The 288,358-nt window shown below is 38.9% G+C and overlaps 3 protein-coding genes across 8 annotated transcripts; 2 read left to right on the plus strand and 1 right to left on the minus strand.

Annotated features, from left to right (window-relative positions):
- Window positions 1-1,081: 1,081 nt before the first annotated feature.
- On the minus strand, window positions 1,082-32,462 carry LOC147918093 (uncharacterized). Of its 3 annotated transcripts, none has more exons than XR_015556376.1 (4): window positions 22,301-32,415; window positions 9,859-10,061; window positions 7,089-7,179; window positions 1,082-5,824 (listed from the first exon to the last, which is right to left on the minus strand). XR_015556376.1 is itself a non-coding variant. In XM_087449037.1 (4 exons), the coding sequence occupies exons 1-4, from the start codon at window positions 32,460-32,462 to the stop codon at window positions 5,764-5,766; spliced, it is 618 nt and encodes a 205-aa protein (XP_087305163.1). In that variant the 3' UTR covers window positions 1,082-5,763. The 3 variants fall into 3 exon arrangements, 2 of the variants coding, with proteins under 2 accessions (XP_087305163.1, XP_087305173.1); XM_087449037.1 differs by having other exon boundaries at window positions 32,200-32,462; XM_087449047.1 differs by lacking the exon at window positions 7,089-7,179 and having other exon boundaries at window positions 32,200-32,462.
- Window positions 32,463-32,546: 84 nt separating this feature from the next.
- Window positions 32,547-51,811, plus strand: ZRANB2 (zinc finger RANBP2-type containing 2). 3 transcript variants are annotated; one of them, XR_001391260.2, is made up of 11 exons: window positions 32,547-32,695; window positions 35,133-35,185; window positions 35,277-35,385; window positions 36,457-36,539; window positions 42,624-42,700; window positions 42,981-43,115; window positions 44,332-44,501; window positions 46,044-46,130; window positions 48,066-48,224; window positions 49,303-49,372; window positions 49,922-51,811. XR_001391260.2 is itself a non-coding variant. In XM_004431501.3 (11 exons), the coding sequence occupies exons 1-10, from the start codon at window positions 32,640-32,642 to the stop codon at window positions 49,330-49,332; spliced, it is 963 nt and encodes a 320-aa protein (XP_004431558.1). In that variant the 5' UTR covers window positions 32,547-32,639; the 3' UTR covers window positions 49,333-49,372; window positions 49,922-51,811. The 3 variants fall into 3 exon arrangements, 2 of the variants coding, with proteins under 2 accessions (XP_004431558.1, XP_004431557.1); XM_004431501.3 differs by having other exon boundaries at window positions 49,299-49,372; XM_004431500.3 differs by lacking the exon at window positions 49,303-49,372.
- A 123-nt stretch (window positions 51,812-51,934) lies between these two features.
- Window positions 51,935-148,940, plus strand: PTGER3 (prostaglandin E receptor 3). 2 transcript variants are annotated; one of them, XM_004431496.3, is made up of 3 exons: window positions 51,935-76,536; window positions 104,918-105,097; window positions 148,845-148,940. In XM_004431496.3, the coding sequence occupies exons 1-3, from the start codon at window positions 75,643-75,645 to the stop codon at window positions 148,938-148,940; spliced, it is 1,170 nt and encodes a 389-aa protein (XP_004431553.2). In that variant the 5' UTR covers window positions 51,935-75,642. The 2 variants fall into 2 exon arrangements, with proteins under 2 accessions (XP_004431553.2, XP_087305137.1); XM_087449011.1 differs by lacking the exon at window positions 148,845-148,940 and having other exon boundaries at window positions 104,918-110,844.
- The last annotated feature ends 139,418 nt before the right edge of the window (window positions 148,941-288,358 follow it).

A 288,358-nucleotide genomic window follows, 5' to 3' on the forward strand; every position in this document is an offset into this window, starting at 1 on the left:
AAATGATTTCCAGATCCTAAGCTTCACATGTACTCTTTCCAAAACTAGACCGCCTAAGAATATGCATGTCAGTTGTTCATTTTAAAAAGGATAGGTATGTGGGGCTGGCCCCGTGGCTTGGCGGTTAGGTGCCCACGCTCTGCTGCTGGCGGCCTGGGGTTCGGATCCCGGGCACGCACCAACGCACTGCTTCTCCAGCCATGCTGAGGCCACGTCCCACATACAGCAACTAGAAGGATGTGCAACTGTGACATACAACTATCTACTGGGGCTTTGGGGGAAAAAAATAAAATAATCCTTTAAAAAAAATAAAAAATAAATAAAAAGGATAGGTATGCCTGTCATCCATTTTACCATCTTACTATGGTGCATTGATCCTGAGTATAAAAATCTCCAGAGTTCCAAACAATAGGACAATTCAAAACAGTGGTGTTGGTATTGAGAAAGTAAATGACTAATAACTAAGTCATAAAATCTGGAATTGTTTTTATTCTTCGCCTTTAACAAAACTGAAAGAAGACCTAAGATGACAGCTGGTAGATCATTAAAAATAATTTTTGATGCTAGATAACTATGTGATTTGGGCATGTAACTTGGAAGGAGTTCAAATATTTGAGTGACATTGCTAAAACAAAACTCTTTCCATTCTCATCTGCTTTTTTATGGGAATATGTTTTCTCAGATCTTATATCCATAAAAACAAAAATAAAAGAGATCGATGCTGATCTTCAGCTCATTCTAACAATAACTAATATGCTTCCATAGATACACACATTTACTGAACAAAAAATAGCCCAACCATGTGACTAATGGACACATTTCTAATAAATTTTAACTTTATGTTTATTATCTAAATGTACAATTGTTTATGTTGTTTAGGTTAATTTTGTATTAATAAGTGTAATGAAAATTTAATTCAGAAGAAATTTCAACACTAGAAGTCTCATGGTCATAAATTTTTAATTACTTTTCAATGTACATACATATTTTTACGGCAGGAAACAGTGATCACTAAAAGACTTTCAGGAAGAAAGAATATATTAAACTAGAATAAAATTCTATTGGAAAAGTGGTATGGAAATAGGAGTTGAGAGAAAAAAATTAATGAATAATTTCTGACTGTTAAAATGAGTTTGTTCATGTATTTTTATATGGATTATGAAGGGAACTACAATGGATACATTTCAAAGACTGATGAAATTTTTCGGTCATTGCTCACAATTTTTTGTAAACTATATGTTTTACAACTATTTAAGCTTATGGTCAGAAATTTTAGAGGTCAACAAAAATTTGTAAGAAGAGACAAAATTTTCAAAATTTACTTAGGACTATTGATGTAGAATCTTAAAATACCCTTGAAAATAATATGAAATCTGAGCCTAATTTAATAGCAAATATTTTATGTGAGTTATTTTTGTTGTTACATGAAAGAAGGAGCCTCTGAACATTTTCATATCCTGTTCAACTATACAGTTATTATTATTATATATTATGCATGTAACATACATGCATAATATGTAATAAGAGGCACACTGGCACAATAAAAGGCAATTCATTGGCACAATTAAAGAAGAAAATCTTGTTTTATTAAAACTGGCAGAAAATTGATATGGTTGAATTCTGTTATTATTTCTAAGAGTAATTAATTAGAGCTGAGACTTCTGATTTTACCTAGAATTATTTTACATACATGAAGGAACACACCTAGATTTAAAAATCTACATTGCTACATTTTTGAGGAGTATGAGGCATAAAGAACACAGAAATAAATGCTTGTCCATTTATTTTGAAGATTATTGGTGATGGGTACTGAATATAAGACCTGGAAATCCAGACGTGCACTCCTTACTCTCTCGTCAGTGCCTCACTGCCCACCAATAGCAAGTCTCAAATAATCTTAATGATATTACATATCCCCAGGTGTGTGATGGTGTCTGGCACAGCATGGATGCTCCATATCTGTTTGTTGAATTTCTGAATGAATGAAAGAACTGGGATTCATTCATTTAGTGAGTTGGCCAGTCAGCCTTTTCCACTTTCAGAAATTTTCTATTAAAGGACAAATTTACATTTGAGTTATGTCATCTGAACAGTGGTTCCCAAAAGTCAGCACACAGTCTGACTGTATCAGTGTCACTGAGAGTGTGTTATAGATTTTACTTCCTGTACCCACACCCCATATTACTAAATTACACACTTGAGGGGGAGAGATCTGGGAATCTTCATTTTTAATAGGCTTCCCAGTTGATTGTCACACACAGAAGAATCAGTTTTGGAAACAAGAAAAACCAGAGAAGATTCATTCAGAGAATGACAAAGCAGGAAATACAGGCAGTCTCAGGGAAAAAAATAGTCTGGTCAGAGCTGCAAAGGAAACAATGCCAAACCTTTGTCACTGTGCTCAAGACTCAAATTCAAGGGAGAGGGTGACTGTGGTCTCCCTTGGGTCACATTGGTATCCCGTTTAGGGTAAGGTCAGGGCCATGATTAGTAGTTCCGCTAGACTGCATCTGATAGAGAAGAGGGTTTTTCATAAACATAAATCAAAATGCTGCTAGAAATCAGGGAAGTCGCCAAGGAGTCAAAAAAATTTTACAAATATAAGGCTGTACACAACGGAATGGGGTGCCTCATAGAGTAGCATGTACCCTGTCAACAGACAACCAAACACTAGACTATTACTCAAACTGAACACCATAGAAAGGTCTCCTGAATCAAGAGCCTGGGTAACCTTGAAACTGTTCTTCCTTTCTGAGTCTGTGGTTCTTTATTACTAATTGAATTCTGAAATCATCTAATTCAGTTTTTAAAAATGAGTCAAACATTGTTTAGAATCCTATAGAAAAACTAAACAATTGACTACATTTGTAACTTTTTTGTGGTAATATATTTTAAATTGTGTCTATCGACAGAATACTAGATAAAGTCTATTGTAGGGAAGAATAATCAATAATCATCCGCTCAGCTCTCTGCCCTTTGAGCCAGCCTGACTCCCTCCACTCATCATGTGTCCACTGTTCCATAGTGAAAAACCTCAGTCATCTTATCCCCTGGCATTGTCAAATAAGGAAATTGTCAAGGAACTGCCTATTCATTCCCAAATGGCTTTTGTGTTTTTCCTATTTTGGTTTTTGGCCTAATTTTTGGCTCTGCAAATCTAATGTCCTTTCTTTCCTTTGACCTCCACAGATTTGAAGTTCATATTTGCCAATCCCTGTGACTCACAGCATCCTCAGACTTTTGAGTAAGAATCGCTTACTCGTCCTCATCCAGGAACCTAATTAATAAATCCCTTTCTCCAACTGGGTTCATGTTGGCTGGATCATTCTCCAATCCCACAGAAGCGGGGAAGTTTAACTGTGTTTGTAAATCTCTGACATGGTTGAATATGGAGATGTTCACTGGTTAGCCACGAAGTAAACATTGACAAAACATCCAAACAATTAAATAACTGTACACCCACATCATTTTTCAGGAATTTAAATGTATATATGTTCAGCTTTTCTGACTCATGTCATTATTCTTTCATTGATGGAATAGACATGGTACACTGCCCTGTGAAGAATACCTCATTACCTTTCACTGTTCTCTAAATTTCATAGTGCTGCCTAAAAATATCTTTTCACTGGAAAAGCCTAGAAGAACAGTACTCAAGACAGTTGTGTTTTCCATTACATTGATCTTAGTCAGTAGACTCCAATGCGTGATTGAGTTGCATGCTGCTAATAAATCAACAAACATTACATCTGTTCTCATCTGCATTTTGATCTTTCACCTGTGTGCTGAGTGATATTTAATGTTAAGCTAATACAAGGGTTGCCTTTTCTCTCTGGTTTGTTTTGGATTATTTTCTTTCATACATTTACCAATGACCAATCTCTTCAAAAATTCACACATACTGATGATTTATGTAACATATCCAAGAAAATAATTTTATTTCTCTCAGGAAAAATGTTATATATGCATTGACTCAATTCTTAGACTATAAAAACCAACTTTTTGACAATATAATCAGGCTGTAGTTGACAACTCCCTATAGGTGCCCCAAGAAGTCAAATGTAAAATAAGCCTATAATAAAAGTTCACTGGCTATTCACTGGAAGCCTATTCACACAAGCGGGTGACATTGGTTAAACCAAATGAAAAAAAAGGTTAAAGGTAAGTCTTATGCCATAAGATTAACCCCTGAATACAGGTTGGTTCCAGGTACTAAATTAATCTGATAATTTTGAGAATCGCTGATGTTGTCTAATGCTAAAGTATATGTGCTCAATATACAGATAATGCTCACCTTGTAAGAATATAGCTCTTAATTAACAGTTGAGGAATAACAGGAAAATCCATAGCTAGATGCAAAAGGTAATCAGGCAGAGGCACTGCTAAAGGGCACTGTATTAGTCTGGGTTCTCCCAAAAAACTGAACCAACAGGAGAACGAGAGGCATTATAAGGAATAGGCTCACACGATTATGGAGGCTGAGAAGTCCCACCATCTGCAGTCTGCAAACTGGAGACCCAGGAAAGCCGGTGGTATAAATCAAGTCTGAGTCTAAAGGCCTGAGAACCAGGAGCACTGGTGGTGTGCTCAGTCCAAGGGCAGGAAAAGACTGACGTCTCAGCTCCAATAGTCAGGCAGAGAGAGACAATTTGACCTTCCTCCATCGTTTTGTTCTACTCAGGCCCTCAGTGGGTTGGATGATGCTCACCCACATTGGGTGAGGACGAGCTGCTTTACTCAATCCACCAATTCAATGCTAATCTCCGCCAGAAACACCCTCATAGACACACCCAGAAATAATGTTTAACCAGATATCTGGGTATCCCATGGCCCGGTTGAGTTGACAGGTAAAATTAGCCATCACAGGCACCGAACCTAGCATTAGAAGACCTGATTTGAAGTCCTGGCTGTGACACTACATATATCCTTGAGCCTATGTTTCTTCATCCGAAAAATGAAAGTAACAACAACTCACTCACAGGGTGATGGAGAGAGTAAAGGGATATCAAATAGATGTAAATGCAACCTGTAAATTTTAAAGTGGTTTAGAAATATAAGGTACTATTACTTCTGTTTCCTGTTAGTGCCACACTGTTAGTTAGCTATCGAGATATAGTAACAGGCCTGGAAAGTACAAATTTAAGACAAAACCTTTGTCAAAGTGATTTCATTGGAGGAAACAATATAAACAAGCTTAATGAGTAGTCTTAGGCTTTTGGATACAATGGTAGATAAATATTACCAAAGATATTCTTGAAAGCCTCTACTCTAAAGGCTGTGCTAAAACAGACATGGAGCCCATGAGATCCATTCAATAGGCCTTCATGTAGATAGGTGAACCCAGCAATGCCTGAACTGTTATCCAAGCAAACTATGTCAAAAATTAAAAATAATCCATAGGAGTTACTATCTGAACACCAGTACAGGTGAATGTAGTGAAGTGCTGGCCCTGGAGTATCTACATCTTGGCCATATCCCTGTGAATACCAGTTAAAAAAATATTTATTGCAAAAACAGAAGAAGCCATTGCTTATGTCTGTGGTAGGAAAAAATGTCTAGAGAAAAAGAAAGAATTAGTGATGGAAGTGAGCACACAGAATAGCTCCTACTTTAAAAGCCATGTGGCCTCAGGTTTCCCGGAAGTCCCAAGCCTGTCATTCTTGCAGCTACTATCACTCCTTACACCAAAGCTGTCAGGTGCAAACAATAGAAAAGCTGCCGCTGCTTTCTCCAGGTACTGAGTTCACCGAGAGGGAGGCCACTGAACTATTCCACCGTAGTCTTGGGTCTTTCTTCCCTGACAGATCCAACTTCCACTGAGAATGACCTTCCACAGCAATAGTGAGAAATGAGAAATGGAGAAGAAGATTGTCACAAATTTGAACTAAGGGTCTGGTAAAGTAGTTAAATAAAGTAAATGATATAATTTAAATAAAAACAATTTCCCCAAAACCAGAATTTCTCCCAAGCCTTCTTAATTGATTAAGACCCTACCATTCTGTCAGTCCCTTAAACTCAAACATGTGCTCATCTCCGGTCACCCTTGCTGCCTTTACCCCACGGTTTATTAATTGCCAAATCTTATTATTTACAGGCACGCTATGGGAGTAATACCCTGTGTCTCTTCATGTTTAGCCCCTCTGTTAATACTCTAGTTTGTTTCCACATTATTTTATGAAATTATTACAAAAGCATCCCAACTGGTCTCCCTGCTTAAATTTTTCTCTCACTCTATAATCGATGCAGCACTACCAGACGTGTCTGTCTAATTCACACCCCTTTCCAACTCAAAATCCTTCAGTGGCTGCCCATTGCATACAAAATTAAGTCCAAATCTCATAGACTAAAAATTAAAAGTCTGAAAACACCAAGTGTTGGAGAGGTCATGGAGCAACAAGAACTCTCCTGTACTGCTGGTGGAAGGGTATGGATAGGAGCATTTTGGAAAGTCGATTCTCAGAATCTACTAAAGCTGAACATGCACATATCCTATGACCCCCAAATTCCACACAAACAATGGTGACTTTGATAAATAAATTGTGGTCTATTCATACACTGAAATGCTTATAAAACAATGAAAATAAATGAACTATAAATACGACATGTACAAATGTTCAACAGCATGTATAAATCGCAACAATACTGAATGAAAGAAGTTAGACACAAAATAATATACACTAACTAGTGACATTTACATAGAATTCAAAATTAGACAACATTAATCTATGGTGTTAGAAGTCAGTATAGTTTCCTTCAGGGAAAAAGAAAGGTGTAGGGTTTGAAGGGGCATGAGTGTGGCTTCTGATATGTTGGTAACGTTCTATTTTGCGAGCTGGGTAGTGCTTTCATGAGTGTGTTAACTTTGTAATAATCCATTGATCTATACACTTGTGTTTTGTGCACATTTCTGTACAATTTTTTAAAAAATATAGGTTCTTAGCTTGGCTCTTAAGGCTGACCACTATCTTTCCCTACCTTACTCTCGCTCAACAGGCCTCACTGAATGTTATGTTCCAACTATGTCTTCGTTCAAGTTGCTACACAAGTAACCACAGAATGTGTGGCTTAAACAACAAACATTGATTCCTTACATTTGTGAAGCCCAAGATGAAAGTGCCATCAGATCCGGTGTCTGGCGGGGACCTGCCTCCTGGTGTGCAGATGGCCATCTTCTGGCTGCATCTTCATATGGCAGAGAGCAGAGGGAAAAGAGGCAAGTTCTTTCATGTATCTTCCTAAAAGGGCACTAATCCCATCATGAGGGCTCCATTAACATGACCTAATCACCTCCCAAAGGCCCCTCCTCCTAATACCATCCCGTTGGGGGTTAGGGCTTCAACATATGAATTTTGGGGGGGAAACAAACATTTAGTCCGCAACAAACTATGTTGGTTTCTTCACTCATCCCAGAACAGGTTCTATCACTTTTTAAGCCTGTTCTTTTGTTCATGCAGTTTCTCACTGGGAATCATCTCTTCATATCAAAATCCTATCTATTTTTCAAAGTTCAATACACCATTTTATGAAGCCCTTCCTGATGTCAACAGACATTATCTCTCCCTCTCTGAGTGGCAACAATAATTTGAACCTCTCTTAAGAACTTGATCCCATAAATCCCTGTATTTCAGATATTTTTTAATTTGTCTTATCCTCTAACAAGTGTATAAATCATTGGAGAACCAGGAACTTTGTCTTACATATCTTAGAATTCCTTGCATTACGTCACATACTGCCAGCATATGTTGCTAAGTGGATAATTGGATGTGTGACTAAATGACAAGCAAATAAACCATTGAGTCAGTTTCTTACAAAATATCTATAATCATTATATGCCTCCAAAGGGACTCTATGAGTCAAATTTTATCCCAGCCTAGGAGTACAGGTCTCCCAGTGTCCTCTTTGTTCTTGCCAACAAACCAGTAGATGAGTGATGGAAAGTTACAGTGTTTTGTATCTTACAGAACCCCAAAGGTGAGAGATGAGCAGACTGAAAGCCTGGAATTGGTGAATACACTACCAGCCCAAGACAAAATTGTGAAACAGGAAGATGTTTCTTTCCCAATTTTCCTCCAATTGTCATTTCTTCATCCACTGCCCCCACCACCACCACCATCCTGTCTCCTTCTTCTCTTCCCTTCCTTTTCAGAGGTCAGTACTGACACAGAACCAACAGGATGTGTGTGTGTGTGTGTGTGTGTGTGTGTGTAGAGAGAGACAGAGAGAGAGAGACAGAGAGAGAGATTTATTATAAGAAATGGGCTCATGTGATTATGGAGGTTAACAAGTCCAAGATGTACAGTCAGCAAGCTGGAGACCCAGGACAGCTGATGGTGCAGTTCCAGGCAAAAGCTGTTCAGGCTCAAGACCCCATAAGAGCCAATGTTTCAGTTCAATTCCAAAAGCTGGAAAGACTAATGTCCCAGCTTACCAGGCAGGCAGGAGGAGGTGTCTTTTACTCATGACAGGGTCATCCCTTTATTTCTATTCAACTGATTGGATGAGCCTCACCCACATCAGGTAGAGCAATCTGCTTTGCGCAGTCTACCAATTCAAATGTTAATCTCATCCAAAAACACCCTCATAGACACATCCCGAATAACATTTGACCAAATATCTGAGCACCCTGTAGCCCAGACAAGTTGACACATAAAATGAACCATCACAATTGTCTTCCTGGCTTTTCCCTCTTATTTCTGGCAAAAAGTACTCTATTGTTCCTTTAGAGCATTTACACATCTTCATTCTCAAATGTGTAGTTTGTATGGGATTGAATACCTTCCCTTTCAACTCTAAAAGAGGACCCCAAATTGATCCAGATATTCTGTCGGCTTGACCATAGTGTTTAATACACAGATGGACAAGAATTAATGGATAGAGTTAATGAGATAATGGTAACAATGGCTCACATAACAAATATTACCACAATTAACCATCACAACAACCCATTGGGACATATGCTCCCAAAGAGAAGACAAAGCTTTGAGAGAAAAGAGAAGCTTTGACTCTTCAACTGGATTTAGTAACATGAAGATGTGACGACTGGAACTGCCCTATCCATTATGCTGTCTGAGCATAGAACAGTCAGCCTGAGAGTAGAAGCAACTCATAAGGGGATCTTAATGATGTAATTTAAGCTCTGAATGAAGGTGCATGTGAAGCCAGGTTCACTGTAGACTTTTCAATTGCATGATTCAGTAAATTCCCTATTTTGATTTAAGCCATTTGAGTTGGGTTTACATCACTTGCAATAGCAAAATTCGTAATTGATGTAGAAATTGATACCAGAAGTAGGGTGTTGTAAATGACAAACCCTAGAATATAGAAGTGACTAACCAGGTAAGTAGATAGTGGGAAACTGAGAATCCCTAGCTGACACAGTAATAGCATCAGGGATGTGCATGTGACCCAAAATAAGCTATTGATGTGTGAGGAGATGTAGCTGGGGCTTCTGGAAAAAAGAAATTTTGATCCTTCAAATAGATTTAATGGCATAAAAATATAATATGTGAAGCCACAAAAAGGGAGACTGGCTGAGATAGAGACAACCCAAAGGAAACACAGCCAAGAGTCTGATCCTGGTAATAATTTTTGTACCTCGAGTCAAAGTGCATCAGTCTGGGTCCAATCAGGAGATAGAAACTACACAGGGAGATAAACATGGGAAGTTTAATGTAAAGAATTATTAAATTATGTTAAGAGAGTAACTATAAGATATTAGGAAATTTTATGTGGTACCCAGGGCTGAGGAAGAATATTCACAGAAAGACAAAATTGGAAGGGGGCCTTCTCCCCAAGGCTGGGGTTCAGACCTCCTTGGAGAAGGTGTAGTTCCACCCTACCACTGCATAGCCCAGAAATTACCTAGGTTTCCCAGACCAGAGCTGTTCTGCAGTTGCTGGGCAATGAGGAAGCAGCCCTGTGGAGTGCAGGTGGGGAGCAGGCAGTCAGCAACTGCTGGACGGTAGAAACCTTCTGGTCCACAGGCAAAGCATGTAGGGCTTACAGAGGGAGTAGAAGCTGACTTGGTGGGGACCCTCCGGGGCACTGACAGGTTGCACAGGGACCTGTAAAGAGAAATGGGGCACTGATGCAGACAAGAAGCTTTTGGAGTGCTAATTTCCAGGTCAAGTGTGCAGCAGGAAGGTTATTACCAGGCTGCAGAGTTGCCCAAGGACTGCATTCTGGGCACATGGCTGGGGCAGAGCTTCACCAGATGTCCTTAGACCCACATTGCTGGCTCACTGAGCAGCTGCCAGACACGGCAGGGGAGCCCCTTCCTCCTGCGAGGTCTCTCCAGTGCCCTCTACTGAAAAGGCTTCACATAGGTCTCTCTTTATTATTATTATTATTATTTTGAGGTCATATTGGTTTATAACATGTAATTTCAGGTGTACGTTATTATCTATCAGTTTCTGTATAGACTGCATTGTACTCACTACCAATAGTCTAGTTTTCATCTGTCACCACACATATGTTCCCCTTTATCCCTTTCCTCCACCCCCACCACCCCCTTCCCATCTGGTACCCACTAATCTGTTCTCTTTGTGCATGTGTTTGTTTATCTTCCACACGAGTGAAATCATACAGTGTTTGTCTTTCTCTGTCTGTCTTATTTTGCTTAACATCATACCCTCAAGGTCCATCCATGTTGTTGCAAATGGGATGATTTTGTCTTTTTTATGGCTGAATAGTATTCCACTGTATATATACACCACATCTTCTTTATCCATTCATCAGTTGATGGGCACTTGGGTTGCTTCCACATCTTGGCTATTAGGAATAATGCTACAATGAACATAGGAGTGCATAGATCTTTGTATTGTTGATTTCATGTTCTTTGGATAAATACTCGGTAGTGGGATAGCTGGATTGTAAGGTATTTCCATTTTTAATTTTTTGAGAAATCTCCATACTTTTTTCCATAGTGGCTGCACCAGTTTGCATTCCCACCAGCAGTGTATGTAGTTTGCCCTTTCTCCACATCCTCTCCAACACTTACTATTTCTTGTCTTATTAATTATAGCCATTCTGATGGGTGTGAGGTGATATCTCATTGCAGTTATGATTTGCATTTCCCTAATAATTAGTGATGTTGAACATCTTTTCATGTGTCTGTTGGGCATCTGTATATCTGCTTTGGAAAAATGTCTGTTCATATCCTCTGCCTATTTTCTGATTAGATGGTTTGGTTTTTTGTTGTTGAGTTATATGAGTTCTTTATATATTTTGGAAATTAACCCCTTGTCAGATATATGATTTGCAAATATTTTCTCCCAGTTGGTGGGTTGTCTTTTCATTTTGTTGATGGTTTCCTTTGTCTTGTAGAAGCTTTTTAGTCTGATGCAGTCCCATTTGTTTATTTTTTCTTTTGTTTCCCTTGCCTGAGTAGACATGGTATTTGAAAAGATGCTGCTAATGATGTCAAAGAGTGTCTCCCTTTAAAAGAGAAACACCAAAAGGGATTGTCTGTTATCGTAGAACATATATTGAAGGGTGAATTTGGAGCTAAGAGGCAATAAATTGAAAAGTGGCGCATAGGCTGTGAGTATTGGTGACAAGAGCCAGTAAATTCCCTTCTGGTTTTAGACATTTTCTGCTGGATTTTCTGAATATTGCAATTGAAAGATTGCTGATATAGGACCCAGTCCTCATACCATCTATAGCTAAGCAGGCTTTTTCATTGAGCATTGCATGCTTTCCTGATGGGCTTTCTGCCTCCATTTCCCAACCAAAATCTTTCTGCCCAGGTCTCATTTTTTTTTCAGTTAGAATCCTACTTATTGTCATTGATATATATGTTAACAGCCTATCAATAACATATTTTTATTCTAATAAGAGTATTCAAGAAAATGAGGGCTTAAAAGAGGATGATGGAGTTTTTAGGTACCTCGACAAGTTGATAGAAAGATATTTTAGGGACACTGGAATTTGGGGTTCCCCTCAAATAATTATGCTATTATCTATAATCATATAATACAGTCAGAATTTCCCAGGGTCTCAATTCTGTCTGGTCATTCTAGAATTCTACAGTGGCAACAAAACATGGCCCAACCAGGCATGGTTTATTTTCAGCATGAAAAAAAGAAATCTAAGTAAGCAATGATAATAGTAATGGACTATTTTAGGTAAAAATATAATTGCTTTTTGTGCTTTTTTTAATGCAACCGAACTACCAGGGAGTGGAATTAAGGAACTAAAAATTTTACTCAATACTCTTGGTGATTAAAATAATTACTTTACAGAGTAGACCCCAAGGAACTTATAAAAGTCCTTAATTAGACAATACTACCCCTTTGAAAAGTTTGATTTTAAGATTAGTCTGATATATCTTTTTTTTTTTTTAAGCATCAGAGATTTCTCCTAAACTCCTCAGTAGTCTTATCTATATAATGGTAACTGGTCATTTTTATTTGTTTGTAAGTGTTTCTTAGTCCTAGGGCTTTATAACCACAAAGTTCATTATTAAAAAGTTTTAGATCACCTCAAATACTTTCTGTGCTACTTGGAAAAAGTATCTAGGGGAAAATTCACGTAAGAAGAGTAACCCAATTTAACAGAAAACACGAAAAATTGTTGATGAAGTGCTTTATGTGTTCGTGTGTTTGGCCCAAAGGAAGCATCGGACTAGCTCCGGGAGTGAGAGGCAGAGTGAAAAGATGCAGTATCTCCTCCTCTGCCTGCTTGTGTTGGATAAATGGATCATTTTATTGTCAGGTTGGTTGAGACTGAATGTCGACATTATACAGGAAGGTCCCAAAGGTATGCAGTACAGAGGATGCTATTCCAGCTTCCTTTGCTTGACGCTATTAAATGAGCTCACAGTCTGTAAGATAAAAGTTAGATAAATTGAAGGCCAATAAGTACCTACTTTTATAGCAGTAGTTTCAGTTTAAACTCCTCGTGAGTTTATTTGTGTTTCTATGGAAAGACCGCATCTAAAACAGCACTCAGATGAAATTCTTCAGAGAAAATAAACAAAATTTACCTGTGAATTGCTGTACTGATTGGTGGAGTTTTTCTCCTTTCAATAACAATAGCACAACAGCCACTTAAGAGTGTGAAAACTCTGAGCCCCCTGACAGTAGATGGTATATTTAATTTGAAACATCAGAAATACATTCTACATTCATTTAGAAAATTTTGGCCGGTTACATATAAGGAACATTCATCCATTCATTTCACAAAAATTTATTGATTATTTATTATACGTTAGGAAACCATGGTTCCTGCCTTTGTAAATCTGTCTAGCATATGAGAATCTTTTGTTGCTCTAAATATCTGTGATTATCACATGTCAAATGGGCACCACACTTCAAAAGAGACATAACAAAAATAACAATCATTTTTATAAAGTGATACAATTTTCAAAGAATTTTCATATATATAATCAGTAGTAATATTCAATATATTTACTGACTGGTACAGCACAGACTCCAACAAACCAAAGTGCAAATAGAATAAGACTGATTTTGAAAGAAATCTGTGGAGTACAGAATCTCAGCCATTACATCCACTTATATGTGTGGTTTGCAAGTTTCCACTGAGCCAGGGGCAGGACCTTAAATGGAACTTATCCCTTGCCCTCCACCATAAGTAGGATGATGGCTAACAAGAGATCATAATACTGGCAATTAGAAATTGATCATTAATACATATTTATTACATGTATACCATGTGTCAGCAACTGCACTTCACATTTGATTAAGACAAGTCAAGTTGCAGGCTGCTAAGAAGTAAATATGAAATAAGGAAGAATAAGCTGGGGGTACAGTGAGAGAATATTGATAGTGGTGGAAGCAAGGCTGAGGAAAAGGTTCATAGGATAGAAAATATTTTTGCACATTTTAGGCTGAGGAGAAAGTTGTGGAAAGAGATAGATTGAAAGAGCAGGTAAGAAAGGACATAATTATTAGAGCAAGAACTTGCAAGAGGTAGAAGGCTAGGGGTCATGAGCATAGGTGAAGGAAAGGAGGCAGAATGCCTCTGTGGAAGGAGGGGAGGAGATAAGGATGGATGAAAACTGTAAATCAATTCGGTGGTGTAAAAGAAGTAAAATAAGTCCTAGAATGTTGACAGGAATTTCGAAGGAAAGGCAAGGGATGATCCAGAATGAGAAAGAATAAATGAATTCCAAGGAAACAGTGTGAAGGAAGTTTTTCACAGCTATAACAGCTATTTCCTCCATGAAGTAGTCAAAGTAATCTGCTAAGGGAAAATTGTGCAGCATTAAGCGCAAAGCTTGAAAAGAGTAGCAAAAAATGACCAGCATAGGAAATGGGCAAGGCTATGTAAAGATTGCTGTACAATAGTGAGAGTCCAACAGCAGCTGGAAATTGTAAAGGTATTAGTCAAGCAATCAACATGGTTATGTGATTTGCTGCAGTATTATCCAATGCCTGGTTCCAGGATCAGAACAAACAGATGGCTAGGTTATTCTAGAATTGAGAATTAGGACAATAGAATGAGAAGGTCATAAGAGTGTTGAGAATTAAGAGTGCCGGTGAGAGAGGTTTAACTGAATGACAATGGGTTGTCAGTTGGATTGAATAAGGAAAGGAAGCCAAAGGCTTCTTCTTTTTTTGTGAGCAAGATTAGCCCTGAACTAACATCTGTCACCAATCCTCTTTTTTTTTTTCTTTTTTTTGCTGAGGAAGACTGGCTCTGGGCTAACATCCGTGCCCATCTTCCTCCACTTTATATGGGATGGCGCCACAGCATGGCTTGACAAGCGGTGCTTTGGTGTGCGCCTGGGATCCGAGCCCCGGGCCAACACAGCGGAGGGCATGCACTTAACCACTATGCCACCGGGCCAGCCCCAGGGCTTTTTGATCAAGAACATATAAAGCTGACAAAGTAGAAGAATCAATGAGAGTGAAGAGCAGCCACTCCCTTGCACAAAACCTCTTTAAGGGCATTCTACAGCCTGGAAGATAAAGTTTAGTTTACCTCTTATAACCAGGCTTTCCATAATCTTGCCTGCTAGCAAGTTCATGTCCTATTCCTTCCCCCAAATGCCCTCAGGTATGCCACCTGTCCTGGCACACAGATGACTATGCTGCTTCCTGTTTTCTTGCCACTGCTGTTCTTCCCAAAGAACTCCTCCTCTTCTCCTAAATCCCATCCACCTGACGAACTCAGCTATCAAGACTCATCTCAAGCATCTCTCCCTTTTTAAAGTCTTCTGTGGGGAATTTGTCTGCAAAAAAATGGCTGCCAAATTTTCATCTCATCCCTGTACACTCAAGTCATTACTCCCACAAAAAGCCCTTGATTCTGGGCAAACCAATAGAATGCTGCAGAATTTGCACTGTGCCAATTCCAGCCTAACCCAGCTACCATGCTGTGAAAAAGTTCAGGCTATCCCGCCTGGAGTATAAGCTATCATGGGGGAGAAAGGCCAGAAGAGGAGAGTTGGCATAGAGCGCCTATACCCAGACATGTGAGAAGACCTTCTTGGCCCTTCCTGCCCGTCCCAGCCACCAGCTGAATGTAGATGGAGCCCAGTCAACCCACAGAATTGTGGGAAATAATAAATCATTGCTATTTTAAGCCACTAAGTTTGAAGGTTTAGTTATACAATTATAAATAAATGATGTATCTCCTCTTTTCAACTCAAGTGCAACTGCTCAAACTTTTCACTGTATCACACTACTGTATCTATAATATACCTCTATCATTTTACTCATCACACTAGCATTGCAAAAAATTTTTTACTTATCTGCTCCCTTCCTATTCTGTGAAATTCTTGACATTAGGAACAATGTCTCAGTGCTAGGATATATAGGGAGAGATATAGATATAAATATAGATATAGATGATATAAATATAGATATCTAAGCCCTAGCACACAATATATGATAGATACTTAATAAATGATATGAACAAAGTTGAATCTGAACTAGTTAGTGAGAGGGAGGAAGAGAGACAGACACTATGCTCAGTCATTGGAATTTCATGGTTAAATATTTCACAAGTGGAGCAGTTCCTGGGACAATATGGAAATATCTTGGAGGTGAAGTCGGCTGGAGTATATACAGTCTAGGAATTGAAGTGAGAGTGGGTGCATCATTGAGGATGTGGACTTATGGCCTACTATGATGATGGGAATTTGTGTGGAGTGGAAGATGGTGATCCTGAATGGGAAGAGATTGTGAACTTCAGAAAAGGAGAGGCTGTGAGTGACAGTCTTTCACAATTATAACAATGCTCTTAAAGCAATAGTGGACAATTAAGAAGATGATGGTCCAACCTTCTGCCCAATGTATACTCAAGGGAGAAAATGTCCCCATTTCACAGACCAATGTGGAAGTTGTATTGTGCTGGTTTCCCTTTAAGCCATTTGAATGCTCCTTCTCAGTCTCCTCTCCTGACTCCTTTCATTCTACTGCCACTGAAAGCTTTCTGCTCAATTCTCTTCCCTATGCCTATTCTCTGGGCCATCTGAGTCACTCTTATGGCTTCAACCATCACTTATTCACTGATGTCTCCTAAATCTAAACTTTCTGACTCCCCATCTTTCATTAACTTCAGAACTGTTCTTTCCAATTCTCTTCGGAATATCTTCACTTTCTGGCCTTTCAGATACATCAAACTCAAGATGTTAAAGGACAAACTGATTATCTTCCATTCAAAACATGATTTTCCTCCTGTATTTCCCAGCCTAGTAAGTGGCATCACTGCCCATTCAGTCCGTATAGAAAGAAAATCAGCTCACTGGTTAAGAGCTGGGGTTCTGGAATTAGTCAAACAGAATGTGCTCGAATCTGGCCTTCATAAATTGCTACCTATATGGATGCCTTGGCAAATTACTTAAATTTTCCGAACTTCAGTTTTTCTTATCGGTTATAATCCTCAAAAGCTTGTGAAGAGGATTAAATAAATACCTATCCAAACCCTCAAAACTAATCATGCAAACTTGACCTCTTGAAGCCTTCCTTAACTTCTCCCTTTCCCTTAGCACCTGCCTCTCCCAAGCAACTGACCACCGAGTTCATCAATTCAGTTTCTAAAATGTACCTTAATATATGCCTTTGTCTGTTGTCACTGCCACTGCCCTAGTATCTCATGAAAACATACTTCAACATGCCTATTATTAATCTACTCTAAACCGTCCTTCACACCATTGCCAGAGACAGCTTTTCAAAAATATACATCAGGTCATATCCCTGTCTTCCCTTTCAAATTTTTTCAATTGCCCCCTATTCCCTACAAAAGTAATGTCAAACATTTCAGAATCTCATATTTGCTGTCTTTCCCTGAATTACCTCTCCAGTCCAACTCTCCATCATTCCCACCATTCCCTACATTGTACACTCTCATTCTCCAGACACGCTTTTCTGCCTTCCTGTCTATTTCCTTTCCTACATCCTCAGCCCACACTTCTCCTCTGAGAATTCCTGCTCCAGCTCAAATTCAATTTCCTCTCTGTTGTCTTCGCAGAACCCCCAAGCGACACAGATTGCTCCCTCGTCTGTTTTCCTGGAGGATTGTATACAAACCTGTTATAGCCTTTATCACACTACAGTATAGTTATTAATTTATTTGTCATCTTCCCAGCTATACTCTGAGCTCCTCCTCAGATACAGGGATAGTGAAATATTTATTCTTGCATTACTAGTCCCTAACATAGTTCCTTGGATATACCAGGACATGTGAGATGCTCGATTCAAATCTTTCAGGTACATAAAAAAAGAAAATTCTTAAAAGTAGGCATTAATTTGAAATAGATGATCCATAAGTCTCTTTCCCAACTCCAAAATTCTATGATCTTATTGTGAACTAAGCCAAAGCTTCTCTGCAGGCATGTAGGATTAGACTCTCATCTGGGACAGACAACTTTGTAGGATAGGATCTAGTGGGTTGTTTAGGGTGTATATCCAATTAATTTTATCATATTAAATTTAATAAATTATATTTTGTGAAATTTATACTTTTCAATTAAGCAAAATTGAATTATGTGCAATAGTTGATCTTTCAAAATGGTAACATGGTGAAGAAAGTGTTTTTTTGTAAAACTTTGTCAGCTTGAGTGACATGTGAGTACCCAGCACTAAGCATCTGTTAGGGAAATCTTATTACTCTGTGTCTGTCACTAGAAAATTGGAACAAATGTTGCAAGACCTACCCACTTAAAATGTTATGATGTGTTTTTAAAACTGCTTTCCACAGAAGGCCTTTTATTTTATTAGAAAATTATAAGCAAACAAGTCTTGTTTAATGGCTTTCAAAGTATAAGCACATTTCATGTCAAAATTGTATCACTCTTGTGTGTGAGAAATCTGTCAAGCCCTGGTGCCCAAGAAAATAGGGTCTCACGGCAGAGGATTTCTTGCTGAAGGATATACTGTATGCTCAATTAAACCAATACAGCGTGTGTAATGGTCTGATTCCATCTTACGAAGAACTGTCAGCTTCCTGTTCTGGGATCAGAATTTTCCTAATGCCTGGACTTTTTGGTGAATTCCAGGTAACAAGAGACACAATCTTGAGTTTGTATCTTAGGGAAGGTTGCATTCTTATTTTTTCTCCTTTTAACATTCAAAAATTCTTGGAAATTTTATCTTTTCTTCTTCATATCCCCTCTGTCTCTGCTCCCTTTCCATACCTCTCTTAGCTTGTTAAATATTTTAACTAACAGTTAAAGAAAACATACATGAAATGCTAAAATTACAGTCAGTTTTTCAGAGGAATCAACTGTTGGTTGTGGTGTTATTTTACTTGAGAGTCATTTCCAAGTGCTTTGTCTCTTCAAATATCAAAAAATACCTATACGTGCTTCAAAATGAGTGTGATGTAAATAAAATATGGTGAAAAAATCCTGGAGCACTTCAATGTCCCTTTTATAGTCTGTGCTATCTGACGAGTTTATAATAATTCTGTTTCTCTAAGCCAGCAGAGATCATGCACAGAATTTTTCCCTAAAAAAAGATGAAAACAAATATATAACATTCAAGATACATATTTTCCTATATTCCATATATTCCTTTAAAAAGATGACTTCTGAACACAACAAAATGGTATTGCATGTCACTAAACTGCCATCTACTGTGCTTGCTCGCCCAGTACACAATGTCATCTTTTATAGGCTTGCCTTTTTCAACGAATACATGAATTTTTTTCCCCAGCTGTTTCTTGACATTTTTTCTTTCCCTTGTTCTAGCCATGTGTGCTCCTAAAGACCAGGAAAAAAATTGTTTCAGCTAATTATAGTCCCACCCAAGCCTTTCACATCATTTAAGACTTAGATTGATTATTCACCGTGCCATGAAGACGTGTCAGTCTGAGACAAGAAGAGGTTTAGAGAGGTTTGCACTTTGCAGAGTGCCACCTGTCTCCAAAGGGCACAGTCATTAAAAAGCTCCAGGTGCAAGTTGTGGGAGCAAAACAGCATAATGAAGTCCTCTGCCTCCCTGTGCACCGTTTGATTAATAACATCCTTCTTTGGTTCTAGCAGATTGTGCACCAATGTTCACTGCAAGAAACCTGGAATACCAGCCTACTTTTCTATTCTTCTCTGAATAGAGTAAATTGCTGTTTATCTGTGACACGAACCAAAAGAATATACAAAAATGGGACACTTCTGGGAAAATCTACTTTTATAAGAATAGCTAATATGCCAACTGAATGATATTTATTCAATAAACAACATTTAATATGTGTCACTGATCAAATTCTACCTAATTCTCTCTGTCCTATAGCCCTGCACGTAGAAATTCAATTGATATTTATACTGATAACCTGAAGGCATTGTAAAATTCCAAGCCGTCTCCTGAATCATAAAAATGAGAAAGAAAACTGGCGTTTATCAAATACCTACCATTTACTAGACGTTTTCACTGGCACCATCACACTTGATCCACATAACAGCCTGGTCAGGTGGACAGTGTTATCCTCATTTCATCATTGAATGTGACTGAGGCTCACAGCCATAATAAGAGCTAACATTTATTGACTGCTTACTATTTTCCTGGCATTGTACTTATTACCTTAGAGGGATTGCCTCAATTAATCCTCAGAACCACATTATGGAGCAGATACTATCGTTATTCTCATTTTATTGGGAGTGATTCAGAGAAGTTAAATAACTTGCCTGAGATCACACAAATAACATGTGATAGCGCCGAGAGCTGAACCCAGGCAAAGTGGTTCCAATGCCTGTACCCTGAACCCCAACATTATACTACTTATGAGTGCGTGTGTGTGCGTGCCCGCGTGTGTTTTAACATTAAATGAGTTATATTATTTTGTTTTTGAAAATTGGTTATACATATTTGGTACACATGTATTAACTTTTAATTAATCTAACTAACCCAATAACAGCTATTAATACTTGCTCTTTATTGTGCATTTAGTGTCAAGTATTTTACATGCATTATCTTATTTGAAATTCAAACACATGTAATATTATCCCCACAGTATATTTTACTGTGATAAAAATGAGGTTTGGAGAACAATAATAAGAATAACCACAGCAAACACTTACGTGGCACTTACTATGTGCTAAATACTCTTCTTTCAAAGAGTTTTAAATATAGTACTTAGCTAATACTGTCAACATATATAATATGTACAGTAATATACAGTATAATAATGCATATTATTATTATACTATGCATTATTATTCCTATTATACAGAAGAGGAAACTGAGAGGTAGCTCTTTGACCAATGTCAAACGGCTAGCAGGCAGCAGAGCAGGAATTCTAGTTCCAAAAGCCCATGATTTTTACCACTGCTCTAAACTGTGGAACAATTTGAGGTAGTCATTCCTTGTTTATTGCAAATGTTAGCGATGTGCCTTAACTATAATAGCATTCATCACAATCAAACATTTTGTTGCACACCAAGTAATATAATGATGCACATTTTGTAGGGAGTGGGAGGGAATCAAGACGTAGAATTTCACATTGGTCAGGACTGTGTATAGTTTCAACAAGGGCAAAAATAAAATTCCTCTCTCCATTTGTTCTACAAATATTGAGCACTATGTTCCAGGTGCTGAGGTTAAGGAAATAAAATTCATCCCCTACCTATGAGGAAGCAAGGATATATAAAACAAACAGGTAATTACAACATAAAGGGATAATTTCTAAAAATGGAGTTTTGCTAAGACAAAGCCAAATCTACAAAACACTATGCGTTACCTGGTCACAAAGCCCAAAAGGAGGTCACACACAGGGTAAAGCTGGCAAAAGAAAACGAAGGCAGAAGAGCACGCCTCCATACTGCATAGCGTAAAATGGTTAAAAATATTGTTATAATAGTTGCAATCTTATGTAACATTTCAACAATATTTATGTGTGAACCAGAGGTGGAAGTTCCAAATAGCTTTATGATATGTATTTTCTTTGTTTCTCATCTGATCTTTATTCTCTGAGAACTACTCTTTCCTAGAAGGCTTGTCTGTTCCTGAGCTCCCCGGTCCTTCTCTCAGCTTTGCCCATAGCAAATGCTAGCTGTAATAGTCAGAATTCTTGGTTGCAAGTGACAAAAACCCAGTGGCATCTAGCTTAAGCAAAAAGAGAATGCGTTGACTTGGGTTATGTAACTGGGAATTCCAGGGGATAGACATGGTTTCAGACAGAATAAAATTCAGGGATTCAAATGCTATACTCAGAATTCACTTTCTCTCCCTATCCCTTACCTGTCTTCTCTCTCTTTAATTCTCTCCATCTATCAGCTCTCATTGTCTCTGCTTGACTTCTTCCTGTGAGTGGGCTCTCTCTATATAGTGGGTTTCACATTCACATTTACCAGTTTAGGAATTCCAATGGATAGAGAACTTCTCTCTCCCAACATTCCTAAATGAATCCTGGGAACATTCTGATTGGTTTTTCCTGGTTTATATATTCATTCTTCAACCAGTCACCATGACCAGGCGAGCTAACACACAGGATTGAATTATCAAATTAGACTCACACAAATTGAAATTTTACCTAGCATCAAGCTTTGCTAAAAATTTCAAGAGTATAGGCAATCAAGAGGCAAAGACAAAGCAGAGAAAGGTCTGGGACTTTCTTGCCAGATCCTTCCTATCCACTGGTGAAGAATAACAGACGGAGTATCTGTGTGAGGTTTTGTAGACTATTACCTCACAGAGTGGGGAGCAGGTAATTTACACAATATCTCCATTTTATACCTCAGAGAGTTGTGTAGCTCACATGCCATTCTCTTGGGAGGCATGTCCCATAAATCAATAGATCCCAGGTTTATTTACCGTAAGCAATCCTTACCAAGGAAGATACTACTAAAGGCATTCTGTAGACAAGACCTCCTCCTCCTGTCTAAAATCATTATTCTATTTACCTGGAAGCCCAGTTGACAGGAACTTAGACCAGATCACTTCTCTTCTTTTCTTTCTCCTCGTGGTGTCCCTTTGGTAAAGGAAGTGAATGGATCTCAGGCTGGCTGCTTTACTCCTTCTTCCCCTTCAGGAGACTGGGCATTCTGATGGGACAGCCTGGGACAAGAATCCCACACAGCGCTTGGGGTTAAGGGCAGCATCATGATTGACCTTCCCCCCGGAAGCACCTGGAGTGTGAAACTGCCATAGGAAAGCACATTAAGCAGATCTAAACTATGACTGCTTGGGTCCACTACATTATTTCTGTCCAGATAAGAGACTTTTAAGATTTCAAGTGATACTATAACTTTCCTGTTCCTAAGCTTTATCTATTTCTCTCTAGTTTTTAGCTGTGAAAACCTCTCCAGTTATGTCCTGTGGCTCATAGAATACAGGCAAAGCAACAAGTAATGATAGCAAAGAATGGGAACAACTGACCAAATCTTGGGGTCTGTGAGAAAGAAAGTCAAAAAAATGCTTCATAAGGCCTCACAAGGAACCTTTAAGTGGAGAAAAATAGCCCAAGTAAGTGTTTTCCATCAAATTCTCTTTATGTCTTCACATCCATTTGCCTACGGAAATTCTAATATAGCAACTGAATTTCTTTCACCTTAGACAGAGGCACAAACGACTATCATACTGACCTAATAATACAGCAGGCACTTCTTGTTTGGCCAAAACACTGTTTATTTCCAGGCTGAATTTGAGAGTCCTTGACTAGCTCATCACAATCTCCCTCACTGCCCAGTGTCTTACACAGGCCTGCTTCATTCATTTACACCACCGTCTGGTCCTGTAAACATTTGAGTTTTTGAGCGATGGTTTAAGGACTTGATTTCTGCTAAAACTGAAAATTCCTTTAAAAGAATGTGTACTTTAAATTGTTTCTAGTCATTTACATCAGCATGAATGAGTTTCTCAATTGTTTTTCATTGGGGAAAAAACTAGAATAAAAAAGAAGTTTTTGACTAAGGGTAAGACTGAAGGAATAGAGAGGGCCAGGACTAGGGTGAGCCAGATGCCTGCTGCCCAGAATTTAAGGAGGCACTCACTGTCAGGTGACTCCTGCAGGCTTAGCCCCTGAGAGAGAGAGTGCCTCCTTAAATTTCACACCCCATGTGACTTGCTTGCCTCACTCTTGTCCCAGCCCTGAAGGATAAAGTTTAACCAGATTTGGTTTCTCTTACTTGTAATAAAATAACCCTGAAGAATTTTCCTTTCCCACCCACCCATGAACTGGGAGAGTTGTTCCACCTGGGAATGCCCATAATATCCTCTAATTATGCCTAAACTACACACGACACTGCTTTCTCTCTCTTTACACATCTGTATTCACCAGCACTCTGTGAGCTCCTGAAAGAGCGAGCTTGTAGCCATAACACCCAGCCCTCTCCTTGAGGGAGTGAGTGAACGAATGAATGAATGTGCTGTTAGCATCAAGCATCCCATTCTTCCTGTGGCATGGAAAACCTGTGAAGTCGTGTCAGCTAAAATATTTTATCTTTGCTATAGATTGACGGCAAATTTCAATAAATTTTTATTCTAATTATGATATGATTTTTCCCATAAATTTGCATGTAATCAGTATTTTTCACTTTTTTTCTTTTAAATATGTGCTCAAGAAAGCACCACATTAGATTTGCAGCTGACACCTTATACATGCCTTGCCTTTCAGGTTCCAGCAGGGCCAGCCTCCTTGACCTAATTAGACTGTTCCACTCCCACACGGCTAGCAAATACTATAATTAATTTATAAAGGACTCTGAAACACCAGCTGGCAAAAATTTCCTATTAATAGTTTGCACAGAACAAAAAGACCATTTAAGTTGTAGATTTGTGAAGTGTGTATGTACGTATACTCACATCTTCTAACCCACTGAATTTCGAAGAATGTCAAATTGTAAAGTGTACTAAGTAAACAATGTTTAATAATTTCTTGTCATTTCTTTCAGCACATGTATTTTGAATTGTAGAAAGAAATCTGTGTGACAAAGTATTCTCAGAGATTATATTTGGTGTACAAGAGACTTGAATGTCTGAATATTCACACACATCCCAATCACTATAATAAACTACGTTGTTCTTAAAAGAATGTGAAAAAGGCGAACAGTCAGTTTAAAGGCTTCTCAATGCCTTGAGATAGTGACAGCTGTAGTGGCCATCTTTCAGAGTATTTGCCTATTCAAGAGCTGTGTTTTAGGCAGGATTTTAAGATGGCTCCCAAGATTCCTGCCCCTGGTTTACATGCCCTGTATTATACCCTCCCTTTGAGTGTGGGCAGGACCTGTGACTATGATGGGTTACATTATATAGCATTATATAGCAAAGGTGATGGAATCATTTTTCCCATGATTATGTTGCATTATAGAAGACTACAGTCACGGCGGTAGTAAGTAATAGTAATAGTATTAGCATTACTACCAGCAGCAGCAGCAGCAGGAACAGATTGTAGAGAAATTCTGCAGGCGAGAATTAAACTCCATGTTGCAAGAGCACCATGTGACTAGGACCTGAGGGCTGTCTCTAGGAGCTGAGAGAAAGCCCTGGCTGACATTTGGCAAGAAAATGGGAGACCTCAGTTCTCTAATTGCAAGGAACCAAATTCTATCAACAACTTGAATGAGCTCAGAAGATGACCCTGAGACTCACATGAAATTGCCCCTGCGCTCCCCCACCCCCTGTTGATACCTTGATTGCTGTCTGGTGAGACCCTAAGCAGAGACTAAGCCATGCTCAGACTTCTGACCCACAGACACTGAGAGATAATAAAATGTGTTGCTTTAAGCTGCTACATTTGTGATAATTTGTTACACAGCACTAGAAAACAAATTACAAGAACCAACTGCTTTTTCTTTTCTCTGGGTGCTACCCTTTTCCCACAGGGGTGCCTCCTAGCATTCAGGGTCATACATTACACCAGGCTCCTGACCACTTGACGTGGGTGATTGGATCTGACTAAGGCTAGCACAACCAGAGCCTTTGTCTGGAAATCTGAAGTTGGGGCTAAGAGATTCCAGTTGGGAATCTCTTGAATGCAAGAGAGATATAAACGTGGATGCTTTAGTAACACTACCTTCTGTTCAGGGCTGTCTCTAAGGTATACAAGGCCCTGGGGAAATATTTGGAGGTGGGCAGGGCAGAAGCTATCTATAGCAACAATTTGATTATAAAAGTAATTACAAAATTCATGGGCTCATGTGAGGTGTAGTGATTTATCGATAATGACTTAGGGCAAGAAAAAGGTACTAACATAGATGTTTATTGTCCAATCGATACACACGAAAAATTTTCCTAGTTGCCAGGATTCACTTCTTTGTGTTATTTATTTTCAAAGATACTATTTCTGGCTAATTTCATATATCCCACTGCAAGGAAAAGGTAGCAACACTATTGTTATTCACAGTGCCATGGGTCTTTGGAAACTTTTTTAATTGAAACAGTATAGATCTTCTTGCCTCCACAGTTCCCTAATGCCATTTATTTAACACTGATTACATCATTACTCATCTCATTGCAACATCCATTGTGCTGCCCATTAGTACTGGCTTCCAATGGCTCTCAAATGTCGTTAATGTGCGTGGTGGATAATGACCACAAACGCAAGTCTTACCCAGAGAATGCAGGAAAATGTAAACAATTATCCTGTTTGAAGGTCATGTTAAATTTATCATTAGAATTTTATAGCATTTATTTACAGACCTTAAAGCACTTTCCTAGAACAACAGATCTTCCAACCATGTCTTCTCTCAAACTATCTAAGTCTTAATCACTGCATTGCTAGAACGGGACCCTTTTAATGTTGACCGCAGCCCTGCCTTCCACACACCAGTTACCAGTAGTAAGGCTAGGCGAGGGGCCCTAGGGGGAGCAAGAGGAGCAGTCCCCATCCAGGCAAGCCATATCCATCGCTTGTCCCACAGGGCTTAAGTCAAGCAGGATGTCACCACATTGATTAAAGGCAAGATGGGACATTGATCGGAAAGGCCCATTGGCTTTGTGGTGCTACAGTCTGGAAAGCCCTGGGAGGGAACAAGCACAGCCATGATCAGGACTGATGTGGAGCAAATAGCTTGCAAAAGGGTGGTGTGACTGCCCTGGGCATCAGCAGCAGAGTGCGGGGGGACACCAAGATAAAGGGTGCCCGCTGCTACTGTGCCTGCCTCAGTTGCTCTCCACCAGGGGGTTCCTGGGTCTGAACACCGACAGGGAGGAGCCCACACACTGGCTCACACTGGTGGCTTGGGCCCAAGGAGGACAATGGGTAGCCATAGCCCTGAACTTGTCCAGTGTCCAGTGTTAGTGAAAATCACCCCCAGATCAGTGAACCAGTGCCATTCTGGTGACCCAAACTTGGTGTGATCCCCTGAGAGAAATAGTGCCCTGGCCAGCGGGAGCTTCAGCTGCCCAGGAACCGGCATGGACACGTAGCCCGAGGCCACCCCAGAGGTACAAGTCCCAGAGCGCCTTAGGCAGCTGGTGGACCCCACACACAGTGAGGGGGGTAATATAGAGAGGGTCCTGAAAGGGGGAAACAGGGACTGAGGCTGATAAGGCCCCTAACCAGGCTTATGGTGTCCCACCCAGAAGGTCCTGCTGACTCGGCTGGACCCCACCACAGGGGCTACAGAACATTTCAGGGCTTCCATTACCAGGACCCACACAGAACTAGGTTCTGCCTCCTGGGCTCTGCCAGATGGTCCAGGCACTGGAAAGGACTTAGAACATTTCAAAGAAGGTTCTCCAAAGTGCAGGGCTCCCCTGAGGTTGGGTTAAGAGCCTCTCTTGCTCAGGTCTAAGGGCAGTAAGTGGTTCTGTCAGTCCTGTGAACTAAGTAGCAGAGAAACCGGTCTGCAGAAAGAAAAGGATGTGCAAGCAGAGTCAGCAGCAAGAGACTGAGAAAGTGGGCTGCTCGGACGCAGGATGGCTTCTTTCAGTCAGTCTCCTTCTGAATCTGTGCTGCACTCTTGCCTTCCTGTTCCATCAAACACCTTCTCTTTCTAATATTAACTCGCCCATCTTCTGTTGTTTAAGCCATTGTATTTTTCTTTTATTCTTTTTCTTTTTTTGTGTGAGGAAGATTAGCACTAAGCTAACATCTGATGCCAATCCTCTTTTTTGCTGAGGAAGATTGTCCCTGGGCTAACATCCATGCCCATCCTCCTCTACTTCATGTGGGATGCCTGCCACAGCATGGCTTGATGAGCAGTGCGTAGGTCCACACCCGGGATCTGAACCCGTGAACCCCAGGCCACCAGAAGCAGAGCATGCGTACTTAATCACCTATGCCACGGGGCCGGCCCAATTGTATTTTTATTTTTGTTACTTGCAAGGATATGGAGCTCTAATACAATATCCAAAGCTAGATTCTTAGCTTTGTAGGTTCAGAAACTCAACTTTATCATTTCCACCAGAGCTAATTAACCTCTTGGGGATCAGTATGTTAAAAGGACCCATACGAAACTAATATGCACCTCAGAATGCCAATTTATCAATCTAGGAAGGAGCTAAATCTAGAAAGAATAACTTGTACAGAGAATTCATTCTGGGTATTTCACCATGGTAGGTTAAATGGACCCAGGAGAGAAAATTATCAGAGCGTTGTTTGGTGAGCATCTAATTAGAAGAAAGAGAATGGGTAGTCGAGGGATTTTTCTTTCAAGTTAGGAAAGTTGAATTTCTTCTCTAATCTAGGAAGATTGCCTTTGAAAAGTTAGTTGTAGTCCTTGAACTCAAATAGCCTTCTCTTCTGGCCATTGCAAGACTGTATTCTTATATTGTGTGCACTGTTATCCTAGACTGACTGTAAATCATCTTTCTGTTGGCATATAATTCTCCCAGAAAAGTTGTACTAACTACAGCTGGTTAACTTCTGGTACATTAACTGCACGTTACTCACCAGCTCTGGCATCTATTGCCTGTGAGCCTTTGACTGAATAATAACAACCAGTATTTATCGAGTTCTGTTTGTCAAACACCTTAAGTGAGTAATCTCACTTAATCCTTTTAGCAATTCTAAAAGACAGATACTGTTATCATCATCTCTGTTTCCTAGATGCAGAAACAAAATACAAATAGTTAAGTAATCTGTCTACGGTCACATGTTTAACAAGTAGTAGAGCTGGGATTTGAACCCAAGAAATTTGACTCGGGAGTCACGATATGTGTTACTTTATAGCCTTTCACAAGATACTTAAACTTTCTAAACCTTGATTTCCTCATCTGTAAACAAAGCTAATAATATCTTTCCTAAAGATTGTTGAAAATCTAAATGTGATAATGGATGTAAAGCTCTTAGCACACTACCAGATATACACTGATTAATAAATAGTAGCTATTATTAAAAGAATTCCCTCGGGAATATAGTTTGGATTTAGGAGATTCATGTTTACCTTAATATCACAAATACAAACTACACGTTAGAGTGAGTCAATTCTATTTTCAGATGGCTAATCTAATCAATTGCATGCTAATCCTCCCAACCTCAATTCCGAATGATGATATTTTACTACATTTCCAAATTCTGAGTGCCTTTTTGGAGGCTATAGCCACCCTCCCCTCCATCCTGCAGTGACGGCACATTTTGCATTAAAACTCAGCCACAACTTCACATACGCCACAATTTTGTCTAGGGTCACTGCTGTCCTAGTGACCTAAGAAGTGAATTTCACTTCCCACAAATTCTCAGATTAAAATTAGGGAGTTACTTAGGTACAAGTATTAATTTCACTAACTACTTTATTTATTTATTCATTCAAATTCCTTGTTCTTCTGTTTGAGTAAGATCTACTTATTTCAAGAGCAAACATTTTGCGGTTGCTTGTAAAGTTATAATTAACACAATGATTTATATACCATAAAATTAAGAAAAAATTCTGGTCAACCCAAAAAGTTATTTTAATATATCTCAATTATGACTCATGCAGTGAATTTGATTTAGAACTTCATAAAAAGTTATTTTTCTTTGTTTTTGAATAACAGAATTTTTCCCCGCATGTGTCTGAACATGCAAAAACAAAATCTGCTTGATTTATCTGTACTTTAAAAAAATTTTCCTTGAGTCTGGAAATGTAAACCTCAGAGATTGGGTCATTGCCACCTTAAACTCTCAGTTAACTGCAGAACTAAGAATGGGTCTTTTCTTAATAGCCTTGTAATAAGACTTCATATGAGTTATGGCAGAGTCAACATCCCAACTGTAAGAAACCTCAATCACCCTTAGGGCCAGAAGGTACCTATGTACCAATCATTCTCAGGTCACAAGAGGGTCTGTGATCACTCCCTTTGTCCCGGAAGTATAAATATTTAGCAAGCATCTACTGAATGACCAGATAGGTGGGATACGGTGAGATGGGTAAGTTTAAGTACTTTTTAAACATCTTATTGAAATTTAAAAAATGCCCAAATCGTAAGTGTGCAGCTTAATGGATTTTTACAAAGTGAAGATATCTGTGTAACTAGAACCCAGATCATGATAAAAAATATTACCAGGACCCCAAAAGGCCCCTTATGTCCCCTTCCAGTCACTATCTCCTCCTGGCTCCCTAGGGTAACCATTAGCCTGGATTAGTTTTGCCTGCTTTTGAATTTCACATAAATGGAATCATACAGCACATGCTAGTTTGTGTCTGGCTTTTTCAACTCAATGTTGTATTTGTGAGTCACGTCCATACTGTTCAATGCAGTTGCAATTTGTTTATTGTCATTGCTGTATATACTATCCCATTGTGTGAACATATGACAATTTGTTTATCCAGGCTACCATTCATAAGCAATTAGGAACTTCCAGTTTGGAGCTATTATAAATAGTGCATTGATGAACATTATTATGCAAGTCTTTGGTGAACATACATGAGTTTCTGTTGGGAATATACTTAGGAGTGGAATTTCAGCGTCATAGGGTAAGCATATGTTCAGAAATAATAGCTTCTTTTTCCAAAGTAAATGTATCAATTGACACTTAGTACTAGCAGTGTATAAGAATTCTCATTGCTCCACACCCTCTCCAACACTTGGTATTGTCTGAATTTTTCATTTTAATCATTCTGATGGATGCATAGTGACAAAGTGCACTTCCTTGACTTGCAGTGCCAGCCAAGATGAACAAAGACCACTACAGCCTATCTTTCCTACTGATTACAACTAGAAGCTCAGGACAAAATACAAAAAGCAACTACTTGAGGACTCTGAAAAGTAAACAAAAACAGATTGGGGAGGAGAATCAAAGCTTGGAGAAATGACCTGTGTGTTTGTTTTTCCTGTTTTGGCCTGAGGTCAAAGCTCACCTTTGACACCTAGTGGCACCTAGTGAAGCTGTGGTGGCAGCACAGGTAGCAAAAACAGAGAAACTCCACATTTCTAGCCAGAGGAATGGGTAAAAGGGGCTTCTGTGAGCCAGCATTTGTGGGGAATACCTTGCTTTTTTTCTCCTTTTTTCCCTCTAGGCTTTGACCCAAGAGTTAGGGCCTGGGTTCGGACAGCTACAACCCCAAGAGAAACCCTGTCTTCTAGACAAGGAACTGGGAAAGGGGGCCTCTGTGGTCTGAAGAGTATGGAGGGAATCCACGGATTTTTTCTCTTACCTCTTTGCCCCAGTGTGGACTCTAGTCAGCTGCTCTAAGTATGGCAGGCAGCTAAAACTCCAAGAGAAACCTTAAGGGGACCCCACAAAACAGAGAGCATGAGAGGAGTATCAAAAAGACGAGAGCTGGAGAAGGGGACCCCCTAATTCTATGTATGAACCCCCATAAGTTCTGTGCTCATACCTGAACTGAGCATCTGCAAGAGAGACATAAAGCTGCATAGCAAAAGATATGTGAACTACTCCCCAAGTTCCAAAATAATCCCTGAGTGTGCTATGTATAGAACAGACTCAAAGCAGCATAACACAGCCTTTGAAAATGGAACTGACATGAACCAGCATCCACAGAAGGTGAGACTGAACTTGTGATCTGAACCAAACTGGACTGACTGCTTCCTAAAACAAAACAAAACAAAACAAAACAGAACAAAACAAAACAAAACACAAAACAAAAATCAACATTCTCCAAAGGCTTTCAACAAGACAATGCAACATAATATCCAAAATGTCCAGGATAAAAACCACAATTACTATGCAAAGAACTGGAAAAATATGACCAGCTCTCAAGGAAAAATAAAATCAACAGGCGCCAAAGCCTAGATGACCAAGATGTGACAATTATCAGACAAAGACTTTAAAGCAGTTATTATAACTAGGAAGTAGTTGAAAATGTTCTCTCTAGGTATATGCTGTACTCTAGAAAAGTTCTTGCATTTTTGTATCCAAATCCATGCATAAGAATGTTCATACCATCGTTGTCTGTAATGACAAAACCTGGGAAATAGAAGGGATACACTGTCACACAAAGTAGGATTACCAGTATATAGCAGTAAAATTAAGGACCTACAGCTATATGCAAATATATGCAACAATCTAGGATGAATTTAGAAGCATACCGAGTGGAAAAAAAGTTGCAGACGGTTACATAAAAACAAACTATCCTCGTAGAGTTCAAGTTTACCAAATTAAACACACACGTACATAAACTAAATTTTTAAAAGCAAAGGAATAAACCCAAAATACAACAGAATGTTACCTCTGGAGGAAAGCAAGGGGATAGGATCAGAAAATATACAGGTAATTTTAACAATATTGGCAACATCCTAGTTCTAAAATTACTGGTCGGTTCTCGTGAGTACATTGTTACAATAGACGTGTTACATCTATTTATGTATCACATAACAGTAAGTTTCTAAACGATATCCCGTGCGCATAATGAAAGAACAAAGGTTTCAGTCCTTTATTAAAAGAACTTCTCCAAAAACTTGTAACAGCCCACGGTACCTCATCCCCCAAGCGTAGGTTGAAATAGCCGCCATTCCAAGCCGCAAACTGATGACGGTCACTTCCTCCTCTGCCTCCCTAGCTCCGCCCACCCGAGCGGAAGTCCTTTCCTTTCGGGTCCTCCGGCCTGTAGGGGGCTCTCCGAGGCTTCTAGTGCCACGAAGTCCTCCCGCCCGGGCTGTCCCTGCGGCGCCTGTTAGTTTAGCTCTAGAAGACACATTTGCATTATCACTTTTTCGGCCAGAAAAAAATCGCACAGCCATCTACCGTGGACAATAACGTTCACACTCAAAGCAGGCCGAGTGGCCTCATCATCAAAGCCTGACGCAGTGGTGAGTAGGAGTCAGGCGGCGTGGGGACAGCCCCGATTGCCGAAAGTCCCCGGCCCGCTTCCTCCTGTGAAGACGTAGCTGCGGGTGGCTGTGGTGGCTGCGTCCAAGATGTCGACCAAGAATTTCCGAGTCAGTGACGGTGACTGGATTTGCCCTGACAAAAAGTGAGTTCAGGAGGGGTCCCGAGTGGGGGCGGGTTCACCGAGGGAGGCCTTCTCAGGCCGATTGGGCATTTTCCGTTTCCGCGACCTCCGGTGCCTTCCGTCGGGTGGAGGCGGCGAACCGCCGGCTCCTGGCGGGAAGGAGGCTCCTCGTCTCCTCACGGTGGTTTTTCGGGAGCGTTTGTTTTGAATGTGTGTTCAGCGTCTCCTCGACATTCTTTGTCCCGGACAGCCCCTCTTTTGGAGAGCCAGAGGGCCTGCCCTCTGCCCCACACCCCGCCTGGGGCGGGTTTCGGCGATAAGGGAATCGGCGGCGCCGAGGCCGCTCGCTGTCGGGTCTCCCCCCGTGACTTTCCCCCGCAGAACTTCACTCTTGTTCGCGGAATGCGTTGCTTTCTCGAACCTTTTGCTTCTCCTAGTCCACGTTGGTTTTTTTTTTCCTTTATTTTTGTTTTTCTATCTCACACTTTTCTCTATACCGTTTATGCTTTTTTTTCCAAACGCTACCCTTCTTTGGTTTGGGAAATTGCGACATTTTTTCTTGACTGATCTTGAATTTCCCCGCGAGAATCGAACCTTTCGCCTCGTGAGAGCGCAAAGGCAAGAGGCCTATGTCTTCGCCTGCCCAGCCCCGGGGATGCCTGCAGCGGAGGAGCACGTGTCTTAATGGCTCTGCCTTTTGACATTATTGCTGGAGCCAGTGAGCTCTATTAAATTGTTTGTGAGGTTTTATTGAAGGGTGCTCACGTAGGTGTACCTGTTTGGAAATATATGGAAATTGCTGTGGAAGGTAATTGTCAAGAAAATGGAATGCACTACTCATGTTCCAGTGAAGACGATTGATTTCTTGTCCCTGAGCTAGCCGTGGATATCCTATAGGCTCCACGGTGGTAAACAGGAAGAACTTTGAGGCAGACAAACCTGGGTGGGATTCCAGTCCTATTGCTTATAGACTGTGTAACTATGTAACTGTAGATGATTTAACTTTGCTAGAAGACTGGGTTAGGGTAGCTCTCTTACGATGAATACATGAAATAGCATAGATAATGTTATTTCCTTAGCATGTGTCTTCTATTTACATTTTAAGCAGTTTAAATGAAACATTGTCCTGTTTTTTCACATAGTGAAAATTGACAGCCATCAATTGCATAAAGCTTAAGATGACCTGAAGGGTCCAGAGTAGACAGTATTGAATAGAACAAAAGTCTCTGCTCTGAATAGCATTGCTCTGAGTGATCAAAGACTATTGAAAACATTGGAAAGGTTAGAACAACTTCTGACTTTTGTGTTGTTGGTCACTTGTAGAATAATGTGTTTTTGACTGTGTCATTAATGACGACACACGACACACCCAAATATTTGAGGTAGGTCTCTAAGAGAGTGCATTGCAACTCAGTTACAAATACAGGAATAGAATATTATTTGTACAATGTGTATAAATCCAGAAAACATCTTTGGAATGTATTTTTAATGTTTATTGGGGTCATAAAGGATATTCTTTAGGGGGAAAAACAACCTAAAAATTATTTGGAGTACTTCAGTTTAGTGTCCATTCCATACTTCACATCTTTATTTCATGCTAGTATAACACCTAAAAAAAAAAGTAATCAGCTTTTTAGAATTTAAGCTTTACATGTTATTCAAAGCATTTAACTGTTAAGACCATGTTAGTGTACCCAATAATTTTTTGTTTTTAATTGTTTGCTGAATATAAGCATGAAGTGTTACTGTGTTACTCTGTGTATTGAGATTATTGCTTTCGCTTATAATTTTTTTCACCTAGCCTTCAGAGGTTTGATTAATACCCCCTAAAACTCAGTTTCCTTGTCATTATTGACACTATTTATATTTTTAGTCAGTACAACCTATCTTCCTTCTTTCCTTACCATTCATTCCACGTCCTAGTTGTGAAAAGAGCGTTTTACCAAGATCCATGAAGCCCTCTCAGATTTATCCATTTTCTTCCTGTTGGTCCACCCTTAGGATTTTGTATTTCTTATAATACTTAACACATTTTTGTATATATCTTCTTATTTTCCGTACTGGGAGTTTGAAGTTTCCTTGAACTCTCCAGTGCCTCATCAGTAATTTTTGAAGTGGAGTCAAATCTCACTTCAGCTTTACAGGGGGGTTCATTATAATTAATGATATGTAGTAATATGAGGATGATGAGGCACAAAGATCCTCAGTGACTTACCAGGATCACATAACTAGTAAGTGAAGGATTGGAGTTTCTTATCCTGGACTTGTTGCTTCAAATCGTAAATTTTTTCCATCTAAATTGTGAGGATTTAACTTTGGCATTAACGTGACTGAAATGGTAGTATAAGTTTTGGATCCAAGTATATAGTGAGGACACATTAAAAAGTGGTATATATAGAATTTTTAAAATTATATGATTTAAAAGATATCTATAAATTTTTTTTTACTTTATTTTCAGATGTGGAAATGTAAACTTTGCTAGAAGAACCAGCTGTAATAGATGTGGACGGGGTAAGCCTTTAAGGAAACTTCTGTTAAGACTGTATAAACAGATCATTCCTTTATTTCCCCAGATTCATATTGCATTATTTTCTATTTTCAGAGAAAACAACTGAGGCTAAGATGATGAAAGCTGGGGGCACTGAAATAGGAAAGACACTTGCAGAAAAGAGCCGAGGCCTATTTAGTGCTAATGACTGGCAGTGTAAAACGTATGTGTTTCAAATTATCGTGCACTCTTTCTTCCCTAATAATATATCTAGCCACTACTTGTTAATGTTACCAACTCTTATTGGTCACAGTGACAAGCCAAGGTAACCTTTTAAATCAAAGGTCTTTTGATTGTTACTCAGTCTGTATTTGATATATAAGTATTAAGAACTTTAATGGTAATAGTAGTTGTGGCTATGATGGGTTATGTATACCAGTAAACAAGTGCTTAAGGTGAGCTAACATCCCAAAAAAATGAGGGAAGAGTATTTAAAAGCACTAAAGCCTACTTTTACTTTTAAGTGTAGAAAAATCTCAGAAACTTTTAGCCTCTATCATTAGTGCGAAATACACGACAAAATTTAGTTGGCCTATTTACAAAGTCATTTTAGATTCATAAGTTGCGTGCCATAAATAATTATTCCTAATTGGATAGGTTTCTTAATATTTTTGATTTTCAAGTTCTCTGTTGATTCTTTTCAACTTCCATGTTTTCTGTTATGCAGATGAATCAAGTATATATGAAAGAAGATTGACTCACAAGAGGTTCTTACATAAATTTCTGATTCTATAGATATTAAATTTGTATTGGAGAATTTTCCAGCAACAGATTAAGTCACTGGATTTGTGGTATGCTATGGAATTCAGTGTCTGAACTGATTCCTCAAAAAAACAGAAAAAATTAACATTATTTGGAGGATATAACCACTCTTCTTTGTGGTGGATGTGGAGACTGAGAAATCAGTAGAACCTTTGATTTAAAATGTTATTTTTCTCCCCTAAGGCATCAGAATCTCTGTAGATATAATTTGTCACATATGTCTCACAAAGTGACAAAGACGATCTTCATACTATATAGCTTTTGCTTCTCTGCTTAAGTAGTTCAGTCTATCATTGGAACATACATTCTCTCTTTAGAAAACATACACTGGTATGTTTTCTTTGTTTGCAGTATCCTTAGTAAACATTTCTTTGTGGTAGTTTTTATCTTATAATTCTAGAATGTCTAAAAATATACTATTTTTCTTGAGTTATCTTATAGTCTATTAATTTGATATTTTTCACTTCTAAAGTTGCAGTAACGTGAACTGGGCCAGAAGATCAGAGTGTAACATGTGTAATACTCCAAAGTATGCTAAGTTAGAAGAAAGGACAGGTAAGATACAGTCAAATGCTAACTAAATGATTTTAAAAGAACTAAAAATTGAATCAATAATTATATCACCTTCTCGTAAGAGCACGGTAATTGAGGATTCTGTCTATTTTACTCTTATGTTTTTTGCCTTGATTTTTTTCCCTCATACCCTAAAAAGTCATCTTTTGTTTCGTAATTTCACAATTTACAAAGTGCAGCATTAGAGAGCCCTATTCTAACAAATAGTGACGTTAGGATACTTTCAGAAATGCTTTATTCCCCTGCCTTTTCTTCCACTAGTCTAGATGTTGGTTATTAGTAATAATAGAGTAATACCATTTTTTTGTTCGTTTGATATCATAGTATGACAAAAAAAAGGCAGAGAGAGGCACCAAAGTATTCATCTAAATCTTAGGCAGTAATTCTCAAACTTGGCTATGCATTAGAATCATTTCAGAGACTTTAAAAATACAGATTCCAAAAACAGCACTCTATTGAAGCTCTTAGAGGGTGGGTTCCAGAAATCTGCAGGTGGTTCATTGGTGTTTGGTAACCGTTGGCCTAAATAATAGCTTGCCGTTGCCTCTGTGTTATCAGTGGTGAGATGAAAATATTTACCTAATAGAATATAGTTTTCCTATTGTCAGCAGTTAGCCAAACCACATTATTAGTACACTTCAAATTTGATTTTACCATTCAGTGACTCATAGATCATATAATCAAAGCCTTCTTTCTGTATATAGTCACTTTGTCAGACCTAGGCTTGGTAAACTATGTCCCGTTTCTTTTCCTCCGTGACTTTAGACCATTTCTACTGTCTGTCTAGATTCTGGGGATAAGAGACCCACTCAAGAGTCTTTTAGACCTAGCCCTTCCAGACTGCAACAGAAATTCTAGTTTTATCCTACTTCCCCCCTCTTTTTTTAAAATTTATATTCCCACATGTGAGAACATTATAGCCTAATGTCCTCGATATTTTTTCTTTTTCAATCCTCAAATCCTGCTCCTCTCTTCTCATTCTCAGGAAGTGATCCTGCCTTTGTACTGCTCTAGTAGATTAAGGCCTTCTAATAAGAGTCTCCTTTTTTCCTTCACTCATCTTGTAATACATTTTTTTCCCCTGTTTTTTGATCTTTTTGTCCCCCCTGCTCCTCTGTTTGTTCATTCTGTCTCCTTTTTAGTTTCATCCTTTTCTACCTGGCCACAGAATGTTAGGGTTCTTCAAGGTCCAATCCCTAAGCTCTCTTTCTTTCCTTTATATTTTCTAGGCGTTTTCTTCCAAGGCCTAAGTTGTTTTGTTTTGTTTTTGGTGAGGAAGATTAGCCCTGAGCTAACATCTGTTGCCAATACTCCTCTTTTTGCTGAGGAAGATTGGCCCTCGGCTAACATCTGTGCCCATGTTCCTCTACTTTAAATGTAGGACGCCTGCCATAGCATGGCTTGATAAGCAGTGTGAAGGTCCGCACCCAGGATCCAAACCCGCGAACCCCGAGCCACCAAAGCGGAGCACGCGAACTCAACCACTCCATCACTGGGCCAGTCCTCCCAAGCCTAAGTTTTAAGTAACCATTGGCATGCCATGTTACCCAAATTTATGTCTTTAGCTCAGACTCCCTGACCCATATATCCAGCTGCCTATTCAACATCACCATATAAATGTCAAACTCATTATATTCAAACTAAACTCATGATTTTCCCCCAGGACCTGGCCCTCTTCTAGTAATCTCTTTCTCATGATTAGTACCGCCTGCCATATGCTTGTTACGTAAGCCAGAAACCTGGATGTCCTTAGTAACCCCTTCATCTCTCCTTTACCCCTCAAAAGTCTTTTCCATCAGGCTTAGGCGGAGACGCTGCTATATCTTGTCTTGGAAAAAACGCCACTTAGTTGGTGTCTGCACATATTCCCCTCCTGCCCAGTTGCAGCCAGAGAATTTTTGTTTTGTTTTTTCAAAATTAAAAACTCCATTTGTTTGAAACCATTTGGATTGCTTTTAGGATAAAGTCCAAAATCTTTAACAATTTTAAAAATTGTAATCCCAAAAGCCTTTTATTTATGTACGTTCTGTTAGGCCTATTTTGTGACTCTTCCTTTAACGAAAGTCACTGTCACACGAGCTATAGTCTAACAACTGAAGTCCTCAAAGTTTGTTTGACACCTTCTCACTTTCCTTTACTCATTGTCTTTTTTCCTATCATTCTGGTATCTTGACCCTTTCCCACTTCCCTGGCTATAAGTAGTTCCTTTGTTGGTCACAGTTGAAGGTGTGAACTAATGTACACTTGTTACTCTCCAGTTTCTCTTTACTGTTTGTAATAAGGAAGTTCCAAGGTTCAGGGGAGAATTTGCTAAGCGTGGGACAGGCTGTAAATAAAAGAAAACCTGGTGGACTACTTCTGAAAGATTGCTGACTTCTGCATAATCCCATCAAATGATTGTGCAATAATTTACTTAGCCCTTCTCCCATTTTTGGATTTTGGAGTTATTTCTATTTTTGTTTTTGTTTTTTTAACCATTAAGGATAGCTGCAGTAGAAACAGGCTTAATACATTGTGATTTTTATTCTTTTGAATTATTTCTTTAGACTAGATTCTCAAAAGTTGTATTAATTAATTGTTTAAAATATAGAATCATAGAATTTTCAAGTTAGTGTCTTAGTTCTTCCTTTGAAGTACGTGTTATATTCATCCCCTTTTCTCTCTTCATTTCCATTGTCACAATGCTACTTCAGGCCTGTTATAAACCGGTGTTTGATGCTTTACTGGCTTCTGCTCACCTTTTCATATTTTCCTGTAAGACAAATTTGAAAATATTTTTATTGTAACACTTGCTAAAAGCCTATAGAAGTTCTCAGTCACTTGTTTGATCTAAACTGTATTTTAAAGCCTTCTTAAAAAAACTCAGATTCTTTAAATGGTACCAGAATTGTGGTTTCTGTACTCATTCACTGAAGCAGTATTTATTGGCCATTGTGCAAGATGTTGGGGATGCTTGGGGGAGCAAAACAGACATGTAGAGTCAAAGATTAATGACCTCGTCTTTGAGAAAGCAGTGTTTAAGCTAAAAAGTGAAAAATGAGTTGCCTGGGTAACAAGTTGAAAGTTCATTCCAAGCAGGGGCAAACGGCTTGTGTGAAGGCCCTGAGGCTTGGAAGAATTGAGCTTATTGGATGAACTGGTTAGCTCCAGAAAACACCTCAGAAGTAGGCAAGGGCCATGTCATTCTTAGTAAGGAGTTGATATTTTATTCTGCATATAATGGGAAGTATCTGAAAGATTTACAACAAGGGAGTGACCCACCTAATTTTCTTTAAACGTTGCTGGTTGGTAGTAAAAGAATTAGGGGGAAGAGTGGCAAGAATGGAAGCAGGGAGACCTTCAAACCAACAGAATGAAGGAAACACCCATAGACCATGCCAGTGATTCCTCTAACTCACCTTTATTCAGTGGAAATGATATGCTCGAGGTTTTTAGTGAGAGAGCGCTACTGTATTTTCCCATGTATAGGGAGAGAGTTCATGAGGTGGATTTGTGTCATGGGTTTATATAACATACCTTAATAATCTCTTTGTTGTCAACAGATTATTTAGGTTCTTTCTCTGTGGCCTGTATGAGAGAACATGAAAACAGCTTTGTATTTGCTATGATGCTCATTTTAGAGTAATTTTACTTATGTAACTATGCAGAATTGCCTGTATGAGTTATAATTCACTTTCTAAATCTTGCTATAATTTATTTTTTAGCTCTCTGTATTTGCCATATCATTTTTTAGCTGTAGATTACTAAATGTGAGTAAAGAACTCTGCTGAATTATTTTCCATCTAGATCCCATGGATTTTTAACCTACTAAGTATTTTGAAGTTTAGATCTTTACTGAGTCATCTCTTAAAATTTGTTGTTGTTTATCAAACTACTCATAGCTTTATCTCAGGACTTACTGATATAATGTTAAATATATCGAGATAAGAAACTATTGTTGAATTATAACTGTCCACAGTGTTTGTAATAGAAATTAACTTTGAATATGAGCTATTTTCTTGAGGTGAACATATTTCTAGTTGTACTTGTTTCTATCTTTTTTTTTTTTGTGAGGAAGATCGGCCCTGAGCTAACATCTGCCAATCCTCCTCTTTTTATTTATTTATTTTTTTCTTGCTGAGGAAGACTGGCCCTGGGCTAACATCTATGCCCATCTTCCTCTACTTTATATGGGATGCTGCCACAGCATGACTTGACAACCGGTGCGTTGTTGCGCGCCTGGGATCCGAATCTGCGATCCCCAGGCCGCCGCAGCGGAGCACACGCACTTAACCGCTTGCACCACTGGGCCGGCCCCTTGTTTCTGTCTTTTATATTTGATATTCTCTGCAAAAATAGAGCCAAGATTTTACTAAGGAAAAGTTGTTTTTGTTAGTGTCATCAAGTTGATTCCGACTCCTAGTGACCCTGTGTACAGCAGAGCAGAACCCTGCCTGGTCTTTTTGCACTATTTTCTTACCTTCCAGACAGTGCTCTGCTGCTATTCATAGTTTTTTCCCATGGCCAATTTTTTCGGAAGTGGGTGGCCAGGTCCTTCCTAGGCTGTCTTAGTCTGGAAGCTCCAATGAAACCTGTCCACCATGAGTGACCATGACCCTTCTGATGTTTGAAATACCAGTGGCATAGCTTTCAGCATCACAGTAACAGGCTGCCGCCACAGTATGACAGCTGACAGACGGTGATATGGTTCCCTGACCAGGAAATGAGTCCAGACCACAGCAGTGAGAGCACCGAATCTTAACCACTAGACCACCAGGGCTGGCTAAGGAAAAGTTGTTATTGGTATTTAATATACTCTTCACTGTATATGAAATGCACATAAACAAAAGGAAATTCTTGTATATTACAATTGGAGTCCATATTGTCTCTGAAACAAGATAGGAGGAGGAGGAAAAGGATGATATGCAAGTAGTCCAAGGATAAACACTGGTACATTGCAGTTTTCACTGTACAAAGTGTAATAAAGAAAAGAAAGGCTATTATATTAATGTGATTTTTTTTTCTTAAGAAAGCTAAATTTGTTATTTTATTGGGACAGTTATATGCTTTTTACCGTTTGTGACTCTTAGGAAATTATAGGGTAAGGGATCATTTTTATAATACCTGTGACTGACAGATTTAAAGTCACAAATCCTAAATTTTCTGAAAATACTTACTAGTTTATAAAGTTATTTAACGTTTTGCTGGTTCATGAAATCCTTAAATCTGGGAATCACTGCCCTTATGTATTAGTACTGCTCGAGAATGTGTGAGGTAGTTAGATTGTGTTACTTTTGGCCACATACCTCTCTCTCATTTTTTCAATGGGAGATTTATTCAAAATCTCTCATTTTACTTTCTCTAAAACACACTTTTTTATTCCAATCTTCGTTAAGCCTATATCAAAGACCTGTCAGTCTAATTGTAGGTATTAGTTGTGATATCAAAGAATGATGGTTTGCTGATCTTGATTACTTTTTAATAGAATATTTTCAATTTAAAAGTTTACTGGCTACTTCAGAGAACCTGAGTGACTTTTAACTATTTATTGAAAACAGTTGCATTAAAACTAGTTTAGATGTCCTTTATGATGTCATTATATTTGCCTATATAAGGAGTTTTTCAAGCTCTAGCTACAAGTTAGCCTAGCAAAATTTCAGTATATCAAAAGATTTCAGACTGTCTGCAACTGGTAAACAGTAAAATTTGATTCTTACTGAGCCCACTCCTCCCAGAAGAATTATGATAAACTATAGAGGAAAGTCCTTTGAACACTTGATTATAGCAGAGGTTTGAGGAGATGTTTTCCACCCATATATTCCATGTATTGCCTAAGTCATGCAGGACATTTTGAAATTGAGAACAGTTAGAAGTGTAGCCGCAGGTCTTTTCCAGCTAAGGTATCTAACTTTGACACTGTTTCTGTAGTGATTTTTATTTTTAATATTCTTTTTTAAAGACTAGTAATTTATTAGATGGATAGGAAAGTGTTGTTGATAAGATTTTCTTTTTCTCTGTTGCTTGGAGGTGTTAGCTTTGTTACCTTAATGAATTGTCATACAATAATTTATGCCCCTCTTTTTTTAGGATATGGTGGTGGTTTTAATGAAAGAGAAAATGTTGAATATATAGAAAGAGAAGAATCTGATGGTGAATATGATGAGGTAAACTATACATTAGTGTGCAGGTTGAATACAAATTAGAAAAACATGTTAGACAATATGTTAAATGAAAAGGAAGAATACTAAATGTATCTTATTTTTGTAAGTACACCTTGAGTCTTGTACAGCAGCTTATCATTTTGTAGGAAATCATAATTGACTCAAATATATAATTGACTTAAAAATATATATTAACTTAAATATATAAAAGTAATTTCTTAGAAAAATTATTAATTTTAATACATTTTCAGCTGACAGAAATATTATGAAACTTTTTCTTTAGTTTGGACGTAAAAAGAAAAAATACAGAGGGAAGGCAGTTGGTCCTGCATCTATTTTAAAGGAAGTTGAAGATAAAGAATCTGAGGGAGAAGATGAGGATGAGGATGAAGATCTTTCTAAATATAAATTAGATGAGGTAAACGATTTTTGTCCTATTTCTCCTTTGTCTTATTTGAGCTATGACATACATATGAATGTTTTTGATGACTTTTGGCCTGTGCTGAAGATAAGGTCTCCCGTGTACTATTCGTTCTCACAAAAGTGTTGAGCTTCCACTCTGCCAAGCACTGTTCTGGCTCTGGAGATACAGTAATGACTGAGACAGAACCGCCCTTCTCTTAATGGAACTTAAGTTTTAGAGGGGGAAAAGACATAAATGAACAAAATAATTTAGATAGCCATAATGTTATGAAGGCACATGATGTGACAATGTAATGTTGTGACAACACGTGATGTGACAACAGATATTGAAAGTACTTTGGTTTCAATGGGTGGGAGATTTCTGAGGAGGTGAAATTTGAGCTGAGATTTGAATAATAGAATGATATGAAGGAACTGGCTATAGGAGCTGGGGCCAGAGCACTTTCAGGCAGAGAGAACAGCTAATAAATGTTCCCTAAGTAGGAAAGAAGCCAGCAACGTTCAAAAAATCATACATAGGCTAGTGTGGTTAGAGCAGAGGGGAGACCATGATGACGGGGACAGCAACCACATTAGGTCTGTTGACATTCATTCTGTGGGGCCCGAGTGTAAAGTTTTATGGTCGGATGTACAGATCCAGATTCAGGGTATTTTGGAGTCTGATAAAAATAGGCCCTTGAATCCAACTATAAACAAGTCAATGTGGAACAATTTTTAAAGTTTTTAAGAAACAAATGAGGTATGTTTATCTGATCTGTGTTTCAGAGTGATTGTCAATATATTGAGACATTGGCGAGACAGAACAGATTTCCAGAGTTAGCGAGACCCCCTAAAAGGTTACAGTGATAAAGTAGAGAAAAGAATGAAGTTCTGAACTAAGACTAAGGGAGATGTATTCAAGGACTTTTAAGGGAGTAAAACTGAAAATTCTTACCAGCTTATTTGGTAATGCATTGTGACAGAAAAAGAGGAAATGAGTATGACTTCTAGATTTTCTTTGAAATGTCTGAGATAGTCATCAAGTCTGTTGAGTTGAGATGAGGAATGTAGTAGGCAGATTTCAGGATTGAGAATGAATTTGCTGATATATTAGTGACACCATATATTCATATGGAGATGTCCAGTACACAGAGCTATTCATCATTCCTAGTAGATAGCATTAATATCTAAATGTGTAAATATAAAGTATAATTGACTCTGAATTTTATTAGGATGAGGATGAAGATGATGCAGATCTCTCAAAATATAATCTTGATGCCAGCGAGGAAGAAGATAGTAATAAAAAGAAATCTAATAGACGAAGTCGCTCAAAGTCTCGATCTTCACATTCACGATCTTCATCACGCTCATCCTCCCCCTCAAGTTCAAGGTCTAGGTCCAGGTAAACGGGTACAGGTCAAGGGTAACACCAGTCAAAATGTCAGTATCTAACTTCTTTATTTATAAATTTTGTTTTTCTTGACTGAATAAGCTTTCCTTTTTGTTTTTGAGATTTCATTCAAGTCACCTTTTAAAGGATAATTTTTTCTCTCTCAGTGCTGTGAAGTTATTGTCCAGTATTTTCAGAAATGCAGAATTTTAATATGAAACTTCTATAGTCCATTTTAGCACCTTGCCTTTTATTAAAATAGACTCTAAAAATTCAATTAAATCATTACATATAGTTATATTTAATTATCTAAATACATACTTTACATTTAGGAATTTTTAAGTAAATTGAAGATTTTATATTTTCACTGATGATATTAAAGGCTAGCATAGAAATTTTCTAGGCATTAATTAAATCATTGATTTTTACACAATATTTTGATAATTTACTTTGGTATGGGTATTCTGAATAAAGGAGCAAATTCAGCCATGTTAGTTCTATTAGCTTAACACTCATAATTTTGAGATGTCCAGGAATAAATTAGAGGATTCAATTGGTTTTGTACTTGAATATTATTTTGTTAGTAATGTAAAATTTTAATATTTCTTAATTGTGTAGTCAACAATAAAAATAAAATTTTAGGTGGGAAAAAGCAGTACCTTATATAAATAATGTTCCCTTGGAGAATTCCTATTCACAGTTAAGTGAAACTGTGGGAAATGAATTTTAATAGTATTTAGGAATAAAATATTAGCTAATTGAGTACTTAGATAATTGTTAATTGAGTATTATAAAGCTTGAAAGCTTAAAAGAGTGATTATAAAGATAGTAATTTTAAGATGAAAATGTAATCTTCTTTTTCTGCAGGTTATTATTTTAAGGGACAAATTAAAGATGTAAATTAGGCTATAAATGAATTTTATTTCATTTGTGATTTTTAAAATTCAAATGGACCATATCTCCCCTTGTGTCCTTTTTCAATAATATAATTGCCTACAACAATGAGAGGATTTTTAATGTATTTTCTCTTTAATTCTCTTAACTTTTGAGTAGACAGAAAAACAGAGATTAAACAAACATACACATGTCAACATTTAAAGCTTCAGAGTAGCTAGTGACCAAGGAAATAGAAGGAATTTTACAAAGGAAATTGATAGAGATATTTCAGAGAAGTTAAATATAAATTGCAACGTTCAGTATTTCTGGATGTGTACGTCTTGGGTTTTAAATATTATTTGTGAACATAAAGTATTCATGGTTAACAAAGTGTTAATGCTGAGTTTTTATTTGTACAATCTTGAGTGATTTTTAGAGTAATTTGTCAAACTTTGAAAGTGATGACTGATTATTTTCAAAAATTATTAAGTTTTGGCATAAATATTAAAATGATAAAAAGTTTAGTTACCTGAAAATATTGTGTTTTGAAAATATATATCTCAAACAGTTTCTTTTTATGTGAAAATGAATTCTAATGCATTTTCTTTCTTTCAGTGTTCATATCACAAAGCTCAATTAAGTGGTTCTGGAAAAAAAAATCCTTCCATGTTGTTCCAGGTCCCGTTCCAGAAGTTCTTCCAGTTCGCAGTCAAGATCTCGTTCCAGTTCCAGAGAACATTCGAGATCTCGTGGGTCGAAATCAAGGTGAATGAGGTAGCATCTCTCTGTAAAGCAGAGAGAAAAAATATTTAAAGGCTGCAGAAGGCGTTGCTGCTTTTTTCCCTCTTTTTTTGCTTCTACTTGTTGATTTTATTTTCGCATTAGAAAACTAATGCTCTTGCCTCAGCTTAATTTTCTCACCATGAGATGTTTCCATTGCCAGCAGTGTGCCAAAGACATTCCCATGATTGAATTAAGGTGGTTATTTTGCATTATGCAAGGTTTGTTGTTTTTGTGCTAAAATGTGATGAAGTAGGAAGATGGAGCCAAGTCTTATCACCAAATCTCTAGTACATTTTGTTTGCAATAGTAGTACAAATAAAATTAGAAATATGCAAATAAAAAGTTTACTCTGGTTTTAAAAGGAAGAAAAATAATCCTGCTTCAAAATAGATTTTGTTTTGCAAGGCAGTTATTTCCATATTTACAGAAACAATTTTGTCATTTATGTCAGATAAAGTGGAAGTTTTATACATTTTTCCATCTCTGTAATATTACGCAGAATATTATAAACAGTACGTGTAGAACAGATACTCCTCTTAAATTCCACAAACTAAATCAAGAAGTATGGTTGGTGAGTCTATGTAGGATGTGGTCTTAAGCATTATTGTTAACTTCAAGTTGCATTTAGTCAGACCTACAGAAGGAAAAATAGTTTATAAAGAAGCAAATGAGATAGTTTTTATTCTCTTGAAGTTTTTTCTAAATTTTGTCAAAATATACTGCCTTTCTTTTTAATTTATTGATATATTAAAGGCATCTAACATGAATAGGAAAATGATTATAATTCCACTTGTGTGGAACTTGTCACTGAAGATTAGTGGTAGCTCTTTGGGTAAAAATTGATTAATATTAAAGCCAAATCTGTAGCATTAGACGGCAGCTGCAATTTAATGACATTAAGGAGAAAAGAATCGTATGCATACTTGTGTATTAAGCCAGTACAAAATAGAGAGGAATGAGTTTATTGCTGTTATGTATTACCAATGTTTTAGTCTTTTTATTTGGGTGCTTCTTAGTGAAGATCTTTAAGTCCTAGTTCCCTTTGGGAAGCACTATAATTAAGGTTTACAGAACAGCCTTCATATTCTTTCCAAACATTTTTTTCATTGCTTATAACTTTCCAAAGAATTCTCCTTTTGGGCTTTCTGATGTTATTTTAAGCCCAAAGGTGAATTTTTTGGGAAGTTTGAGCTAAATTACTTCAAAATATGTAAATGAAGAAAAAATTTTGCATTTAAACGTTTGCACATTTACCTCTACCTGAAACATGTGAATGTCAACACTTCATACTTCATGAATAGTGGTCCTTCATGAAAATAAATATTGTTAATATAAATCAAGTTTTAAAGTTACTCATTTTATTTTTCTTTGAACATTTAGCAGTTTAAAAGTTATTGTTCTTTCCCATTCCTGTCCCTTATCCCTGCTTTTTTTATAGCAACTTAAATAGTAAGTTGCATAATTTCCACAAGGAATTATGTATATTTTCCTCAGGAAGTTGAATGCAAGATAAATATTTTTTCCCCAAATGCAAGAATGTATTTTCTAGACAGAAAGTCATGCAAATGCACAGTTACCTGTTCATTTTGCTATTTATGTGTACTTTAAAATGAAAGCCTTAAAATTTAAAAAAAAGAACTTAAAATTTTACTTAAACATTTTAAGCTGGTTTTTAATTATAAGTGATGAACACTTTAATTTTAGAAAATTAAAAAGAGATGAAATTAAAGTAAATGTATTAAGTAGAATTTTTTTATGGTTGAACCAGAAGTCTTCTGTTGAGTAAGCAGTAAGTATTCCTTCTCATAAAATTTTCATAGTTATAAATCCTGTTTGTTTATTTGGAGCTGTTAACTAAACAGTCTACCTCATTTCTTCTTTTAATGAAATGTTTGATTTGTTTCTCAATCAATGAAGATCCAGCTCCAGGTCCCACAGGGGCTCTTCTTCCCCACGAAAAAGATCTTATTCAAGTTCATCATCTTCTCCTGAGAGGAACAGAAAGAGAAGTCGTTCTAGATCTTCTTCATCTGGTGATCGCAAAAAAAGACGAACAAGATCACGGTCACCCGAAAGGTTTGGGTTTCTGTAGAAATAAGAATGGGTGTTCTTAAGTGTGTTTTAATAGATTAACTAAACTTCCTAGTCAAGGATTAGATTTTCATTATCTTCTTTGTTCCAACTTTAAATTATACTTTTCAACTTTGAACTTCAAAAACCAGATTAATTACTTTGTTTATCCTGTGTACTTTGATCGGGTTGTTTAGAAAAGTTGTGTATCAAACCACTTTCTTCCACTATCTGATCATTTTATTGTTTAAATTTTTATTTTCATATATAATTATTATAGCCAACTCTCGGTTATTTCTGTCTTTAAAGATTTTAATTCAGAAGCTGTATGTTGAAGTAATTTAGTGGTTGATTTTTATGTGTATTTATGCTATTGATTTTACATTAAGTATTAGAAATTATAGAATTCTAGGGCATCTAATAAAAAAATTATTCTAGATCATTGGAAATCTATCCTCATTTAAATGTGTAAATGAATTTCCACAGCAAATTATTGTTTCATGCCCTTTTATCTATAAGGAAATTGTTCTTGTAGCTAATACAATTTTCATCTTGCAGTCAGAATCCATTTTTTTTAGAGAAAGACCTTTACTAGATAACTGTCTGTATTGCCATTTTTAAAATTTAGAGAGTGTAAGTGTCATCTGTCAGCCTTTTCTGCAACAGGCTAATTATTCAGTTTCATTAATTTTCTCTTGGTTCTCAATGTATAATTATATAGTCATTTTAATGGCTTCCTTTGTAATCTTTGCAAATTTTCCATGTCCTTTCAGCCTGTGAAAGTAAGGATTAGGTAAAGTCTGATTATTGCTGGGTTCGGTGGTAGGATTACCTCATGAATCCTACTTGTACAGAATGATTAGTTTTGCTTCTTCACGTTTTGAAGTTTAGATATTAAGGTTACACACACCTAGTCTTGTTGTTGTGCATTTTATTCCTTTGTAAGAAAATTACTGTGTACTTGAGTGAAACTCATTCTGTTCCTTTCTTACCACTTCTGCAGATTTTTATCTTAGCCACATATAATCCCCCTAGTTTGTTGTCATCTAAACTTAATGAACATGTTCTCTATTCCATAAGCCAGGTGATTGGTGAAAACACTAAACAACTTTGAGCCCAGGGCCAACCCCTCGGAACACCACTACTTTACCCAGGTTGATATATTGACTTATTCATATTAGCTGCATGAATATAACCCTATAACTAGTTGTGCAATCATCTTGTGTGACCTAGATTTCCAAAACGTAATTATTTATGAATATATATTCTCATACACAGAAGCCTTGCTGTATCTGTTTTACATAAAGACATATCACACTATCTACAGTGTATCACAGATATTGGTTTAGTCACACTTCCATTACAAAGTTTATGTGCCTTTATTGTATATTATCTGTAATTTTATACATTTTTGCAAGGCTTCCCTTCATTATCTTAAATAATTGAGAGGTGGCTATATCTTAAAATGAGATTTATTTTTAAGTTATAGAGAATTTTAAACTATGTTTGTACTGTTACTGGGCTCACATCCAAGGTCTAAACACTAGTTAATTTTATGTGTATACGTTTGTATCTTAGATTTTAATTATTCCTTTTGTCAGCATAATGAGGTTTAATTTCTGTATTCTTGAAGTCTTATGAAGGAATGCTGATATCTAGCTCCAGCTTACTAGATTACCTGCTTTCTTCATTATGTCTTACAGGCACCACAGGTCATCTTCTGGATCATCCCATTCTGGTTCCCGTTCAAGTTCAAAAAAGAAATAATGTATTAAAATTTACATCTTAAAAAACAATCTAGTACAGTGCATGAAGCATATTTTTTAAGAACTTGGTGTCTTACTTGGTCAGAAGTGCTAAATCTGCTAGTAGAGGTGCATGCCTTTCATTGCTTTTCAGAACAATACAGCTGTGTTTATTTGTGAAATTAAAAGTAAATAGTATTTTAAGCCATAATGTCCCAAAATAGATGCTCTATGTATCATTCATTATTTACAACCATCTACTTCATTTAAAACCATTTCAGCTATAACAAAGTACTTTGTTTCCTAATTTGAACTTTTGTTTTCTCATTTCCAAATATGAACTGTCTGTTGACTTAAGACAGGATTACCTGGGCTTGCCTGAATTTTGGGCATGGAGGCAAGGCTGTGGTAAAGTAGTTGGAAACAATCTGTATGTTAATATTGGAAAAGAAGTCAACCTATTTAAGGTAATCTATGTCAAAGTGATTCTTATTAGATAAAGTTAAACTAGTTGTAAGACAGCCACATGGAGACTTCTTAAATTATTTTGAAATTCCCTATGCTAAGGGTGCCTTAGAATCATTGTCTCACTTTTATCCAGTTTTACTTTTTGCACCACCACATTTAATGCAGAAAAATCTTGTGAATTGCAGAAGGAGAAATGTGTTAGTCATTTCTCCCTTTCTGACATGTGATTTTGAGCAAGAATATATAACAGTTCATCTCTTCTCTACTGATATGGTTGTCTAATGAGAAAAACATCTTATTTCAAAACGTTTACCTTAATATTTTAAGAAGTGCTCTGTGTGATATCTTTTAGAAATCCAGTTATCTCTAGGGTAGACAAAGCTAAATCATAGTTAATGAAGAACAAATTGAAGAAAGCTTCTGAAGTATGATTCTCTTTGGGTGAAAGACCAACAGAGACAATTGTGAATTTAAGTGAACATTTGCCTTGAGATGTTTAACTTTAAACACACTGCATAAAATTTTCTTCTGAGTAACAGATGGATGCCTGGTTCTCTGCATGACATAAGCAGAAATAATTGTTCCTATTCACTTAAAATTACTTATGGCTTAAAATACTTTCAGAGTTTGTTTTATTTTTCAAAATTAAAATCTGGTCACTTGAGTTGCATTTTGTCTTCTGGTTTAAAAACAAAAAGGTTTCTCTTAACAGTATCTTCAGTGACAATGCAAGGTAAGTATATTAAGGGAAATCGACACTTGTGCTTGGGGACTTTTTGTCATGGGGATAAATACCGACTTTTTCTTGTTTGTTTTTTTCCCTTAACATTAATGTCTACTACAATTAAAATGTTTTAATGTATCTAGTAGACAGACCAAACAGAGTTATATTTGTTTTTGATTTTAAAATGAGTGATTTCTCTCTTCACCTGATCTAAAGATGAAAGCAAATATCTTATGTAGAAGTATTTTGATAATATTTTTACAGTGAACTTCCCCTTGGTTTTTTATGTCTTAATTTTCTTTGCTGCGTTTACTGTAGGTTGCACAAGAACTTTTATTCTGTTGTAATTGTGCCTCAGACTTCTTGAAAGTCCACCTTCTAAATTGCCCAAATGATCTAGATTCTACATGTTATTGTTGGTTTATTCTTGTGCTTTCTGTATTTAAAACTTTGACTGTACTAAGCAAATGCAAGGTTATAAATTTAGCTAATAGTAGTTTACAGACAATTCAGATGATTATGATTTCATTTGGTTTAACTAAGCTGTACTAGTTCATTTCATAAGGAAATGATGCTGTAGACAAATGTAAATAAAGCTTGTGAGTCAAGCATAAAGTGGTGTTTGTTAGAAATAAATTAGAATTTTTAAGCTCTGACTTCATGTTCATTTTTAAGCTGTTTATAGTCTTGTTTGTTACTTTTGATTGTGCATTTTAAACTCTATATTCACTTACCCTTTATATAACATTACTTTATTTTTATATATGAGGGCTTGGTTCAAAACAGTCCAAAGTCATTATCATTATAACCTTGGGTACTCAAAATTTTTGTGACTTTTTTAAAATGGAAAATACCCACATTAGTTGAATACTTCTACCAGAACATTATATACCGTATTTCATGTAGTAAAATAGCCCACCATAGTATGCTTCCTGAATTACTCTTGAAACTGTCACTTTATACCACTCAGCAACTGTCCCTTTTAACCCCTAAGTTTTCTTAAGTTTCCATTTGGAATTCTTTCATCTAAACAGTATTGAATGGTGTCTGTTAATGAATGTCCAAGTTCAGAGCAGGCTCTAAACGCAAGACCATTTCTAGGTACAGTTATGAAGGTAAAACTAGTTTTTGTTTCCTGTCTCATCTCCTCTTCTTGCTATTGAGCATCCACAGCCACTGTTGTAGATGTTGGTAAGCAGGTAGGGAATTTCTCCACTCTGCCCCCAGTTTTTGACGTAATTGTTAGATGTTTTTAAAATAAGAATTACCTTGTATCTTTCCTGAACTGGAAATTGTATTATTTCTGGAAAATAAAGTGTGGACAGTTTTAATTAAAAGTTTAAGGTATATAATAAGTGATTTACAGGCATTATCTTAACTAATTCTCCCTGTCACCTTTACATACTATTGTATATCCCCTGTTTTACAAAAAGAAGGTTACAGCATAAGGAAATTAAAAACTTGCCCAAGGGAGCCACAGTAGTGGCTAAATGGGGATTCACCCCCCCAAGTCTGATGGCAAATTTCAGTGTTAGCTCTAATAATGGCTTGTTATTAGCTCTAATAATAATAATATTATTATATAATTATTATTATAATAACCTGTTTGGAAGATAAATGTTAAGCCAGAATGGTCAGATGTTTTTTTGTCTAGTGATTTGGTAAGAAGGTGTTAATTTCAGTCATTTATAGGTAGGTACATAGGCAGACATACTAGTTTGGAATGACTTTAGATTTACAGAAAAGATTTCGATTTCAAAAATTATACAGAGAGTTCCCATATACCCCCACCCAGTTTTTGCCATTGTTAACATGTTACCATATACTTGTATTAAGACTAAGAAACCAATATTGGTATATTATTATTAATTACAATCCAGGTTTTATTTGAATTTCACCATTTTTCCATTAATGTTCCAGGGTCTAATTCACATTGCACGTAGTTGTTACATCTCTCCAATCTCCTCTGACAGTTTTTTCATTCTTTCCTTGCTTTTGATGACTGACAGTCTTGATGAGTACTGGCCAGGTATCCTGTAGAATGTCCCCCATTCTGAGTTTGTGGTTTTTCTTGTGATTAGACTAGGGTTATGGGTTTTTGGAAAGAATACCACAGAGGAGAAGTGCCTTTCCCATTACATCATATCAGGGGTACATGATATCCATATGGCATCACTGGGGATATGAACTTTCGTCACTTGGTTGAGGTAAAAATTCCTTGAATTCTCCACTTTAGTTAGTTTTTCCTTGACCTACTGCATTCTTTGGAAACAAGTTACAAATTATAGCCCACCTTCAGAGTAGAGATGGGGGCAGTTACACTCCACCTCCTCTGGGGGAGGGCTATCTGCTCATATGTGGAATTCTGTAAGAAAGATTTATCTACTGGTTGTTTATATCTATGGTCTCATGCATATTTATTTTATACTTAAGGTCATAATCCAATGCTATGTTATTTATTTTATTGCTCAGATTGTTCCAGCTTTGGCCATTGGGAGTTCTTTGAGGTTGGCTGCTGTGTCCTTTGACATGTCTCCATTCTCCAATAGAACAGAAAGTAGATGTTGGAGAGAGGGAGGGAAGAATTGTTGGAGAAGTATCATCAAGTAGGTGAGGGAATGGGATCTAGAACCATGGTGATGGTGGTGGGAGCTTTGACATTAAATAGGAACCTTGAAGTTCATTGTAGTATCAGAAGGGATGAATCCAGGTAGCATTAGAGCCAAGTTTGTAGTCACTAAGAGTGACCAGTAAACATTGCAGTTTTTTTTTCCAGCCACATTGAACCATATGGCTGTTTAAACGAGGGTGGAGAGTGTTGTAGATTACACGCAGTTAAAAAAGATGTACTAAGTAATAGTCCCTAAGTGTCTGTATTTAGCAAAATAAAAGGTACTAGCATAAGAAAAATATTTACAATAACCAGGTATATTCCTAAATGCTTTTAATGAATGATTAAAGTGTATCTAAGAAGAAGATTATGAGTAAAGCTATATAGCATTACTACTCAAGGAAGTAAAAAGACCTAAACTTGAAGCTAAAAATATATAGGACAACCCCTTTCCCCTAACCTCAATCTGGTAGGGGAATGTTCTTATAAAATATTTCGTGGTAGAAATAAAGTCTCTGATAAAATGGAAAGAATCAGTCTTGCCTGAATGAAAAGGCAAAACTCTTTAAGGAGTTGACTTGAGTAGTCTTAAAGGACAAGTTTATGGATGAATAAGGTGAGCTAATTTGTGAAGGTTTACGGTTTGGTCATGTTTTTAGGGGACCAAAAATACTGTGGCTGTGGGAAACCTTGAAAAAAGAAGCCTCATAATAATGCTGTCATAATTAAACTGGACCACATTGGACAAACTGAAAACTGAGTTAAAGACCTTAGTGATGCACTCTGAACAAAGACTTTTGTACTTACCCGGTAAATGAAACATCTGTAGCCTGTTATCAGTAGGGTCATCACAAAGCCTGAGTACTTCTAACCTGAATGTAATGTGAAGTCAAGTTTTGCTGCAATGGGTGTGATCCAGTGGTAGAATTGGCAATGATAATTGATTTCTATCTGTTTTCTTCCATTGGAGTTGAAAGTGCCTGATTTGAATTTTTGCTTCATGGTAGCTGTAGGGCAGCCCTGGGCATGATGTTCTTTATGTCTGGCACATAAGTATACAGCAAGTATTCGTTAGTTTTTATCCTGTACTAATGTTATTTCATATATACTAATACTGAAATGTTAATTTTCTACCTACTCCTTTCTATAGCACCAGCTCCATATCTCTAGCTGCCTAGGGTGTATCTCCGTTTATTTTATTTATTTATTTATTTTTTTGTGAGAAAGATTAGCCCCGAGCTAACATCCATGCCAATGCTCCTCTTTTTGCTGGGGCAGACTGGCCCTGGGCTAACATCCGTGCCCATCTTCCTCTACTTTATGTGGCACACCGACACAGCATGGCCTGACAAGTAGTCCATTGGTGCGTGGCCAGGATCCGAACCCGGGCTGCCAGCAATGGAGTGCATGCACTTAACCACTGCGCCACAGGGCCGGCCCTGTATCTCCCTTTAAATGTCAGTCAGTTTCACCATAGCTAAATTCTCAAACTATCTGTTCACCAAAACCAGTATTATATTTCACATCGATAAACAGCATTATCAGTAACTTGGGTATCCTCTTAGATTTCTCTTTTGTGACTCCACTCCAAACAAAATCTGATTTACCTGGAATTGATCTATCTCTTAACCCTCAAACCCGCACTGCTCCGTTACTGCTGTCACTGCTTTGGTGTGTACACTAAGACATTGCATTAGTCTGCTAAGTGGTCATCTGGCCTTCAGTCCTGTATGGCATATAGTAGGTTTTCCATAGTATGTGCTAAATGAATTTGTATCACCAAGCAGTGATCCTTTCATCACTTTGGTACCAGAATGGTCTTGTTAACAAACAATTCTGTTCATGTCATTTCTTTGCTTAAAATCTTTCAGTGCCTTTCCATGGCTTGCAGAATTAAACTAAAATCCTTTTATATGTCATAAAAAGATCAGGATTTTTTTTTAAGTATTCACACCTTCCTTTCCCCTACCCCCCACTCCCCACCTCCAGCTTACTTGGGCACACAGCCTGCATACAGTAGCCACATGAGCTATGCTGAACTACTTGTGATAGATTTTTATCGTTGTATAAGTTTTGTATGCCTAGAATGCCCTGCATACCCCACTGCCATCCCTTTCTCACTTGGTCTTCATGACTCAATTCAGACCACTAGGATGCCATCCCTGGTTCCTCTTGAGTTTCCATAGGAATTAGGTGAATTTCTTGAAAGGCCTTGTCTTTCCCCATATTCCTAACCTGTAGAACAGTCTCTGTCGTTATAGCAAACACTCAGTGTTTGACAAGGAAGTCAGTTAATTATCTGTTAGTTTTTTAAGAGGTTTCGATCCATTGTATTTTTCCCAATACTAAAAAGAATAAATGCTTATTCTTTACTGGAAAATGTTTTTTGACTGCTGGAGAAGTTTTTATTCTGAAGTTACATATTTGCAAGATAGAATAGAATGAAAGCCAGTTATCAAACTTAAGTCGTAAGAAGAAACTTTTTTTTCTATTCTTTAATAATTCCATTTCTTCACAAGCTGAAAGAGGTTTGGAGTTATCAGTCCAGCTATGCTTCAGTGTAGTATAGAATCTCTAGAAATTGCATGTAAATTGTTCATTGTCCTCAGTGTTCTTTTTAAAGTATGCCAACCTGTGTTTATTGCAAACAACTAAGATAGGGTTGGAAACAAAGGTCAGCCTCACCAGCATACATTTTGAAATCTCTTTAGATTCTTTTTATATCACCAAGGACAGAAGCACTAAAAGTTATTACACTGGAAGTAAGACTTTCGGTCAACTTTTAATTTATTCATAACATGCCTCTGCAACAATATTAACCTAAGTAACTTCACTATGAATTGGTAAGTTGAGTTCCTTTAGAGTGTGTGACCCTTGAACTAAGTGCAATGGGGTGCATCGTTTGCAAAATCAGCAATGAATTACAAAGTAGTTAGCCTCGCTATTCTGGTGTAGCAGCAGATAATAGAGTTCAAAATGGTTCAGTGTGTATTAAAATACTGTCATAAATCTACTTAGGTCTTTAGAACAATAGGCATATTATGCATATTTGGTTTAGTTATAACCAAATTTAGTGAGTATAGTTGTATTAAGGCTTTAAAAGCTTTTATAGAAGAAAATAGCGTTGAATATATTATTGCTTGATAACTACACCAGTGGAGTACATTATATTGGCAAAAATGATTTGGGCATTTACGTGGACTTATATATACATAGCACTAGCTTTTAGGAGGAACATGCATATTATATTAATCCTTAATGACATTATTACCTCTGTAATCTACCAGCTCAAACCTGCTGAAAATGTTGCCTTTTCGACAAATCAGAATTTTGAGCAGGGAAAATAAATCATCTATATACTTGTAGTTTGAAAGATGTGGCTATTAGAGCTCAAGAAAAATTTTAATATTATACTAGTGACCGTGATCAGAGAATAGGAAATATTTGCACCTTTGATATGGTGGGTTGCAACTGCAAGATTGTATTGGCCCTATATCACACTTAAAATTGTCATTGTTATTGATTAGAATCATTAGAATCACCAAAAAGGAAAGGTCAAAAAGTGGTTAGTTCATTCTCTACCATCGATGAAGACCGCATCAGTACTTCTCAGGCTATGTACCTGGTGCTGCAGAACCTGGAGTACTAAAACCCTAGGATGGGGAAGTGCTGAGAGAAGATTGGGACATTTCACTTGTAATAGTTATATTTTTATATTTTCCCCAAATTGGTGATAGAAATGGGTTTGAATTCAGGCTTTTCATAAAGCAATGTCTATCAAGGTCTAACTAAGGCAGGTACCTGACCCATGATAAACTACGTTTTGAAGCAAATGATGACTGGCATGGGAAATACAACATGTTGGAGCTGTGAGTTTGGTAAACCAATTGGAAAGTAGCAAACCTCTGATGCCTCTACGTTTGAAAGAATTCATATGTCAGGAAGTGGGGAAGAAAAGGAAATGTCAAAATTTATTATAGGTAATTTAGATAGTAAAAAGTTTCAGGGATTACAAAGACATATTTAACACACTGAACATTTTTGGCAAATCAGTGCGTTGCGTGTCAGTGCCATATTGATTGTATTTGCTGGGGCTTTTGGAATCAGTATGGTGTCTTCATTATTGTCAAATCTTTTTTTCATCGTTTAATGAGTTAATGCAGGCCTTTTAGGGGGTAATTGGCAGTATTAACATTTAGAACATACTAAAGAATTATTTTTATTCAATTAACAAATGTTTGTTGAGTCTACTGCATGCTAAGCAGTGAACTAGTTGATTAAATGGTGAAACGGCAAAGTATTCTACTGGATGTTACATTGAAGCAAGTATTTATAATAAAATTACAAATTTTGCTTAATACTACGAAAAAAATAAAAAGTAGGGGTGGGTGTAAACTACATTAGATAGGGTGGTGAGTAGGAGACCTAAAAGTCAGGCAAATTATCCTTGTGAGCATAATTCTTAAAACATCTGTGCCAGAGTTGCTTGAGTCTGAAGCTGGTGTACAGCTTAATGAGAAAATGGCATAAGATAAAGTTGAGGTAGAGGCCTTATCAGGCAAGACTTAGAGGCGTAGAAAGGAATTTGAATTGTATTCTACCAGTTGGAGAATAATGAAAGGTTTGAAGTAGTTAGTTTTAATATAAACAAATTTGGCTGCTTCTTGGAGAATAGATTAGAAAGGCGTACTTGATGGGAAGAGAAGATTTGTGAGAGAAGGCTTGCTTAAGCAGATTAAAGTTAATTTGTGTAATGAAAACAGTATAGCACTGAATTTGGGGGTAAATACATGACTAAAAGCGAAGTTTTGTGGGGTTTAAAATATGGAAGTAAAATTACAAAAATAACACAAGAGGAAGAAGGAGGTAAGTGATTTAAATCATAAGATTTGTTCCTCAAGAAATGGTAAAAGTTCTACTGTAAGATAGACGTTAATAATGATGTCAAGGAAGCATATTTAATCTCTACAGTAACCACTAAACATACAACAGAAAGTTAATAGAAGAGAAAACTAGGATAATGAAAATTTATTACAAACAAGGTTTTCTTTTTTCCTTTTTTTTTTATTGAGGTCATAATAGTTTATAACATTTTGAAATTTCAGTTCTACATTATTATTTGTCAGTCACCATATAAATGCGTCCCTTCACCTCTTGTGCCCACCCCCAACCCCCTTCCCCCTGGTAACCACCAAACTGTTCTCTCTGTCCGTGTGTTAGTTTATTTTCCACATATGAGTGAAATCATACAGTGTTTGTCTTTCTCTGTCTAGCTTAGTTTGCTTAACATAATACTCTCAAGGTCCATCCATGTTGTTGTGAATGAGACGATTTTTGTCTTTTTTTATGGCTGGGTAGTATTGGATTGTATATATATACCTAACATCATCTTCATCCAATCGTCAGTCAATGGACACTTGGTTTGCTTCCACTTGGCTATAGTGAATAATGCTGCAGTGAACATAGGGGTGCATACGTCTCTTTGGCTTGTTGATTTCAAGTTCTTTGGATAAATACCCAGTAGTGGGATAGCTGGATCATATGGTATTTCTATTTTTAATTTTTTGAGGAATCTCAAAAATTTGGATTTTCCATAGAAGCGGCATCAGTTTGCATTCCCACCAGCAGTGTGTGAGGATTCCCTTTTCTCCACAACCCCTCCAACATTTGTTATTTTTTGTCTTGGTGATTATAGTCATTCTCACGGGTGTAAGGTGATATCTTAGTGTAGTTTTCATTTGCATTTCGCTGATAATTAGTAATGCTGAACATCTTTTCATGTGCCTATTGGCCATCTGTATTTCTTCATTGGAGAAGTGTCTGTTCATTTCCTTTGCCCGTTTTTTGGTCTGGTTGTTTGTTTTTTTGTTCAGTTTTGTGAGTTCTTTATATATTATGAAGATTAACCCCTTGTCAGATATATCATTTGCAAATATTTTCTCTCAGCTGGTGGGTTGTCTTTTCATTTTGATCCTGGTTTCCTTTGCCTTGCAGAAGCTCTTTAGTCTGATGAAGTCCTACTTTTTTATTTATTTTTTTTTGTTTCCCTTGACCGAGTATACATGGAATTCGAAAAGATTCCTCTAGGGCCAATTTTAAAGAGTGTGCTGCGTATATTTTCTTCCAGGAGTTTTATAGTTTCACGTCTTACCTTCAAGTCTGATCCATTTTGAGTTAATATTTCTGTATTGTGAAAGATAATGGTCTACTTTCTTTCGCATATGGCTGTCCAGTTTTCACAGCACCTTTTTTTTTTTTTTTGTAAGGAAGGTTAGCCCTGAGCTAACACCTGTTGCCAGTCCTCCTCTTTTTGCTAAGGAAGATTGGCCCTGGGCTAACATCCATGCCCATCTTTTGCTTTATATGTGGGATGCCTGCCACAGCATGGCTTGATAAGCGGTGCATAGATCCATGCCTGGGATCAGAACCTGCGAACCCTGGGCTGCCAAAGTGGAGCGTGCAAACTTAACCACTACACCACCAGGCTGACCCACAGCACCATTTATTGAAGAGATTTTCCTTTCTCCCTTGTATGTTATTAGCTCCTTTGTCGAATGTTAATTGTCCCTAGATGTGTGGTTCTGTTTCTGGGCTTTCACTTCTGTTCCATTGATCTGTGTGTCTGTTTTTGTACCACTACCATGCTGTTTTAATTATTATAGCTTTGTAGTGTATTTTGAAGTCACGGATTGTGATGCCCCCACCTTTGTTCTTTTTTCTCAAGATTGCTTTAGCTATTTGGGGTCTATTGTTGCCCCATATGAATTTTAGGATTTTTTGTTCTATTTCCATGAAGAACGTGATTGGGATTGCATTGAATCTGTAGATTGCTTTAGGTAGTATGGGCATTTTAATTGTTTATTCTTCCACTCTTGTGCATGTGCTATCGTTCCATTTGTTTATGTTATCATCGATTTCTTTCAATAATGTCTTTAAGAGTTTTCATTGTATAGGTCTTCTACCTCCTTGGTTAAATTTATTGGTAGATATTTTATCTTTTTTGTTGTGATTGTAAATGCGATTGTATTCTTGAGCTCTGTTTCTGTTAGTTCGTTATTAGAGTATAGATATGCAACTGATTTTTGTAAGTCGATTTTGTACTCTGCAACTTTGCTGTAGTTGTTGATTATTTCTAATAGTTTTCCAATGGGTTCTTTAGGGTTTTCTATATATAAACTCATGTTATCTGCAAACAGTGAGAGTTGCACTTCTTCCTTGCTTATTTGGATTCCTTTTATTCCTTTTTTTTGCCTAATTGCTCTGGCCAAAACCAGGATACTATGTTGAATATGAGTGGTGTGAGTGGGCACCCTTGTCTTGTTCCTGTTCTCAGAGGGGTGGCTTTCAGTTTTACCCTGTGGAGTATGATGTTGGCTTTGGGTTTGTCATAAATTGCCTTTATTATGTTGAGGTACTTTCCTTCTTTATTGAGAGTTTTTATCATAAAGGTGTTGGATCTTGTCAAATACTTTCTCTGCGTCTATTGAGATGATCCTGTGGTTTTTATTCCTCATTCTGTTAATGTGGTGTATCACATTGATTTGCAGATGTTGAACCATCCATGTGTCCCTGGTATAAATCCCACTTGATCGTGGTATATGATCTTTTTAACATATTGCTGTATTCAGTTTGTCAATATGTTGTTGAGGATTTTTGCATCTATATTCATCAGTGATATTAGCCTGTAATTTTCCTTCTTTGTATTGTCCTTGTCTGGCTTTGTTATTAGGGTGATGTTGGCCTTGTAGAAATGTGTTAGGAAGTGTTCCATCTTCCTCTCTTTTTTGGAGCGGTTTGAGAAGGATAGGTATTAAATCTTTGAGTGTGTGGTAGAATTCTCCAGAGAAGCTATCCTGCACTTTTATTTTTGGGGAGGTTTTTGACTACTGTTTTAATCTCTTGTGATTGGTCTATTCAGATTCTCTGTTTCTTCTTGATTCAGTTTTGGGAGGTTGTTATGAGTCTAGGAATTTATCCATTTCTTTTATATTGTCTAGTTTGTTGGCATATAGTTTTTCATAGTATTCTCTTATAATCCTTTGTATTTCTGTGGTATCTGTTTTAATTCTTCCTCTTTGATTTCTAGTTTTATTTATTTGAGACTTCTTTCTTTTTTTCTTAGTCTGGCTAAGGGTTTGTCAGTTTTATTTATCTTCTCAAAGAACCAGCTCTTTGTTTCATTGATCCTTTCTACTGTTTTGTTTTTTTTTTGGTTTTAGTTTTATCTTTTTCTGCTCAAATTTTTATTATTTCCCTCCTGCTGACTTTTGGCTTTGTTCTTCTTTTTCTGATTCTGTTAGGTGTAGTTTAAGATTGCTTATTTGAGATTTTTGTTGTTTGTTAAGGTGGGCCTGTATTGCTATGAATTTGCCTCTCCAGACTATTTTTGCTGCATCCTATATGAGTTGGTTTGGTGTATTTTCATTTCATTTGTCTCCAGATACTTTTTTTGATTTCTGCTTTAATTTCTTCAGTGATCTATTGGTTGTTCAGTAGCATGTTGTTTAGTCTCTTTAGTTGTTTTGTCACTTTCCCAGTTTTTCTCTTGTAGTTGATTTCTAGTTTCATAGCATTATGGTTGGAAAATATGCTTATTATGATTTAAATCTTCTTAAATTTATGGAGGCTTGCCTTGTTTCCCAACATATGGTCTACCCTTGAGAATGTTCTTTGTGAATGTGAATGTGTCTTCTGCTGTGTTTGGATGGAGTGCTCTATATATGTATATTAAGTCCATCTGGTCTCGTTGTTCATTTAAGTCCACTATTCCCTTATTGATTCTCTGTTTGGATGATTTATCCATTAATGTTAGTGGGGTATTAAAGTCCACTACTATTATTGTCTTGTTGGTAATATCTCCTTTTAGGTTTGTTAATAGTTGCTTTATGTAGTTTGTTGCTCCTGTGTTGGGTGCATATATTTTTATAAGTGATATGTTTTCTTGAAAAGGAGTATCCTTTTTATCATTGTATTTTGCCCCTCTTTGTCTCTCATTACGTGTTTTATTTTGAAGTCTGCTTTGTCTGACATAAGTAAGGCAACACCTTTCGTTTGCCATTAGCTTGGAGCATCATCTTCCATCCCTTCACTCTAAGCCTGTGTTTTTCTTTAGAGCTGAGATGTGTTTCCTAGAGGCAGCATATTGTTGGGTCTTGTTTTTTAATCACTCTGTGTCTTTCGATTGAAGAATTCAATCCATTTACATATAGAGTGATTATTGATATATCAGGGCTTAATGCTGCCAGTTTATTGCTTATTTTCCAGGTCTTCTGCATTTGCTGTGTTTCTCGTCCCCTGTGTTTCAGACTGCCAATTCAGTTTGCTACTTCTCTGTGATGGTTTTCTTAGTTTTCCTCTTATCATTTGTGTCTCTGTTCTGATTATTTGTTTAGTGGTTACCATGAGGTTTGTAAAAAAATCTCACAGATGAGATAGTCCATTTTCTGATAGCCTCCTATTTCCTTAGACTAGGTCGATTCCATGCCTGTCCTCTTCCTCTTCTAAGTTATTGTCACAACTTATTCCATCTTGTGTTGTGAGTTTGTGGTTAAAATGATGAGATTATATTTATTTTTGGTGTTTTCTTTCCCTTTATCTTTAATGTTATAATTAAGTGTTTGCTAACCTATTTTGATAGCAATTTTTCTGATTTTGTCTACCTGTTTTTCTCCTTGCTCAAGGCTTTGTATCCCCTTTCTCTTCTTTTTTCAGGTATGAGGGCCTTCTTGAGCATTTCTTGTAGTGGGCGTCTTGTGGTGATGAACTCCCTTAGCTTTTGTTTATCTGGGAAAGTTTTTATTTCTCCATCATGTCTGAAGGATATTCTTGCTGGATAGAGTATTCCTGGCTAAAAGTTTTTGTCTTTCAGAATTTTGAATGTATCATTCCACTCTCTCCTAGGCTGTAAGATTTGTGCTGAGAAATCTCCTGAAAGCCTGATAGGAGTTCCTTTGTACATTATTTTCTTCCGCATTGCTGCCCTTAATACTTTTTCTTTGTCATTTTCTTTTGCCAGCTTTACTACTATATGCCTTGGAGAGAGTCTTTTTACATTGATATAGTTAGGAGATGTGTTGGCTTCATTCACTTCTATATCCAGCTCCTTCCCCAGGTTTGGGAAGTTCTCAGCTATTATTTGAACAAGCTCTCTGCTCCGTTTTCCCTCTCTTGTCCCTCTAGAATACCTATGATCCTTAATTGCATTTCCTAATTGAGTCGGGTATTTCTTGGAGAATTTCTTCATTTCTTTTTAGTCTTAGTTCTCTCTCCTCCTCCATCTGGAGCATTTATGCATTTCTGTCCTCTAGATTGCTAATTCTGTCCTCTATATTGTCAGCTCTGTTATTTAAAGACTCCAGATTTTTCTTTATCTCCTCCATTGTGTTTTTCATCTCCAACATTTCTGATTGGTTTTTCTTTATAGTTTCTATCTGTTTTGTGAAGAAGTTCCTGATTTCATTGAATTGCCTATCTGTATTTTCTTGTAACTCGTTGAGCTTTTTTATTATAACTATATTGAATTCTCTGTCATTTAGATTATAAATTTCTATGCCTTCAGGATTGATTTCAGGGTGCCTGGCATTTTCCTTCTGGTCTGGAGATTTAATCTATTTTTTCATACTGTTTGACGGCATGGATTTGTGTCTCCACATAGTGATAGTATCTGGTCACAGCTTCTACCTGCCATCATAGGCTGGGGGTCAAGAGCTATGTATTCTGAGCCCGCCACAATCCCCAGCCTCTGTAGCTGCTGCTTTTCTAAGGAATACACAGGCAGGTGCTCTGGCTGATTGTCTGAGCTAGAATGCTGGGCAGGGGGAAGGGCACTTTCTTTCACCTGCCTAATATCAGGGGCTTCTCGCTCTTCCCTCACTGTCTCCTCTCCTGGGGTGCCAGCTTGATGAAGACACCCCCACAATAGTTAAGTCACACCTCCGTGTTCGTCTTTCCCCCAGGCTGTGAGGGAATCTGGAGAGTGACGGTATTCTCGTGGAGAGCTGCTCCTATACCCCCCTCCTCTCAGAGCCACGCACGGTCCCATGGTCACTGCCGGGGAAGGCGAGGAGCTCTCCTTACCTCCTTCCACTTGCTCCAGGGCATCCAGCATCTCCACCTTCAGACGTATGGCTGCATGGGTCTCTCAGACATCTTTTGTGTTGTGTGAATGTCTTCTGTTGGTATATAAATGTCCTTTATGTTGTATCTTAGGGGGGAGGGTCTAAGGGGAGAGCTCACTCTACCTTGATGTGGATGTCACCTCACAAACAAGGTTTTCTTAAAAAGAAATTTAAAAAATAAGTGAAATACATCACTCCAGTTAAACTATATAAGTAAATAAAAATTGATTACACGTTCCAATTAAATTATAGATTAACATACTGGATTAAGATAAAATCACAAACCCCATTGTATCTTTATAAGATATAAATTCAGAATGAGACCACAGGTTGAAAATAAGATCGAAAAATTTGCCATGCAATATTAACCAACACGTAATGTGGCAATGTTAATATAAAATGCAACAAACTAAGCTAGTAAATATTAAAGAGGTACAGAGAAACAGTTCATAATGATTGAAGGGTCAATTTAACAGGTAATAATCATAAACCTGTATGTACCTAGTAATGTAGATAGAACTGAAAGGACAAATAGATCCACATAGTTAGAAATCATATACCTTTCTCAGAAAAAAAATGAGTATATAGAATATCTGAACAACACAACCAATTTGACCTAATAATTGTAAAACACTGCAGCCAACAACTGCACATGGAACATTTACACATAGAGTATGTTGATATATACCATTCTCAAAAGATTTCTATGACAGAAAATAAATTCTGTGACCACAGTGGAATTAAATTAGGAATCAATTACAAAACCAGAAAGTAAAAGTTTGGCATTAAGCATCTCCATGTGTCAGAGGAGAATTGACAATGAAAATTTTAAAAATTCTGAATGAATGATAATGAAAAAATTATCAGTATCTGTGGTGTTCAGCTGAAGCAGTGCTTAGAGGGAAATGTGTAACTGAAATCATATTAGGAATAATGTTTAGCCAATCTAAGTTTCCATTTCAGCAATACAGAAAACATATCAAACACAAAGTAGAAAATGAGAAGTAATAAAAATAAGGGCAGAGAACTTAGGCTTCAAGCCAAGATTTACCCTTCCACTTGAAACAAACTAGACAAAATATTTTAAATAGCATTTTTCAGAACACTGGACATAAGGCCGTGGAGGACAGGAAAACAAGCAAGGCAAACCCTATTGAATGCTGCCATCCTACTCCCCTGAGTTTCTAAGACATATCTTGGGAATTCCCTGGGTGGAGACATGCAATCTCCTTGAGAGGGAGCAAGGAGGACAGGAAGGGCAAGGCCGCTAAGGTTCATATGGAGAGTACCAGAGAGGAGAGGTGCATGCATGTGAAGATCCCTAGTGGGTCCTTCAAGGCTTCAGATAAGTCCTGATCAACACATGCCTTTAAGGGAACCACCACAAATGCAAGAAGCTCTTAAGAACCCCAAGCACAGAAACAAAATTACAGTATAACTGTTCATAATCAAATTGCTTAAAGTCTGTGATAAAGAGAAAAAAGCAGCCAGAGTAAATGATGTTAATACAGAACAGTGGTAAGAACGATGGCCAACACTGTCAGAAGCAATGCAAACGAGAAGATGGTGCAATATCTTTAAAAGTACAGTCGCGCCATATAACGTTTCACTCAACAATGGACCGCATATAGGACAGCTTTATAAGATCAGTCCCATAGAGCCTAGGTGTGTCATAGGATACACCATCTAGGCTTGTGTAAGTACAGTCTATGATCGCACAACAACAAAATTGCCTAATGACACATCCCAGAATGTCCTTGTTAAGCGACACATGACTACTAAAAAACATTATCAGCCTGCTATTCTGTATTCTATATAATCTTTCAAGAATATAGATGAAATACAAACTTTTTCAGCTACTCAAAAGCTGAAAGGATTCACCAACAGAGCTCTATTACAAAAAATATTAAATGATGTTCTTTTGACAGAAGAAAACAGATAGAAATCTGCGTCTACACAAAGCAATAGCATAGAAAATGCTAACTGTGGGTAAATATAAAATAGTGTTTTTCTTACTATTTAAATCTTTTTAAAAGGTAATTGTTTAAAGCAAATATATATTATGAGACTTAAATGTACAAGTAAAATATACAGCAACAATAGCACAGATCAAGAGGGGAGAAATGGAAGTGTACTATTGTAAGGTTGTTATACACAAAGTGCACATATCTTGAAGGTTGTCTGATAATTTAAGGTATATACTGTAAACTCCAAAGCAAACACTGAAGATAACCAAGAGTTATACATAATAAGCTTATAAAGAAGGAAAAAGATAGAATCATAAATAATCCAAAAGAAGGCAAAGAAAGGAAAACAGGAAACAAATGGGACAAATAGCAAACAAATAGGATTGTAGGTTTAAACCCAACCATATTGATGATCACGTTAAGTGTAAATGATCACCCCCAGTTATAAAGCAGTGATTGTCACATTGCATAAATGGAGCAAGACCTATATGTTCTTACAAGAAACTCATTGTAAACATAAAAATACAGATAGGTTAAAAGTGAAAGGATGGAAAAAGACTAATAATGCTAATCAAAATAAAATTGGACTGGTTATACTAATTCCAGAAGAGTAGATTTGAGAGCTAAGAATACTAGTGATAAAGAAGGTCATTTCATAATGATAAAGGACTCGATCACAAAAGCATAACAATCTTAAATGTTTATTCATGTATTAGGCTTCAAAATAATATGAAGCAAAAATTGATAGAACTGCATGGCAAAAATAGGGAAATTTCTACACCTCTCCATAATTGATACAACAATTAGAAATCAATAAGGATATAGAAGATTGGAAAAACACTATCAAAGAGCTTGACCTAATTGACATATATAGAACACTGTACCGAGCAAAGTACACATTCTTTTCAAGTACACGTGGAACATTTATGGAAATAGGCTATCCAGGGCACAAACAAGTATGTATTGTGGGATTCCATTCATATGAAGTTCAAGAACAGACATTTAGCTGTTGTGATAGAAGTCAAAATAGTGATTACCTCTTGGGGCACAGTGCTGGTTATTGATTGGGTTGGGGCACAAGAAACCTAGGTTGCTGGAATTGTATGTATCAATCTGGATAGTGGTTACAATTGTGTGTGTATATATGTTTAAAAAATCACTGATCTAGATATACAATTAAGATTTTTGCATTTCACTGAATGTTATCTCAAAATAGTACTCACCTAGAAATACAAATAATCTAGTAAAAGAGAATAAGAAGATATGGAAAGAATACACACCTATATAACAATTTTAAAGAACTTTACTTTTAGAATAATTTTAGATATACAGAAAAGTGGCAAAGATAATACAGAGTTCCCATTTGCCCCCCTCCAGTTTTTCACATTGTTAATATTTTACATTATCATAATACATTTGTAAAACCAAGAAACCAATATTTGCACACTACTGTTAACTGAACTCCAGATTTTATTAGAATTTCACCAATTTTCCCACTAATGTCCTCTTTCCATTCCAGAATCCAGTATAGGGATAACTACATTGCATATAGTTGTGTCTCCCCATTCTCTTCTGGTCTACGACAATTTCTCATCCTTGTTTTTCAGGACCTTGACAGTCTTGAGGAGTATTGGCCAGGTACCCTGTCAAATGACTCTCATTTTGGGTTTATCTATTATTTTCTTTTTGTGATTAGACTGGGGTTATGGGGCAAGATGACTACAGGAGCGAAGTGCCCTTATCACACCATATCGGGAGATGCATAATATCCACATGATATTATGGTGGTGATAACCATCACTTGGTTAACAGTGTTTGCCAGATTTCTCCACTGTAAAATTACTATTTTTCCCTTTTCATACTATATTCTTTGGAAGTAAGTCACGAAGTGTAGCGTACCCTTAAGGGAGGAAGGGAGACTATGCTCCACTTCCTAGAAGGGGGAGTATCTAATATATTACATGGATTTGTCTCTTTCCCTTTTATTTACTCAATCGTATCAATTTGGACTTGTGTATGTGTATTTTATATTTAGGTTATAATTCAATACTACATTATTCATTTTGTTGCTCCAATTGTGCCAGTTTTGGCCATTGGGAATTCTTTCAGGTTGGCTCCTGTGTCCCTTTGACATGTCCCCATCCTTTTGTCTTTTGAGCACTTTAATTAATTTCTGGTGTGCTAGATGCTCTAGTCTCATCTTGTGTTTTCCCCGCCACAGCCATAAATCAGTCATTTCTCTAAGGAGCCCTGGTTGTTCTTATTGGAGAATGGTATGTAGAAACCAAGATCTGCGTGCTAGGCTATGTAGAAATTTAGTATGTGACAAAATGAGATTTCAATTAGGAGAAGAATTATGATTTACTTAATAAATGGTGCTAGCTATCCATATGATAATTCATCAAAAAAGAAGATAAACTTCCACCTCATTACCATTTGCTAAAAAGTAAAAATTTAAATCTTTTTGGATTAAAGATATGTCTGTTAAAGCAAAAATTTCCAAAATGTAACTTGGGTATAGGAATTAAGAAGGCGAGACCTTCTTAACTTTCATAAGCAGGAATCTGCAAAACCGTAAAGAAAAAGATGAACATTTTTCTAAATAAATTTTTTTACTTATGGTAATAGACATGACACAAAAACTTGCCTTTTTTAAGGCAAATAAGGTAGGAAAATGAGAAATAGGCAATATCTCTAACTATACAAAGAGCTCCTAGAAATTAATAGCATAATGATAATCCAATAGAAAATGTAGAAAGATCAATTAATAGAAGAGGAAGTTAATCAATAGATATTTGAAAAGGGATTTAAATTCACTAATAATTAGGGAAATCCAAATTAACAAGAAATATCTTTCACCCATCAGATAGTAAATATTTTAAATGCAATAATATTCAGGGCTGGCAAACAGGAAAGCAGAAACTCATGTATTTTGAGTGGAAGTATCTTTGTAAGAGCATAGAGAAAAATCTGAAAGAATACACTTCAACCTGTTAATATTGGTTAACTTGGGAGTGAAAATAAGGAGAGGTAAGAGGATATTATTAACATTTAAAAACATATCTAAATGCTTTTTAAACTTTTTTGTTTAGCATAATTTGTTACGGTAAACATAAAATGATAAAATCAAGGCAATTAAAAACAATTGCAGTAGATTAGGTAAAAGATGGTAGTGACTTGAACCAGGGTGATAGCTGTGGAGATGGAGACAAGTGAATGTACATGAGGTATATTTTGGAATTAGAATTAATATTACTGGATGATGGATTGGAAGACAGAGATGATGGAAAAGGGAGAGTCAAGAATGGCCACTGGGTTTCTGGCTTGAGTAAGTGGATGGTAGTATTATATACTGAGATGGGGAAGACTCAGGTAGAACCAGGAGAGGGGAAGAAAATGTGAAGTTCCATTTGAACATACTGAGGTGTCTATGAGCTATCCAGATAGGATGACAAATAGTCAATTGGATATGTGAGGTTGGAGTCAAAGAAGTGTAGTCTGCAGATATAAATTTGGGAGTCATCAGTGTATAGTAGTCCACTTCTAAAAGATTTATAATGTAAAAATTAGTCCCACAAATATACACTCCAGTGTATTCAAGAATGTTATTATACCATTGCTTTCTATAGCAAAAATTATAAATAATCCAAACATTCAGAAAGAATTTGTTGGATTATTCTTGGTATTTAAGAAGAATGAAGAATTTCCATGCATACTCATAAAAAGAAATGATGACATGTTAAATGTTAAAAGCAAAAGACAAAAAACAAGTTGCAGGAGTACTTCTGGTAGTGATGGGAGGGTGAAGAAGTTACAAGGATTTTTCTCCTATTTTAATCTAGAAGATTTATAGTTTTAAGTTAAATGTAATTGTACTTAATCTATGATCCATTTTGTGTGTGGTGTGAGATAAGGTCTATGTCTGTTTTTATTCACATACAGGTATCTGGTTTTTCCAGTTATTTGTTGAAAAGCCTTTTCTCTATTAAATTACCTTAACACCTTTGCCAAAAATTAATTGAATTTGTATGGATGGATGGATGGATGTGTGTGTATACGTATCTTTGTATCTATATATCTGTATATCTATATCTGTGTATTTGTAGATCTCTATCTATATGTATCTACCTACATGTAGATCTGTAGATAGATAGATAGATAGATAGAGTATACTGTTGGATTAAACTGTATGTCTGTCTTTATGCCAATATCACACTGCTCTGCAGATAACGATTATAAAATCTAGTTAAAAATTTAAAAACCAATGTTACTGCAATAAACAAAAAATAAAATTAAAAAAAATTTAAAAATAATCATAAAATGAGAAAAACAATTTAAAAACAACAACTATTTAAATTCATGGAAAGCGTTCAGAAGCATACAGAAATCAGAGAAGAGATTCATCTCAAAAAACTGCAACTAAAAGGAGTAAGAATTAAGACTTACTGACCTTTTAGACTAAGGTGATGCCCCACCCTCATGACTATGTCCCTGGGAAACAGTAGTGGAAAAATCGCAGCCTTCTTGGCAAAAAGTGCCAGAGATTGGAGTTCAAGGCTGGAAAAGCCACTGCAAATTTAAATAGGAAATCCTCACAATGAGAACCACAGAAAGAATGTGCTAGAACTTCTGCCCAAATATACGTTTGATAGCCAAACTATGCATGAGTGAGAGAATCCCCCTGGAGCCTGGTGAAAAAGCAGGCAAAGAGCAGAGGACAGTCTAGTCTTAAAAGGTAGACCTACTCAAGACTGTATCTATGCCTTTGAGGCTTTTCTTAAAAGAGTGCATTTCTCACTGTGTGAAGCTCCGGTGGCAGAAAGCTGAAGCTTTACAAGCTTGAAATATCAGGGCACAACCAAAGCTGGCAGAGCAGCTTGCAGTTAGAGGAGAATCCCTATTAATTGAGGAAACCACAGAAGGGGTGATCCCCATCACTGACTGATCAGCGAATTTCGCAGGTATAGGGTAGATCAGTCCACAGGGAACCAAGCTAAAAGAGCAGCCAAGAGAAACCACGAGAACAGGGCAGAGATAGCAGCTGTGTGCCACAGGAGAGGAAATGTGGGCAGTTTGAATCCAGGCAAGTTAACTGCCAAACAGCACCCCCCAAATCAATAATCTCAGAAGAAAACAATGGAATCCACAGTCACTACAATATATTAACTATAATGTTCAGTTTTCAATTAAAAATTACTAGGCATGTAAAGACAACAGGAAGAAAAGTTTGGAGAAAAGGCAGTCAATAGAAAGGGACTAGTGTTCCCAGATGTTTGACTTAGCAAAGACTTCAAAGCATCTCCTTTATTTTGTTGAAATGGTAATTATATTGACTGATCTTTTAAGTGTTAAATCTACCTGGAGTTCCTGAGATAAATCCCATTTGATATGAATACTTTCTACATATTTTTTTCCAGTTTTTCATGAAAACTGTACATAGTTTTTTAAAATGGGTTTCATGTAAGATCCTACTTCCATGGCAAGTCACAAAAGCCACTAAGATTAGCATTCTTTTGTCTGTTATTTCAGATTTTAAAAAATCAAGAGTTTTGCACTAAACTGTAAACTCCATAAATGTAGAGACTTTTGTGTTTTTTTGGTATCCCTAACGACTAGTACAGCGTCTACTATAGAGTAGGTGCTCAATAAATATTGAATGAATGAATGACTAAAATATATGCTGAAATTAGCATTTGGCTCCATGGACTAAAAACTGCAAATATTTTAAGGTAATCAAGGGCCTTATTATGTGGAACTCGTTATTAATCTTGTTTTTGTATCTGTGTCTATTTTAAGATTTCTCAATAGAAATTCAATAGAAGTAAATAGAATGAATTCATCAACGTTAGCTAAATTTTGATATATGTTATGAATTTAAAAATGTAAGATACAGGAGGGATACAAGTAAATTTGTGGATTAAAATCATTTCTAGGGGAGAATTTCAGTTAAAAATATATAATGAGTGGATATATACTTTAAATTTTTAAAAAACATATTTGGATATGTGGCCTTTCAATTATGTGACTCTATAATTTTAATCTTCCAGTGGTCTATTGATTAAGCAGATATTCCAGTTTGTGCACTCAAAGGAAAAAAAAATGACCATAGTTATGTGTTAATAAGTAGACCCCTAGGAAAGATATCTGAGGTTCCCTACGCAAAGCACATTGTAATATAGAAATTCTCTTTAACATAGTGCACAGCATGTTATTAGCCTTTTGGTCACTAGAGGGTGCTGGTGTTTCAGACCAACACAATTCAGACTATTATTGCTGTAACACCCAAAAGTGCCAACCAGAATCCAGCTGCTAGCATCCTATTGTGTGACTCCTCAGATCCGCCAGATCACTTGTTTACAAGGTGAACAGCTACAAAGCAGACAACTTAGAAATGCACGAAGCAAAACGCTGAAAGGAGGAAAGTGTTAAACCAAGGATCTGAAATGCAACACATTTAGTGCATTGGTATAGAGGTGTAAAGAGGCTGACCTTAATTCTTCCATACTTCCATACATGTCCTGATGCTTGTTACTCCTGTGAAGTCCAGTTGACTACGGCGTGCACTGCAATGGGGGAGGTAGAAGTTTCAAAGAAGTCAAATATTCATAAATAAAAATAATTTTTGATGTAACTGGAGAGAGATTAGCTTTGCTTTCTTTCCTGTATGAATCATGAAAAGGTCTTAAATTTTTAAATAAAATATATAATTACACTAGAATTTTATTGCTGAAAAATTATATTTGATATATATGTTCATCCAAATGCTTTGGATAAAGCTTATATCTCATATTATTTTAGTGTTCAAATGACGTTTTAGAAAACCACTTTCCCAATTATCGATTTGAGATTAATTAAAACTAATAAGACAAAATTTGGGGGCAAGATTTAAAAAGTAAACCACTTCACTATTCCTTCCTAGCTATTGTTCTCATTAGACATGACATTTTAAAAAAGAAATAAAATTCCACAGTGCAAAAAATTTTTAAAGGACAGGAAAACACAAAATGAAATTAATGATGTTATTAATGCCTGGTGTTAAAATGGAGTTTAATTAAATTACGTTTGCTTTTTCTCCTTTAAAAACTATATAACCCTATAATGATATTTCTTCAAACTCATACAGCATGAAAACAGCACAGAAGGAAAGAATGCAGGGGAACTATTCCCTTCTCATCTCCTCCCACTCATTTACACCGGAAAAGGATATCAGCTAAGCTAGGACAGGCAAAGAAGCTGATGGTGCTTGCTCTGAACGTCAGTCCCAATGGTCTTCAGAGTGCTATACGATTAGGTCTAATTTCTTAAATATGAGGGAAAATGAAATTTGTAAATAATTTTTAAAATCCTTTCATTTCCTGGACAATGTGAAGAAGCAGAAGAACAGGCTCTCCCTAGATTTGGGGACAACTAGTCTTGCCGTTCGTTTTCACCCGCTGAGAGTGGTTATGGTACCCATGTAAAAACACTGTGATTCAAATAAGACGACAGAGGCTGGAGAATTGCGAAAAGACCTTGGGCACATCCTTGAACTTCACGGAGCTTCCGTTACCTCGCGGTGAGAGGGGAGTAATAATAATAGCAACGGGACCTCGGAGGATCTCTGAAAAAAATGGGAAAATGCTGTGAAAACACAAAATACTGGCGTAATAAAAGATGTCGCTAGGCAATTATGCCCATTTCCACTGAACGTGAAGGCCTGCAGAACATCTAAACGCAGTTTCTAGTCCTAATCCCATGAGAATGGGCGAGGGTGGCGCCCTCTCACACCAGCTGTCTAGACTGGCAGCAGTGCGCTTCACTGTCTCCGACGTGCAAGTGACTGCCACCTGCCTCCAGCCACTTTTGCCCTAGCTGACTTTTTTTTTTTTTTTGAGGAGGAGGAGGTAGAATTTATGTGTGTGGGGGGGCGGTAGTTGAGATTTCTTCATCTTTGGATTTGACCATCTGATTTTATTTTGTTTCCCTGTACCTATTCCCTTAAGTCTCCGGGCACTATTAGTTTTATAGTTTCAGTGCGCCCTTGGGGACAGAGCAACTTGGCTGCTCATGACCATTCCAGAGCCCCGAAGTAAAAAGGGAAAAATTCACGCTCAGCTATATAAGGGAGTGTGGTTTGCCTCGATTGCTCAGGGACAGGTGAGTTACACTTGCCAGCGTGACAAGGGAGCTTCAGGAGGAGGATCTGGTCCCTGAATAAGCATCTCTGGATGGAGAAGGAGGGAGGGCGCCTTGGCAACTTGCCTGGGGTGTAGAAGTCCAGTGAGACATTTTAGCTCCCGCCCCCCACGACCCTCCTCTGGCAGAGGAACAGGAGGAGGCGCGGAGCCGGGCAGGACGGCCTGACAGGGCGTCGGGTCCGGCCTGGAGCTGGGGCATTCGAGAGTCCAACGAGGGGTTATCCCAGCCCCAGGCGGCCAGGGCAGCAGTCACACAGCAGCCAAGAGAGGCGCTCAGCAGCTTCTCCATCCTCCTCCCACGGCGCGGATGCCCACACCCACGGGCGCCCCGCCCCCTCGGCCTTATAGAAGAACCAGGCACCTCGGCGCGCTCGCTCGGAGCTAGAGGCTTCCCGGAGCGACGGCGCGGCTGTCTGTGTGGCCCGAAAGCCCAGGGCCGCCGCGGCCGCCGCCAGGGTAGCGAAGTGAGGCGGCGGCTGCGCCCCGCATCATGGAGGGCAGCCCAGCCCCAGCCCCAGCCCGGGTCGCCACCGACCTCCGCCGCCGCCCGCGACCCATCTGCCAGCTCCCGCTGCTGCTCTTCGGGCGCTGTCCCCTCCTCACCTGGAAGCCAACATGAAGGAGACCCGGGGCCACGGGAGCGCCCCTTTCTGCACCCGTCTCAACCACTCCTACCCGGGCATGTGGGCGCCCGAGCGCTCCGCCGAGACGCAGGGCAACCTCACGCGCCCCCCGGGGCCCGGGGAGGATTGCAGCTCGGTGTCCGTCGTTTTCCCGATCACCATGATGATCACCGGCTTCGTGGGCAACGCGCTGGCCATGCTGCTCGTGTCGCGGAGCTACCGGCGCCGGGAGAGCAAGCGCAAGAAGTCGTTCCTGCTGTGCATCGGCTGGCTCGCGCTCACCGACCTGGTCGGGCAGCTGCTCACCAGCCCGGTGGTCATCGTCGTGTACCTGTCCCAGCAGCGCTGGGAGCACCTCGACCCGTCGGGGAGGCTATGCACCTTCTTCGGGCTGACTATGACTGTCTTTGGGCTCTCCTCGCTCTTCATCGCCAGCGCCATGGCCGTCGAGCGGGCGCTGGCCATCCGGGCGCCGCACTGGTACGCGAGCCACATGAAGACGAGCGCCACCCGCGCCGTGCTGCTCGGTGTGTGGCTGGCCGTGCTCGCCTTCGCCCTGTTGCCGGTGCTGGGCGTGGGCCAGTACACCATCCAGTGGCCCGGGACGTGGTGCTTCATTAGCACCGGGGGAGGGGGCAACGGAACTAGCTCTCCGCGCAAGTGGGACAACCTTTTCTTCGCCTCCACCTTTGCCTTCCTGGGGCTCTCGTCGCTGGCCGTCACCTTCGCCTGCAACCTGGCCACCATTAAGGCCCTGGTGTCCCGCTGCCGGGCTAAGGCCACGGCGTCGCAGTCCAGCGCCCAGTGGGGCCGGATCACGACCGAGACGGCCATCCAGCTCATGGGGATCATGTGCGTGCTGTCGGTCTGCTGGTCGCCATTGCTGGTAGGTAGTTCTGGGGAGTTCTGGGGAGGTCGGGGAGGACGTGCGCGCCGGTCGGCAATGGAGACTTCTCCAAGGGGCAGCACCTGCAGGGGTGCGTTTGCAACCACTGAGCATGGGGGAGGCCGCTCTGCCCGCGCTATCTTGATTGCATCTTCAGAGTTGAGCTCCTCATTTGCTGAGGGCCTTCCAAGTTAGGCGTTAGGCGCGGGGTTATGCACACGTGGAGACCACAGGGCTGCTCACATTCTAATCGGAGAGTAAGAGGACACCCAGGTATCATCTCAGTGCTTGTGCAGAGAGAGAGGTTTCTCCTGGGTGCATTGGAAGCAGAATGGCGATGACGGCTGTAGCCTGGTGCTGTGGGTTTTCTCCTTATTTCAAATACCTCTGGCACGTTGAGGCGATTTTCAGTCTGCAGAAGTACTCTACCTGCGACCCACCGCGGACAGGCACAGCCCTCTTGCAGCTTCTGAGCCGCTGCGCGCTCCCCCAGGGCAGCCCGCGCTTAGCGTTCCTTGCAGGCTCACTCTGGACTGGCGGCAGGAGAGTGAAGACGCATCTTGCCATTCAGCCAGGCTCAGCCCTTTGGAATGGTGCTGTACCCTCCGGGAAGTGCTTGAAAGAGTCAGAGGGCCTGAGGCCTGGTAACTCCCTCTGACCAGCCTTTGCTTGCCTTTGTGGGAACCAGGCAGGGGCTGGGGGCTCACTCTGAGACAGCAGGGAGGGGGTTCTGTGCTTCCCAGCTCCTCACAGAGGGCACAGGGAGGAAGCAAGTGATGTTTCCACATGCTCCTTGTCTAACCCCCACTCTTACATCCTACTTTGGAGGTTTTCCTCAGTGGTACTTTTAGCTAGAGATTTCTCTGGGTAAGTGCTGTTTACTAATTTCTGATGAATAGAAGCTTATTGAGGCCCCAAGCCGCCTGGCTTAAGAGGAGATAGGTTGCAGAAAGAGCCACCTGGTCTCTGTGGCAGAGTTATAACAAATTATATATTGGACCTGGAAATTTTTTAGGCAGTTGTGAAAAACTTCTGAAACCCATGGGCACAGTTTTCAGAACTTACCCATGTATAGTTCTAAGTGCACAGTTCAGTGGTATTCAGTACATTGATGTTGTGTACTTCCTATGGTTTTGAATCCCTTGTATTTTAAAATAACACCATAGTTCCTTTTTCCCTCCCACTCTCCTCCTCTGGAAAGCAGATGTTCCAGAATACCTATGTTTAACTGGTGCAGTATATTTAGAGCACAAGTCTTGGCTCAGAATCAGTGACATGTGGTGACAAGGAGAGTTGTGTTGGGACATAACTGCCCACGAGTCACAGGATGGTCACAGCTCTGCGTTCCAGGAGCTAGAACTCAGGCTGATGTCATCACCGTGGCTTATCAAAACCAGCACCAATTTTAGACATAGTTACTTCTGTGGTTGAGGAATGGGGTGTGTAGGTGGCCGAACAGAAGGGGAAAAGAGTTCTAAATAATGAATACTTTACTAAAGTGTGATAATTAACACAACTTTAAAGGCAAACAGAGTATCTGGATTTTTCACAACTGTCATTTGAGTCCCACGTCTTTGAGTTTACTCTATCACGCTCTTTATGTCCTAGAAAAAATGTAATTAAACTGTATAAGTAAAATGCTTACTCATACAGTTAACCAGACTTATAGTTGTTGCTTTTTTGTTGTAAAGTGGAAGAGAACCTATGTAGTCTGTTTTTTATTTCAAAACTTTGATTCTAATACCAGGAGCATGGTGGCCTTTGGAAGAATTTAAGTCAGTTCTGAAATGTAACCCGGGATGGCCAAACTCACTCTCTTAAGAAAGACTGTATTTGGATCTAGCCTTATTTCATTTCAATTAATAGCTACATTCAAAAAATATTTATTGGTTTGTAGCACTTTATCAGACACTGTATTGATTCAATTCCCATAACAACGTTAAACTTAAAATAAATTCAACATGTAATCATATCGGAGGAGAAATTCATGGTCTCCATGGTACTTTTTAAACTAAAGGAAATGGTTCTATCTTCTGTTTTGTGCACCATTGAGATTAAATCTCCAAATATCTTCAGAAAAATCTACAGGACAAAGTTGGGATTATTTCAAAGGAAAGAAACTGGCAAAACTGCTTTCTTAATAGGTTAGGGAATTGTTTGAATGAAAACACTAGAGCTTACTGAACAGAGTTTTCCGTGTATTAACGTTGACACGAGAGAGCGTTTTTTACACTCTTTTTCTAACTGTGGGTAAAATATAGATTCCCATTAGCTTTTGTTGACTTGGGCATAGGATACTAATCTGATCTAATTTCCCAGAGTATATCTTGTCTTGGAACACTATCACAACTATAATACCCAATTGTTCCCACTGGAAAACTTAGAGGCGAGAAACCATAATAAGAAAAAGTCCCACTGCTATAAGGTCCCACTACATAAACACTGACATCGAGGTTTGTCTGTGGTGCAAACAAAAGCTTTTTTACTTTTTCTTTTTCCCAGAAACTTTACAAAATACAATACAAGATGTGAAGTTAAGTGAGAACAGAGGGACACGAGGTCGCCGTGAGAGATGAGCTACAATTCTCAGTCACTGTTTATGTGAGGCATCAAATTCTGTTGGAATCAGCCAGTTGACTCAGCAGTGCAGTCGGTTTGACTTTTTATGATTATTATTATTTTATTTTTTATGAACGACATTCACCAAATAGTCCACTTATTTGACATGACAGCCAAGTTTCCAGAAGCAGGAATAACCTTAGGGTGTTGTGCAGAGGAAGACATGAGTACATTTTGTTTTTTTGTAAACTGGCACTCCCCAAACAGGTAGAATGTGGCTAACACTGTAGCCATCTTAAAAAAAAAAAAAAAAGCTAACTATCAACATTGTGAAAAGTGAGATATGAGGAACGGTTTCTCATCTACAACTTTGGAACTGGATAAAAGCAACCTCAGAAACTTTTGCATTTAATCTTGAATCAGCAAATTCCCTGCTCAGTATCTGCAAATGCAAACAGAGATGTTTCAATTCAAGAAGATATTTCACCATGTGGATGTGATTTTTTTCTTAAATTTAAGGAATCACTGATGTATTTTGACAAATGAAATTTACCTCAAATATACTATATATGATAGATTATTTTACAGAAGTAATACTATTTTATAGTATAAAAAAGTATTATTCAATTGCTAATCTTCTCTGCCTATAAATTTCTGACATATTCAGGATGTTGCTCAGGGAAAATGCTTAAACGTGTGAATTGGCCTTATATGAAAAATCTTCTATAATTTATTTTCACAGGAATTGAAATTATTCAGAATTTTTTACATTTTTTTGAGTTTACTACAATATATGTTAGGCACTGTGGAAGGAATATTAAGTAGACTTATTAAAACTGGTCAAAGAGTTATAATCTGTTCAGAGAAGCAGGATTTCCACATTTATGAGTGAAACAATTAGACAACAATCCAAGAAAGGATGTAATTAATGCCTTTGGCTCTCAGAAGAAAGTTCATCTGAATTTACCAGAGCAGGCTTCTGGGAAAGGGTGGGCTGGCATAGCTTGACCTCGCAGTTGGGAACGAGTGTGCCCAGGATCCCAGGCTGGTGAGAAGAGAGCACACACCCTGGGACCATGGGAGGACTGGTTTGAGAAGGCTCCTGGGGCCAGGTGGAGGTGGTTAGGGCGGAAGCAGGATGAGGTCTGCGTTCTTCTGCCAGTAAGCAGTAGGACCCCTCTTTTGGGTTTTTGAATAGGGGAAGAAAGTTTTAAAAAGATTGTCAGGGCTGTAGTGTGTGGATACATTTGGGCTGGAAAATGGGGAAGTGAAATCAGTTATAATTTGCTTTTGCAGGTCAGTTAGGGCCTTAGCGTGGAGACAGTAGGAAGAGATGAGTAACAGAAGGAAAGGTAGGAGAGAATTAATGCTATTAGAAATGGTTGAGTTAAGGAGTGATTGATTCATCAAACATTTCTTACACATCTACTATGTCCTATTCGCTGCAGTGAATATTTTCAAATACATTACCTCATTTAACTGCATCCTGCAAGATTGCCACTATTTTCTACATCATTCAGATGAAGAATTTAAGTACAAAGAATATTAGAACCAGATTTCTAATTCAGAAACTTGGACTCTGAGTTTATTTTCAGTTTGTTGTTGTTTGTTTGTTTAGCTCAGATAGAAGCCAGAAATTCTAGTCCCAACAGTGGCCCTGGGCCAGTTGTGTATCCTCTTGTCTGTAAAGTGCAGAGGTAGGACCAGTAGATACCTAAGGTCTTTTTCCATTTATGTTATTCTCAGGTTCTCTTATTAGAGAGAATCATGATTCAATGAACCAGAAAGGGAAATGTGGAAAGGGGACTGTTAGCTGATGGTTTCTTTGTGAGAATGGGGGCCCCTGAGTGACTGGGCCTTTTGGACACAGCACACATGGTGATGGCGGATTATCTAAATGATATATCCAGAAACCAATATAACTTGAAGATTAATGAGATAGATCAGGGCTTAAAAAAATGCAGGTTTTTAAATTTTGAGTTTATCAGAGAGAGCCAAGAATTAAACAGTTCTTAAGCCATCATATTTGAAGAAACTCAGATGGTCTAGAGTTGTAGCATAACTGTGACTCATTGGCCTTTCTCTTTTGAAAAAGCTGTAAAGGTCAATAACTCAATTATGAAAGTTTCCACGGATTCCGTTTTCTGGGAATAACCCTCAGGAATATGCACCACACGCATCTGTAACTGACTGTGACTCGTCTGGGGGTGCTGTGGGTGTTGGTGAGGGATCCTGGGGGTCGTGCTTCAGTTTTCAGTTCTGGCCTCACATGACAGATAAGCAGGGAGGGAAGTCCACCCTAAAACTCTTCACATTTGTGCAGCATTTTTATAATCCACCAGTGTCCCACATTGTCTTATTCACGCCTCACAACTCTGAGATCGACTGCTGTAACATGTAAAAGGCTGACTCTCCCATTTCCTTATCATAGAGGCAAGGAGGAAGTTTGTATCAACTCCTGCCATGCTTCTTGAGGATTATTAGATGACCTCTCATGTTCCCCTTTTCTCTAGAAAATTCCAACTTCCATGGATTAAAGAGGGTAACCAACTAAGGAGCCTAATATTTCTTGGGGTTCCCCTTATATCTTGTCCCCTAAGTGAATGTCAACATTTTACAGTAAACACAGTAATTCATTCTTATCCAGAAATGACAGTTGGACAGTGTGTGAGTTCTTTAATGAGAGGGACACACACACACACACACACACACACACACACACAGAAGTAACACTATGAAATGGAAATTCTCTGTGACTCTGCTCTCTTTGCTCAGAACACTTCTCTCTCCGTTTTCCCACTTGTCACTTCACCGCTCAGTCATTCAACAATGGCTGCTGAGCAGTCACCCCTCTTGGATTGGCCAAGGTCTCAGGTTAGAAGTCACTTTGTCAGAGAAGCCTGCCTTGATCCTCTCTAGGCTCGGTCTGGAGCTCTTGGGCCCACAGCCCCTACCTTGCATTTCCCTTTCATAGTCTGAGTCACATGTCATTGGACCTGTTGGTTCATTGACCTCCTGAGGGCGGGTACAGTATCTGTCCTGTGCGTTGTTTTTTTCCTAGGAACTATTGTAATTGTCTGCCATACAAGGTATGCCCAATACATGCTTATTGACTGAATATCTAAGCATGCAAATCAGAAGTCAGTGGCTGCTCCCAGTTACATAAGCAATTAATTGTGTGACCTTAGACCATCCACTTGATACTTCGTGAACTATTTTCTTTTCTTCTGTAAAATAAGAATAAAAACACCTACCCACCCCATTTCACAGGACTGTAATGAAAACAAAGATAAATGTATGTGAGAACAATTGGGAATATTTCTTCAATATTAGGAATACTGTGATGTTTACTAGATGATAATGTCGACTTATTGTGTTCAGATAGACCTTTTCCCCAGCAAACTAGAGGAAAGAGACAGGTGATGTTTCACAGCTTCATTAGTTATAGTTCACTGTTGAAAAAATGTGGTGGAAAATGTAACTCTTCAGAAAAAATAAAATAAAATAAGAAAAATGGTAAACCACACATGCATAAATTTTTACAAGGTGTTGTAATTCGTCCCTCCTGCCTTCCCCCTGCTACCATCTCTCTTCTCCATTCTCTGGACTCTGGAATCCTTCCCCCCTCACAGCTGCCAGTTAACTCTCTAAATCGAAAACATGCTGGCTCCCATATCCCCTTTCCTTTAAAGCTGGGGCAGTAACCACTCCCTCGTGCTCTGAAGACCTCTGCCACAGGTCTAGAATGTGTCCCCTGTCTTTCCAGTCAAGGACTTCTGCCTGCTGTTCTTGGTGTGCTCTGACCTGTCCTCATCTAAATGTTTGAGTTGAATTAATTGTGCATCTGGTTGTTGTTCTAGGTCAGATCATTCTACAAACTTCTTAAGGGTAGGGCCTGTGCCTTGGTTGTCCTCATCTCCCCACAGGTGATTGGCAAGAATCTCCACCACTGACTCACAGCCCAGAATTGCATTTACATGAGCCTGAAATCGGATCAAAGCATGAGAATCACAGAGTTGTAGACTGCCTCCCAGTTTGACCAAGTCCTGACAAGGTATTAATATTATTTGCAGTCTACAAATAACACAAAGTGTAACTTTGCCATCCGGTGGCCCTCCTGGACATTCTCTCGGGCAGCATTCATAGGAGGACATTGCAGTGGCTTATCTTGGCTCTTATTCAAAGTCTCTGTACTATTTTACCAGTACTGATTTTTACGATAGGCATTTGCAGGACCATTAATCTAAAAATGAAAGGTGGTGGCAAAGACGGAAGAGGAGGCTTGATTTTTCACACCTTAATTCTGTTACAAAAAAGGAAAATAGCTAATTTAGGTAAGAATCATGTAATACAAGTACAGGCTAAATCCTACACCAAATAGCATTACTATTTTTAAAAAATCTTGGTGATACAAAACAAAAGGTCAAGTTGGAGGTGAAAGCCTATTTATTTTATGCAATTATTTATTTTTAAAAAATCAAGTGTAATTTTAAAAATACAGTCTTCATTAATCTTTGATATTTCCTAAAGCTAGATGTGATCTTTCTGTCCCTCTTTCTGAATACTTGATGTGTCATTTTCTATGGTCAAGAATATGCTGCTCTTGGTGTGATTCTTGAAAATTTGGAAAGAGAAGTACGTTGTTAGTGTTGAAAACGCCTAAAGAGAGATTGTAAAAGATAAGATGCCTTTTGGGGGATTCACCAGACAGTAAAGTGAAACTTTCATTGTGGTCGTGATATGTGAAATTTCCCTGATAACGTCCTGCTAACAACTGCCTAGTCAGGTCAGGTAGAGCCCGCACATCAACAGTCCTAGGCACGAGGACAGTCAGCGATGAAGTGAGCCCTGACGGTGAGCAACCCTCTCTGTCCCATGAGAAGAGAAAGGAGTGACTGAAGAAGCAGTGAGGGCCACAGAGAGGGTAAGGCACTGGACAGCAAGAGACCGGGGCTCGGTTTGGCTTTTCCACCACGTGACAGAAGTCACTTTATCTTTCTGGATTTCCCTTTCCTCATCAGTAAGATAAAACAACTATCGACTCTAACTTTCTTTTCGCTTCTGGCTTCCTGTGGCCCAAAATAGATAAAATCGTCCCTGTTGCACATACTATATTAGATACGCGGGGACAACACCCAAAGCCTTCTTAGGGAAAAGCATAGACATGTATGCAAATAGACTAAGTAGATCACGCCTTCTTTTATACAATCGTTCTATAAATATTTATTGAGTGCTTGCTGTGTGCCTGCTACTCTGCGCACGCTGGTGACGGAGAGGCATCCAGGGCTGACTCACATGGCTATACGTGTTGAGTAGTTGTAACTTTAGGGGGCACTGCTCACGTTATATTCTATGTGAATGGCACTCCTTGTTGAGTGGTGTGCAGTCTGTGCCCTGATGGTAAGCCGAACAGAGATGCTCTCTTCTTTCCTGAAGCTTTCAATCTACTAAGGTAAACAGACAGTGAATAAACCATCATTCCAATAAACAAATGTCACCAGTCTGATGTCACTGTCATTACAGTGGTTGCTCTCACTGTCACATGGTGCCACTGCTACAGATTGGCCTTGTCATCAGAAGGGCAGTGCTGGTCCACTGCTGCTGTGAGGCCCCGATGGAGCATGTCCCCATCCAGGCTGTAGTGGTCTGTGCTTGGGCGCCATCATTAGAGAGCACATTAATTCACACCCATAACTCTGGCCATAAAGCTCGGCAGGAATTCCCTGGAGTACAACCACGGTGCTGGAGTGTATGGACTCAGCAGGGCTGGCCTCAGGCCACGTGCTGTCTGGAACCAGCCCTCCGTCTCTGGTCCTTAGGCTCTGGGACTCAGCTTGTACTCAGTTGTACTCAGATTCAGTTGTACTCGGGTCACCTCCTGACAAACTTGCCTTTCCCTTCCAATGAATTTTCTTTTAAGACTTTCCATGTTTCTTCCCTCTACTGAGTATAGCCAAAGTTACTCTGCTCCAGGTTTCTTGGTTTCAAACCTTGGGAGAAGAGGTTAGGTTTCTTGGCCTCTTTTTTTCCAGAAAGCGTGATGGTCTACTTCTTCCCCAAGTGAGCAGCAGTATATACCAGGAGTGAAGTGAGAATTTTCCTGTGTTATACCACACCAATTTCCACTCTGTACTCATTCTACATTTACCAAAGCAAAATATTGATACTTCTGTAACATCTGTTCTGTTGTGACTTGCTCTGCTCACGTACATCATTAAAACAATGGGCATGCTGTGAAGGCAAGAAAAAGGTTGTTTTGAGAGAGTATCAAAGGGGACCCCTCTTGATGCATTGGTGTGGTGTGGGGATGGGTAAGGAGGGCCTTGCTGAGAAAATGTCATTAATGATGAATCTTGAAAGATGATACTTTGAGGAAGAAAGAGCAGTGTGTGAAGGCATCACTGTAGGAAAGAGCTGGAAGCATTAGAGGAACAGATGGATGGATTAGAGTGAGTAACAGCAGAGTGCCTTCAAGGTGACACCAGGGAGGTAGACAGGGCCAAACCATGCAGAAACTTGTCATTTTTGTCTGGGAGTTTATATTTTTATCTTAAGTACAATGGAAAGCAACTAAAAGCTTTGAATGAGGAATGATTTGATCTGCTTTCTACATGAAGAAGATCACTCAGACTGCCTTATGAATTAGAGAAGCAGGGCTCAGAGTCCCGGAGGACTGAGGGCAGGTGGAGATGTAGGGGTGTTAATAGGAAAACCTTTTCCTTAAGTTTTGCTTTAAAAGAAGGGAGGGACATAGCTTGGCACGGAATGGCTCGGGGGAGGGAGTCTGTGCAGAAATGCAGAGGAAAAGCTTGAGCCAGGTGTGCTGGGAATGGAAGCAAATCTGTTTTTGTTGAAGTACGTTTGAGAATGTTGAGAAATATTATGAGTCAAATAGGGATTGAGGGAGGACGGAGGGAGGAGCACACTGGTAGATCATCTTGAAGATTAGGGATAAGAATTTGCATTTCATCTTGGGCAAGTTGTATTGCTTTTCTACACTTCTGTTCCATATTTGTACAATAATGTACAAATAAAGGGTTCACATTATAACATCTCTTGGCTCATAAAGGTCATTTACTGAAGCAACCCATCTAATGTTTAATCTCTTTCTAGAATATTCTTGGTGAAATTGTCCAAGCTTTGTTTAAGCACCTTTACTTGTAGGAAATTTGTTGCTTTTCAGTGGACACAAAGAATTTTCTTAGAGCCAAACATTGTGCCAGGCTCTTTCTCACGAATAATTTTCTTTATATCTTACAACCACCCTGTGAGGTAGGCACTATTAGCTCCAATTTACAGACAATGAAGAAACTAAAGCTGACACAGGTTGAGCGATTCAATTGAGGTAACAGAGCTGCTAAGGCGTCAAGCTGGGATGCTAAGGCCACGCCCTTCCCTCCAAGCCATGGTGCCTCATAGCCCAATCCATCTTGAGTTGTTCTTTCTATTAGAAAAATTTCACTTCCTTTATATTGATTGAATTGGAGTGGTGCTAATTCTAATCCTTGGTTTATATGGAACAATACTAAATTTAACTCGGGACATCTTTATTTATTTTTAAAGTTATATGATACTATACTTCCATATTAGATATCAAGGAGTTCCACTAAGTTTATGAGCAGCAAAGTAACATGAAATAATCTTGACAATGTCAGGAGCAGGAGCCATGATGTGTTCATTCGTTTAACTGACGCCTTATTGAATATTGGTTGTGTGCGAGGCTCTGTGCTACACCCTGACAGAACGATGGCATGGCCCTTGTCCTCAAGGAATGTGTTGTCTACTGAATGACTTCCTGGAGAAACCTGAGGTTCTGCCTCAAAAAAGCATTGTTATTTTCCCTTGCCAATTTTGAATATAGAAACAAAGCTGAGGACCATTTAGGACTCGTTTGTCTGTTCATGCATTCAGTGATTGTTTACCGAGGACCTAGTACGTGTCAGGCACTGTCCTAGGTTCTGGAAACACAGTGGTGAAATAGACTAACTAGTTTCCTGCTCTCAGGGAACTTGCATTCTAGTGGAAGGAGAAAGTCAATCAACAAATAAATAAACTAGAAGTCAGATTGTGATAAATACTGTCAAGAAAGTGAAGTAGCATGATGTGACAGAGGGAGACTGGGAAACTTTTGGAGATTGGGTTGTCAGGGAAAAGTACCTCTGAGAGGTAACGTTTAAGCAGAGACAAGGTATGAACGATCTCCAGGAAGAGCATTCTAGGCAGAGGCAACAGCAAAGGCCCTCCTCTAGTGTGTTCAGGAGATAGAAAGAAGTCCAGTGTGGCTGAAGTGAAATGGAGGGGAAGAGTGGCGTGCTGTCAGTTGAGGTCAGAGATGGTGTTAGCGGCCAGATTGTGTAAGGCCATACTAAGGAGTTTTGATATTATTTTAAGAGAACAATGGGAGGTTTGAAGCAGGGGAGTGACATTATTGGATTTATGATTTTTGTGTTTCTTTTTTCTGAGCAAGATTCACTCTGAGCTAACATCTGTTGCCAATCTTTCTCTTTTTGTATGCTAGCCGCCACCACAGCACGGCCAGTGACAGACAAGTGGTGTAGGTCCTTGCCCGGGAACCAAATACAGGCCACCAAAGCAGAGCATGCTGAACTTAACCACTAGGCCACCAGGGCTGGCCCAGTTTATGTTTTCAAAAGATCTTTCTGGAAGCTGTGTGAATACTGGATTACAGAAAGGCAAGAGTGGGAGTGGGGCGACCAGGTGGAAGGTATTGGAGTTGTCCAGGTGAGAAATGATGACAGCTGGGAAAAGTGGATGTATTCACACAAAGCGTTTTGGAGACAGAGTTTATAAGACTGTCTGAAATTTCTATAATCCCTGTCCTATGACTCTGACAAGAAATAGGGTCCTCTCTTCCTCTCTGGGCTTTGGGTAGTGAGGTGATTGTCTATCCACAAATGGCTTTCCATTTGGCCCCTTAAGAAGGAAGTAATTGCTCCAAGTTTACACAGCTAGTAATGGGCAGAATCAGGATTAAGTTCTATCTAATGAGTGCTATTTTTTTATGAGACAAGGATCAGAATAGTCACACAGAGAAAGAGAAGTGAGCAAAGTTGGCTTATGAAATAATAAGATGTCATAAGAATCATGATCCCCAGAGGAAGATCCAGACCAAGCTGGAGCAAGTTAGCTTAAGCAAAAAAAAAAAAAAGAGGGAGGAGATTGCTTGATTCACATAAATTGCAGAGGTGTCAAGAGTGGAGGTGGCCGTATGGAAGACCAAGGCCAGCACTCTCTCTTTCTGTATCTCTCACTTTGACTTCTTGCCATGTGTCAGAATCCCCAGATCACGCTCTGTTTCTGAGAAACCAACCTAAGACATGGCCTTGCAGCTCATTTGGCAGGTCCCGTGTTCTTTTTTTCAAAGCTTTTGGTTAATAGGTTTATATTTAGAGTCTGCATGCGGGGTTTTAATTTTGCTCTTATAGCAATATTTCAGTGAATATGTCATCTTGGAAGCACTGTTTCAACATATTTCTTCCTTCCTTCCTTCCTTCCTTCCTTATTATTTTTTTGCTTTGTGAATGCAAGAAACAGTTATACGTGACACAAAGTCTCAGGACCCCGCTTCATCCTCAAAGACTAATGTGAGTTTTATTAAGCTACGATTAAAGATTTGGGCTCAGAGAATTGTCCAGAAGTGAGTTAAGAGTGTAATGTGAGGTTTACAATGGAACAGAGCTGGCTGTATAAGGCCCTGACCGCTCATGAATACTCTGTTAGCACCGTAGTGAGGCAACCAGAGAAGAAAAAAGTTCTTTGTTGATTTTTCCATAAAGGGTAAGTTGTAGTCTGTTTGATGTTAATCTGGCAATTTCTCTTTACAAATCCATAGGAGTGCTAACAGCCAACAGGCTGGGTGGCAGAACTGAATTTACTTAATGGTAGTAATTTCCTCCAAGAATAGACTAAGGATTTACCTGGATCCAGAAGTAAATTTCTTAATATTAACTTTTGTTCTATAAGACATTAGGGAACATTTTGAATTTTTTTTTTTTCTCTAGCATCTATTTCTAATTAAATTGTGCTGCAGATCACTTTGAGGACACATGGGAATGTCTTCTGACTTCAGAGTTCTTGTCTCCTCCCTATACGTGGTTCTTGGTCATGAACAACAGAATCCAACTCCAAGCACAAAGGGTGTATGGGAAAAGGATAGTGGGGGCTCACAGGGTCCATAGAAAGCTGGCAGGCCAGGTTTGGAAGACAGGCCGGACCCAGGTATTCTGGATGCTAAGTGTCAGGCCACACTGCCGAGATCCTGCTGCAGAGCAGTTTGCCACAGGCTGCTGGGGCGAGTCCCGCTTCTACAAGCTCCCTTCTTCTTTGTGTCACTCTCTCACGATCCAAAGTCCTGGGCCAAACCTGATTGCTGTAGCTTGGGTTTCTTTACCACCTGGCTATATCAAGGGGTCGCTAGAAGAAGGATCAGGCACCTGCAGCACCTTGCTTTTGAAGTAGGAGGTGATAGTGGGAAGTAAGTGCTAGGATTTCTCTCCCACCTGGAAAACATAGATAAAGTTCTTCAAAATTGGTGTATTCATAATAAAAGGTGGGGGTTCGTTGTTACCATCTAATTCATTCTTAGAAACATTATGACTGTAATGTCATATCTTTCAAGCTCTGTGTGTGTGTGCGCGCACGTGTGTGTGTGTTCATGTCACTTACTGGGGAGGTGGAGCGGCAGCGAGACTGGGGGAGAGGAAGCTGTGGGGACCCACAGAACAAAGGACATACTTACCGAACGCCTGCTAGGCCCGAGAACAAGAATTACTGTGTTAAGCCCTTTATATATATTATGTAATTTAATCTTCACAACAATTTGTCAACTTGGTATTTTTCATCTCCATCTTTCGGTTGCACATACTAAGATTCAAACGATGACACGACTTTCCTCAGTCATACTCCCAGAAATTGGTAAATGCTGGGCTTGTTTGTGTTGTAATGCTCTGTTTCATGTCGGTTGTCTCTTCTTTATTAGCTACTAAAACATTTTCAAATTACTTCATTGAAAATGTTGTACAAAAAAGAACAGGTCAACTGAGAAGAGTCAAAAATCACAGAAACTGGCTGGGTCAGATAATCACAGTGATTAAAGATTTCCTGCAGAATCTAAGTTGATTTGTTAATTGCATGGCCTTCTTCGGAGCTTGGCTTTCTAGAGAACATATTATGAAAATCCCTGTAGAAGGTGACAAGAATTTTTGCTTGTCCTACAACAATCTGTTAAAGGATTCCATTCACCACGATACCTACGATTTGGGAGGTGTTTTCTGGAAAGGTGCGGCGTCAGTTTCGTCCAGGTCTGTCGATCGATTCAGGCTTAGAACATTCACATGCAGTGGTAAAGTCTTACCAGGCAAACATTTTTCAGCTAATACGATTCGAAAATATTATTCTTTTCACCGAACTATTTATAAAACAAATAAAACTGTTTATTGAGTTCTCTTTGCTTAGTGGGAAAGTGTTTGACTACAGTCAAAATTAGAAAACTTGTTTTGACAGTTTTAAAACTTCCCACATGATACAGTGCAATTGGGATTCTCGCAAACCTGCTTTTATTATTTTTTCTTATAATTATGGAGAAGAGAAAGAGCTTTGGCAAACTTCAGTGTGTTCACAGTGACTCTCTAACATGGAATTCAGGCACGTTACTATCAAGCACCCTCTCACCCAGATTCATAGGTTTCAGATTCTTTAGTTTAATCCTTAGAATCCTGGATTTGGCCACACTTACTATTCACTTCCTATTCCTCCCCCAGCATCCTTATGTTCCCTCATAAAAATCAATGTGCAGTTCCTAGAATGATTCATACAATTTCACATTTAGAAGTATGAACTCTTTGTCTTTCAGAACTCTCCAGAAGCCTCTGCTGTTTTAGGGAGCAGTGCTTCCCTGATCCTGGGGACTGATTTCAATGCCCCTGCTCTATACTCCACAGCTCCTGTGTAGACCTTTTTCACTTCATTATGCACAGTTATATTTACCATTGTCATAATATTTATTAGGCAGTGAGCATGATTTCCCACAGTAGACAAATGCTTCTTTTACAATAGGCACCGTGCTGAGCATTTCACAGACGTAATCTTGTTTCTTCTGTCAACAATACTCTGAGAGACTACTGTTATCTCGTTTTTCAGATGAGGAAACTGGTTTTGAGATGTTAAGTAACTTTCCCAAGGTCACAAAGCTAACAGAAATCAGAACTGACTTTTAAGTCCAGATTTGTCTGATTGTTTAGTCTATGCGATGAACTACTACACTATACGGCCCCCCCCTTGTTAGTATCCCTTTATTTGTCTGATTCCCTGTAAACTGCTCAGGAGTAGAGACCTGGACCTATTTGTCTATAAATCTTCGTGGCCCATAGCAGCCACTCAATAAATGACCGCAGAATGAATGAAGAAATGAAGTTGTAATAAAGTGCAAAAGGCACCAGGTCTGGAATCAGAAAATCAAGGTGTAAATCCTGGCCTTAAATTTGTACATATATTACATGATTTTTAATCTTCTCATAAATCCTTCAAGGTAGATGATATTGATCTCTTTATTTTATTTTTTACCTTCTGGGTAAGCAACTTACTTTAAGGCCCACACTTGGTAAGTGGTACTGAGCAAATCAAATCCAAGTGTTTTTGATATCACAGCCACAATCCAGCTTGTATCTAATGAATCATGGGTACTATTTATACAGTAAAACTTGTGAGTGTTTTTCAAAACATTAAACCTTTCCCTTTGTTACTTTTATTGTTTCCACATGGCTGTTAGTAATAGAAATTCTCATAAAGAATAAAAATCCCTTTAGGATAGACAAGGATGGAAGTCACATGGGTTTTGTGATGGTAGAGAGAAGTTAATTAGAAGCAGTGGGTAGAAGCATTAGAAAAGATCTGCGCTAAGGTCTGGTGTCCAAAGAAGAGAAAACCAAAAAGCATGTTTGGGAAGCTGCCCTGGGGATAACCATTACACAATGAGGAATTTTAGCAACAATGGAGAAACACGAAAAATAACAAAGAAAGAGAAAAACAATGCTTCAAAAGATGCTCAAAAGTCTCAGTATATTTATGTTGCCTTCAGTTATTAGAAATGGAATAATATAGTGGCTTCAGAAACAAACACACAGCTGCAAATCCAGAGTTGGGGCAGCCTTCAGAGCTGGTTAATCCTGAAGCTCAGCACTGTCGTCAAGGACCAAGGCTTCCCCATCTTTTGCAGGCTGCAGCATTGCTCTCATCCCCTCTGTGGCTTGTTCCCCTCGGGTGATAGGATGGTTGCTACTACATGCTTCCTCATTCACCTCTAGCAGGAGAAAGAAGCTGTATTTTTCTATGGCACTCTCCTAATAATGAAGAAACTTTTTCCCAGATGTCCTTAGGAAACTTCCTCTTGGATCTCATTGCCTAGTATGGGGTCACATCCTCCTCCCTGATCCAGACACGTTCTGGTAGCTAGAGATGGGGTCAGCCTTGAAGCGCTTAGGATCCAGTGAAAATAGATGTGCTGATGAGAAGTGGAGACAGGAGGATGGATGCTGGGTAGGCAACCAATAGTGGACACTACAGTGATGATACCTATGCAGTTTAAGTGAGAGAATATGTGTGGGAGGCCCTCAAAAAGTATAAAGTGCTAGACCTGCACTGTCCAGTGTGTAGCCACCAGCTACGCATGGTTATCAGATACTAGAAATGTGATTACTCCAAATTGAGATATTGTAAGTATAAAATACACATAAGATTTTGAAGAGTATGTACAAAAAGAATGTAAAATATTTCAATAACTTTTATATTGATTACATGTTGAAATAATATTTCAGGTGTATTTGGTAAATTAAAAGATATTATTAATTTCTTTTTACTTAATAGTAAAAAGATATTACTATTTACTTTTCTGAAAATGTAGTTACTATAAAACTTAAAAGCATACGTGTGGCTCACATTTGTGGCTTGAATTATATTTCTTTTGGACAGAACTGCATTAGACCAATGATTTTCCAACTGTTTTAGCTGGGGAAACTATGTCAATAAGTCTCTTTAGAGAAATAGATAAAAACAGAGCTGTTCTGGTTCAATGGGGTGGGGAACTGGATATTTCCAAGTCCCAATAACATCTTCACTAATTCCTGCAAAACCATTCTTGAAAATACTAACATCAAATATGGATTTTAAAATGAAATTAACAAGAGTCTCTAAGATAGTAATAGGATTGATTTTATAATTATTTGCTTAAGATCTTCCCTGGAAGCTAAGTAGTGCAGTAAAAATTGCCTTCGTGGAGCTCACATGATAAGGAGAGAGGGAGCTAATGGATTCAGGTGTTGGGACCTGTTTATCTTCTCATGGGAGCCATAATCACGGAAACATGAAAAATAGGTTTCTTCCTCATGCTTGCTTTCTTCTGGTTCCTATTATTTACTTTGCTGTTGGACCAAATGGTATGAATCCAACTAAATTAACAGATGAGACAAAAGCAGCCTAAGGAGGGAAAACATAGAAGACGAACAGGTTATGCATTTCCATTCTCCTGAATCACGTATAATGTGAATTTAATGTTCTTCAAACTCCCCTCAAACTTGGTACAAAACTCTAAGTGCTAACCATATTTACGTGATTTTGTAAAGTCTGATTGCCTAAGAATGAAAAGCAGGATCTTTTCAGAAGTGCACTTTGAAAAATATAGTCTATCATTTGTAATGTAAATATCGCATGGCACTCATTGGTTTTCACCTGCCATCTACAGAGTTCATGAAAGGAGAGTGATGGTGAAGATGTATTACAGGCTGCTACATAAACCTTAATGGATGATGGGGTTACAAAGGGACCTGTGCCCCTTCTGGGCACAGCAAGTTACCGTTCCGTGATACGTCATAGCCACGTTCTTCCTAAGTGGAATTCGTAAACTTAGGAGGTGACAACGAAGGATCTTTTATGCTTCCTTTTCTTATACTTAACATCTGAAGACTAATAATAACAAAGACAGTAACAACTAATACTTACATAGTACCTCCTGTAACTCAGGGACTCTGAGTATTTTACAGTTTACGATGTGCCTTCATAACTGTTAGCACAGCAAATCTGTGAGGTGAGTGGGCTGCAGAGATCAGTGTCTTCAGTGCTGCTACTTGGTGTCTCTGAAGGAGAGAGAGTCACCAGAAAAGTTTGCTTGCAGCTTTTCCATTCACAAAAGCCCAGTAGTAAAAGTGCAGGTTAAATCTGGTTAACGCAGTTCTCTTTAGAAAGGTGAGGCATCGGAGGCCGAGCTTCCTGTCACAATCAGGAAATCACAGAAAGTTCTTAATGTCAAAGAGAAGGTGATGCCATTGTGGGCACCTTATGCCTCTCAAGTTGAGGATCTGGCATTGCACAATTACCTTGCCCCTATTTACAGTCAACAGAACAAGAGATTACTATAAAGAAAGCTGATGAATTTTACGAGGGTGTGTTTTGTATTGGGAAAAAGAAAATGAATTAGTAAAATGTCAGGAAGTTCCTATGCCAATACTGAATAGAAGCCTAACATTGGCAGGGAATTTTGCAAGTAAATTAAACTATTGATGTGTGAGGGGCGTTTTAAATATTTATTATAATATAGGTGTAAGGTATGGTCTCATATTTATGGGCACGGATTCTACAAGCAAGGAGCACTAGACTTATATGTAACACTTTTATAGCAATAACAGAACTTTTTTTATACTACGTATTATAAATTTGATAAGTATCCTTATTAAAGACTGTGTTGATATGCAAGCTTTCTTTTGTTTTTGTCTTGAGCTTTATTTTTTTTAAAAGTTATTAAATAAATACACAATAGGAAATTCTTCCTTTCTTATAGATTCAATATGTTTTATTTGAAATATTTGCTTCTCCAGTTGATTCTACAGCCCGACTCTCCTACCTCTTCCTTCCAGTTACTGCATTTCAACATTCTACTTGAAATCATGAATGATAAGATGTGCTTAAACTTTATTAGTACCCAAGTTGAAGCTGTCATCCTGGCTGACTATAATAACAGAAAGAAAAAGGAAAAGACCAGAGTCTTGAATAGGGATAAGTATTGGTGGGTTTGTCCATTAAGTGAACACTCTAGAATCCATTACCCCCAAAGGAGTAGGATACACTGTACTCTTCCTATAATTCATTCATTTGTTAATTCAAAAGTATTTATAAACCTACAATGTGATATATTCCAGGCGAGGTCCTTCTTGAGATATACCTGAAAGGATAGAAATAATCCCTACTCTTATAACAAATTTTATCCATTGGGAGAAACTGACAATTAAAAACAAGCAATAATGTAAAATGGGATGATAAAGGAAGTAGAGAATTCTGGGAGTCCATATTAAGACTTATTTACTAGGCTTATGGCAAAGGAAATGCCAGAAAAATTGATGTTTCAAGTCCACACAAAAATAAGTTGGAATTCGTCAAGTGAAGAAGAGCAGAGTGAGAGTTATATGACCTTGAGATCCACATTTATAAAAGTCCAGAAGCAAAAAGAACTGGCACTTCTTTTAAAGAACTCAAAGATCAAGGTGATTGGAGTACAGATGTGAGGGTAAGGAACAATAAGAATTTGGGCTAAAGAGCTCAACAGAGGCCAAGTGATGATGGCCCTTGAACGTCCATTTAAAGGGTTTAGACTTATATTCAGGGCAATGAGAAGATATTGAAGAACTTTTCAAAGTGGAGTAACAGTCAAATTTTCATTTTAGGAACATCCTTTGTAAGCAGCATAGAGGGGCCTAGAGTGGAGGCTAACAAATCATATGATAGACTATTGTGGTAGTTCAGACAAGAGTCAATGGTGGTCTGGGTTTAGGGTCAATGGGAGTGGAGATAAGAGAAGTGATAGATTAAAAAAATATTAGGAAGTTAATCGGAGACTTTGTGATTAATTGGATGTGAGAAATAAGGCTTATGAGGTAGAATGGGGAGAGAAACAGAGAGAGCAAGACAGAGAGAGAGAGAGATGAATCAAGGATAACTTAGGTTTCTGTTTTGTGAACTGGGTTCACTGAGATAGGGAAGATTAGTGGAGAAGCAGCTTTGAGGAAGAAGATAATGATTTCAGTTTTGAACCTATGGCATATGATGTGAGACGTCTAGGCAGAGCTGTGCTGTAGGCAGCTGGATTGATCAGTCTGGAGCCCAGAAAAGTGGTAGAACCTACAGCACATAGATGGGTTTTGAAGTCATTGAGGTGAAAGAGGTCACCCAATGAGTTTATGCACAGCAAGAAGGGGAGGCTACCTCCATTATTTGAGATAGGACTCAAAGATACTAACATTCTCAGGATGGATAGAGAAATAGGAGTTATAAAGGAGACCGCAAAGGAGCACTCAGAGAGGTAGCAGGAGAATTAGTAAAAAATCAGAGCAAATGGCAACTTGAATATTTGGAAATATTTGGGAAATGGCAACCTGAATCTTAGGGAAGAGAACGTTTCAAAAAAGACTGATAAGTGACCAGTGGATTTCGAAACCGTGTTGATGGCTTGGGGACAGCCCTTCCTGAGGATTTGTGGGCACAAAAGCCAGACTGTAGCCTTGTTCCAGGTTGAGGAATAAATTTGAAGATAAGGAGGATAGACACCTCTTTGGAGAAGTTCAACTGTAACTTCTAGAGCAGTATATGTAGGGAGGAGAGAATTCCACGGAAGGTTTTATTTTCTCAAGGTAGGAGAAATTTAGATATATTAAAATGATAATGGGGAAAAGCCAAAGGTTAAAGATAAAAGAGGAAGGAGATAATTGAGAAAATAAGGCCTCTGACATTTATGATGGGTAGGATCCAGGACACAGAGTGTTAGTCTTAGATAGGAGACGGGACAGCCCTTCTGTTTGAACAAGAGGAAAGGAGGAACGGATGGATGGAAATGGAAAAGAGCTGCAGATGCTGAACTTGGTGGTAAGAAGGTGAGAGGCCCCCTAAACAGCTTGCTTCCTCTGTGAGGTGAATTAGGACAGTGGAAAATAATGTGAAATGGGCGCTGTGGTGAATGTAAGAGAGAGAGAGAGAGTGCATGTGTGCTGACTGGGGAATGAGATAAGGTTGGGGACCATGAAATCAAAGAGATGCCAAGCTGCCCATATTCACCCAGTATCCATCTCAAGTACAAGATGTGTCTGTTTGGATCCCCCTGTGAGGTGAAGTCATCCGGCAGCATAGATCCAAATGAGGTGTCATTTTGACATGACACCAACTTAAATAAGAATGTATCATATCAGTTGGAACCACAATCATTGTCCTGCATTGTATACTGGCAGAGGAAGGGATTTGCATGTCATGGCTGTACTGTCCATGAATCACAGAGGCCAGTAATTTACCACCAAACATCACATTCCCTTTAATAAGCCATAATTAATTTGATGATTAAGTTAAATGTTTTGATCAATTATAGAGTGTCAGACTGTTTACATATTAGTTGTGAAATTATGTACATATCGACTACCTAAGAATTCAAGCTAAAATGACCACATGATGGTTCTAGGATAGATTGTGACACTAACATTTTACCAATAAATTATTTAATAGGTTATTGTTCATACCCAAGCTTCCAACTACTTTAGATTTAATGTTTCTTTTCTAAGTGTGAAAATAACGTGTTTATTTTGGAGAATTTGGAAAGCAAAAATATAGAGAAGAAAATAGAAATCATCCTAACTCCCACCCAGAGATAAACACTTCTAGTATTTTTCTAAATATGAACACAGTTGTTTTTTTAATTGGATTATACTATGTAATAAACATTCATTTTGACTTTTCACATCCTGAACATTTTTTCATGTTGTTAAATATTTTTCAAAAACATGATTTGAAATGGCAGCATTGGAATACATCTATATTATGCATTTTGCATTTATATTATGCAGATCAATGGATGTTCCATAATTTAAACAGTGCCCTGTTGTTGGCCGTTTAAGTTTTTCTTATTTTCTTTCATATTGAGGTGAATGTCCCTGCACAGAAACCTTAGTGCACATGTTTGATTTTTACCTTAATCGTTTAGTTGATCTTAATTGTCACTAATACTGTGTTTCTCTGAGTGGATGATAGTAGGATGGAGCATTTCGGGTTTAAATGAAACTATATTTTGGCAGAAAAAAAACTATCTTAAATCTCAGCATTTTCCAGGATGAATGTTCTCTAAACTGTGATGAAGTCATATTGTCTAGATTTTCTCTTGACAGCTGAGATGCAAATGTTTGAAATATAATAAAGATACCTCTTCTGACATGTGTATCACAAAGCTAATCCATCATCTATCATCCAAGGAATGAATACTTTTACAGAGTAGATTTTGCCTTCCTCCTTTCAGCTAGTATTTGAATATTTACTTAGTTACTAACATTTTTTGACTGTTCTAATAGAAAGATAAATATTTATCTAGACGTAACATATGTGCCCAGCTATCCTGAGCCAAATCACACAGAGTTTACAATTCATACTAACTGAAAGGAGAGAGTAATTCTTAGGTACCAAATAAAGTGGTGCATGCTGCAGGCTTCTTTACAATTTTGAGTTCCCTTCTGTAGTGATTGATAATGGTTCTGTATTACCAAATATTTTTAAAGTGCAAATTTGAGGGTTGCTTTTTTTTTTCTCTGAAACCACTCTGTAAGGTAGAAATTTAAGGAAAGCAGTAATATAGATAATACGTTCGTTTCCTTGCAGGATTCCCCTAAGCATCCACTGTGCTCCTGTCTGAGCATTAGAGCATTCCCTTCTGAAGCATATGCAGTAGTGCAATGGCCCGGGGCTTGGGAAGAGATATGCTGTATAAACTGAAGGCATTAATTGTCCTTATTGCATTTTAATTTTTGCAACTGCACTACTAGATGGAGAAGATATTCGGGAAGCATGTATTAATCATGTCTTAGAGAAGGAATAAATTAAGATCTCAAGTTAGGCAACTGGTCCCCAAACTAGAAGCTGAGCTGAGTCAGATTTATGGCAGGTCATAAACTCTCTGTCAGTAAGTTTGCCTAAGTCAGCTACTTCTAAAGAAATCTCCCCCTAAAGCTGCACGAATCTAGTCCCTTGTCCTCTTTCACTGTCCACTCTCTTCCTTTGGGGAGAAATTTTCCTCTCTTCTCTAGTCACCAAGAAACACCTTTAGGGTTTTCCTGAGAAGGAATTTTGTCTTTTGTTCCACATTTTTTACTTTTCAGGTTTTTTTTCTTTTTCAAATTAAATCCTTATTCATTTTCCAGCTTTGCCACAGAATTCATCAGGAAAAAACCTAACCATAGAAGTATGTGTGAGAGACCATCCAGTCCAGCCCCACTGTTTACTAGTGAGTTTAACAGAGCACAGAGTAAACGACTTGCCTAAAGTCACAAATGGTGGCAGAGCCAGCAGTAGAATTGACTCCTGATTCTTAGTCCATTGCTGTTTTGAAAAATTTTGTAAAGTTACATAGTAGTAAAGATGAAATAACACAACTTCTAGTAATTTTTTTTTAATATATATGAGCTGTTCATTTCCAGATTTTTCTGATTAGATAAGGCAGGAGGAGCTTCTGTGACAGTAGAGTTTAGAATGCTGAGATGTTTGGCAACCTGAGAATAGAATTGTAACCAGACTGGAAAGACTACAAATATTTCTTAAATCCACAGTGAAGCTTCTTCCCATGACAATCCTTCAAATTATGTAATTAAGTTGTTTAAGGGCCCCGACTGGTTTCAGTGTATTCTAATGTAGTACATTTGTCAAACTATTGAGGGAATTTCCAGTAGAGCAGGCTTTTCTCCCACAGCCTAACGACAGAGGATTATGGAAAACAAAACATGATAGATAAAAATTGGCTGTGCGGAAAGTTCTCTTACATTAGGAATAAACTAGAAATGCATAAAAGTCACATATTATTATTATTATTCCCTCCTCCACAAGTTTAATTTTTCTGGGTTTACTTATTTGTCATTTTCAATAGATATTTATGGCCTATAACCCAAGGCAATTTTGAACCAAGAGGCAAGTACTAAAGATTTTTAAATGTGTAATTATAAATCCTGCTGCAATAAAATAAAATCCAAATGTAAAATATTCAAAACAGTCTCCCTGGTTAGTGCTTTGCACATTTAAAAGATCATTATCTCTGGGGAAGGGACAGAGCATTTTTTTCCTTTAGATGGAACAAAGTCATCGTCCTTGACACCAGGCAGGGATGGAGAATTTAGGGGTCGTTGATATAGTTGTGTTCTTGCTTATCGTGGGTACACAAAGACCTCTCTATTCCTGCTGATAACCAGAGAGGGGGGAGGCCTGGGAGAGTCACATGGAACGTGTTCAGCCAGAATTGGTCTCACCACTCCCTGGACCAGCCCATTACCGGAGTGTTCAGAAGGAGCAATCGTGCAGAGTATACGTGTTGTTGCTGAATAAATAGCCTCTGCACTGGCCGAGCATCCTGCTTTTGTTTGTCCCTTCTCCCTTGTATAGGGAGTAGAATTGGACTAATAGGAATAATCAATTCTATGAGACACCTACATATTCATGCCAAAGGTTTTCTCCCAAAGTCTGAACGTCTAAAAAATATTTGCAAAAATTGTAATCGCTGGTAAGCTCCTTAAATATAGGGAAGTCAACAGATGGATGCTAACTTGCATTTATGTTGAAAATTCGATGAGGATTTTGGAGTCCTACTTCCATCCCTGCTGCCATTTGGAAATGGCAATGTCATGCTCACTGCCTCTAATTCCAATTATCTTCATATTGCACATCTCACGATTTCTGGGAAAAGCTCGAGTGTCTCTCCCAGGGGGCCAGCTATTGCTTGCAGAGCTTGGTTTCATAATTTCATCATCACTGCATTGTCAATAGTAAATTACAGAAATTACAGTGGACTAACCAATCTACAGCATATGAAACCTATATTAGCCTAATAAAATAATTTTAAATCATTAACCTCATAAAAATTAATTGTAAAATAATCAAAGAGGACTGTTTAAAGTGACTGAAATTCCATTGTAATAAGTATTTTTGTGATTTTTCCTGCTTATAAAAAGTTGGAGAAATATGATACTTTATTTTATAAAAGAAAATGAAAATATAACTTAAGTGAGTTTTTAGGTCGTTCTAGACCAGGCCCAGAACACTTCCTGGAAGATGGTAAGTGGTCAGATATATCTAATTATTGGATGAGGTGAGTGGCTGAAAGAGCTAGATAAAACCTTTCCCATAGTTTATAAAAAGAAGAAAAAAAGAATTAATAGGCACATGTTTTTCTTAAAGGCAACTAAATTGAAAATATAATGTTATACCTTTTAGTCAAACACGCTGAAATATAACTGATGTCATTAGAATAACAGGAATTTATTTTTACGTGTTACAAATTTAGAAATTTAGATAATTTAGACAGGAGTTAGGATGAAGTTTTCTTTTACTTTATTCATATTAAAAAAAGTTTCCTAAGGAAGTGAACAAAGTAAGCAAACTTGTTAGGATGTCTTATCTGTGAGAGAGAAGGAATCGTTTTCAAGTTTGTACCTCCCCATCCCCTCTCCACATCTGTTGAGACTCACTCTGTGGATGTATTAGTTTTCTACTGTAGCTCTCTAACAAAATACTCTAACTTGGTGGCTTAAAACAACACGGATTTCTCTTATAGTTCTGTAGGTCAGAAGCCTGACATGGGTCTCACTGGGCTAATGTCAAGGTGTCCACAACTTCTTTCTGGAAGCTCTGAAGAAAATCAGAGACTCGTTTCCTTGCTTTTTTCAGTTTCTAGAGGCCATCTACATTCCTTAATTCGTGGTTCCCTTCCTCCATCTTCAAAACCAGCAACATTGCACTTCTCTGACCATTCTTCTGAAGACACATCTCCCTCTGACCATGGCTAGACAAGGTGCTCAGATTTTAATGCCCCTTGTGATTCCATGCAGCCCACCCAGATAATCCAGGAGAATCACCCTTATCAAGGCCCTTAATGTTAGTCACATCTGCAAAGTCCTTTTGGCCATGTGAGACAACATACTCACAGGTTCCAGGGCCTGGGACGTGGACATCTCTGGGGGCCATTCTGCCTACCACAGTGGGAGGTGGTGTTCAGTTCACAGGACTGTTAGCCAGCTTCAGAAGGTACCAATGTAGATATACTTATTTTAAATAAATTTGGTGTATAATAATTCATATTTATTAATGAAGGGAATAATCATCAATTTCCTTTAAATGGAAGACTTTCCTAAGTTGTTTGAAATGTTCTTTTATACATAAAATTTTTTAAATAATCTGATGATTATTAATAGTAAATTATTGTTTAATACTAATAATTCCATTGCCTTCCACAAGTCTATGTATTTTATATAATTTAATTGTAATAACAATATAACTTTATTTACATAATACTATCCTATATTCTGTTCTTTTCACTTAATTTTTATATATACTATTATGCAAACAGGCCACATTTTATTAAGCCTTACTCCTGAAATTAGAGAGTTATGTGTTTACCTTTTCTTGCTAGAACAGATAATACTTCACTGAACATTCACTTATTTGTATAGCTGTTTTTTGCTTTTATTGAATAAATCTCTTGGCAAAAATTCCTTTGGAAGAAATTACAGAGTCAGAATATACGGCTATCTGCTGGTTGCCTACCCCTTCCCTTCTTATTTGTTTATAGAACCATAATTTTGTTCAGGTATTGGGTCGCGATGTGGTCAAGGACCATGGGTTAAGCCCCAGGGGATGGGTTTGTCCTATAAGCCAAACCTGGAAATTTCCATCTCCTTTGCCAGTGATTGGTTTAGAAGTTACATGTGGCTCAACTCTGTCCAACAAAACCACGTTGAAGTTTCTGTGGCTGGTGGGGGTTTGATCGGAGCTGGGATTTATGCTGAATCTGTGGTGTGTTGATATCTATCTGTACCAGCTGGGTGTCTGTTATCACTATAAATCTGATGAGAGAAGGAGCTGAACTAGGGTGAGATTGGAACAAGAGCAAAAGGCATTGCAGAGGACGAGGCAAAAGAAGGATTCAGAGACGACTCTGACGTGTTGAGCCAGGGTGACTGTGTAAGAATGAAAGTGCCATTGTTGGGATTGTAGGTTTGTGGTTCGGGGCAGTGTTTTGGATGCTCAAGGATATTGACTTCAATTTGGGATATGTGACCTGAGGACAGAACATCCAAATAAGTGTGGGCCTCCCAAGAGACGTTGGGTTCAATAGAAATGCATTGGGAGCAACAAATGCAAGCCACATAGATAATTTTATATTTTTTAGTAGCGACATTTTTAAAAAAGTTAAAAGAAACAAGTGATGTTAATTTTAGTAATATGTTTTATTTAACACAATATATAAAAAATTTTATCATTTCATTATATGAATCATTACATACTCCAACATCTCAGTTTGCTCTGGCCACATGTCAAGTGCTTAATAGCTGTGCACATCTAGAAAGATGAATTTAGGAGCCAGTTATAAAGCAGCACCTTTATTTGCTTTCAAATGTGAACCAATGTTTGGATTGTTCCAGCTTTTTTTGCTATTATGAGCAACGCTGTAATGAATAGGTATATACACAGCTCCTGGGGCAGGAATTCAGGACTGTGCATTCCTAGGACTAGGACTGCTAGGTGGGAGCAGGTGAAATAGTGCCCAGTTGTTTTCCAAGGTGGTTGGTTGTTCCAGTTCACACCCCTGCTAAAAGAGTCCTTATTGCTCCATATCCTCACCAACAATTGGAAAAGCTGCATTTCTTCATTCTTGTCAAACTAGTGGGTATAAATGGTTTCGTATTTTGTCTTAATTTGCATTTTTCTGATGATTAATGAGCTTGAATATCTTTTCAGATGCATATCAACCTTCATTTTTTTCTTCTGTGGAAATCACAAATATTTATTCATGCAAATATAAATATGTTTATATTATATATGTTATATATGTCATACAATATTATATTCATATATATGTCATATGATATATTCATTCATAAATATTTATTGAGCACTATCTGCTAAATATTAGTTTAGGTACTGAGAATATACTAGTGGGGAATAAAATAGTCCTGAATCCTGCCCTCCTGGAGTTTACATTCTGGGAGATGTGTGTGTGGTCAGGGACGGGGGGGGTGGTGCAGAGAGAAAAAAGGTCAAATACCATGTCATGTGGTGTTAGTGAACCTGAGTTTAAGTCTGGCTCAGCCATTTTACATCATTAAACCTTGGTTTCTGCAATTGTAAAAGGGAGATAGCAATAATATCTATCTTATATTGTTTATTAAATACATATGAGAACTTGACACAGTGCCTAGAAAATTGTAAGAATTCAGAAGATGCTAATGGATTTAGCATTATTTATTAATTATATAAATTATATATAATATATTATATATAAATGGGTTTATTAATTATATAAATATTATTATTATTTTCCCCTTTATTGCTTCTACATTTTCTTCATTAATTTTTTTCAGTTAGAACTACTGAAGTTTAAGATTAAATGTGTTTTGGTTCTGTTGAAGTGTTGGCTCTCATTTGGCTGTCGATCTATTGGTGTTTTCTGCAACAAGACAGATGACTTTGGCCAATTTGGAGATATGTTATTTTCAAACTTCTTAAATCCCAAGGACCAAGAGCCTGAGAACATGCACTTTTTAAAAAGCTGCATCATATCAATTAGCCAAAAATGTGGGTATTTGATATGTATAATTCAGGGCTGTATTCTGTGAGTATAAATGTTGCTTGAATTAATCATTTCAATCCAACCACCAATTTATTGTAAACTGACCATGTGCAAAGTACTGTGTAGAGGAGATGCATATGACCTTACTAATCTTTGGAACAATTATTTGTCCCTCTTTCTTAGATAATGATGTTGAAGATGATCTTCAATCAGACATCAGTTGAGCACTGCAAGATGCAAACAGAGAAGCAGAAAGAATGCAACTTCTTCTTAATAGCTGTTCGCCTGGCGTCACTGAACCAGATCTTGGATCCCTGGGTTTATCTGCTGCTAAGAAAGATCCTTCTTCGAAAGTTTTGCCAGGTAGCAAATGCTGTCTCCAGCTGCTCTAATAATGGACAGAAAGGGCAGCCTATCTCATTGTCCAATGAAATAATACAGACAGGAGCATGAAAGAAAACACTTAATCAACTTGCATGTTCACAGCTTTGGGCAACAAACAGCCCTAAACCTTACTGTGAATTTAGGCATCTCTGGCATGCTGCTGTTGATGCATTGAAGGAGAATTTTTGATATAAGTCTAAATGCTCTCAGAAGCATAGATAATCCCCTATGTGCCAAAAGTATTGAAACACAAAGGAAAATATATTAACAACAGTCTAGTGTTTTGGGTCTCTGCCATTTGTAGCTGAATAAGTGATTATGAGATGAAAACATGTTTTATAAATGGTCTTGGTCTGTGGTGGGGATGGGTGGGATAGTGAATATCCCGGTATGCTGACTACACCGGGAATTTAATGCATAGATCATCGAAGACAAGGCAACGGTTTGTTTTTGTTCAGAGACCTTGGTCTTCTGTGTTCTCTTTTGCTCTCTCTTTCTCTCTGTGTCACTCTTTTTCCCTTTACATTTTTAAAAAAGTTGAATTAGGATAAAAAAAATGTATAACGTACCCACAATATTCATTGGTACTGATGTTGTCTAAATATTGCAGAATATTTAAATTAGCTGTTAACCTTATGAAGTTTAAGTTTGGTTGGGTTGGTTGGGTTAGTAATTAGGTTTACTCATTATCTGAATAAGAGCCAATGCCACTTACTTCAGATGTGGCAGCTTTTGTACCTACCCACATTGCTAAATGTTCCTCCTTTTGAATACACTTATAATTCCTACAAGCCTGAGAAGATTCTTGAAACTGATCTTGAGAGTCAGTGAAGTGATTTTTTCCAAATGCTATTTAAGGACTGATTTAAGCACTAAATATAGGTATGCTGGTTAATTATCTTCCCTGATTTTTCCACCAAAAGTATTCTCTGAACTTTTGGATATTTAAATACTAACTCTCATTCTAAGACCAAAGAATATTTTGAAGGTTCCATAAAGACTTTCCATAGTCTGGCCTATTTATAGATTAAGAAAATTAATAATTTTGACCTGCTCCCAGTGCTTTCTCTGCCCTCTCCTCAAAGTTGCTCTATCTAAATATTTCTTATTAAAATGTTCTTCTTATAGTCTACATGTATACAAACCTTGATAGATAAACTTAATATCTTTGTGGCACAAGTAGATCACTACATTAAGTTTTGAAAATTGCGCTTTAAAAAAAAATCTCCCCGACAAACACAACAATCTTTTAAGTTACACCTGCCTGCACAAAATGATCTTCATATTCTTTAGAGCGTTCATTTTATAAACTAATTAACATTTTCTCTTGAAGATTTTAATTTGCAGTTCACTTTATCGTTTTCCTAGTTTAAAAAAATTTTAGATTTATTTATCCTTCTTTATGGAAACTAGATTTTTCTTTGTGTTTAGTAGGCATCTGGGGAGGAATTAATTTTAAGAGGTACAATATATCTATTAGATTAATATGTACACCAGCCTAGGTCAATCAGAAAGAAGCAATTTAAATGGCCATGTCAAATTTAGTGAAAAAACAAGATCTGCTGAGGGTGCTTATGTAATTCATGATGGTTCTGCTAATCTAGGTTTTGGAAAAAATTGTGATAAATAACCTATACTAAAACTCTATTGTTAAATGTCTCTATGTCATAGAATTGGATTATCCCACAGGTTACCTCATGGGTGATGACATAAAACTACCTACTTTTTTTGCAGGAAAAAAGTGCATTTAAATGACTATTATAATAAAGAGGCTTTACCTCTTGAGTGGCCTCTGACCCCCGGTTGTAATCAGATAGACACACATGCGGTGTGGACTCGTGTGCTGGGAGGGTGATGGGGTTATTCCTCCAGCACCTAGTACAGCACTTGGAATAGAGACAGTGTTCACTAAATATTTGTTCCATGAGTGAATGGATAAATGTCGGCCAGAACCGAGTGCCCATTGGTGAGGCCCCCACCATGTGGTTGCCGTGCTTCGTGTCATTATAGTCCATCAAGCTGATAAAGTGAGTAATCTCTGCTTATTTAATTATAGAAATTCTAATTTATCTTTAAATGTGTCGTGTCATATTGCTGTACAACAAAGTTCTTTCTTTGTATTAATAATTTAAGAAACTGATATTTCCAAACGGCAATGGAGATTACTGTCAAAGAAATACCACTCTTCATCAATGAAACTACAGAAGTATGTCCAGACAAAACAGCCTGAAACTTATCCTTAACTACAAAATTAATTCCTGCCCAGGGATACAGGGTAGGAGTGGAAGAAGGGCAGTTTTTGAACAAGCTTGAAAAGGAGGTGGAAAAAAAAGAATTGTGTAAATGGCATGTGTTTTGTTCTCTAGGCAACCACTCGTTAGTACAGGGAAAACCCGATAAGAAATATGAATCCCAAATGATGTGAGCCTTTGGATGGCAGTTGAAGATAGACTTCAGAGATGTTGTTCAGAGGCCCTAGATGTGGTTAGGATGTGGACGTCTAAATTCACTGCAGAAGAGAATATCCGTTTCCAAGTTTAAGTTTGTTGGCCATTAAGTTCACTCTCGTATACTTAGTTTATCCATGCACGTATCTGAGCAGGAAAAAAATGCATGCGTAAATTATGACAATTCCAAAACTTTGCAGTATTAGTTAAAATAATAATAATAATAATAAAGGCCCAAGAAACCACATAGAAAGAAGTTAAAGCAAAGTAGAAATATGTGTAAAACCAGTTATAGTAGATTTTACAAAGCTGTCCTGATTTTCTGAGCAACGAATTTATACAGATCTGCTGTGTAATAGAAGAGAGTGATGACATGCAATCCAATAAGAGCAGTTTACTGTCAGATAAAATAGGTACGGTGGATATCTTAAAAATATTTTAAATTGAAGAAATAAAATTTGTTATCTCAAGATTTACCAAAGTTATCTATTGCTGTATTCCAAGATATTTTAAGTAAATGTAAATGTTTAATCACGCCAGATTTAAATGACTATGAATTAAAAAGTGCACATATATTTCTACTGAACACTTCTTTTTTATATAAAAGATCTCTCAACCATGTTACAGAAAAAAGTTGCAGAAGCTCATCTACAAGTTACCTGTAAAAGACCCTGTGACCATGCTGGCAGTGAGTAATAGACAAACTAAAAATTCTAAAACAGTATTTTGCAACGGCGCTCAGTCGGTGGCAGCATTCTAGTATTAGATTTTCAAGTGAATAGGCTTTTTATTTATTTAATACTTTTTATATTTTTGTTGGTTTTGAGCCCAAATTAGTAATTTGCTTTCAGTCTTCCCCACAACAACAATCATTTAATGGTTCTTTTGTATTGGGATTGAGTCAGAGACAGAAAAGAGAAAAATTTAGTTCTTTGACATTTTAGGCACATGTATTGCCTACTAATTTTCACACTTTAACCCCAAAGGCTTCTCTTGAAATATACAAGATACTGGGAGATGAGTGACACAGAGAGGCTGCAGAGTTTTTATTGCTACAAACGTACGGAAAGCTTAATATGGAATAATTAACATTTCTATGATTCACCTGTATAAAAAGTTTAGACCATCAACCATGCCAAATCTTCACAGCTCCTTGTTTATTGCTGGTTTTGTGCTTGTATATGTCTCAAAATCTCTAAAACTAAGGTCTAAATAAATGTACGGAATTGTTCAAAGTATGAGATGACATCATTTTAAAAACGAAGAAGATTCAATACTGTGGCTAAGTCCGTCGGACTGTTCTCTGAGCTGCAATAAAATGCTGGTAAGAGGTGACCTACCTCTGTGATGTTTCATAACACAGGTTGTGTTTGTCCAATTTACGGACTTTGAAAATCAGTCTAAGACTCACATGCACATTTGTTAAGAAGCTGATATCAGTTCGGTATTCTACGACAACTAACAGGTGGAGATTACATATGGAGCATGAAACAGAGAATTAGGGAACATTTTTAAATTAAAACTCTATTATATGGGTATCATTTATCTAGATACTAATTTCATGTGAAAGTTCATATTCATCTGAATTACTCCCACCTAAAAAATGCATTAATGATGAATTTGTATCTATGGTTATCAAGTAAAATCTTTCACATGTCTTTCCTGAATGCCTTTTTTGATTGAGTTTATCTTGAATAAAACTGAAGAAAGTAAAGAGTAGTACAGGGTGACTTTGTTCTCAAAGTAACAAAGGGAAAACTGAGACTGTATATATCTATGAAGGACTTCAGCAAGTCTAGAATTAAGGCATTTTTTCAAGAAGAGATCAACAATTAGTTTTTAAGTCAGATGGAAAGATATCCTCAAAACATGCTGCTTAACGTTTCTTTTCTCACTCACCCCTGTTCTCTACTCTTTTAAGAAATGAAAGAGCACAGAATTCTTATTTTATATCTTCTCTATTTTATAATTCCTAAAATGAGGATTCTATTTAAAGTCTTATAATTTATACAAGTTGAGTTGTAAGCCATTACATTACGATATCATAAGCCGAGTACATTTTGACGCTATAGAAATACAGTTCAATCAGACATATACCATATTCATTTATATATCACATATTTTCTTTATTGAGAATGAAAATTTTATTTTTAGAAGTTTTACATCCATCAGTTTTATGTCATAAGCAGCCCAAATATCTCCTGGATTAAATATTTATTCATTAGGAATGAGACTGTTCTTCCCAGCCCCTTGCCTCCAACTTGCTTATCCATTTTATCACAGAGTTAGAAAATAACAGAAATATTTACTGTTGGTGAAGCTGGAATTGTTCTTATGAGGAGAGAGAACAACTTCATATTTCTAATATGATAATGCCCTAATATATGAAACTGATCTCAGTCCTTTTTTTAATGTCTGCTTTGATGAAACAATTTTATTATGGGTGTAAAGAGAGGAAGTAAAGAGGTGACCATCAGGAACAAATCAGCCTTTTCAAGCTTTTTGAGCATTTTGGAGATGATTCCATCTCTAAAGTTATTTTCGTATGTGCAGTTTTTAAATTCTCTTGTCAGTTGCTTTAGAATTAGAATATTTTGGCCTTTTAATTACAGTGAATCAGATATCTAGCCAAAAGCTAGCCAATCACCAAACTTTAGTAGTTATTTGAAAATAGTTTCGGGCCGGACCTGTGGCTTAGCGTTTAAGTGCGCACGCTCCGCTACTGGCAGCCCGGGTTCAGACCCCGGGCGAGCGCTGACGCACCGCTTCTCCGGCCATGCTGAGGCCGCGTCCCACGTACAGCAACTAGAAGGATGTGCAACTGTGACATACAACTATCTAGTGGGGCTTTGGGGAGAAAAAAAAGGAGGAAGATTGGCAATAGATGTTAGCTCAGAGCCGGTCTTCCTCAGCAAAAAGAGGAGGATTAGCACGGATGTTAGCTCAGGGCTGATCTTCCTCACAAAACAAAAAAAAAAGATCACTTAAAAAAAAAAAATAGTTTCTTTATATAGTTTTCAGTTTCTTTAGAAATCAAAGCTGTAATGTTAAGCTGAGAAAAAAGCATATGACTTACTGATACACTTCAATGTTCTTTCAACTTTTGAAAGGATGCTTAATGTGGAATAGGTATGGAGGGTGGGGTAAGAACATAGAAAGATGTGAAGAGAAACCCGTACATTTCCAACTTGTTAAAATTCTTCATTCTCTTAGGCCATTCCACAGAAGCAAAGAGAGGAAGGGAGCTTGTTTATCTTTACACATTGGAGCATCAGTAGGACAAAGTGAGCAGTGGCCAGTGCTCTTCTCTGCGAGAGCTGGTCGTCACTGAGTGCTAAACTCTCTTCCTTCCATATATGTGTATATGAAATATATATGAGTATTTTACCTTTTCCCTCTTCTTTTATTAAATGTTTTTGTACAAATAACACAAAGTTGAACATTTTTTAAGCAAACAAATTAAAAGTAGACACTGATGATCTTGATCTGTTTACAACCAATGAATGTCAGTACTATTTACATGGTGTATCTAAGTAAGAACTGAAATCTTTGGAACTTCAATCAATATCGTAAAGTGCAGTATAGAAAGCATACGTTTCTCCACCTCTCCCACTCAGCATCCCGTCCCTGCACACTTGGTTAAATGGGAAGCTATACTTTTTGTCACCTCTATGTAAATTTTTTTGGGAGTTTTCTTGAGTGTATTTAAACACATCTTCCACTATATTTTAAAGGCTGGTCTTCAATATTGTGGAGACAAGGAACAAAAGAGACTGTGAAAAGTACATCAAAATTTTAATGGCATTCAAGTCGTAGCTAGTCTGTGTATTTAATAAATGTATGTTATTTATGTTGTGTTTGTCAATGGAAAATAAAGTTGAATATTCTGAAATGTCCCTGTCTTTTTTTCCTGACGCCAACATATGTCAGGAATATTTTATTTACAATTGTATGAAGTATTTTGCTGAAATCCTATTTGACATGCTTTCTCAAATAACAGCACAACGTAACATGCAACAATCATGGTATCTGGAACAATTAAATCGTTTTGTTTTTTATTCCATAATCATGTACAGTACAAATTATCATTAATTTTTTATAAATTTGAGAGGTGCTCTTTTCTCATTTTCAACATGATACCTATTCATGTTATAATCTCAGATCTTTTGTTTTTAATACAAAAGTGTGGTTATAAATTATTCTAGACTTAGTTCTTCCTCTTTTTTTGTGGATTCTAGTGTAATTACAGGCAGCCATCAAAAGAATTGTCCTGGCTTGTAGTCGGACCCTCTGACAGAGTTGTACCTGGGTACTGGTGTGAGCTGATTGCTGGTGGGGACAAATGTGCCCCTTCAGTCACTCTACCTCTGGCTTCCTCAGTGAAGCGAGAAGTTCTGTAGAATAGAGACTGCGAGGCTGAGCTCATTGAAAGTAGCATGTCCAGCTTGCCCTCCTTCCTCCTAAGAAAGGTATTTAGGGAGAGTTCTGTCCTTGGCGTCTCCCATGGGATCCTAGGCTCCCGACCAGACCTCTGGTCTCTACAGTCTTTGCTTTGTAGCATCTCAGGTAAACATCATTATGGCCACCTTCTAGTAGGCCAGAAATATCCGCCACAATGTTGTGAACCTACAGGCCATGAAATGAGACAATGCCCAGTTTCACGTCCTTGGAGGACGTGGGGTCAGACATCCTTAGATATTCTTGGGGGTCATTGTGCTCACCTACAACAGTCTTGAGTAAATCCAGTTTGAAGAGTGGGTACTCAGAATCCAAGCCAGTTCCCCAGGCTTGTTCTCTCCTTTATCATATGTTTGTGGTGTACCTATTATGTGGATTCTGGTAGGTGCTAAGACACAGGACTACAAAAACAACAACAACAACACTGCTTTCAATGAATTTCTAATCTAGTAGGGGAATAGGAAATAGTCTGGTCAGAGCTGTGATTAGAGGAGGCATATAGTACCACGAGAGCATATGGGGTGGGTGACACCAAAGTAGGAAATAGTTTCCCGTACCACATGACATCTGCATTTTGGAGAAAGGAGTGACTGTTAACTGAGAAGGGGAGGGCATTTTAGGATACTGTTTCACTTCACTCTGCTCAAAATTATAATTTTTAAGGCATTCAGACTGACTAACTTCTAGTGGCCCTGTGAGAAGTTGAGGTTGAATAGCGCGGATCTCCATCACCTCTCAGAAGGGGCCAAAGTATTAGGGCAGGATCTCTCCTCCTCGGCACACTGAGACTGAGCATTCTTTGTGGCGGGGGCTGACCTGTGATGGTGGGCTGTTTAGCAGCCTCCCTGGCCTCTACCACTAGATGCCAGTAATACCTCCTTAGTTGCGACAATCAAAAATGTCCCCAGACATTGCCAAATATACCAGGCCAGATGCTATGTGTCTGAGAGTTTGCAGGACAAACAAGGCCATCAGTGGGATCTTGGTGTGTTCTGGCGTTTCCTGAGGCAGTGGGCACTAGAAGGCCAGGTTGTATCTGACTGCACAAAAATGTGGCACTCCCACTGTGACAATGCCTGGATCATGACCAGTGCTGAGCCTCTTCCTTAATCATATAAACCTATTCACAAAGGAAGAGGTGCGATTTCTTAGAAAATATCATCTTTCTGTTGATGCATCCAATCCCTATTTTGTTCTTGATGAGAGGGCTTAGAGTTGTATGTCTCTCAAAAAGACATCTAGAGTTAGTCCGTTTCTCCCAGGACTTGTAAAAATCGGTTATAATTCCTCTTAAATGAGTTCACGTTTCCAGACACGTGCCTAGTGGGAGAGAGCTAATTTACCAAACTCCGTCTTTAATGGGATTTTTGTGTATTTGGCCCGCGTAACAGAGCTGCAGCAGCTTTATTTAACCTGAAAGATGATTTTTTATCAAAGAGCAGTCAAATTTTGGGCGAATGTCTCTTTATTAGCCTGTGCCTTTCTGAGTTCACGCCAGTATGCGGTAACTCAAATACAGAGCGATTACCATGCATTTTGACGACAAAGTTCAAGTCACGATCTCTATAACTCACACTTAAACTCTGGTTTGTATGGAATGGGAAGTTGAAAAACTTAAACCCCAAATCTGACCAAAAAATAAAATTAGAACAAGAGTACTCATTAGCCTATTGTAAATTCTGAGGCCAAGTAAGAAGGTATATGGATAATCAGTGTTTATACCTAACAGTCTCATGCAATTTTTAAAAAGAAGACTTTGAATAAAATATACAAATATAATATATATAATATAATATGTTGTTTGAATCTGATTTTGTAAAGAATTTTGGAAAAAATTAATTCAGAAACCATTACTACCAAGTGACGTCTTTTAAAATTAGATTTAACAAGATTGTACCTGTTAGAATACTGGCTGTTAATCACTTTGGGATCAGAGACCCCTCTGATAATCCTATGAGAGATGTTGATTCCCTCCTCACAGAAAGCACAGAGAATTTTTATCCAGTGTCAGAGATTATACAACGCTCCTGAAGTCTGTCCATAGCTGTCTTTGAAATTTATGGACACAGGTTAAGAATTCTCACTGTGAGAGAGTCTTTATGATTCAAGGAACCTCACAAGTTTCCATGTTTGGTTAGAAAACTAAAACCTAAAACTGGAGCTAAGTCAACATAATTACTTCCCTGTGAATGCCCAAATGCCTTGACATCTCACTATATGCCCATAATAGTAAATCAACACCATCAGGGTCGAATTATTAAAAGGAACTGAATTCATTTTAAAAACTTGCCATCACGTGGGGCAAAGAAACAACACAATCCCAACCAGAAGAGGAACAATATGGGCTACTTACCAAAAATAGGTTGAAAACTGAAAGGACTATTAAAAAAGAAATTACAAGTTATCCAATGATGCCTTTGCCTTATAACAAAGAGCTGATCCCACGAGAGATTTAAAATGAAGCTATCCAAAAGCCAATAAAAAGAAAATATCAACCCACTTGAAAAATGCAATCTCCTATACACAAACAAGCTACATGGTTAGCCTGTGACTTTATGTTCCCTTCTGTTCTGTAACCTTGTGTTAATGTTGCAATATATGGGTACACGTATATATTTACACTTCTGCATGCACTCCACCTTTGCTTTGCTACTTAGAATGCAAGCAGCAAGGATGACATTATTGATTGAGCCTTTCAATGAGAATGCAAGGCATACACTTACAGGCCTTCTTACAAATGCAAAATTAATGATGCTTTAAGCCAAGACTTAAAGCTATTAGTGGAATGCTCTATTGATGTTTATAGTTTGTATCGCTGTAGTGGGAAAAGTCTGGAGCAATTAATGACATTTATCTTTGCATTTTTCTTGGCTTATTGAGGAAGGTGGAAATGAGACCTTAGAGCACTGAAGTATTTGTCTGTTGGAAACAACTCTGATGCCAAAGCATCCTACATTCTGGATGTGTGTACTTGAATTGGACAGTTGTACAAGGTGTGCATGAAGTTGTAAGTTGATTTCCATGAGTCAGTGGTTGGAGTCTTCTCCCGAGAAGATCCACGAAAAGCCATTTTTAGAGGAAAAGCAAGTGCACTTTGTTATCTATTTTTAACATTCCTTGATCATTTAAATTTTTTTTGCCTAGCATCTTTAAAAATTGTGATGACAAAATTAGTTTTTACATGAAAATTTTCTGAGAAACAATATTGATTTATTGCCAAGCTCTGAAAGGGAACCACTGCCTTAAATGTTTTGCAGTCCTGATGAGATATGCACGGCGTTTCTCCTTACCTCAGATTTTCTCCCACCATGGATATGTTGACTATTGCTGCTACTATCCCTTCAGCGTAATTATCCTTGAAAGCTGAAATAATTAGTTGATTAATTTTATTAATTAATATTTGACCACTACTGAGATTGTATATTCAATTTTAAATGTTTTAAAGTATTTTTAACACAAAGTCATTTCACCAAAATGCTCTCTAAAGTTTTGTGGGTCATAATAAAAGAGAACTTCGAACATTGGACAAGGAGTCAGAAAACTTATGTCCAGTTATCTGATTTGCTATTCACTGGTTGTTTGCCCTTGATAATTTAGTAAACTGCTCTGAACTTGAATTTTCTCATCATTACAGGATTGTTAGGATTAAATAAGACAATGAAGATAAGGACACTTTTGAAAGCACTATGCAAGTAGTTAATGGTTAACATTATTTTATTATCCTCAGTCATTAATGGAATAACACTAAAAATTAATTATGATTTCCTCATCTCAAACAACTGGAGTACAGTCTTGCTAACTTAGTACTGAGCATTCACCGGAACACACAGGTGACCCTGGAAGACTGGTTGCCTTCCCACCAAGGCACTTGGGAAAGATACATGGTGTCTTTTAAATTTAGTTGCCTCTTCTGTACAATTCAGGGGCTCGTGTATTTTTGTGATATCTTCTAACTGAAAAACCATGATTCTCCTTTCTCTCTGGAATATCATGCAGCTCATCTTGTCAGCTAAACACAGACATGTTTTTTTCCTACTGAATCTTGAAAAACGGCTCATAGTAAACCTCTAGAAGACATAGACAGCAAGGACCATAAAAATGTTCTGTTCCTTTTTTCTCTAAAAAGAATTTTTAGATTCCCATCCTCTTTCTCCTATGAGATTGTTCTCTTACCAAATTGCAAGATCCTTGAATCCAAGGGCCATGCCTTCCATTTGTTAAGTTTTTCTGCCTCCTTTCCCTCTGCTCCTCATACAAACTACCGATTCCTAGCATTTTAGTTGTTAGATGATAGGTCTTATTTACGTCTTTATTTTTGGCCCAGGAAATACCCACACAAAGATTAGATCGCGTAGATTTCCATACACTTGGGCTTATCAATATGCGTGTGTGTGTCTGCGTATTATATCACAAATGTGTATTTCTTTTCTCAAATAAGTTTTATTTTTTAATCACAATATTATGTGCCTCCCTTTAAACAAATAGTGCTAAAGGCTTATCATGAAACCCACACTCCTTATTCTAGCCCTCCCCCACCACCCTGCTCTCCAGACGTCATTACTTTCAGCTTTTTTCCAACATTTCTTCTGTCTTATACCATCATGTTTCTAAATAACATACTTATGTTGCTGTTTCTTGCTTCACCAACTTTAGACATTAAATGTTGATTTTCTGTTTTGCCGGATTTAGCTCTCTCCTCACCCATTCTCCCACTATAGTTACGACACAATTTTTATTAAATCAGTGTTCAGTGTTTGCTTTTCTGTGACAATATAAATATCCTTTGCTGCTGAATCATTCGTACTATGATCACGTTCCCTTTCTTGGACATATTTTTCTTTTTTCTAGAGCTAAGAACTTATCAAGTTAAATTTATTTGCTTTCTTTATGCCAATGACTAAATCTTAACGGTTTTCCATGTGTCCAAACCCATCTGATAATCTTCATCCCCTTTAGAGCCCAGCATTTTCCTAGCTTTCTCTGCTATTCATCCTCTGGCCTCTCTTTTATTTAGATACTTTGTCTCCTAGATCCTATGTTTTCCTCTTTCTTGAGTTAGTCACTCATTTTGACCACACTGGCTTTAAAAATGGGCTTTTTAATAGAAAAAAAATATAAGGAACCAAACTCCTAGAAAAGGAAAGAGAATGGTTTTAAATAAACACGATCACTAACAATATTAGCAATAATAACAATAGTGGCAGATACCATTTTATGAGCACCTATGGTTTACATATGTTATCAAATTCTCCTGCCAGTGCCACAAGGCAGGTGTCATCATCACCACTTTCCAGATGAGAAGACTGAGGTGGGGTGGGGGAGTCAATCACTTGGCCAAGTCCACAGAGTTAGTGAGAAGTGAAGCTGGGGTTCATACCTGGTTTCTGGTTAGAATATAATCATTGTGTGATCTCTGAGCAAAGAATTACTACTGTGATGATTTTCTGAAGCTTCAAGTTTTTCTTTGAAGGCTCCTCTAAAACCCCATGGAAGAAAGGCTTTGACTCCACTAGGATGACTGGGCATTTGCAAACAGCCAGAAACAATTTGGGGCAGCAGTTAGGAGGCAGCCTTTCCAACAGTACTGATTAGACTCAGCAGATGAGATTCTCAGCCAAAATGTCCAAGTCCGAATGTCCAGTCTGGGTGTGTGCACACTCCTGCAGACGTCTAGACCCTTCCTCACGAGATGCAGGCCCACTTCACAGTGGAGGTAACACGGACCTGTTGGCAGCAGATGGCTGCTCGGAAAGGCTGCACTTCGGCTTCCTGCCCAGGCCTGGGGGCTTTGCAGAAAGCTCAGAGTTTATCACGATTTGGTTTAAAAAGTATTACAGCTCTTTCAGCATTTCTATTTTTTGTTTCTTTTTTTCCTTTTCTTTTCACACTTCCTCTCCTGCTTATAAGGTAACTCGAGAGCAGGCTTACTGAGAAGCCCAGTTACAGAGGGACTCCTGGGACAATTTGTAAAATTCAGGACAGAAGAGACGGGGAGTAGGCCTTTTGTCAGCAGTGAAACCATTCTGTTTATCCTCGACCCCTGCTTAATTTTGAACTTTGCTCTAACTTCTTCCTGCAAAATACAGCGCAATTTCAGAGTGGCTTGTCTTTAAGAAAGGGAAAAACTCCTCTCTCTTGTTTTTGAGTCTTTCCTCTTCTTCCCTTTCTTCCCTTGTTGTTTGTGTTGTGAAGTCAGTTCCGACTCCTGTATCAGACAATGATCCGCTGCTATTTACAGGATTTTCATGGCCAGTTTTTTGGAAGTGGGTGGCCAGGTCCTTCTTCCGAGTCTGGAAGCTCCACTGAAACATGTCCCATGCTGGTATACTGGTGGCATAGCTTTCAGCATCACAGCAACACTGTAGCCACCACATGACCACCACACGACAACCACAGAAGCAGACGGGTGGTGTAGTTCCCCGACCAGGGGAAGAACCTGGGTCTCGGTGGCGAGGGCCGTAGCTGAACCACTAGACTACGAGCACTGGTTTCTTCCCTTTTTGCTAGCCTGCAAAATCTATTTGGCGTGTCTGACATTTTATTCATTCACCAGTTTTCTCTTCAATTGGCTGCTCTGATTTCTGTAGAACTGGTCAGATTAGAATGGTGCAGAATATTTTGCTCAAGGGAATAAAATCCCGACATCTCCAAAACTCAGACTGTGTTGTTATCGCTAAATGGATTTAAAAGGCAACTCACCCATAGTTCTATAACTTGAAAAATTGGTCATCTTGGAGTTTATTTTTGGTGTCATTTTGCACATTATCTTTTGGCTACCTTAATATAATTGCAACAATAGTCAACAGTTCTCAGGTATCTCAGGAGTCAATTAACGTTTATTCAGAATGGGTTCAACTCAATTACATGTAAATCTTTACTTAAGAAAATTTTTTTTATTAACCTGGAGTTAATTAAACCAAATCAAATGAGTCACTGCTGAGGGTAAATGTTTGAAGGATAAATTCCCTTCTGCCTGCCAACTTCGATGTAATTTGCATTAGAAACGGAGCCTGGAGATCTTCATAATGGTTTGTTAATAGCAATATAATTTTAAAATGATGTAGTAATTTATGAACCTCATTTCATGAGAATAAGTTTAATAAGAGAATGGATTCAGAAAAACATTAAAATAGCAATGAATGATTACATTGCCTGAAGTTTCTTAAAGGGAAACACCATTCTCTATTTCATTGGATGAAGAATAGTGCACTCAAATTTAGGGGATCTTTCTCATTTGCCCAACACAACCATTTGGAAGAGAGAGAGGGATATCCTTGGAGAAAGTCAAGAGGCAACTAGGATACCAACTAGATTAGTAGGATCTTCTTTTAGATGAGAAGTATCATGGTCAGATTACCTTCAGGGCTATGAAAGTATGTGTTTTAGAGTCAGACTTGGGATCAAATCTTAGGTTAATAACTGTGGAGCTTGAAAGTAATTCCTTAAACTAAGATTTTTGTATCATTATATGAAGAATTGGAATTTTTACACTTACTTTGTAGGATATCTGTGAGGATTTAATATGTAAATATTCCAGAAGAGTGGTGGGTACAATAAATATGCAGGGCACATTGGTATTGGTGTTGTATTAGTAGTGGTAATAGTAGTCACAGTAACAATACTGATTGCTTGAAGAATACATAAACCATATTGGTAATGTGGAAAAAGACATCCCAATTTCTGTATTCATTTGTTAATATTATTTTGGGAGATGCAAACATACAGAATTGTGTTTGAGAGGATGGGAACTAATATTAGACTAAATTTGGTGGCACATCTGAGTTCTATTAGTTGATTAATAGGCTGACCTTAATCAAGCTAACTTAACCTTTCTAAACCTTAGTTTCTTTAACTGTAAATGAAGATAATAATTTTGCTTAAAGTTAACAAGTCTATTGCAAGCATTCAATGAGAAAATGCATGCAAATGCTTACCTAGTGCCTGACACATAACAAGCACCCAATAAATGGATATTATAAATTATTATCATTAATATTAAAATCAAGCTCCAAAGACTTAAGTTGGCCCAGTTTCCAACTGAAGCTGAATGCATTCACAAGCATACAAATTTTATCCAATCTTCACAAGACTTAGGGTAACAAAATAAGGATGTGGTTCAACTCCATAGGAAGTAGAAGAACTAATGAAAAACTAAAGAAATTTAATTAAGTTTCTTTCTGGCTTGAGCGTATATCTTTGTGAGATAAGAAAATGGTTCCAGTAGCACAGAAGTGGTATTTTGTTTTATTTATTTATTTATTTTTTAGTTTTATTGAGATATAATTGGCATGGAATGTTGCATTAGTTTAAATTGTACAACACAATGATTTGACATATGTATATATCGCAAAATGATTACCACAAGAAGTCTAGTTAACATCTATCACCTCGCATAGTTACAAATTTTTTTCTTGTGATGAAAACTTTAAAGATTACTCTCTTAGCAACTTTTTTTTTTTTTTTTATGAGGAGATCAGCCCTGTGCTGCCAATCCTCCTCATTTTTTGCTGAGGAAGACTGGCCCTGGGCTAACATCTGTGCCCATCTTCCTCCACTTTATATGGGACGCCGCCACAGCATGGCTTGCCAAACAGTGTGTCGGTGTGTGCCCGGGATCCGAACCAGCAAACCCCGGGCCGCCGCAGTGGAGCACGCGCACTTAACTGCTTGCACCACTGGGCTGGCCCCTCTTAGCAACTTTTAAATGTAAATACAGTATTATTAACTATGGTCACTATGCTGTTCATTACATCTTTAGAACTTATTTGTCTTATAATGGGAAGTTTGTACCTATTGACCCCCTTCACTTATTTTCCCCACCCCCTGCCTCTGGCAACCGCCTGTCTGTTTTCTGTTTTATGAGTTTGGTTTTTTAGATTCCACATATGAATGAGATCATACAGTATTTGTCTTTCTCTGTCTGACCTATTTCACTAAGCATAATGCTCTCAAAGTCTATCCATGTTGCTGCAAGTGGCAGGATTTACATCTTTTTTATGGCTGAGTAATATTTCATTATATATATAATATTTTCTTTATCCACTCATCTGTTGACAGACACTTAGATTGTTTCCATGTCTTGGCTATTGTAAATAATGCCACCATGAACATGGGGGTGCAGCTATCTTTTCAAGATAGTGAGTTTGTTTCCTTCAGATATACACCAAGAAGTGGAATTGCTAGATCATACGGTAGTTCTATTTTTAATTTTTTGAGGAAGCCAGAAGAGAAATTTTGAAAAGTCCCTGTGACAACTTCCTCAAGTGAGACCCAGAAAATAAATAATAAGGCATATAGGCAGAGAAGTGAATCTCAGGATGACAGTTCTTGTCTGAAAGGCAACAAATAAGATCTGGTCAAACTGCTTAATGCTTTCTCATCACTATCTGACATAGACTAATGTAACATATGCCCACCACCTCAGTTCCCAATCTGTAAGGAACCATGGGGATGATGATTTCTAGTTCATAAGATGGCTGTAAACACTAGAAGAGATAATGTATGCAAATCCCTTGGTATACCTGCCAGGTTCCATCCTACTCCTCCTCCTCCTCCTCCTTCTCCTCCTCCTCCTCATGATCATCATTGTCATCATTTCATGTGCAAAATTCTCATAGATTTAACAAGGTTCGCACAGAACAATAATTTATTTCTGGGTAACTTAAGGTCATTTATTTTTCTCTAGCTGTAGAATTTTTGGACTGTGAAGCATTTGGGAAAAATACTGTAAAAAAACACATGAAATCAGTTTAAATTAGGATGGAAGTGATCTTTTTTCCTCCTAGTACTTAGAATGAGAGCAGTAACAAGTTGGTCCTTAGAAAAACTGTTACTTCCGTGGTGATGACTATGTCGCCAAGAAAGAAGTGAGAATAAGACTATTTGTGTTGGATTTTGATAGATTTTGATCACTGATTAAATGAATAATTGCTTTATTTATTTAGTCACTCACACAACTGTAATGAGACCCTACCATGTGGGTCTAGGTCCTGGAGAGACTGAGGTTTATCACACACAGTTTCCAGATTTAAGATGCTCGGGCCAGCCCAGTGGCGTAGCGGCTAAGTTCATGCGCTCCGCTTTGGTGGCCTGGGGTTCGCGGGTTCAGATCCTGGGCACGGACCTACTCACTGCTCGTCAAGCCATGCTGAGGTGGCGTCCCACGTGGAAGAACTGGAAGGACCTACAACTAGAATATACAACTATGCACTGGGGCTTTGGGGAGAAAAAAGAAAAAGAGGAAGATTGGCAACAGATGTTAGCTCAGGGCCAATCTAGGCCCCCCCACTCACCCAAAAAAAGTGGCTTTCTCAGGGGAGTTTAAAAAAAATATATTCTCTGATTCTTCAAGAAGAAGTATCAATTTTCATTCATTACGTTTAAGACTTAAATATTTTTCCCGAAGTATAAATGGCTTTACTTTTGATTCTAATTAGAATATATATTCATATATAAAATTCAAGCAATGCAGAACACAAAAACCAAAGAAAAATTCCCTATATTCCACCACTCAAAGTTAACCATTGTAAATGTTTTGATTAACATCCTTTCAAATATTTGTCTTTGCAAGTTTCCTCTTGAACCTGGCTGCATGTAAGAATCAAGGTGAGATTCTCTCAAAAGTTCGAAGGAGTGTGACATGAAATAGAGATTTATTCCATATGCCCTGAGGGTTACACTAAGATTTACAGGAAGAAACTACAGAGAGAAAGATTTTGACCTAATCCAAAGGGAAACCAAATCCATGTGGTCTGAGGTGGAAAGGCCAACCTGATGAGTTTCCTATTGCTGCAAATCTTCAAGCAAATACTAGGAAACCATGAGGGAGTTTGCTGTAGATGGAAGGAATACAAATGTCTTCTTTAAGGCTTCTTCCAGCTCAGGATTTTATGCATCAAATCAGTCACGAAATGGCTACAATATTTGAAATGGTGTGAAAAAGAAATCTGTCTGGATTAACTGTTGAGCTCCGTGCTCTGCTTCAAATCCCTTCGTATGTGGTTTATATTCTGTCTCATGTGACACCAACTGCATTGTTGCTGACCTAATCTCAAAACTAGTCTTTCAAGGTCTCTGCATTTATCTTATCAGTTTTCAACATTTTTTGAAAACTCTACTCAGAAAAACAGCAAAAATGTCTTCAGAAAGAGCAACTACAATTATTCTCTGTAGTGAAATCAGAATATCTGGTGGAGGCCAGCCCCGTGGCTTAGCGGTTAAGTGCACACGCTCCGCTACTGGCGGCCCGGGTTCGGATCCTGGGCGCGCACCAACGCACCGCTTCTCCGGCCATGCTGAGGCCGCATTCCACACACAGCAACTAGAAGGATGTGCAGCTATGACATACAACTATCTAGTGGGGCTTTGGGGGAAAAAAAGGGAGGAGGATTGGCAATAGATGTTAGCTCAGAGCCGGTCTTCCTCAGCAAAAAGAGGAGGATTGGCATGGATGTTAGCTCAGGGCTGATCTTCCTCACAAAAAAAAAAAAAAAAGAATATCTAGTGGCCATTATTATCAACGACTTTATTAGCTGGAGTATCTGATCATCCTCATAGAACATGAAAGGCTGCCAAGAATATGAATTTGGTCAAACTCAGCTTATTATCTACTCTGATCATTTTTTACTATGTCTAAAACATATATTTTAGGAGAATAAACCCAGCATTAATAATATTCATCAAATTTTTGTACATTACCAACCTTATTTAGAACTTGTTTTTTTTAGTTTCATGACCAAGAGAAAAGAGAAATATACTTTAAAATATAGAAACGAATGATTCAGGAGATGTTTAGGGAAGCTTTTAAAATTTGAAATAACTGTAAGGAACCAGTACCATTACAAAATAAGGAGGTTTTTTTTTTTAATTAACAGAAGAATTATTCTTAAAGAAAACATGGTTTTATTTCAGAGGACGGGACAGAATAGGTCATGTTCTCCAGTTAAATCAAGCCTAAAGGAAACATAATACATATTTATTCAACACGATCCTTAACAGGGTTAGAAATAGTTACATCTCTTTTGAAGCACAGAATCAGACACTGGCATCCTTGTCGAAAGTGCTGAAATTGCTCCCTGAAGACATCACTTCAGTCTGCCACCACGACCTGAGAGGTTGATAACAACATCAGTGGGAAGGCAGTGGGTAGCCTCACAGAAAGAGTTGGGGGTTTAAAAATGTGGATTTGCAGCCTGGTTCTTGACTTACTAGCTGTGCGACTGCGCAGTTTTTAAATTTCTTTCTGCCTCTTTACTCATCTATAAATTGGAGATGATACATATCTCACAGGGTGGTGAAAGGAAATAACATAATACATGTACAGCACAGTAGGGACTCAATCACTTATAGCCAGTATTAACATTAAATAACACTACTTGCTTTTGCAAAAATGCATTTATGCTACTATCAGGAGTAATATTAGCTGTAATTGCAATAACAATACAGTAGTCCCTCCTTATCCATAGTTTTGCTTTCTGCAGTTTTGACCCATGGGCAACCGTGGTCCAAAAATATTAAATGGAAAATTCCATAAATAAACTATCCATAAGTTTTAATTTGTGCACTGTTTTGAGTAGCATGATGAAATCTTGAGCCGTCCCACTCAGTCCCACCTGGGATGTGAATCATCCCTTTGTCCAGCAGATCCGTGCTGTATACACTACTCGCCCATTAGTCACTTAGTAGCCCTCTTGGTTATCAGATCAACTATCGTGGTATCACAGTGCTTGTACTTAATAATGTCCCCCAAATCAACTTTATTATTAGTTATCGTTAATCTCTTATTGTGCCTAACTTATAAATTAAAATTTATCATAGGTATGTGTGTATAGGAAAAAACATAGTACTGTCATGTACTACATAACGATGTTTTGGTCAATGATAGACAGTGCAAATGATGGTGGTCCCATAAGATTAGTATCATATAGCCTAGGTGTGTAGTAGGCTAGACCATCTAGGTTTGTGTAAGTGCTGTAGGGGAGGAAGAGATTTTCCTTTGCTCCCCTAGGTTCCTCTGGCTGGTCTATGAATTAAGTTGACATGAGACAGATTAACAGGAGAAAAGCAAACAAAGGTTTAATAACACGTATACGTGGGAGAAACTCAGGAGAACCAAGTAACTCACCAAAATGGCTGAAGCCCTCACCTTAAATACCATGCTCAGCAAAAGACAAAAGAAGATGTTGGGGGTGGGGAAAGTCAGGGACTTCAAAGGGAAGGAAGGCAATTCACAGGTAAATGAAAATGAGCAAATGCTTGGAAAACAAGTGTTTGGCCACACAGAAACAGAAGAACACAGAGGGCCCAACAAACAGGCTTTTCTAGGTTCGTTTCTATCTGCCACCTAGTTCATGTTATGCTAAGGTGATAGCTCACTTCCTGAGACAGGTGGGTTTTTTTGGTGTGTGTGTGAAGAAGATTGGCCCTGAGCTAACATCTGTTGCCAGTCTTCCTATTTTTGCTTGAGGAACATTGTCACTGAGCTAACATCTGTGCCAATCTTTCTCTACTTTACATTACTTTCCAACATACTGTTGCAGCACGGCTGATGAGCGGTGCATAGGTCCGAGTCTGGGATCCGAACCTGATAATCCTGGGCCGTCAAAGCGGAGCGTGCAAACTTAACCACTACACAAACTGAGCTGGCCCCCTGAAGCAAGTTTTTTTAATTTGAATTCATTAAGGTAGTTAAGGAGGAGGTAACAAGAAAAACTTTTAGAGTCTTCTGTTTCTTAATCAACCTAAAATAATCTTCATGTTAAAGAGACACATTTTGGGGTGGCAAATTTTGTTCCCCTTCAGTACATTCTGTGATGTTAGCACAATGACAAAATTGCCTAATGAGGCATTTCTCAGAACGTGTTCCAGTAGCTAAGCAACGCATGATTGTGTATGTAGGGTTCGGTACTATCATGGTTTCAGGCATCCACTGGGGGTATTGGAATGTATCCCTTGTGGATGAGGGGGAACTACTATAAAATAATACTAATAATCAACACTTATAGAATTTTTTTATAATTTCTAAGGCATTTTAACATCTGTAGTTTTATTTGATCAAACTTTTTAGGTAGGTAGGGAAGTATTGTCATTATTCCCATTTTATAGGTAAAAAACTAAGACTAAGTGGGTACAAACTTGTAGTTATGAAGTAAATAAGTCACGGGGATGGAATTACAGCATGGTGATCATAGTTAATAATGCTGTATTTATCTTTGAATGTTGCTAAGAGAGTAGATCTTAAAAGTTTTCATCACAAGAAAAAAATTTGTCACTGTGTGGTGATGGATGCTAACTAGGCTGATTGTGGTAACCATTTCACAATATACACTAATATTGAATTGTTATGTTGTACATCTGAAACTAATATAATATTCTACGTCAATTATATCTCAAAAAAAAAAAGACCAGATGTAGCATTTGGACTTTGGAGTTAAACTTCAGCTCAACTACCACCTCCACACTTGCCTTGGAGTGGGTTTCTTACCCAGTCTAAGCCTCTCGTTTGGAGGGTGGGAAGAGTAGCAGTGTCCTGGAAAATCTTTGATGTTCCTCAGTATCCATCGTACGCAGCCCGAATGCTTTCACTTTTCTGAAGCTCTCAGTGAGCTGGTCCCAACCTACCTCTCCAGGTTCATCTGGCAACGCTGAACCCCAGCCTTTGGGAATCCTTTCCGCAAACACATTATGGACTTTCGTGATTCTCTTCCTACTATTTTATTTGCTTGAATGTTCTTCCTTTTAGTGGAGAAAATTCTACTCATTCATTAAGGCCGAGCTCAAATGACACCTACTCTTAGAATTCTTTCCTAATGCCTGATTTAGAATGAGTAACTCCCTCTTCTGTGCATCCCTAACACCTTATTTATGCCTCTGTGATTACTTCCCACTGCCTGACTTGTGTTTGAGTTGGCTGTGCAAGCTTCTAGCTCCTCTGCTGGACTGTCGGCTCCTTGGGTGAGAAACCACATCTTCTTAATCTCAGTGTCCCAGACTCTCCCATTTCCTCTCCTCCCCAGACCCCCAGCCTCCAAGCCAGGAAACACTTTGAAATGTAGACACATAGTAGACATAGAAATATCTTTTAAATTGATTTTAATGACTTTGGTACAAATAGTACGAATCAAAAATACAAGGATGTCCCAGAAGGGGTTTTAGTTGAAAAAATTAAGCCTTGCAGAACTTAACACAGTGCTAGATATACAGTACATGTTTCAATAAATAGTTATTAACTACAATTAGGGACTAAAATTAGAGATGATAGTGTCCAAACTTTTGGTATACGTGACAATCAGAATGTCTCTTATCCCTTCCCAGTAAAGGTCCCTTGGTGCCACCATTGGACAAAATATGAAATTGGGTGAAGTGTTAGTCTTGGTGAGTGTGACACTGCTTACACTCATGTTAAGTTTATGAGGTAATGAGGAGGGAAAACCTTGTCTGTGGAATGGCCTTAGCTGGGGAGTGGCCTTAGCTAGGGAATGGGCTGGTGGCGACATGATGGTCCAGGCTAGCAGAGAGAAGGGCAGCTGTGGTTATAGGATGGTGAGAAGAGCAGAGCTGCCTTCGGCTGCATGGTCTACACAGTCCGAGCTGCGATCCCACACACTTGCTCTTAGCCCTTTCGGCAACACAGCCGTGGAGTCAGAGGCTGATAGAGAGTGAAAAAACGCTTCTCTTCCAAGAACTGAGAGACTTGCAAGAGACACAAATTCTAACCACCCCCTTTGACACGCCAGGAAGCTGCACTGAGAACCATCAGCCGGCCGGAAGCTTTGATAGGTTAACACGAGGAAACACTTTTCTGCTTCTGCTTCCTGTCAGGTGCTCACGTTCACTAGACCACAGTTTCCCATCAACTCCAGCCATCCCTCACTGGATCTTTCATTCACTCACTCAGCCGGTTTGTACTTAGCCTCTGCTGTCTGCCTATTACTGTGCTGGGCCGCGAGATACAAACCGCCCTCGAGGAGAAAAGCATGCGGGTAACACATCTCAAAGACTGAAAGACCCAAAAGTGCGCCTGAGCCCTTTCCAAGTCGTTCCTGAAAGTCTCTCCTCTGAGCCCTTCAGACAGAGACTGCAGATCTTACCTCCGCTAATGCTCCTGAGCCGCACCCCGGCTTTATCCACGGGCTGCAGCAAAAGGAGAGTCCAACATGTCTTACTGCACAGAAGGTGGAGTCTGCCCAAGATCTTTTGTTTTTCAGGACGTTGTGAATCTCTAAGAAAACGAGTCCAGCACTAGGAGTCCTCAGGCTCAGGCATCCTGAGTCTCCGTCACAGGGGTGTACTCACCAGTGTCCCATGTGCAGACAGGCAGTCGACACAGCAAACCAGAGACCGAGCCATCTTTCTTGGTCCCTATGAGCTTCCCCTTTAACAGGGACATCACCTGTTACACCTTCTTTTTTTTGGAAGGATACGTAACAAAGGTAGGACAATGATACTGAAAAGTAAATGAATTAAAGATGAACGCGTGCTGCTGGGCAGAGAAGGAGGGGTTAGGTGCTTAAGAGACTATCTGGATGTGAGAAGGAAGGAAGTATATTCAGCTCTAAGGTCCACAGTCAGCGATAGAAGAGGGAGGAATTGAATACTGAGCGGCCTCATACATACCTTTACTGAAGCAAGGGGAAAAGTAAGTAAGTAAGGCGAATGGAATTTATTTTCAAGTATCTAATGGAATTAATCTCAAAGAGTTCTGCCCGGAGTAGTGCATTTATGCTGTGCATCTCGGACATACTTTTGCTATGGTATTCAGTTCAGCATTGATGATCACTCATCAAACTCTTCTGGGATGTCGATCACTGTCATTAAGAGCTCACACACTGCATTTCTCATTTCGCTTCTCTGAGGAAGAGGCATGGTGTAAGGAGAGGCTTTAAATTAGTATTTCCTTGTTTGCTTGAGGCCCAAAGGAAATCAAGTGAAATGATGAAATGTTTCCTTCCTCGGTCCAGTGTTGTCTGTGTTCTGACTTTAACCTGGGCTGTTTCCACCTGAGAGCCCTGTACCAAGGAGGGCATGTGTTGAGATTTTACTGCTGGATGTGTCTGTACTGGGTGTGTCTACACATTGGTTACATAGAATCCTAGAGTTGGAAGGGGAATCCTAGAGATCACTGAGTCAAGAGGATTTCGATTGTGTTCAGCAGAGCCCTACCTGCAGGAACTGGTGTGTGTGTGTGTGAGTGTGTCAGTGTAAGTGTGTGTGTGAGTGAGATAAGGTGGAGTTAGGGGCAAGGAGTGACAGACGGGTTGGATTTTGAGCAGTATATGGTCCGCTATTATTAGCCGGGGCTCAAGATCTCTCTTTTATCTGTCGTGTACATCAGGCCTCTAACTGAAATTTCATTTATAGAAATGGTTCTGCTTCTAAAAGTAAAACAGTGTTTCATCTACACTCTACTCTCAACACTTCTGCCGACATATGTGTAGCATTTTTCCCACACCAACCAATTCTCCAACACCACCTGTGTGTCCTACCATTCAATTATACTGTTTGGAGTTAGTGTGGACCCCACAGGTTAAGGGCTCAGTCCACAAGACTGCAGCCCCACTTCAGATGCCAATCACAAGTCCAGGCCTCCCGTACCTCTGGCCAACTGACTATAAATCGGAGATTCCCACGGCCTCTCATCTCAGATTTGATAATTTGCTAGAATGGCTCACAGAACTCGGGAAAAGAGTTTACTTACTAGATTACCATTCCATTATAAAAGGATACAACTCAAGAACAGCCAGATGGAAGAGATGCATAGAGTGAGGTGTGGGAAAGAGGCATGGAACTTCCATGTCCTCTCCCGGTGCTCTCCCAGTGTCTCGATATCTTCACCAGTCTGGAAGCTCTCTGATCCCTTAGGTTACGGCTTCATTATGTAGGCACAATTGACTAGGTCATTGGCCATTAGTGATTAACCCAACCTTCAGCCCCTCTCCCCTCCTCAGAGTCAGAGGGTGGTGTTGAAAGTTCCAAACCTCTAATCCTATGGTTGGTTCCCCTGGCAACCAGTTCCTCATCTTAGGGGCTTTCCAAAAGTCCCCTCATTAACATAAACTCCAGTGAGGTTGAAAAGAGGATTGTTATGAATAATAATGCCCCTTTCACCTTTATCACTCAGAGCTGTTTCAGGAGCTGGGGATGGGGACCAAAATATATATTTCGTGTTGTATCAGATTATTACAGCTTCCAAAACAAACAAGAACATGCACCATGAATTTAGTTCAGCTGAGACCCAGGGAGTTTACTTGATTGTTCAAGGTCACACAGCTCCTTAGAGACACAGCCAGGACTAGCACTCCTGGCTTCCTCCCAGCCTTATGTCAATCTTGTGGTGTTTTTGACAGCAGGGATTCTGGAGCCAGACTACTTGGGTTCAAACCCCAGTTCATCTACTTACTAGCTATGTGACTGTGGGTAAAGTACTTACCCTCTCTGTGCCTCACTATCTTCATCTGTAAAGCCAAGATATTAGCAGTACCTTCCTCTATGATTATTATGAGCATCAAATGAGCTAAAATGTATAAATCACTTTAAAAAGCGTTTGACGTTTAATAAAAACTATGTAAGTGTGAGCTACTATTATTATTCAAAGGTTTTAAAAAGCTCTCCTGACCCTTTAGGACCCACCATAGGACCTAAGTCCTAGGTCCTTCTTTTAAGCAAAGTCACAGAAGGCCCCTCTTAGAAAGTAAATGCATTATCAGGGGTAAAAATAACACAGTAAAGCACTGTTGCTCTCCAACATCTCAGAAACGGTGATTTCCATGAGCTCTAGCCACTTAGTAGGGCCTTACAAGAGTGAGACATAGAACACTTAAGCTTTATTGATGAGTTGGAGATAGGATTTCTTTAGAGAAACCACGGACAGGTGTGCGGGCTGGGGGTAGGGGAGCAAGGAAAGAAAACAGATTTCTGAAGCAAATGTTGCCCCTTTTACATTCTCTTCTGGGCCCACATCAAAGACTGAGGCACAGAATGAATCTCCACATGGTTCCCAGGAAGGACTGGGCCAGGGTCTCCACGTGCTCACTCTTTGCACACGTTCTCTTCTCCCTTCTCACTCCACTCACTCTCACTCACTCTCACTGTGTGGAGTGAGGTGACACTGTCTGTCACCTCACCTTCTGGCTCAGAGAATAGATGGAAAGCAGCAGTGAGAAGAAAAGAAATAGAGCAAATCCATAAGGGAAGACCGAGAGTTTGGAGAGGGGACAAGTGGGGGATGTCCCATCAGTCAGCCTTGCTGATGGTGAGTGGGGGGTGGGTGGGGGTTTCACGAAGGGAGCAATGAGATGAAACTACAGCATCTGCCGGTCAGCTCCTCTTCCCCTGCGTGTTTCCTTGTATGTCTGGGAGCTCTGAAGTGGGAGGCCAGGGCCAAGCCCCAAGGTCAAGTCCTTGTAGAGTGTCTCATTTCTCAAGATCATAGTGAAGAGGGCAAGTCCTAACGGGTGTGTGTGTGTGTGCACGCGCGCAAGAGAGAGAGATTGAGAGAGAGAGAGAGAGAGAGAGGTGGAATTGAGGGGAAGTGACTTTCACTACTAATCAAATCGCAGCTCCAGGTCACTTAGACGTGAATTGGAAGGGACCCTATAAAATAAATCACAACCCAGAATGCAGTTCTTGACAATGAAATCTAAATAATCTTTTTATTATTATTTTATTTATTTTTTTACTGCGGTAACATTGGTTTATAACATTGTTTCAATCTCAGGTGTACATCATTATATTTTGATTTATGCATCAAAATAGATTACATCCTGTTCACCACCAAAAGACTAGTTACAATCCATCACCACACACGTGTGCCTAATCATCCCTTTTGCCTTCCTCCCTTTCCCCACCCCCTCTGGTAACCACCAATCCAATCTCTGTCTCTATGTGTTTGTTTGTTGTTGTTTTTTATCTTCTACTTATGAGTGAAATCATACGGTATTTGACCTTCTCCCTCTGACTTACTTCGCTTAGCATGTTACCCTCAAGGTCCATCCATGATGTCACAAATGGCTGGATTTCATCATTTCTTATGTCTGAGTGGTATTCCATTGTGTATATATACCACATCTTCTTTATCTGTTTGTCCCTTGATGGGCATTTAATTTGCTTCCAAGTCTTGGCTATTGTGAATAACGCTGCAGTGAACACAGGGGTGTATGTATCTTTACACATTTGTGTTTTCACATTCTTTGGATAAATACCTAGCAGTGGAATAGCTGGATCATATGGTAGTTCTATCCTTGATTTTTTGAGGAATCTCCGTACTGTTTTCCATAGTGGCTGCACCAGTTTGCACTCCCACCAGCAGTGTATGAGAGTTCCCTTCTCTACACATCCTCTCCAACACATGTTGTTTCCTGTCTTGTTAATAATAGCCATTCTGCCGGGAATGAGGTGCTATCTCATTGTAGTTTTGATTTGCATTTCCCTGCTAGTTAATGATGTTGAACATCTTTTCATGTGCCTGCTTTCTTTTGAGCAAGAAGTTCAGTCTCACCTTTGCCATCTGTGAAATGGAATTATAACCTGTGTTTTTCTGCTCCAGGTGGACACTCCTCAGATAATCTAGTATTTTTATTGCTCTGCACGTCCCTGTTATTTAAGACTGTGGCGGGGTACACTTCAGTTAGTTAAACACTTTGGTTCCATTGACTGGCTATATTTCTTTGATAGTTCAGAAAATACATCAATATTTTGTAGGTCTAGAGTCACTTTTATGACTGCTGATAATTGTTCAATGCTGTGAAAATAATTTCTGCTATGTGAAATGCCTGGATGTCTAATTCCAGGTTAAAGGAAATTTGCTGCACATAGTTTAGATTTCAATCAGTAAGTGACATATTCTAACTGCAAAGTATTATAATTAGTTAATGAATTTATTTTTATTTTCAGTGTCTGTCTAAGAGCCTCTTATTTGCTGGTTTAAAAGAAGTAGTTGTTAAGTTAGCCGAATACCCATTCCTGATAATACTCTTTTAGCCTAAATGCTTGCATACATGAAGCTCATAAAAATTCAGACATCATAAAACCTAAATTTTTCTACAGAATCATGAAAATGTGATCGTTAAAAAAAGGAGGTTAACCTAGAAGGATGTGCAGCTATGACATACAACTATCTACTGGGGCTTTGGGGGGAAAAAAATAAATAAATAAAATCTAAAAAAAAAAAAAAAAAAAAAAGGAGGTTAATGTAGGCAAAAGGAGTCACTTTTTAAAGGCAATTATCCCAGAGAGTTGAAATCAAAGTGCCCCTCCCAGTGACACATAAGAGAATAACAAAATGATTTTAATAACAATGATAACACTTTGACGTATATGTATTTCATTTGATTATCCCAGCTTCCCTATAAGGGAAATGGGGCCAATGTTTGCATTATCCCTGTATTATAGATAGAGAAACTGAGATTTTAAAATGTAAGCAAGCTTGTCCCAGTTTAGATTAAGTTAGGATTCAAGCCCAGCTTTTATGATTTTACTTTCTGAGCTCATTCCAAAGCCACCATCTGTGTTTTAAACCTAATATGGGGAGGGAACAGATTTGTATTACAAGATAGTATGATTCTATGCCACTTCTCTTTGAAAGTGCAGAAATATTGTACAAATTTTGGGAAAATTACATGCAAACAATTTAAAGTCATCATTGAACTTCTGGGTGTGATCTGTGTTAGGGCCCCAAAACAGTCTCCTTATGTCAACTCCTGAAGCCTTGAGGACCATATGTTTTAGGTAATTGATTCCTTTTAGGCTAGACACGATGAAAATACTATTAATTTCCTTTTATTAGTATGGCTTCTCTCTGCATTACTTTAGGTTTTCTCTTGACAACTGCTTAGAATTTATTCTGGCTGATGGGATGGCTTTATCAGTGTGTTAGGTTTTAGTCAACTGCAAAAAAACTCCAAAATAACAATGGCTAAAATAACACAGGAGTGTACTTCTCTCCTACTTCCGTAAATTCTGTATGTAGGCAGTCCAGGGCTGATCTGACCATTTCTTGATCATCAAAGATTCATGCTATTTCTAGCTGTCATTCTTAGTGCCTCATGATCCAATATGGCTGCTTGAGCTCCAGCCATTAATCTGCCTTTGGATTAGAAGGAAGGATAAAGGAGTAAATAAAGAAAGCTCCTTTAAGGAGACTTCAGAGAAGTATCATCACTTCCCCTTACATAAAAATTGGCCTGAATTTAGTCACAAGACCACACCTAACTGGGAAAGGTTTGGAAATGCAATATTTTAATGGGTGCCCAGCTAATAATGAGGGTTCTGTTACAAAGAAGGGGAAAGTAGATACTAGGAAGCAAATGGCAATCTCTGCCACAGTCAAAGAATGGTTCTTTATTTATATACCTGTATTGCATGACTTTTTAAATATCTTTTCTGTGTACAGGTTATTTTATATCAGAGAATCTATCAAGTTTCACCTAAGGATCATAGTTATTATATTACTAAGAACAAGAGAAGCTAAATAATAATTTGCTATATTGGTTTGTATTTAAAGTTAAGCAACTGGCTTTTAAACTACTTTTTTAATAAGATCCAGATTCCAAATTGCCAAATTGTGACTAATTGGCACTTTAGTCATTTTTCTTTGCTCTTATCACCTAGAGAAATGGGAATGCATTGAGAATGTAGACTTATCATAACAATTAAATATATACAACTTACACTACATAATGAATACTACTTAATTATATACAGTTTATAACATTTTTATTGGTAGTGAGTCAAGATTTTCTTTTAATTCCTAGCACCGTGTCTTACACATAAAAGATATGAAATCAATGAGTGCTAGACTGAATTGACCTTCACTACTCAGTTGAATTTATTTGTCTGATAGATTAAAGACCCTTGATAGCTTCCGCAAGCGTCCAATCACTAGTCTCATGACAGTGTCACACTGGCTGTGATTTAATTTGATTGTATTAGATGGTTGTGGGTTATTGCAATGCAGAGATGGGACCGCAGAAGATCAGGTCCCTTTCTAGCGATGTTAAGTGTTTTGCCTCTGACAGCGACCACATCTGCAGCTTCAGGGACTAGAAATCCTCCAGACTACTGAGGTGCATAGAGATCAATCAAATTGGCTCTAACCTGGAGAATAAGGATTATCAAAAAATTAATCACTAAGTGCAATTACCGTATTTCTGAGAGTCTTTAATCCTTCTCAACTATTAATTTGGTAATATACTATAATAGTGCATTTGAGTATTTTCTTTGTATCTGAGCTACACGTCCTGTGATTTACCTTTTAAAAACAACATAAAATTGCAATGAGATCTCCATTGACTGTCTCTGATTACAAGTTAACAACAGAACAAAACACACCTCTCATTAGATGTAATTTGCCTTAGATATGCACTCCTAGCTTGTTTGGAATTAGGACAGCCTTCTTCTTTGACTAGCATCTTAGGCACTGTTTCAGTTTCCTTCCTGGGCATCTTTCTAATGTGTTGAACCGGAAAACAAAAGGCTCATATTCACAGATTTACAAAGGGGGTCTCCATATTTATTTAGCATCATTGGCATCTGTTTGGCTCTTAAAATCCCTATTTTGCTGGTCACTAGAGTGAAAATTGTACAGTCTACAACTTAGGTGCTTAAAAAATGTCTTTTAAAAATTTTCTGTACAGAACAAAACTTCCTAACAAATCCATGTTCTCTGCCATCTGGGCAGGTGCTGGGCGGTGGGACAGTAGAGGCTGGGTTCTTAGACTTATAGTTGAAGGTATTTTGTCCATCTGTTTTCCCTCAGTTTGCATTAACTCAATCTCTTTGAGGGAAATGTTCTTCCTTCAGAGTTTTTCTCAGCATCCCTTCCCTTAGCCCAGATGGCATCTGTGTGAAGGAGAATGCTTATAACCCTTCATGATAATGGAGGCAGATAAGGAGAGGCAGCGTGTCCACATGTAGGTCCTGGTCCTGCCCCTGGGTCCTCCTCACCCTCCCTAGAGTTGACTTGGTCTTCCTGGTGGCTGGGTAGCCGTGGGCGTCCACCCTTGGTACAGGGCTGGGGAAACCCGTGAACTGTTTCCTCAGCACGCGTTGAGCCCTCTGGTCCTACTTTGCTGACTTGGTCTTACTGTTGTCTCACCGGCCCAAGGCCCTCAGGGCTCTGCCACTTCCTTCCTCCGGACGCTGCCTTGGGCTGTCCACTGCTAGCTGATGAAGCTCTCAGCAGAGACTGTTATAAAGAGGAGCGTCATGTGGGTGGAGCCTCGGAGACTAGAGAGAGATGCTAGGGGACAGTCTGGAGATGAGGCACCATGGGGACCTTTCGTTGCCATCCACAAACAGAAGCCGTCTTCCCTGGCTCTGCTGACATGTCTCTGGCATTGTTCATATTCAGACTCTTTCCAAGTCTCAGGACTGTAAATCCCCAAACCTGCTCTAACTCTCAACCAATCCTCCCCTCACCAAAAAAGGCAGCCAAAAAAATCTTTTTACCTCCCAGAAACACCACTCTTTCCACCAGGAAGGCAGCGCTTACGGTGCTCTGCAGAACAGCCCGTGTCTCTGTCTCAACCATTCCCTTCCTCGGCCATGGACCTCACCTTCACAAAACCTACAGGGCTCAAAAAGCATTTTCCCAAACAAAAAGACCTGAACTCCCCTGAGGATGAATTTAATCGCCTCTATATCACAGAAATGCCCTCTCTTTGTTGTGTCCATGGGACAGAGCTATCTCTGGCTGGGTGTCCCCTGCCCCTAAACATAGCAGCTCCATGGCAGTCCCTCTGGTGTTTGGCTTTCCTTTCTCTTCCGTGAGCCCCAGGGAGACTCCAGGGCCCTTCCCCACCACGTGGAGGCTGAGGGATGTTCAGAGAATCATCATGGCCCTCTCCCTACCATTCCCATTCTCCAGAAGTGTCCATGCATGTGTGCCAGGACACCTGTGAGGCTGTGTCCTCAGTGGCTTGTAGCCATCCTTTCTTTCTCCTTGGACTTTCTGTTCTTTCATCCCCCTCCCACTTCTGGGGTTTGATGCTGAGGCCATTGTGGTGGAGAAGTAAGGATACTGTCTCCTGCGTCTCTTCCTAGATCATCCCCTCCTCCGAGCACTTTGACTGCAAAGGCCCCTCCATGCTGTTTCCCCTCCTTCTCGAGTTGGCATCTGTTCTCCCACTTCCCCGTGACTATAATGATGGACAGGTTGCCATGAGTGTGAGGAGGGTGTAGGAGACGATGCTGTTACCAATCCAAGAAAATAATTAGGAGGTACTTAAAGATTTAAAGAGTATTGCTGTCGTTTCACCAAAATACCTTCCCTATTTTTCTGAACTGCACAACATCATTCTTTCCCATCTTTGAAAAAAATGCATTTTTAAAAATATTTTTTCCTTTAAATTGATTAGTAGGATGTGAGTTCCTAGGCTATCCTTATTCTTTTATTAGTAGAGTAATTGTGAATAGTTAATTTTATTATTTTAATCAATGTAAATCAAGTTATTATTTAAATCAATTACCAGCATGACAGATAGCCACAACAGCTAAGCCATACACTTCCGTATATCCGGTAACAAGTTTTCAGTCCACAACACAGCAATTATGGGCACTCACAGGCTTCTGGCCAGCTCAAGTTCTCCATGACAATAAGTCCCTGCAGCCCAGGATCTGGGAGGAACCAGGCTCAGGTCAAAGTCTACTTCTGTGTGGGGATAGGGCTGCATCCTCCTGCTTCTGAGAGCGAGGAAACTCCAGATGTGGAGCAAACCAACCAATTCAAGCAGTCAGAGAGCAGCAAGAATGGTGCAGGGAAGGGTTCGTCTCTGTTGCACTGTCTGGTTGATCCCAAGCAAGTGTCCTTCCTTTTGCACGGTTTACCTTTATGGAGCTGGGGCGCACGTAAAAGATAAGGTAGGATGTGAATTTGACCAGGTGTGCATGGTTATCACCAAGCTTAGAGAAAAAATCTCCCTTCTACATATACAGTGCGTCATAAATCAGTCAGCAAACCTAACTAGTACCACTCTGTGCCGGACATCGTGCTGGGCTCTCTGACGTTAGGAGATATTTACAACACAGTCCCTAATTTTAAAGATCCGGAGTCTTTTCTTAAAAGATCATTCATTCATTCAACAAATATTTACTGAGCTTATCCTCTGTGCCGGGCACTGTGATCTGCCGGGATAGAGCTGAAGCAAGATGGATACAAGCCCTGCTTCCATGGAGCTTGTAATCAGGCAGTACTGATACTCAGTAAGCAACTCTGACTGTACTCAAATACCCCCAGTTCTAGCCATGTGGAGTTCTCGTCATTTACTATCAGATGAAAGTGTTCAAGCACATTCTGGTGACCTCCCGACTCCTCTGAGGGTTCCAGGCGTCCTTCAGGTTCCGGCTGTCACTTGGCAGGTTTCACTCTGAACTGGTGCTCTGCGACCCGCCGGTTTCTCCAGCTTCCCTCTGGCTGCGTCTCTGGATGGTTGTCCTGTTCCCACAGTGCCTCATCTCCAGACAGTCCCTCCAGTCTCCGATGCTCCATCCACATGAAGCTCCTCTTTATAACAGTCTCTACTGAGAGCTTCCCCTGAAGCCTGGGTGAGCGAGGAGAGAGGAGGTGAGAAAAACAGAGGGGACTTTTACCCAGAGATGACTATTCCTATTGTGCATGGGCTGTTCTCCTTCACAGCTGTCTACAAACGGAAGCTGTCTTTCCTGGCTCTGCTGACATGTTCTTGGCGTTGTTCATATTCAGACTCTTTCTGAGTCCCAGGACTGTAAATCCCCAAACTTGCTCTAACTCTCAACCAATCCTCCCCTCACCAAAAAAGGCAGGCAAAAAAATCTTTTTACCTCCCAGAAGCACTACCCTTTCCACCACAAAGGCAGTGCTATGGTGCTCTGCAGAACAGCCCGTGTCTCTGTCTTAACCATTCCCTTCCTAGGGCGTGGACTTCACTTTCACAAAACCCAAAGGGCTCATAAAACATTTTCCCAAACAAAAACAACTGAACTCCTCCAAAGATGAATTCCATCGCCAAGTCTGTATCACAGAAATGCCCTCTCTTTGTTGTGTCCTGCTTACAAGTAAGGGGAGGCTTGTAATGACATGGGAGCATATTATGTGGTACCATCTCATGCGGGCCAATACCCACGAGAAAGATGAGTGAAGTTTTCAAGAGGAAGAAGTAGCTGAAGGGTGGAGGGTAGGCAGATGGGGAAGAGCATTTTAGGCATAGGGAACAACATGTACAGAATCCCTGAGATCCCAGGAGGCAAAACATTCAAGGAGCAACAACAAGGCAGGTACTGCTGGGGCGTGGAGAGAGAAGGAGAGAGAGGAATGAAGTTTGAGAGGTGGACAGGAGTCTTGTGTGCCATGAAATAGATTTTGGTCATTGTTCTAAGGATAATAGGAAAATAAGCAATTTTATGAAGCATATGTGTGGGCGTGTTTGTGAGTGTATGTGTATAATGACCATTTTCTTTAAAAACAGCTGTGTGGAGAATGACCTAGCTAACAATATCAGGGAGCAGATGCTCGATGCTAAATGGGCAGGAGCAGTGGTGGGTACCAATATTTTCCTGCCCAAATGCAGACCTATCAGACATCAGAAATTTCTTCCCAAGGCCCAGGAGGGAGGATACTGCAGCCCAGGCACAAGTGATGTTCCCAAAGTGGGAGGCAGGTGTACGACTGTGATCACTTATCTAGCAGGTCTGTGGCTGTACACAGTGTTGTAAATGTAGCTGGTGGAATAATCTCATGCAGGAAAAGTTCTTCCTGAGCTGGGATCAGAGGCAGATGTCTGGTGAAGCTCATGAAGCTCGAGCCTCAAAGCCCCTCCCTTGCCCAGGCCTTTTCCTGGGCCCCAGGGCTAGTCTTATATTCATTTCAGTAAACAAAGTTGTATACTCTTCAGGTCCCACGAAACCTGGATCCCCACCTCTGTCTGGTATGGTACTCAGATATTCACGGAGAAAGTGGGATTTGAACTAGCCCTTGAAAGAAAATTAGGCTGTGCATATGCCAAAAGGAAAGGGAGCTGGTTCAGGATGAGAAGTATGGGGACAGTGTACAGGGTACATCGGAAGGCGGAGAGTTGATTGATTGATGGACACTGGGGATCACTGAAGTAGGGCTCAGATTCCCCAACTCATCATTCAAAGTGTCTGCAGGGCTGTTGTTCAGTTATTTAGGTTCTTTGGGATGTAAGAAATGGAGTGCCACTCAGGTTAGCTCAAGCAAGGGGAGGCTTACTGCAATGGATTATGATGGCCTGGAGTATACAGGCTTGAGTGAGAGTGTAGATCAGGATCCAGAGAACCAACAGTTGGAATAAATGGAATTTCACGCTAGTCCTCCACTATCATTGGACCTAGATATTTTCTACCCGTTTAATTGTGTGCCCATTACCAGCTGCCAATTCTTTGTCTCTACTGTCAATATAATTTCTTAGCTTCATAATTTTTACTTGCTTGCAGGATCTGCTTCCTCATGGCTCCGGTCCTGTTACTAACTTCATTTTTTTCAACATTTCCAAATTCAGATTCTCAAGAGAGGAAACCTCTGCCTTGCCAGTTCATTGTCCCTTGACTGGCAGATCAGATCAGCTGCTAGCCTATGGCTTAGGTTTGCATACCTTGTCCAGTCGGTATGCCTGGGATCCACAGAATCCTTCTATAAGGATTCAACAGGGGTTGTATGAGGAAGAGTCTCCCTCACAAGGGTCTGTAGGTGAGGCTGGCATAATGAATGACGTGTCCAGTGTAGCTGAACTAGTAATAACTAAGACTTCCTGAGAGCTTACTCTGTGTCACTGTGTCTGATTCAGTTCAAAGCACTTCCTATATATTAACCCTTTTAATCCTACCAACAGTTTTACAGAGTATTTACTACCATTGTCTCCACTTAACTGAGGAGGAAACTGAAGCCCCGTAAGCTCAAGTAACTTGCTCAGGGTCACACAGCTGATAGTGAGAGGAACCAGGATTCTGCCAGGTAGTGGGTTTTAGAGTCCACTGTCTTCTATGCCATATGGCTAACTGCGGGATTTTACGAGGGATGGATTATAGCAGAGACTAGAGGCACAGAAATCACTTAGGGGACTAAGGGAGGTCAGTGGTGCAGTGGGTGGATAGTAAAGCAGGAACGAAGAAAGATGCAGAACGATTAGGGATGAAAGGATGTCCTGGACACATAAGGCAGGAAGAATCACTTGGATTTGGTGATAAATTGAAAAAGAGATTTTGAAATAAATATTCAAGTGAAACATATTATATGTGCCCTCCAAATGAAAAACGAGTTGGAGAAGAAATTAAAAACTTAACAATGGAAAAATGACTAATTGGCCATTCGGAAGTATCATGCTAAAGATTTTACCACTTGCTATGGAAGAACTATAATATTCTTTCCTACAGAGAAGCATTTTACAGCCCAAATTTCCCTGCCTCTGGATGTCCCCCACAAAAGGCTGGTTAGACTTTTAGGGCCTTGAGAAACTCTGGTTTTTCATTTGTATAATGTAGATCAGAATTTGAAGGGAAAACTTTTTCCCCCTTACTTTGTAGCATGAAATAAAGAAAAATTCTGCAATGAGGGCCATCTTCAATGTTGATATTCAAGCTTCTCAGAGTCTCCTGAGGAGCCAGACATGAGAGCAGACGTGCCTGACAATGTAACATGCGCGCAGAGGTGTGGCCAGTATTCCGTGGGAGCCAGCGCCTGGGCAGCCCCTGCTGTCTGTGGAGTCTGGGACCCTCCTCCCAGAGGGGATTCTTAACAATTGGCCCCTCTTTCTGCTTCAGGTTTCTGGCTGCCAGTCATCAGTTTGTGATCCCCCAAATTATGTCCAAGTCTTAGACTGCTCTGAGGGGGGTCGCAGTTCTGCCTCCCCGCTTGATGCCTAGCTTGCCCCAGCCTTCGTCTCGGAGGGAGATGCCTGTCACAGTAGCTGTGCTTGGAGATCTGCCTCTGGCTCATTCCTTGTCTTTGTTCAACCTGTTCCCCTCCACCCGACAAGTTCAGCTTTTCACTTCCTGTGCCTCTTTCTGAAACCTCAAACCCACCTAAATCACTTTTATTTCCCTTTTCTCTAAATTCATAGTGTTTCTACAATCGGTGCTATTGTGAGGAAACCAGTGTTTACTGTATTTAAGGTCTATTCTCTTTAGAATCTATCTTAATGTTTTAGACAGAACTCCTTTAAAAGACCAGGATTCAAATAGAAGTATTTGGAGGTCACATAGCTGAGGTACAGTGTAATCTTTTGAGACAATAAGCCTGTAAAAACCCACGAGATGAAGGTCTGCTGAGGACAAGGCTGTGGGGCTTTAGGGCCTTTCCTGGAGCTCGGAGTCTCCCTGAGGCCATGGGAGCAGTCACTAGAAGGGGAGGCACTGGGCCTACGGTTGCTGTTTCTCTGGGCAGTTTGAACTCGGAGACGAGAGCAAAGAAGGGCAGGAATGCTTTGAAGTAGAAGGGAGAGCTGTTTCTTCTTGTTGGTAGTGTGAAGAGCAGGAGCCGGAGCAGAAATGGTGGCTCACTCCAAGAAGTGAGTGGATGATGACTCTGGAGAGTGTGCCAGCTGTACGCCGTTCCTGAGCATTTTGCTGACTGTTACATTATCTATCTTTATCCCTTGTACAGAATAATTAACTAATTGACTTTTTTTATCAGAAAGCAATAATTTTTCAACTAGGTAATGAATTAGGAGCCAAAAGCCAAGTTTCTAGTCCTGGTTCTAGGTCTAGACTTGAGCTAGTCACAGAACTTCGCTGAGCTGTAATTGTTTTCACCTATGAAATGGAAATCTTATCTACCCACTTCCAGACACTCTGTGTAAAAACACACAGACACTGTTCATTTAAACATCAAATAGTAAAGAAGCTGCAGTGTGGCAGGCCTGGTCTGGTCATGGGAGGGGGTGGTCCATCATTGAACAAAAACAGGTCCAAGTCTCTGTCCTGGTGGGGCTCAGAGACTCCTGCCACTGGTCAGGTCACATGTGCTGGTTTTTCACTCTGCTCAGGTATCCACATCTTTCTTTTTGTGTGAAACAAGTGTTTGCTGAATAGCTGTTCTCCTCCAGGGGTGTTTACAAGTGGATCACATCTACAGATAAATTATGGGGCCTCATCATGGAACAGGAATAAGGAAGCTGAATTCCAGACGGGACTTGGCTGCAAACTGGCTTTGTGACTATCAAAAATAACTCTGCCTCGGATCCTCATCTGTAGATGAGGGAGTTGGATGGCATGATCTCCAAAACTCCTTTTAGCTTTAAAATATGCAGTTTTGTTTACTCCTATGGGGATCACCACCCCTCTTGGTGAAGCTGGCATGGTGCCTAAAAAGAACTCTCTACCTCTAATGATATGCCTTGCAAATTCCAACCAATTAGATGATGGCCAAAGTCTCCGGGTTATACTCTGGAGCATGATTATATGCCATTTTCTTGTTGTTTCAATTGTTTCCATGTGAGATTACACATCCCTTCAAGGCAGGAATCAAGAAGTGCATGATATAGATTATTGTCTAGATCAGGTAGAACTCATTTGATACCAGAAGGCTGGATTTGCATTTCAACATTCTAAAATTATCTAAATTTTCCCCCCTGGAGTAGGTCAAATTCTGCCCCCACTGACTTATGTGTTTTACTTATTCCCTTGACCAAATAACCCCTTTTATATATCATGAAAATACAAAATTTAGTTCAGCCTTCATCAAAATGATTTGTTCATCGCAGATTAATGAAGTTGCTGTATAAAAAGAGAGGGACAATCTGGTAAATATCAGCTCTTATTGTGCAGTACAGGTGTGTTAGCCCAAGGGTTATAATACCAGAGATGAGAGTAACTACCAAGAGTTTCCAAGAGACTGGTTTTACTGTCATGGGAATGAAATCCAATTACAGGGGTTTGAAGACAGTGAGGGAGTGCAGAGTGCAGTTAGCATATATTCTGGAACCAGACTGCCTGCGTTTGAATCCAAGCTCTGCCATTTACTGCTGGGTGACCTTGGACAAGTGACTTAACCTCCATGTGCCTCAGTTTCCCCATCTGTCAGGTAAAGATAATAATAGTGCCAACTTCAAAGAATAAAATGAATTAATGAATTCCCCAAGATAAGTAAGCCTATGAATATTTGAAGGCAGATGGAACAGAGCCAGTGAACAGAATGATGGAAGGCGGGGGGACAGTTGTGGGGATAGGACAATCCATAACAAGGACACAGGAAATTGGAGGTGATGGGAGGTAAGTAATTCTGGAATGGTTTTCTCTGTGTTCCTCAGGAGTCCAGAGAGCCTCTGTAATATGTTATGAATCTGGTGTTGAAATTCTGAAGACAACAGTGCAGACCACCATACCCTTCAGCTGTTCAGGATCAGGCAGTGGGTGGAGAGAGATTACTGGGCTGATGTGAGGTGAGCAGAGGGAATTCTAATGACATGCTAAAGAACAACTATAGCCCTGTGGTGCAGCGGGGTCATTCTGGAAGGAACATCACAGACAGACTAACACAGTGTTCACCAGATGGAGGCAGAGTGGCTCCAGGAACACAGACGTCAGGCGTCCTCAGCCAAACCACAGACAGCCCAGAGGCCGCCAACAGGCCACGGCAGTAGACCAAACAACAGGGCAGCGTTCAGGTGTCTGTGGAGTGACCACTCATGTGCCAGTATTTTTACTGCAATTGCTATAGGAAAATAATCCAGTCCAAGTCAAATTCAAGTTGAAGATTAAACACACACACACACACACACACACACGCAATCTTTTCTATCTTAATGGATCTTTAAAAATAGCCTATAATATGGCTTAGTAAATAAAGCTGCTTTAACTGACATCTTGGGGCGCTCATATCCAGAGAGAGGACCAGCTTTTCTAGCAGATTGGGCATCATACACATGTGAAAATTTGGGAAGAACACAACAGAGCTGTGAGCTTAGCTGAAACAAGAGGAAGAAGATTTATTTTGAGCAGGAAGATCTTGAGCAGCATCAAGGAAAACATTCACGGTGGCAAGAGCTAAGGTGTCTAAGAGAGGCCCATTAGGGTCTGTCCATCCTGTACTTTCAGGAAAGACCCGTACTTCGGTGTGGATGAAAGTCAGTGATTAAAGGAGTAAAGCATTAAATGGAATGAAATGTAAAATAGTGTGGCGTCACCTGACTTACGGTGGGTTTGAAATAAGTATTTCTATATTTTCTCCCTTCCACTAAGGTAATTCTCTTTTAAAATATTGCTACTCAGTATAGATTAAGAAGTTTCGTCCCTAGGTAAAATGATTCCAAGCATCAGTAGTGGAGGTGGAGATTATTTTTAGTAGGACACCCTTCCCAGAGTTCCCCAGCTGTGCACGTGGGCAGCCTCCTCCACTACCAGCTAAACTTAACTTGCCAAATATTTGCCTGGTAGTGTATCTCACACGATTGGAGTCCCCCACAGCCCCCGAGCCTCTCAGATCTCATATACCGGAGCTCTGTGTTCCCTGCCCCAGCTTCTGCGTGTTTCCCTGCTAACTGGTCACACTACGGCCTTCAGAGGCTCACCCCTGGGCAGAGCCAGAAGAGCCTAGTAGTTTTATTCCCCCGCAAAGCAGCAATGACTGATGGATGTAGGAGTAGAAAGGCTCAGACCCCTTGTCTAGAGATGTGACAAACTTCAAGGTGTAATTTATGCTCCAGAGTTTCCCAAAGCTTCAAACTGAAGCCCGACTCACCCAAAAGTTCACCCTTGTTTGACCTCTTCTCCTTCTCTGTCCTGCTTTCCCACTCTCTTATTGGTTTCTTGTGGAGCACATCCTTAATAAGTCACTTGCAGGCAAATCCTTGGCTCAGGGTCTGCTTCTGGGGATACTCAGCCAAAGACAGTCTTTACTTATTATTCATTCACTCATTCATGCAAAAAAGTGCACTGAGTGTCTAAGTGCTTTCTTCCCAGTCTAGTGAAGAAGAGTGATGTATGGTTAGGTGAAATGTAACCATGGATATTCTCAAGGTATTATGTGGGGCATATAGAGACAACATATTTCTAGAGCCAAGGGCCACTTTTACAATGTGAGCATGTCATAATATCTGATAAAGTGACCTACACTTAGGAGGTTCTTATGCATGCTAGAAGGTTTGGTCAGTCCTTGGCTTCATAATGTTGACCATTGAGGAGAGCCAATCATTTGCTTAGAATTCTATTATATTCACAAACCCTTCTTGAGCTCCTACTGTGAATCAGAGTGTGAGAGACTGACAGACTCATTAGTACAATAGGATGAGAGAAGTCCATCTTGAATAATGGATGCCATGGTACGGAAAGATGATACTTTTCCAAGGAAATGAAAGGCTGGGTCTTGAAGGGTAAGCAGGATTAATTCTGGACAGAACTAGAGAGATGCATTTTAGAAATGGAATAGCAAACTCCACAGTAATTCGGTGTGAACGAGCATTGGCAGGTCTCTCGAAGAGCGAGGAGTATAGAGGATTGAAGCAGGTTCACACAAAGAGGAGACGTGGGAGTTGAACCTGGAGGTGTGGATTGGAGCCACTCGGTGGTGGGCTGTAGGTACTTCCGAACTTTACCCTGTAGCAATGGGGAACCTTCTAAGATATTTAGGATTTGCCAAGGTTTGCTTTAGAAACAGTATGAAAAACATGTTCAAGAGAGGAAAGACTTAGGTCAGAAACACTAGTTAGTTAGAAGGCTGTTATCAGGTAAAATCATATATAATTTTTAATATCTAACCATTTTTGATTCAACAAAAATGTCAGTTTCATAAAATTCAAGTTGATACACTAGCCAAGAAGGATGAGGGTGGGAATCTGAAAACAGCACAAAGACTGGAGAGCAGGCGTACAATAAAAGACACATATAGGAAAGGAGTTGGGCATGTAGTGAACGATCCACTGGTGGCAGGGGCAGAGCAAGCTGCAGAAATCAGCTGTGACCGTGAAGCAGTTTTCTCACGAGAATGGTGGAGTGAATCGTGGGGAGCATCTGTAGGGGAAATAGGGCCCCCAGAGGAGTAATGTAGAGAGTGCAGTGGGAGCCACGCCACGCTTCAGAACTCCTGGTTCTTTGCAAATTACCTCGCAGTGCCTCATTCCTTCTGTTCCTTCTTTTTCTGCTACTTGACATTGGAGAGATAAGTGATACCTGAATTTCTACAGTTGTATCTCCTCCTAAGGTTGAGCCAAATCCTGCAACCCCAAGAGCATTTATTTATTTACAGCTGGCCTCTAAGCGAGAACCTGAGTAGCCTAATAGCAGGAAGAGAGACCTGTGGTCCCCTAGGGCAGGAACCCACTCTAACCAGATTGCTCTTTAACATGTGAAGGCCTACTCAGACAGGGGCGCACAGGGGATTCTGAAAGTCTCAGAGAATAAATAGGAAAACCTAGTTTATTTTTGGACTCCGACCTCAATTCTGACCACACTTCCAGAGCCACAGTGTTGCTATAAAATGTGTCATTAAACTTTTTCTGTTTGCTCTGAAATAGAAATTGGCCAAAGTGTAATTTTCTTTGCAAACAAGACATGTCATTTTATTGTCCTTCAAATAACACTGCCTTCTTAAAACAGAAATTTTCTATTTGCTTAACACCCTCAAGAATTGGAGAACTACATGTGTGTCTGGACATCTTACGTAATGCCATGCCACTTGGGATGGGCATGCTGTTTAAGATGATCTTAACTAAACTTTTGAGAAAAAAAGGACTCTAGGAATCCAATAAAAAGACTAAGGAAACATTGAATTTCATTTCTTTCTGCTTTTTCTTATAACAATTTCTTATAAGAATTTCATTTCATTCTGCTATTTCTTGTAAGAGAATTTCTGAGAAATGCATAAAAAAGAAATAATTTTTCAGGTATTTTTTCTTAGTATTTTTTGATTGCATCCAATGAATTTAAGCTATTATTTGGAGAACACTGTTGAAGGATGGGCCTCAGAGCCAACTATACAGCATCATTAATTCATGACACAAATATTTATTGACTGTGACCTACGTGCCAGGCACTGTGGTAGCTGCTAGAGACACAGCAGTAAGCAAAACTAGGCATGGTTCCTGCTCTCATGAAGCTTGTAGCCTAGAAATAACAATAAATATTCAACAAATAATCACACAAATAACTATTGGTTCTAAACTACAATGAGTTCCTGAAAAGAAAATAGTGAGTATCACATAGTGGAGGACCAGCTCAGGTCAACAAGATATTCTCTGAGGAAATGACTTTCGAAGTTGAGATCTGAAGGATAAGTAGGAGTCAGCCAGGTGATGAGGGAATGGAAGAACACTCCAGGCAGAGGAAGCTTCAAGTGCAACGGGCCTGAGGTAGGAAGGAGGCTGACACTGTTCATGATGTCCATAGACAGCTGGTGTGAGCTCATGATAGCAAAGGGCATAAGGTTCAAAACAAAGCTGGAGTTGCAGCCAAAGGCTAGATCAAACAGGACTTGTGAGGTCATGTTCAGAAGCCTGGTCTTTATCCTAAGAGCAATAGGAAGTCACTGAAAGCTGGAGAGTGGTGGAATTAGATTTACCTGACCAATCATTTGTAGTCAGTGAGTTTTTATTTAACAACTGCTGTGATAACTGCTGCTCTAGGAATTTAGAAGTCATATTAGACATGGTCTCTGCTCTCAAGTAGTGTCTGGTGTGGAAGTGTGGGAGGAAATAAGAACGTGGGTCAGAGCACGGAGGCAGGAATGAGATAGTCTTGGGAAGATAATATCTAAAGCATCTTTATTTACTTGATCACTGTTGGTGTGAGCGGATGTATGGAGTTTGGTTTTGCTTTTCTTTGAAAATGTTCAAGGAAGTGTCTTCTACAAAAGGAGTCATAATCAATAATTCTGTCCACTGAAACCCTCTGTCTGTTCACAGATCAGGCACCACACAAACAACTATGCATCCAGCTCCACCACCTTACCCCACCAGTGCTCCTCAACCTTGATGTGGAGTGACCTTTCTGAAAGGTGAGATCTAGAAGCTGCCTGCATTTACAGCATAGCCTTCCCCATCTCTCTGTTCTAATCTGAGTTCATGCTACAAAGGCAAGCTATCTCTTACAAATTAAAATGGAAATTAAGCACACATAGTTCATTAAGGAGAAGAGCTGTTGTAGTTTTTATAACTTCACTTATGTTTCCTCCAAGAGATTTTGAAGACTGGCTCATGCTGTGAAAGAACCTGCGTGTCACTGATTTTTCATAGGAAGAACAGTCGCCAGGACTCTTTTAAGGCTAAGCTACTCCTGTTTTAACTAGACATCAGAATTCCATGTGTTTGCCGTATGGTTATCACACTCTTGCTTGCCCTGTTGATTCCTCTTTTCAATATTTATGTTACTGACTGTAGGGTTAACTGAATGAATAGTCTTCTGGGTATTACTGCATTGTGTGATCTTTTTTTTAAATGAGAGATTGTGAAGTTTTAATTATTTTTTCAAAAACAGCTCTCGATTTTTTGAATAAGTTGAACTCTTCATTTTAATGGAAGATCAGCATGCCCATTTCATTTCATTCTCTGAGTAAGGCCAATACAATAACCCCTCTACTCAGTATGAGTTGTTATGACGGATGTGGACATTGAAACAGCTCAATTCTTTGGCCATTCGTTCTCCTGTGGTTGAGATAACTGAAAGATAATCACTTCTGTTCTTCAGGGGAAGATCTTCTTGTGTTTTTCAGTAGAGATATAGTGTGCAACAATGCCTAAAGGATAAGAATAAGCTGGGTGATTCTGGAACATTGCCTAAAAATCACAAGCCCAATAAAATTTTCCTCAGCTCACCTTTATGGTCCTACATCCTTCCCCTAAATGTCTGTGTATAATACACATATTCCAGGCACTGTTTTGCTATAAACACACATTCCCTTGGAAAACAAATGAAGAGAAAATAAGGCAGATACCCAGTTCCCATCTCTTTATTAGTAGGCTCACTCTAATTCCATTTTTAATTTTTTAAAGTAAACTTATTGTACTTTGCCCTCATTATAAAAATAAGCCAGGCTCTCTATAGAAACTTTAGAGAATAAAGAAAATTAGAAAGAAAAGCAGCTTACTAAACTTTACCTCCACTACTCATAAAAAGATCACCATCGTGGGGCCGACCCCATGACTTAGTGGTTAAGTGCCCATGCGCCGCTGCAGGAGGCCTGGGTTCGGATCCCAGGCGCGCACCTATGCACCGCTTCTCCGGCCATGCTGAGACCACGTCCCACATACAGCAACTAGAAGGATGTGCAACTATGACATACAACTATCTACTGGGGCTTTGGGGAGAAAAAAAGGAGGAGGATTGGCAATAGACGTTAGCTCAGAGCCAGTCTTCCTCAGCAAAAAGAGGAGGATTAGCACGGATGTTAGCTCAGGGCTGATCTTCCTCACGAAAAAAAAAAAAAAAGATCACCATCATTTTAGTGTATTTCTTTTCTTTTTCTCTTGCACTTTCCTTGATTTTGTTTTACATACTTACGATAATATTATATATGCATTATTATATCTTTTTTTATTTCACTTAATATAAAATAAGCATTTCCCAGACTATTTACAAATTATTGTAGAAGTAATGCTAATATTTATATAATAGTCTATTAAAAGGATACACTACAGTTTACTTAATCATAATCCATGTTCAAATTTGGCACCACAATGAATAGAACCATATCATTACCCAAAGACTGAAATGCAGAGGTTTTTAAAAAGATATTTGTGATTATTTTTATCATAAGTATACATTAAGGAATAAATAATATGTAAATTTTTAATATTCTTTAAACATGCATCCAGTCTGACTGCTTTCTAAAAGAATTACAAAGGCGTAAAGTTTCATCAGGATGTGTGTGAGTTTCTGCTTTGCTTCACCCTGACCAGCCTGTATATTATCTTAAAAAAACACATACACAATACTTTGTTGTTTTGATAGGAGAAAAATTGTATTTCCTGGCTATTTCAATTCGCACTCTTTCTTATTTATTTTTAGGGTATAGTTATATACTGATTGGGGCTTGTTTTTATGGCAAGATTATTTGACCATGTGATGTGTCTAAAATTGATATAGCTTCATGATTTGATTCTTCTTCTGGATTGCAAACTTAGAAACCATAAAAATTACTCAGAAAAAAGCATATACTTAGCATAATTAAATGATCTAGAGGCTTAAGTGATCCAAAAACCATAGTTATTTAAACCGCTTTTATTTATAAAACACACATGTAATTACTTCAAATAAGAATGTTTTGATATCAAAGACATATATATTGCTTACTTACATCTTACTCCTCACACCATACAAAAAAAGTATCTGTACCCATGCTTATTGCACCTTTCTCTCTCTATTCTAACAGACAATGAAAGAACGGAGTTGGACTTTTTATTGCAATTCCTGCTTCCCTGAGTTTGTGTAGTTCTCCCCATCTGAGAAGGAGAATTTTATATTTTGATTTTGATTGTTTCTTCATTTTCATCTTTTTTCATTTTAATGTTTTTTCTTGTCAGTAATACCCACTGAGACCAGGTTTATTATGATAATCTGTGCCTCTGTGTGTTAAATTGGCTTCTTGGACTGGATTTTGAGAATGTATTTCAAAAGTTGGGCAGGATTTCACACATGATGATTGGTGGAAAAAGTGAGAAAGAGAAAAACCCATCTCCCAGGAGTTTTCCCCCAACATCAAACCTTTACCTGAAACTCAACTGATGTGGACATCTTTACATTTTATGTTGGTTTTGATTTTACAGTATGTGCTTGAAAAATCGGTATAAGATTTTGACAGTGAAAAGTCAACATACGGAGAGCAAGAATTCACTTAATAGGACGTCAACTGAATGAGTTGGGAAAGGACGCCAGAGGCAGGCAGGAGGGCACCAGGGCAAAGAATATTTATGCAAAATATGTGATTAATGTTTTGGAGATGTTGTGTCCCTCTGGGGTAAGCTTGGAACTAAAAGTCTCTTAAGTCTCTATTCTGATTATGTGTCATTTAGCAACTCAGGAATCAGCTTAACTGTCATTTCTTTGTCTTTGAAGACTGAAAGGAGTGATGCGGCTAAGAGCTCTCTCGAAGTGTCATAGCAAACAATACCTCGGCTGGAGGATTACCTGCTGAGTTAGAGCCATAAGAAATACAGGCACGGCCTTCTGATCCACCACTATCAATTCAGGGCTTCTTAAAATGTCTTCTTGGGCAGCATACAAAAAGGCAAAATTAATAAGTGACATAGTTATCAAATATAAAATTTTGTTACTTTTTTATGAAATAAAGAGATCTATTTTGTCTGAATTGAAATAAGACATTTTGGGGACTTTTTAGAACTACTTTGTGTCATCTAATATCTTTCAGTTAATGTGCCCTTCCCTGCTTAGAAATTCAACCAACCTTCCTTTCTTTTCCCCGTCTTCCTCTTTCACATCCTTCTCCTCATTCACTCAATTCAGCACATATTTATGGAGTGTCGCTTCTTTAGGCCCTGTGCTAAGAGCCATGCTGTCACCTACAAGGACATCTTGGGAAGAAATGATAATATGGTATCACCAATTTTGCCATAGGAACCTATACTGTGACTCCATTATCATTTCTGTCAACTAGATTAAACCAAAATTGTTGAGTCGTTCTTCACCAGTTGTGAATTAGCTGTAAACTACAATTATTTTCTTTCAAATCTGTATTTTTAAGTGGCCTTATGTAACCAGCACAAAGCTGTTGGTGTACACAATCCCTTTATTCAAGTTTAAATTCAATGAATTTTACTGAGCAAGTAGAATTTGCCAACCGTCACACGAATATCCGTGCTCCTTTTACCATTGTCTGTCCATCATCCAGCTATGTGGTTGTCTAGCTGTCATCTATTTATTATTTTTTTTTTACAAAAGAGGGTAAAGTTTATGAAGGGTTTGTCCAATGTCACATGGCTAATATAAGTAAGCATTCAGATCCAAGTTTAAGTGCTTTAGTTCCAGGTTTACTGTTATTCCTACAGCACAGTGGGATATGAGATTTGTTACAATGACATTCCATTTATAAGACAATGTGATATAGTAATAGAAGCACGGGTTTTGGATCAAACTTGGATTTAAATCTAGCTATGCCACTCACTAGCTCTATGACCTTGAAGAATTTAATTAATCTCATTGAATCTCAATGAATTAATCTATAAACTAAAGATAATAATACTTACCTGTGGAATTATTGTGATAATGTATGCAAAGTGAGTGTAACACAATAGATACTCCATAAGTATTAGCTGTGATTACTTTATCCAGACTTATCTCCAGCTATACAATATGGGTTCTCAATTTCAACTGTAAACCAGCTTCCTGACTGTGTGGGTTTAAATGTCACAGACAGAATCGATTTCAAACCCCTGGATGCTATTCTTTTATATAATACCTGAGGATTATTTTTGCCCATACAAAACCCACTCATCTCCCACATGTTCAAATCTCATTTTGTCCTTAGGCCTTGAATTTTTTAAGTATCTTTATTCTCTTCTTACCTCTATCCCCAACTCTGAAGTTATACAGAGCTCATTTTGAGGATTATTGAATTATTCCTTAAATATTTTCATTGTGTATGTCCTTTTCACTTGACAAAAATTATGCTTTATGGTGGACAGGACCTCTTTCTTATATTTTCTTTGTAGGTGTCTCAGCACTAGTACAGTATTTGACACTAAGAAAGATGCTACTTAATTGGTGAATTCTCAACAAGTGTAACATTTATGTACAAGATTAGCAGTTGCCAATTTAAATGATAGAAAAGCCTTTGTGATAGAACGCTCTTTGTTTCCATGTTGTTTTCAACTTGGGAAATTTCATGTTAAACTCTCCTGATTTAAAAATGCTACATCCAGGCAGAATAATCACATGCAGTTTAATAAAATAATGTTTATTAAAGCTCTCTATGTGAAAGTAATAAAATTATCAGAAAAATTTGAAAAATAATGACTATTTGGTATAGATATTTCTCATACAATTAGGCATGATCTTTCTCCAGTTATTTTGAAATCTGGTGTAGAGACAGTGTATGTCAGTATAAAATACTTGTCATATTTTTGTTTCTAATCCACAGAAATGTATCCATTGCTTATAAATTCACCCAAAATGATACGCTCTGTAACATATGTTCTCAAATATTCTGGATCATGATTCAGCAACGCACTTACAGATTTTTAACATATGTCTTCACCTTCGTTTTCTTTACTATCTTCAGTAAACACAGATTCTCATAATTATGTAATGAGGTTATATTGAGGATAGAATTAAACCTCAAAATAAAGTAAATTTCTTAGGAACTCTGCCAAAAAATGTTACGTGGGGAGAAAAGGTGCTTGATCTACAGTTTTATTGTAGTTATAGTAACTGCAGTAGAGCTGTATGGGATACATATGCAAAACAAATATGTGTTATTAATATGCTTTGTAAGTGGGCTGTATAGACCTGGTTCCTGAGTACATATAATATATTCTGCGTAATTCTAGACCTATGACTTTGCACTGGAGGAAATGAACTCCTGCCTACTCCCACCTCCATCCTATCACAGAACCAGAGCTTTCATTCAGCACCACTGCGACTCAGTGGGAAACAAACAAACAAAAAACTCAGCTGTGCTGCTCCCAAGAGAGGTTGGGCCAGGGTAATGGGAAGAGGCACGCCAAGCCATGCTGAGATCTTAGAACCAGGGCGAGATAAGGAAACAGAATATTAGGGTTCAAAGATTGCTCTTCCATCAGACGCTATACTCATCCAGATTATCCCAAGGAGAGAGAGAAGATTAGAGTCATTATCTTTTATACGTAAATGTATGTATGTGTCTCATAGTTGTAAGTGGACTTTGGTCCATGCAATGCATAAAAATTCAGACAGAATTTGATTGATCCACATTTTTACTGTCTACAAGAATAACTTTTAAAAATCAAATAAATAATGAAATCCAGGTTATAAGGAAACTATATGAACTACTTAAGACAACAAAAATTTTTTCAACATTCTCCATAGTTGGAAGCACATTCCAGAGAAACCTGTGGTTAGATAATTATAATTATTCAGGTACCTTAAGGAGCTGTATAAAATATACCTTGCTTGATATACCATGAATACCTGAATGTGTAATTGCTGTAAAAAAATATATTCTTTTAATATTTCATTAATCCAAGCTTTTACTGAATATTTTATTAATTCAAAATATCTCTAGGTTCATCCCATGGATAAAAGTGTTTCTTTGTTTCATTCATGTTCTAAGGCTTTATTTTGTTTTCATTACCTAAAATGCTTTTTTTATCTAAAAACAATTTGGACAATATGTGTTTTTAAGGGCCTTTGTAGTTTTTTTTTTTAAATAGTCAACAGTATTGTAAGCGCCTTGTGAGCAGGACCCATGCTTTATGTATCTCTTGTGTCTACAGAGCCTGGCACAGTGCTAACCACATAGAAATAGAAATTGCTCAACGAAACCTGGATGGAGAGGCTAAGTGACCAGACTACAGTCTATGTGAGCAATGCTTAAGACAACTCGGTGTGCACACTGTGGTGAAGGGGGTGTTTAGTTGACAGTTGATTCTCTACTTACTTTTCCTCTTGGGTGTTGTGCCATTTTGGTCACTTCTAAATTTGAGCGGTACAAGGGAATCTTCTTTAGACTTCTTGAAAAAACAATTGTAAATATTTGTTGAATATGAGATGATTGTCGTTAGAAAAAAATAAATAAGACAAATATAAGCCTGCATATGAAATAATTTGCCTTTTAGTCTGCTATGTCATTTCTTACCTGGGTATAGTAGCTGAATTTTAACTCTGCACCTACACGTAAATAAAGATACTGACGAAGACACGTAGCCTGTGGAATAAAATGCACATAACTTGCTCATACGAGGACAGTGGAAAATTTCATTTTATGAATTCTTTGGGCAAAGTATAGTGTTCTCTTTTTGGAAATAAATACAGCAGAACCTTAGTAAATGAATAGCAGTCTGTAGTTGATTTCTTAATGAAAGTTAGTGATTGCTCATTATGGTTTTCATTAAATAGTTTATTGATTTAACTTATAACTGAAATGTTAAATCCTTTTAAATTCTTCAGAAATGGACAAGAAATATTTGTGCAGCATTACTTTGAGAAAATAAGAAATAGTAAAATTGCAAGTATACATAGAAAACGTGAGAACTTAAGTAAAAAGCACTGAAATACTATGACACAGGAAGGGCAGAAGAAATTACACACTAAAAAAAACACAAAGCCGTTAAGAACACAGGATTAAACCAGAGACTACTAATAGAAATGCATAAATAAAGCAGAGGTACATAAATTTGTTATAAGGCTGGACAAAGTCCAGTCGATGTTACGAAAGACTGTCTCCCAGGCACCTGTTTATGTTAAGGAGTAGGGTTCCACGGTTGGCCTCTAGGGCGAGTAGATTAGGGTTACAGAACCCAGTGTTGTGCTACTCCTAAGTCATCATACAACTGCTGCCATATTGCAAAACCCACCCATTGGTACCAAGTGGGAAAATGACAGACACTGCACGGGAACTCGTGGAGATTGGCTGTAGCATTTCCCAAGGTTGCCTAATCAAACCACTCACTCAAAGCTTGTTAAAATAGAAAATCCTAGTCCCTTCCCTGGAGGTTATGAATCAGAAAGTCTGGCCTGGGACCTAAGATTTAGTATTTTTTTAAAATAATCTCCTTCTGTGTGATTCTTCTCATTAGGCAGTCTTGCAACATTGACGTAGTCTAGTGGTTCTCAAAGGATCATCCCCAGACCAGCAGCACTAGTGTCACCTGGGAATTTATTAGGGATGTAAATTCTTCAGCCCCTTTGCAGACCTACTGAATTGGAAACTCTGGGGCTGGAGCCCAGCAATCTGTGTTCTAGAAGCCCACCGGGTGATTCTCATGCATACTACAGTTTGAGAACTCCATATGTCAAATGTGGCCCAGAGAGCTGGGAGCTGGGAGGGGAGCTGCAGTTTAGGAAATGCGCCTAGTCCAAACTCTCCTGGGACTAGGGAGGTCAGAACTTCAGTCTAGGTGCTGACTGCTGCTCTTCCCTTGACATCACTACCTCCTTTTGTATATTCTACGTAGTTTGATTTTGTGAATCCCTTTTGGTTTCCCAAATGATCAGGGCCATGCCCCTCTCTCCTTTTTGATATAGCAAAAATACTTCAATATTTATTTTCCTACTTGAAATCCTCCTGTTGCTTAGCTCCCATCTTAGAGACGTCAGCCGATGCCCAGTTGGCTCTAACTATTTATGAGTGAGACTGACGCTTCTGTCAAATGTTTTTCAATATTATTATGTACCCAGTGAGCTGCTACAATATTTTTTGTAAAAGGAAGGTGTAAGCAGATGACAAACTGTCTCGTTCTCCTTTCTAAGTTTCACATTTTTCATATTTCGGAAGGTCAAGGCAGTGCTTAAAGATATTGTCCGTTTTAAAATGTCTAGTATTTTGCAGCATATGTCCACCATAACTCCTGGAATCACTGCTAATATGCAAATATTCCCATTTAATGTACAGGAGCAGAGATAAAAAGGGAGTCACGAATCAGTCAGTGAGACTATTCGTTGGCACAGCAGTGAAGAAGGTGTTTTAGGTGGCTAGGGCTGCCATAACAAAGAACCTCAAACTGGATAGTTTAAACAACAGAAATTTATTTCTTACAGTTCTGGAGGTTGGAAGTCTAAGATCGAGGAGGGGTTGATAGGATTGGTTCCTTCCATGCACTGGAAGGGAGAATCTGTTCCATGCTCCTAGTTTTTGGTAATTTGCTGGCAATCTTTGGCATTCGTTGGCTTATAGACACTTCACCCCACACAGCACTCTCCTAGAATGTGTGTCTCATGTCCAAGCTTCTCCTTTTTATAAGAACACCAGTCATATCGGATTAGGGACCCACTCTACTCCAGTATGACCTCATCTTAACTAATTGCATCTGCAATGACCCTGTTTTCAAATGTCACATTTTGAGGTACTGGGGGTTAGGACTTCAACCTATGAATTTGATTGGGGGCAGGGGAGAGTGGATAATTCAACCCATAACAGAAGGGATGGTTGATTTAGGGAGGAAGCCAAATCTAAACTCTAAAATCCTAAGACCTAACATGATGTTGCTTCTGGGATTTGACGGGTTTAGGGATTGAATAAAAATCTCAGTGACGCATGCCAACACTGGCTCCAATTAGGAAAGACAATTCAAAAGTGATCCTATTTCTGACACTGAAATATCTGGAAGTTTTTCCCATAAATAAATAAACAGTACAAAACTCATAAAACAAGTGGTGGGAAAGGTATTTGTAGTGTTTGTATCAGATTCTAAATGATCAAATTAGACTAAAGTCAAATTGCTCTATTTATGTTGGGGAGAGAGGGAGGTTGTAGGACTTCCTGCCTCGAGTTGTTATCAACTCAGGTCAATTCTACTGCTTTGAATAGTCAGATTTCTTCCCTAGTAGTTTCCAAATCCGAGCAATATACTCATCCAGAGGTTGAAGTTTGAAGAGAAACCAGATGCTACCCATTTAAAAGAGGATAATTAAGGATTTACAAAGTCAATTGAACAGAGGGGAGTTCACGCAGGTATATAATGCTATTAGCGAGTACAGAGGGAAATGGTGGCCCAGCTATTGCCTTCTTGAGTCAGAATTGCTTATTTGGGGATTTTTATTTACAGTTTTGTGCCCGTACACAGATAAACCTTCAGAAGAGCACAACAAGTTGCTGTACCTCTGCTTTATCTGCTAATTAAAGTCTCGTCTTTGGTTGAGTGTCAACTGCCTCTCTTAGTCCCTTTGATGTCAAGGTCCAACTGTTGACACCAGTTCATATCGGTGCTTTGGAGGCCTCCAAAGGCTATTCATAATCACACAGAACATTGTTCAGTGTTTGCTTCCAATGCACGCATTGTTCGTCTGAACCTGACTTTTAGGTTATGCCAGTAAAATTCCATTGGCTGTACTTTTTCATTTCATCACTGTATTTATGTACTCCCCCATACTTTCTAAAAAGAAAAATAGTGGTTGAAAAGACATGTACTTACATTTCTAGGAAATGATGCAATTGTTTTTGGAAAAATAATGAAACTTTCAGCACATTTCTAAAGTTCTTTTTGTATCAACACTTTTTGTTTTCATGGTGGGAGATTTTGCCAACACCAAGCTGTTACTAATCTGGGACACGGCTGAACAAATCACTTTCTTGAAATGGTTTCCAATAAACCTAATTATAAATGTCTATAATTACCCAGGGTATCTGCCTATATACTAATGATAGTAGGAAATAGAAGGACTGCGTTGTTGTGATCAGTTTGACAACACTCACCGTGTACTTAATAATTTTACATTTCACATTTCAGCCTCTGAAACTGTGTAAGAAACTAACCCTTCTTTAGTGTGGAGATGACTGCCCAAACCAGTAGAGGTTCTCCCCTCAGGTGAGGATGGAAATAGCTCCATGAGGTGGCATAAACAGCAAAAGTTCAACTAAGACCAATCCTACACTGGATATTTGGAAATTCCTCTGCCTCTTAGGTTTACATTAGATATCTGGTCAGTTGTCCCAAAAATAAATGCGTAATTGTGTATAGTGATGAGATTAGTGGCCTTAAAATATATTTCTGTAACAATTCCACCCGTGAATAAATGAGAAAATCAAACAGGGCTAAAAGTCTTTCAAGTGGGAGGTTCTGCTTTGGGAACAAATGGCCAATTTCTAGTGATATTATCAGAAGTGTTACAAAAAGTTCTTATATCTCATATCTCTACTGGGTAAAGAGGACAAGGGCAGGATAACTCCAAGTCCTTCCAATCTCTGCTGATAGAACAATATCAGGTCATTCAGAGAAGGAAAAGTGTCTCCACCCGATTTTGGAATTGCTTTTCTTAGTAGGGATTTTTCTTTCTCTCCCTTCCTTCCTCCCTGCCTCCCTCCTTCCCTGCCTCCCTCCCTTCCTTCCCTCCTTTCTTTCTCTCTTTCTTTCTTTCTCTCTCTTTCTTTCTTTATTCCTTCTTTCTTCAAATACTTATTAAGTTAATGAAATCTTGATTGTGTGTTACTCGGGAATAGGAATCAGAGAACGATGTGAATCCATATGGTGCAAAGGGAAAAGAGAAGTAACACTTTTTAAAGTTTACAATATATAAGTGCTTTATAGTCACTCTCATATAATACTCACCACCACTCTATGAGATTGTTACTGAAAACTTCCATTTTAGAGATGAAAAACCTGAGGCCCATCTCTAAATTAGGGCTTAATTAACTCACTTTCCCAAGGTCTACAAATTTAGGTGGTGGAATTAGTATTCGAACCCAGGTTTGCCTGGCTACAAATCTCGAGTTTTCACTGTAACATTCAAGATGCTTCCAATATTTAAAACTGATTGAGAGTAGGTAGGATGTTAGAAATTATAGTAGGTACAAGAAAACAATTCTGGTTTCTTAAAGAAATGATGGGATTTAAAAACTTATCCTTCCTCATTTGCTTCTCTCTTCTTTTATGTGGGAAGAAATGAAAATTCTCTGAAACTGTGGGTAATTATTCTTAGCCAGAACGTATGACTATTCAGGATACCTCACCTTAATTTCATCTTCAAGAACATATATGTAGTTTTTTTTAACCCTCATACGTCTTCTTTCTCTCTCTCAGTCATTTTATAAATGTAGAAAGCATAATTTCACATTCCCAGCTGTATGATTAAAAAGAAATATCTGCATTGTATGATAGCACATGCTGTTAAAGTCAAGAGATAATATTGAATTTGCTTCTCCAGAAGCAGAAAAAATTGTTACAGTGAAAGGAAGAAAGGGTGCTAGACTTGCAATGAGAGGTACTGGTTTTGGATATATACTCTTCTTTTCCCACATGATGTGAATTTGGTCAATGATTTAAAAGCTTCAAGTGTTAGTTCTAACATCTGCAACAAAGATCTTAATGCCCTTCTGCAAGGTTGCTTCATAACGTCAAGGTCATATGTAAAGGCACTGTAACTCTTCAAGAGTCCCGCAGATGCACAGCACTGGTCCTGCTGGTCCCTGCTCCTGAGCCCACGGAAGACCCTGCCAAACTCGCACGGTACTTTTCCCAACAGATTCTGGACAGCCGCATAAAAGGAAGTCTTATAAAAGTCTTCTCTAAAGACTACCTAGGAGACCTACCCAGCTTAGTGGACCTGACAAGCTGGAGGAATCCTCTTTGCCATTCTGGGTTCAGGTGAAAGATTTCCCATTGCTGTTCTCCAGCTGAAGGCTAAAATACATCTTGGAGCTTTAGTCCTTTAACTCAAATTACTTCCTGGTCAAATGCAGCTATTTTAGCGAGTGATTTCACGAATGATACATACTTTCCTGGGAGCAGTTTGTGACAAAGGAGTGGGAAGAGGGCAGAGAAAGCAGCAAGTACACAGAAGAAGAGAAAGGCATGCTCATGACCAGGAAGAAGCTTGCAGGGAGGGCAGAAAGGGGAAGTGAGGGGATACATGACACATTTTTTCCCATTTCTGCAGTCTCTTCAGAGTCAGTCCTACCTACATGGGTATAGGCTTCTAGACTTTTAGTTTATTTACCATTACCCCTCAGAAAAATAACTATTTTCATTGAACATCATCTGTGGTTTGGTATCCTGCTAGGCACTTGACATAATAAATTGTCGTAGCACACTCGTGCTACTGTCTCTCTTTTACAGCTGAGAAAAGGAAGGCTCAGAGAGTGAGTAAGGTGTGGAGACCGGATTAAAACCAGGTCCATTTGAATCCAAACCTCCTCACTTTCTGCCAACTACTGTCTGTCGTACATCTTGAATTTGGAAATTTGTATTTTCCTTTACGTCAAGAATATGAAGGAACCTGTACCAGTCAAGAAGACGAGGTTATACAGCAGCAGCAGCAACAGAACCCCAAATCTTACTGTCTTAAAACAGCAAGTTCCTTTGCCCTCATACAACGTTTCTGTGGAGGGTTAGGTGGGGACACTTGGCTGCAGGTCATCGTCATCGGAGACTCAGGCTAACGGAGGCTTCAAACATCGCTAGACCTGCAGTGGGGGGAGGGGAGAATCGCATCGCAGCTCCTAAATACTTCTAGAGCAAGTAGTATGCCATGCCAGTCAAAGAGGGTGAGGACGTACAACCCTACCCTGTGTCGGGAAAAAGGAGAAAAGGAAGTACTGGCGAGCGGCGCTAAAATATACCTCAGAATCTCCACAGCAAAGATAAAATAAAAATGAAGAAAATAACTGCAAAGTACTGAGTTTAATAACTGCAACGTCCTTTCCAGCTCAGCTTTTGACTCCAGGCCCTGCTTACTTTAAGCCTTTTCCACATGTTGAATTACTTGGCGAGGTGGGAGATCATCAGCAACCGTTTTAAATATGGGCAGGTACAGGCATGTTTTTAGCAAAGCTGAAAGAACAGGTTAGTCCCTCAAATTACCCAGTTTAGACTTGTAAGAACAGCGTACAGCTCAGAATTGTTGCAGATTGCTGCTTTAGTCAACGGGAAAGTTTCCATACTCATGGTGATAACTCAGCACATCTCTGGAAGAAATGCCAGAGGATTTTGACGTTCTGTGCAGAAGAAATATATCTGGAGTGCTGGTAGAATTTGGTGCCCCTTTCAGATGAAATGAAATTATGAATTTGCGAACTGAAAATTTGTAAGATGTCCAGGTTATTAAAGCATATTCTAACTCAAAATCATTAGACTGGCAAATCTATTTTTAGGACGCTATAAAACCTACATCGACCTTGAATTGATAAAGCAAAGGAGTGTGATGTAGTGGAAAGGGCTTTAGAGAAGGCAGGCTCATAACCCCATCCTGCAAGAGCTTTAGCTAATTTCCTAATATTTTAGGCTATTTCTCATCTGTTATGTGGAGGATATTAAGGAGTAAATGTGGCAAATACTACCACAAAATATATCTCTACCTCCAAAATATATCTTGATACTGCTCACTTTTCATCTCTAATACTCCTATTCCAATTCAGGAGAAACTTACCTCTCAGCTAGACCACCACCAATAGCCCCTTCATGATTTTTCCACTTCTACTCTGGCTTCCCAACCCATTCATTACTCAGTAGACATAGGGATCTTTCTCATCCCAGGGCCTTTGTTCATGCCATCCCACTCTTTTTTCTATTTCCTACATGGACAGCCTATTTCATGCTTTGGTTAACAGCTTACATACTTTCTCAAAGCAGTCTTTCTTGGTCTTCCTATCTGTAGTAGTTTCCTTTTATTATTTGCTACCTCAGCTCATTTGTTTCCTTCATGGTGCCTATCCTAATTTGAAATTTGTGTTTGTTTGCCTATTTGCTTCTCTGCTCGTTTTCTGTACTAGAATATGAGTTTCACAATCTTGATTCTAAAGCATAGTGCCTGGAGCATTGCAGGTGCCAAAGTAATATTTGTGTGACGACTGAAGGGGTTGAATGAAGAGTGAAGAGTGAGATGATTAAGTGCACCTTGAACTACCCAGGTGGCACTCAGTAATATTGCTGTTCCTTCCCATTTCTTTAACAGTGTTGCCCAATCAATCTACACCTCTTTTCATCTATACATCTCCCTGCTGAAGGCCCACTGGCATGTCTTCCCATCACATACAAATGTTCTAGGAATCTAAACTTAAAGGCAAATGGTAATGAAGTACAGGGGACAGAAGAGGTTACTCTTGGCTTTGATACATTTATCTTTTAATACATCTGTGTTTTTGTGAATTACGCACTGACACCCTTACATGACCTTTCCTATGCCAAATTTAGAGACTAGTAATCAGCTAACAAACATTTATTTCTTACAATCTCTTCTTATAGGTTACATAGCATCTATAAATTTGTCTTGAGCAGTGGTATTGCAAAATTATTTGAATATTTTATTGTAATTTTCTCTTATTATTTAAAAAAATGAGTGGCAAATGAAAATATAAATATGCATAAACTAGAGATACAAGTAAGAATACAATTAATACAAAGGTGAAAATAATTAAGCCTGAAATGGACAGTTAACATTTAGATTTTATTGGACACATTAAAATTAAATTGATTAATAGTGTCTTCATTGACAAAGGAAAAAAATAAATTTAAAGAACAGCATGAAATTCTGGAATTTATTATCAGGTATTAAGTCTAAAAGGTGAGGCATAATGACGAAATTTACATCAGTTTAGCTCTCTGTGGGACAGAATCCCACTCTAAAATACATCTCTTGCATATTTGACTTTCTTATGTGGTTTTAGTCTGATTTTGTCTGAAAGCAGTGGATTGCTAATAGAGCATTCTCCTTTTTCCCCCTGAAAGATGGACAAACCCACTCCCTCAGTTTACTTATGAGGAACATACAAGTCATTGAGGTGAAGGAATTTGTCCTACAGGCCTGCCTCCATTCTTCCTGATCAGTGGCCTGAATTATTTTAGAATCTAGGTCTCCAGGCAAAGAGACCAGTATTTATTTAAAAGGAACGCCTCATAGCTCTGGACTAATATTCTTTTATAAATGGTGTCCATTTTGGGGTGGGAAATATTTACTAGTGGACAGCCAACAGGTCTAGATGCACAAGAAGAAAGACCCTTAAGCCGTCTCCTACTTTGTTTTCTTCTTGGTTAATTAATCCTTTCACAGGCAACAGGGTGTTTACTTCAGTCTGTTTCTCCTTTAAGACCAATGAAGGTTAACCCATGGGGACCATACCTTGTGTTTCTAAAACAACAACTCTGTTTCAATGAATTGAGTCCAGAAGGATTTTTATGACTTTCCTACAAGCTTACCCTGCTCCTTAACTCTTGCCAGATTGTGCTGGAACATGCCTCTGGACTTGGACACGTTCACTCTTTAGATATGATGTGTCCTGCCATCACTGAACTTAGCCACGTTCTTAATATTGCTCTGGATTTTCAGAATGGATTTAGGAAATATGAATATGCCATATTTCCTAGCATTTAATCCCCAACAAGCCTATCTCTATTTTTCCTTCACTATCCATTGCCCTAAAGGCAATTACCACCCTCATCGCTCTAACCTCATTTCAACTTCTCAATAGCCATATGTGACTAGTGGTTACCAGACAGCGCAGAAAGTTCTATTGAACAGCGCTGCTTTGGAGCATCCATATCTTCCCCATCTGTGCCACCAGTGCCTCTCTCAACAGATGACAACCTGAGCAGAATTTGAGCAGCCCAGACTGGGATGCATCAATGACCACACAACTCTTGAGCAAGCTAAGTCCCGGTGCAAATGTCCTTGACATTCCTCTCTCTTCAGTTAATGACCCATATCACTGCTTTCCAAGCTTTTTCACATGGCTTACAAAATCCATCATGACCTTTCTCTTTTGTATAACTTCATCGTTCCTCTGTCTCTTGAACCGTACTCTTCTGAACTACTTCACATTTTTTGACTCCAATTTTAAAATCACCTTTCCTTTTGTCTAGAATATTCTTCCCTTCCCACTCAGTGTCTCAAGCACTCTCTGGTGCAGTGGGACACTTTAAGAGGAGGTGCTCGATTGCTTTGGACAATTTAGAGATGTGGGGTTAATTTAATGTTGCTTGACTACTCACATCACTCAACATCAGAAAGCAAATTAGGGCACAGGGAGAATGTGGAACTGTATTTTGTACGTAGAAAATTATGAAATACCAAACTTCTTTAGGGAAAAGTTCTTAACTCTAGGGACTTAAGCTGTCCCAAGTGTTTTTTAAGAAACAAACTTTTTGTATCTTTATCTGTAGGCACGTGAATGTGTGTGTGTGTGTGTGTGTGTGTGTATGTAACTTCCTCCCCATCACTAAAAACTTTTCTCTTGACCCCTTTATCCCACACATGAAGAGACCATGGAGGAGCTCTGTGGATAAGGTAAAACTATATTTGAATCTATTCCAATATTTAACTCTAAGAAGGTATTTTAATACTAGCAGAGCCTTTGAGAAGCAAGCTCTAATTCATCCCCTTTTTCATTATAACGTTTCTCTAGAGGAAACATTTGGGAAGGAGAACCATCCACAGCAAGGGTAGGATTGTCAGAGGAGCACAGCACCCATCGAGGCCCTTGTCCTTCCTTTAGTCACCTGACTCCTATCCGGTTAGGAACATTGGAAGTCAAGGCTGAAACTGTAGCAAAGAATGACAGAGTTGGAGAACCCCCATCGAAGATACTTGCTAGTACTACAATATATTAGTTCTAATGTGTTTGGATGGATATCAGATGTGAAATGGCACCTCATCTACAGTGCATCTTCATAGTCTTTCCCTGGTCTCCCTCTCTCCATGTTCAGGGTGCAGAGACTGAGGACAGAGGTCTCTGCAGGAAATGTCTTTACTTTCTGACAAAAAATACAAAGATCCCTGTCTGATATTTTTATTCAAGACTTGAGAATTGAACTTGATGCACACGTTTCAGATCAGTAAGAAAATGGAAAGAAAACTTAAGTTTTATAATATACCTATAGTTGCAACATCATCCTGAAAATGTAGTAACTATAACAAAGATTTCACAAATCCCCTTCAATAGATTCCAACTTGACCAAGATCAGAATATTCACCTTAATTTTCAGGCACTCGAACCAAGAATTCATAATCTAAATTAAGCCAAGAATGTACACTGACTTGAGAAATTATTTGCAATACACATTAAATGCCACTGATGATTTTTCTCTCTCAGTTCATGCAAGGCCTGCTTCAGTAAAATGCGCTTATCTACTTCTGTATAATTAAAAACTGTCTTGTGCAAGGAACGGAGTACATGAACGAATAATCAGACACACTTGCTAAACTAATTGTGTCTGGAGTTGTGCCAGTCTCCAGTCTCAGTGATTAGATTATGTCTCTCCATTTTCTTTAAATATCACAAAACAAGTGTAAATTAGTATGCAGTCATTTTCAGATTAATGGCAACATGTAAAGCTCAAAGGTTCATGTTCAATTTTGCAGGAAGTGTTGGTTTTATATGACAGCAGTTACTGGATCCCCCCAAACAGAGAAGTGTGATCCAGGCTCTGTCTCAGGCATTACAGGAAAACCCTACTATTCTGCTGTACTCACTGTGGCTACAGCTCTGATGAAATCCATGACTGTGTTCTCTGGCACCTACGTTATGTTTTGATTACTATGGACACTTTTTTAAATATTGTATTTCTTAGAATTCCCAAGCACAAACAATCATGCATTCTGTTAAAACAAAGCAAACCATAGTGTGTATAAGTGTAAATTTTTAGAACATGTATACAGAGATAAATAAACAAAAATGTAGCTACTTCTAAAGAATATCATTCTGCTTATTTTAGTTGCAAGTACTCAGCAATGATGTGACCAACGCATGATCCTATCAGCTTTGATGAGTCCCAGCCATGCAAGCTGAAGGCCAGCAATCTCAGTCCCAGCGGTGTGAGAGCCTGCGTTTGTATACTGACCCATATGAAAGTTACCTTGAGTTATTTTTCTAGACATATGGAGCTTCCCTTTGCTTTCAGGAGATGAGAGAATGTAAATTTGTTGAGTATCTACTTCAGTTTAAACACGGTGCTAGAGATATCCACACAGGATATCATATTTAATTCTAACAATGACCCTGAGAATAAAAATTCTCATCTTCATTTTTACCAACGAGGAAACTAAATCATAAAGCAGATAACTGACTTTCCCAAGAACATACTGCTGAGGCAAAGATTCAAACCTAGTTCTGGAACCCCTGAGTTTATTCCTTTTCTAATTTACCGGGTCACTGAAAACCTTCTCACGTAGTTATACCTGGAATGATGTAAACCTGCTCCAGGACACGCAGAGGCAAGTCAATGAGTGCAAGTAAAGGGTAGCAGGACCTGGGACATAAGACCCATGACCGTGCATACCTGAATCTTGGAGCAAAAACAGTCAGGACCCCAGCCAAATGAGCTGGGAGTCAGGTCTGGGCCGCAGACCAGTTGGAAACAGGAATGTCAAACAGGAAAACTAAAGCAGCAGTCCAGGTGTGCAGGCTGTTCCAGTCAGGCAGACTGGTGGGGAAAGCTCCATGGACGGCCAGGGCCTCCCAGACATACCAGGTCTACAACAACAGACTAATTCCAGACCCCACAGACTGACTGTGGGCATATGCCTATTATTGTAAGATGTTTTGTGTGGATTATCTCAATGAAGCCTCACCACAGCCAGGAGGAAGCACGATTATTCGCCACAGTTTATCGTGGCCTGTTAGGAAGTGGTAAACAGCATGGGCTCCAGAACCAAACTTCCCAAGTCTGACTTCTGGCTCTTATTAGCTCTGTTGCCCTCCAGCTGGGGAAATTTCCTTACTCTCTCTGTGACCTGGTTTCTTTGTTTGTAAACTGGGAGTGATGATAATCTTTTTAGATTGTTAAGAGTTTAAACAGCCTCAAACAGTGCCTGACTCAGGGTAATTGCTGGGCAAGTGTTTGATAAATAAAGGGAGAGACTGAGTAACTTGCATAAAATCATAAAGGTAACACATGGTGGACCTGGGATTCAAGTCCAGATCCATGAGCCCAGAGCCCATGCTCGTAGCCCATGCTATGTATAGTATACATGGATGGGTACAGTCAGACAGAGCTGTCTATTCTGCAAATAAGGGACCTCAGGAACGTCACCCATGAGAGGAAAGTTGACACCAACACAACCCTCAGATTCCTTCTTATTTCTCTCTCATCCCATATTGGCTACCATCTCGATGGAAATCCTGATACATCTGAAAGTCATTTCAGAATCTCCTTTACCTAGACCCATTCTAGTGTCAGCTGCACACTTGACATCTTTAACTTTGCATTTCTGAATCCATCTCCTTCTAAATTCAATAACGTTTAGCACTCTCTGCCTTTTGAAAAATCAACAATTGTGGACTCTGGACAGAGATTTTAGGTCAGAATATAAATAATCCTGTTGAGTTTGTCTACACTGGTAATCCCTTCTCCATGATGAGAAATATGCCTTACACTTACATCATGAAATGAGATTTTCAAAGGGCTGTTACATGTTTTCTTCTCACACTTCCATAAATTAGGTATCTTGAAAGATAAGGATAGCTTTTTCTGTAAAGAAATAATTGCTATTTTGTGAGTTTTTTTAATTTGACATGAAGTGAATAATAGCAATACATAGCACGGTCTGCTCAGTCTCTCCAATGTATGAGACTGTAAACTTTTTGTAAAAAAACAAAACATTTTTACCCATGCCAAATCAAGTCAGATTAGGTTGTATAAGATCTGTTGTCCCATGACTCCAAGTCCTTGGACAGCACCCCAGTTTAGTCCGTTGGAGTCACTTTCTCTGGCTTTCGTATGCGTAGACACACATCTGGTGGGCAGAGACGCAGTCTGAATTTGAGAGCAGACATTTTGTAGTAGAGGCCACGTCCCACAGTCCTAACTGAGAGCCAAATCTTTCATGTGTTACTTTTCACAAAACTGCAACGCTGTAAAGACAACATGAGGTGAACGATCTGCAATGGGGCGTTGGGCTGCATTTTCTTGAATCAGCATTTGTGTCTCACTGTTTCTCCACTAACCTGGAGAAACTTAGAAGGGGCCGTGTTTAGTTTGTTTTTCAGCTCAGAAAATACAAGAATTTTATGATAGAAAGATGCAATAGGTAATAGCATGGAAATTAACCAAAGACTTTGAAGTCAGGCACCTGGGTTTGAATATAATCTCAGCCACTAGCCAGCTATGAGACTTCAGTCAAATGACTTAAGTGCTCTGAGCTTTGGGTTCTTCCCCTGTAAAAGTACCTCAGAGAGTTAATGTAAAGGTTAAATTTGATAAAGTTAAGCACCATGTATATAGTTAGTATTAAAAAAAAAAGTAAGTATCTGTTAGTATTCTTGTGCTGTCTTCATAGTTGTGGAGAATTTAATATTAATTGATAGGCCATGCACAGTGTTAGTTCCCTTACGTATATTATCTGTAATTTGTATAACAACACAGCCAGAAACCGTGATTAGATAGATGTCTCTTATTACATGTGTTGAATGGATTGGGAAAGAAGGAGTCTAGAGATGTGGAGATCCATCAAGAGGCTATTACACTGGTTCAGACTGGGAGTTCTCATTAAGGTGGTGGCAGTGAGATGGAGAAAGAATAACGACTTAGTATTTGGCATTCGAAGGACAAATGTTGTAACTGATTGGCTATGGTGGCAAGGAATAGCAAGGACTTAAATAATAACCCTTTTCGTCTAATCCCTCTGACTGAAATCTACTTATGATAGAGAACTAGTTTGACAGAATATTCTAATGAAGAGGTAAGGCGGTGAAAAGACATATCCAAAAATGACATGTTGGGCAGCGTTTGTCTTCTTCGATCAGTACCAGCAGATATTCCCAGAGCATCTACTGTATTTCAGACACAGCACTAGGGATTTGGTGATAGCTGTCCATAATAAAACGTCACCAACTCAAAGATACAGAGAAATGATATCCATGCTTATCTGGACTATTTGGTTGTAAATAAAATAAAAATCCATTTCAAACTGGCTTTAAAACAGGACATTTATTGATGAAATAACTGAAGAGTCTAGGGCTTTAGAGACAGATGGATCTTGGTGCTCAAATGACGTATGAAGAAGCTGGGTTTTTCTGTCTTTTGCTCTGCCTCCTTCTGCAGAAGCTTCAATTCTCAGGAAGGTTCTCTTTTCGTGGTGGCAAGATGGCCAGCAGCTGCAGGCTGTTATCTTTACCAGTTAAGCAATCTCAGTGGGGAAAAAAATGCTTCAACTTCTCACAACTCCTCAATAGTTCTAGCAAATACTACTAATGGAGATATTAGCCCAGTTTGTATCATATTTCCCTTCTTGAACTAATTTCTATGGCCTAGGGCTGGCCCTAATGAACCTCATTGACTAGAATAAAGGAAAGTGGCTCCCAAAGGGATGATTGAAGTGTTACTACCGGAATCGGGGCAGAATGAATTGCGTGATCAAAAATTACAGATGTCAACTATACTATCCAATTGATTCAAGCAAGGACGCCTTTTGTTGCAAATAACAGAATCCATTTCAAATTGACTTAAACCAAAATGGAATTTGTTATAAGAATCTCGTGGAATCCAAGAGCAGGGAGTGCAATAGGACCTCACAAGGAACTGAAATGAGGCAATGAAAATTAATTGGCATTACAGCTGCCCCCCTCTCTCTCTCTCTGCCACTCTGTCTTTGTAGCCAGGTTAGACTTTGTTTTTCTCTGCCCGTCTTCCATAATTGGGATATGTCTCACTCTTCAGTCAAATGTCTCTTTCTCAAATCACATGACTGTCCCACAATTCTGGAGTTTATATCTCCTTGGTTTCAACCAGTCAAAAGAGACTGAGATTACATTCTCTCACTCTCAATTCAAAATTTATGAAATAGACTCTTATTAGTTAAACTTGGATCTAGTGACCACTCTAGTCCAACCAAGTGTGGCATATAGATTGGCTTAAACTCACCCCTGCATAAGGGAGTAGTTCTTGGGAAAAGGAGGCTGTCATAAGGTGGATAAAATAGCAGTCACTACGACAACTCCATCAGCTTTCCTGAAAGAAGATCTTGTTCTTACTATGAAACCCGTCTTCATCTTCCAGACCTTAGTAAATATACAAAGGTACAGAACCTTCATCTTTAAGTGATGCCCGCATGACAACATAAAAAATGGTGAGGCAGAGCCTCCAATAATAAAATACAGTATCAAAATCAATACTACATGCTTGGCACCCTGGCCAGATATGTCAGGAGGCTAGATAGCAAGAGAAAACTCAAACAACTACTTACTTACTAGTAAGCTGCAAGTAGTGGAGAAAAATTGATCCATTCTAAAGAACATTTATTAACTTTTCAAATTTCCAAATGTATTTTTGGAGGTTAATGAAGCAGATGAATAAGACAGAGTCACTTCTCTCAAAGATTCACAGGCTAGTTAGGGAGACAGACTGATGATTGAAAAATAGCTGTGATAAGTGCTAACAGGGGCCATGCTCAGAATGCTACCAAATTTCAGAGGAACAAACATCTTGCTTCAAGGAGTGTGTGAGTTGGCTCGGGCTGCCATAACAAAATACCAGACTGGGCTGATAAACAACAGAAATTTATTTTCTCACAGTTCTGGAGGCTGGAAGTCCAAGATCAAGGTGCCAGCAAGTTTGGTTTTTTCTGTGGCCTCTCTCCTTGGCTCACAGATGGCTGCCTTCTTGCTGTGCCCTTACTGTGGTCTTTCCTCTGTGCACGCACACCTCTGGTGTCTCTCTGTGTGCCCAAATTTCCTCTCCTTATAAGGACACCAGTCAGGTTTGATTAGGGCCCACTCTAAAGACCCCATTTAACCTGAATTACTTTTTTAAAGTCCCCATCTCCACATATAGTCACCTTCTGAGGTACTGGGGGTTAGGGCTTCAACAAATGAATTTGGGGGAGGGGGACACAGCTCAGCCCATAACAAAGAGAAAGAAAGTTTCCAGAGGAGTGATGCCTGACCCAGTCTTAAAAGATAAGACAGGAGAGGGTATAACCATGCAGGAACAAAGGCATAAAAGCAAGAGTGATCATGGCTTATCTATGGAATTTTAAGTAGTTTGGTATGGCTGAAACTTAGGATACCTATGAGAGGTTGGAAATTGGTAAAAGATGAAGTTGGAGAGGTAATTAAGGATTGTATTATAAAAGATTTTATATTAGGGTGGGCTAAACCATGATAAAAAATATGTAATAGCTCAAACACAACAAAAGTATATTTTTCCTTCAAACAACAGTCCAGGGTGGATGTTACAGATCCACTAGGAGCTCTCTTCCACACGGTGATTCAAGGACCAGAGCCCTTTCATCTTAAGGCTCTCATCTGTGTGCTCAAGCCTGGGTTGCCATGTCCAGCACTTTCTCTTTAAGGTCTGAACCACCAAGTGGCAGACTTCACTCCTGCTCTTGTGCCTTTGTTGAGAACTAGTCCTATCACCTCTTCTGGTTTCTGGGTTATGGAGGTGATAATATCATAAGGGGGGTTGGCTGGATAAGCCCTTTGTGGATATAATTATATTATGGAAAGCTTTTTGTACATAGGCGCTATCTCCATCAGTCTTGTAAATCGTACTAGGGAATTTAGGTTTTTATACTGAGAAAGAGAGCATGAATTTGGAGGTTTTTAAGCAGACATAACAAGATTAAATTTTAATTTTAAAATGTAATGCTGGTAATACCCTAAGGAAAGGATTCAGGGGGCAATATTAGAAGCAAAAATATAGTATTAAGAAGCTGTTTTGGTAATTCTGGTAAGTAGTTCTGAATTAAGGCAGTGCTGGTAGCAGTGGAGAAGATGGAACAGATTCCACTGATATTTCAGAAATAGATTCATCATAATTCCTGATTGATTTCTTGTGAGGAGAGAGGAAGAGAAAAATTCAAGGTATCTCATGATTTCTGGCTTGGGTGAATGATGAGATCTCGGTAACATTAAATAAGTAGGAACAGTTTGGGAAGGGCTCAATTTGAAAAGTACTGAGCTTGACGTTTCTGTGGGCTATCCAATGGCAGTATCCCGTGAGTTGTGTATATGAATTAATTTTCAGGAGAGACTATGAGGCTTAAAAATAGATTTTATAGTTATTACAATAATGGTAAGAGGTGGTTGAAATCACATGTGGATGAGGTCATCCATAGTAATCACAGATTTATGTAATTACATAAGAATGTTGATTTCCAATTTCCATTATGCCAAACAAAGAGTTTTAAGTAAAAAGGAAGAGTTTAAATAATGCCAAATTATGAAAGCAGTGAGCTGGCTATTTCATAAGTATTTAATGGCAAAAAGAAAATAAAAAATTCCTGCCAAATATCAGAAATTCACATATCATAAGAAGATAATCCTCATAAGACAGAAAATCATTACAAGTAAGAAGGGTTTTCTGAACTTGACAAATCTTTATGCATGAGCATTGCCATTATATATGTACAGTCAATGAAGTACACATTTAATTAATAACCTTACGCTCTTGTAGGTATTCATCAAGTATGTTGACAAAACAAGAGTGGCCAATTTTATTCTTCCATTTGTCTCCCTGGCAAATAACCAGCTCCTTTCTGGAAACCCTGAACCATTTATATTTATACTTTCATTAGCCTGTCATTTAAGGTCAGGCCCAAGGTAATTACTACTAGATTAAAGATGATCATGTGACCACTGAGTTAGTTACAAACATGAGTCAAAGATCCCAATGAAAGATCCTATTAGGTGACTGTTAAAAAATGCCAAATAAACAACTAAATAATACCCAGATGTTAGAAAATGCTTGAAATTTCTTTATATGATGTTACTAAATTCAAGAAATGAAAATGTCAAATGGTTTAAAATATGGCACCATCGTGGAATACTTCCCAAAATACTGATATTTCCTTTCAATTAGGACCATTATGGTAAATTTTGTAAATCGTCTTCATAATTTTGGTAAGGGTCACGTACAAATTATATTTGAGGTAATTGTTCTAAAAAACTCCACAGTGACTTCCCTTTTGCCCTGTCTAATCTGGTGCTCAGGCTCACACATGCTGTGTGGACACTGACTCTTATGTTTGATGTGTTAGCTTTACATCCTCTTCTGAGTTCTGATTTCCATTTTTATTTCTTTTTTTTTTTTTTTTTTTTAAGATTTTATTTATTCATTTTTTCCCCCCAAAGCCCCAGTAGATAGCTGTATGTCATAGGTTCACATCCTTCTAGTTGCTGCACGTGGGACTCGGCCTCGCGTTGGACGGAGAAGCGGTGCCCTGGGGCGCGCCCGGGATCCGAACCCGGGCCGCCAGCATCAGAGCGCGCGCACTTAACCGCTAAGCCACGGAGCCGGCCCTCCATTTTTATTTCTATATCACAAAGTGTTTTAAAGAAGTCTGTTGCTAAAATGCGCTGTGATCCTGCCCCCTTGTTTTAAAAAGAGAAGTATAAATAGAATTTCAAAATAGATATTGGTAATCCAGACTGCAGAGCCTCTTAGTGACAGAATTTGAGTTTGGTTCCAAAGTGTCAGTTTTCATTTCAAAGTTAAAGGCCAATACCTAGAATAAGAGTTAACTCTTATCCAACTTGGTGGGAATGAAGTTATAGAACTAACAAAGAATTGTTATAGAACTATTCTTTGGAATAAGATAAAAGTGAAATATACTTGAAAGCAAAACTAGCCAATTGTTTTAAATGATGCATACATATAATAAACAATGATTATCTTTTATATTTTGAAAAGTGCCCTTCACTTTTGTGTTTTATATTTAATTAACCAAGTAAAATAATAAAGAAGTGTCATGGGTTTCTTTAATTGACATAGATACTCACTAAGCTATCTAAATAGGTGGCTTAAATTCACATCCATATGCTAACGACTCCTAAGTTTCTTTCCTGTCTCCACCTCCCAACTGCATATCCACTGGCTGGCTGGATATCACGTTCAATTTAACACCCTCATAACCTGCTTCCCAAAGCCTGCTCCTTCCCCAGGGCTCCAGTGCCCTAGCCACCAACCCTGGAATCAACCTGAATGACCTCCTGTCCCTCCTGTTGTTATACTCACATACGTACCAATTCTGCCTTGAATCTGTCCATTTGTCTCTTTCCCCATTGTAGCTAAAGTAGTTCAAGTGCTCTCATCTTATGGCTTACTCTAACACTTTCTTCTTGCCCCCAGCCAAGTTTTCCACATGCTATCCTCAGCTTTCCCACCAAAATCTATTCACTGTGCAACCAAAGTGACCTCTTCTCCACATCAGTTATCCACGCTGCAGCCAGAGAGGTATTTCTAAAACATAAATAAAACCTTGGCACTTTGTTGATTAGAAATTTTAAGAGTTTTTCATTTCTTCCAGAATAAATTCCAAAATTATTAGCACCACATATATGGTCATTAAGAATTGGGGCCCTTTATACATCTGTTCTATTCTTGCTTAGTTCCTTAAATGGACCAGGCCCCTCTGTAGCATCTTGGACTTTATCGAGAGTTGTCCCCACCTCAAACTCTAACTCGCCCCCCTCCATTGTCTTATTTCACACTCTCTTTCAGGACTTAGCTTTGATTTTACTTCCCTGGTGAATCTTTTTCTGACCAACCAAGGTTGGATTTTACATTCTTCCTGTGCATTCCGCCAGCACCTTGTTCTTATCCCAACATCTCAGTCATCACATCAAATTTCAATAACCAGTTTATTTACCTGTCTTTCTTCTTAGATTACAAGCTCCTTGAAGTCCTCCTGAGGGCAAGGACTATTCTTTTTTACCTGTGTCTCCCCAGTGTCTAGCGCAGGCCCTGAAATAAAGTAGTCACTCAGTTAATACTGGTTGATTGAATGAATGGACACCAATTAGATCCTCCTTACATAGAAGTGACAGATTTTTAAATTTGATCATTGGCCACAAACATCATCTTATCTCAGAAAGGATTCCTTTTGAGTTTGTAACTGACACCTAAAATTTTGCCATGTTAGAAGCTTCATTTTGGTAAAAATAAATAAATAGATTAACAAACAAACAAACAAATAAATAAATACATGAACTTCTGGTAAGAGGTGAGGAAACATACACACCTCTGGAAGGAGGTGAGAAAACTGGTTTAATTTTTAAAACCATTTATTTAAAGTTAATATGAAGACATAAATATCTGGCTTCCTTAAAAACCCAGTTTCTTCCAATCCCAGTTTCTTCCAATCCAAATCATCAAGTTGAAATGAATTAGGAATAAATGGACTTCTTTAAATAAAGTTCAGAGGTACTGAGTTAGATAGACATCAGTGAAAGGAGACACAAGCCTAAATGTATTTGTTTTTTATTGCTGTGTAACAAATTACCACAAACAGGAGCTTCAAGTAGCACCTAATTGGTATCTCACATTTCTGTAAGTTGGAAGTCCAGGAGGATGGGGCTGAGTTCTTTGCACAGGGTCTCACAAGACTGAAATCAAGATATCAGTTGACTACATTCTCATCTGGAGTTCAAGGTCCTTTCCTAAACTCATATCTGTTATTGGCAGAACTTAGTTCCTTGTGATTGTAGGACTGAGGCCCTGTTTCTTTGCTGACTTTCAGCTGGGGCCTCTCTCAGCTCCTTAAGACCACCTGCATTCCTTCTCAAATGACTTCCTCCGTCTTCAAACCAACTACAGCACGTTGAATCCTTCTCACACTTCAATCTCTCTGACCACCAGTTAGAAAAAGTTCTCTGCCACCAGTTAGAGAAAGTTCTCTGCTTTTAAGGGCTGCTGATATTAGATGTGGCCCACCTGCATTGTCTCCCTATCTTATGATCAGCTGTGCCGTATAACAACATACTTATAGGATCTCATCATATTCACAGGGGATTTGGACAAGGCATCTTTGAAGGGGGAGAATTTTAGAAATTCTGCTTAGCAGAATTCCATATCTTAGAGTAGGTGGCCAAGAGATGATTTACGTGAACTAAACTTAACAGGCACATGAAAGACCATAGAGATTGCAAATTCTTGGCCACCCACCTTTGGGCAAAGACATGGTGGTTTTTTACGGGGTTCAGAATACAAGTCATTTTTCATAGCAGAATGCCAACTCCCAAATAACTGAATCTATATGTTTTGATAAATTTCTTAACATCTTTGAAAGTGTACATTTCAGGAAGTCTCCAGAGAGCTCAATGTTGATCTGTTACTTCCTAATTTAAAAAGGAAGCTTATGAGGACTAATAATCAAAAGAGACAGGTGAAATGTTGACTAATAACATTTCCCAAACTCCTCTTTCCTAGGCCACATTCCCTTGTTAAACATCTCTTCATCTATCAAAGAAGGGTGGCCACAAAGCCATGATCAGGAACCTGAATTGATTAATGAAAGATCTCAGTGGTGTCTATGAACCTATGGGAGGGAAATACTGTTCCGAACACTGATGGTGTAATTTTCAACCCAATAGAGTGTTTACGAGTGTGGAAGTGGGGAAAGGGTAGAAAAGAAGACAGCCTGATGAATCCTTGTTGAGAGGAGTATCAATAATGTGCAGGAGACCTGGGAAACGTTCTTTATAGATAGTGCCAGAAAAGTTTTGAAACCTATTCTGAAAAATAGGTTTGTATTTTACTATCGAATATGGAGAGTTATGTAATCATTCATGTTTCTGTTTTGCCTTCATTGACAAAACCTCAGAATGAACAGATGTGCATCTCTTCTCATCCCTGGTTCCTGGAAGATTTTCCTCCTCTTTTCTCTACCTGGTTGTTAATATCTTTTATTCTTTATTTTAGCTAGTTTTATACATGGCACACATGTTTTCACACAAACTATTTAAATGTCTTTGTGGAAGTAGGTGAGTTTGTAAATATATAGAGTACAGCATGTTAGAATACGTAACAGGAATGTGCAAAATGAGGAATTTAATATCTTAGCTGCAACCAACAATCAGATATAGGTAAAAGTAGGGGGGAGTGCGGAGGACAAAAGTGGTAATAGGACACATGTGTATGGTGATGGATGGCAGTTAGACTTTGGGCGGTGAACACGTTGTAGTCTTCACAGAAATCAAAATATAATGATGTACACCCGATGTACATTGTTACAATGTTGTACATTATAATGTTATTAACCAATGTTACTTGAGTTAAAAAAAAATAGAGCCAGAAAAAGGTAGTGAAAACACCTGAGGAAACCCATGAGAGGGATAGGGTTAGGGGAAAAGAAATCTATTTTCAGAGAAGGAAATATTGCTTAATTTAGTAACCCAAATAGGCGTTTAAACTTATGAGACCACGCTCACTTTACCACTGCTCTAGGCTCACAGCTCTTCACTGCATTTGGTGGGTGGGACAGGTATTCATAGACCTCTTTGAGAATATTGATGAAATTTATGAACTCTCTTCTTACAAAAATGCAAACACAAGCATACACACTAAAGAACTGTAAAGGATCTCAAATCTCTTAATGTTCATACATGGATCCTCTCTAAGGAGCCCTAATAAGGAACTCATCTATATAAATATATTCTGATTTATAAAAATAAAGTGTAACCATTTTGAAAATATTAAAAAATACATATTTACTTTGCAATATAGTATTCAGAAGGGAATATTCTTTGAAAATGTCATTGCTATGCCTTCTCTACCTTGGTCAAGCAGTCCACTAACTCTCATGTTAGCAGATACCATGAGTATAGGCACAAGGATTGGGAGGGATTACCAAGTTTTCCCTTGAATTAGCTTTTTTTAGGTTACTATATTAGGTGGCCTAGCTGTTAGCAACTTACTAGCTCTCTTAGTATCTTCTAGTTGAGACAAACTCCACACAGATTAAGATACCACAGGCACACTTTGCTGGTGAGGAGAATGAGTATAGGTTAAAGTTTGGTCAGGGCAATACCTGAGGGATGTGGGCTGTAGTACGACACTAAAGTGAGGGAGGAATATAAGAGATGAAAAGAAAGTATAAGGAAACCAAGGGTTTTGGGGAAGGGTTTCTGAACAAGATGGTGGATGGACACCAAAGGCAAACTGCCTTCAGATCTGGGACCCAGGTTGGCTCTTGCTCCTAGTACCCAAATTTGACTACTTAATGTGGATGGGAAATGCTTTGAAGATGAGAGAAAAAGCGATGGTTAGCAAAATCTCAGGGTCACTGCTTTGTTCTTCCCTGGTTCTAAGCCAGCTCCCAGGAAAGACCCCTGCTTCACATATTTTCCCCAAATCCCTCTTCTGCTAAGTAGCAAGTGACCCTGGGCAGGTTGCTAAATCTCATTTTTTCATATGGAAAAATAGAGATAGTAAGACTTGTTTAATTATTGCCAGGAATAAATCATATAACATAAGGAAATTGCCTGAAACAATAACTGGCACATTCTAGGATAGTGACCAATAAATTTAGTTTTTTAACTTGTATCAACCAGTGTGACTTTAGAAAATTGCCGCAAGCAGCAAGCAAGTGGAGAATCTGACTCAGGACGTTTGAGCAAATGGAGGGGAAAAAAGAAAGGCTTTCTCTAGTTCTTTTCTGTGCCAGCATCTTGGAAAACAACACTAGTGTCCTCCTAAGTAACAAGAACAGAAAAATGTGCAATGATGCAGAGAAGGTAACTCTCACATAAGAAAGAGTTATTGTTTGTTTTTTCTTCAGGCTTTCAATGTGCATCTGGAAGTGTCTGGAAGTAAAGCACGGCCTGTGCTTTCTATACTCTGATGACCTAGTCTGAGATTGTCTGAGAAATGATGGCACAAATTGCACCATCCTATACTCATGGGCAATAAAGGACTCAGGGTGTGGCCATTACACACAGCGCCTTTATTAGCTGTGTTCTGCGGCTTAGGAAATATATTATGCTGAGAGAAGATACATGTTGCAGTATAAGTGCTAACTTAAATTGTTAGATTAGGGACATTAAAATATATATCACCCCAAATAAGTGATGGTCATTAAATAATTTGTTGAGAAAAGTTATATGCTCTATCAGAAACACTGAGTTATAGGCATCTTTGGTGACAGTAAATAAAAACTACATCAGCTTATACCAATTCCAGCCCTGAATTTTCAATTTCTGTAAGTGATTTTCACCTGCTCTCCTCCTCCCCCAAACTCCCCATGTTTATAATCATAAGATTCCTCTCTCTCTTCCACTGAGACCGATTGCAGTCTCCAATCCTAATTTTCTTATATTTTTAAATGAAACTCACCTTGCTTTGGGCCAAAGGTGCCCTATTAAATGGGGAAATGGGAAAAACATATCTTGGGCAGGAACTTCCCTTTTTGGGTGCTTTTTGTTTTTTGCTATTTCCCTTCCCCTCCTACTGAAACATTGCTTTCAGCCAGCTGTCAATTTCCTCTTTTCCTAGATTTTAACTGATATAGTATTTACTGTCCCAGGGGATTGATGAGAGAAAAACCAAAAGAATGACCCTGCAGTGGTGGAGTTTTAAGGATGACGCTAAGCATCAAGTATAGATATTAGAGAGGTGGGGTCTTTCTCGACACCTTTCAAATAATGCCGGTCTCGCTACAAGCAAGCATGCCCTTAAGTGAAGAACACCTAAAAAGAATCTAAGCAACTTCTGTCCTTTTTTGTTACATTGTTCTCAGCTCCAATTTCCCAAAATTCTGCCTTCTTTACATTACTATCCAATTGAACAACCTACAAAAGCTCTTCCATTTTGCAGGCCATTGCAATTTAAACATTCTCTGTCAGATCCTCAATCTAATCTTACTTCACAGTCAATTTTTCTTCCACTATATGCAGTATCCAGACTTTAGATGTCTTGAATTATGCTACAAAACAGAATTCCTAGTGTAGGAATACCATCTAGGGTTGATACTCTGTATTCATTACATAAAGTTTTTGATTAAAGAATGAATTAATAAGTGAAACCATTAGTGAATGACACATTGCTGGGCCGGTGTCCTAGAGTCCACTATTCACACTCCAACCTCTACACCTCGCGTACACTGCTCCTTGCACCTGGAATGCATACTTCCTTCTTCTGTATCAGTGGCTGTAGTGCACACTAGAATCAGCTGGAGGGCTTGTCAAAACATAGATTGCTTGGCTTCACCCCAGAGTTCCAGGTTGGGGCCCAAGAATTTGTATTTCTAACACATTCCCAAGAGACGTAAGTGTTGCTGGTCCGAGACCACACTTGGAGAACACTTATCTAGAGCCATATTTGGTATCTCTTTTTTTTTTGGTGATGTCCTCTCAAATGATTTGAATCATCTATTATTTATAAGTCCTTTTGTTTAGTTTTCTATACTTCTAGAAACTCATTGCACACTGTTCTGCTTTCCAAAAACTTGATGCTTTCACATCCTAACCCCAACCACGCTGACCTTCTCACTTCTCCTTGAAAAGACCACACATCTTCATGACTTCATGTTGTTTCCTTTCCTAGCTCACCTTCCATCCTTTTCAATCTAGTAAACTCTAAGACTTAGTTCTACTATCCCCTCTTCTGTAGAATCTTCTTTGAATTTCTTGGTAGTTACCGCTCTCTACCTCATCTCTTTGTCCCCATAGACAACTGAACTTATCAAAGCCATTGAAAGTACCTGAACGTGTGTATTCTGAACTCCTAAAAGGCTAGAAGCAGGTCATACTTATATTGGTATCCCTAGTACAATCACAATGCCTCACTAAAAGTGTTTTTGAAAGAATCCCAATTCTTTGTAAAATATTATTACGTAAAAGCAAACACGAACAATAAAACCAAATCAAAGCAATGAAAAAAGGAATGTGCCATAGATAGAACTTCCATACTGAATTGTCATGCACAATATTGAAAAATCAATTGGACAAATCTAGATGGACCCTCATATTAAGGCAAAATTCCAGGTTCTATGAATAATTTAGACTAAAATCATGCCAAATGACAGAATGTTATATTTATTGTTGTTTCTGTTTATAATAAGAGCTGTGCAGAAAGAGTAGGCAAAAAGAAATAAGAAATATCTCTACATAGTCTAAATTAGACTACCTACATGAAAATTAGAGAAAAAAATGAAGGAATATTTAGATTTGCTTGCATATTGTAAATGTATGGGAAAAAAGCATCTCTAACATCATCCACAGTAATAAATTTCTGAAACTAGCTCCCATGACCTCTTATTAACTATTTCTGCCTTTAATGTGCTTCCTCCCAAAGATTTGATTTTTTTCCTCAAATCTCCTAGAAGCTTTCTCACATTTGGCTTTAGGATCAAGCCATCTTGGTGCGCTCACTATGGACATAGTCTCTCCCTTTATCTCTGGTTTAAAATGTAAACCACATATAACCTCAGTGTTATTTTGTACAAAATGGTTATGTTTATATTTGCTGATCAAAATGTATCTTAAGAGCCAAGAAGAGAAAGTTTAGAGCTGCTAGGTTAGAGGAGGTCAATTAGAGGAAGTAATCATTTTGACAACTGACATTATGGCTTGTAATAAGCTTGACCAACTGTTTCTGGTGGAAGTTTTATTGTTCCTGTTGTTACGGCTGCTTCTGTCAGGAAAGGAGATCTGGAGAGTGTTTTAGAAAGCACACTTTTCATAATTCAAATGATAAATTATCTTATTTAACTAACACACCTATTTATATCTTCACATTGATCTAGGCAAATTCTCGGGAAGGTAATATTGCGTGTATTGCCTATATTCACTTATCTATGGAGACATCTAATTCTCCTTAGAGCTGATCGACAAGCATTTTTATAGTTCAACATTTTTAAAGCTACGCTGGTGATGAGCAGGCCACTTTTGCTGATATGGAAGCCAAGCAGGGAGAGACCGAGTTTCCCAAACACAAATAGAGGTAATGTGAAGCTACGGAGTCAAAGGATGTAGAAGATTAAAAGAAGCTCGGCTTTGCCAAACTGCATTTCCTCAGAAGAAGTAGCAGAATTCCTGAAGTGGAGCCAGGCACTTTGAGATATATGTTTTGTTTATGGGGCAACATCTTCACAATGATGTGTATTACTCATTGTATGCTCAGAGACACATGACTCTAAACAAAAAAAAGGAATAGAATTCATAAGGTCAATTTTGTTGGTTAACTTTGGTAAAGTCTTGGCTGAAGTTGTTGGTTGAGATCATTTTGCCTTGTGGACAGGTTGTGCATGGTCTAATGTGTCCCCCTTTCCAGATAATTAAGAATTAAATTTTCTAATTTTTATCTGTTCTTCTGATGAGTTAGGGTAATAAAATTCTGTTCTTAAGTCATGGAGACATGTCTGGGTCAGTTACTGGACACAATAAAGCCCTGAAAGTCAATAAAGATTTTTTTCCAGCCTGACTTTAATCAGAATTGAATTACATCCTGTGATAAGGCAGTAGAGCTATATAAGGTTGGGTAAATTGATGAACATTTCTGAGCCTGCATTTTCTCCTCTGTAACAAGAGATAATGATACTTGGTCTACAGGACTGTCAAAAGAATTACATGAGAATTTATGTGAAGAGATTCACACAAGGCTGGCATGTCAAAGTTTTCAATAAATCGAGCTATTATTGTCAATGTGAGAACAATGAGATCTTTGAAGATTTTGTTCTCTGTAAGAGCTGTCCTGTTCTTCCATGTGGCTGTTGATTTCAGTACTTAGAGCGTACTTCAACTTCCCAGTCAACTACGATGAAAGAGACTGCCTCATCTATTTCCAACTGCCGGCAGGGTTGTCTCCATTTTAGGGGATATGGCAGTGAATCAAAAAGTTAATGCTTCTCTAACTTCTGGGCTAAAAAACTGCCATTATCCCTTCTGAAGTCATTATTTCCAAGGATACCTAAGCACTGTAAGAAAAAGTATACAGTTAGTTTAGCTATTAAAATTGGGTGATTGTAACTGTTCTCACTCCCAATGTTTGCTCAAGGACCAGATCGCTGCCATCGCATGAACAAAGTAAAGGGTCTTGACTTCTCAGGTAGTTGTTCTCTCCTTTCATGTTCCCAGCACCTGTTCATTTGGCACCTGCTATGTGCCGGCCCAGGCAAATAAAAATGAATCTGTGATCATCTCTGCCCTGCAAAAAACATTGCATTATTTAATGACATATATTTGGGGAAAATACTGCAAACGTATAAATTTATCTTAGCAAACATTGAGGAGATCCTTTTTTCAAAGCACAGTACTATGTGGGGAAAAGATAATAGAAGAAGGCATGATCTTCTTCTGACAGGCTAGATGATAGCATACATGCAATTAAAATTCAGGAAGGTTAGTGATAGCAGCCACAAGCAAGGAATAAATAAAGTGTTATGAGAATTCAGAAAAGAATTTACTCCTAATCTTAGATGACTCTGCAAGCCTTCACTGAGGCAAAGGAAATTGATATAGGTCTTGAAGGATGAGAATAACTTCACTCACTCACCTATCAAGCATTTACCAAACATTTCTAAGTACCAGGCACTATGGCAAGTATCTGAGATACAGAGAAGATATAGCTCTGCCCTTCAGGAGCTCATGGTCTAGTCATGGAAGAGACAGACATTTAAGCAAATAATTACAATAAAATAGATTTATAATATTAAAATATTGTTAATATGTTATGTTATACTGATATAATATGATACTGACATGGTGTGATACAGTCACCGAGGGAGTCCCTGATTCTACCTCAATCTACAGTCATGTGTGTGTATGTGTGTGTGTTTATGTGTAAGTGTGTATAGAAGGGGAACCTGGAAAGTCTTCCTAGAGAAGACATTTGAGCTAAGTATTGAAGAAGAGTAGGCCTTCGGGAAGCTGCCCTGGGGATTGGGGCACAGAAGCATTCTAGGTGAAGAAGGAAGTAAACCAATTTTCTTTAGGAAACTGCGAAGAAAGTGATTGTCTGGAAATAGTGTAAAGAGATGGGGAATGAAATCTGGCAGTGGGAATGAGCATGTGAATTATGATTTACACATGAAGGAGAAGAAGCTAAAACTCAGGCGAGGGCCAGATCATGAAAGGTTGTGTACTAAACCACAAGGAGTCACCAAGGTGGCTGTGGTGAATGCAGTGGCTGAGTCTGCCATGGGTGAGCCTGGGTCAACACTGGTTCATCTATGCCCCGGCTTCAGCCATCTCTCATTCCCACTCCCAGCCAGCTATGTTGCCAATATATGCCCTCAATTTCAGGAGCCATGAAGCCAAAGTCTATTGGTGTTGTTTTAAATACTTTGGGAACATAAAATAACACTTTACTTAGTTAGGTACTGTTAGCTTCCTCTTTGGCTATAAATGTTGTAATTTAGGTCTGAAAATCAAGAGACATAAAACAGGGCTATATAGGTGGAAGCATTTTTCAAACTGATAAGAAATTTTTTCATTTCTGGAGTAATAGTTCAGGAATGGTTTACTCTACCTTGAGTTGCTTAGAATGTTGATTTCCTTCATTCTTGGAACATTAGCATATTCACCCATATTTCATTTACTTATTTAATTCACTAATGTCCCCCACTGGCAGAAGTATTATTGCAAATATTTTTTTTTTTGCTGAGGAAGATTTGCTCTGAACTAATCTGTTGCTAATCTTCCTCCTTTTTTACCTGAGGAAGATTCACCCTGAGCTAACATCTGTGCCAACCTTCCTCTATTTTGTATGTGGGTCACTGCTACAGCATGGCTGTCAAGTGGTGTAGGTCCGTGCTCAGGATCCGAACCTGCGAAGACAGGCCGCCGAAGCAGAGTGCATGGAATTCAACCACTATGCCACAGGGCCGGCCCTGATTGCAAATACTTTTTGTCCTTCCCTTTCTACTGGAGTTTCTGAAGATCAAATAAGCATTGGAGATAAAACTGCAAGTTGAAAGTTTTGTTTATTTCTCGAGTTACTGATAAGGAGCAGCAGAGCTGAGAGCCCTTCCTTGTGAACCTCTGGGAATTCAGTAAAGGATGATCTTTCCACCTGCTTTCCAGGTCACCCTTCCAGGTCACCACTCTGATAGAAACACTGCTCAGAGAAACCTGGTTTAAGGTGAAAGCAATGTCATTTGTACACAGCAGCGATGTGTGTCACAAAGTATTTGATTAACTGGGAGGCCAAAGACAAGTTAATTATTTGGTCAATATTTTACTAGGTTTTTCAGTTATTGCCCATTTTATTTTTAATTGCTTTATTTTCCTATTCTCCCCATCCACACACCTGATGTTTTACATAAATGTACTTAAATTGTAAGGTCAACTGCAAAAGCTAGAAAGGTTAAATCACATTTTATCAGAAACCTGTGCTTGGCCTCATTCTGTTAAGACATGTTGTTTGCAATAAAAAAGGTCTTCAGAAACCACTAATTAGACATTTTTTAACCTCCCCAAGTTTCTTTCAAATTGCTTTTTTATAAATCCACGTTGAGATGTGACAGCAGGATGGTGAACAATAAGTACACAGCTTTTACAGTTGGAAGGGAAATGGGGGAAATGCCTCTGAGAGTGGATTTCATGAAAAGTGCAGAATCAAAGCACAGCTGTGTCTATTAGTCTTTATTGTTACTTTATTTCATAACTTTGGATTAGTCATTAAAATTGCCAAAGGAGTCACATATTTTCTACCACAGATCAGAGTATTATGTGCAAGACCCATTTACAAAGCCCTAGTTTGCAGTTTTCCTGAGGAATGGAGTTTTGCAAAATCTGTGGTCTGGGGACTTTCTCAGTTCAAAGCAACTAGAAGGAATTTTGCTTAAATCAGATCTTAGAATTGAACTCCCTAGTTCCTAGGTTGTCAATGTGTGTTAAAAAAAAATACAGTATATGTATAGTCTTAGGATGAATATACAGGCCAATGAAACAAGGTGAATTTCTAAAATTTTCTACTGAGTAGCTGTTTTTTAATTATGATTAATATTAGTGCTTTCTAATTGCAGCAAGCCAAACAATACAAAAGCATACAAAGAAAAATATTATAGTTTCTCCTGCTTCCAATTCCTTCCTTCCTTAGAACAGAAAGTATCTTATATATATATATATCCTTCCATATCTTTTAAAACACAACCTAGGGCCAGCCCCAGTGGCCTAGTAGTTAAATTTGGCGAGCTCTGCTTCAGTGGCCCAGGTTTGGTTCCCAGGCATGGACCTACACCACTCGTCTGTCAGTGGCCATGCTGTGGTGGTGGCTCACATACAAAAAGAGGAAGATTGGCAGTGGATGTCAGCTCAGGGCGAATCTTCCTCAGGAAATAAACAGACAAACAAACAAACACATCCTAGTACATTAGTAATCAGAAGTTAGATATTTTTAATGTGGCCAACATGATCTATAATGCAGAATTCCTATATAATGCAGTGGTTTTCAATCATTTTTACAGCAGAACACTTTTTTTTCCCCAAATTAAATCTCTCATGAAAACTATTGTACTGCCATGGTCTCAGCTTAAATGTCAATTTCCTTGGGAAATCATTTTTATTACATAAACTAGATTTATAATTAATTTTTAGGGGTTTTTTTGGCTTAATGCTGTAAGTTCCTAGAAGCACAGAGAGCTGCTATCAATCCATTACAAACAGTCTCTAGCCCAGTGCCTGTGGCATAATAGGGAATATCTGTGGTTCCTATTATGTAATATATCTAGCTATAGATAGATATATGTAGATAGATAGATAGATAGATAGATAGATAGATAGATAATGATTAATGGGTTCTTTCATTATTAACAGAAAATACTCATAAGCACTATAAGAGCAGAACCTTACATAGTGCCTGGTAGATAAAAGTTGCCTAGTATTTGTGAAATGAAGAATAATGTCTCTCTAAACATTCCAAGCATCTATCACATTCTCTAGTGCACAACTTGAAAATCACTAGATTAGCGGATAGGGCACCCACAATGGAGCTAAGACATCTGGTTTACAGGTTTGAGGTGTGCATAGCCTCTGTGCTTTGGTTACAATTTTTGTTTCACTTGACTTACCTGGGGGCACTTGACATCTTTGGCCACATGGCTTTCTCATTCTTTCCTGGTTCTCTTCTACACCCCTGAGAGTCTCTCCTCAGCCTCCTTCTTGGGGGATGACCTCTAGGCATCCAGTATAGCTCTCTTCACCTTTTTGTTTGACATGCTCTTTTCTGAATGATCTTATCTACTTTTGTGGTCTTAGTTATTGGTGTGTTGGTGACATCTGGGTCCTTATTTCCAGAGCCCACCATTCTCCTGAGCTCCAGAAACTATTTCTAACTGCTGCCAGACAACTTCACTTTCATGTTTTTTGGATGCTTTATACTCTCAGATATATAATACTACCCTCTCTATCATTATGCTCCATAATTGTGCTTCTTTTACTGTGATCTCTATCTTGGTTAATGACATTGGTTGTTCAATCTAGGAAACTTAATCTTAGATGACTGTCCTCTCCTTTACACATCACCAGTTCCTGTTAGTTCTACATCTTAAATAGCTCTCAAGCCCACTCGCTCCGTAAAATTTGTTCCCAAAACCTCTGTGTTGGGTCAGAACCTCAATATCTCTCACATGGATTGTCTATCCTCTACAATGTTGATAAAATATTGTCTTTTTAAAACAAGAATATGAGCCTTTCATTCTTCTACCTGAAAAATACCAGTGACTTTCTAGTTTAGTAGTCTCTGTGTACCCAAGCTGGATGATTAGGTTCAGGAAGAAAATATTGGGACTTCTATTTATAGTCACTCTTCTCTTATGCAACATTTGATATTTACTAAAGAATGTGACATATATACAAGTCAGAGAGTATAATACTAAAAGGAATGCCTGTGACCTCACTACTGACTTGTCCTAGAACATCGCCAGAGCTGTCTCACCTACCTTTGTTTTCACCTCTCCCCTCCTGCTTCCACTGACCCACCTCCACCCAAGTTGAATTTTATGTTATATAATTTCCTTACTTTTTCATAGCATTATAACATATTTATTTAGAAATAGGATATTGTTCAGTTTGTTCTTTATTTTTTTATTTTTTTGTTTATTGCAGTAACATTGGCTTATAACATTGTATAAATTTCAGGTGTACATAATTATACTTCTATTTCTGCATAGATTAAATCATGTTCACCACCCAAATACTAATTACAACCCATCACCGCACACATGTGCCGAATTATCCCTTTCGTCCTCCTCCCTCCCCCCTTCCCCTCTGGTAACCACCAATCCAATCTCTGTCTCTATGTGATTGGTTATTGTTGTTATTATCTACTACTTAATGAAGGAAATCATACGGTATTTGACCTTCTCCCTCTGACTTATTTCATTTTGCATAATACCCTCAATGTCCATCCATGTTGTCACAAATGGCTGGATTTCATCCTTTCTTATGGCTGAGTAGTGTTCCATTGTGTATATATACCACATCTTCTTTATCCATTCGTCCCTTGATGGGCACTTAGGTTGCTTCCAAGTCTTGGCTATTGTGAATAACGCTGCAATGAACACAGGGGTGCATGTATCTTTACGCATTGGTGTTTTCAAGTTCTTTGGATAAATACCCAACAGTGGAATAGCTGGATCATATGGTAGTTCTATCCTTTTTGAAAATGGTATCATACTCTATTTGGTCTCTGTAAATTGCTTTTTAACTCAGTATTGTGTTCTAAAGATTCAATCATAGTTTTGCATGAGGCTATAGTTCATTAATTTTTACTGAGGGAGAATATTTCATTGTGCAAATATACCCAAAAGTTATTTACCCACTCTCTTGCTGGTGGATATTTGGATTCTTTCCGAGTTTAGCTAGTGTGGACAATTCTACTACGGATAGTAGTGTATAGTTTCTTGGTGCCTGCGTAAAACTTTCAGAGATATACCTGGCAGTAGAACTGTTGTATCATAGAATAGGCAAACACCCAAAACATAATATATTAGCACTTATACAGGCACATACTTTATTTTAAGGTATATTAAAGATATTTTAAAGGTGAATGCCCAAAACATTTTATACTGGATAGGAGTGTGTGAGCAAAAATGTTGGGAGACCACTGGCTTATAGAACAAAATATCACTCCCAGACCCAGCTCCAAATTCCCTCTTCCATTTCCATTTTTCCTAAACAAGTCTCTTATGCTCCTGCTGCTACAAGCTTCCTTGTGTATATCACCGTGATAGTACTTATCAGGTTGAGTAGTTGTTGTTGATTTCATGTCAGTCTCCTCACTTGGACTTAATAGTCAAGAGCAGAGTTGCAGTCTCATTCGTTTTTGTATCTCTACTACCTGGTAGCATGTAGGAAGCAAGAAGTTAAATATTTATTGAATGAATGAAATGTAAAATGGTAGGAATACCATTTTATATACCTGAGAAGATAAATGAAATATCACAAGAAAATTCTGCATACTCTGGGGGAAAATCGTTACATAAACTCAAGGTATTACTCTTTTATGATAGTATTTAATCAGTGGTGTTCTACAGCCTGAATATCAAAATATATGTCTTAGTTTAGAATTAATCAAGAAAGCCAACACTCTATTTGCTCTTTATCTTCACCTTAGATGCACTAGCACCATAGCAAAGCAATGGAAAATTCTCTTCAGTCTCTAACTTAACATTCTCTTTATTAATATTCATAGCAGTAGAAGGTTATATTAGAACAGAAATATAACTGAACTAGGAATCAGACAGACCAAGATTTGTCTCAGTTCTGTCTTTGGCTAGCATGTGATTTTGCACAAATCACTTGATTTCTTTGATAATCTGTATATAATTTAAAAGAACTATTGCTTATTAGCATATATTATGCACAGTGATATGCACTTTATACGAGTCATCTCATTTAATAATAGGTTAAAATGTTACCCCGGTTTTACAGAACTAGTAAATGAGGATAGGAGAAATTATATAACTTGCTCGAGGTCCTACAGACACAAGTCACAAGTCATTATCCACCTTTTCTAGAGCTTGTTCTTTTTAATCATTATGCTGTTCTACTTCGCCCTTGCTTCTTTCCAGAAGTTTTGAAAGGATCAAATGAGATAATCTATGTGAGAACGTTCTATACTTTTTAACACTTTACCCATTCAACAAATATTTATTTAGCACTTAGCGCATACTCTGCTCTGTAGTAGCCAGGAAAAAAAAAAAAGAAGATGAATTATATAGTCAGCAGCTGGAGGGTCTTGAAGTCTTGTAGAGGAGACACAGATATCCATAAATGACAGGAACACAATGGTAACTACTTTTTCCCTAGGGTGGGGGTCAGGGAAAACCTCACAGAGGAGATGCCACTGAACTCTAATACATTAAAAGATGACTACGAGTTTTCTAGGTAAAGGCTGTGTTAAAGGACATATAAGAAGTGGGAACGGCAAAAGCAAAGACAGAGGAGGTAAACCACGTGATGTCTGGGAAACAGTAAGTCAGTCATGATGGCAGAAATGCAGGAGATAGAACCAGAAAGAAAGGTAAATTGGAGCCAGATTATAAAGAACTTCGGAGTCTGGATTATTGTATCAGGTTAATAGGTATCAGAGAAATGTTTTAACAAGGCCAGTACTATGATGTCGACAATAAGAATGGTAACAACGATAATTAATTTTATAACAATAATGGATAATATTACTGAACACTTAATATGTGTCAATAACTACATTAATGCATGGCTGATTCACTTAATCTTCACAGCTACCCTAAGAGGTAGGCACCAATTTTACTCCATATATTATGCCCTTAGCCACATTCCCACATAGTCACAACAGTGGTGATTCCAGAAAGTCAACACAATAGATTAGGTGAGGCTAATCCTATGGGCTAGGAGATCAGCTGATCTTGGGGGAGTTTGTTTTGTTTTCTGAATTTACATTTACATAGCAAGCACATTATTTCTTCTAATATCTGGGATGGCTTGAGAGGACTCTTGTAGAGATAGAGAGGTTTAAGCCTTTCCTTCCAAACCTCTCTCTGGGTGCCATCACTGCGAAGTGCTATGGAAGAAAATGGTAGATTTACAGGGCTTCGTTAGCAATTGTTATTGCCTGCAGCACCTCAGCAAAGTTAACAGAGGGTACCAAAGGCATTCAGGGGGTGGCGGTAACATGGATGGCCCAAACATAGAGCAGGCTTTCCAGCATGGACAAGCTTATTTATACATGTGCCCTCGTGTCTTGAAATCACTGCTGACTACAGCTTTGCGTGACAGCAGATGCAGGATGCAATTAGTCAGGCATCTCTCGCACCCCTGGGAAGTTGGTAGGTAGTTTTAACTCCAGACATTTTACTGCTATGCCAAGCAAACTACACCTGATGGGCAAAAGCAGCCCTTGTTCCAGGTAGAAAGATATCCTGCCAGCGAGAAAGCTCCTGCAACTACTTATGCATGACAGGGACACTGGTGTGAGTTTGTCCTGCTGGAGTTTCTAGCCTTACAACTCCCCTTCTCTCTCCACATCTGGAACAAGGTGTACTAGGTCCTATACTTAATGAACGTCCTTTCTGACAGACATGGGGTATTTGTTAGAGATCCAGAAACTTCCTCCAGGGATATCTTCTGTCCAAATATTTCCTTGGCTGGGGAAGAATCCAGAAATTTGGACAATGACTTGAGTTTAAAGACTAAGCAGATCCTATTGCTTAGGGCTGCACAGATACTTGTTAGTAAGAAACCAGAAGAAACAAATGATGACCCAGATTTGTTAGCAAAGAAACGGAGCTCTGGGGGTGGTCAACATACTGACACATATAGATACACACTCATGACACTTCCTCCTTTGTACACCCAGAGATGCACACCTGTTTTTCTGGATATATCCCTGTCTCTGCTGCTAGATTGTAAGCTCCTTGAGGGCAAAGACTTTCTATTTTTTTAATTGCTGGTACTTAGAATAGTACTTACAACATAATAGATTCTTGGTAAATCTCTCTTTCACTCATTTTTCAAAAAAAAATGTTGAGCACCTATCATGTTTATTTATAGTTTAAATGAATAAGTGAGTGAGTGAGTGTATGAGTAAAAAAGCAAATGAATGACTTTAACAATAATAGCAATGTGTGTAATTAAACTTTCCCAGCTTCCAGAATAGTCTTATCTGTCACCAGTTCACTTGTAAGAGTTAGCCTTGTATGGAACATGTGCAGAGTCAACAACATGCAAAAGTTGTCAGGATTCTTGACTTCTCTTTTAGTGCTCCTTGTTCTTCTACATCTAACCACATTTAATGGTCAGTAATTAAATATGAACAACAGATGCCCAAAGCAGAATCCCTGCTTCAGAAGGGAGAACAGAAACTAACAGTTACTTTGTTTTTAGGACGTGCTATGTTCTTTCACAAGTTATTTCACTTAATTCTTAAAATAACCATCTGAAGTCATGGTATTATCCCAATTTTATATCCATGAGGAAACTAAATTCATACTTCTATTAAGAAAGAGAGGCAGCATTTTTTTCTGTTCCTCTATGATTGTTTGTTCATATATGTGTCTTCCCCACTTGACTAGAGTTGTTGAAAAAGGCTTTCTTAGCCAAAAACAATCTCAATCACTGGCTTTGTATCTATATCTAAAATTCCCATATTACTTATACTTTGGGCTATGGACACTGATACCATATGTCAAATGCAAACATAATCTGGGGGATAAACAGAGGAAACCATAATTAATCATTAACACCTTTGTTCCATTTGGTTTCCGAGATTTCTTTTAGCAAGCAGAACTCTGAGAAAGTGCAAAGCTGGTAGAAATTATTTTGAAGCCCTGCTCAGTCACAGTGAGACTTTGAAGTGGAGTCCTGAACAGCCAAGTTACATGAGGGGTAGAAATCTGCCAGTCGACCATTTTCTCTAGCCCATTGAGAAGGCTTTCATTAAAACCAAAGTTTTCATGGTTGGTGAAGTCAACCAAAAGGCTGGAAAGGCATGGATGAGGAGCTTAGTCTGGAGTAGAAAATGGATCCTCAACTTCTATTCTAATGTTTCTCCAGAGACTCTTAGTTTGTTTCCTGAACACTCACTTTGTGTTGTCACTCATATTCTTTTGAAAAACTTGTAACAGTTTCTATACACAAAAGAGAAACTGAGACAATTGTCAGGATTAATCAGGCCCCTGACTCTTAGCCCCAAGAACTGCCACGATCAACAGAGCCTCTGCAAAGCACAGGGAGATGACCGTGAGCCAGCCCTGCCCCGGTAAAGCTCGGGCTCCTTCATCATTCCTGAAGACACACCTTATTTCCTTAGGTGCTGGAACTTAAAACTTTTTGTGAGATATTTAATGATTACTTTGTGGCTGTGATAACTGGGTGTTTACTCTTATCCTCTACAGTTCTTTTTCTTAAAAAAGGCTTGGACATCATAAATGGAACTTTCTCTGCAACTTTTCTGGCTTCTAATTATTTTCGTCTCTCCTGCACAGAGTATAAAATAGTGTTTCCATTAAATGCAGACTCAGCAGGCAATAGCCGTATCCCATGTTCATCTTCTTTTATCCCTCAGCTATAGCAAAACTCAAAATAAAAAATAAAGAAAGAAAAGGACTTTTCTTCCACAGAAGTAGAAATTAAAAATGCCTATTTAACTGTCTGAATTTTTGTCACTGTGAATGATATGCTGGTAAAAAGATTTGCTGCCTGAATTGAAATGTTATCTAGCCATTTAAATATATACAAGTGGACACGCCAGATACGTGCTTAACATCTAAATGGCATTCTACGCAGGTAAATATACTCTGTAAGATATGTTTTCCACTCTCTGTGTTTACTGACCAGCTGTGTACCTGGATTTCTCAGCTCCTGTCAGGTTACTGGAAGGGAACGGTATTTCCTGATGGGTTCCGAGAATTAGAAAAAATCAATATAGCATGATACAAAAGACCATCACCTAAATGCACAAATTAGGGAAACTTTCTTTTAAGCAAGAGAAGAAGTGGGAAAATTTTTCCTTTGTTCCCATTTCAGAACTCAGGATCTCATTGGGTTGGGTTAGATCCCTGCATACTTAAATTGCAGAGCAGAGTTGAGGCTGCGGTTCAGATTATTAGAGAAAGAAACTGCTACGGTCCTGGCAGTGAGGGGGAATGAGAGGAGGGATGTGGAACTCATGCTTTACAGATCGCCTCCTCGAACAGAATGTCAGTGTCATTCCAAATGAGCCCAGGGAGCAGTTCCAGGCTCGGGGTTATTTGTGACTCTACTTCTTACTGAAAACCAGAGCCTCTGTACCTCCGAATAAGTGTCCAAGAAACGATGCCTATTTTGTCGATATGGATATTGTAGCCTTAAGTGTAATAGCAAATTGTCCTAATTATCTGCTTTATTTTGCTGGGGCATTTGTATCCCACGTATCTGGTATGTAGGGAGGTCTACCTATATATTAGCTACCATCATTTGCTCCAGGAACTACGATAGGAAGTATATACAAATTGGAAGCTTATTTCTTCATGTTCAAAATCCATCCATAGACTCAGCATGCTAGTGCTGTCAGAAGCCACAGGATTGTCCATTCTAAGGTTTTCCTGTTCTTGATGAGGAGCGAGAGGCCCAGAGTTTTGAAGGGACTTACCCCTAAGCTATACAGCAAGTTTAAGTCCAGCCAGGTCTGGGTTTGAGACTTCTGATCCTTAGTTCCTGTGACTCAAGTCCAGAATGAACACTGCATAATCGAAGTACTTAAAATGTTCTAGAGAAAAGGTAAATTCTCATTTGGAAAGGAAGTAAACAGCTTCCAAATTAGATTGGCTTTGAATTTTGGCAGAAATTGGCCAAATGAACAATGATATTTGAGGATCTTAACAACTGCTAACACATTTGGAGACTCAGTAACTCTTAAATTTATTCTGATTTTAGAGATTGTTACCAAATTGGCAGAAGATAATCAGGGTGTCCAAACTTCTAAACTGATACAATCTGACCCCAAATTCTGTGTTCTTAACCAATATGCTACATTTGTATCCCCATCTGTTCCTTCTCAGTTATTTTATAAAAATAATCATCTCTTTTAAGGTCTTTGTAATTCTTAACCTGTATACTTCCTTTTCAAACTCTCCATTCATTTGTTTGTTCATTAACTCATTTATCCAGCAGGCACACAGAAGTTATCACATACCAGCACACAAAAGATGTATAAACAATTTCTCTCCTTGGAGGTCATAGCCTAGTGAGGGGAACATACATTGTAACAGAAAATGATGATTCAAAAATCTGAGATTGAAGTTCATATACTCATAAGAATCATCTGCACCGTTCTGTGATTTCCTCTAGGAAGGCAGATTACGACGTGCTTTTATGTAAATGCTTTTTACGCTAAGCTTGTGTGGTAGGCAGACTAAACAGAGGTCCCAAAGAAATTAAAACGACATCAATAAATCTCAGAGACTGTATCTGTCCTGTTCACCACTGTGACTTGCACATAGATTCCTGGCATACACTGGTTGCTCAATAAATGTTTTTTGACTGAAAGGCTGAACCTAGCTAGTAAAGGTCAAAATTGGGCCTTAATCTCAGGTGTCCTAATCTTGAGTCCAGTGTTCACTCTATTGCATCCATATTCAGTGCCAGCTGGGAGCCCTACCTCTCTTTGCTCCTCAGAGCAATGGCTTTCATCTACCTTGAGTCCCATCTACTTAAGATAAGGCATTCCAGTTAATCAATGCTTCTGATGTGATTACTCAATATATTAACAAACTTAAAAACAGCATCAGTTGAGGCAGAGGATGATTGATTCTCTAGGTATTGCATTTCAGTTGAGTAAGTAATTTTTATCAGTGGGTCCACCAGATCATATCAAAGAGGTAATCGCACTGCTCCCTTGCAGAACACCAGCCTTGGGTGTCATGTGGCAAGTTTATGAGAACAGTGAGGAGCCAGAAATGTGACATTTTCTAATGGCAAACAGCTCTAAATTTGTTTCTGGAATGCCCATATTGTTCATCGTTAAATGATGGACATTATAAAAATAGCAGTTAGGATGATGTCAATGATGACAATAATGAGATTGATAATAACAAGAAAAAAGGCTACTATTTATTGAGATCCAACTATATTCCAGCAATGTGCCTAATGATTTGCATATGTTATTTCAAACAAATCCTAACAATTTCATGACATAGATAATATTATCAATTCTACTTTACAGGTAATGGAAGCACAATGGCTTCCATTAATTCCAAATATTCAGTAAATACAATTCATTCTTAAAAGGATATGTCATTCTCCCTCTCTTTTACTCATAGCTGCATCCATCTAATCTCCCTTCCACACACACATAATATTAGATGGAATACAGGTGTGTGAGCTGAAACAAAGGCCAAACTAGCAGTCAATTAAACAAAATATTGAAGACCATGGACTACTTCCCAATTCATTCTATGAAGCTGGTATTACTCTGATACCAAAACCAGAAAGAGACATTACAAGAATACAAACTGTAGACCAATATCTCTCATAAACACAGAGAGAAACTATTTTAAAAGTGTTAGTCAATCAAATCCAGTGACATACAAAAAGTGTAATACATCATGACTAAATGGCACTGTGCTGGGAAAACAAGATGGTTTAACATTCACAAATTCATCAGTGTAATTCATCATATCAATGAATGAAAGAAGGTGCCAAAGCAATTCAATGGTGAAAGAATAATCTTTCTAACAATGATGCTGGAACAATTGAATAGCCATATGCAAAAAAAAATAAAACAAAAATAAACAAAACATGATTATCTCAACACATGCAGAAAAAAGCATTTGAAAAACATTCATTCCTGATAAAATTTCTCAGCAAACTAGAGGTTAAAGAGAACTTCCTTAATCTGACAAACGGCATCAATGAAATTTTCTACCTTAGTATCATGCTTAGTAGTTCCTCCCAAGACAGAGAATGAGACAAAAATGTCTGGTTTGTATTCCACATTGTACTGGAGACCCAGCCAGGGAAATAAAGGCAAGAATAAGAAATAAAAGGAATATGGATCAAAAATAAAGAAATAAAATTTTCTTTATTCGCTGATGACTTCATCATCTATGTGGAAAATCCTAAAGAATTTTTAACAAGCTATTGGAACCAGCCAGTAAGTTTAGCAAGGTTGTAGGATACAAGGTTAAATTTTAAAAATAAATAATATTTCTGTACTAGCAATGAACAATTAAAAACGAAAATTAAGAGACAATACCACCTACAATAGCATTAAAAATATGAAATAGGGATAAATTTGATAACATATACACAAAAGTGGTACACTGAAAACTGTAAAACCTTGCTGAGAGAAATTAAAGAAGATCTAAATAAATGGAGAGATATATCGTGTTCACAGAATAGAAGACTCAATATTGTTAAGATGGCAGTCCTCCTCAAATTTATCTATAGGTTCAAGGCAATTCCAAACAAAATCCCTGCAAGCACGTTTTATAAAATGATAAGCTGATAGTAAAATTTGTAAGAAAATGCCAATAACCTAAAACAGCCAAAAGGACTTTGAAAAAGAAGCAAAATTGGAGGATTTATACTACTTGATTTCAAAACTTATTATAAAGCTAAAATAATCAAGATAGTTTAATATTGACATAAAGGTGAAAATATAGATCAATGGAACAGACTAGCAATCCAGAAATAAGCCTACACATATATGGTCAACTGATTTTTGACAGAAGTGTCAAAGTAATTCAATGATGAAAGAATAATCTTTCCAATAATGATGCTTGAACAATTGAATAGCCATATGCAAAACAAAAATAAACAAAAACTCTCCACTCTTACCTTATACCATATGCAAAAATTAACTCAAAATGGGTCATAGACTTATGTACTTAAGAGTTAAAACTATAAAACTCCAGGAGAAAATACAGCATAAAATCTCGGTCACTTTGAATTTCACAAAGGTTTTTAAAAATAGGACACAAAAATTACACGCTATTAAAATTTTAAAATCCATAAATCAGACACATCAAAATTAAAACCTTCTGCTTTTCCAAAGATATTGCTAAATGAAAAGGTTAGCCACAGCATGGGAGAAAAAATGTGTAAACATATATCTGGCAAAGGATTTGTGCCTATAATACACAAAAAATCTCTTACAACTCAATAACAATGACTAATATTCTAATAAACAATGGGCAAAAGATTTGAATAAACACTTCACCTAAGAAGTTATATGAATGGGAAAATCACTCGAAAAGATGCACAACACCATTAGTCACTAGGGAAACGAAAATTAACTACACACCCACTAGAATGGTTAAAAATAAAGACTGATCATATCACACGTTGCTGAGGATGTGGAGCAACTGGAACTCTCCTTCACCGCTGAAGGAAATGTAAAATAGCACAACCACTTTGGAAAACAGTGTGGCAGTTTTTCAAAAAGTTAAACATGTACTTACCATATGATCAGCCATTCTACTTCTAGTTATTTATCCAAGAGAAATAGAAGAATGTTTTGACCCGAAGACTGGTAGACAAGTAACCATAGGAGCTGTGTTTGTAAGAGCCAAAAACTGGACTGGAAACAACGCAAAAGTCCATCATGGATAAGCAAGCTGTGGTATAGCCAGACAATAAAATACTACTGAGTAATAAAAAGGAACAAATTGTTGATATACACAAAAGTATGGAGAAGCCTCAAAATAATTATAAACAAAACACCCAGACAAAAGAGCAGACACCCCATAATAACATTTGTGTAAAACTCTAGATAATGCAATCTATAATAATAGAAAGAAGATCACTGCTTGGCTGAGGATGGTGGCGGTCATGGAGGGATATGTTACAAACAGGCACAAAGAAGCTTTAGTAGGGGAAGTGCATGTTCTATTTCCCGATTGCAAGGTGTCATGGCTGTATACACATGTCAGAAGTTATCAAATTGTATACATAAATTTGTGCGGTTGTTGTATGTTGATTATAATTCCATGAAACCATAAAAATAGAAAATAAAAAGAAGATAAAATGGAAGGTCTCTTCTCTCTCATGTTTCGGATTGAGTGTAAGCATTGCAGAGCTGATATGGTAGATCTATGGTGTCTGGGACTCAGTCTCCTACTGTCTTCTCACTCTGAAATTCTCTACATGCAGCTTTCATTTTGTGATTTAAAATAACTGTTCCAGCTCCTTCCCTTATGTCCACATGATAGCCACTGGGAAAGAGAGAAAAGAAGTGGAAGACAGAGCTTTCTTTTAAGGGCATAAACTGGACTTTGAACACATCGCTTCTGTTAACATCCCGTTGACCTGAGCTACACAACCACAATTTACCAAGAGAGGCCAGAAGATTTAGTCTTCTAACTGTGTGATCGTGTACCTACTAAAACTCAGAGTGACCATTACTAGGGAATAAGAGTCTGCAAGTCTCTATTCCCCAATATATAAACATCTTACATAAAATTTCACTTGAACCAATCCAATAAATAAGCTATTGATTATGTTACAGTTTTTAAAGATCATAGAACAGAACATTTTCTGTTTGTTTTTTCTGTTATAAGGTGGAAAGAGCTAGGTGTTACATTGAGGAAGAAAGAACTGGTCTTCTGGATCCTGTAATCGGAGTTCAAAGCTGTGTGGATGATGAGCAGATGTAAAAATTGCCTATGATTTTATAGCATCTTGTAATTATATTATCTCCTCAAGAACACCCAACGTCACTAAAAGTTCGAGTTCTTTGATCCACCGCCAGCCAGATCTACCAATATTTCTTTGAGTTTGCACAATGTGTTTAGATGTCAATGAAGCATTAGAGCAATTTTTGATGTTACTATGATCTATTTTCTGAGGAATGATTTTTTTTCTCTGATCATGATTATGAATATTTAGGATCATGAAAGCACTAAGAAATTTTATAGCTCTGCTACAAAAAGTAGAGGTCTCTTTGTCTCCCTGAAGATTGCTTAATAAATGATGAAGGCAATTTGCTGAAAGTGAAAAATAACTATGAACATTATTCATCTGGGGCCCTTTTATTCATTGTGCAATCAAAAACAAACAAATAAAATTTTCATTTCCATTTAAGTTATAATGCTACTTCCTCTCTGAGTTTTGCAGAGTTTCATTAAATCTAATCGCACCTAAACTTTTGGTAAAATTGGCTAAAAAAAGCCGTTATACAGGGTCCTATCTCCCTGTCTCCTCTCCTTTTTGCAATGTAATCAGTTACTGCTATCTTACAATTCTTGTCTTCTCCCAGTTTATTTTTTCCTTTCCCAAGTACATACTTTGAATTCAACACTTAATATGTACCATTTTAAGGGAGAGAAGATCAGGATGCAGAGAAGAAAAATATATCTATAACTGTCACGTGGGTACTGCAGGATTTCCAGAATTTAGAGAGAAAACATTCTTTTGAGATAATCTGTTCCCCTGGTCCCATAAGAGTATTTGATGTTATCAAAACATGTGCTCTAATTTTTGGTTTGGAAACCAAGAATTGTCACTGTAATTATGGAGGGGGAAATTTCACGGGTAAGTATGACTGAATATAAGAGAAAAGTCAGAGAATAGATATTAAAAAAAAGAGTACAGTGAGTCACTAAAATATTAGATATCGGTGCCTCTAATCCAGCTTGTTTGAACGTCTCTCTATAGGTCTACTGGTCTGATACTTTGTTCAGGTTAAACACATTGAGTTTCAATCTAGAATGATACATCTGACACCTTCAACATCCTCTTTTTGGTGGCTTTTGTGATAGTTAATTAGGATCCTACTGGCTGTACATTGTTTAGTGACATTTTTTTAAACCAGTGCTTGTTTGATTTGTTTCTTCTGTTTTGTAGATGTCACCTCTGCGAGCATTCTCTGCAGAAAGGATGGTTGAAATATTTTTTAACCACGAAAGTAGGTCTGATGGTTTTAGATCATTGTATTTGCTTGGGCAAAGCTAATATTCTGCGTTTTTAAGGTATCACTGAAAGTCACAGTCAAATACTTCCAACCGTCGTTCAGCATCCTGGTGTAACTGGCTGGACCAGAGGACATGGCACAAGTTTTGGGAATGAGCTGACAGATCCCACAGCTGTGACATGGTCAGTCAGCTATGTGGCTTTAGACAGAACACAAGTGTCATTTAGGGTTTGGCAGCAGAAAAGGCAAATGAGATCACTTTGGGCGTGGGAGATTCTTTTGGATTAAAACTGCAGACCTTCATTTTCCTAGAGAAGTGCCTTCCTTTCACTGTTTTCAGTTCCTTACAAGATCAATAAGGTTGTGATCATGTTGAAATTGTCATTTATTAGCACTTATTGACAATAATAATAGGCGATGGATGTTGAGTGCATGCTAAAATTCTAGACAATATACTAATTGCTTTACATGAATTATCTCGAACCTCACGTTAAGTCTATGAAGCTTGCATTATTATAATCTGTGTTTACTGATGAAGACATTGAGCTTACAGTTGTTAAGTGGTGAAATGGGCACTTAAATTCAGTCTTCTGATTCTTTTTTTTTTTTTTTTTTGTGAGGAGATCAGCCCTGTGCTAACATCTGCCAATCCTCATCTTTTTTTGCTGAGGAAGACTGGCCCTGGGCTAACATCCATGCCCATCTTCCTCCACTTTATATGGGACACCGCCACAGCATGGCTTGACAAGCAGTGCGTCCGTGCGCGCCCTGGATCCAAACCGGCAAACCCCGGGCCGCCGCAGCGGAGCGCGTGCATATAACAGCTGCGCCACCGGGCCGGCCCCCAGTCTTCTGATTCTTAATGGATATATTTCCTCCCCAAACCTCTGCAATAAGAGAGAATGAAGAAACTAATACTCCTTATAGGAAGCCTTCTTTAAACTGAAATATTTTTGTTTTCCTTCTTTGTCGTATGACACACATGGCCTTCAAAGCTATTTTAAAAAGTCTACAATGAAAACATCTTTGTCAAGTAGCTATTGATAGGCCTGAATATCTTATTTCCCTTGCCAGTTAATGGATTACAGACCATCTGATGTCAATCTCTTCCTAGCTTCATTTCCTGCCAATTCTATGCATCAAACTGTATACAGTTGCCCAGTGTCCTGTGAGCTCTCACCCTTCTGGACCTTCCGCTACGCTTCTGCCGGGAGTGAGCTCCTTCTGCATTTGTTCACACATTAGGACATTTTATGGGGCCTTGCGAGACTCTTCCAGGCAGAATGAATTGCTGCCACCTCTGTGTTCCCATGTCAATTCATATATATCTTGATTACCCAATATTTTAAGTATAGCTTTTTGAAAGAGTAATGTATACTTATGTTAAAGAATTAAAACAGTAGAAAATGGTTTACAATGTAAAGTCTGTCTCTCTCTCATGCTTCACACACAGGCCTCTCCCAGGGCAACAGCTATTCCCATGATAGTTAACACACACAACACGTACAAACACGTATGTACACAAAGCTCTTGGGTTTGGAAGATTGGAAGCCTGTCTAACAAACACAGTGTTCTGCACTTTGCTTTCTTCACTTAATAATATCTTGGATTTCTTTCTATATTAGTATAAAAACCTTATTATTTTTAATAGCCTAAATATTTTAATATGACTTACCATAATTGACTTAACCATCTTGCTATGATGGACATTTGGACTGTTTCCATTTGTTACAAACAATGCTGCCATAAGTATCCTTGTTTGTATATTTATAGAGTGTGGATAAAAGGATGGGCCTTGAAGTCAGATTTCCTGGGTTTGAACCCTGGCTCTGTACTACCAGCTCATACAGTTTTAATCAAGTTCCTTAACTTCTGTTGCCCCAATTTCCTCCTGTGTAAAATGGGGATTTAATAGTAATGTCATAGCTTCAATGCCTAGTACATAGACAGCACTCAATGATGTTTACTACTGCTATTATAAAGATCATATGTCTTTGGGCACATGTCTGAGTATATCTTCAGAATAAATTCCTGGAAGTAGAATTCTTGGGGCAAAGAGTATTGCATTTACAATTTTTATAGATACCCATCTTCATTGGGGTCCTTTAGAAGCAGACTCTGAGACAAGGACCCAAACACAAAGAGTTAACTTAGGTGGTGAAGGAATCCAATAGGGCAGCAGGAAGATGAGACAGGGAAAGAAATGTGGCCAGTGGTGGGTGAACTCTCCCGTCCGTCACTGCTTTGGGTGCCTAGGGCTCAATCCTATGGAAACTGTAGGAGTCAGTATTGACACAAGCCTCAGAGACATGCCACTCAGTGAGTGAGGGAGCTGGACTGTTGGTGCACTGACTCCTGTCCTATCAAGTCTATCACTGCCTGAGGGCTGTGTGTGATCCTGGGAGCAGTGGGAAGGCTCTGCCTCGGGTTCTGGAGATATGGGATTGTCTGTAGATAATCTTAAAAGAGTAACAAAATTGACTAAAAATCACTCTGATTTTATCACGATGATGTGCCAAGAATTCTCTATAACCTCAGTTATAAAATACTCCTCCCCTCGGGGGCACGCCCCTCCTTCCTTCTCTGTATTCTACTTCCTGAGAGATATTAATTTCCCAACACTTTGGACCTATTTCACAGGCAGGCAAAGTGGGTTTTATGGGCCAGGGAAGAAAAGAATTGCAGTGCTGGCGGTTAGAAGCCAGATCAGCATGAACTGAAGGGCAAGGGAGAGAGGATATGGTCAGATTACCAACAACACTTGCTACAGTTGATCCTGCCCCACTCAGACCATCTGCACAAGTTCATGTCCATTTGCACTGCTTGACGTTCTGCCCATAGTAGTAAGGACTTCTTTCACTACTGTCTTTCATGACCATCCCTGAGTGGAGCTGTGTTGCATAAGCAGTCTATTTTCAGCTCACATGAATACTGAGCCAACCCATCTGGGAATCAGACCTGGTTTTTCTCTTCCTCTGACAACTGGTTATGGGAACTCTTCATGAAATCATAGGTGTGACTTAAGGGAGAGACATTAGTTTAACAAGTTAGGTAATATGAGGGGCTGGGCCTCCAGTTCATGTAATCTACTTGTTCCATCCGACAGGCTCATGCCTGATCACAAATGTACCATTCATTGTATGATGGGTTACTGCAGTGCCCACCCAACCAAATGACTTGGAGGATCTGCCGATAACCAGCTCAGGATATGCAGCTCTGGTAACATAGTCACTTGATGTCCCATGATTGGGCTCAGTTTCTACGAGGTCCAGAAGCAAATCAAGAGCTGCTTTTTGAATGATAAACAGTTCTTTGAAACTTTCTGGCTTTCACATTGTGTCCTGATTGATAGTTGAGCCTGTCATTTGTTTTTTCTCAGTAAACCTATGATACTGATGGCAACTAGCCAACTCCACTGTCCTTATCATTCCCAGTATCCCCTTACCTCTCATATTCTCAAGATATTGCATGAGCCAGTGCATGCCCTTCATCCTGTATTCCAACCCATTCAGAAGGTGATGATGGCATTTGGGAACCAGGCGCGCATGCACTGAACTGTAGGGATGAGGATATAGGCAGGCTGCCAAAAGCCTCTGCTGAAACATCACTACGTTGTCTTCCAAAGACTGCATTTCACTTTACAGTCCCCCAAAAATATGTAAGATGGCTGTTTCTATGTATGCTTACCATTTCAATACATTAACAAATGTTTGGTCTTTGCTAATCTGATAGGCTTTTAAAAATGGTACTTTATTGTTGTTTTATGTGCATTTCTTTATTGTGAAGTTACATCTGTTTTCACACATATGAAAACAATTGATAGGTCTTTCGCTATGAAAAATCCATGGGCAATCCTTTTTTACATGCTTTGCCCGTTTTTTTATCTGGTTGTTGGTCTTTTTCCAATGATTAGTCAAAATTCTCTCTATACTAAGGAAATTAGCTTTTTGTCAAATGACTTGTAAATTCTATCCCAATTTCATATTTGCCCTTTTTTTGTTATTTATGGTATTTTTTGTTTTCCTGAAAAATTTTCCTTTTATATGGCTATGTGTTTTAATCTTTTCTTTAATGCTTCTGTGTTTAATTACTTGCTTGTAAAGATATCCCCATTACTAAAATTATAAAAATAATTCTCCTCCGTTTTCCTGTACTTATTTTAATTGTTGTATTTTAATTATTTATTTATGTTATTATCTCTCTCGACTTTAAATCCTGAAAAGCAAATTTCTAGGACATAGTTTTCTCCCTTCCTTCCTTCCTATCTTATATATCTTTCTAACCTCAATACTTACCAAGGTATCTGGTATATAGTAGGTGCTGAATCAATTCTTGCTTACTCCAAGAATGAACAAATTACATGGACTTACTGATTTTTTAAAATAACTTTTATTTTTTAGAACAGTTCTAGATTTACAAAAAAAAAAAACTATGAAGATAGTAGGAGAGTTCCCATATTACCACATCCATTTTCCCCTATTATTAATATCTTTACGTTAGTATGGCACATTTGTTAAAATTAATGAACTAATACTGATATGTTATAATTAACTGAAGTCTGGACTTTATTCAGATCTCCTTTGTTTTTATCTAAGCCCTTTTTTCTGTTCCAAGGTCCCATCTAGGATAACACATATTTAGTCATCTTTTCTCCTTAAGCTTCTTTTGACTAAGACAGTTTCTCAAAATGTTTCTTGTTTCTGATGACCCTGATAGTTTTGAAGGGTACTGGTCAGGTATTTTGTCAAACGTCACTCTATTAGGAGTTGTCTGATGTTTTTCTCATGATTAGACTGGGATTATAGGTTTCTGAGAGAAAGAACACGAAAGCAAAATGCTGTTGTCATCACATCGTATCAAGAGCACATACTATCAACATAGTTTATTACTGTTGATGTTGATCTTGATCAGCTGGCTGAGGTCACGTTTGTCATACTTTTCCACTCTTTGTGATGGCTAATTTTATGCATCAACTTTACTGGGCTAAAGGATGCCCAGATAGCTGGTAAAAACACTATTTCTGAGTGTGTCAGTGAGAGTGTTTCCAGAAGAGATCAGCATTTGAATTGTTAGACTGAGTAAAGAAGATCTGCTCTCACCAATGTGGGCGAGCATCATCCAATCCATTGAGAGCCCAAATAGAAGAAAAAGGCAGAGGAAGGGAAAATTCTCTCTCTCCTCTTCAGCTGGGATATCAGTCTTCTCCAGCCCTTGGACATCAGAGCTCCTGATTCTCGGGCCTTTGGGCTCCAGGACTTATACCAGCAGCCCCTGATTCTCAGGTCTTTGGCCTCAGACTGGGAGCTACACTCTTGGCTCCCCTGGTTCTCAGGCCTTCAGCCTTGGACTGAATGACACCACTGGCTTTCCTGGTTCTCCAGTTTGCAGACAGCAGATTGTGGAACTTCCTGACCTCCTTAACCATGGGAGCCAATTCCTATAGCAAATCTCCTCTTATATGTATCTCTATATGTCCTATTGGTCCCGTTTCTCGGAAGAACTGTGATGAATACTCTTTCCCCCCCTTTCCTACTGCACTCTTTGGGAGGAGGTCACTATGCACAACCCACACTTCAGGAGCGAGGAGTTATGCTCTACCTCCTTGAGGATAGAGGATCTACACAAACTATTTGGATTTCTTCTGTATGGGAGATTTGTTTGTTCTCCATTTGTTCATTTGTTCATTCATTTATTTATGTCAGAACAGACTCATGGATGTTTGTTTTATACTTTAGGTTATAATCCAGTATGATTTTATTTATTTTGTTACTCATAATGTTCCTTCTTTGGCCATTGGGAGCTCTTTTAGTTGGCTGCTGTGTCCCTTAGACATATCCCCACGATTGTGTGTTTTGTTTTGTTTTCTACACTTCCTTACTTTTCAGCACTCCAAGATGCTCTAGGCTTGTCTTGTGTGTTTCCTGCCCCAGTCCTAGAATCAGCCATTTCTCTGAGGAGCCCTGGTTCCTTTTATAGGAGAACAGTATTAGAAACAAAGATTTGGGCTCTAGATATTCCTCTTACTACTGGGATTGGATTTACTTTTTAAGCATATAGCGGAAACCAATACGATATTGTTTATTTAATAAACAAGTTTCTGATGTAATTCACAATACGCTGACCTGGGCTTGAACCACGAGTTTAGTCTGACAGAAATAACCTCTGGCAATCAATATTTCTCAAATGATTTTTAGATAAACTCAAGTATTCTCTTCTTAGCTATAATTACAAATTAAAAGCATGCATCCCCAAGGTCATTACAATACGTATAATTCTGTGTATGGTGTAGAGCGTTTTAAGTGTGTGTCAAAACTGATTGTACATTTCTAAGAGAAAAGAAGTCTCTCTGAGATTCAGCTGCTCTGATTCTTTCAGGCTTAGAATGAAGATTAAAATGCCAATTTGGACCCTGAAATGTCTTGCAGTGTGGAGAAGATTTTTCATAACTAAAATAAAAATAACAACAAAAACTATGACTACCACTCCATCTTGTTACCAGTTTTTGAACATCTCCACTATTGTGAACAGAGTGACATTTGGTCATTACAGGTGACCTAATATTCATTGAGCATAAATCTCCTTGACAATAAAAGTGCTATCTTATGACTCTAATGAAATCCACCTTGCTAAGCATAGGAAACACTTGACACTTTCCTAGGGCATTGATTAATGAGAAAACACTTGGTTTCACAGTTAATGTGAATTATTATGACCCCTGGGAACATATTAGTTTTATAAGAAACGAGTTCTGCATGATGATTGCATTTATTGAGGTCTGCATTGATAACACACGAGCCACATCTCCATATGACTTCACTTCAAATTGAGAAAATGCAAGTTGGGGCTAATTTTTGGACATGCATGTTACATGGTTAATGCCATTGCCACCTTCCCTCTTCCCTTTCAGCTTTCCACGACTTTACTGATGTAAAAGGGATGGGGAAGTCAAACTAACGTGAACTGACTATCCCATTTGTACGTACATTTAATTCAACTCGTACAATAGCATGCAGAGCTAAGTGTTTTTACGTTGAGGAAACAGAGATTCCGAGAGGTTAAGTAACTTGCTCAACAATTTATAAAGTAGCAACTCATAAAGTTATTATATGGAATTTATGCCCACATCAGTTTGATCCCAGAGCTCACGTTTTCCCCTCTCCGGCAGGGGTTCTCAAAACTGGCAGCTTGCAGAAGAATAATTTAAGATGACATTAAAAAATAATGATGCCTGAGGATCATTAAGAGATTCAGGTTTAATAATTATGGGGAAGAATCTAGGCATTAGCAAGTTTTAAAAGTTCCTCAGGTGATACTAATGTGCTGTCAGGTCTGACCCGGAGCACTACACCATTCCGCTTTCACAATTATACTCTCATAATTACACTGAACGGTCATGGAGTGTCCTTATAGTTTTCAAAGTTGTTTTTTAAATGCATAGTTCATTTAATCCTTAAACTAACCCAGTTAGGAATTATTATGCCCATTATATAGAGTAGAAAACAGAGATTCAAGGTGTTACAAATCTTAGTATTAGAGGGTCATACTCTATACAGACAATTTGAAGAGGGCCACCTTACTGTTTTTATCCTTATTTAGAATCTCCTAATCTTCATCCCTTTTGGATCCCTCCCTCCCTCTCCCTCCTCCTCTGGCCTATTCCCCAGCTCAGGGCTGCAAGAGCAACTTGGATACCATTTGAGCTATCAACTCTGTGTGGATGGGAGGAGTGGTGGCTGTGAGGACCGTGACTCTTTCCTAACAAAACCTAGGTTAGTAGTAAAAAGAGAGTTGGAGGTAGAAATTTGACACCTTAAAAAGTGATTTTATTTCTTTGAAGCTCAGGTTCAATAATAAAATGAGGAAAATAATAGTACCACCTCATTGTTTTATCATGAAAATAAGATAATTTGTATAAAAGGGATTTGTAAATTGAAAGGCATTATGCTTCATGCTAGTCATTCTTATTCCATTTGTAATGATTACTTTTGAAGTGATGTGTTAGTTTCCCAGAGCTGCTCTAACAAATTATCACAACCTTGGTGACTTAAAACTACAGAAAACTATTCTCTCTCAGTTCTGGAGACTAGAAGTCTGAAATTAAGGTGTCAGCAGGGCCAAACTCCCTCTGAAGGCTCTAGGAGAACATCTTCTTCCAGCTTCTAATGGCTGTTGGCATTGCTTGACGCTGTTCTTGGCTTGTAGCCACATCACTCCACCCTCTGCCTCTGTCTTCCCGTCACCTTCTCCTCTGTGTCTGCTTCAGACATCCTCTACTTTTCTCTTATAAGGATATTTGTCATTAGATTTAGGACCCACCCTAATAATCCAGCATGATCTTTTCATCTCAAAATCCTTAACTTAGTGACATCTGCAAAGAACCTTTTTCCAAATAAGGCAGCAATCATAGGTTTCAGGAATTAGGACATGGACAAATCTTTTTGGGAGCTACCATTTAACCCACTACAGATACTACAAGTATTTCTCTTTCCTGAAACTCAATATGCCATGCTCTGATTCTCTAACTGCCACTTGCCAATAAATTTAAGTTCTAAAGCCTTTATATGGTAAATAAGGTCTTCAGTGCGCAAGTCAGCCCTGCCTCGTCCCTCAAACAACTACACAGAACTTTCTGCCATTTCCAGAATATACCCAGCACTTTCCCACCCCTGTGCCTCTATGTGTGCCATTCCTGTTGCTCACCTTCCTTCTCTTTCTGGACCGCCTCGCTATTTCTCATCATCTTCTGTGAAATATGTACTCAGCATCAATAAAGTCTGCGCCTTCTTTTCTTTCCAAATCTGCTAGATGTCTTGGCTTCCTGCCTTTGATTCTAGCACTTAGCACAGGCTGAACGTCACCAATATAGCTGAACGTTGTTTGCTTTTTCACTAGACTGAGGTTTGTTTTTATTATGTCCTAAGGATACTCAACTTTGTACTGCCCACTGTATGAGGCCCACTGCCAGGCACACAGTATGTTCTCAACAAAGCTCGGTGAACCACAGGGAATGATTGACAGCCCTTCCCTCAGGCTCCTCCAGTCTACTAACATGTGGAAGCAGCTGGAAAAAGGGCCCTGGAATCTTACTCTACTGATACATTTGTCTTATTCTCTTTATTTAAGCATTTTATTATTGTTTTGAAAATTTGACTTATGGGCCCCTTTTCTCACTTGGTAGTTTATTTTATGATGATTAATTTCTGTATGTTCCAGGATTTTCTTCTATGGAAGTAATTTTTCTTTGATAGAGAGTGCTTTACTTGACGACCAGTCTATAGCTTTACTGTCAGTAATAACTGGTACTTCTCACGTCATCTTACCTGAATTAACTCTGTGTGTGAGGGAGGGAAAGGCACATAGAGGCCGTATGGGTCTCCGTTATCTCCTCAGATCTTAGCTCTGTGCTTTGATTTAGGCTTCACCTTTTTGAAGTTCAATATATTTGTTTTTCTCTTTATTACTCGCATCCCTTTTGTGGCTAAATCCCTTTTCAGTCTTAGATTCAATAACCAAAATAAGGCTTGGGAAAAAGACACAGAAGATTGAATGTTGTTCCCTTTCCTGAATACTGCCAATGCTGTATGTGGTAGGTACATATGTGCCTTCATGATTTGTTAAAAGATTTTCCTTTTGAAGTGAACACTTTTGTCAGATTCTCCTGGATTGAATAGCTGTACTCACATATTTCTTGAACCACAAGTTCTTTAAAGGTAGGAACTGTCTGTTGCCCATCTCTAGTCATGGTGCCAGCACAGTGTCTGGTACATAATAAGTATTCAGAAAAAGTTACATAAATCAACGAATGCAAAATATCTGTCTTGGGAATTGGCATAACGTTAGTGGATAGTGGAAACCTCTGATTTCTCCTTCCTACTATAATATTTGCTCAGTTTTGTGATATTATTTTAATTGAACCTGCCTTTTTTTTTCAACAAAACATCCAGAAAAGCCCAAAGAAATCCTGGGTTGGAACCAATGCATTTCACGATACCTGTTCTGCATGACACACCTCCATATAACAGCAATGCTGATGACTGCGTATTTTCTTACAGCTTCCCCAGTCCTGCTTTGGGAATTTAAAGTCCACCTAGGTCTGTGGGCATTTGCATAACAAGACAGAAGGCTAACACGCTCCAAAAGCAGTCTTTTCCAAAAATCGACATCTGCAGGTGTCCCAAGTTTCAGCCCTAGCATCGATGCCTCTAAGCTGAGAGTGAGATCTCCAGCGATTGCCCAGGAGACTATCAGGCCTTTTCTCTCAGTTTTGTTTGTAAATATTTCCCAGGGGGTTGGGCATTAGTCTCATCACGTATGTCACTCTTTCTCCCAGGGGGAGTCCATTAAAGCTTCGCTAAACTATAGTTCCTGGTGTATACCCTTACAACGTGTCTAAGCTACTCCTACCTGTTTCCTTCCTGTCGTCCAACATACATACTTGCAATAAGTAGTCAACTATCAAAACAATCAAGTCCAGATCCTCACCGCTTTGTCACTCGGGCTTGGAAAGGTTTGTCCAAGATGAATTGGTTCATGTATTATAATCACCTCCCAGTACAAGCTTGACATTCTTCATGGAGTGCACAAAGTTCCACACAGCAGTGAAGGCAGTACTTGCCTCCCTCACTCCTCTACTGCCTTCAAATTGAAATACAGAGGTGAAAGGCAATTCCTGTGTTAATATATGCACCAAACTCAGTGCATTATATTTTGCGTCTCACCTCAGACAGGAAACAGATAGAACCCTAAAAGAAATGCATAGCACATTGTGTTCACAGTCTCTTGACTCCTTCAATTCATCACTTATTTATAATTGCAATATAGGATTTTCAGCATGAGGCATATAAAAGCGTAAAAAAGTAGTCTCTGGTGGTCCCATCTACATTTCCCATCACTCGGTTAGAGCTGTGAACACTCAGTCATTGGTTCCTGCACCGTAAAAGAGGCTGATGGGCAGAATGAGAATACAAAGCTGCCATCCCTCAAGGTCCAGCTTCATGGTATATATAACAGAAAACGTACCTCCCCCAGCTCCTGCAGCCTGCCTGCTGACAGAGAAGGAAACACTTACCATCCAAGAGAGGAGCTTGGGGTTTGGCAGTGATCCAGCAGAGAAATAGGGACAGAGGTCTGTAAGATAAGAAATAAAATTAAAGTTAATCTGAAACAGGCTTTGTATATAAAGAACCATGCTAAAGAAAATTAGGGAGAAAATTGGTAGCTCTGCATTAATTTTGCAACCCAAAGCTGCACCTCCACGGGGAAAGGCTGCTGCCACTGAGATGTGGGTGAGGTGTTCTCAAAGTCCTTTCTACCCAAAGGTCACTTTGGATGTACTCAAAATTCCTGCCATTACAGTCACTGCATCTAGCAAGTCTGTTGAAACGTTGAAGAATCTAATACCAAATCGCCGAAAGATGGACAATTACAGCCCCAAAACAATTGATGTGTACTTTATGTATTTTCTCTTCTGGTTATTTTTTCAACTTTGTCTTCTCTTCTCCAGCCTTTTCGTCTGCATCCCTTAGTCCAGGTCCTTAGCATTTTACATGGGGTTCTTGCAATAACCTTACAAACTGCTTTCTATTTCTACTGCAGTCCTCTGCAAATTATCTTTCACACAGAAAAACCAAGATCTAGTTCTGTTAGTTCCCTGCTTAAAACTCTTGAAGCACTCCCCATTGCCTGCTGGGTAAAAGCCCTTTATAATCTGGCCCATGCTTATCTCTTCCCACCCTTCAACCCCTTAGAAGTTCTTGCAGTTGCTCTGAAGCACAGTCACGCTCCATGCCTCTGTGTCTTCTCCCATGCAATTTTCCTGTAGCCTGGGAGATTGTTCTCTTTTTTCAAGGCTGATAATTTCTACTTATCTGTTAAGATTCAGCCTGGGTGCCATTTCTTTGGGAAGCCTTCTCCTACTCTTGGAGTGAATTATATGCACTATGTGTTACCATAGCATCTGGTTTCCTCCCTTCATCACAGCTCATCACATTGCATCCCAGTTGTGGGCGTAATTGTCTGTATCCCCCACTAAACAGTAAACAACATGAAGGCAAAGATTTGATCCCCAGCATCCGATGGCTCATGTGAGGTCCAGAGCAAGTGTTTAATGAACATTCCCCTAATGAATCTGCATGCTGTTGCTGGGCCATGCTCTTCCTTGGGCATTTTCACATATATTATGCCTTTTAATCTTTCCAGCAACAAATCCAATCCTCTCCCTTTAAACAGGAGTGATCCAATTCTTGAAGCATTCTTCAAGTATCAGGCTGAGGTAGAGGTGAGCATTATTACCTCAGACAATTCAAGAGAAAGAGTATCCTGAGATGGAAAGTGGATGATGAAAGGGAAGATAATTAAGAGAGGGGATAAAAAAGCAGAGATGTTAAAGCTTTACAATTCTGATGTTATAACAAAATAGTTCTTCTGATCTGAAATCCTAGAGGGAAAAAGGAACATGAGATGGTATCACTGTGTAGTGTTAACTTTACAACACGTGCACCAGTCTATGTGATTTCATGCATTAACTCATTCAATCCTCAAAAAAACTCCACGAGATAAGTGCTATTATTATCTTAATTTGACAGATGAGGAAACTGAGGCACAGAGAAATAATTTGTCCAAGTACATAGCTAGTAAGTGGCATAGTTATGATTATAAACCTAGGTAGTATGAAACCAAGACACTATGCTCATAACCACTCTGCTATGCTCTTTCTACATGATGTAGTTAAAATGCAGAGGGGTAAATATTGGAACAAGCTATAGCAGTGCCACAGACTCTGATGCAGATTTGTGGTCAGGAAAGATTGCAACAAGGAGGTGAAGAATGACCAAGTCTTAGAGAAGCAGGAATTGACCAAAGGGGCAGGAAGTGTAAGAGTATTTTAGGAAGGGGGAATGGTGGTGTCTGTACAGATGAGGAGGATGTGGAGAAGAATCTACTGTCTTGGTCTGGAGCTGTACTTGTGGCTGTGTGTCAGGTGAAAGGGAGAAGGAGAGATATAGGAAGACCAAGAAGGGCAGCAGTGTGGATTACCCGAGTCCACACGCAGTAGTGTTGGCCGAGGTCGTCCAGCAGGGATGTGGGGGTAGTCCGCTTTGATAAGACCAGAGTAGCCCTCGCATGAGTAAGCCGGGCCACAAGCCTCAAGCGGCGCTTCCCAGAGCCAGCAAAGGACTGGGATGCGTGGGAGACACTAAACACACACTATCAGGGGAAGTAGTGTCTGTAGGCAGCATCTTCCCCCCTTTTTATTCAATAATGACATGGAGGTTCAAATAGATTAAGTGATATAACCAAGGTTGTATAGCTCCTTAGCAGCGGGGTTAGGATTAGCAACTAGGAGATGCAGCACTTCCCTTTGAAGAGCTCATGATCTTTCAGAGAGAGAAAAATCAAATATAGAAACAAACTGAAATCAATAACAGCACAGCATTTCAATAAATGCAAAACAAACAAACAGAAGTTGCACAATTTAAAATCCAGGTGCTGAAGGGTTGATTTGGTAAAGATTGAAACCAGGAAGTCTGGAAGTCATTCTGGAGTAAGTTAGTTTTTAACCAGGTTTTGATGAGCTGATGGACTATGGCTGGATCAAGGAGGGACTGGGAGAAATGAGCTCCTGAATGGGGGCATGTCTTATGATACTGGTGTGTATACACCAGTTTGGTTGGTTGTATCGGCAGGCAGCTAGATACAGTGGAGATAGAAGAGACGTGGGAGTCATACAGGACTGAGGTCAAGCTGCTGCATTCATCAGCTGTGGACCATGGGCGAGTTCAGTTATTTGAGCCCAAAGGGTCTCATCTATAAATGAGAGTAGGTGTTCTTGACACATAGTACTTATTATAATTATAGCCGTTTTGTGACAATCTAATACACAGCAGGGATTGATGTCTCTGGGTCTCCTCTTTTTTTTACTATTCACTGAATAAATGCATGAATGAATAAACGAATGAGTGAATTCCCAGTCAGATTTTTTTCAAAGCCATCTGAGCAATGGAAATGTGGCACTTACCAGTGGATTCAAGCTTGAGCCGGTAAAGCATACCTCACTGTCCCTAATCATCTCTTGTGTGGCTTGCCTAGGAGGAGAGAGGAAAGGAGAAAGAGTTCCCAAGACCAGTAAGGGGTGAGGACTGTTTGATGAACCACATAGAAAAATGAAGAGGTGTCCACAGACTTTGGGCCCCTGTCTCTAACCTCCTGAGAAACATGCACCTTCACCAGATCCGTGGACGGAAGAGCGTTTGATTCTTGTGTCCTGTACCAGAGCACCTGGAGTTTTACTCCTACTCAAACTACAGGGGAAGAAATCTAACATCCATGTTTAGGGTTTCAAGCCACATCTAGTGAGATATTTTCTCGGGTTTGGCTCTGAAACACCTAAATGTGGCTCTCATCTACACTCGGCCATTTTGAGGAGAATCTGGAAGGCTCCAGTCCTGTAGGCACCCTGATGACTAATCAGAAAACTTGGACAAGAGATTCCACAGTATAAAATATCATAAAATCTCAGGGTCAGATGGGACCTAATGTCATCTAGTTTAAGGGTTCCCAGACTTAGGAATTTCAAGAACTACTAAAATTTCAGAAAGCAAAACAAAATAAAAACAAAAATAGGCAATTGACCTAGGGTGGTTGTATTAGTTTTCTAGGGCTGCCATAACAAATTGCCACAAACTGGGAGCCTTAAACAACAGAAATTTATTGTCTCACAGTTCTGGAAGCTAGAAGTCCGAGATCAAGGTGTCGGCACATTTGGTTCCTTGTGAGGCCTGTGAGAAAGAATCTGTTCCATACCTCTCTTAGCTTCTGGTGGTGTGCCTGCATTCTTTGGCATTCCTCGGCTTGTAGATGGCATTCTCACAGTGTCTTTGCCTCATCTTCCCTTTGTATGTGTCTGACTCTGTGTCCAAATTTCCCCCTTTTTATAAGGACACAGTCATACGGGATTAAGGCCCACCCTAATACCCTCATCTTAACTTGATCACCTTCAAAGCCTCTATTTCCAAATAAGGTTCATTCACAGGTACCAAGGATTGGGATTTCGACATCTTTTGGGGGGACTAAATTCAACCCAAAACAATGACCAACTCATAATTTAGTTAAGTAAGGACAGTAAGACAAATCCCTAGAGTCTACTCTCGTCATCATTTCAAAAAGAAGATATTTTAGAAATGTTATCATCTCACTGCAAAGGGCATTCTTTCCCAGATGGAGCAGCTGCAACCTTAAACCAAACAACGTGAGAACATGGTCCGCACTGTTCTTACTTCCTGATCTTACTCTGGGTTGACAGGGACTGTGACCCAGACCTTCAGGGATCTGCAGAAAGGGTTTCTTTGGTGCAATTTGTCCAGCACGGCTGCTTGACGGCTGCTGAAACGCCCTCTGTGAGCACCTTAGTCTGAGCTTTGGAACTGTGGTTCTCGTATGCAAATGAAACAGAGTGCCATGAGGTTACGCTGTCCCTTGATGTCACACTTCAGTATCTAAAATTATGTGAGACCTAGTGCCTTTCCTGTTCTCTGTATTTTCTTCCTTGGTCATGCTATGGGCTGTTTCTGTGAAACAGAAACTTGTTTTGGTGAAATCTCATGGCAGGGATTGAGCAGAGCATTCTAAAACATCTTTGCAGCATCTGGAATTCAAATTTCAGCTTTGCATCTCCCTGCCCTGTTTACAAAGTGATGTTGATTTAATCAGTCCTTACGTTGGATTTTGGTGAATGATTTTGAAGTTGCGTAGAATGAGGAGTAACCGCTATTCAAAGACAATGATTGATCATAAGCAACCACTTGAATTCTGGGACCACTCTTCTCTTATTCGGGGGCAGAGAGAAACTTGCTCGAAACGTCAGAATACTAACCTCGTTAACCTTGGTTGTTAGAGGTGCTATTCATGACCAGCAACTGTCTTGCCAGAAAGTCCTATTCACATACAGAGGGTGGACTATAAATTGTCAAGTAGTTTTAAGAAAATAAGAAACAGATGGGTAAAGATTAGGCCTTATATATTATTTGGTCATTTCTCCTATTTGTCATTTCTTTTTCAGAATTCTATCCTCTCACCACTGGTGCTGTGCAAGTATTCAGAGTTGAATGTCAGGAGAAAACCGTTCAGGAGAGAAAAATAAGAGAATATTAAGAAAATCATGCTGTAGGTGAAAAGATAGGATGAGGAGGTTTGATCTGGGCCTCTGCCACTCTATAACTGCATGATCTAGGGCATGATATTTATACTTCGTGAGTCTCTGTTTCATCATTCATAAAATGGAATTAACCACGTGTTCTCTGTAAGGCTCTGTAAGGCTGTTGAAAAGATTGATGGATCTCTGGTGGGGATGGGTGTGGGGTACAGGGAGGGCTTTCAAGAAGTAAAGAGTAAATTTAACTCACTTTTGCCTAAAGCTGAGGCTTGAGCCAAGTGCCACAGGAATTGTGGTTCATGATAGCACTTAATTTAAAAAAAAAACTAATTTTCTTCCGTGAGTTGAGCAATTATGTAACACATTTTTTGAAAGAAATGATGAATTTGCCTTCCACAAGAGTAGAAAATAACCAAATATGCTTCATATCAGACAAGCAGAAGGATACCAAAACGTGTCAAGCTATTCAAGGTCACGTAAGAAACCGGGAATTGAATGTAGTTTTCTGGCAGACTTGCAGGTGCAAAGTGCCATTTGGTATTTAACAGAGTTAAACTGACGATTATCGCAAAACTCCGTAAGAAATAAAATTTATCAGGCATTTCCAAAGGTTACTTTCCATCTGACCAGAAGCAAAACGTGCTTCATGACACCTGTAATTTCGTTGTCGAATAAGGCAACAGATGTGCATCATTTTACTGTTACATGTGGATTAAAGTTTTTTATTTGAATAATAAAATGGTTGGATTGAAAAAAATGTTAGCTAGGATTTGGAGAATGTAGAGGCCGTAATTCAAATATCAGGGAAGCTACCAACAAATGAACTTTGTTGCTTTTGCTCTCAGCAGCAAATGTACTTTTGACTGGAACATTTGGAGGATTTCATCTTGGCAGCAGTTTTCAAAGGAATTTTTCCTGACTTATTTGAACATCTTGTATAATAAAATCCTATCCATTCACGGAAAAGTCCTGGCTATTCAGGGAAGAGTTCTTAGTCATGTAAAAGGCATTTCACATTCCTTCATGAACACTGACAATGAACTCAGGGAGCTGGATTCTAATTAAAATAATGGTTTCTCTCTATAATCTTGTCACCTAACTGGAGAAGGCAGATGTCAGAGAAAGTCCATGCGAGGTCACCTCATTAGGAAATTACAGTATCACAAGAGAAGACGCATGCTTCGCAGAGCAACCAAGATCCTACACAACGGTTCCCGGCACCTTGGCCCTGTCTCGAAGTCTTTCTTCTTGCCACTGTCCCACAGCTGAAACAAGAGGCAGTGTGCTGTGGGAGAAGGTACCAGGCTGTTCTAGATGTAAATAGCAGTGCCGCCACTTTCTTAGCTGCATAACTTTAGGAAAGTCTTCACTGTTCTGATCCTCAGCCCCCTCTGTACCTTAGGGAAACCAGTCTACTGCATGTGGATTACTATGAAAATTGTTTGGTGATAGAAGGTGGCTGGCACCTAGTGGGTGCCTGCCCTCCAACTACATGGGGAGGATGATGATCTGGGAAGCTCTGGCTTTGGAGCTAACAAACTCGATCCAATTTGAGCTGTTTTGTTTGTTCTTAGTTAGCACAAGTTTGTACTCAGTAGTGATTGAGCATTAAAAAATGAACAGTGGATCTTGTTTCTGCTTTCCAGGAGCCAATCACCTAACCACAGAAAGCACATAGATGAAATGTTATTTAATATATACTGCAAGATCTGCTGTAAATTTGGTATTATGTTATCTGCTAGAAAGATACAAAGGTAAACTAAGAAATGTTCTTGGTTTGACGGGGGTTACAGTGAGTGAAGGAGGAAGACTGAGTGTGGGTTATGTTTCTCCTTGGAGGACCTAGTGTCATTTACGTGAGTGCTACATGAGAGACATACTTTCATCGCAACAGTTCTTCTGTGTATACTTTTCATCTGAGCTTGACTGTACTAGGTGCCAGTGGTGTTAAATAGATGATGGCAGGTGGCAGCCACCCTTAACGAAGCCCCCCCTCTGTGCCAGGCACCATGCTGAGCACTTTGAATACACTATCTTGTTTAAACCTCAGAGCACACCTGAGTGGTAGGGTTATTATCAGCATTTTACAGATGAGAAAACACAGGCTTGGAGAGGTTCACTCATATGCCTCAAAGCAACAGCCACTAAGTGACAGAATTGGGATGGAAATGCAGGTCTGTGTGCCTCCAAAGTCCTTTTTCCCCTGAAACTCCATGTTTTACCACCTCTCTCTGTGTATTTCACACGTGAGGCCACGCAGTCAGTGCTCCAAAATGCTTATTCGTAGATTGATTATAAAGAAGCAAATTGCTGGCCTTGAGGCAGCCCTTTCAAAGTGGACTCAGACCTATTTTGGATTTGCCTTTCCCAGTGGAGTGCGATTTCATAGCAAAGACTGTGTTGATTTGCTGCATTCCCATTTCTAAGTGCAATCTCAGATGTCTTTTCCTAAAACTCATAGCACATGTCTCTCTTAATCAGTTCTCCATACTATAGAAAGCATTTGCTAAGCATTGTTAGGACCTTTGGAGATCTCCGTGGATGATCTTACATTGGCATAATTTTGTAATCTTCCCTTCCTTAGGCTATGAGTAAGGTTGCAAGAAAGATCACGCTATTTTTATGATTGTTGTTGTTAGAGAAAAAGGATGCTATGCAAGTCTGCAAGCTCTAAAACCAGCAGAATGTATCGAGAACACAATTCCGGCCCTGGGGGGCATCTTATCTCAAACAACAAGTGGGTGGATTTTGGCACTGACTGTGTTTCCACCCCCTCGAGCAGTAGCAGACATACTCAACGTCCTCATATTTTACAACCGGGGGGGACTTCGTGCTTGCTTGTTTTTTGTTACGATTCACTTTTATCAGTTAGAGTGAGTGAGAGAGAGAAAGAGAGCCTCTGCAAAGGGCAGCAAGGAGTGAGGGAGGGAGCAGTGCTGGAAGCGTTAAGCCTTTAAAATTCATTTTAATGTTTCTGGCTGCTGCATCAATATCTAACTGTGAGTCTGAGGGCAACATCTCCAGTTGTGGGTGAGTGTGTTTACATCAAATGGGAATACAGGAAATGCATTCCAAAATCAAATAGAAATGATTTTTGGATTATTGCTCCTTCACTCTTTCATTAAACAATCATTAACTGAGTGCCTGTGTAATGAATGATAGTCCCTGCCTGCTAGAGGCTCACGGTCTAGAGTCAGAAATAGACAAAGATGGAGGGGGTAACTTTTATGACAGTGGGCTGCCTGTTGTATGTGAAATCCAAAGGAGTGGCGCTTTGTCCCGCAGGGTGGGGAGGGTGTCAGGAAAGCCCAGGCTGGAGAAGGTAAAGGTGAGTTTTACAAGACGAGTACAAATCACCCTGGCAAAGAAGCAGGTTCCAGACAGGATAGCATGCAAATAAGTGTGAAGAAAGTAAAAAGGTTTATTGTGTTTAAGGTAGGGAAAAAACAAAACAAAACTCCTATGGAGGCATAATTGGGTGCTCCTGCATTTAACTCCAGAAGTAAAACCAGAGAGAAAAACAAGAGCCAGATGTTGAAGGGCTATTTATGCCAAACTAAGGAGTTTGGACTTTGTCCTAAGAAGAGTGATTGGAAGATTGTGAGCAGGAACATGATAAAAACCATTTTCTCTTGTAGCAACAGGAGGAATAGGTCAGAGAAGGCCAAGTGTGAGGACAGCAGACTGTTACAGTAAGAGAAGGTGGCGTCTGTGGGAATGGATATCTAAGTGATAAAACTGGTGAGACGGAGTAACCGCCAGGAGAAGATTAGATGGACCCTGGCAGCTAAGCGGATGGTAGTGCCATTTACCAAGATAACGTCCGCAAGGACGAGTTTGAAGGGGTGGCACTCACGGTGGATTGCAGCATGAGTCAATGGCCCATACTTTGTGTTACAGCTGTTTTTCTCTCCTTCTCTTATCTTCTACTATTTTGTAGAAGTTAGAATATTGATTTGAGGGATCATTTCAAATCTCAAATCCCCCACTTCCTGGCTTTCTGATCTTAAGAAGACCGCTTACACTCTACACACCTCAGTGTTTTCATTGGTAAACAATGATAAGAACATTTATGTCACAGGCTTGTTGTAAGTAATGGTTAAAAGAGAAAATGTGCATGGAGTGTCTGACACAAAGTGAGTGTTGAAGAAATGCCAGTTATTATTATTGTCTCTGCTATTGTCTGTTGAATGCTCACTGAGGACAGGGTCTACATTTTCTTCAACTTTGAGTCCCCCAAGGGCCTTGTCTAGTGGTCTGTACGTAATAGTGTGTCAGGAAATAATTGTTGAATTGAGCTGAATAGAAATGGTAGAACACAGAAGCACCAAATGAAGTTTCTGAAAGAGAAGATGAAGGATTCATGCATGTTTGATGTACAATTTCAGATAAATAAGTCACATAGAGAAGGTCAAGAGTGACATTTTGGGACAAAGGACAGGAAAAGAGCAGTGATACTGACTAAGTAAAATGGGAGGTAACTCCTCACAGTAAAGAAAGCAAATTGACCCAAGGGAAGGGGCCTGAGGAATCCTCATGGACACATGGGCGTTCAAGAGGAATTAGTGATCTGATGTTTTTCTTCTTAGCTCAAGGTTTTACATCACATCAGAAATCGACTAACATATCATCTCTGTAAGAAAAATACTATATGGCATCAACTTTATAAAAAGAATTAATCCTAACCTAGAATAGAAACCTAATCCTAGCACTGATTTTTGTTCAATTGACATCATGATTCCTGTTTTACTTTTCTTTTAGTCATTTAATTTTTTCTGAATGTGAGCCATGTTAATATTTATATATAAATAAAACAAACAAAAATTACTGCTTTTGCATCTTCAAACTAAACTTGTGCAACAGAGAAATAAAATAAGTATATTTATCATTAACAGAACATAAATAAAATATAAACTCCAACAAGATGGAGTGCAACCTTAAGGAGGAATTCTATCGGTGCACTGGATTTAGATTTTTTGGGTTAATTTGCATTGTTGCTAAGGGGCGATTTAGCATAGATCTAGCTATAGTGGGTCAGCACCACCTAAATCTAAGCCAAGGTGGTGTGAAAAAAGGGAAAAATTTCTTTAACACCAGGTAAATTCAGTTGCTCAAGCATTTTATTTTCTAACAAACCTCCCAAAGTCTTGCAGTGCATCATGGCCCACTCTGTCCCAGGGCAGCTGCAAATTGTAAGCACGCTGTTCACAAGACAAGGGTGCCAGGCAGAGGAGAGGGAAGGGATCCCTAAGGGAAGCCGGCTCTTTTCCTCATTTGCACAAATGCATGGGTAAACAACGGCACTGCTGTATCCCGTGCCCCACATTGTCTTTCCACTGGAAAAAAAATCCCCAAATGCACAAATCAAGGCCTAGCTTCTTCCTATAGAAGAGCACCAGTCTCCGGCCGGCCCTGTGGCTTAGCGGTTAGGTGCGCGCGCTCCGCTACTGGCGGCCGGGGTTCGGATCCTAGGCGCGCACCAACGCACCGCTTCTCCGGCCATGCTGAGGCCACGTCCCACATACAGCAACTAGAAGGATGTGCAACTATGACATACAACTATCTACTGGGGCTTTGGGGAAAAAAGAGGTGAAGGATTGGCTATAAATGTTAGCTCAGAGCTGGTCTTCCTCAGCAAAAAGAGGAGGATTAGCATGAATATTAGCTCAGGGCTGATCTTCCTCACAAAAAAAAAGAAAAGAAAAGAAAAGAAGAGCACCAGTCTCTTTCCCAGCATCTTCGATGCATTTAAAAGCCTGGGAGGTTGACTGGAAAACGACGATCAACACAGACGTATTTCGGTGTTTCTGAACTTCCCTACCCCTCTCTGTGGTTCTCCCTAGGCGTCTAATATTTATCCTTTAAATGGTGGGTTTCTAAGAGGCTTTGGATCTGTCTGAGATCATAAAAGCCTATCTGCTTGGTGCCCTTCATGCCTGTAAGGCGTCTCCTGCAACACAGCCATGACTGCTGCTTTTTCTGCTCAGTCAGGTGGCTTATTGGGGCTGTTCTCTGCCTCCTGGAAACTCAGCTTGGAGAAAGGCCAGGGTACTGCTTGCCAACGTATATGGTACAGTTCTGCTGATTTTCAGTCAACACCCACAGCTTTGCACACTTTGATTACCCGCAAAAGGAAAGATAGATGGAAACAGTGTTGCTGCTTCGTGGCTTTCCAGACAGATCACACCCTTAGGAAGCTGCCTTTTCCCACTCTTATTTTGAGTTACTCAAGAGTTCTTAATAGAATCTTATATCCAAACATAATGAAAGAAAGAAAATATTTCTCCGCTCTTGTTTACAGACTGGTCTATAGCTTGTGTTTGAGTATGAGTTTTGGCGTATTATGAAACCTAGCAAAACCACCCAGCTAGAAAATGAAAGCAGCTATAAATCAGGCAGCTCACACATAAAACAGACTTTTAAAATCTGCTTTATGTTCTCTAAGGCACCACAGAGAAGATATCAAGAATTTGGAAATTTAAAAACAAAGAGATTATTTAGGGACTACGTTGGAGCATAAGTATCAAGAGCCATAAACAAAATCATATACAAAACCTAGACTTGAACTGAAAAGAAGCCAACTTCCGTTATTCCCCTGGCCATAGGACGTATCGGGAAGTTTGGATTTAGAGACCTGAGACTCACCTCCCCTCCTCCTCAGCCCTACCCCCACCCCCCACACACACACGTGCACATACACAAAGGATGCTGCTCAACAGGCACAAACATACACACATTTGGGTACAAAAAAGAATTACAATAATGATCAGACACATGCAGAATGATCATCAAAAGAGCTTGGAGGTCAAAGCAGACCACCACCTGAAGCTTTAGCATTTAAACGTCTATGCCAAGTCATGTGTGAAAAGTTCCAGGAAAGAATGTATTTACTAAATTCTCCACGTAGTCCCTTTTAGATTGCAGGATTCTGTAGAATTCTAATGGAAATGAAAAAAGGTCTGAAGTGTCATTCGAGTCACTGTCAATGCCCTTTCCTGTTTCAGATGGCCACAAGCCCTCACCATTAGCATTTAGAGGGGCTTGAACATCTCTCTGCGAACCTTCTCTTCATGCCCAAGGGGCTACTTTTGCAAGACTTCCAGATGCTTCTTTGTGATCTGTCAAAATTTCCCTCCTAGTTTCGTCTACGGGACCCTCATTCTCACATCCCCTATGCGCCAGCTTGCCCCAAGGTTCACTTTCTTCCTCCTAAGTAGTCAGGAGAAGCATTCAAGGACCTGCACTCTGGATTAGACAGGCCCGGAGCCAAGGACCAGTTCTACCACACACCAGGAGTGCAGCCATGGCAAGTCATTTCATTCATTCACAGCTTCATGAATCCAACAATATTTATTTAGCATCTAGCGTGTGTGCGAGACTGTGCTGTGCACTGGGGATGGAGGAAAGAACAGTACAAAGTTCCTGTACTCATGAGGCTTTTATTCTGGCTGGAGACAGAAAATGTCTGATACATGTCATGATGAAAAATAAAGCAGGTAAGGACGCAGAACGCGATGGAGGAGAGGAGAGAGGGCAGTGTTTCCCACAGGCTGGTCAAGGAAGGCTTTTCTGAAAAGATGACATTTAAACAGAGGCCTGAATGAAGGAGGAAGTGAGCCTTGCTGCTGTCCGGGAGACACGGTTCCAGGCAGGGGGATCAGCAAGGGAGCATGCTGGGTGTATTTGAGGAGCAGCAAAGAGGGGGAAAGATGCCTGTAGAGTGATGGATTCGGAAGAGAGTGGTAGGAAATGATGTCACTCAGGAGTAGAGGGCAAAATCCTGCAGGATCTGGAAAGCGGTGTTAAGAACTTTGGGTTTTAGTGCCAGTGAGACGGGGAGCTGTTGGGAAGTTTGAGCAGGGCACTGATGTTACCTGACTTGCTTTCAAAAGATCACAAAGAGACCCAATGACAGAAGCAGAGAGCCTGGTGAAAAGGCTACTGCAAAATTTGAGGGAGGGGTGAGAACAGCTGTGATTGGAGTAGTGGTGGAGGAAATGACGAGTGGGGTAGGAGAACTTCAGTGTCCTCTGTGGGAGACCCTCCCCATTGTCATTGGATCCCTGATCACAGGAGTGGCTCTGTGGATTATAGGAGGTTCGTCAGTGTAAAGTGCTGAGAGTAGGTCTCGGCACACGGGAGACGGCTGAAAAAAAGACAGCGTTGTTTTTCCTGTCATCTCTCTGAAGGCTCCCTCACCACGTCCTTCTTCCTATCCTCACCGCCAGCACAATCCCTCCCCACTCCGTTTGCACTGCGTGCTGTACACCCCATTGTAACCGCGCTCAGCATAGTGTGTATCCTCACTCTTTTCTTATGCTTTTGTTTTCTCAGCTAGAATGTGAGCTTGGTCAGAAGGGTAACTTTGCCTTATTCTTGGGCCCTCAGAGCCTGACACAGTGCCTGACACATCAAAGTTTCTAAATACATGCTGATTGAATGAATGAATGAATGAATCAGCTTAAATCCTACTTGCTCCGTGAGGTTTTTTAACTTACCCTCATCCCTGCCTCTACTTATTATTTGTGTCAGTCATGTCACTTAACATATGTATCACTTAACCTATATTATTTTGTATGCAAAATTCTTAATTTTTTGCATTTGTATCTCATTTCCAACTAGATCATAAAGTCTTATGGGACAGGAATTGTATGTCTTATTCTTTGCATATCTCTTAGAGTATTATGTACATCCGTGGATCAATTACCATTGTACTGTTAAAAGAAAAGTTTAATGAATAAATGCACAGATGGACTTAAAATTCTTTGACAGACAGTGTATTACACATTTTTGATGGACTGAATGGGTGATGATGTTAGAATATAATTACTATTGCTTCAGAGAAACCACAGGGAACCCCAGAAACACAGGCCAGAGAAATTTTAGAATGTTTAGAGTGATGAGGGACAATAGGAATCCTAATATCATTTCAGCACTTAAGACTCAATTAAAACTTAGCTTCTTGCTGATTGCTAAAGAAAGGAATAGAAAGGGTCTGACTCTTTAGAATCAGATAGATTTGGGTTCTAGTGTTTTCAGGGAAATGACCTTGGAACAGTTAGACAGAATGATGAAAGATAGACAAAATTCAATGGCATGTCATTGTAATGTCTAAAAGAATTGTGGCCCAAATATAGGAAGAATATAACAAACAGAGAGGAGTCCCCTCAAGTTCCTATCTACAGGAACTTAGAAACTTGAGGGAGCTCCTGTCAGTAGGAAGACGTTTAAATGTCTCAGCTATCACAGGATGCAAAATTCTGTCAAGGGATGTAGCAGCCTGGGGGTGGTTGGGGTGGGGGTTCAGCTCTCTGTGAGCAGACAGAAGATTTAGGTATGTATAAATTAAATTTGAAGGACACAGGTGGTGAGACCACCCTAGTTGAAGAGTGTATTAGTTTTGTATCGCTAAGAGATCACCACAAACTTGGCAGCTTAAAGCAACACAAATGTTTATCTCACAGTTCCTTTGGGGGAGTCCAGGCATGGGCTAGCTGGGTTCTCTGCTCAAGGTCTCATCAGACTGAAATCAAGGTGTCATCAGGGCTATGATCTCACTCGAGGCTTGAGGGTCCTCTTCCGGGGCAAGCAGGAGAGTGCTGTCGCTGCTTCTTGTTACTTTTTAGGCTCACCTGATTAGGTCAGAATCACCCAGGAAATTTTCCCATTTGATTAATTCACATTCATTGTATATGGCAACTCATTACATCTGGAAAATTCCTTTTGACACATAACATAACAGTCCCAGGAGTGATAACCCATCACATTCATAAGTTCTATGCACAGTCGAGGGAAGATGATTATACAGGTTATATGCACCAGGGGCAGAAATCTCGGGGGCCGTTTTGGAATTCTGTCTACCACAGAGGGCTCTGACTCAGGTAAACAGGGCTCAGTGTGTCCCAACAGCATTGAAGATAAAGGTCCAGTCACGTCCGCTTGATAATCTGGTTTTTAAGAAACCTTCACAAACTGAGAAGGCAACCCCCAAAATTAGTTAGGAAGGTAACATCAAAATTATTGGGGAGGGAGGCGGAGTCAAGATGGCGGCGTAGGCAGACTCTGAACTCACCTCCTCCCGTGGACACAGCCAATTTACAACTACTCGTGGAAAAATTACCCCTGAGACAGAACTGAAAACTGGATAAGAGGAACTCCTGCAACAACGGACAATCCTAACTGGGGTGGAAGAGGCAGAGACTCCCTTCTGGAGAGGAAAAACGCCGCCTTCACAAGCCGCCAGCGTCACGGCCGCCGGGAGCAGCTCACAGGTACGCAGCCTCCCTGGAGGCGCGGGGCCCTGAGCCGGGGAGCGCCCCCGCTGTGGGCATTTTGTGGACCCAGCACAATCGACACCAGCGGCATAATATCTGACTGTGCTGCTACTAAAGCATTGGGTAGCACCCCCAGAAAACCCGGTTCACAAAGAAACTAAAACTGGCTCTTAAAGAGCCCGCGCACAAACTCACCCGTTCCAGAAAGCATCCTAAAATCACCAGAAAGAAAGGTACACAGTGCTTCGGTGACAAGAGACTCACCTAATAGGCCCTGAGTGCATCACGGTGAGGGGTGGGACCTCTCCAGGGACTGGGACATTGGCGGCCGCCAGTGGTGTGGCCTGGTGTGAGCGTGCTGACACAGACGCCATTGGAGTTCTCCCTGAGACCTGCTAGCCCAGGGTCTGCTCCACCCGCTAGAGCACCAATTTAATCCAGCTCAGCCAGGGCAGGCAGCCCACCCTAGAGACTGGCCCCACCCAACAACAAGCCCTCAGGCAACGTGTGGGCCTGCATAGATTGGTGACTGGATTCTCTGCAGCCTGGCAACTGAGCTGACTTGAGCGGGGCAGGGTGTGCACAAGGAGCGGGTGGAGAGTGTGGGGTGGTGGCGGAGTGTGTGGGGCTCCCGCCGTGGAGAGACTGGGTCCGCTTGGGGAGGTCGGGGCACTCACACGGGGCAGGACTGTGTTGACTGTGTGTGTGGACCTGTGGGCAACAGGGCTTGTCAGCTGCAGAAGACTTGTGCCTCTCAAAGACCCACATAGGAGGTTTGCCCCACCTTCCAAAGCCTGAAACAATTGGGTGCTCCTGTGCCTGAGGCCAGCCCCACCCAGCTGCAATCCCCAGAGAGCTGACAAGAGACCTAATAGGCTAGAGGTTTACAGCAATTGTAAGGCCCTGAGCCTAACAACCTGCCACACTGGGGGCCTACTCACTTAAAAGAAACACTGCAACACAAATGTGGTATTAGAACTTACAGCCAACTGTACTGGGGCTCCCCACACCTGATAAAGAGACTGAAGGGCCCACAACAACTACAAGCAGCTGAGCATTACAACAGCTGGCCAGGAGCATAACTCAGCCTCCCTGGGAGCCTATAGGGAGAGCTAATAGGCCACAATAGAAGGACACACGTAGCCCACATAGGGGCCACCCCTGGAACATTGAGAACTGAGGGAAGCACACTGGAAGCATCCTAAGGCATCACTTACATAAGGTCACCTATCCAAGAGCAGGAGACGTAGCTGACCTACCTAATAAGTAGACACAAGCACAGGGAAAGAGGCAAAATGAGGAGGCAAAAGAATACATTCCAAGTAAGGGAACAGGACAAAACCCCAGAAAAGGAACTAAGTGAAACAGAAATGAGCAACCTACCCGACAGAGAGTTCAAACTAAGAGTGTTAAGGATGCTCACTGATCTGGGGAGAAGAATAGATGAACTCAGTGAGAATGTCAACAAAGAAATGGAAGATATAAAAAAGAACCAATCAGAAATGAAGAATACAATACTGGAAATGAAAAATTCATTAGAGGGACTCAAAAGGAGAGTAGAGGATACAGAAGAACGGATCTGTGAGCTGGAAGAAAGACTAGAAGAAATTACCCAAGGTGAACAGGTAAAAGAGAAAAGAATTAAAAATAGTGAGGACAGTCTAAGGGACCTCTGGGACAACATCAAGCGCACTAACATCCGTGTTATAGGTGTCTCGGAAGGAGAAGAGCGAGACAAGGGGGCAGAGAATCTATTTCAAGAAATAATAGATGAAAACTTCCCTAACCTAAGGAAGGAAACAGACATCCAGGTACAGGAGGCACAGAGAGCCCCAAACAAGATAAACCCAAAGAGGCCCACACCAAGACACATCATAATCAAAATGTCCAGAATTAAAGATAAAGAGAGAATCCTAAAAGCCGCAAGAAAATGTCAAGTTACATACAAGGGAAACCCCATAAGGCTATCAGCTGACTTCTCAGCAGAAACCTTACAGGCTAGAAGAGAATGGCACGATATATTTAAAGTGCTAAAAGGAAAAAACTTACAGGCAAGAATACTCTACCCAGCAAGGTTATCGTTCAAAATGGAAGGAGAGATCAAAATTTTCCCAGATAAGCAAAAATTAAAGGAGTTTGTCACCAAGAAACCAGTGTTACAAGAAATGTTAAAGGGACTGATTTAAGGGGAAAAGAGAAGACCACAAATAGGAAAAATTATCTATTTCCACGATTAGAACGTAATGGATACAAATGCACAAAAAAGAGGTTAGATATGATATCAAAAACATAAAAGGAGGGAGGAGGGTAGTTAAAGAGTACAGCTTTCATACAGAGGTCAAACTAAAGTGACCATCAATTCTGTATAGAAGAAGTAAGGAACAGAGAAGGACTACTAAAACACTGAGGGAAAAAAAAAAAAAATAAAGTTAGAAAATGGCAGTAAGTACATACTTATCAATAGCTACTTTAAACGTCAATGGACTAAATGCTCCAATTAAAAGGCATAGGGTGGCTGACTGGATAAAAAAACAAGACCCATATATATGCTGCATACAAGAGACACACTTCAGACCTAAAGACACTCACAAACTGAAAGTGAAGGGATGGAAAAAGATACTCCACGCAAATGGCAATGAAAAGAAAGCTGGGGTAGCAGTAGTCATATCAGACAAAATAGACTTTAAAACAAAAACTGTAAAAAGAGACAAAGAAGGGCATTACATAATGATCAAGGGAACAATCCAACAAGAGGATATAACACTTGTAAATATCTACGCACCCAATGTAGGTGCACCTAAATATATAAAGCAATTATTAACAGACATAAAAACAGAAATAGACAGTAACACAATAATAGTAGGGGACTTTAACACTCCACTTACACCAACGGATAGATCATCCAAACAGAAGATCAATAAGGAAACATTGGCCTTAAACGACACACTAGAACAGATGGACCTAGTAGATATATACAGAGCATTCCATCCAAAAACCGAAGAATACACGTTCTTTTCAAACGCACATGGAACATTCTCCAGGATTGATCACATATTAGGCCACAAAACAAGTCTCCATAAATTTAAGAAGATTGAAATAATACCAAGCATCTTTTCTGACCACAATGGTATGAAACTAGAAATCAACTATAGGAAGAAAATCAGAAAAGCCACAAATACATGGAGATTAAACAAAATGCTACTGAACAACGACTGGGTTAACGAAGAAATCAAAGAAGAAATCAAAAAATACCTGGAGACAAATGAAAATGAAAATACGACATGCCAGAATTTATGGGATACAGCAAAAGCGGTTCTAAGAGAGAAGTTTATAGCGATACAGGCCTATCTCAACAAACAAGAAAAATCTCAAATAAACAATCTAACAATGCACCTAAAGGAACTGGAAAAAGAAGAACAAACAAAGCCCAAAATTAGTAGAAGAAGGGAAATAATAAAAATCAGAGCAGAAATAAATGAAATGGAGACCAAAAACAATAGAAAAATTAATAAAACCAAGAGCTGGTTCTTTGAAAAGATCAACAAAATAGACAAACCTTTAGCTAGACTCACCAAGAAAAAAGAGAGAGGGCACAAATAAGTAAAATCAGAAATGAAAGAGGAGAGGTTACAACAGACACCTCAGAAATACAAAAGATTATAAGAGAATACTATGAAAAACTATATGCCAACCAATTCGACAATCTGGAAGAAATGGATAAATTCTTAGAATCATACAACCTTCCAAAACTGGATCAAGAAGAAGTAGAGAATTTGAATAGACCAATCACCAGTAAGGAGATCGAAACAGTAATCACAAACCTCCCCAAAAATAAAAGTCCAGGACCAGACGGCTTCCCTGGTGAATTCTACCAAACATTCAAAGAAGACTTAATACCTATCCTTCTCAAACTCTTCCAAAAAATTGAGGAGGGGGAAGCTCCTAACTCATTCTCTGGAAGCCGACATTACCCTGATACCAAAACCAGACAAGGACAACACAAAAAAAGAAAATTACAGGCCAATATCACTGATGAACATCGATGCGAAAATCCTCAACAAAATACTAGCAAATCGCATACAACAATACGTTAAAAAGATTATACACCATGATCAAGTGGGATTTATTCCAGGTATGCAGGGATGGTTTAACATTCGCAAATCAATCAACTTAATACACCACATTAATAAAATGAAGAACAAAAATCACATGATCATCTCAATAGATGCAGAGAAAGCATTTGACAAGATCCAGCATCCATTTATGATAAAAACTCTGAATAAAATGGGGATAGAAGGAAAGTACCTCAACATAATAAAGACCATATATGAGAAACCCACAGCTAATATTATCCTCAATGGTGAAAAACTGAAAGCTATCCCTCTAAGAACAGGAACTAGACAAGGATGCCCACTGTCACCACTCCTATTTAACATAGTATTGGAAGTCCTAGCCAGAGCAATCAGGCAAGAGAAAGAAATAAAAGGGATCCAAATTGGAAAGGAAGAAGTGAAACTGTCACTATTTGCAGATGACATGATTTTATATATAGAAAACCCTAAAGAATCCACCAGAAAACTTTTAGAAGTAATAAACGAATATGGTCAAGTTGCAGGATACAAAATCAACATACAAAAATCAGTTGCATTTCTGTACACTAACAACGAAGTAGCAGAAAGAGAAATTAAGAATACCATCCCATTTACAATTGCAACAAAAAGAATTAAATACCTAGGAATAAACTTAACCAAAGAGGTGAAAGATCTGTACACCGAAAACTATAAAACATTTCTGAAAGAAATTGAAGAAGACACAAAGAAATGGAAAGATATTCCGTGCTCTTGGATTGGAAGAATTAACATAGTTAAGATGTCCATACTTCCTAAAGCCATCTATAGATTCAATGCAATCCCTATCAAAGGTCCAACAACATTTTTCACAGAAATAGAACAAAGAATTCTAAAATTTATATGGAACAACAAAAGACCCCGAATAGCTAAAGGAATCCTGAGAAAAAAGAACAAAGCTGGAGGTATCACACTCCCTGACTTCAAAATATACTACAAAGCTATAGTAACCAAAACAGCATGGTACTGGCACAAAAACAGACACACAGATCAGTGGAATAGAATCGAAAGCCCAGAAATAAACCCACACATCTATGGACAGCTAATCTTTGACAAAGGAGCCAAGAACATACAATGGGGAAAAGAAAGTCTCTTCAACAAATGGTGTTGGGAAAACTGGATAGCCATATGCAAAAAAATGAAAGTAGATCCTTACCTTACACCATACACAAAAATTAACTCCAAATGGATTAAAGACTTGAATGTAAGACCTGAAACTGTGAAAGTTCTAGAAGAAAACATAGGCAATATGCTCTTTGACATCGGTCTTAGCAACATCTTTTCAAACACCACGTCTGACCGGGCAAGAGAAACAATAGAAAAAATAAACAAATGGGACTACATCAAACTAAAAAGCTTCTGCACAGCAAAGGAAACCATCAACAAAACGAAAAGACAACCTAACAATTGGGAGAAGATATTTGCAAACCATACATCTGATAAGGGCTTAATCTCCAAAATATATAAAGAACTCATGCATCTCAACAACAAAAAAACTACCAACCCAATTAAAAAATGGGCAAAAGACCTGAACAGACATTTCTCCAAAGAAGATATACAGATGGCCAACAGACACATGAAAAGATGTTCAAAATCACTAATTATCAGGGAAATGCAAATCAAAACTACAATGAGATATCACCTCACGCCCGTCAGAATGGCTATAATTAACAAGACAGGAAACAACATGTGTTGGAGAGGATGTGGAGAGAAGGGAACTCTCATACACTGCTGGTGGGAGTGCAAACTGGTGCAGCCACTATGGAAAACAGTATGGAGATTCCTCAAAAAATCAACGATAGAACTACCATATGATCCAGCTATTCCACTGTTGGGTATTTATCCAAAGAACTTGAAAACACCAATTTGCAAAGGTACATGCACCCCTGTGTTCATTGCAGCGTTATTCACAATAGCCAAGACTTGGAAGCAACCTAAGTGCCCATCAAGGGACGAATGGATAAAGAAGCTGTGGTATATATACACAATGGAATACTACTCAGCCATAAGAAACGACGAAATCCAGCCATTTGTGACAACATGGATGGACATTGAGCGTATAATGCAAAGTGAAATAAGTCAGAGGGAGAAGGTCAAATACCGTATGATTTCCTTCATTAAGTAGTAGATAGTGACAACAATGGACGGATACATAGGGACAGAGATTGGATTGGTGGTTGCCAGAGGGGAGGGGGGGGAGGAGGGTGAAAGGGATAATTCGGTGCATGTGTGTGGTGATGGGTTGTAATTAGTATTTTGGTGGTGAACATGATGTGGTCCATGCAGAAATAGAAGTACAATGATGTACACCTGAAATTTTTACAATGTTATAAACCAATGTTACTGCAATAAACAAAAAATTAAAAAAAAAAAAAATTATTGGGGATGATATAATTGTGTCCTTATCTTTTAATGATGCAAAATTTAGTATTATGTATTAAAAAATCAAAATATAAAAGTTATAGCGATAAAATACTTGTCTTTAGGATCCAGTGTTTATTTTTAATTTTAATTATTTGTCCTGCTTAAGAAAATTAATCCTATTAGAAATTAAAGTAACAGGTCAACCTTGTAATTCCATGTTAAAACAAGTAATTGAGTTATTGCCTTAGCTTGTAATTTCAGATTGAAATCTTACTTGGAACATTTAAGAGAACCTAAAGTTCATCATATCTATAAATTTAATTTATTAGATTTATAAGAATTACTTAAGTTCTTGAGAAGTTTGTTAAGTCATGCAATTGATGTACTTAAAAAGAAAATAAAAATATATTACATTAATAAATATGGCAAAATATTCAAGGAATTTAATTAAGTTGTAAAATCTTCCTTTACAGTAGTTATAAAATTTGCTAGATTTATGAATGTATTAGTAAAATTTATAAACTAACATACAAACTTAAGAAAAACAAGGGTTTCAAATGAATTGAATATGGATTTTGCACCAAAATAACTGAATAGCTTTTCTCTGGGTATAAAAGTTGCCCTCAAGAACATGAAAATACTCATACTTGCAAGTTTCAACTCTGCTATTTTGTATGACTTTGGTCAAGTCACTCAACTTCTCTTTGCCTCAGTTTCTCATCTGCAAAATGGGAGTCATCATATTAACTTGCAGGATTGCTCTAAGGAGTAGATGAGATATTTTGCACAAAATGCTTGGCACATGTTAAGCTTTCAATATTGAGAGCTTAAAGAAAAAAAAGAAATCTGGTTCTTCTCCTAAATAGAAGGGCAGAGGCTTTGCTTATAGACCATCCACTCCACAGACGCTTCAACGTTCAATCCCCTGTAGACCCTCTTAGATAGTAATTAGTTTGTTATCTTTCCAGGCACAAAGAATGTTTAGAGAATTAATTTTGATGCCAAAGGCAGTGCAGTAACCCATGTCGAATCCCAGGAGAGGTTAATCATGCCCTTTAGATCTTCACCAGAAGGTGGCTGTAGGAAAGCAATAGCAAAGCAATGTCCCATTTCAGTCCTTGAACTCTGAGGCTCAGAGGACAGAGAGTAAGCATCAGGCTTGAAGGACTTGATGCAACTGAGTTTCTGAGCCAATAGCTGGGGCCAAATTGCTGGGATGGGATTTAAAACACTAGGGGAAGGAACAAGTTAGTATTCCCTCTAGGCTAATAGTCGCCTGGTGAAATGTCACCGTACTTGTGTCAGAAGGAGCAGAGGAATGCAATCTTGTCTGGGCAGAGTGCAAACAGAAAACCCAGGAGAGAGCAGACTGAGTCCCTCCACAGCACTTAGAAAGTAGTGTGGTTAATATAGACCGATCCACTCTTCTCAAGTGTCTGTATTGGGGACTGAAAATGCTGTTTCAAGAAGAAAAGTGTAAAATGAATTATTCTGAGCACTTATAAAAATCTTCAAATGTTTAATTTCTTGAAAAAAATGCAATGATTTTTGATAATGACTCTGAAGGGAAACAAACGCAAATATAGAAAGGAGTGTGTGTGAGAGAGAGACAGAGAGATGGAAAGGAGAAATGGAGGAACAGAGGGAGAGAGGCTCTGAGAAAGAGAACAGAGGGAACAGATCAGAGAGGAGCCCTGAGGTCACCCAGACAGAGAAAACAGGCACAAAGAGGTGATATCGAAACACAGGGAGGCCCAACACTGAAAACTGGTGGACAAGAAGTAAGGGAAGACTGAAAAACATATATAATTCAAGGACCCAAGGCACCGGCCAGAGGACCAGGGGGGAAAAAGAGAGAAAGGAAGACAACGTGGGGCAACATTCAATTTAGTCAATATTTATTGAGTGCCCTCAGGGAACATAGCAACCCACTGGCACTGAAGTGGAAACGAACTCAATTCTCTCTGCTCTGAAGCATGGGGAAGCTGGAGTCTGCGGAGCTGCCTCGGGCTGACGAGGTGCGAGTACATGCAGATCCGCACTCTGCTCTGCTGCCAGACGTTGGCCTGGCAATTCCGTCTCCTCGGGCTGACCTGCAACCCTCTCTTCCCCATCTCCATGGAGGAAAAACAGAGGTTTCAAGAGAGACAAAGATGAAGGCATTATGTGTACATTTTGCACTTGTAATATCAGGTTTAAAACTAGTGTTACTTACTAGTTTTATTTCTTAATTAAACATAAGAATCTAGATATTTTAAAAAAAGGGAAGTGTTAACTTTTTTAAAAAAAGACTGAATCAGAGACCACTTTCATTAGACTCTATCTAATGTCCTAACATATGTCCTAACATATGATAATGTGCAGTAGTTTTAAAACAAATCTCTCTTTATTTCAAAAAATTTGGTTCAGAAAGTATTTCTTAGGAATATCAGAGTACACAGACATGTATCTGATCAAAATGTCTCCGGAAGACCTGCAGAAAGGGAAACGTAGTTGTTATATGACTCACAGTGTCCATAGATAAAAATAAACCGGAGGTTTAGAACAAATACAATTATTTCTGGCAGTGGGTTCTATAAAGTAGACTTGCAAGGGAAAGACACAATCATCAAAACTCATTACACCTTAGCAGTGAACTCACACCCATTCAGACCAACCCATCTGATAAACCTAAAGATGCCCGGCAGAATCACTCATGGGAATATTAGCTTACCTTTATTCTTCCTATATTTTCCTACTTCACAGCTGGACCTTTAGTATTTGCTGGCCTCTGGGAATTTTGCAGGGTGGAAAACAGAAGATGCTCAAAGTAAAGATTTCTTTGTATTGTGTAAAGGTGAGAAATTGTTGAAGAAACCACGCTACTATTATCCTGAGGGTGGCTTTGTAACTTTGAGAAACTTGGGAAGAGGTAGCTATGTCTCCCGGACCAAAAAGAGGGTCAAAGTCAGGGTCCATGCATTGCTCAGTAGCAAAAATAGCTCTCCAGGGAGGTGGCACGTGACAGTGGGAACGTGTCTTTGACGTGCCAGGAGAGGGGCACCCTAAGCCCCAGAGTTCCAAACTTCACCAAAGATCCCGTGCCTCAGACATGAGCTGGAGCAGGAGAGAGGCCTGGTCGGGAGCATCAGATCACACAATCTGGAACAGTGGGAATCTCAGTGGTAGTCAGTGGACCAATGACCAATGACTGCCTCTCCGATGGTGTAGCACTACCTTCAACTAACTCCAGAACCTCAATGCCACTCCATGGTGTGGTGAGTTCCAATAGTGACTATCATTGAATTTCCAAGCCTTTGGCAAAATAGGCTTAGAGAACAATTTTAATTGATTTTATAAAAATAAATAAGTGAGGGCCGCCCCATGGTTTAGCGGTTAAGTGCGCACGCTCCGCTACTGGCGGCTCGGGTTCGGATCCCGGGCGCACATCGACACACCACTTCTCTGGCCACGCTGAGGCCGCGTCCCACATACAGCAACTAGAAGGATGTGCAACTATGACATACAACTATTGACTGGGGCTTTGGGGGGAAAAAAAAGAGAGGAGGATTGGCAATAGGTGTTAGCTCAGAGCCGTTCTTCCTCAGCAAAAAGAGGAGGATTACCATGGATGTTAGCTCAGGGCTGATCTTCCTCACAAAATAAATAAATAAATAAATGAGATATTTTATATGGACTTGTGTTTGTGGTGTGAATGTCACACCTGTCACACAAACATTTGACATCACACAGAACCAGGGCCAAGTATCCCCTGGGCGCCTTACTTAATTTCTCCAGGTCTCAGTGCTCTTATCTGTGAAAAAGGGATAAAAGTAGAAGTTAATTCATAAGTTACTGTAAGTAGTGAGGATTAAGTGGATGCTCAAGTTCAGAGCCTGGAACATGTAAGTGTTCAAATAATGGTGGTTATTTTTATTCAGTTTGAAAAATGAGTCTACCAAAAGCGAGACAAAATTTTGACACAAAGCTTTCAGCCATTGCACAAACACAACCGTTGCAGAGAAGGAAACACCACCAGTTATACACACTGTTTACACGATAAAAATAAATTATTAATACTTCTGCAAGAGAAATACCACCATCCCTCGCAAGAAGAGCAGTACGAGGGTATGGCCAAGAAAAATACCAACCATCTCTCACAACTTTACCAGCATAGGCCATGCCCATCGAGATCAGCATGTCTAATAAACCTCAAGCCCCTGGGGAAGAATAATAGGGGAGGAATTCTAAGTACTTAATATGGCAATGGCTTTTGAAAAGTCAACAGCCACCCTTCTCCTCCTCCTTTTTCCCCTCCATTCCTCCAGCACCACCCTGTCTGAGGCTAAAGATATTTCTAATTCTCTGGGTGACTAACTGTAACAAACCTGACAAGAAGGCTGGTAAACTTGATAAAAGTATCTTAATATGACAGATTTACTTCTCAAATGGAATGTGGGAGGGGAGAATGTACTTTAATTTTTGGTAAGCTAAAATACCACCTTGAAAATTGAATGAGCCCACAGAAGGATATAACAGTAGAGCCAATTTCAGGTCAGATAAGCCTCCAGCTATAAGGTAATCAGGTTTGCATTCACATTAGAAATCCTAGTGTGATCTCAGGGTCTCCTCATTCTTGTCTTCCTCTATCCTGCCCAAATCGTTTGGAACTAATCACTGGCCCCAGGCCTGCTGCCCAATGGTAATGTGTTGGAAAAATCATGATTTAACAATTCAACAAATATTTCTTTAACTTTTGCTATGAATCTAGTACTGGGGACACAGAGATGGACATAATTCCTGCTGTCAGCCCCATCTCAGAACCCTGGCACAGCCTTCCCCAACTTCTAACAGTGAGGCACATTCAGTCCTGCCCACTACCTGAGCTACTTCCTATGGCTCCAAGCACCCCCAAGTCTGGCTTGGTATTTTTGCCCTCCTGGACAACTACAGGACAGCGATGACTCAAGATTTCTGAGCTCTTGAGGTTTAGCCCTCTCCTGATAATGGGGACTCAAGCATGAGTTTCCTCCAATGATTCTCTTTTGAAGGATAAGACTTCCACTTTGGTTCCATTTGAACTCTTGTTCTAGAAGTCTTCGTGGTCCTCTAGACACTTCCTAGGAGGAGTCTGCCTTGACTTGGACAGTCCTGCCTCCCTGGAGATGAAGGTTTATTATCCAGAGCACAACCTTGGTGGCTGTGATCCCGTCACCTGCAGACAGGCTTTCCCATTGACACCATTTGGGATTTCTAAATTCCACTTGTCCATTACCTTGTGCCTACCACCAGGGATCTCAGCTACAAAAAGTTAAACCTCCGGACCCCCAAGGATGGATACTTTAGCAATTAGTACTTGTTGAATGAGGGAATAAAGCATTCAGCCTTTCATTCATTTTTAATAAGTGCATGCTTGTGTCAGACACTGTGTGAAATGCTGGAGCTACGGAGACAGGAAGACGTAGACCCTATCATCAAGGAGTACAAAGTCTCAAAGGGAAATCAGTGAGGTAGCAAACTATTATAAGCGATATAGTGGAAATATTCAAAAACACAGTGGGAACAGGGAGAAAGAGAGCCAAAGCTTGCTTGTGAAAGTTAGGGTGGGTGTCACAGAGGAGACGAGGTTGGAGTGGAGGTGTGAGGGTGAAAGAGGAGGATGCTGGGTGAACAAAATGGCCAGTAGGGGAAGTGGGGGTGAGTGGCAGTACACAGATTCCAGGCAGAGGGAACAGCGTGTGCAAAGGCCTAGGATATAAAACAGCATGGCCTAGCTAAGGTATGAGTACCCAGTACATTTTGCTTAGAAGTTTGACCTTTATTTTATAGCCCAAAATAGGAAACGGAATTAATCCTGAGGGCCCGCTGGCTCCTTTCTGTCATGGAATTTAGTGAAGTCTATTACGGACAAGGAAGCGAGGACTGTGACACAACTGCTGTCTATTTGTAATCTAAGCATAGACAATCTTGAACCACTGAAGAGTTTTGTTAATCTGGAGAGTAATGTGCCTAGAAGTTTCTATCTTGCTACCCAGTTGGGAGAGCTTCTTCAGGATCTACCCTGGCCCAGTGGGCATATCTACTGACAATGAAAGGTACTCTATCTTTCCAGCCATTTTTAACTATGAGTAAACAGTCCATAGATTCTGAATTGTGACACCTGCCCTTGAGGAGAAAATATGAAACTGGAGGAGAGGGATAAGCAAACAAATAAATATAAATAGTGTAATAAACGCCATTAAAATTACATTCTTAAATCGTACAGAAGAGAGAACAAAATCTTCCTGGATGGAAAACTCTTCATCGAGTAGATCGTGAAAGATCCTTGCATGATGAGTGGGAGTCTGAGAGGTGAAGAAGGGTATTCACGGATGAGGAAACAGCCTGAGCTAGTAGCACGGATGTGTAAGAGGGAACAATCTAGTCAGCAAACAGCAAAACAGTTAGGTATGCCAGGGTGGTGGAGGACCAGGGAGGACCAGGGCCAGTGGCAGACACGCAACTGTGAAGGTGGATTGGGACAATTGGGAAGGGCCTTGTACATGTTAAGAACAGGTGACTTGAATACTCACCTTTTCTTAGACACTTTCTTACCTAGTCACCTTTTCTTAGAGCTTTTCTTAGACACACCTGATGAGGTAAGAAGAACACGATATAAGTTAGAGAGCATGGAGACAAAGGGAGTAGTTAGAAATCCGAGGCATTCACAGCAGAGAAGCTGAGCCAGAAATAAGAGTATCCGCTCTCTGTTCTGCTGCCTGGGTGAATACACAAGTCCAGGTTTGAGTTCTGGTGCCTTCACACTCAGCCCTGCCCCTGTGTCTTGGGCTGTGGGAACACCTCAAGCACCTCCAGTCTGATTGAGCCATCAGTGCCCTCTGGTGGTGGCCCACTGGATGGCCTGAAGATGGGAACCATCCAATTCCTCACCCATTTCCCGAGTATCTGCCATGTGCTGGCCTCTGAGTTAGCTGCTGGAGACATAGATCTTCAAGATGTTGGTTTTTCACTCAAGAAGCTCACGGTTTAGGATGTGGGACACAGAGATGAACAGAATAATAGTGTGTCATCAGTGCCAAAAAAAACCCATGTGCAATCAGAAATATGCATAAGACAGAGTTCATACAGAAGAGAGATGATTAACTTTTGGGTCTGGGGGCTTTGATGGTGGTTTGATGTTTGGGCTGGCAGTGAAAAAGTCCTCCTGGAAAATGTGATTGGGCTGTGAAAGTAGATTAGGATTCACAAGGCAATGAATAGGAAATGGGTTTTCCAGGAACAGAGAACATGGGTTATTTGGAGAACTGCAAGTACCTCCGATTTCTAGAAGCATCAAGTGGGAACAAAATTAGATAGATTTTATAATGGCCCTTTCTGAGGGAGTCTAAATGGTACCCAGTGTTTCCCAAAGTGTTCCATTCAGCAAGCATTTATTCAGCATCTTCTATAGGCAATGTGATATGGAATTAAATATTGTTCTAGCCTTCAAGATGCTTACAGTCAAGCATTAAGACAGAAGTTCAGACAGAAATGTGAAGGAATACTTTCCATAAAGTGCAAGTTATACACAAGTAGCAGTTGGCAGCAAAGGAAAAGAGGCATTTACGTTGAAAGGGACAGCCAAGGAAGCCCTTCCAAAGTAGAAAGCACTTGAGTTGAATATTGAAGAACAAATGAGTAGGAATTTGCCGGATGGCAGTCGGGGGAGGGTGTACCTCCATTATGTGTGATGCGCACAGGCTGAATGTCTTGCCTCTCAGGTCACATTTTACTTTCTTCCTCTTGGTTCCTCTTCTTCCTGCCACCCCTGCTGTGATTGACCTCCCTCCCCGCCACCACCACAAGATTCTGTGCTCAGCCCTCAGATCTTTGCTTTGTTCCCTCTCAGGGACTTAGTTCATTCAAACCCATGGTTTCCACTTGCGAGTACCTCAATTTTCACTCAGAGAGTCAGCCTATCTCTAATGAAACTTGCTCCGAGCAGAACCCACCATCCTTAACCTCTGAAATCCTCACCCTGCCTTGGTTGGTTGTCCCACCCACCCTTTAGTGGCCTGATTTTATAAGTCAAGAACCTCGCAAAGACCCTTACTTACTCCTTTCCTCTCCCCAACATCCAGTGCCTCTCCAAGTTCTGCAGCGTTCATAAATCCTTTTCTTTCTGTGTCCACTATTACTGCCTTAAATTGGTCCCTCATCATCTCTTGCCTGGCTGATTGCAGTGGCCTCCTAATCTGTCTCCCTGATTCTAGCTCACCCCCTCAGTCCACCTTGTTTCCTCACTGCTAAGGAGGTATTTCTAATAAGCAAGTCTGATCTTGCATCGTGTATCACCCCACCCATCCGCTTACAATGTCTCCATGTTCCCTATAACCTTCAGAACAGGGTCTCAGCATCTTGGGGTGATAGACAAACATCTCTGTCATCCTCTGCTTCCAGAAATTCTCCAGAAATTCAAAAATGATTGTAGATCCCCTAAACATCATGTTGTTTCATACTTTCCTGCTTTAAAATACTGTCACCCAGAATGTTCTCCCCATCACTCTTCCCACATGACAAACTCCAATTTATCCCTCAAAACTCAGTTCCACGTCACATCCCCCTAGTGAGCCTTCCTTGACGCCTCCCTTTTGGATAGATAACCACTTTCTTTTCTGGGCTACTTCTGGACCATATACGTGTATCTATTGTTATGTCATTTTGTGACGATCTGCTTACCTGTTTGTGTCCCTTGCTCCAGGTTGGAGCAGTGGTATAGCAGAGTAATTAAGAAAATGGAACCAAATTCCAGCTCTGACACCTATCAGAGAGAACTTGGACAAGTTGTTTCTCTCTATTTGTCTCAGTCTCCTCATCCATAAAACGGGGATGATACTAGCCTGCCTCATAAAGTTGTTGTCAGGTTAGTGTATATCAAGTGCTTTGAACAGTACCTGGCGTATAGTAAGTGTTAAATAAGAATTTGCTTTGATTTTCAACTATGAGTGTCTTGATGTTAGGAAATTACGTCTTATTCATCTCCGTTTTCTCAGGGTCCAGCACAGTGCTTGACTCAGAGGGGATGCAGAGCGCGTGTTTGTTGAAAGGAGGAATGACTATATCTTTGGCTCCTCCCTTTTCTTTGATCCAATTCCCAGAAAATCACTGAGTCCTACTGGGTTTTCCTTTTCAATGTCCCCTGTATTTAGCTTTCTTTCTGTAGTAACCATTACCACTCCTTCATTTATTCAACAAAAATGTTATTAATAATCAAAAATTTACAAGGCACCATGCTACTTGCTGAGGATACTGCTTTGAACACAACAAATTTCCTCTGCTATGGACCTTACGTTCTAGCAGATAACACAGACGCTAAACAATATAGCACATTAGATACTCGATCATAGGTGTGGTATGTATAATAGGAGGAATTTAACGTAGTCTTGAAGGTCAGGAAGTTTCTCTCAGAGAGGAGATTTCACTGTGTGTGAAAGATTGGAAGTAAATAACTAGCAGAAGATGGTGGAAGCTGTGGTGGAGAACGTCCAGGCAGAGGGAAGAGCGTGTGCGGAGCCCTGAGTTAGGAAGAAACCCGGCACATGTAGATTTTGAGTTCCTTGTGTCTGGATTATTGCTGCAAATGCTACCTGATGTCTGTACAGGATGACCTTCCACACGGCTCTGGGATTAAACTTTCTGTCTTGTTGATTCCCTGCTCAGAAACCTTCCATCACTCTCTATTGCCTACTTTATGACATGTTAATTCCTTAGTTGTTTTTCATGACCCAATGCAATATGGGCTTCCAGTAATGACCCAGTTTTATCTCCCGTAGATCATCTGCATCTATACTCAACAACAACCATTATGAACTACTTGATATTCCCCCCACATTCCTTATTCTTTCTGACTTTCCCACACTTAGGTTGCTATTGTCCCCAAAATGCCTTTCTTCTCTCATCCTATCCATGCTTGTTGTTCTGCAAAACTATTTCAGTTTTTAAGACAAGCAAGTTGTAACCTACCAAAGTGATTTCACAACCCACTAATGGATCTTGACCCACAGTTGAAAACATTGCCCCAAATAATGTTAAAGATTTTTCCAAGATGCATGATTCTTGAATAAGGTTGGCTTTGGTAGATTCTAAGTTTTCTTCCAGCAGTAGAATCCTCTAACTCAATTACATCTTGATTATTGGGCATCTGTATTCTCTGAAGACAGGATGGTAAAATTCTGCATGAGCACATGATCAATGGGGGAGCTCATCATACAGAGCCAAAGCACCCCAACGGTACTTGGCAATGCACCTTAATTTGTAGGAGATGTCACACTTTGCTGTTTCAATCCTGTTTCAATGTTCTGAACTGAAGTTGCTAATTGTATTGAGCTGTTCCAGATCACATATTGGGCAAGGATGTACATGGGAGAGTATTTGTTCCAGCTGTAATGGAGAAAAAAAAAAAACCAGAAAAATAACAAACCAAAACCTCCATTAGCAAATAAATCCATGGTAATCAGATGCAACTGTAGCTCATATTCTATAATAAGCATACCTTCACAAATAGGTTTGCTTTATATTTGCCCGAGGGGACTACCTGAATCTTTTGTAACAAACACTTCTCAAAGGATCTGCTTTTCAAAGTTGTTTTCATACCCTGGGTTAACTTTCAGTAGAGCTTTTCAGTATTTCAATATTTCTTCCATTTTAGCATTTGCAATGTCAATACCTGGGTCAATTTACCATCTTGTTAATGTTCTTCAAACCTTTACCTCTAGCCCAGATCACATTCCTATGTTTCATTTTTCTGTATCTCCTACTGCCAAGTGGACATGACTATAACAACGACCTCCAGACACTCCAAACTCATCAATCTAAAGTGAATTCATTATAATCACCCTAAATCAGCTCTCCCTGCCCCCTCATCTTCCTTTGCCTAGAGCATGGCTCACCATCTCTCTACTTAAGCCAGAGAGCACCAGCATCAGACTTGACTCCTCCTTCTTCAACTAACCTGCCACGAAGTCCTCTTGATGTTACATCCTATATGCTTCTCCAATCTGTCTACTTCTCTCCAGCCTCCCTGCCTCTCTTGATGTTCAAGCCTCTTCAAACGGTCTTCCTGCCATCTTTCTTAGAGCATTTCACAAAGTGGCCAATGTATCATGTCATTCTCCAGCTGGAAACCATTCAGTTAACTACTATTCCCTTTAGGAGAGAGGCCAATAGAAAGTACCTAAAATTTCTTGCAAAGCCCTTCCTGATCTGTCCTCTGCTAACCTTTTCCACTCCACTTTTACTCTCTCCTTTCTGACTTTCTTCCTTCCCTCCATTCATATCCTGCCGTCCAAACATTAAAACACTCCATTTTGTCTAGAACACTCTCCTTTTTACTGGAGAGCTCTTACTCTTCCCTCAAGCCACATCTTGGATATCTTATGGAAAATATCCCTGGAGCCTTCTAAGTCCAGGCTTCTAAGACAGGCTCCTCTGTCCTACCTTAGTGCTCTGTAGCTCACCATTACGCTGTATTTAAATCGCCTATTCACTTCAGTCCACTAGTATGAGCACAGGAATTATTCAGTGTTATATATCTATTGCCTAGCACATGAGAGGTATATGATTAATATTTCTAGAATGAGCAAGTAATGTCTGATTTGCTATCTGCCCAGTGGTAGGAGAACTCTCCTATGTGAGGGCCCTATAGTGTCCAGCTATACTGATGACTTGGGAGATAAGTCTACCAAACACTGGGATAAAGTAGTATCAAAAAACTATTTTGACTGTAGATTTAAGTCACGATCTCTAAATAGCTTATCAGTAATATAACTTACTTTAAAAAACAAAACAAATCATCTGTTTTTTGTGTCTTGCTTCATAAACTCAGGAGGGGGTAAAAAGGAGGGTGTTACTTTTGGCTCCTTAAAATCCCAACAGTTCAGGTAATCTCTTTTCTTAGACAGCTAAATTTTACTTTTTACCAGACTCACTGTGGCCAATAGCTAGATCCTCAGATCAGTGGGATTTCATGAATTCCATTTACTTATTCTCATTCATCTATTTCTCATTGATTAAACACCTACTAAGTGCCAGATACTGGAGATACTAGATGGGTCAGATGTCATCACTCCCCTCAAAACCCAATCTACTCAAGGGCTGGGAGGAAGGAAGAAAACAGACATTTATGCTGTTATGATATAGAGGCCCTCCAAGCTCATGCAAACTTGACCTTAGTCAAAGAATTCCACAGCAGCATAACAAAAGTTAAGGAATGAGAATGCTTTTGCCTCGTGTGTGAAAAAACAAAATAAACTTTATGAGTGATAAATATTCGAGGGAAGAACATACAGCAAACAGCAGATATCAAAAGGGGAAGATTTTCTGCTTATGGAACTGCAAAGATTCTCATTGCATTAGCTCACATTTAGTCTGTGCTATTTGAATTAGTTACCTTTCTATTGAATTCTACTCATAATTGAAAAGCAAATAGCCTAGCAAAGTCTAGACATTTCTTCAAAGATATTAGGCAAAATATAGCCAAGTGATGAGAGTTTGTGCTTAGTCACTGGTGTTCAACACTTATAGCTTGTGAATTATTAAAATGTGAGGGTCAGCTAATGCTGATACCAGGAAAGTAAAAAATGTATTCTCAAGGATTTTTGACTCAAGCAAAATTTGAAATGAGCAAGACTTTTCTTAACAGAATGATTCTGCAGTTTTCACAGGCCAAGAACTCTTCAAAACACATCTCTGAGTCTCTGGCATAAATATTTAGAGCCTCATTGAATTTCTTGCTATTCCCTTAGCACCCTATGCTGTATGATACCTTATGCCTTTGCTGTTCTTTCTGATGAAATGGCCTCCAGCCCCTCAGGTGCCTGTTAAACTGAAATATCATCTCCTCTGTGAAGCACCACGACAGGATCAATGGAAATCTCTCAGGCTGAATTAATTCCTTGCTTCTCTGAGTGCTCACAGCATTTTGTGATTTGTCTTTCAAATCGCATTTATTACATTATATTATCCTTATTGGTGGCTGTATCTCTGTTCCCTAATAGATCGTGAGCTACTCATTGATTCTGCATCCACAAGACCCAACAGTGTCTGACACACATTAAAGCTTCTTTATAGACAGGTTTAATGGCTGAATCATTCTATTTTTTTCTCCACCTCTTCTGTTTCACTGTAGTATCAAGGTCATGTTCTCCAATTTTGGCTACCTCATGATGTACATTATTAAATAGTTCTGATCTCACAATTAAAAATATATATATTTTTTAAATTAGTAACAAATTTATCTTGGAAAAAGCAAGGGGTTGTAGTTTTAAGACCCATCTCTGTCACTGAGAGATTACGTGGTATGGGGCAATCAATTTACCTTTCTTGGCTTCAGTTTCCTCATTTAGAAAATGAGGACATTGCTAAACGATCTCTAAATTCCCCATCTTCACTAATTCTATGAACCAATATCCTTTCCTGAATTTATGCAAAATTAATGGTCTCGATCACACAATTGTGTATTTAAGTAACAGTTTTTATTGATCTTGACTTGTTTCCTGTTTCTTTGCTTTGCTTTTCCTTAAAAACACATAGTCAAATGAAAGTTCTTTGTGGTTTACCATGATGTCTCTAGAGCTCGGAAAGTCAAACGGGTATAGGTTCAATCCCTGACTCTGCCACTTAAAAACCTAACTTTGTAACCTTGGCAACTTCAACATGGCTAAGCCTCAGTTTCCTCATGTGTGAAATGAGAATAATCATCATAGTGCTTGTTTCATACAGTTATAGGGAATCTTCTTCTGTATTTCTTATAAGTCCCTGCAGTTGCCAGTTGTCTAGGGCCGAAAAGGTCTTCATAATACAAGCATGTTCACTGAAAAATTAATCACTAGCCTCTATTTTCTCTCATTAAGTAAAGTGTTTTATCCGTTTCTTGCTGATTGCCAGATATTGTAAACATCTGATAATATAATGCAAATATAGTGCCAAGTACAATTGCAAATCTTGCAACAGATGCAAAGCTTCATGAAAGTGATGAAAATAAAGTCAAATAAATTTTAAACACCCAGGTAAAGCCATTGGACAATAAATTGAAAAAGACAAAGCTAATAAAAATATAGCGGATTGGCACCTTAAAGATATTGAATGGAATATGGGAATAAATAGATTAATCCTGCTGATATTTATCACAAAAGGTGACCATATTTATGATCATGCTGCAAAAAGTTTAAAAAGGATGTTACTTTGTATCGTGATGCATTTTTAAAAAAAAAAATGCTCAAAATTAATAATTTAATTTCTTCTTTGCTTTTTCTAAGCAATAGTTTATGGAAGCAATGAGCAAGAGACGGAAGTTCAGCATGAGAATAGGAGCGTCTCACAGAGTGGGCATCGTGGGGCAGGCCAGGGACATTGCAAGGCAGCAAGGACGGCCTTCGCCTGGGTCTCAGGGCAGCCTCAGGCCTCTCTGAGGTTATCCTTGTTAGCAACGTGAGAGAGCAGTGGAGAAAAACACAAAGACTGACCACTGTGGATGTCTGACATCTAGTAATTTACTCAAGTTTCAATCTAGGCAACTCTATTTAAATACGAAAAACAAAAACTAATAATGTCAAAACTTCAGTGGAACTTTAGTAAACATAATTTCCTTTACTTCTATAGCATTTTGCCATAAATAAAGATAATTTATTACTTTTTTGTTCTATTAATAACTCTGTGAGTAGCTAAAACAGGTATTACTTCTCTTTTACAGTTGAAAAGGTGAAAGTTGGCCAAGTTTACTCAGATAGAGATAGGACAAGTCCCCCTGATCCAAAGCATCATGATAAGGATATTTTATGTCCCTTCTCTACCACCAGTAATATCAAATACTTTACATTTTAGTTCTAATTCTCATTTCAACCTTTTCAGGATAGATTTTGTTGCTCCCAATTTACAGATAAGAAATCTGAGGTTCAAAGAGATTAAATAAACTTGCCCAAAGTCACTGGTACACATTGGCTTCCTAACGCCACAGCCCCGGGATCTTTCAGGACCATCACCCCTTTCTATGCTGAAGTTCAGTGTTGGATGTATTTATTAATAATAGAAGAACTACACCCACAAAGAAGAGGCTTTAGAGTATAATTGAACTTTAGAAAGTTTGTCTTAGAAAAAAGTGATTATTTTAAACCTTTTCAGTTTGCTTCTCAATTATAATTACTGGTAAATTTAAGAAATACAGTTTAAAAGTGATGCATTTATCTCACATTTCCCTTTTCCTATACACTTTCTGAAGGTGATACTAAAGAGCAGTGAAATAAGCAAAAAACATGTTGCACAGAAAAAGAAAAAGAAGATTTAATTTGTATAAATCCCTAAACTCAGTAGGTCGCTGCCCTGTCACCCCACTTTACCTATTCAGATGTGAACCATAAAGAGATTCAGGGAACTTTCTAGGATCACAGAGTTCAAAGACAGCTGACAAAACATACCAACTGTTCTTGTACTCTTCATTGTTTTTGATGGCTATCTTTAATCCAAGCATATCATAGTAAAAATATAAAATTTTGTTTAATAAAGCAATAAAGAGAATACATCAGCTGAAATTATCTCTAGTAAAATCTGGACCACACTTATGTGTTGAGAGTGACCATCTACTTCTTACAGCAGCTCTAGTCATGGATTATTTGTGAAGGGTTTTTCATACGAGTGATATAAACTACGTAAATGAAACAAAGACTGTGAATATATATATATTTCAGGTTATATTAAAGTTGCAGCAAAACAAATACTTTGTAATAGCTTAAGTCAGAAAATAAATAACCTATATGAAAATTTTAGAATTGAATCTATTGGCTTCATAAAGAGATTTTGACTTATGTCTTTTTTTCTTTTTGAATTGGTAAAACTAATACTGTCAACTTCTAAGCAAGGCAGTAGCAAACAGTTATATTTCACACTACACTCTTGGAGGGATTTTTGTAACTTACTAAAATTGTTTCAGAATACAAAGTTAGAAAAAGACCCTATAATGTCTCAGTTGACTTTCAGGACCCAAAGTCTCCCATTAGAAGTAATGCATTTGTTCATTAAAATTGTAAAGCTGTAAGGCATCTTTTTAGAAGAGTTGCTGAATTGCCATCTAAACTAAATGGTAACAGCAATAAAACAAGTTTTGTGTTTTCTCTTTCATTTCATACATTCATATTAAGGGTAGCAGATGTAAGAAGAAATTTATAAATGCATACACCATTCTATAAGTGGCCTCAAGAAAGAAAGCTCTTCCCAGGGAAAAGAAACTTTTAAGATTGTTCCAAATCAAAAAAACTCTCAATATATTTTCATATTTTGACAATAAACATTTAATGTGTTAGTCACTATGAAGTCACAGAGATATGACAGTGCATAAGTAAATTCCTCCTGTTATCCTTCAACCCCACATGAATCTCAAATCCATTGATTCTATTTTCCTTTCATTGTTCCTCCCCCAAAATCCTTACTCCCCTCTGTCTCACTAAAATTCTCTGGTCAATCGTTACAATCACCTCCTTGCGTATACTGTTGACTTCTTTTCCCTGGCTGGTTTTGTTCTGTGTTTAGCAGAACTAGAGGGGTTATAGGTTAAACAGGTTTTTTCATTTGTCAAAAGTCATCAAATTGTACACTTAAGAGTTTTCATTTCATTGCATGTAATTTTACCTTTAAAAAACTTTAAACAAATACTGAACTCTAGTTGATAGGTTTGCTTTTTGCAATGGTATGGGTTATCAATTTTAAAACTTGCTTGAACAAATGAGTAAATACATTGAAGGGAATGGAAGTAGTATTTTAAGGGGGAGTTAGAAATATGGAAAGAAAGATAGTTGGTATTGGATTGAACTGGAAAGTAGCAATGATATCTGTCTACCTATCTAGGTAGGTAAATATAAAAAGGATTATAGATATAAGCATGTACATGTATATGTGTACATGTACTAGATCTGTTTGCTAAGATGGTCTAAAAATTATGACACAGCATTAGTAATGAGCACATCTAATACCTAGATATTAATTTCTTTTTCCCATTTCCCATTAAAAGGAAGGTAGACTTCCTAAAGAAAAAGTTATTCCAGGGCTGGAGCAATGGGAAAAATATAGTTATAAAAGATATTATTGGGAAAATTGACAGAATTTGAGCATGGACTGTGGATTTGAAAACTGTTTATCAGTGTCAACTTTCCTGATTTTGCTATTTGTATCATGGTTATGTAAGAGAATGCCCTACTTTTTAGAAAATATTCACTGACCTATTTAGGGCTAAAGGATCATGACTGTTTCCAATTTACTGTCAAAGGGTTCAGAAAAAAAATCATGTATCTATCAATCTGTCTATCTATCATCATCATCATTATTATTATTATCATCTATCTGTCTATCGTCTATCATCTAGAAAGAACGGTAAAAGCAATGGGACAAAAATGTAAAAAACTGGTTAATGTGAGTAAAGGTATTCTTTGTACTTTTCACTTTGCTCTAAGTTTGAAATTACATCAAAATAAAAGGTTACATTAAAGAATATCTTCAATGGCTTCTTGTATCAGTCAGTATAAGAGCTAAAGTTCTAAAAAATGGCCTAAAAGTCTCCACATCCTCATCTGGACCCTCATTACCCTGATACCATCTTCTCCAACCCTCTCTCTTTCGATGCTTTGTCCTCAGATGTCTTGTTAAGTGCAGAGATACCTCATCTTTAAATCTGTGCAAGTCTCATCTTCTCAGTCAGACCATCGTATTTTCCGTTACACTTGCCCCCCTCCTTGAGCTCTTGATCCCCTTCACCTTGCTTTCCTGTTTCTTTACCATGGCACGTGTAACTTTCTAACATTCATATGACTTACTTATATGTCTTATTTCTGTCTTGTCTCCACTCTCTAGAATGCAAGTTCCACAGAACAGGAGTCCTTGTCTACTGCCTTTCCTGATCTATCCTAAGCACCTGGGACAGCAAAAGGCACACTATAATTTTTTGTTGAATGGAAGAATGACTGTTATCAGATTGTCATATTACCTTCAGGAAACATTTATTCTTTTGGATATGAATCTTAGAGAATATTTTTTTCTTTATAGTTCTTACCTCACTCTAGTTAAATGTCTATTAGGTATTAGTATTTGTGGTCTTGTTAAAGCAGTGTAGACTCCAATATCTGTTTTTGAAGCATAGAAATAACTTAATTGGAATAATTTGAGGAATTTGGAGATATTGCTTAGGGAGGTTGTCTGGGTCTCACAGGAGGCAGTAAGTTGCTGTGGGTCCCTCTTTCCACCATCTGCTCCTCAGCTTTGCAGGTCTGGAAATGAGGGACTGTCTCACACTAATCAAAACTCATGAGATATTGGTGAGAAGGCCAATTTCAAGAATTATCATGAGAAATAGAGTTGCCACAGGTATTAGAAAGTTGAATCTTCTGCTCAGCTTATTTCCTCTCTGTAAGAAGTTGACATGGAGTCCAATAGATTAGTGCAAAGTTACCTCTTTTTGTGGAATCAGAACAAAACGAATGAGTTAGTCAAATTAGGCTAGCCCGATGCATACATTTGTCTAAGGATAGAGAGTCTAAGAATAGAGTATTGGAAAATCTCTGTTCAAGGCATTTCTTCACTTCATGGTATCGAAATGAAAAGTATTAAATTTGGGTTTGGACAACTCCTCTTTGAAAAGTTTCACATTAATAATCAGTTCACATATTTCTTCCTTTAGATATGTGAATACATATCTAGGCTGTAGTCAAGCCCCATTGTTATTGATTTCCAAAGGAAATCATGTTGGTCTTTGAAGGTGACTTCACAGATGGCTGATCTTATCCTCTGCATACTAAATTTATTGCTTTAGCTGTTAGAGTCAGGGTGAGGCGGTTCCGCCACTGTAACTCATATGTCTCTATTGTCTACTATTAAATGATAAAGAAAGGTTTAATAAAAGTTGCTTAATGCTTAACCAAATAAAAAATGCCTGAACAAAGTTAAAATTCATGAAGTTCTAAAATCTCACTAGGTGTCTGGTTCCGGACCAAGATGGAGGAGAGGCACTTCTCTCTATTCCTTCCGCTAGGTACAGGTAAAAGTCCTGGACATGATATATAAAATAAATATTAGAAGACTGTGAAAAGTAAAGAGAAGAAGTCAGCCCAGCTACGGACCTTGGAACATGAGAAAAACCATGGTGGCAAGTTCCCTGGGTTTTCTTTTTGACTCACACATCCTGGACTGGGTGCGAGAGAAGCTGCAATCTGGAAAAGCCAATAGAAACTGACAAAAAAGAGCCCTCATAAAAGCCTGTTCTCTCTAGCAAAGGACAAGGAAAGAGACAGCTTAGCAAGGCAAAAAACTTTTAGACAATAACTACCCTACTGCAAAAATATAACACGGAACAAAATGCAGCTCTAGCCCCATCATTGTCAACAAAAGCTGAGCGGGAAGCCTAGACTTCTACTGTTGCCAGGCCGTAATAAGGCACAGCCAGTGTGGTGTCAGAGAAGCCAAGTGGGGAGATGGGACTCTCATTCTCACTCAGCAGTAACAAGCCTCTCCCCACAGTGTTGGTAGAAGCCACCTGGGGATCCTGGACTTCCATCACCACCAGGCAGTAATGAGGTACCCTCTTCATCTCCACAGGAGTGGTATGAGAGGAGGCCAATTGGGAAACATTCTCTACCAGCCGACAGTAAAACAGTTTCCCTCTTGCAGTGTCTGTGGAGGTTAACGCCATGTGAAGGTAAGGTGGGAAGCAGTAACATGTCCACTTCCCCTCCCAACCAGGGAAATGTTAAGGAAGGCCTAGTGGAGAACCTAGAATCCCACTTCTATTCAGCAGCAATGAGGCATCCCTGAGCTATCAACAGAGGCCAAGTGGGGAACCTGGACCTTTATCCCCACCTGGCAGCAGTGAGGCAGTATCCCCCCTCCCACACTGACACAGTGTTAGAGAAGAGCAGCTAAAACAGAAGATTCAGATAAGATCCAGAGTCTCATAACATAATACCCAAAATGTCCAGGATAGAGTTAACAAGTCACATATTATACTAAGAACCAGAAAAATCTCAACTCAAATGAGAAAAGACATTTAACAAATGCCAATACCAATATGACACAGATGTTGGAATTATGTGACAAGGATTTTAAAGCAGCCATCATAAAACTGTCTCAGTAAGCATTTATGAACTTTCTTGAAACAAATAAAAAAATGGAAAATCTCACCTAAGTAATGGAAAATATAAAGAAGAGCCAAATGGAAATTTTAAAGCTGAAAAATAAAATAATTGTAATAAAAAGCTCAGTGGATAGTTCAACAGCAGAATGGAGAGGACAGAGAAAAAAAGAATCAGTGAACTTGAAAATAGAACATTAGAAATTATCTAATCTAAACAGCAGAGAGAAAGGGCTGGCCCGGTGGTAGCAGTTAAGTGCATGTGCTCCGTTTTGTTGGCCCGGGGTTCACAGGTTCGGATCCCGGGTGCGCACCAACACACCACTTGTCAAACCATGCTGTGGTGGCATCCCATATAAAGTAGAGGAAGGTGGGCACGGATGTTAGCCCAGGGCCAGTCTTCCTCAGCAAAAAGAGGAGGATTGGCAGTGGATGTTAGCTCAGGGCTAATCTTCCTCACAAAAATAAATAAATAAACACACAAATACATAAACAGCAGAGAGAAAATAGATGGAAAAAAATGAACCAAACCTCAGGAGTCTGTGGGACTATAACAAAACATTTGCGTTATAGAAGTTCCCACAGGAGAGGAGAAAGAAGGTGGGGTCGAAAAATTTTCAAAGAAATTTCTCAAATTTGGCATAAAACCAACATTAAGAAAAAGACAAACCAATGGATTCAAGAAACTGAATGAATTCCAAACAAGATAAACCCAAAGAAATCCATGCCTATACTCATCAAAACAAAACTTTAGAAAACGAAAAACAAAGAAAAAATCTTGAAAGCAGCAAGAAGAAATGACACCTTGTCTTTCAGAGCAAAGACCAACTTGAATGACAATGGATTTCTCATCAGAAATCATGGAGGTCAGAAAGACATGGGTCATTTTTCAAGCACTGAAAAAAAAGGACTATCAACTCCAAATTCTGTATCTTCCCCCCAGAAATAAATTCTGTATCTTATTCTTCAGGAATGTAGAGGAAAATGACTTTTTCAGATGATTGAAAACAGTGACTTTGTCAACAGCAGAACCTGGACTAAAATAATGGCTAAAGGAAGTCCTTGAATAAGAAAGGAAAGGACTAAAGAAGGAAAGGTAGGACAAGAAGGAAGAAAGAACAACTCTGGGTAAATACAAAAGACTCTCCTTCTCCTCTTTCTAAATTCTGTTTAATAGTTGCAGCAAAAAGCACAATATTCTCTGATGTGGATCTCAAAGTATGTAAAGGAAGTATTTAAGACAATTACATTATAAGTGAAGGAAAGTAAAAGGACTTAATGGGTGGCAAGTTTTCTACGTTTGATTTGGACACTAGTAGATCTTTGTGGTGATGAAAGAATTCTGTATCTTGATTGCAGTGCTGGTTATGGGAATCTACACATATGATAAAATGACATAGAACTCTACACAATATTGTACCTATATAAATTTCTTGGTTTTGACTTTGTACTATTTCATGCAATATGTAACCATTGGGAGAAAGTGGATGAGAGGTACTCAGGAAATTTCCATTATTGTAACTTATGAATTTATAATTATTTCAAAATAAACAGCAAAAAATAAGCTTAAAAAATCTTTACTGGGTCATATTCCAAAACTTCTTCTAAATGTGAGAAAACATAAAAAACACACAATAAAGAGTTGGTGTAAAATTATAGAGCAGATTTCCTCAGTAATTGGTTGTGGTTTTTTTGATAGTCATTTATGAGCTATTTGATTTAGGGAATGCAATTCTGCTTTGATGTTAATGTTATCATCAATTTCCGCTTTTTTATGTCTTCAAAAATAACACTGTATGAAAGCTCATGGGTCATCTTGGCTGGGTCACGAATATAACTGACAACGTTTTTAGCATTTCCTAAAGAAAAAAATCATTTATTATCTTCAGCTATTGGGGCATAGTAGCAGATACCTTGGAAATCTGCAAGCCTTTTTTTCTCCTTTAGGAAAGTGAAAAAGAACTAGCATAGGATTCTCAGAATCTATTAGTGGCACAACTAGACAATGGAATCAAACCGTAATAGCCAAATACATTTGGGCCTTATTACCCATCTCTGTCTGATTTTCTTATCTACAGTGAAAATCCTTCCAACCCTCCCAATCTGCAGTAAACGTTTTCAGAGTTGCTACAAAGTCCAGATGACTCCTCTGGGAATTGACCCCATCTGCCCCATGCAGCCCTGTTTAAACTACGTGACCTTCTCCACTGGTCACAATTAATTGCATTCCTTTTCCCATACTAATTTGGAATTGGGACACATAGACTCAAATTGGGTAAATTTAAGGTCCAATGTTGCCAATTTTCTGTAGCCATTACTTTTTCTCAATTATGAAATATTCCAAACATGCAAAAACACCCAGTTACTCCCAGCCCCGAATGAATAAATGTTAATACTCTGCCATATTTATCTCAAATTTCTTTTTTTCTAAAAAAAATGAAAAGTTTGATATAGATACAAAATTAAAGAGACTCGTACATGATATACCAATCACCAAGATAAAACTATTCCCCAAATTTTGTCATGTTCACTTAACCTGTTTATTTTTCAATTGTGGTAAAAACACATAACATAAAATTTACCATCTTAAGCATTTTTAAGTGCTCAATTCAGTAGTGTTAACTATATTATATTATTATGCAAAGGGTCTCTAGAACTTTATCGTCATGCAAAACTGAAACTTTATGCCTTTTGAACAACTTCTCTTTTCCCCTTTCCCCCAGTCCCTGGCAACCACGATTCAACTTTCTGTTTCTGTGAATTTGACTATTATACATGTCTTATATAAGTGGAATCATGCAGTATTTATCTTTTTATGACTGGCTTATTTCACTTAGTACAACGCCCTCCAGGTTCATTCATGTTGTAGCATGTGACAGGATTTCCTTCTTTTTTAACACTGAATAATATTCCAGTGTGTGTATTTACCATGTTTTCTTTATAAATTCATTGGTTAATGAACATTCAGGTTACTTCCACTTCTTGACTATTGTGAATACTGCTTCAATGAACATGAGTGTGCAAATGTCTCTGAGATTCTGCTTTCAATTCTTTTGGATATGTACACAGAAGTGGGATTGCTGGATCATATGTAATCATATTTTAAATTTTTTGAGGAACCTCTACAATGTTTTCCATAGTGGTTACACTATTTTACATTCCCATCAACAGTGTACAAGGCTTCTAGTATTTTCACATTCTCACCAACATTTGTTATGTTCTGTTTTTGTGATAGAGGCCATCTTACGGGTGCGAGGTGATACTTCATTGTAGTTTTTATTTTCATTTCTCTAATGATTAGTGATGATGAGCATTTTTCAAATGCTCTTTGGCCATTTGCGTATCTTTTTTGGAGAAATGTCCATTCGAAGTCTTCTGCCCATTTTTTAATTAGGTTGTTTTTTGTTGTCATTGACTCATAGGAATCTTTTATGTATTCTGGATATAAACCCTTATCAGATATAAGGTATGCAAATAATTTTTCCCATCTGGAGGTTGTCTTTCACTCTGTTGACTATTTCCATTGATGTGCAGAAGTTTTTAAATTTGGTGTAGTCTTATTTATCTATTTTTGCTCCTTTGCTTCTGGTGTCATACCAAGAAATCATTGCCAAATCCAGTGTCATGAAGCTTTCTCTCCTATGTTTTCTTCTAGTAGGTTTCTGGCTTCAGATCTTACGTTTAGATCTTTAATCCATTTTGAGTTAATTTTTGGTAAATGGTATAAGGAAAGAGTCCAAGTTCATTCATTTGCATGTGGATAGTCAGTTTTTCCCAGCACCATTCATTGAAGAGACTGTTCTTTCCCCCATTATGTGATCTTGGCATTTTTGTTGACGATCACTTGACCATATGCACAAGGGTTTATTTCTGGGCTCTCTATTCTATTCCATTGATCTATATGTCTGTTGTTATGCCACTACCGCACTATTTTGATTACTGTAGCTTTGTATAGCTTAACCTATTTTTTTAAACATCTTTTCCCTTTATTCTTTCTTAATGTATTTTATAGCAAATATCAAAAGGCATGAATTTGTTTTTTTGGTGAGGAAGATCAGCCCTGAGCTAACATCCGTGCCCATCTTCCTCTATTTTGTATATAGGATGCTGCACAGCATGGCTTGATGAGTGATGCATAGGTCTGCGCCCAGGACCCGAATCTGGAAACCCGGGGCTACCAAAGCAAAGCACGTGAATTTAACCACTATGCCACTGGGCAGGCCCCCAAAAGGCATGATTTTACCCTTACATGATTCAGTATGGATCTCTAAAAATTACAGACATTTTCTTACAAAACTGCAGTATCATTATCACTTATAATAAAATTGGCAATATTTCTTTTGTATCACCTCGCACCTAGTACAAAAATCAAATGTATGAATTGTCTCAAAAACATGTATATTGCTTTGTTTTAATCAGGATCTAAACAAAGTCCCCACTTTAATTTGATTATGTCTCTTAAGTCCCTGTTGATTCAGAGAAGTCCCTGCCCTCTCCCTTTTGCCCCCAGACATTGACTTGTAGAAATTGGATTAATTGTTCTATAGAATGTCTCACAGTCTGGATTTCTCTGTTTACTTCCTTGTTCTGTCATTTAACTTATAAATGGACATTAATTGGTGGCTTAATTGTATGGTCATTTAACTATAAATTGAAATTAACTCAGAACTTTGATTTTTTTCATGCTTGCATGCAGTTTTTTCTAATTCATTTGCAAATTGGAGCCTCTGGGGACTTTTCCCAGTTTCACTGGTCATTCTCAGATATGTCTTCCCATATTTCCATCCTTCCCATGTTTCCTTCTGCCTTAGAAGTGGATATTTGTTGGCAAAATTTTTGAACCCTGGGTTTGTGGGGTACATATGTTGTCCCCATTTTTTACTATTCCTGCCACTGACTTTGATCATGTTCTTGTTCTACTGCTGCAGGTGACATTGTTTGTGTTCATAATCTGAAGTTTGTGGAAATGTCTTGCTTTCTAGTTTTATTTAGATGTTGTCAATGGATTTCTTACTTGCCATCTTAATTGGTTTGTTTATTTTTCAGGAGGAATTTTTGGAAAATTAAAAACCTACCTTGCTCCAAGATCACATCACTGGAAGTTCCTCAACTTTCTTTTTGTTAAAGAAAGAAAACATCACAGAAACATCCTACTCCCATCCCATCCCACCTTCCCTTTTACTTTCTCCCCCATTCCCCTACGAGGTAACCCTATCCAGAAGTTGGTATATCCTGTTCCCAGGCGTGCTTTTGTACTTTTACTACATGTATATGCATCCAGTAAATTTGTATCCTATTGTTTTGTGAGTTTAGGATATTTACATATTTGTTTTCCTGTTATATGTATGATTTGCTACCTGGTTTTCTTTACTCAAAATTATATTTCTTGAGATTTATCCATATTGAAACATGAAGCTCTAGATCATTAATTCTAACAGCTGTCAAGTATTGCATGGTTTGAAGAAAACGTAATTTGTTTGTTAGTCCCTTGCTGAGGGAAAATTATTTCATTTTATCATGATAAGCAGCACTGCAAAAAAAAAAAAAAGTCACTTGTGTACATGTTTGCTTTTGCACATCTTTATGAGTTTCTCTAAGATAAATATGTAGGAGTGGAAGTACTAGGTCAAAGAGCTTGTGCACCTTCCTATGCCCACACATATGAGAGTTTCCCCCATGTGTATCTATAGAAATATTTGTGATGTTTTACTTTTTACAGCCCTATAGGTGTGAAATGATATTTCATTGTTTATTTTACATTTTCCTGATTGAAATGTGAGGTTAAGAATCTTTCCAAGGCTTATTGATGATTTGGTTTTCTTCTGTGTCTGGCCTGTTTATAAAATTGACAATTTCTCCTGGGTTCTATGTCAATTTCTTAATGATCTGTGAAGGTTTTAAAAATATGTTCTGGATAATAATTCTTTTTTTTGGTGTTTATTAAATACAATAAGTTCTCATAAAGTCTTCTGTGAATCCCCCCCTTCTCATTCTTTCTACTCTGCCTCTCCCTCTCCCTCTCCCTCTCTCTATCTCAATAACCCTCTCTCTCCCTATAGCTCAGACTTTGTCCATGGAAACATCTTGGGAAACAGGCAGCATATGAACCTTTTCATTTTCCCAAATCTTTGTCTCTAACTACCCCTCACCTCCATGACCAACACTCCAATTTCTCACAGAACATCCTTTATTTACAAAGCATTGACACTCAATGCAAATAGATATTGAGTAGAAGTGTTCTGCCTTCGTAGACAACTGGTTTGTCAGATACACTCATATTCTGTACATTAGTTTAAGTTCAACTGGTGCTTTCCTTTTTCCAATGTGTCTCTTACTTCTTTCTGGACCTTTTCTATTCCATGTCTTTATCAGGATTTTGCAAGTCTCATGAGAGCAGTAAATAAAATGTTAGGTGTGCAATGGCTGCTAGTATGGATGATAGGAAAAAGAGAAAGAAATTCTAATTATTTTATAAATATACACCATGCACTGCTATAAGAATTTAATATTATTGCAAAATGAAACAGATGAGATGATAATGTTAATTTATTGAAATGAGTAGATGTCATAATGAGTTTAGAAAAAAAAGAAAAGGTTCTAGGACAATATTATCATGTTGCTTGCACACATAAAATTGGTGATAATGCATAAATTCCTCTGGAAGATGCTATAAGTTTGTGAGTCTTAAACAAGGCTATTTTAAATATTGACATCTAGTTATTGCAACTTCTTAAATTAAAATATATAAACTAAAGGTTTTCTTTTGCTTTTCTATCTTCCTCTTTGGCTTTTTTCTAAGCATAGATAAGAGATAAAGGCACATGTAAATGCTTAGAGTTATTTATTTGGATTCCAATTTAAACTTTTCATTATTTTAAATTTTAGTTTTAAACATAGGTATCTGTTTGGTTTCATGAGCAAAGCCCCCAGTTTTGTTCTCTTCTTCCTGAAGTTCTTGAAATAGAAGTAACATTTTAACATTTGCTAATAATAGACCAAAGAGAATGATAACATTCAAGTATAAGTATGTATTTCATAATCTACAATAATTTTTCTTACAGGAAAATGCATTAGACAAAGAATAGTGGTGGGGGGGAGGTTAATTACAATAATAAATGTGGAAGAAATAACTTGCCCGGGGATAACATATCCAGTCCAAGATTGTATCCAATATAATTTTTTTATCTAAAGCAGAATTATAATCTAAAAATAATATTTACATTCTGAATGATGAGTCAGACTTGGAGAGAAACATAGCAGCATGTAGTGTTTAAGGTTGTTCAAAAATATGAGTGCTTTTATTTGAAAAATGACTGACTTTCTTCAGAGTTCTAGGTTTCTCAGTTATTTTAATAAAACAAATTATCTTGGAGGAGATAAACTACTCTTCATTACTCATAAACTCTCTACTCTCCATTAGTTTACACTTGCACCATGGGGGAGTTTGCTTGGGAAATCGGTAGACTCTTATTTGGCTCAGAAATTGAGTGCTCTTAAGTTAGGATTTTGTGCAGTGTACAATATAAAAGCCTAATAATTTTACTTGAAAAAAATTCATTATTATTACTTTTTATTCTGTTCAGCCTATATCACACTCAAAAGAAATTAATTATCTTGATGGTTTTGTGCCTCATCTGTCCAAAGGTTTTTGTTTGTGTTAATGATAAATGTAATATTTATATTAACTTCAGGTTGCACATTTTACCACAAATTCTCACCATCTGATTTACAAAATAAATCAAAGCATTCTCACAAGTGTCCAATATAAGAAGGGACAAGTAAGCTTCTTGTTTCATAAATTTTTCCAAAAGCTTTTATTTCCATGTAAATTTAATCTATTCTTATTTGCTATTAATCTAGCAGCCACAAGTTTAATATCTTTTATTTAACCAGCTAGTTCATAAATCTTTGTATTAAGTCTTAGTATATACTAGGCAATGATTTACTTGTGGCTCAAATTCTGAATTCTTTTTTCCTGAAATCAACAAAATTTAGAACTTCTGTTTTTATCCTCAAATATTCCAATAATTTATCTCCTAAATAAATGAGCTTGGATTAAAGAGGTGATTGAAATTTGTAATGAATGTCATTTTTGTCTCTCACATTACCATACTACTTGGAACTAGGAAAGGTGGCAGTTTTTATATTTGTGGTGCTTCACACATATCAATTATCCTCGTAAAAATCCTATAGACTCTCAATGAAAAAGCATAGTGCCTCCTCCAAGGTTCTTGAAGGAGTATGACCTGTGACGCTGTGGTAGACTCTAGGACATACAACAGAGCAGAGACAGGAGGCTGCAGATTGGGGAGGGCCAAGGTTCCGGAAGATCCTGGGAGCTAGAGGATACTGAGGAGAAAATAAGGTGATCTCTGTTCCCTCTTAGCCCAGCCAAGCCTTCTCAGTAAGTTGGCAAAAAGAAAAGAAATGGAAATCAGTAATGTTTATTTAGTTCCTCCTATGTGTTAGTGTTAACATGGATCCATATTGCCAGGTTTCAATGCTTACCATCCATGAGACCTGGGGCAAGAATGTAACCTCCCTGTGCTGCAGTTTTCTTATCTATATAAAATAAAGACGATAATAACATGTTTTTCAGTTTGCTGTGATAATTCAAAACATTTGTTCTTACAGGGAGCTTAGGATAGTGCCCAGTACAAAGTAAGATTCCTTAAATATTTGCTATTATTATTGCATTGTTGTTGTTGCTGTTGTTAATGTAAGGAGTGGCACACCAATATGACATGTTGTGGCAGAATTTTAGCCAAGATTCTGTTGACTTAGCTTTTCTGATCATTTTAGACATCCAATCTTGATCACAATTCTGTGCAAGATCCTAATAGCTCGGGTATTTCTCTGAAACACCACCAGATGGGTATTAGTTTTCTCCCTGTAGGATGGATCCTCCTATTACACCTCATCATGACTCATTAGGAGCCAGAGGTTGTTAAACAGTGCTTTTCAGATGCCCAGGTGATTCAAAGGGGAACTTGATCTGTGATAATCTTGATGTGCCAAAATGAGAATGCTTTCCTCCCAAGATGATTTATATCTTCTACCCTGAGGGAGGCTTGCTAATGACCTGTGACCGCTGTAGCCCACTTTGAGGGCCTTGACATAATATGAAATTCTCAGGTTATATTTCTGCACTTTGCAACAGACTCAAGGCTGGGAGTCTGCATCAGCACCACACGGGCATCAGCCGCCATGGCATCCCAGGTAACCCATTGCTTACTGGTCATTGTTCATTATTCCAGTTTCAGTTCGTTGTTCCTTTTTCTTCTTTCTCCTTTTCCCTCCTTCCTTTTCTTTTGCCACTGGAGATTTTTCTTACTGTCATCTCAGCCAGGGCTACCTTTAACAGGCATGTTGCATTACTTTAGCCGCCATCTAGTTGTGCTGCAGGGAGAGGGCCGCTCAGTGTTTCTGGTCCACCACACAGTCGGAAGCAGAAGTCAAGATTCCTTTTTTGAAGGGCCTAATCAGAGTTGAATTTGTGTTTCTTGTGTCTGGAACACTGTGCTAAAACTGACCACAAGGAGGCCTAGTATTTTCCAGGTTGTAAGCTTTTCCACCTCCTTGTACAGCAGCACAAACTCATAGTAGGAAGTAAACTCTGCAGGCCCAGGATCCTGTCTACACGATGCCCTCCAAAAAACTGGTTTTAATTTTCTCTATTCTTTCCCATCGGTATGCTTCCCACTGCTTTCCTCTCCGAATCTCAGCAATTCGGTGGATTCAACTTCAGTCTTGTTGCATGACACTTTACACAGACATTTTACATATGTTATCTGAAGCAAGACAGAGCACAACTGAGTAAATGAGTGTGTGTGCATGCAGCAAATGGTAATCTGAAAGTTTTGATTATTCAGTGTAGTAAGAGAGAGGTCAAAAACAGGTAACAAAAGAGTCTATCAGAAAACAGATAGCTTATGTCCTGAAGGAAGGAAGGACCGCTCACAAATGAAATTTTATGGCATAAACATCCACATTTCATGCTAAGAGCTGCATGTGGGGTTAAAATACAACGTTATTATGTGTAGATTCCAAACTTTGGAATCAGAGGGGGCTGCTGGCAGGGGTTTTTTTTTCAGGCGTCCCCAGCTGACTGCTTCCAGAATACTCCAGCAGTTACATGCTGGGAAGAGGAAGCAGGTGTTATCAGATGACAGTGCAGGAATGTGACCTAAAGGGGACACGAATGGGACACAGAGACTGGTCACATGACTCTCGTTGGCGGGTTGCTTTAAATAATTGTCTGCAATTCTTGATGTCTGTGATCCGTACCTAGGTCACCTTCAACAACTTCTCTTCCCGTAAACAGGGAAAGGAGTGCTGGGAAATAGGCCAGTGGGAGAAAAGAAGCGGGAGGCACAGTCACTTCTGGCTGATTAGACAATATGACAAGACTTCCTAGCCCTGGAGTTGAGTTTGGGTAATCCTTTGATACTTTCTGCTGCTTTGTGTAGAAATTGAACCTCAAAGCAATGACTACTGGTAAGTGGTGTGGCCAAAAGAGTTCAGGATTTGAAGGGATCAAATCTCAGCCCCATTACTTAATAGCTTTATAACCTTGGTCTTGTAACCTTTCTATGTGTTATTACTCCAATTTGTAAACTGCTGATTATAATAACAACCTCAATAGAGTAATGCAAAGATGAAACAAGAAAACATAAGGTGCTGGGCAAATACTAGGTGCTCAGGATTTACTGGTTCATTTTTCATCATGTTGTAGGCTAACTGCACCCAATCCTTCCACCCACAGAGATTGGGTTGGGTGTTAGAAAGTATTCACATGTTCACATGGGGATCAATGTACTCCATCCACATTAACCATCCTTGTTGTTGCTCAAACACAGCAGACATGCTCCTGCCTGAGGACAATGGATCTGTTCTCTCTCCCTGAATATTCTCCCAATTATGCACTTGGGCTGACTCATTTACCTCCTTCAACTCTTTGCCCCAATGTCTCCTTCTGCCTGTGGCTTATCCTGACACCTTCATTTAAAATTGCACCTGTACATATCTTTCCTTGCTGCCCCTCCTTACTTACTACTGATTGTTCTTACTACGCTCTTTTCATTTTTAAACATAGTTATCGCTCTCTAGCACACTATAAAATTTACTTTTTATTATGTTCGTTGTTTATTCTCTGCCTTTCCACACTAGAATGTGTACTACATAAAGGCTAAAATCTTTATTTAATTCACTGATGTATCCCAAACACCTGTTTCCTGCTATGTAGTTAAGGTACAATAAACAGTTTTGAATGAATGCACACAGGCATTTCAAACTATATCAGACTATAGAACTTACTCCAGAATGGAATGTGCCCTGTATTACCATGCTTTTTTCACCTCCACATCCCCAGAGCATAGAGGGTAGGAAGAATGGAATGTATAATAGAATGGATGAAAAACTCCAAAGAGGGCTGGGAATTTCCAGACTCAGGCAAAATCCATTATCCTTATTCTCTTCCTTCTCAACTTGACAACCAAACATACTGGCTTAGGATTTTTTCTATATTTGACTGATGTTATGTATCCAGAAGGTCTGGAAAATGTGGATAATATTAACTACAGCCCAAGAACTTTGATGTAATCATGATGAATATTTATGTCACTGGATTATTTAAAATTTGAATGTTGATGTTAAAATTAACACCAAAATAACATTCATCATTTTAGTAATAGAAAAGCAATACAATGCAATCCAGTTGCACCTCATCGTGGACAGTCCTACACTGCTACTCAAGTCATTTTGAGCTTGGCTGAGCAGGACATTGGTGTCTATTCTCATGGAGTGATCCTATCTACCTCACCCGAGTGAAGAGATACAACTGATTGAGCCCCTTCTGAGAATCTATTTTTGGTCTTAGAATTCTTTGCTCTACCTAATATCAAGAAGGCATCATCTAGTACAATCTTAAGAAAGTACAACACCCTCTTAACACTCAAGAGATGACATCATGCTCAGAGAATTTCTATAGAGTCAAATCCAAAATGAAGAATAACTTTATAGTTATTTGAAGGAATGCAAACCATGACACATAATACAAAGAGGAGTATATGTGGTAAATACAAGGAAAGAAAGTTTATAGAAATCATAGTAAATTTCTGTCAAGAGAGCTGGAATTCAGATATGCTCTGTTATCCCCTGACCTTCCTCTCCCTCTACTTCTAGCAGTTAAAATGATGGTCTTTCCCCTGAGATCTCTTTATAATGGAAACTTTAGGACACATTAATTGATTTTGCACAACTGCTGTTCTCAGTCATCTGTGCTCAAAGTGTTATAGATGAGCAATCAGGCATCGTGCAAAGGGTTTATGTGACGCTCTTATCTGGTCTTTCCCTGTAACGATGCATTTGTCAATTGTGTGCCTTTGTCTTGTCTCTGAGTATTAATACAGTTAAGGATTTCACAGGCTGCACTGAAAAAATATGCCCTAGGGAAGTGCTGAGACTGTTTATGTTCTACTTCACAGTAGTTCTACTAACACAGTCATTCACTTATTTGAACACACTGGTTAAAGGAAATATGCAACAATTTTCTGAAACAGTGTGAAGACAGAGGACTAAATCAAGCATTCTGGTAGGTAATTTATGCCCTCAAAAACATATTTTATTGTGTGAGATGGTCTTAAGTGCTCAAAACTCATATGTCTCACTTTAGAGTTTGAGCTCCCAGGAGGCAGACAATACTGCCAACTTGTTCATGATTCATTCTAACCTCTTTACATAAGACCACAACTGGGAACACAAACGAGGAATAAGCAAGCTGACCCAGAACCTACCATTAAAGATTATTCAGCTGAAAATGCTACAGAAAAGCATCCCGAGGTCAAGAAGGAGAAATCAAAATGTAAGACCATAAACCAAGTGGTGTGCTGTTAAAGTATGATGAGCAAAGATGGATGGCCCTATGTAGAAGTTCTATACCAACTGAAGAGATGAAAAGCTGTTTGCTCCCAAGACTTTGATGACATAAGTATCACAGAATGAGAAATGTATCAAATGGTTAGTTCTAAACGTAACTTTTGAGGACAACTAATCCAACCCCCAGTAAATTTACAAAGGATGTAAATGGGTTCGGAGAAGTCAGATAATGTGTTCTTAACCCACAATTACTTAATATCAGAGAATATATCGGAAAAAAAGAATACACTATCTTTACCACTATGTTGTATCTGTCTTATTAGGTTCATCTAACATATTAGGGCATTAGGTCACGTGATACCAAATAATTGAATTGGCCAAGTGTTTCGCTTGGTGCCCAGAATTTATGGATGATTTTTTTTTCCATTTTGTCATTGCTTTTGTTTGATATTATGTTAGTTGTAATGCCCATTTTACTTCAATTAGAGGATGATTGTTTCCAGGCTTCTTTTCTTCTGCCTAGACATGGGTCATTTGTATAAAAAGGCTATCAAATGGAGTCCCCAGGGTCTGTTCCTGTTCAGCTACCCTGATTTCTATCCTGCAATTAGGCACAGGGATGTGAACACACAGCACTGAGAAGGGAGCCAACCAAGGGCCCGCCATCAGGTGATTTCAGACGATGAAAACTGGCACAGCAATTAAATTCAACCAAGCGGAGAGGCAATAAAAAATATGAATCCAGATTACTGGTATGAGGATAATGTAGCTCTGAAAGAGAATTGTATATATTTTTCTGAGTTCTATGGAATGTTTAAATGACTCCACATAATTGCAAATGAATCCTGGTCAAAGTTTCAAGGATCTTGGATCATTTTGAAACTGCAGGTTATTTATAAATCTTATTAATACTGAGCTAGACTAATTTTCTTCTGTTTGTTTATTTAAGAAAAGGGAGGACAAACCACCCCAAACCTCAAGCTGTTGATGTTGAGGAATTGGACCATGTAAATCAAGGACACAGGAAATATCAAATGCCCACAACTTCAGTCAGTAGCAAATTTTCTGTGCTGGGGTGGCTGAAAGGTTTAAAATTAAGTATAAGGTGAGAAAGACAGAGGCTAAGGAAGAAGGAAAGCTGAGGAGATAAATTTTTCTAACAAAATTGCTCTAAATTACCCTTTTTATGACAGGTCTCACCTTATTTAGATAGGCTGGGATGACCAAGTTATTCTTTTAAAAAGATGTTTAAGTATCAGGATGCTGTTTTCTACCCTCAAAAGAGCAGTTTGTAGTACTTCATACCACTAAGGGAATTAGTTCCTGAGCAATCTCCTGAAGAGTGCCACGCTCTTCGCTTGTGAAAAGATCAAACCTTGTGGCACAAAGCAATTGAATTGACCATGTCATCCACCTTACACTCTGAGACTAGAAGCAAAACAGAACTCCCTCTTTATTGTTGTCATTTTTCAGTGTTTATTATATGTCACAAAATGTTAGATCTTAAAGTCCCCATCTGATTGCCTGGAGCAGGGACCTCCTGCCAATTGCATTATGCTGTCAAATGAGCAAATAATAAACTTCGATTATAAGTCACTGGAATTTAGAGTTGTTTGTTACAGCCCCCAGTGTTACTTTACCCTGACTTATGACAGAGGAACACTTCTTTTTTTTCAAAATAGGTAGTTTTTTCCATGCGGTAGACATTATATATAATTTTCCATCAATACCTCATTCTGCCCCTCTTCTGTACACCTAGAAGATGTGATTATTGGCTTTCTTGAAATTGAGTAAAGCATTATGATTAGTTCTGCCAATAAATTGTGACTGAAAGTTATGTGCGGCTGAGGCTGTGGAACTTGTGTGTTTAATTTCCCAGGCTCTCTTTTCCTATGTTGATTGAGAGGGCTTTGTTCTAGATGGTACAGCTGCAGCATAGTAGCATCCCCGTGGGCCTGGGTTCCTGAGTGACTGTGGAGTTGAGCCCCATGTCAACCAGCAATGCATATATCATTTGAGCAGGAAATAAGTTTTTATTGGGTTAAACCACTGAGATTTTGGGGTTTTTTTGTTAGTGCAGCACAACCTACCCTACTCTGACTAATATATGACATACAGACTAAAATATGTATGTGCATATGATGGATATGTGTATGTGTATATGTAGATATATACCTCCATGTATGTATGTATACGCCTGTATGTATATATTTATATATGTATGTATTGTAGACCTTAAACAAATAGACAGCCAGTTATTTCTCCAGCAAAAATAGGTTTATTTGGGATCAGCAAAGAATTGCAATCTGGAGTCTGGAACCATGGCAAGCCACATGCAGGTCCCCTGCAACAAGGGGAGGAGAAGCTCTTTTATACAGGGGAAGAGGAAGTTGGGAAGGCTGATGTAAACAAAGAGTCCATTGGAGGAGACTGGGAGTTGGAAGTGTCATGGCTTTTCATTGGCTGAGCTGTTGCTAGGCAAGAAGAAGAAGTCTTTCTTCTTCCTGTTGGGCTCTGCAATTGTCATAATGCATGAGAGCTCCCCCTTCTGGCCTCGCAACTCTATTTTAAATGAGGCTTCTGTTTATCAATTTTCACAGTATATACACACATAAACACATATAAGAAGTATATTAGTCAGAATATGTGTGTATATACATACATATACACATACATACACACGTGATTACTAAATTGTTGCATAAAGAATTTTGATGATATAAAGGTGCTTTATTTTACAGAAAGTTGTCTTAATTGTGCCTTTAAAAGAAAATAATTTTTAGCAATTTATGTTATTTTTTATAACACAAAGCTAAAAAGCAAACCATATACTGGATGACCTCTGCTAGATGTTCTGCAAGCTGTTAATCACACTCGTTGTCCTCTCTGCATTTTTTTTTTTTGGTGAGGAAGACTTGCCCTGAGCTAACATCCATTGCCAATCTTCCTCTTTTTTGTTTGAGGAAGATTCACCCTGAGCTAACATCTGTGCCAATCTTCTGCTTTTGTACGTGGGTCGCCACCTCGGCATGGTTGATGAGTGGTATAGGTCTGTGCCCAGGATCCGAATCCACAAACCCCAGCAGCTGAAGCAGAGCATGTGAACTTAACCACTACACCATGGGGCAGGCCCCTCTGTGTTCTAAACGGTATGAGAAATAAACAAAGGAAACAGATGGAATTGTGGATCTCAAAATATTAGACTTTTCATCTAAAAAATGGTCAAAATGGATTTTTCTGCTCTATACCACCTAACGTGAACTGATTCATCCATCTGTTTTCAGGGAGAGCAGCTGGAGGATGGCGGGCTTCCCCTTGCAGAGGCGAAAGGCCCTACTCCAGAGAGCTTAGTGTACGGAGCAGTTAGCAAAGAGGGGGCATACACGAGGTGAAGACATGTTGGAGAGGGAGCAAGACTGTTGTCTTGTACAACAATGACATTCACCTCAATCTTATCCTTCAGAGAAGTAAATAACGGGGCAATTGGAAAGAGAGACTCATGGTGGTCTTCCAATATTGTTTCCTCTTGGAGAAACACAGAGATTCCTTTTATTCTATGGATTTTGAGGAGTTGATTAATAAACTTTCTCTTCCCACCACAACAACCTTTTTCTGAGTCTTCAGCATCTTTGCAGTTATTACTACTCAATGTTAAAAATTGTTTCCTTTTTACATAGGCAATGTGATATACTGCATTGGATTCTGAAACAGAAAAAGGACATTAGAGGAAAACCTGGTGAAATCTGAACAAAGTCTGGAATTTAGTTGATAGTAATTTCTCAGTTTTGATAAATATACCACAGTTATATAAAATGTTAATGTTAGGGGATGCTGGAATGATATGTATACTAGAACTCTCTATACCACCCTTGTAACTCTTCTGTAAATCTAAAATTATTTCAAAGTAAAAACTTTAGAGAAAAAACATCTGTCTTTTTCTACAAGTTACAGGGCACAGTCATTAGAAATCTAATTCTATGAGTAAATTCATGGCAAAACCTGCTTAAAGGAAAAATGCATTAGGATGAGCCTGAGGAGATATTTTGGGGTTCCTCTTAATATTCTGACATGCATAATAGTAATCTTCTTCTTATAATACTCTGTAGCAAACGTTAGACAAAATTGGCATATTTAAGTAAATCTGCACTAAAGGCTAGTGATTAACAAAAGAAACATAAACACTTCAAAAAGCTGACCAGTATGTAGCTGAATTCTCATAATTTTGTGAATCCTAAAAGATATTCTCTTTTACTTTGCTCTCAGCTTCTTTCTACTTGAGAAAGTTCTTTGTAAATATCAACTATCCAAGAATGATACCAACCCTTTTCAACTTCCAGGTCAAGAAAGGGATGTCAAAATTTCATTCTCACAATTCCTTGAGGGGTTCCATAGACATCCTTGCTGGTGCAACATCCACATCTCTACATTACAAATAACCCCAATGCTCATGAAATAGATATAGGAGGGCCATTTAATTTCAACAAACAAGCTCTTGAGAGTCGACACAGTAGAAAAGAAATGGTTAATAGCTTTGGAACCAGAAAGAACTAGGTTTAAATACCAGACATGCCACTTTGTACCCAGGTTCTCTTAAGCAAGATGTCTTATCTATTTAAGTCTCAGTTTGCTTACCTATAAAACTGTGATAATAGAGCCTACTCACAGGGTTGTTGTGAGATTTAAAGGACACGTCATATACAAAACAGTTCCTGGCATGCAGTGGGGCATCTCTACATATAGGTTCTACATTCTCTGAAAAAAGTAGGTTTTGATAAAAAGTAGAGTAGCTTGAAACTATGACCATCAAGATGGAGGGAGGAACAAGTGTCAATGCGAGAAGTAAAGGCATACAACTGGGAGGCGGCCTTGCCGACAGGTGTGTACTTTCTTCACAACTGTACACTAACTGGATTGTGGTCACAACTACAGTCCCAGAGTGCCTTTCAATCAGCATATTTTTACCCTTATGTCGCTGCTCGTGGCATCATAGAAAGATTTACAAGTTGCACTCCCCTGACACTGTCAAAATTCATTGGAAGACACAACTCAGCAGATTGTAAATGGCAAATTTGTTTCTGTTAATTGCATGATCACAGACAACTCAGTCAAAATGAGTTTACTGATTGTTGCTATAGAGCTTCCGTACCCCATTTGGAACAGAACAAATTTAAGAGTAAGACTGATACAAAATGGTGGTCATCTACCTGGTTGAATAGGAAGCCTTTATCTACCCAAATCAATGTGTATCAATGGCCTTTGAGTTTGAATTCCAAGTAATTGGTGAATGTATACCTGACAACTCAATGATCAGAAATAATTCTAGGAGCATTGGTCATAGTGGTGCTAGCTTGTAATAAATACAAGAGCTCTCAGGAAAAGGTTTCAAGGCCTTATAAAACCAACTAATGAGGTAATGATATTTTGTTCTGTTTAATTACCAGTCATAATGCAATGTAATTAAACCCAATGACAGGAGGAGAACAGCACCAAGATGCAGACAATTAAGTTAATCACAATGCATGTAGGATACATTTATGCAACACATAAATCTTCTGACAGGAAGGATCCGGATCTACCTTAATTAAAATAAACATTTTCCTTGCATTTGCACATAATAAAAAAAAATCCAGTTTCCATATTCTAAGCAGTAGGATAAACAGCCAATAATAGTGTTTCTAAAAATTGGATACTAACATTAACTGATCTTTAAAGAATTGGATTTAAGAGCCTAAGAATTATTCCTTCTAGTTCTGATGCTTATAGAAGGCCTAGGTGAGAAAAAAGAAGGAATATGAAAGCGTAAACAAAATTATTTCTTTCGAAAATTGATTTGCAGTTCATTATATATCCTAGGTAATAATCATTCGTTGGATACATATCGCAACTATTTACTCCCAGGTCTGCAGCTTTTCTTTTACCTCTATTTATCATATCTTTTGACACAAATTTTTAAATTTTAATTTCAACATGTTGATCAGTCTTCTCATGTGGCTTGTGTTTTTGTATAACATTTAAGAATAACTTACCTATCATGTGGCAACATGTATCCTTCCATTTTTTCTTCTAATAAAGATTTATTTTCTCATATTTAAGTCACTAGTCTCTCTGGAGCTCATTTGTGTGTTTTTGGTGAAGTTGGGACCTAATTTTACTTTTTCCAAGGAAATCCACTGATACAACACCATTTTTTTAAATAGATTATCTTTTTGTCACCGTTTTGCAACACCACCTCTATCTTTTATATATTATTTACATATTTATATATATATGTTGCATTTATATTTAAATTATATAGATTAGATATTATAATATGTATATTTAATTATTTATTATATTAAAAATTTATATATCATTTATATATCATCTATTTCATTGATATCAAGTCCTTCCTAATATTTACTTTAGAATTCTCTACTTCGTTACATAAGTCTATTCTTACGTTAACACATAACTATTTTAATTCCTATAACTGTATAATAAATCTTGATATCTGGTAGCCCAATCCTTCTTCATATGTGTCTTGGCTTTACTTATTCCTTTAGTCTTCTGTATTAATTTTAGAATAAACTCCCAATATCCTCTGAAAAAACACTAACATCTTTATGATATTGGGTCTTCATATACATGGCATAGAACTCCATTCATTCAGATTTTCTTACATGTTCTTTAATGTTTGAAAATTGTCTCCATAAAATTCTTTCATTCATTGTATTAGGTCAATTCCAATGAAATTTATAATTTTAACACTATTTTCAGTAGGATCTTCTTTTTCTATTATGTGTTATAATTGGTTGAAGAGTAGACATCCTTTTCTTGTTTCTGACTTCTTTAATATGAATACTTCTAAATATTAACCAATATGAAAGAAGTGTTTAACCAGTAGATTGTAAACTCCATGAGGGTAAGGTCTTTATTCTCTTCACTGCTATGTCACCGGTGCCTAGAATGAGTATTTGATATAGGCAGGCACAAAATAAATATTTGTCATCAGAATAAATTAAGGTATGGTGTAGGTTTTTTTGGTTAAAATTTTTTCTCTTTTTAAGGAAGTTTATTTGCTTTCCAGCTGGGTAAAAAAAATCAACCAGAATTAGTGCTGAATTTTATGATTTATTCTTCTTTTTTTTTTTGTCAGGAAGATCAGCCCTGAACTAACATCCAATGCCAATCCTCCTCTTTTTGCCAAGGAAGATTGGCCCTGGGCCAGCATCTGTGCCCATCTTCCTCTACTTTATATGGGATGCTGCCACAGCATGGCTTGACAAGGGTGCATCAATGCGTGCCAGGGATCTGAACCTGAGAACCCTGGGCCACTGAAGTGGAGCGCACACACTTAACTGCTACACCACCGAGCTGGCCCCTTTATCATTTATTCTTTATATATTGATATAATCGTATGGATCTTTGCCCCATAATCACTGCTGTTTTGAACCCATGACTTCCGTAATATAGAACTATTTGCATTCAGCCTTGGTGATGGGGCATCACGTTTTTGAACACTGCATGATTTGAGTTGTTGATATTTTAGTATAGTTGCATCTCTATTCAAAAGCGAGATTGACCAATACTTTTCCTGAGTCTGATTGTGTGTCTCTTGTAGACAACATGTAGTTGGATTATGTTCTTTTATCCACTCTACCAATTTCTCTCTTTAATCGCACTACTTAATTCCTTTACATTTAATATAATTAGTGATAAGGTAGGATTCATTTCTTCTATTTTGCTATTTGTTTTCTATATATCTTATATCTTTCTTCTTCCTCTAATCCTTCATTGCTACCTTCTTTTGTGTTAAATTGATATTTTCTACTGTACCATTTTAGTTTCTTTGTTGTTTCTTTTTTTTTTAATAATTTTATTTATTTATTTATTTTTTCCCCAAAGCCCCAGTAGATAGTTGTATGTCATAGTTGCACATCCTTCTAGTTGCTGTATGTGGGATGCGGCCTCAGCATGGCCAGAGAAGCGGTGCGTCGGTGCGTGCCCAGGATCCGAACCCCAGCTGCCAGCATCAGAGTGTGAGCACTTAACCAATAAGCCACGGGGCCAGCCTGTTGTTTCTTTAACTATATTTCTTTGAATTATTTTCTTAGTAGTTGCCCTGGATACTGAAATTAATATTTTAACTTAAAATAATGTAGTTTAGATTAATCCCAATTTAATTTCAATAGTATGAAAAACTTTGGTCCAATATACCTCCATTCTCCCCTCCTCCTCTGTGCTATTACTGTCACGCAAATTATATCTGTATACATTATAAGCCAATCAACACAGTTCTATAATTATCGTTTTATGCAATTGTCTTTTACTTACCATATTAAATCAACTTTACTGGTGCTCTTTATTTCTTCATGTGAATTCAAGTTATTGTCTACTGTCCTTTTTTTTCAGCTTGAGGGACTCCCTTTAGTATTTCTTGTAAGGCATGCCTGCTAACAATGCCTTCTTTTAAGTTTTGTTTCTCTGAGAATGTCTTAATTTCTCCTTCATTTTTGAAAGATAGTTGGATATAGAATTCTTGGTTGACAGCTTTTTCTTTTAGTAGTTTGAATATGCCATCCCACTGTGTTCTGACCGCTATGGTTTCTGATTTAAATCAGCTGTTAATCTTATTAAGGATCCCTTGTATGTCATGAGACATTTCTCTCTGATGCTCTCAAGATTCTCTCTTTGTCTTTCAAAAGTTTAATTATGATGTGCCTGGATGTGGATCTCATTGAGTTTATCTTACTTAGAATTCCTTGAGCTTCTTGGATATGTAGATGAATGTTTTTCATCAAATTTGGGAAGTTTTCGGCCATTATTTCTTCAAATATTTCTTTCTGCCCCTTTCTCTCCTTTCCTCTGGGACTCCCATCATATGTATGTTGGTAAGATTGATGGTGTCCCACAGGTCTCAGATGCTCTGTTAATTTTTCTTCATTCTTTTTTTTTCCTGTTTCTCAGACTGAATAATCTCATTTGACTTATCTTCAAGTTTACTGTTTTGTTTTATTTTATAATTTTGCCATGTTAAGTCTACTCTCAGGCCACTTTAGTGAAATTGTCCTTTCAGTTATTATCGTTTTCAACTCTAGAACTTTTGTTTTCATTTTGCAATTTCTGTCCCTTTATTGATTTTATCTATTTGATGAGATATGGTTCTCATACTCTCCTTTAGTTCTTTAGACATGGTTTCTTTTAGTTCTTCGAGAATATTTATAATAGATGATTTACAGTCTTTCTAGTAAGTCCAACATCTGGGTTTACTCAGACACAGTTTCTATCAGTAGCTTTTTTCCTGTGTATGGGCTATACTTTGTTTCCTTTAATGTATCACAATTTTTGTTGACAATTCAACATTTTAAATAATATAATGTGGCACCTTTTAAAATCACATTACTCTCCTTTCCAGGGTTTGTCATTGTAGCTGTTTGTTATTGTTGTTTTTGCTGTTGGGTTTTTTGTTTACTGACTTTTGTAACTAAGTCTTTAAGGTCTGTGTTCTTTGCATTGTGTGGCCACTCTGGTCTCTGCTTGATTAGCTTAGTGTTCAGCTAACAATTAGATAGATTTCCTTGAATCTCTTGAACATGTAAGTTTTCCAGTCTTTCCTGAGGTGCTCTTTTGGGTGTTAGTGTCTGTGTTCAACAGTCTGGTAGTTTACAACTCTACCTTAGCCCTGACTTCAAGCTTATGCAGAGTCTCAAGATCAGCCAGAGGTGGGAATTAGGACCTTCTCAGGTCTTTCCTGGGTATGCACACAACATTGTGTATGTGTTTGGCTTTCTAGACCCCCAGAAATATGTCAGAGCTTTTCATTCCCCAGACTTTCCCTTTAAATATTTTGGCCAGCTTTTTGTTTGCCCCTCCTAGTATCACCGCCTATGACAGCTGTGACAGTTGCTGCTGATTGTTTTAGACAACTGCACTGGAGGTAGGGATCTCCTTACTGAGAGAGACTTGAGTCAGGTCAAACAAAGATAAGCTTTGTGAATGGAGCTTTTCCAGGGAGTGATTCAGGTCATCTAATGACAATTCTCTGGAAATGGGGCTTTTGGAGGAGTTCCAAACTCTTTCTACTCTCTCTAGTGGTTGCTAGGCTGCCGGTTTTCACAGCTGTCATGTTTCTGAGGCTGCTGGTTTTCAAGGCTACTGAGAAGCTGGGGAGAGAGTAATGGGACTAGGGCAAATTGAAACACCATAAAGCTCACTGTCCTCAAAAGTCATCTGTTTTTCTTGAATACATTCTCACATTGCTGCAAGTCTTTCGTTAATTTACAAAATTTTTTAAAAGTTGATTTTGACAATTTTTTTTTTTTGCCAGTGTTCTTGTTGTTTTTCTGAAAGAATGGATTTTCAGAGGTCTTTACTCTGCGTGATGGACTGAATGTGTCCCCCTCCACCCCCTAAATTCTTATGTTGAAGCCCTAGCCCCCAATGTGATGGTATTACATGGTGGGGCCTTTGAAAGGTAATTAGGTTTAGGTGAGGTCACGAGGGTCGAGCCTCCATTGGGATTAGTGCCCTTATGGGAAGAGACATCACAGGCTTACTTTCTCTTCCTCTCTCCACCATATGAGGATACAGTGATAAGGTGGCCATCTACAAACCAGAAAGAGGGTTTTCACCATAACCTGACCATGCTGGCATCTTGATCTTGGACTTCCCAGCCTCCAGAAGTGTGATAAATAAATGTCTGTTGTTTAAGCCACCCAGTCTATGGTATTTTGTTATAGTAGCCCAAACTGGTAAGACACTCTGCCTTTCTGGAAGCTCTTCTCTATTTTTCCAATATTTAACATTCGTAAGTGCTTCATTTTGGGGAAATTTCTTCTCATGCTCTTTGCCCATTCTATTATAGTATTAGATTTTCTTATTGGACTGGAAGTGATTTTTTAACAGTAAGTATATATGTAAACTGCTATGTTTTTTTGCTAAAACTTTCCCAGTGTACCATTTACTTTTAAATATTATAATTTTTGTACATATATATATTTTTATCAGGTCTACTATATCAGTATCTACCATTATGTTTTTCATCATGTTAGGAAAAGTTAAAATTTATTCATATTTTCTGGGTTTTTAATGATTTTATTTTTTATATAAAATTTTACTATTCATCTGGAATTAATTTTGGCATATGTTATAGTAGGAAAATCAACTTGATTTTTGTCCCTAAATATCAATTTTCCTAACAGAATTTATCTAATAACCTATCTCACCCCCCATGGGTTTGTGATATTTATCGTATATTAAATCTCTAAATATAATTATATATAATAAGAACAATTTCTGAGCTATCTCTTCTGAACTCCGATCATATTCCTACTCCTGAGCCAACACTGCATCATCTTGACATATTGTTACTGCTTTTTACTCCATTTTAATATTGGGTTATTAACTCTGAATTAATATGCAATGTAAAGAGCAAACACGAGATGAAAAGTAGTCATTGGAGTATGGCCTTTCTGTCTTTCTCCTGTGGGTCTTCAATCCTTATTCAAAGTTCAACAAAGGCATTGCTTCCTCTAAGGAGATTTTCTTAAGTCCTTTTTTTCCTCCTCCTGGGTTGAGTTTCTTCTATGCTGCTTCTTTATATTCTCCTAATGTCCCATGCATATCTTTGTTATGACATATATCCCATTGCATTGTGAGGGTTCAGTTTTTCACCATTTATACCACCAGACTGTGGTAAATTCTTTGAGAGCAGAGTCTATGTATCCACAATGCCTCGAATGGTTTCTGGCCATATTAGGAACTCAACTGGTATCCATTGAACTTTCCTTTGATGTGGATAATGGGGAGAAGGAAATCTAGTTTACAATTCAGGCATTGCTGTCATTAATGTAGGACTTATTACAAATAGATACACTATAGTGATTTTAAATACTAACATTTAGGTATGATTCAGTAACACCTTGGTTTTCAATTTTCTTATTCAGCTTTAATAAAAAGTTTGACTATCAATATTGGATGTTCAAAAACTGTGGTTTGCATGCAGTTCCCAGTTGTTAGTATTTAAAAAATCACTTACAGTTTTTCTCTATTGCCAGCTTTATTTGCTTTTTAAATTAAACCAATTTAAATCAAGTATCTACAGACAATCTGCTAATCCCAGGAGGGCCTGAAAGTCTCAACATTTGTTATTTGCACTTGGAGAAGTGACTTTCAGTTGCACACATCTGGCCTCAGCTTCCGCAAGAGAAGTTATGACCATTGAATACACATTCACGTCCCTGACAGACCTTCTAGGACTATGAGTTTTCAACTAGAGATTTCTCAGGAAGCTAACTTGTACCCCAACAGCTAGTCAACCAAAAGAGACAGTTAGTTTCCTTGGTAACAGTTGTAGATTTTTGCATTTTTAATCAGACTTGCATCTCAGCATCAGACGTAACCAGCTTATGAAATAGGCCACACCCCTTGCAAGAATTAAAAAATTTTAAAAATAGGAAGGAAATATTTACATTTGTCAAATGAAAATATTGAAATTTTTTAATAGCCTCTGAGCAACCAAAAATGATCATAAAGTCTTGCTTCCAATGTATCCAATCTATTGAACTCGGTCAAAATCATTTTGGAATAAGCCTAGGTATAAATAAACATTAATACATACAATATAGGAAGTCAGGTAATTGTGATAGAGCAGAAACAATTGGATATACTGGCATGAATAAGAAGTGAGAGCTGACAGCCTGGAGTGGAGGTAGAATAACTATAAAAGCTTACACAAACGAAGAAGACAATCATTTAAAGAAGACTTAAATTTGCAAAGCTAATTAAAGTGGAGTTCCTATGAATTTTCTATTAATCCAAAGACAGCATGTATAATATTGACAAATGCTTCTGCATTTCATGTCAATTTAATCAGCTCGTCTTGAAGAACCCACATTGACTACTTAGAGTACTCAAGGATCCTTTTAACCTTTTAATCCTCAGAAATGTGTCTTTCGCATCATCTATTTATGGTTAGACATAACATTACAAGATTTGAAACTTGTCTTTCTCCTTTGGGAGCAAATGGATGTCACAGCAAGCATCCAAACCCCTTGCACTCACCAGCCACAGGGGAGCTCTGGAGCAAAGAGGAAAGGGAACCACAGCTGGGAAAGCGATTGCTTTGGCTGGGGGATCTGACTAGAGGTTAAAGCACAGCTCAACGGTGAAGAAAAGAATAAAAATTTGCTTTTGTATTCAATGTAGTCAAGTCCTGAGGGTTAAAACCTGTATTTGTTCTATCTTTCCAAGCAGAGTCTCAAAGTTTTGATTTTCATAAATAGGAAATATTATGTATCATTGTGTTAATGAACAAGGAATGATTATGTTCCAGCTAATACTAAATCATAGAGAAAGTTCTCCATGTCATTATTGGTGTCAACATACTTGAGATAATCTCAACTTTACCTTCAGAGAATGTGATTTTTACTGGACATGAAAAATCTTGCCTCATCACCCCAACTCCCTACAGCAAAAGAAATTCCCAGGGCCGGCCCGGTGGCGTAGTGGTTAAGTTTGGCACACCCTACTTTGGTGGCCCGGGTTTGCAGGTTCGGTTCCTGGGTGTGGACCTACACCATATGGCAAGCCTGCTGTGGTGGCGACCCACATACAAAACAGAGGAAGATTGGCACAGATGTAAGCTCAGGGCCAATCTTCTTCAAGCAAAAAAGAGGAATATTGGCAACAGATGTTAGCTCGGGGCCAATCTTCCTCACAAAAAAAAAAAAAAGAAATTCCCATTCAAAGGACTAAAATCCCCACTTATGGAGAAATCACTCTTTATGAATCAAGCATTGATGTACCCAGAAGCTTCTTAGTCATCTTCAAATAGCCCTGAAAGCAGAGTGTAACAAGGCTTAGAGATCTTTAACACTTCAGTGTAGACTAGCTTATTGGCGTCTTTTTGCTTCAGGGAAACCAGGAAAGGAGAATTCTGAGGCTTGCGGATGGCCTGGGAAGTTAGGGTTTCACCAAATTACTACCTGTCAACTTAGAATGCTGTGAGCAGAGCAGAGGGAGTGGGAAACACTGGACAGATACACTTTGAAGGGATAGAAAAGAGAGATACAGGCCCATAGTCTTTCAAACACACCAGCCCTCATCCTTCCTCTAGGATTTTGCACTTGCTAGTCCCTTGAAACTCTCTACTCCTCTGTCCCAACCCCAACCCCACCTCTCTACTTGGCTAATTCCTATTCAAACTTTGAGTCTTAGCATAAATGTCTCTTCCTTAGGCAAGCCTTCTCTGGCTCCTAAGATTAGGAAGCTCTCATAGAATACCAAAATTTTCTGTTTTTGCATATATCAAATACCAATTAATTCTTTGTCTAATTATTTTTTAACATCATCTTCCCAACTGGACAACAAGCATCATCACTATAGGGCCATAACTGTCTTACTTAGCATTCTTTCCCAGCCCCTAACACACTGTAAGGACTTAAAAGATATATGTGGACTGATTGATTGTTTGGTGCAAAGTGAATGCACGCAGTCATCTTGGAAGTGGAGCGTTAGAGCACTAAGCTCTCCATGGCTTGAGGGTGATGGATACCTGGCTGGTGGTGTAAGCCTGGGAAGGATATAGACAGAGATGAAAGGGAAAAAGAAGGGAGAAGGAGACAATCTTTTCAATTTCACAATTTGGCCAAGCTTCAGCCTTGCTACTTCTTGTTGGCCCCTACTTTTTCTATTTCCTGATGGGGCAAACAGAGGGAACAGAGTTAGCAGAGGTCTGAAAGGCCTAGAGCTGTGAAAGAGGGTCCACCACACAGGACCTTTGACCATAGAGATGATAAATCACTACCAGAGCCATAGTAGTGAGGGCTGGAATCAGGGGTGGGTGCATAATTTTACCAATACTTCTCTCTTCTGATCTCCTGCTAGAGGCTCCCCAGTGGCAAACCCAACCAGAAGCCAGAGGACAGCAGACTCTGGGAGATCCAGTTCATAGAGATCAGTCTCCTGGGGCACTGAGAGGGAGAGAAGGGCTGAGAATAGATCTGGGAGTGATGGGGGAGGGAAAGAATGGGAAGAGGGGGTGCAAATGGACAATATAAGCAACTTTCCCCAGAGAAGAGAGAAAATAGACTCCCTTCTTCTCCTTGTCTTCTCTTCTTTTATAGATGTCCTAGAACTAAATGCTGAATATTTGGTAAAAGTACTAAAGGAACGTGGCTCTAGCCCCCACAAACTGTGTGACCTAGGGCAAGTTACCGAACCACTGTCTTAATGCATCCCAAGTCCAGTCTAGACCCTGGTGGCTTCAGTGTTTAAGAAATGGCCCATTCAATGCGCTAGTCTTTTGTTTTCTTTACTGACTCAGTGACCTTCATTTGCTCCCACTTATGACTATATTTCAACTACACTTCTTTTTTCACTTTTTTTTTTTTCAACTCTAAGAGCTCCACTGCTGAAAGCTTGAACACAAACAATCCACAATCTGAATACAAGGTTGTGGTAGATTGAATAAAGCCCCTCTGCAAAATGTTCACGTCTTAATCCTGGGAGCCTGCAAGTAGGTTACCTTATATGGCAAAAGACTTTGCAGATGCAATTAAGTTAAGGACCTTGTGATAAGGAAATTATCCTGGATTATCTATGTGGGACCAATAATGTAATCACAGGTGTGCTTATAAGATGGAGACAGAGGGACATACTAATACAGAAGCAGAGACAGGAATGTGATGGCAGAAGCAGAGACTGAAATGATGCAGCCATGAGCCAAGGAATGCCAGCAGCCACGAGAAGTTGGAAGAGGCAAGGAATATTCTCCCTGGATCCCCCAGAAGGAGCCAGTCCTGGAGATGCCTTGATTTTAGCCACATAAATCTCTTTTCAAACTTCTGGCCTTGAGAACTATAAGAGAATAAATTTCTGTTGTTTTGACCCACTAAGTTTGTGGCAGTCTGTGAAAGTGGCAATAGAAACCTAATACAAACATCCTCTCCTTTCACCTCCCCATACCTTCCAGGCCTTGGAGAAGTACTTTGACTCTTTATTTTCCCCCCAGCAGGGCCCTGCTGTCCTTTCCCCTCTCCAATGGCATGATTACCTGAACACCATCAGCATCCTCGTTTCCCAAGCATCATTTTTCTTCCATCACACCCACTCAGCAAACACCAACTCGGGCTCAGTCCCTTCACCTGCTTTCTCCATTCCTACACCCGGGATGCCAGGAACTTCTGAAGAAAAAATATCATAATCTCAGGAAATTTTACCACTGAAAATATACATTCTCCAACTTAATTTGGGACAGCTTTTTTTCTCTAATTTTCCTAAGAGTTTATCTTGCTAATTTATCTTTACTACTCTTTAATTCTTTCCCCTAATCTACCTCTATTCTATCTCAGCAGATAACCTCACCTACTTTATATAAAAAACAGAAACCTACAGTCATGAAAAAAAGAAAAAAGCTATTTTCTTTCTAAAAATCTATTTTATATCCTTATCATCTTTACTTCCTTTTGTTCAGGGCCATAACTCTCCTGTCTACATGCATGGAAGTAAAATGATAAGGTACACATATAAACGCAGGGTCAAAGATAAATAAAAGCAAAATGACAGCAGCAGACTAACTCCAACAACAGCAGTGGTTGAGGCAAAATGTCTGACACATTTCCTAAAAACTGTATTTCCTGTAGCAGGCTCCTCAGAGTCTAAGATTCTCATGCCACAGCTCACAAACTACTGGGAAAAACAGATATTTAAATGAACACATGGCAATACACTATGCAAGTATAATATTTGAAGTAGGTCCACCCACTAGCGGGGAAGAACATAGGAGGCGAGGAGCAACTTTGCTAGAACAGTAGGAAGAGGAGCTCAGCAGTGGCAAGAAGGCTTCATGGAGACTGCCATGCTAGAGCAGGGACGTAAAGGCAGACAGCAGGAGAGGCCATTCACCAAAAAGGGAAGAGCATGTGCAAAGGCTGAAGGCACTGAATGCATAGCATTTCCAGGGGACAGTCAGAGGACTGATAATGGTGGAACGTTCCATTGGAGTTGGGGGCTGAAAGGAGATGTTCTTGAGAAGTAGGCAGGGACCAGGTTGTGAAGGACTAGGCTAAGAAGTTTTGATATTATTTTGTAGGCCAATGTTTCTCAAATACACTTGATCAAAAGAATCACATAGAACGTTTGTTAAAAATATACATTTCCCGGACCCTTCTCTGGAGATTCTGATATAATAAATATAGGGTTGGTCCCAGGAATTTATATTTTAACCAAATGTAGGAGAGTAGAAAAAGGAAAAACTTTAGAAATAAATTTTAATTTTAATTTTACCACTTACTACATATAAGATCCTCAGCAAAATATATAACCTTCTTGAGTTTCATCTTTAAAATGTGGGGAATGAGCCTACCTTGCAGGCTGCTATGGGAAGATGAAAGGATGTAGGGCAGTGCCTGGCATACAGTAGGGAGCCAATAAGTAATAGCTATTAATGTTAATTTTACTAATATTATTCTCACTATTATTCCTTATTTCAGGTCTTTTCTCTTTCTAGACTATTATCCTAGCCTTCCAACAGGTCTTCTTGCCTCCAATATCACCCTGAACACAGCAGCAAGGGGCTCTGCAGGCATAGGAGACAATGGACAGCGAGTGCAGGGTGGGGGTGGGGGTCAATAAGAAGACTGAGCTAAGCCAGGGCTCCCATGTCAGGGAATGGAACTCTGAAGAATTGGCATGTGCTTCTAAGAACGGTGTCAGAGGAATAGTGACAACCAACAGAAGACTGTTCATATGTCTGTGAGGCTAAGGGATTCCGGAGAGAGACCCAGCAAAGCTCTGCTGTCATCTGATAGAGGAAGCGGAGGAGTGAAAGCACAGACCGTAATCTCCCGCCCCCCGCAGTCCCTCAAGCTGTAGACCTGTCAGCATTGGGGGAAGGGAAAATATGAGATTCACACCAGCTCTCAGATTGGAGTTTTAAATTGAACAAGACTATGTTTTGCAAACAGCCAAGAGGTATAGAATCTTCCCAATATGGTGTTAAGAGGTGGGAAAGGGAGATTTAATTTAGCGCCACTGGAGGCAGGGATTCTGAAAAAAACTAAAACCTTTTCAGGTTTACGCCCTTTCAAGCTCAGATTGTTCAAGAATCTGGTAAGAGGGATGACGCAAGCAAAGATGATGTTCAGGTCTCTAGCACGGGAAAGGAACAAGCAGTGCTGTGACCTGAGATGGGAATACAGCAGCCCAGGTATGCACATAGATGCTTGGGAGTCCACTGCCTGAAAACATTAGCTGAAGCATGGCGAGAGGATGTGATGGCTCAGGGAGAGGAGAACAGAGGGGAGCCAAGCCCAGCCAAAGGAAGAGAAGTCAATGTAGGCAACAGGAAAGAGTGAGCGAGGAGCCTTTGGAGGAGGGGAAAAAGACACGAGAGGGGCAGCCAACAGCCCAGAGCAGTTGAGCAGGCTGTGCTTTTCTCTTTCCGTCCAGGGAGACACAGGATGCTTTCATTTTTCAAGGAAGTTCTGCCATGTGTATTATAGGTAGGCAAAGTATGCTTGTCATTTTTTTTTTTTTTTTGACTTAGAACTCCAGAGATGTCCATTGGTCAGTAAAACAAATGTTCAAGAAAGAAAATACATATCATATTGCTCCCACCGTGACTCCTTGGATGTTCCATGGTATTGGAGCACATTAAGCACCGACTGTACTATAGTACTACCTCCTCCTAAACTGCACTGTCCCTAGAGGCAATTTCACAAGCTGGGACAACTGATAGCTAGTGTAAATAAAATGCATTTGTTAAGAGTTTTAAAACTTTTTCTCAATTTGAGAACTCCAGAGTGTGAGTTGGTCAAGGGATTTGGCGTTCTCTTCCAGGTCACATTCCCCTCTATCCAACTCATAGGAGAACTTCAATAAAATATATTCAAGACAAACTTAGTGAGTACGGGGTCAGGTGGAGCTGCAGAGAAGGACAGCATCCAGAGGCACGAAGATGAGCATCCAGGTGTTATGGGGACCCCAACACTAGTGCCCTGCAATGGAGGTCCTGGCAGAGCTGGCGGTAGGTATGTGGTGGTGACTGCATTTGCCAGCCATTCTTGTGTCAGGAAATTGGCTTCCTTGATTCCTGCCCACCCTAGTTCTCCAGGCTTTCTATGTTTCTGTGAGCTATGAATTCTTTTCTGTCTAAGTTAACCAGATTTAGTTATGGATTTTTGCAACCAAAAACCCAGATGGTGCTTTGGATTTACCTCCCCTGGCCATTCCCTCAGGGAGCTATTTTAGGATATTTTAGGATAAAATATGAGACTCAAAGGGGACTACAGATGGGGAGCTGAGGAAACATCCTTGGTATTTGTTGGCTCAGTATCCCTTTCCCTCTGCTTCTGCTGATGTACTCTCATTCTGGTTGCAGATAGATAGGCACATGACCTAAACCAAGTATAACATTTCACCACCACCTCCTGTCACAGTGATGGAAAGCAAGGGCAGATGTGTGACCCTAGTCTTGTTAATCAAACTTGAGTCTGCGATTTTTTTTTAACAGAAACTGTTGAGAGAGGTGGGGGGAGAGTAAGTAAGGGAGGTGGGAAGTGAAGGAAGATGTGCAGATGCTGTTAATGCCTCATCCACATCCTTAGGGATTTCTTTACCATTTTCACACACCCGTGTCTCTTTGTTGGCAGATTGTCCTCAGGATGCTGGATTCGTGTGTACTCAGCTACAGCTGGAAGAGCCTGGGAGTTTATACTTCCCTGGGAGCAGCCCTGAACTAATGACCAGCAGGTACCTGATTATTGGGACAATGCTGAGGGGAGAGCTACTCTATCTGGAGAATCTCCCAGAGGGATTGAGCCAAAGGTACCTCTGTGGGGCTTTGCTTCATTTTGCACCTTCTCTTAGCTTCCATCTCTTTCCTGACCCCACTTCCTTATCAGATTTTCCCAGAAACACTTCCCAGTAAATTACTTGCAAAGTCTGCTTCTGGAGAATCTAATCTAAGACATCAGAAGAGCCAGCAGTTGTCTCTCATTCCTCATGGATAACAGTGCTTGAGATATAAAGACAACAAGCAGGAAGACGAACCAAACCTCTGCTTCCTATCACTCCAGTCCCTCCAACAGATGAACTGATAAAGCCCCATTCCTGCTTACGCTAGGCTGAGTCTGATTTCTGCCACTTACAACTGATAGACTCCATTCATCAGGGTGAGGTAGACGGACTCCTTTCCTTGCTCCATTTAACAACCGATCTTGTGAACAAGTGAGAGATGTCGATATCATCACAGAGGGGAGCGAATCGGCAGTATTTTCTGAAGAAAGTTACCAGAAGATCACTGTCATATTCATTGTGCTTCAGGTGTCATGCACCGATCTATGATTTATATGCCATACACTAGAGTTTACTGAGCTGTTTCCCGATTTTTCTACAAGCCCCTGAAAAAGTTCAATTGACCC

The sequence above is a fragment of the Ceratotherium simum genome, chromosome 2 (assembly GCF_057802395.1).
Source record: "Ceratotherium simum simum isolate JZ-2026a chromosome 2, ASM5780239v1, whole genome shotgun sequence".
In the NCBI taxonomy this organism is placed as follows: Eukaryota; Metazoa; Chordata; class Mammalia; order Perissodactyla; family Rhinocerotidae; genus Ceratotherium; species Ceratotherium simum.

Coding starts and splice junctions, on each gene's coding strand:
- LOC147918093 (XM_087449037.1), bottom strand. CDS start 32,462: ATGGCTGTGCGATTTTTTTCTGGCCGAAAAAGTGATAATGCAAATGTG. Junction 10,062..32,199: donor ACCTACGCTTGGGGGATGAG/GTACCGTGGGCT, acceptor TTCTCTTTACAG/GTCCCTGTGCAACCTGTCAG. Junction 5,825..7,088: donor TCATCTTGGGCTTCACAAAT/GTAAGGAATCAA, acceptor TTGCTGTGGAAG/GTCATTCTCAGTGGAAGTTG.
- ZRANB2 (XM_004431500.3), top strand. CDS start 32,640: ATGTCGACCAAGAATTTCCGAGTCAGTGACGGTGACTGGATTTGCCCT. Junction 36,540..42,623: donor TAAGTTAGAAGAAAGGACAG/GTAAGATACAGT, acceptor CTCTTTTTTTAG/GATATGGTGGTGGTTTTAAT. Junction 43,116..44,331: donor CTAAATATAAATTAGATGAG/GTAAACGATTTT, acceptor GAATTTTATTAG/GATGAGGATGAAGATGATGC.
- PTGER3 (XM_004431496.3), top strand. CDS start 75,643: ATGAAGGAGACCCGGGGCCACGGGAGCGCCCCTTTCTGCACCCGTCTC. Junction 76,537..104,917: donor TCTGCTGGTCGCCATTGCTG/GTAGGTAGTTCT, acceptor CCTCTTTCTTAG/ATAATGATGTTGAAGATGAT. Junction 105,098..148,844: donor TTCTTCGAAAGTTTTGCCAG/GTAGCAAATGCT, acceptor GTCTGTTCACAG/ATCAGGCACCACACAAACAA.